The following is a 288358-nucleotide window of genomic DNA, read 5'->3' on the forward strand; positions in this document are numbered from 1 at the left end:
TTGTCTTCCTTGCTATGTTTTCTTCTATTAATAATTAAGAATCAGTGGATGAAGCCCAGGACTAACAGCTGGCAGACTCAGGGACTCAGTCTCTGAGCCAGACAGTTGTATGGGAATCTGGCAGCTCCCTAGAGCTGTTTGGCCATTGGGAGGTTACTGGGCCATTCTAAGTCTTAATTTTCTCATCTCTAAAATGAGAGAACTAGTAGTAATAGCCTCATAGGATTACTGTAAGGATTAAATTAGATATTGCCAAGCTTCCCAACCTGTATACCAATGCGCAGTTTGCTGTGAGATATTGAACCCCGTCAAGGGAGCAGAGTCTCCCATGAGGCCCCAGGGCCAGCTTTAGGTCATGAGCAGTATCCAGAGGACTGGCAACACCATGGTGGGTTCCAGTGGGAAAAGAAAATACAGGGGTTCTTGTTAAAAATTATTAGGAATTTCAAGATGGTGACAGAGCATTAAACTAAGTGTGGGGTCCTTCTTAGGGTGTGGCCCTCTGTAATTGCATTGGCTGTACATCTACAAAGTTACCCTGCCTGCAGGCATCGAGTATAATGAGTGACATCGGCACTTCCGCATTGCAATGCTCTGGGAGCGATCACATGGTCTGAAGCCTCAAAATCAAAATGGGTGGCAGCAACCAGCCATTGAATGTTCCTCTGCCCACCTCTGCAAGGGGCCCATGTTCATGGTCCAGGTCTCCGATGTGCTGGCAGGCAGGAGGTCTGGCAGGAGATGTGGGTGCTCCTGGTGTGCCTAGCTTCAGATGAGGGTCAACATCTCTGTCTTTACGAAAATGAGGTGCTTCTGTCCCTGTGGCTGATCTGCCCCTTTTCAGTGTCATGTAAACTAGCTGCGGGGTGACCATGCTCACAAAGCATGTACACCCTAAAACTATAAATTTTATCAGGATTTTGAAATATTACTGACTTTATTATAAGAAATGCCAACATGATATTTATCAGTGAAAGACCTTATAGACTCTTCAAATATAATTTTAACTGTTGTACATTTTTCAATGGTTGTAAAAATGGCTGAAAATTTTTGTGACCTATTTGTGTGAACAACATTTCTCTTCCATGGTGAGCATCATTCACCATTCAAGGAACCACCTTTGAGAGGGTGGAATTCTGCATAACCATTTCAAGCATAAAACTTGATATGGTCAAGGAAGCCAGCTTGAATTATTTTTGTGTGTTGTTGTTGTTGTTAATCCTCACCTGAGGATATTTTTCCATTGATTTTTAGATAGAGTGGAAAGGAGAGAGGGAGGGACAGAGAGAGAGAAATATTAATGTAAGCGAGACACATCAATTGGTTGCCTCCTGCATGATCTCAACTGGGGCCAGGGATCAAACTTGCAACCCAGGTATGTGCCCTTGACCAGGAATCAAACCAGCAACCCCTCAGTCTGCAGGCTGATGCTCTAACCACTGGGCAAACAGGCCAGGGCCAGCTTGAGTTTTTCATGAAACATTTGGAAGCTTTATACAAAATTAATATTGAATATCTACTCTTTTACTTTGCCTTTTATTTTTTACCTTAATTATAAAATGTAAATTGAGTGTAATGGATTGTTTCAGATGCTGGAGGGGTGTCCTTTATCTCAGTCCCCATGTGCCACATCTGAAGTACTGTTTTCTTTGAGTGCCACATGCGTAACTGCTGGGAAGCACTGAGCACCATGTGCTAAGAGCTTCCTGGCACATAGCGAGCCATCCAAAATATTAGTTGTCGTTAATGTATTATTGTCGTCATTATCATACAGATATGTGAGCTAGCTGTCATAACTTGTGAGTCAGAGGCACGCTTCCATTATAAACTATCTAATGACTCTACATGAGTCTATCTTTTATATGTCTGCTTAAAATGCAGATAATGTTACCTATTCATCCCACACAACGTGCAATGTTATAAGCCTCAAATGAGAAACTCGACATCAAATGTTACAGAGAAATCAGAACTATTTTGCTGGTTCTATGATTTCTTTTTCTCTAACTTAGTGCTGTCCCACCACATGTGGCTATTTTAATTTAAAGTAATTAAAATGAAATACACTTGAAAATCCAGTTTCTCAGTTTCCTTAGCTACACTTCCAGTGCTCAAAGCCACATGTGGCTGAGAGCTACCACATTGGACACACAGCTTAACTACTCATACAGAATGTTCACCCTCTTTCTTCTGCTTCTTGCGCCACTTGTGGATCAGGTAGGGAAGATTTGAGGTTTTTTTCTGAGTCTTAATCCATAATAGGTATACACTATTTAAAATGCTGAGCTCTGTTTCTCTTGGTAAAGGAAGATGCCATTGCTAGTAGGATATGGACCTTAATGAATTTGGCTGCAGCCTCTTGCCCAGACTTTTGGTATTATCAGATGGCTGGAATGGCTGGGTGCTATAAGCATTAATGAAGGAAAAGAAGGCTAACAGGTACAACAAGGATTAAATCCATGCGGCTTCATGGGAACATAATGTTCTTAACATCCTGACTGCCATCTTGATCATTACCAAATGTAAGCACCAAACTTTTTACTTAAGTCATTCCCATTTCTTTCAAACTGAAGAAATCCCAAGTGGTGGCAGTCTGAAACTATGACCATAGCCACCCACTAACCTCCATACATAATTGGGCATCTGTTACCCCAACTGTAAGTGAGAATGGTTTTGCTGGTGAATTTTAGGAGTCTGCGGGAGTCATTACTGTTGCTACAAGGATATTTTGGTGAAGAAATACAAGACTAGTATTGCATAGTATTTCAACTGTGCTTAACTCTATCCACGCCACTTCCCAGTTTCATCCAGGACATAAAACTGTGGCTCAGGGTTTATTTGCATTGCTGCCATGACAGGAATCTTCTCTCTAGACCATTCTAGAACAAAACTGTATTTCTCTTGTCTGTTGGTTATTATTCAGTCAAATTGGTTTGGGCAGTGGGAGAAAATGTTGGCTTTCTCCATTACCTTTGAGAAAAGGTCAAAATAGATTCATATACTCCATAAACTCCAACAACCACATTTTCATTTTATTGATAGAAGTTGCAAGGACAAACTGATATAGTGCAGCTAATGAAATAACTAAAATTTCTTTTAAAACTCATGCTGTTAGCAATATTTGTTATAGACAAAAATTTTACACATAAAGCTTTTTAAAGGCTTATTAATGCTTAGAAATAACTAGCTTGGGTATGTTTTTTAAATACCTTTAGTAAATAATAGTTTTAGAAAATGACCAATTGTTCTTTCATCTGCTTATCTGACATTTACTAGGAAAACACATGCACTTTAACATAAATCCCAGCAAGCATTATTTCATAATCCAGTTTCTGACCTATTGTTGGTCTATAGAATTACTGATCTAAAAAAATGTCAAACTTAAAGCCTAGCTTTGATAGTTGCTTAGCTTTGATATACCTAACTTTTTGTTTTTTTTTTGTTTATTGATTTTAGAGAGAGGAGGGGAGAGGGAGAGAGAGATAGAAACATCGATGAGAGAGAAGACAGATTGACCACTTCCTGAATGCCTCACACACACACACCCCCCCCCTCAGGGATCAGGCTCACAACCTGGGCATATGCCCTGAATGGGAATCAAACTGGTGACCTCCTGGTGCATGGGTCATTGCTCAACCAGTGAGCCACACTGGCCAGGCAATATACCTAACTTCTTTATGACCCAGTTTTCATTGGCTAACTGGGAATAATCCTTCTCTCTATAATGTACAGGGATATTATAAAGTTAAATATGGGATAGCAGGGGAGCAAGTGCTCTGAAAACATTGGAATGTAGAGCACCAATATAGCTAAGTTGGTTCTCAATTTTCTATGCTTTGTACTGTCACCTGCTTGGCTTGATTACTTAACAAATAGAAATCCAAGAAGTGGTTCTTTCTGCTACTTGAACAGGGCTATGCAGTTTGCCTGGAAAAAATGGGAGTGGGTGAGAGGGGAAGTAGCTGAGGTGACGCAGGGTGCCTTTCTCACTCTTACAGATGAAGAGTTCCACTTTATAGAACCACTGTCCCCAAACTTTGCCTGCTTAGGGATTTTTTTGTAGGAAGAGCAGAGGAATATGGCATGCATGCAAACTCCACTCTGTAGGGCTGTCTGAGGACCTGGTTCTCCAAGGTAGCAACAGATGTCTCAGCAAGAAGGAATTGGAAACATGAGTGTGAAAGTCTGGCTTTTGCTTTTGCTTCCTCCCTCCCTCCATTCCTTTCTCTCTCCCTTCTGTTCTCTCTCTCTCTCTCTCTCTCTCTCTCTCTCTCTCTCTCTCTCCCTTGCATCCCTGCTAGGGGTGTTCCATTGCACATACAGCACTCAAAAGGAGCACTTGAGTGTCCAAGAGTGATCCCTCAGGAACTCATCAAGGCCAGCAGAGATATCCTGAGTCAAACACACTTTATCCAACGTAATGTGGGCACAGCTTAGAGAATTTTGCTTTGCAGTTTGGACCAGACCAATGAAATTGGGAAAGTTATACTATTTTCCTTTAGTTCTCAATTTTGACAGGGTCACTTGCTACGGGGACACCAAATCTGCCAAACCCTCACTCTCTAAATGGACTTTGTTTCTTCATTGCAAATTTGCTGCTTTAGTTTGCTAAGACTGGGCAACAAGGTACCATAACTGAATGGCTTAAACAACAGAAAAGTATTTTCTCACAGTTCTGGAGGCTAGAAATCGGAGATCAAGGTTTTGGCCGGGTTGGTTCCTTCTGAGGCCTGTGAGAGGTGACCGATCTCATGCCTCTCTCCTGGTTTCTGGTAGCTTGCTGGCAATCCTTGGTATTCCTCGACTTGTAGAAGCTCCACCCTGACCTCTGCCTTTACCCTCACGTGGCCTTCTTCCTGTGCATGTCTCTGTGTCCAGATTTCTTTTCACTTTTTATACTAGATTAAGGGCTGTCCTAATGACCTCATTTTAACTAATTACATCTGTAAAGATTATATTTCCAAATAAGACCACATTCTGAGGTATTAGGTTAAGACTTCAACATATCTATTTAGAGGGGAGACATAGACATTCAGTCAAATAACAACCAGGGTAGTTGGGTCACTATTGCTGAAAGTAATTAATGCCTTGGAGAAAACAATGAAAAGCTGAGGGAGATTAACCACCAGTGAAATGCACAGTGTAGAATCCAGAGGCTTTCCTGGCCGCATGTAAAGAGACACTCGTATCCTGTAGGTCATAGTCAGAAAAAGTGGAGGATCAGCCTAGGACTAGATTATAAAAGTACCACAGCTTCTGCCCCTCCAGAGTTGCTCAGTGGTTGAACATCGACCCATGCACCAAGAGGTCATCATGTTGATTCCCAGTCAGGAATCATATGCCCAGGTTGTGGGCCAAATCTCTAGTAGGGGACATGCAGGAGGCAGCCAGTTGATGTTCTCTCTCATCGATGTTTCCATCTCTCTCTCCCTTTTCCCTTCTCTCTCTATAAAACCAATAAAGAAAAAAATAAAAATAAAAAAGTACCACAGCTTAAGATGTCAAGGGTCTTGATTGGGAAGAATGGGACCCTGAGAGATTGGATAGCGGTATCTACACTTGAACATGTCAAATTCCCAGAGTTTCTTGAATATCTTGGGCCTGAAGAAGTGGTCACTCCTTGTTAAATGGCCAGAACTTTCCATTTGCTTGAAGACAATGCAGAGGCCTCAAATCTTCAAAGCAGAACAAATTCTTCTCGGGACCTAACCTTACCTCCAGTCCTGGCCATCAGGCTAATATAGCTAAGTTGATTAGGTCCCAATATAACCCAGCCAGAGAAGTACTAGGCCTGCTGAGAGAGGGAGAGGACTATGCCCCAAAGGAGCTGCAGGTTCTAGACACTGTGTAGTAGCAGGAGCCAGGAGAGTTTGTATGAGGATGCGTTCTGATGGCAATGCATCAAGGCGGGCAGGATATAAAGATGGGTAAAGGAGAGTTTGTGATTATGGGGGCACACTTCAGTATTTAATACCTTATCAAGGACCCTTGGACTCTGGGATCCTGGAGAACATTGCTAACACACTTAGGATGATTTGGGGAAGCTTGTGTAAGACAGCAGAAGAAGGGGTCAAGAACTTCAGTGAGGAGGGCACGTAAGGCTGAAAAACTCACCAGCCAAACATGTTTCCAGATAGAAGCTGGAGGGCATTCTGTTCACAGGAGCAATAAGAAATGAGCCAGAGAGATAGGCACCAGCTTCATTGAGAAATGAGAGGGACTGTCTTCTGTTAGGGCAGATGGCAGGAGATGCTATTAGGTGACTAGGTTTTCACAGCAATGGCGATGATAGGATGGCTAAATGATAGAAGCCAAGTAGAAGCACTTAGCCATCAGAAGTGAGATAAAGGCAATGATAATTAGCAGATAAATCAGAGTGGCAGCCAGGTGGCCTAATCCAAGCAGTGAAGAGAACATGGCACTGTTATAAAAATGAGCCAAAAATAACCCCTGAATATTGTCACTACGTTATTTACCTCTCCATAGCAAGCTGAGACTATTAGCTCAAAAACCTGCCAAATTCAAAAGTTTAAATGTAAAGAATCCAACTGCTTTAAATATAGCCCAAAACAGATTTTTAATCCCTTAGAACCTGCTTACTTGGCATACCCTTGCTTGGCATACCTAATATCTGCTAGCCAGAGACAAAGATAACCCTTGGGGTTATAAAATACTCCAGACCCCTCTGGATGGTTACCCCTTGTCTCTGAAAGGTCTCCTGATGTGAGGCACTTCCTTTGGCCATTCTCTCAAATCACTGGTTGGATCTTTGTCCTGGACCAAACCTGAAATTTCAGAACTCACTAAAAGCATTTGATCAGACAAGACAGATGAGCACCTCCTTCATCATCTGGTCATGAAGAACCAGCCAACCCCATGCAGCCAGAGGTAGAAGTAGAGGGAGAGGCACTGTTACAGAAACAGTGGTGGGTTTAGTGAAGGGCTGGAGGTTTGGAGCATTGACACCTGCAGCTTTCTGATGCCCTCTGGACTTGCATATGCCCAACCTCAGATGTCCATTCTATCTCATAATATATTGCTATAACAATGGAAAAGGGAGTAAGGAGAAATGTGTTTGGTTCCCAAGTAATCCATTGGGGGACTCTCTTGGTACTTTCTTACCCACTTCTGATGGCAAATGGAAAAATCCAGTCACCATAGCCTGAGAAAGGTATGGTCACCAGAGACTCACACTTCTCTTGTATGACATGGATGACATTTTAAGTAACCCTGACCAGCTATTTGAGAGTGAAGGGAATCTGGAATAGTTTGTAGAGGAAGAGGATGACTGTCAGTTGTGACCTTGAGTCCAGCTGCACCTGCAGATGCAAGAGCTATAGTGTGTCCCATTGAATCATCTATGACACTCCCAGATGGGGATAAACTTACTCTATGAAAGAGGTGATTGCGCAGCACAAACAGTATATGGTACATGGTAGTGGCAACTGTGGTGAGCTGCCTGATCCTCCTTCAGGCCCTAGGTACATCCTAGCTGCTGAGCATGCTGGCTGGTAAAGTCACAGCTGCATTCGTCTGAGGGAACTGACCTCCATGGAAGGAAGCCTCCTCACTCAAGGTTACACCATGATCAGCACAGATCCCATGACCAGTTGGTGCTGGAGTACAAAGGCACGGGCTCCTTGGCTTGACTCGGGATGTCTCTGAAGGGCCATCACAGTTTTAGAGCTACCTGCGGCCCACTGAAATTAAATTTTCCCTCTGCCCAATCTTACTTCTTTTTTTTTTTTTTATGTGTATATCAATCTTGTTAAAATTAATTAATTTATTTTTGTTATAGATGTTTCTCCCCCCCCCCCCAATCTTACTTCTTTCACAGTCCCTCATTTATTGTTGACAGGAGCATTCCTCAGTCAACTTCCTGCATCCCAGTCTCCAGCTAGAGTTGGTTTCCCTGGGGAACCCAAGCACACTATTTTTTTTTCTCTTATTCTTTTACCCTATTATTTTTTCTCTTTTCCCCCCATTTCCCTAATGCATGGGGTGATCATATATCCCAGTTTTCTGGGTACAGTCTTATTTTACTCCTGCTAATGTGGTGACCCTTCTGGCCAGTATCCTCTTTAATTTTCAAAAGAATCCTGATTTAGACTATATATTATGTGATCATAATTCATCAAGCTTGTCTCTTCATCACACACATGCATTCTTTACATACTATATTTTACTAGGTGCTGGGAATACAGAACTGAGTAAGAAATTCTAGTCCTCTGAGCCCATGCTCCAAATTCCTATTAAAATTGACAAAAGAACATTACAATAAAAAGACATATTATTGCTGATAACTAAGAAAGGTGCCATTCTCATACAAGAAAATTTAAGGAATTTCTCCAAGGATGGATTGAGGGAAGGGTACGCCTAGACAGGTGTTTCATACATTTTCTTCAGATAAAAACTATCCAGGGACCAGTGGCAGTCAACCTACCAGCCCTAACTCAAAGCAGCCAGGACTGGAGATGGCGTGTGGGAGCTCTCAGTTCTACCTGTCCCCAGAGCCATGCACTGGGCACATGAGATTCTCAGGGTAAAGGGTCTGCTTCCACATTCATATTAGTCATCTGTTGGAGGATGCCTCTAAAACATGGGGTGGGTACTACAGAGGTTGGCCCTAATGAGGAAAGAGGAGCCCCTAAATAAAAGGTCACTGCCCCTCAGTTAACACTGGGTTGTCATAACAAACATAAAAGTGAAGTTCTTTAGTATAGCTGCCTTCCTATTCTCTGCAGAACACTGGAGCTTAAATCTAGAAAAGTAAAATGTACAATAATTCTGTTTCTCTTCTTTCTTTACTGAGTCCTGGAGGAGTTGAATGAAATCTACACATGACGGGATCTCAACTCCCATTACCTGTAAACACAATAAAAATAGCTAAAATGTATCATTATCACATTTTATAGATGAAGAAACTGAAACATAAAGACGTTAAGTAGCTTGTCCAGGATACTCAAATGGACTTCCTGCTACAGGAAGAGCAAAATCTTTAGAGACTTAGAGAATTTGTAGGAGAGAGGGAGAGAGAGAGAGAGAGAGAGAGAGAGAGAGAGAGAGAGAGAGAGAGAGAGAGAGAGAGAGAGAGAGAGAGAGAGAGAGATCTGATGAACCAGTGCAGAATCACTGGAAAAATGACACTTTAAAATAATTGTCATCACAATGAGAGAAGAGAATTAACTGGAAGCTAACACTTAAGGTCAACATTCAGTGAAAGGATTTTAAACAATTCTTGGGGATTATTACCAAACAGAATTGTGATATTGTTGCAAAAAATAATAATGACCACATATAATTTCCCCCCAAATTACTCAAAGAGGTAATTTGGTCAACTGACAAATGTATCTAAATAAAGGCTGTATAGGCTGTTGTTAAAGCAACTTTTCTGAGAAAAATGATTGCAATCCCTGTCAAAGTTTTGTTTTCAACTTTTCACAAAGGAAGAACATCTTGAGCTAATCATTTATAAAACTGTTCTCTTGGAAGAAGAAGATAGAATTAACGAGAAAACTGTAGTTCAATTTCCATTTTCATCATTGAATATACATTTCACAGGGGCATGGACTTGGCATTGTTTGTCCTGGTGTCTCCAGCAAGGTTAGTGTTCAATAAATTTGTAATGAATGAATAAATGATTGACCCTGTTTGGTTTATTATAGAAATGCAAGGATGGGCCAACATTAGAAAATGTATTAATATAATTAATCACAACAATAGAAAGAGGAGAAAAGTTCTATACTCATTGAAATAAATACTAAAAATATATTTTATACAATTGAACATTTATTTATGATCAAAAGTGTTAGTATCCTAACAGAAGTAGGTATTTTATATTATCTGACACAAGGTATAATTTAATAATGGCATATTACAAAAATATCCATAATATTCAGGTACAAGACAAGGTTTATCTCTAATACTTGTTCGCCATTGTGTTAGAGGTCCTTACCAATGCAATAAAACAAGTTAAATAAATCAAGTATATTTATTGGAAAGAAAGAGCCAAAACTATAATTAATTAGGTAATATAATTGTCTATTTGGAAAGTCTAACTGAATCATTAAAAGGGGGAAATGGGGGTACATCTATAATACTGTCAACAATAAATATATTTTTTAAAACTACAATAACTAATAAGGGGTAAGTGAGATGACTGATTGCATAATAAACACACAACTTCCCTATATTTCAATAATAATTAGTCAAGAAGTATAATAAAAAAATATATTTACAAACTATCCAGGAATAATTGAAACAAAAATTTTTGCTATTCCTTTATAAAGAATACTATAAAGTTTTACTCTAGGACATAACAGAAAATAAATAAATTGAGAAGCATGTGGTTTTCCTAGTTTCTGGATATATAACAAATTTCCAATTACTATTTTTAAATCTCAATATTTAAGATATACATATTGCATATTTATATACTGACATTCACTTTTGGGGGAAATTATGTATTACTTAATAAATGCTATTGGTACAACTAACAATTTGGTGATTGAAGTTTGATTTCCACCTCATAACATAAACCAAAATAAATTCCAGATGGTATATAGTTGATTTATAAATACCAAATATGTTTCAAACAAAAGAATAAATGAGTTAAATATTTAAATGTATCTATAACTCACCTTATATTTAAGTTAGTCTTCTAAAATTTTGGTATTTATTGTTGAAATTTGAACCAAGGGCACAAGAAACAAATCCATTTATTAATGGAAAAAATTTTAATATAAAAATATAGGTCAATATTTGAATTATTTTGGAATGAAGAAGGACTACCTGAGATGCCATAAAAGGAGAATATTGTAAAGGAAAAGATAGGTGGATTTAACCACATACAATTAAGTACACTTTTTTGCAAGGTGGACTTGATTGATTGCCTAATCCAACTGCATTCTCTGACCCCATTTCTGAGGCCTATCACATAGAGGATGGGCAAGTAGGTACTTGCATTCTCAGTTACCCATTTGATTATAGGTAGTCAGTTACCCATTTGACTATAGGTAGACTATGTGACTTTATTGTTTCTGGAAAAGCTTTTACCTTGTTCTACCAAGGGACAGAATCTTTTGGGAACAGACCTCTATTCCTCTTGTTTCCTGCCTTGAATGTGTGCTCTGATATCGGCTGCTTTATCAACCATCTTACCACCAGAAGACAGTAAATATGGAACTGAAAACTCAACATGCAAAGGTTAGATGGAGTGAAGAGCAAAAGAACCAGGGTAGTTTATGGCATTAGTGAGAGCTACACCTAACCTGGGGCCATCTACTCCAGACTTTTTGTTATGTCAAGCAGTAAAATAAAATATCTTTATCACTAGGCCAGCCACTGTTATTCACTTATTTTGTTACTTGCACATGAAAACATTCTAAATGAAATACATCTATACCTGCCACCAAAAAATTACCACAAATAAAATTAAAGGCAAAGATTGGGGAGAATATTTTTAACATATAATAAATTAAAATGCAATATCTTTAATGAAATAAGAACTTGTATCTCCCCAAATATATACAGTGGCCAAAAATGAATACAAAATAAATTCCCTTTAGTAGAAATTCATGAACTAGAAATACATACAAATAAAAACACCAAAAAAAAAAAAAAACATTTCCAATATATCAAATTGGAAAATAAATAAGAAAATAATTCAAGGATTAAGGATGATTTAAATGGAGAAGAAGGGATTGTAAATTTAGTCTTTCAAGAAGACAATTTGCCAATTTTTATCAAGGTTTAAAAACATGAATAGCCTTGATTTTGCGATTTTATTGCTAGGACTTTATCTCAAGGAAAGAATCAGTATGAAGAAAGCTACAACTATGAAGATGTTCATCACAATGTTGTTTATAATGGTGAAGAATTAGAAACAATTTAAATGTTCAACAATAGCAGAGTGGTTAGACAACTTATAGTATATCTTTTCTGGATAATGAAATACTATGCCAATATTAAATGTTATTGGAGGAAAATATTTAATGGAAAATGTGAGTCAAAAAGGCTACAAATTAGTATATGGAAATACACACAAAAGAAAAGTTGGAAGAAAACCCACTCAAATATTAATGTTTTTTATATTAAGAGATTAGGGCTGGATATGGATTTCTTTTGTTGTTGATTTGTTTGTTTTTATATAATTTTTTGCAATAAACATGCATTGTCTTTACATAAAAGCTTCAGTTAAAAAGGGGCTTCTAGTAGGCTTTAGTCGCATGGAATGGAAAAATTTGAAACTTCTCTCTTCCCATTTCCCCAACTCCCTTTTCTTCCATTTCGGTCTCTTCTTCCGCCTCTTTGCTTCCCAGTCCCCAAGCTTCTTTCAGGCGGGCTCTGGAAAGCGCAGCTCCGGCATCTCAGCTCTGCAGAGACCCAGACCTGTAGCCTCAGGAGACAGACGTCTCCGGGCTCCGGGCTCCGGGCTCCGGGCTCCGGGCTCCGGGCTCCGGGCTCCGGGCTCCGGGCTCCGGGCTCCGGGCTCCGGGCTCCGGGCTCCGGGCTCCGGGGTGGGGTCCTTGCTTTCCTGTAAACCACTAATCAACAGGTGTTTGTTATCAACCTTTCTTGAACTCCTTGAGAGCTCCTTCAATCCCCTGGGGACTTCCGCGCTCCCGGTGCGTCTGCCGGTCTGCAGCCGTCCCACAGCTAACTGCAGTCGCGTTCTAGGTGCGACCTTTTAACTTCGGCAGGAAAGGCCTCTCTGAGCCCCAAGCGCTGACTCTTAGGAAGTTACATTTACTTTCCGAGTAAGGCCCCCCACTCGGTTGCTTTCCATGCCCTCTGACACCTGTGTTCACCAAACAAGTTCCAAAGCACATTCTTAGACGTAGTTCCATGTATGAAAAATTTTTTTTAACTGAGCATCCACTGCAGGATCTGTAAAGATAAGAAAGTCGGAATTCCTGCCTCCAGGAGCTCACAGAAAGGGTGGGGTGGGGGTGGGAGAAAATCATTTCGGTAGGAGACTCAAGGACCCGGTGAGGCACAATAAGCCAATGAGAATGGTGAGAGGAAACAAGCGCTTATTCTACTACGCGTCAGATGTTCATTTATGCTATCTTCTTATCTGGAAGGCAAGTGCAGCTCTGGGGGAATAAATATCCATACCTATTTTACCAATAAGGAAACTGAGGTTCAGAGGAATAACAGCACCATTTTACAGGTTAGAAAACTGAGGCTCAGAGGAGTGAAATCAAATGCCCCAGATCTCACCAGTAAAAGTGAGGCTCTAATCTGGGTCTGCGGACCCCAAAACTGGAAGAATTTCTGCTTGGTCACACTGTCTTGCTATTCGGAAACAACTGGAGCGCGGGAACTTGCCTTTGGTTAGAGCTGCACAAAGTGCGAGAGTTGTGTTTCGAGGCCCTTGGTCCAGCGCCCCCTGTGTGGCGTGGCCAGTATTGCCCAAAACATTGTTCAAAGAGCTGCCGGCCCCTGGGACAGTTCCCGCACCGGTGACCTGCAAGTCTCTTGTCCCATCTGTTCCCCTTCAGGGAACAAAAGTAAGTGGAAGGCATGTCACCACTTGGAGGGTGGGACGGAGCTGCCTAGCCTGGAGAGTTAGCTCTGTTTTCCCAGCTGGTTCTGTGGATTCCTGGAAGCTACATCCCGTTCATTCGTTCATGTGTTCATTCGACCTGGACCCACCTGCCCCCAAATGCGTGTCCCTCTCTCAGGAGGCGAGGGAGTGAGGAGTGTTCCCATAAGCTAGAAAAGGAATTTATAGGCCTCAATCAGTGTTTGAGGAGATCTCACAGTTAGAAGTCCAGTTTACACCGTGAAAGACACTGGGAAGCATGCAATTTACTTATGTGCCTTTCCTGATTTTGTCTCTTGCCATCTGAGGTGTATGGTGTGGGTGGAGGTGACGGTCTTGTGTGTTATGTTGGAGGAGGAGATCGTTTAACGCCAAATGGAAAAAAATTCTAGATGGTGCCATATTTGTAGCTCTCTCCCTACCCCCAAACATACACAGTCACACCCCAGGAGTGGGGAATTGGGAAGACAAGTGTATTCTGGAGAAGAAAGTTGGATCTGGAAACCAAGGACGAGTGTCTAGGGATTTGGAGGAAGACTGGACTTAGGGAGGGGTAAGTGGGAGCCTTTGTCTCTCCTCCCCTATCCGAGATGGATGGCCCCTTAGTGGTGGGAACGCAATTCTCTCCTCCCTACCTCTGGCGCTCAGAGCCGTGTTGGCGCTTGCCCGCGGGTGAGCACGTGTGCTTGTGTATACGTGAAATGTGGCGGCACCGGCCGCGGTGGAGTGTACGCTCTGCAAAAATATGAATAATCAACACATCGCTCACACCTCCGCTGAGAGCCAGGAGGGAGCTAGGGAGGTCCCGAGGGCTTTCCCCTGTCGGCTGGCAGAGGTGGGCACCACTAGGAAAAGAAGAGGACTTTTCAGAAGAGCTCTTCAGTTATCTTTCTCCTCAGTTGAGCTGAGAAACTCAAAAAGAAGGGGGGGGGGATCCACAGTGAACTTTTTCTGGTTAAAGGCCTCATATGGCACGCGTATTGGAAGTGGAACACCTGCATGAGTCTTTGTATCCTATTTACCAGCTGAGATGCCACTTGTCATCTCCCACCCTCATTTTGTACAGCTGTAAAACAGGCAGATCAATCCCACCTAAAGTGTCGTTGTCAAGTTTAAGAGTGAGAAAGTGTGTGGAAGTGCAGGGTGAACGTCCTGTCTGCGCTCGTTTGTCCCTTATCTTGCGTGGAGACCTACTCCATTGCATCTCTTAACATGGGTCAATTTGCCTTTAGATCACTGTGCCTTAGTGTGGTGACAGATAACTACATCTTTGTGTAAAGGTGCCTGAAAGCGGCTGTAACCAGCCAGTTTACACTAGCACAGTCCTACCCGGGGTTTGACAGTACTCTACCCATACACCTTGGAAATCAGGTCCCCAGGTTTGCTTGGCCGCATCAGGCACTTTTCTCTCTACTGATCACGTGCCCCCTAAGACACATGCCAATCGGACAGCCATTCCTAGCCAACTCAGGCCCAGCTCCCAAGTCCGCACTCCAAACGTCCAAATGCGGTTGTTCCTTAGAAAATGTGTCTTGATCTTTCTCTTCTCTGCTTGGCTAGAGCTCCCTCGTTAACTCTGCACCCAGAATAAGGGAATGAGAAGGAAGGATATTTTTCAGAAGGAATACTGAGGTGAGAGAAGAGAAAAAAGAGAGACGAGGAAGAGACTTTCAGGGGTACCAAGGGTTAGGGTAGGGACAACTCTGCCTTCTTCAGTCATTTCGGGTAAACTCACTGCAGTGACCGCTGCCTAGTGCAACACCACGTTTCTATGGAACGTCCTTTCATGCCTCCGTTTCCTACAGCCGTTCCCGCTGGCACCCCCTTCATTAGATAAAAACAAACAAACAACGAATGAACAAAACAAAGCAAGAAAAGAAAATAAATAAATAAAAAGGGAATCTAACTTCTTACCAAATATCCTAGAAGGGGATAAACTCTTCAGTGTGGTTGGTGGAGTCTTCCTGGTATGTTTGTCGTGCATTTGTGAGTAGAGTAGGTTCTTTTCCTTCCTTTCTCTCTCGGAAATTATGGAATGTACAAGTTCAGTTTCGTAAGAACAATACCGAAGTTGAAATTTGGAGTGGGTGTTAGTGGTTCTGAATATTTCAAAAATTATTTCATGAGAAATTGTGAGCTGAATATTCGGCAGGATTCTGAGGCGGTGAGCAAATATATTTATTTCTACTCGGCTGAATAAAAAGCAAAGGTTCCAGCTAAAACAAACAAATTGGAAAATTCAAGTCCAAAGAGGAACTTACCGGGACCTACCACATATTTAATTTACAAAACCCAAACTGGCTATCCCTGGGGGGTCGAATTCCCTGGGTACTAGCCGTGTTCTGTTCTTTGGGTTGCGGGTTTCGTAGACCCTGGCGCAGCACTGTGTGTGTCTGGTGGTGAGGGTGAAGGTCTGGTCGTGAGGGGCGGGGGGTGTTCTCACACCTGATTTCACCCCAGGGTCCTGCTGGACGAGAACGAGGCCCCGAGGGCAATTTTCTAAGAAAAAATTCCGAACCTCTGACCTAGAGGAGAAACACGGCACCCAGGAGCCTGGACCCAACGAGATTGGGGAAAGGGGCCTTAAAGCCAACCTGAAGGAAAGTGAACACTAAGGTGTAGATGTGAAACATAAACGGGGTTGGGGTGGGGTGGAAACCAGAGGTTCGCTGGGAAGAATGAACAAAAGAGGGGACAGGGTAATAGACGAATGCCACCACCCTACTTCGGTTTTGTGCAAATAGATTGTCGTGAAGAATTTTAATAATGTTCATCTTGGATTTTTCTTGACCCCAGCAAGCGGCGGAAAGAAGCTCCAGGACCAGAGCCCGGGAGGAGTGCACCGGTTCGGCGCCCTCACACCGCCTGGCTTCCCGGGGACGCAGCTGCTCCTGCCCGGTCCTTGCGAGGCTCTAGGCGTGTTTGTGTGGCGCTTTCGGAAAGGTTTGTTCAGGGGTAGCCGGAGGCGATAGAGATGGGAGCGACCCTCCCAGCGCTGCTGCCTCCGCTCACTCCATCACTAACCTACGTTTCTTCGGCGCGGGTGGCCGACTCCGTGCCCACCCCTCCCCAAACCCTACACAAACCTAATTAAACCCAACTGGGTTGGCAGAAACGCTCCCTGCTCCCAGAAGGTCGAAGCGCCGCCTTGCTGGGCCCAAGGCTGCTTCTCAGTTTCCCTGTCCCCTCGGCCCTCCTCCCCGCTCTAGCCCGGAACTTCATCTCAGCCATGAGTGAAGTTGAGTGCCCACGGCTGGCAGCTCATGGGGTCCCCAGCAGCGCGGCCGTGGTTCACCCCAACCTCCCTGCGCGGCTCCGGGTCGGCTGCCTCTAGCTCAGCGGGCGAGGAGCGGGGCGGCTCCTCCTTCCCGCAGGTCAAAGTTCCTGGGCCAGGGTTTTCCAAAACTACCTCCGGGCAGGGCACCTTGTCCCCTGAACTTGTCTTTGGGAGTTGCGGGTGGGGGCATCCGTCGTGCGCGGCCCTCTAGTTTGGGGAGAGCAGCAGGGAGCCCGTAGAAAGAACCAATTCATTCACTCCCCGAGGGGCATGATTTGGGTGGCAGCTGTTGTGGGCGAGAAGAACCAGCGTGCTCCACCCTGGCTGCGCCTTTAAACCTCAGCCAACTCGGGTCTGAGGGGCAGACGGTCCGGAGCAGACCCGGACCCACTGCGGCCCCACAGCCCCTAGGGTTGCACTCCGTTGCTCCCTTGGCAACGTTGCGGTGCAGATCATAGACCCCTTGGAAACAATTGCGAGGCTCATCAACACATTTTGAGGGGCACACGGGCTATTCCACACTCTCCGCCAAGGAATCCGAGGCATTACCTCTACTGCGCGCAATCCACGGACAAGGATGGGCGTAGGTGGTTACTTGAGGTTCACAGAGATTTATAAAGGGGTAAAGACTCGGGTGTTTAGTTTTTTGTAAGGACCGAAAATCTCCGTAAAATCTGAATATAACAGAGATTTGCCGAGCTGAAACAGGATAGTTTCATCCCTACAAATTTTGCTTCTGCTCTCCTTTTTTTTGGACAATTCCCATCTCACTGGGCTTTTACAAAAGTTGCAGTCCATATCCTGGCGCCTAATAGCTCCCCTGCCTCTGTTATCTAACAAGGAGGGCCAAGCTATAGTCCTAGGGTTGGGGTTCCATCTTCTCGCCCCCCTTGAATCAAATTACGCCAGTCTCTGGACCCCGGGTTAATACCAAGAAGGCTCGTTCATCCCTCTTCTCCCTTGCCATCGGTTTTCAAGGGAATTTCCGCTCTAGAGATTTGCGCTTTTTGAGCGCGATCTGCAGGCGAAATTTGGGGTCACAGTTTGCCCCAGAGTAGAGTGAAGTTGCAGACGGGTCCCTTTCTGAAAAGAGCGGCATTTTCTAAAATTGCGAGCTTCCTGTCCGCCCAGGCAAACGAGTTGCAAAGGCGCTGTGTCCTCTAGCGGCAAAGTCTCGCAGTTCATTTGTGAGCGCTCACCTACACCTAAGGGATCTGGTCGGAAGTCAATTCACGCTCAAACTGAAGTCTTGAGTGGGGGGGATGTGCTCTGAATGTAACACAGGTTTCGCCAGCGCCCTCTCCGTAACGAGGCCGGGAGGCTCCGCGCAGTCGCTTGAACTGAGGAACAGCTGATTTGTCTCCTCCACAGCAGATGGTCTTTGAGCACAGATTTGCATTCATTGTCTTGAAATCTGTTTTCGCGCTGGTGTTCTAGATTTCAGCAGCAGATCTATGCACAGATCAGAATACAAAATAGAAGTAAGAAAATAGCACCCAGCCAGGAGGATTTTTAGTGGACACCGCGAGGTGCCTGGGGTGGTTAAAAAGCTGTCTAAGGTTTCAGCTGTTTGGCGGAGCTGCGGCCGCCTCCCGACCACCAGCCCGCGGCCCAGCTGCGCGCCGTGGTCAAAGTTTTCGCGACTCCTCTGTTGCCTCGCTGAAGCTCTTCTGATGGCTCCCTGGGTTTCGGGAACTGGGTGGGGAAGGGGGGGGGGGGGGCTTCGGGACGACGCCGGGCGGCTCTTACACTAAGCTTGCCACGATCTGTCAGCAACCTCTCATCCGCACGGGTGCGACTCTAACTCGCATCCGCCCGGAGGTATTTTCCTTAGCTCCTTGACCATTTCCCCCGACACTCTATTTATTTGAACAGCACTTGAGCCTTGTTCGTACTCCCCCACCTCACCCCCCACTTTCATTCATATACCTTTCTCTCTCAACAACTTGTAAACCGCACACAAAATCTGAGTGTCACCATGTAACTCCAGGAGACTTGGGAGAGCCGTTCAGGAAACTGGATTGCTCTGGGGAACGTTTGCACAAAACATTAGTACATGTGGTCACACTCCGCTTCCTCACAAACACGCACACAGATCCTAGTCCCGGGAATGAATATGCCTCCAGCAGGATACAAAAATCTGCATCTAGAGGCAAGATCCACGGAGGCTCCCCGCTCTTGCATCCAGACTGAGCGGGCAGTTGCAGGCCACCTCGTTATAGTGCTGCATTTGGGGGCCCCCATCCCACGCGCGCACACCAAGGAAGCAGCTTCCACAGCTCTCTGTCCCCTTTCACCTCGAACCGTGGCGCGCGCTGCCGGAGGATGTCGGCTCGGTCTGCCCAGCGCTGGCCAATCCCGAGCGTCCATGCAAATGAGGCCCTTTACAGGGCCGCGGCTCCGCCTCCCGCTGCCAGGGCTGTACTAACCCATTCATGGGGCCGGTGAGAGGCTGCAACCCGGCTGCGAGGTGCTCACAGCCACCGCCTACTCTGGGCTCCGGGTCTTCCCCTTCCTTTTACAACTGATCCAGTTGGGGATTTTTTTTTTTTTTTCTAAATTGGAGCAGTGGGGAGGAGCAGGAAGGGTGAGGGACCAGGAGAAAGGGGAGAGATTAGGCAGTCATCAAACTCCTCCTGTTTCTCCCAGAACAGGTGATGCTTCCAAATTGTGATCACTTTCTGGAGGCAGTGCCGCCGCTGAAAGGATGCGAGCGACCTAGGACAGAGGGCCTGAGGTGGCAGATCTGAACTTGTGGAGGATAAAACCCAAACTTTACACCAATCAGCACCTCACGCGTGAAGCAAAGGACGGGTTATCTTTTTTTTTTCCTCCAAGAGAGACTCAAACTTCAGCACTTGATCCTCCCCACTTTTTTTTTTTTTTGGATTGTTTTAGAGGAAACAGTTTGGTGACAACGTCGGGAACAGTAAAGACAGTGTGGTAACTCTTATTTTTAAAGAGACAGATCAGACTTTTTAAATGTTTGGGATTCAAGATACTTTAGGAAGAGGGCCAGCTCTGAAAGAGAAATCGCTGGGTGCCGAGATGGATTCGGTCAGGTCCTGGGTCCGGAATGTCGGCGTGGTGGACGCCAATGTCGCGGCGCAGAGGTAACTAGACGGTCGCACAGTTATTATGCTCTCAAAGTCACTAGCTCGTTTGCTCTTCTCCCACTGTCTCTCTTTCTGTTACCCCTCCCCCGCTCACTCGCTCTGTCTTTTCCTCTCTTCCCCGCATCTGTCGCCCTGCCCCGCGTGCTGGGGCTCGCCCTCGGGCAGGCAGGTCGCGGCAGTCTGGGGAACACTTACCCTGCAACTAACACTGGAGTTGCTGAATTGCCTGGGTCGTTATGTTTCTCCCCCACTCCTTCCCCACAGACCATTCTTTGGGAGGAAAAATAACAAAGTAGAATCCAATGCCTCACAGCTCAGTCCCTAGCCGGGTAAGGAGGGGCTGGCCCAGAGTGGAGCTTGAGGACCAGAGCTGGCAGCGGCGGCCACGGGAGAGCCGGCTTCCCCGCGACTGCAGAATTCTGCCACGCCGCTTGTAAGCGCCTCTTCTGCCCCATCTTGCGGGGCGATTTCTGGAGGCCAGGAGCCCGGAGGGCTGATGGTGGCAGTGGCGAGAGGAGCCGGAGAGGCTGCTCGGAGCGCTTTCCTGGGAAGGCAAAGCGGCTCGGAGCTCTGGGAGGAGAAGGCAGTCTGGAGGGTCTGGGCGCAGAGATAAAACAGTGAGCTAGAAGCTCCGAGGCGGGGTGAGGAAAAGAAGAAATTAAAGCGAAAAAGACGAAGGAATAACAATAGAAGAAATTGCAGAAGAAGAAAGGCGAGGAGAGGAGCCGGCCGCAAACGCAGGGCATCACCAACCTCTAGTTTTGCTAGTCCCTGAAGTTGAGTGTTTCTGAGTTTCGTATGCTAAGAGGCTAAACGCCTGGTCCAGAGAGCCAACCTACGAAGGCATTCTGGCCCCCGTCCCTCATCATCACTGCTGAGCTGGAATTTGTGGTCCCCATGTCCTTGTCTGCAAGAGAAAGCCCCCTTACCCCATGGAGCCCACGAACTTCTTCCCACGACTCCAGCCTCCCTATCCGTTTTCCTGGTCACCCCCCTCTAAGTCCTGACACATCTAGAAATTCCTCCTTTCCTAGCAGGACACGTCTCCAGGTGTCCCGGGTAGAGCGAACCAACTGCCATCCTTGGAGGAGAGGAGGCAACACTGGAAGCATTTCGGACACCGAGTAGGGGGCGACTCAGTCCCTCCTGTCCAAGCCCAGGACGCGTCCGGATCCCTCCGGCATACCGCACACCGCGCCGGCGTCTCTCCGAAGCTGTCTGATGCTCGCTGGGCTGCAGGACGAGGAAATCAGACAGCTCCGCAGAGCCTAGTCCGAGGCGCATTTCCTTAGCCGAGCTCCTTAAAGACACCACCCCTACTTTCCTCGGATCAAACACTTATTGAAATTGGAACAGGCAGCTCAAGCGGGGTATTCTAGCAAAATTTTACACCCTTTAAAAAGTGAAAAGTGCTCTCTCCCTGGGACATGAGGCCCACAGACCCCAGAGCCGCGGGGCAGCTCCAACCATCTGCGCGCTGGCCTGGGCCCCGAATTCATGTTAAATGTTATCTGGCGGCCAGTTTGTTTTCTGCCGAGACAGGTCAGCAAGGAGATGTGTGCATATACTCGAGGGCGCCTCTCGGGTCCTCCAATAAGGGTTTCGAGGTCAGCGGGTTCGGCTGGCGCCGCCCGTAGATGCGACTGGACCGAGGCTCCCCTCGGCGCCAGATGAGGACTTTCTCCGCCTCTTAATAACATTTTGGCTTCTCCAAGCTCAGCAATTTTGGGGGCAGGGTCCCCACTATTTGCTCGTTCCCGGTGGTCCGCGATCCCTAGGACTGATCTCGGGGATTCCGCCGTGCCATTGTCTTTGGCAACTTTTCGGAAGAGCGAGGGAAACAGGAGGTGAGGTCCTCTAGTAGGACCAAGGCTTGGGCTCAGACAGACGAGCCCGCCCCAGGGGGTTCTCACCTGCCGCCTTTCCAAGATAGCTGGCGCGGGGTAGGAGAGTATGGGCAGTAGCGCTGGGACGGTAACCCAAGGGAAGATAAAGGAAAAGGGTAAGGTCTTCAAAAATACTGAGGCGTTTATTCTTCAAACCCCGGACCCAGCTCCAATTTTTTAGCCATTCGGCGGCCACCGGATAGGATAGATGAAGGTAGCCGACGGGACAAGATTTGGGTCCCCGCCTGGGGGAGCCCTCCGGGCCTCCGTCTGCAGCTGGAATCCTTTGGTCTCCACTGAAGGCCTGACCTGGAGCGCTGGGGTGCCAGGGGGCAGTGGTGGCAGAGGCTGAGAGTGTCAGCCCTACCATCCGACCCCTGTGGCCACTGCAACTCCTCTCAAGAGTCTCCTCTTCTTAATCCGATTTTTTAAAAGGTCTAAGGGGTCCAACACTCTTGACCTAGGACACGGCCTCTTGACCCTCTGCGGTGTTGCATGGATGCGTTGGTAACATCCTGTCTTTCTCTTCTTTTTCGGTGTCCTCCGTGTTTCTTCTTTCGCAGCGGAGTCGCCCTGTCCAGGGCCCACTTTGAAAAGCAGCCTCCCTCCAACCTGAGGAAATCCAACTTCTTTCATTTCGTCCTGGCGCTCTATGACAGGCAGGGGCAGCCGGTGGAGATTGAGCGCACTGCCTTCGTAGATTTTGTGGAAAACGACAAAGTAAGCGGGATCCCCTTCTTCCCCTCTCGGCCTAATAACTCCTTGCAAAGCACTAAAGATTACATCTGTCACTTGCAACACTTTTCCGTTCACATAATCAGGAATGATAAATCGAGGCTTCTCACTCGAAGCCTCTAAATCAGTCGATTTCCCGGGCACTTCCTTCAGTCCCTATTCCGGAGCACCGCTGCTCCGTGGGCTCCCCTGGCTCTAGCACACAGCTTCTGGGTCATTAGCAGAATCTCCTCGTGGACTGACCGCGCAGCAAATACCTTTTCCACTATAGCACAGTTTAAAAGTATACCCAAGGCCGCGCTGTCCTTCTCCGGGTTGTTTTTGTTATTTTGCACCTGCTGGCTCCCGCTTGGGGATAGGAACCAGGTGGAAACCCAGAGGCCAGCCTTGGCCATCCTTTCCCGCTGAGACTGCTGTCCCACTCTTGCTCCCCTAGCATGGGCTTCCAATCCAGATCCGGGTTTGGTCTCAAAGGAAGCTGATGTGTGAGGAAAGGAAAGTCTCTTGCCCTTTCTGAGCCTTAGTTTCCTCAGCTGTACAACGTGAGCTTTAGAGCAGACGCTCCAGAGGTCCCTCTTGAACCTGGGCCTGGGTTCCTGCAGCTTGTGCCCCCCCCCCCCCAAGGCGCTGGTCCTGTCTGCATAGCGACCAATGTAGCCCTTCCATATGACAGGTCCCTTCACTTTTCTGTGCAGAAGCCTTGCAACTTAAAGACAGACAGAGCTGGGTGGGTTAGATGGGGACTGTTAAAGACAGTGTTGTGCAGTGTCCCTTTGTTGTGACTGGTGGGATCGCACTTCTGAGGATATTTTTAAAGGGAGAGGGACAGAAGTTTGGAGAGGGTCAAGTGGCTGAGAGCCTTGGTAAGTTTTTGAGGTGGTCCTTGGGCAGAAGCTCCTGCCCTTTGACCAGGGGCTGGGCAGGGGATAGTTCTAGGCTGCCAAAAGGAGGGGGTGAAAAGCTGGGGGAGGTGGTGTAGGGACTTGCTCTTTCCTTTTTCCCTCATTTGAGGGGCTCCAAAACAAGGGGTTGGAACACCGGCTTGTCTTTTTAGGAACAAGGCAATGAGAAGACCAACAACGGCACCCACTACAAGTTACAGCTCCTCTACAGCAACGGTGAGTGTCCCATGCCCTCTGTGTCCAGCTGCCCTCACATGTCCCTTTCAAGGAAAGCAGTTGACCTTGTTATGGTAGCTTGCAGGCAGTCTCAGGACTAGGGAAAGCAGGGTTTTGGGAGGCTCAGTCAGGGCCAGGGGGGTGGGTGGGTTAGGGTTAGGGTGAGTGGTCTTTGCCCTCAGAACCATTCAGCCTACAGGCCCATCTGCAGCCCTGGGCAGCTTCCTGGGCCTGGTCCTACTGCTGGGACAGGTTGGGGGTTCCCCTGGAGAAACTCCTGGGTCCTTACCTTATGCCATGGCCTCCCCACAGGTGTCCGCACGGAGCAGGACCTGTACGTCAGGCTCATTGACTCCGTCACGAAGCAGGTGAGCCCCGTGGTCTACTGGGCTCCTCCTCTACAGGGCCCCCTCCGACCTACCTCCTCCATCTTCCCCTGACCTGCCTCCACCATCCATAAATTCCTGGGTCAGACTTCACATGCCCTTGGACAACTTGCACCTTGTCCACTCTGGGAAAAAAAATTTCCCATCTCTTTCCAATTTTTTTCTGGGTGGGTAGGTGAGCACAGGAGTGAAGGGAGGAAACAATTGTTGGAAGATTCAGTTTTCCCAAACATTGCCTTTTGCAAGAAATGTGTTCTCACGGGGTAAACTTATCTATGATTACTTTGCTTGAGTTAGCCAGGCCACAGAATGGGTTCTGTACTTCCACTGGGCACACTAAATGAAGTAGTGTGCTTACTCTTCAGTCCCCTTTTCTTTGTTTCCCCACTTCCCTCACATCTTCCCTTCCTGCCTTTGCCTCCTTCGCAGCCCATAGCTTATGAGGGACAAAATAAGAATCCGGAAATGTGCCGAGTTCTTCTGACACACGAAGTCATGTGCAGGTAAGAGCTGCGTTGTCCTGCAGGCTTCGCTAGCATGCTGGGCAGGGGAGTGGGGCTCCTGCGTTCCCTGGCATCCCCAAATTGACTTATAAAAGTAATGGTGTACAGGGAGGGAGGCTGAGTCACTAGAATATCTCTTTTACTAAAGCCCAGATTCTTAGAGCATCTCGGAAAGGAAACCCAGAACCATGGTGTCTCGGGAGTTTTCTCCCCACCTGGACACTTTCTGTTGTCCAGCAGTTGGTGGCAGCTCAGGGAGGCATGGAGCAGCCTACAGCCAAGTTTGGGATCAGGAGTTTCCCTGAATAGTCTCTCACCAGGCTGGTACATGAGACACAGTTCCTACCCATCTGGCAAGCTCAGGGTAGATTTCCAAGTAGGGGTCACTTGTGGCATTAAAGAGTCCAAGCACTGGAGACTCACAATCTTGGCAAGGGACCACCAGAGAGTCCAGCAACCCATTTCCAGGACACCCCAGCTGAGGCCTTTGTGATGTTCCTTCCACCAGGGATGTTGCTTCTTCAGTGATTTCTCATGTCAGAGGATTTTCTTAGGTTAAAAGAAACTGTAGGGAGAAAGGTCAGTGAGGTTCACCACCAGTGATGGGAGGGGTGGGAGAGGACCCCATGCTGGACATCTGGGGTTGGAGCAACAGCTGGATTCTCCTGGCTAAATTGTGAAAGCTGCAGTCTACTAGAATTTCTGCACCTTTTCCCATCTTCTTTCAGAGAACAATCCATTCCATTTTGAGTGTTTCTTCTGCTTGACTAGAAGAAAATAAAAAATGAGAAGAATTTATCCACACGGTTATTCTTCCAACAAATGTTTATTGAGTTTCTAGTTTTGCCAGGTATTGGGGGTCCCACAGCAAAGGAGAGTTTTCTATAAAAAGGAAATTCTTGGAAGAGGTGGTGGTTTTACTATAAAAATGTAAATGTTTATTCCACACACAATTTTCTTCCTCCAAAATCTCTAATTGGAGCGAAAGGCTCAATTCTTCCTTACTCCGCTATTACTTCAGTAAATGTCTTCCAACTCCAGACTTGCTAGTTTTGGGTAATTGCAGGCCATGGCTGATGTAGTTTGGACTGTTTTATGGTCAACTCCTGGCAGCCCTGTCTCCATCCCAACCCAGTCAGGAAGAAACATAACAATCAGACATGTTTGTTTTGGTTTTGACCAAGTATTAGAAAAACAAACTTTGCCAAATGCAAAATTGAATTCTGCCAGAGCTGAGGGGGTCAGGGCTTCCTTGCCTGAGTAGCCGGGTGAGGCTTTGGGCGATAGAGTAAGCAGATAGCTACTTCTTATCCCTGGGCCCCTTGATAGATCCATTCCGAAAGAAAATACAATTCTAAGATGAACTTGCCTGTAATAATTAGACTGAATAGTCATAACACTTTGATTCAGTTGGCTAACTGAAGGGTGCTTTTTTATTTCTCTTTATACTTTTAAATGTCTTTGTTTGGAGAGATTATCTTCCTAAAAGAAAAGAAAACCCTAAACTGGCCCATTGTCTGATGAATTATACCTGTCATTTTAAATAATACTTGCATGCCCTATATAGCGGTATTTAAAGCTGACATTTTTATTTTTAAGCCAAACAAATCCTCCTCATTTTATTCTGTTTAAGTAGCAGCATCAATTTTTAAAGTCTCTGGTTTAGTTTACATTAGTAATACAATATAAAAATTTAATATACTGTAACTTCTCTGCATTTGAGACCTGGGAAGAGATGCTCTGCTATTTTCTTCCCAAATTAGAATTTAAAACAAATATTAATTAATGGGTTAATAAATGATCCATTGGATGGATACTGTGGAGAGAGAGAGAGAGAGAGAGAGAGAGAGAGAGAGAGAGAGAGAAGATGGCTGGGGTAGTGGCAAATGCTGGATGCATGTAAAAGGGAAGTTCTCATTCAATGTATCAGTCTGAGGTGGTTGATTCTCCAGTTAGGGAGAAAAATATTCCTTCTTCCACATTTTAAGAGCCAGTTATAGCAGTCAGTGACTGAGGGATGAATCAGATGCCCTCTTTCTCAATGGTTATGGCACACAGTTGCATTTGTGTGGCGAGTGTTTGGGGGCATACCTGGGAATTTCCCTGCATGGTTTTATGTTCTATAATCTTTTAGTCAAGAAGCTCATAAATTAGCATTTCGCTTTAAGGAGAGAAACAATATAAATCTCTTTAGGAATAACTTTTTCTCCTTTTTCCAACAGTCTCTGTTCCCCTCTTCCCTGCTTTAGTTCATTTTGCCATTATTAGTAAGGAGAAATCTAGTTGTTATGTTGCTGTCAGCCACCCCTGTGCCCTCAAATGCTCAGAGGGTTAAAAGATATTATAATTTGAACAGAAGTCGTCTCAAGGCCTACAGCTGGCTAATAACAGAGTTGTATTGAGCTAGAGCAAACCCCACAGCTGTGACTCTTCGCCACAAGGCGCAGGCTAGACAGGGCCCTAATCAGATGGGCCAGCCGGGCAGTGGGGCCAGTGTCTTTATCGGCCAGATGGTGTGAATTTAGACACTTTTGTTATGCAATCGCAGGGAGGAGTTGGGGAGAAGAAAACAAAACAAAAGCCACCATGCTGTGCGCTTATTTGAGTTTGAAATTAGAGACAGATTTTTGAAAGTTGAGTGCTGAATTTTAAAAAACGATTTTGGAAGGGAAAGGACATGCTCACTTGTCTTGAGCAGAAATTTGTCTGACTGGACACCCCGTGTCCATGGCTGAGGCTTTTTCTTCTCCAGCCGTCCCGTTTCCCCCTTCTTTCTCCCTTCCTGAAAAATTCAGGTAAGATTCAGGATTGGGATAAAATTTCTTGTTTTGCCCATCCCCATCCCTAACCTCTTTATTTTTTTTCTCTTTCCCTCTCAAGATTCCATGAAGAGATAGGAAGGATGAAACGGACTGTTAGCAAATTGAGGGTATTTCAGGTAAAAGGCTCTCTAAATGAGTACTAGAATAAAATAAACCAAGCCAAGCCAAACCTAGGGGTAAAGAAAGACCTTTCATTTTCAGTTATCAGGAGAAAAGGACACTTCTGAGCTTCTCCGTGGTAGTTAGGAACGCAGTCTTAACCTGGTGCCAAGTTCAGTTTCCTCTTCTCTTTGTTCAATTTCCCCCCCTTCTTTTCCTGTTTTTTTTTGTTTGTTTGTTTTTTCTCAGTCTTGTTCACTTGCTTGCTAGGTAATAACCCTAAAAAGCCTTTTTTACTAAAGCAACTAAACCTGAAGCTGGTCACTCAGGCTTTGATTGTGCGGCAAAAGGAAGGGATCACTGCATTTCCGTCTCTTACTATCCACGTATCTGATCCCCAGGACTGTGTGGGGGAAGTGGCTCAGGAATATCTTCCACTCTCCACTTCTCTTTGTTTACCTTACTATTCTGGCATTGACAGGGGGAAGGGCATGTAATAGGAACAGGACTGAATGTTATTTAAGAAACCAAATAAAGAATAACTAGGCTATCTTGTTAAGAACTTTTCTTTAGAAAGAAGAAAGAAAAAAAAAAAGAATTAGCTTTGGCTAATCTGGAGAAATTTTAAGAGGGGCTTAAATGGGGGCAAATACAGTCTATTCTTATTATTTTTATACTTTTATTATTATAGTGTAACAGCCAAGTCACTGTCTTCTACATCTTTTCTGTACTATTAACATTAGACTATACCTAAATATGTGACTGTTAGACAATGGAAGATTGGGTCCTGAAGTTTCTCTCTGCATTTTCTTTAAATATCATTTCCTTCCCTGAGCTGAATCCCCAAATTGTGTTACACTGGCACTGGGCTTACATTTTTTCTGTTTTTCTTTTCCTCCAGAGAAACTCCCCATGGAAAGCTGAGCAATTTTGCAAACTTACTTAGCCTGCTCAGAATCATTTCTTCTCAAACTAAACAGATTAACAATCTAACTGTGTGTGCTCTTGGAATTAAATTGTACCCAGCATCAAACACACATTTGGGTTAGGTTGCCATGCTGGTAATGTCAAAGGGGAGTCTAGGTAGAAGGCTTTAGGTAACTCGCATGTATGGGGCATTTGAAATTTTGTTGCTAAGAAAAAGGCTTGCCCAAGCTACAAAGGTATTCCACTGACATGAGCCACAGAAAACAGGAGAGGTGGGAGACTGAATGGGTGGAGGTAGGAGTTGGGAAGAAAGACAAAGGCTTTGGGAGGGGGGAGAGCAACTGGCCAGCATTTTTATTGGTGTTAATCTTGGGATGGATTGAAATTTTAAAAGTTAAGACCTAATATAATTTCAAAGGCAAAATATTATTCCAGAAAGTCCCAGCGGCAAGCTCTGGTATTTAAGAAAGTTGAGACAATTTTTCTTTTATTTCCTACTAATTTGATTGCATTTCTTAAAACCTCGTTATGCCCATTTGGTGGAAATTTTTTAGCATTTTTTGAGAATGACAAAATTATTCACTAAATAATCCTCATGTCTCTGTACAAGACAGATGCATTTTAAAAGTTGTAAAATATTTCTTTCTTTGTTTGTTTGTAATTTTGTGGAGGATCTGAGATGGTAAAAGTACTGCAGAGAACTAGAAAGGAAATCTATGACTGGGCTGTGTTAGGCCTGTGGGTCTGCTGCCACATGGCTTCCGTCTTTCCCTAACCCTGTCATCACTTTTGGAGGGTGCTCAGGGAATCTCGTAGCCTTATGGACTTCTTAAACCTAGAAGGGACTCTGGAGATAATCTAATCCAACATTTAAAATTTATATATAGGGAGGCAAAGCCCAGAGGAGTTAGAGATTAGACTGAATTCATGCAGCTGGTTTGGGACAGAGTTGGGTTAGGCGCCAGAGCCCTGATTCCCACGTTACCAATTTTTTTTGATTGGGCCGCACCAATCTTAAGCTACAGAGATACTATCATTGGAAAGGCAGTGCTTACATATAGTTTTGTTATTGGTAAGGTTTATTAGACATATTCTACAACCGGTGTGAGTGATAATGCTTTTCTTATAAACCATGTTAAAGTTACAGTCAATGGTGGACCATGTCCTTGAATAAGCTGAGAGGTATACAGAATCTGTGGTCCTGACAAGCAGCAATCGGGCAAAACAGGGAGGTGATGTTTCATTGCTTCTTCACCACCAAGCTTCCTTGGCCCTTTTTACATTTGTTTTGATCTCCCACACAGGGCCCTTTGGATTAAAGTGTTTTGCTTCTGCCCAGGTCCTTCTGAATCCTTTCTGTCTATTGTAATTGTTCTAGGACCTCTTCTTTCTCTGTGCATTCTCCAGTATCTACCCAGCCCTCTGCCAGGTGCAAGTTTTGGGAGGCAGTGTTTTCAAGACGGGACCTATATGTCCAGTTCCATTTCTGTTCTGGACTTGGTGAAAATGATTGGAGCTATCATTTTACTGCTCCCTGCCTCATCTTCTTTCGGTTGTATTTTTAATTTATTTTTCTTAATTTTTAAAATCCTCACCCAAAGATACTTTTCCATTTATCTTTAGATAGAGTGGGGAGGAGACAGAGAGAAAAAACAACAACATTGACATGAGAGAGACACATGGATTGGTTGGCTCCTACAGGACCCCAACCAGGGCCAGGGCTGAACTGCAACTGAGGTACATGCCATTGGCTAGAATCAAACCTGGGACTCTTTGGTCCTCAGGCTGACTCTCTAACGGCTGAGCCAAACTGGCCAGGGCTTCTTCCTATTTTTTTTTTTTAATGTTTTTTATTTTTATTTTTTAGAGATAGAGGAAGGGAGAGAGCAAAAGAAATATTGATGTGAGAGAGAAACAGTGATTAGTTGCTTCCTGCATGCCCCCCACTAGGGACCAAGCCCACGTCCTGGGCATGTGCCCCGACAGGGAATTGAACCAGGATCTCTCAGTCCATGGAACAATGCTCAATCCACTGAGCCACACCAGCCAGGCACTTCTTCCTGTTTTAGAATATATATCATAGTTCTGCTCTTCCACCTTCATATTTAGGAAATGATGAAAATGAACGAATGCATAAATATTTATAAAGTACACTGTGTTTTCCAGAGAAAGATGTTATGTAAATAAGGTTGATAATAATCCAGGCAGCTACTTGCGGTTTATTTATACATTTTCTTTTCCCTCTTTCTCTAAATATTTATTAAGACACAAAGATCTAAAATATATAGTCATAAAATCATTCAACACTGAGCTGGAAATAGCCTTATAGATTTTTAAATCCAGCTGTCCATGGTTCAGATTACAAATATGACTCTTGGAAAAGTTCTAATTTGCTAGGAATTACCCAGTTTATAAGTCACAGAGTGAGAATTTAAGTGGGTGTCTTTGGGCTTCAAGTTCACTGTTGTTTTTAAACATGGCCATAAATTCTGCTCTCAAGCTGCTGATAGTGAAGAGTCTACCCAGGACATATTTTTTTTTTGTGGACGTTCTTACATTGTATGTTCATTGTAGTTTCTTGATTTTGACAAATTTCTTTTACTCTTTTGGTTCCTTCCCAATCTACAGTCGATGTTGCGAAAAGAAAAGTTGTGGAAACCGAAATGAGACTCCTTCAGACCCTGTTATCATCGACAGGTAGGGGGAAAAAGTGATGTTTTAAAAAATCACTTCGGATTTCTTTCCTTTATGAATCTCAACTCTGAGTACTGATCACTTGGGCTTTGCCGTAAGGTTGGTGTTATGTTATCTTCAAAGCATGATGCTAGTTCAACATGTGTTTTCTTGTTCTGGTTGGCCTTTTTTGGAAGAAGTCAGAGCCTTCCTTTTTGAACTTATGTCTCTTAATTTATGACAGATTTTTTTTCCAGGTGCACTGGCTTCAGCCTAATAAGGAGTTCATGGATGGTAAGGGGTGGTAGAAGATGCCATCTCTTCTATCTGGCAGGGCAGGGCAGGGCCTCAATCAGTTTCCTGGAAGAGGCAGTGTATCTGAAGTTAAGTGGCAACCCCTTTATCATTCTCAGTGATTGCTGTTGGGCTTGAAGACTTACAATTTAGATTATGGTTTAGGGGATTATGACATGCTCTCTATTGCATTGAGGGAGATTCCTTTCTACCACAGAGGATTGCTTTCTGGGTTCTATGTTATATTCAGAGTGGTAAGATTCTTTGGGACAAGATGCTAATTCATTGAAATGTGATTTAGGCATCCTCAGCTGTCTGTTTTTGTGATTGGAAACAGAACTTACAAACCAATAAAGAAATACCAAATTAACTTTCAGCAATCATGTAATTTTTAAGAAATCCCATATTCCCACCCCTAATTTTTTCTCTTTCATTAAAAAACTGAATAATTCCCTATTGATCCTTTCTTTGGGTTTTCATGTTTCTAGCCAGGTCCTGAAATGGTTTGGAGAGACCACAGTCTCCAAAGTTGTTATCCCAGTGAATCCTCAGTTGGGAGAATGGAACCTCTGGCATTCTTCCCAGAAACCCAACTTGGTTTCTTCGTGGAAAGTATAGCATAGTACTAGGAACAAGGAGGCTGAAATTCTAATTTTGTCCTAGCTTCTGACCTTAGACAAAGCACTCAGCACCTCTATTCTTCAATGGTATAATGGAAAGAAGAGTGGGAGGGTACTGCCTGCTTCTGTAAGTTTTAGGAGACCACTGAACTAGCCAGGGCAGTTCTGCAATATTCTCTGAGATGCTTGGGGAGGATGACAAACTTAAAATGTTTGTCAGATGTATATGGTGACTTTGCCATCTTAGGAGGGTCAGGTGAGAGCAATATGAAACTTCTTTGGTTTTTCTGAAAGTGCATGAAAGCTTAAAATTAAAGAGTTGTAAGTGCTCTCTGGAGTCAGTCATCTTCCTCATTTGATAGATGAAGAGACTGAACCCGGGAATGGTAGCATGAGGAGCCCACGATGGCGTAGCTGATTGGAGTAGAGCCCGCACTAAAAAACAGTCGTCTTCTTTTTAGGCCTGCAGGCCTCTCACTGCCATCAGCTTCCCCAGCAGTCTGTCCTAACGCATGTGAGCGGGGTGTGCTGATTGCATGGGATGTAATGCCAGCTTCCCAGGATCCCTTGGGATCCTCTGGGGGAATTTGATTGATACAAGAGCAGCCCAGACAGAGACCCAGTTCTTTCCAGTGTGTACCCTGAGCTTTCTAATCTTCATCTAGTCTTTTCCACTAACTTTTGTTGTCCTTTCAAGAAGGCACTCTAACCTCATCATTGTTACATCTTTTCTTATAATAAACACCCCAGAAACCAGCTTTGGAAATATTTGCAAACTTGTAAATGCTCACTTGCATCTTACATCTCATCAGCTCGCATCCTAATGACTCTGTGCTTAGCTGCAGCTCTTACTGTAAGAAACTACAAATAAAGCTAAATATGCTTACATTTTCTTCCTATAAAATACACATGTTACCCATACAAAAGGAAGTAATCTTTTTGCATCTATGGGAGAAAAGATTTTTATATTTGGTGCCTTTGTTGTTAGTGCTAGAATGCCTTAATTTTTTTCAAAAAGGTGGAAACTGTATCTTATAGAGCTTTATGAGACTGTGGCATTTATTTTTATTCTCCTATGCACAATAAAACAGCCCAGTGATGTCTCTGTATCACTTGAAATATGCGCTACCTTTGAAATGTTTTGCGTCTGTATGTACATACCAAAGGGTACTGTAAATTGATCAGTATCGGGTTTTTAGAGAAACCATTTTATTATAAACAGATGCATTTATTTGGTTTGTTCATTGTAGGGCTTTGTTTGAAGAGATATTGCCCTCACCAGAATCTTGTTTTACTGCTGCTGAATGTCTCTTGGGCTTACGTTAGCCTTCATCCCTTCATTTGTGGAAGCAGAAGTGGATGCAGCCAGGTTTCCCTTTGTTGGAGGTGGGATGAGTGGGCTGTGTCATCAGAGGTTTGATTGAGCCATGCATCTAGTCCCTGGGTTCAACACTCACAGACTTGGAGATGTCGAGATCACCCACAAACCCCAAACAGGTGCAAAGTAATCTATTTTGGATTTCCTCTGAGTAAATATAGAACTCTCTTCTTTGCCCTTGTTCCTATAATGCCAACTAATTATCTCCTCACCTTCCTGGCTCAGTCTAACCAGGTACAGTTAATTTATACTGTCTGTCTCTGAGTTTTCTCACACAACAGGCACGCTCCACTCTGGCCCCAGGGAACCCTGCTTATTCCCCTGGAATTGTGCTTGTTTGGGGGAAGGGAAGAGGAGACTCAAGAGTGGTTCCCAAACTTTTCACCACCCAAGACCCCTTTATTTTTTCCCTTGGTGAATTCAGGATTTAGCAAAATTTTGTGTGCCAAACTACAGTTAACAAGTACTAATTCAGTTGTAAATACATTTTTATTAATCAAAGACATATAACAGAGTGGGAAAGAATCTCATCCCAGAAATACCTTGATCTCATCAACAGCCAGCCAGATGATCCTGATGAGATATACTATGTCATGTTACCCCACTGACATCATATACTTCCAGCTCAACCAGAAAACAACTTGACCTTTCACTTAGCCCATGTGACCACATCCTGGGCAGATACTCACTTTCTAACAGGCTGCTTGAAATATTTAAAAAATAGCTGTTGCTACCTTGTGGACCTTTAATTGAATATCATTGAATTCTACAATAAGGCAGCCCCCTTAGACCCTTAGTTCTCCATTTCCTAAGACTTAGCCCCAGACTGGGGATTCTTTTTCCCTGCTAAATTACTCCCTGAATGATCTCCCTAGAAACATACATTTAATTTTTGTTTCCAGTTATCTTTTCAGCATGTTTTTGTGAATTTTGGGGCAGCCACACCCCTCTCCACAAAGCCAGGCCAACACATAGCCCAGCGAAATTTGCTGTGAATCACGGCCTCTGGCGGAGTCTTCCTTCTGTGTACAAATGTGTGTGCATAGAGCAGGGAGGGTTTATTAAATTTTAGTGTAAAATTTCAAAGTCCTTATCTGGAGAAAAACCAATAAAACAGAACAGAACAAAACAAAACAAAAACAACAATAAAAACAGAATCCTTACTGTGGTCTTCCACCTAAATCTTGTCTGTAAAGACCTGTGTGTGGGTGTGGTACATTAAAAAAAAAAAAAGGCTCTATCTGGAAGCTTCTGCATATCTACTGAATCTCTGGGGCTCAGGATAATCTGGTGGTCCATGGGAAGAGGATTTTAAGGACAGTCTCACTGATGTGAGAGAAGGAAAAAAGTCCTTATTGTTCCTGTACTTGCAGCTCCATTGAAAGTCAGATGGGTGGGGAGGGCAATATTTCTTTTTGAAACTTTGAAGGCTACACCTACCCATGTGCATACTGGTGGGATATTTTCTATTAAAAGGGCAGTTCCAACTTATTTCTCACATGCTAGATAGATATCACAGTCTTTTGTCTTGGGACATCAATCTTCTATATTTCTGAGATCTGTTCCCAGTGGGATTATTTTAAGTGCTGATGTGTTTTTGTTCATTTTCTTTTTCAAGAAGCCAAATAAACAACAGAATGACTCTTATTCAAAAGGTTTATTCAGAAGTATTTGGTTTTTAGTTGTCTATGAGGGGTTTTCCTTATATTATCTTCCTCTTATGAAAAAATTAATTGTGGTAAATGACACACAACATAAATCTGGCCATCTTAAGCAAGTGTTCAGTTCAAAGTTATCAAGTGCATACACACTGTTGTGCAACCACCACCACCACCCATCTGTACAGCTCTCTTAATCTTGCAGAACTGAAGCTCTGTCACCATTAAACAACGACTCCTCATTCCCCCTTCTTCCCAGCCCCTGGCAACCAGCATTGCATTTTCTGTCTCTATGAATTTGGCTACTCTAAGTACCTCATATAAATGGAACCACATAGTATTTGTCCCTTTATGGCAGGCTTATTTCACTCAGCATAATATCTTCATAGTTCCTTCATGTTGTAGTATGTGTCAGAATTTGCCCATTGTGAATAATGCTGCTATGAACATGGGTAGACAATGTCTTTTTGAGTCACTGCTTTCAATTTTTATTCTTGGTATGTGCCCAGAACTGGAATTGCTGGGTCATATGATGGTTTGAGGAATCACCATACTATTTCCTTTGTATGGTGGAAATGGCTACACCATTTTACATTCTCATCAACAGCACAGGTTATAATTTCTCTGCAGCTCCATGTTACTTGCTATTTTCTTGTTTTTAGGTTTTTTGGGGTTTTTTGATAGTTGCTATCCTAATGGGTATGAATTTTTTTTTTCATTAAGTTTTCTCCTGCCATCATCTTGGTAGGCATCTTCACCTGATGCTTTCCCCTCTGGTCCAGGCTTCTTGTTTACCTTCCTGGCCATCTAGTATATCCTCTTCCTGCCTTTCTCTGCCTCACTGACTACCTTGTTCTATGTGCTTGAATCCTCTTTCCTCTGGGTCATTCATCTCTGCAGTGTATCACTTACCTCCAGGGAAGTTTTTTGTGAGATGGGGAATTTTGGAAGATAACTATGGAGAGTAAAGACCTAACTGACTTCCCATGCCTTAACCTGAATTCTGGAGTGTTCTTTTTATTAATTTATTAAACAAAATCTATATTAATCTATTCTTTATTTTTGGTGTAACACCAAAAATACTGTATACTATCTCTTAGTATAGAAGCAATGTTTAGATAGTGGTTGAAGTTGAGCTCTTGGTGAGATTTATGTCCACAAATCCCAGCAGATTTCTGCCACCCTTGGCCATTCAGGCTGGTTTTCAATCCTGCTCTCCTATTCCCCAGAAATGAACAAGTCAGATATATTAGTAGTGACACCTCCTGAATGAAGAATTCTATCTCTGAGAAGGATGGTTAAGACCAATACTCAACATTTGCCTAACATTTCAGTTGCATTTATTGTATGCTGGACATTGTGGTAAACAATTTGTATTAAATAATCTTTTCTGTTGTTGTTAATTCTCACCCAAGGATATTTTTTCCATTGATTTTTAGAGAGTGGAAGGGAGGGAAGGAGAAAGGGGTGGGGAGAGAAAGAGAAAAAGAGAAACATTGATGTGAGAGAGACACATCAATTGGTTGCCTCCCGCATGTACCCCAACTGGGGCGGGGGGTGAAACCTGCAAACCAGGTATGTACCCTTAACTGGGAATCAAACTCATGACCCTTAGGTGTATGCGTTGACACTAACCACTGAGCAACACCAGCCAAGGCTGTATTAAATAATAATAATTAATCTTCAATGGTTGAGAAAATTCTCAATTTTATGGAGGAAAAAATAAGTCTTAAGGAGTTAGATAATTTGGCCACTCATGTAGTCAGTTTCAGTGGGAAACTGGAGTAAAATCAGTGGATAGAAGTTACAGACAAGATTTTGGTATAACAGAAGAAAAAATTTTCAGAATGTAGAGCTGTTGAAAAATAGAAAGACCTGGTGAGCATGGTCTGGAAGAACTCCTGCTAGGAATATGAGAGAGGGGATCTGTTCTCTGGGAAGTGGTGGGTGTCACTTGTCCCTGGAAAGTCATTTATACCAAGACTGTACAAGTCACATTCAACTGTATGACAGGTTGAAATATCAGTCCCCAGTGTGACAGAGATGCATCATGGTATAGTAGAAATGGCCCTGGACCAGGATCAGGACACCTGTTTCTGGCCCCAGATATTTACTAGCTAACTGCCTAATGTTACAGAGGTTGTGAGCTGCCTCACGGAGCCTTGGATTCCTTGTCTATAAAATGAAGTGCTTTGGATTAATGGGTGATCTGAACCTTACCTTCCAGCTCTAAATTTCCTAATTCTAGCTGAGGGCCCAGGTTTGGGTGTCAAGCATGCTAACTCATCATTCTTGCTCATCAATAATTTACGGGACCTATTAATAGGTGCCTCCTCTGCCAAGACTGTCCATCTCCAGTGGAAGGGAGCCCAGTGATGTGAGTCTACAAAAAAGCCTGGCCCTGGGCAATTTGTGTGTGTGTGTGAAAATTCCATTCCCTTAGGGAAGGTTTAGATTTTCTCACTAAAAACAGATTATCTACCCAAAGTAAATATATCATTCTTTCATATTCTCCTTCCTTTGTTTTCTGGTAAAACCTTTGCTAGTTTTGTAGCCATTTCAGGTATAGGAGAAAGGACTCTTCTACTTGCTGGTGGAGAAAAAATGTCCCTTTGGGTTGAAGTACTTCACTGGATGACAGCCTGAGCCAAGTGGTAAAACGAAATGAAACTTCCTTTGAGAAAATGACTCTTTTTTTTTTTTATTAAAGAGGCAGTACTGAAAAGTTATGATCTTTACTTCTGCGGTGGGTTAGTTTTTAAGAATTATAGTTACTCTACTTGACTGACTAGTCTTCCTAGACTCACAGAACTTTTAGATTTGACACAAACTAGCTTAGTCATCTATATATTGGTTCATACCATCATTCAATGATTGAGTAATTGTTTCTGTTGTTCAATTATTAAGCAAATATTTCTGAGCCCGTGCTACTGACAGACCACCAGGGAATACAACAGGCATGGTTTCTGTTTGTATTGAGTTGACAAGTTAAATAATCATACAAAGAAATATATATTTACAAACTGTGAGAAGTGTTCTGAAGACCAGGTAAGTGGATGGTAGATTGGTTCTAGCTTTCTAGTGCTTCTCTATAAATCCAAATGGCATAAAAATGGTTGTTCCATCAAACAGACCTTGAAAATTTTGTCTTTTCTGTCTTTTTACACATTATTTCCACCTGGAACACCTACCTCAAACTCTCTGCCAATATAAATCCTATCCCTTTTCTAAGACCTAGGTTCAGATTCTGTCTCCTCAAAGATACCCATTTTTTAAAAAACATTAGTTGTTGTTTTTTATCCTTACTTGAGCATTTTTTTAAACAAATGCATTCTTTTTAAAAATTAATTATTATTTTTATTAATTTTTAAAGAGAGAGGAAGGGAGAGGGAGAGAGAGAGATAGAAACATCGATGAGAGAGAACATCAATTGGCCACCTCCTGCATGCCCCCCACTGGGGATCAGGCCCACAATCTGGGCATGTGCTCTGACTAGAAATTGAACTAGCGACCTTTTGGTGCATGGGTGGATGCTCAACCACTGAGCCACACCAGCCGGGCTATGTTTTTGGTTTTTTAAAATTGATTTTTAGAGAGAGAGGAAGGGAGATAGAAAAAGAGAGAAACACCAGTGTGAGAGAGAAACATTGATAAGTTACCTCCCATATGTGCCCTGACTGGGGATCAAATGCACAGCTTAGGTATGTGCCCTGACCAGGAATCGAATCTGCAACTTTTTGGTGTATGGGATGATGCTCCAACCAACTGAGCCACTGGACCAGGGCAAGACACCCATTCTTGTAGCCAAAGTCTCTTCACTTGATACTTGTCACATGTGCTTGCTCTGGTTAGGATGTATGGGTATTGTCTTTGTTTGTTTGTTCGTTTTAACCTTACATTCTCAATATAATTGAGAATGGACTTGCCTTACATTCTCAATTATATTGTAATTCTTGAATGTCTGACACCACATGTCTTTTAAGTCTTAACTCTAATATTTATTAACTATGTGATAATGTTGAATTGTTACAGTAATGCATTAATGTACCTAAGGTGCCCACATAGTGCATGATGAAAATGATAAAATAGATGCTTTAAAAAGTCATAGCAATTAATAGCGATTATTATTCTGTATCTCCCACAGTGTCTATCCAGTGGCTTAGATATTACAGGCACTCAGTAAATATAAGTTGAGAGATTAATCTCAGACTGACAAGCATCAAAGAGTTTGGATGATTAAGTCTTTTGCCAGTTCACATAGGACCTTTTCGTAACTACTTGTTTTTGACAACTGCTTAGCATCTTACTCCCCAGTGGTAGATAGGTATAAAATAATGCCAAGACAGAGGTGTAGGGTTGTAAAGTAGAACGAATCCTTATTTAGTTACTCAGTATTTATTGAGGACCTGTTATGTCATGGACTTTGCAAGGTGCTCTTAGGGATAATAAGATTGAATAGACACAAAGCTGTCCCATGAGGAGATTATAGTTCAGGTGGAAAAACAAAGGGTATGCTGAAATAAGTGCGATGCAATGTAAAGTGTAAAAACTGCCATAAAAGATGTAGAGAGAAAAACTCTGGAAGATCTGTCATGGGGAGATGAATTTCATCTAGGAAGAAGTGTGTGGGGTGATGGCTGCAACTTGGACATACACAGTAGAGGTCAAAGGGCATTCTAGGAGAAGGAAAGTGTGTAGAAAATACATGTGGAAAGGGAAGAATTTCCTAAATATGCTTGCAGTTTTAGAAGTTCATGGATATGTGTGAAGGGGGATGATAGAAGTTGAGAAGGTTATCTGGGTTCTGATTTTGGAAGACTTTATATGCCCATACAAAAGCTTTTTTTTTATCCTCACCCAAGGACATTTTTTAATTTTTTGTTCAGATAGAGTGGGAGGAAAAGAGAGAGAAATATTGACTGAAAGTGACACATTGAGTGGCTGCCATCTGCATGACCTAACCAGGGCCAGAGTCAAACTGCAACTGAGGTACATGCCCTTAGCGGGAACCGAACCCAGGTCTCTCTGGACCGCAGGCCGATGCTCTAATCGCCGAGCCAAACCGACCAGGGCACAAAAGCATTCTGACATTGTCTTGTTGGTGATGAGAAGACATCAAAATATTTTGAGTAGTAAAATTTCATGGTCAGGACAATAGTTTGGAAAGAGAACTTTGAGGATGAGTTTGAAAATGAAGAATGAAAGTAGGAGAACCTATTAGAAAGATGTTACAATAGTTCATGAACGCTTTTCTTTTTTTTTTTTTGGTACTTTTAGGAATTTATCAGTTCACCTGCCAAAACTTAGACATTATTTCCACCACTAGGAACTAGGAAGATGAGCACAGACTTCAAATTTTGTGATGTCCTATAAAAATATCCCAGTTTCTGAATCAGTTTATTTATTTATTTATTTATTCATATTTTTTTGACATGTGCCCCTAGAAGAACCTAACCCGGAATTCTGGTCCGCAGGCTGACACTCCAGCCACTGAGCCAAACCAGCCAGGGCTCTGAATTAGCTTATTTTAACTTCTTCTGAACATTTCCTTTTCTACCATCAGCAGTGTTTGGAGGGTTTTCCCTGCCAAATACCAGTTGCTGGAGGTGGAAGGCCCATTTTCTCACCTTCCATACCCCACTTCCCTTCCCCCAACACACCCACCACTCTAAAGCTTTTGCTGATGTTGCCGCTTGTCCCCATGAGTATGTGTCCTTTGTTCACTGGAGAGCTCAAACCCTTTGCAGAGGACTGCTGTTGTACCATCTGGCAATCTGTGAATTTTTTAGTAGCCTGGATGTTTGTGAGAAAGCAGAAACTCGGAGGCCAGATTCCAAACCATTTACAAGTAGTTCTTTTTTTAAAAAAGGGAAAAAAACCAAAACCAGTTCACTTTTACCAGCATTCTCTCATTCAAAATGCTTGTGAAGATTGCTCTGGATCAATTCCCATTGAAAATCAGAGGACCAACTGGAAATATGGGGTTATTCAGAATGGATAATGGTATGCTTCAACTTCTAGCTTCTTTCTTATAAAACTGTGTGATGTGATTAAATAGCAGATTTGCCAGGAAGCGTATGAGTCAAGGGAGAGTAAGAACAGTGCTCTGAAATTGTGCTGTGCTGGATTTAAGAAACAGGTATTTGTTTCTGGGAAAGGGAACCCTTTCCAGAGTTGTCTGGATGGCTTTCTGGGGAACAAAGGGCTCAGAGCTTGAGACAGATTGATAAAACTACATGTTCATCCAGAGAGAACTTTCTAGAACAGTTATTTTCTTTCCTTTTCTATTTGAGCAAATGGGGCTGGATAAGTTCTTCTGGGCCTATTTTTGACTTGGCCAAGAAGCTAAAAGATAAGTGGTTGGGGAATAGGACACATATCCCAACAAAATGAGAAGGAAATTACCCAGAGATGATTTACAGATTTAGGGTCCTACCTACTAAAACTTGACTAGATTATTTCTTCATTGAAATCTTGTAAGAATAGTTCTTTGTTGTTTTGTTCTTCACATTGACCTAGAATTTCAATCGGAGGGAGCATTTGATTAGAAAGGAAAGTGGTTGGGTGACAAAGAGGCTCAAAGCATGTCAGGCAAGCTAGACCCAAATCTACAAGGAGTCAGCATTTCATCAGTCTAGACCAGGTGATTCATTAAATGAATGTCCTCCAGGAAGGTTGCTTCTAAACTCAGTCTCCAGTGAAGGCAAACTTTCCCAGACCCCTCAAGACCACCAAGGAGTCAGACCTGGAGAGAGAGGCTGCAAATGCTTTCATATAACAGGAGCTTTTGAGAAGAAAATAGGGGAGAAATTCCTAATCCCACTGATATGATGGCAGGAATAGAAGAATTTGCAGGGATAGAACCACTGGATTTAGGCCAGCTCTTTGAGGTTAACACCTCTGTACTTTATGGCCCATAGGATGCCAGGACTTTTAATGAAGAGAACTCACAAAATGTCAGTATGTTCAGGGTCACTGTACCTCTGAATATTGTTACACACACATAATCCCTCCAATAAAACCTCAAGGTAGGTCCCTATGAAGACAAAGGGTGATCTATTTTGTTTGTTTGGTATCTAGATCTGCACAATTACACAGGAGATATTCCTGATTAATTTAAAGCTATGCACACGACTCATTTTAGCTATACTGTGGGGCTGTCATCTCACATTTTAGATGAAAAAACTCAATTGAAAAAGAGTAATGTAGCAAGCAGATCAAAGGTCCAAATGGGATTAGAAATAAGATCTCTAGTACCCAGAACAAAACTGAGATGCAAGGTAAGGGACAGGAGAAATGGGGGCATTCACATCAAACATGTTGCTGCTGAACTGCAAAGCTTTTATTGATTTTGAAAGAGAGAGAGGAAAGAAGAGAGAGAAACATCAATTTGTTATTCCACTTATTTATGCATTAATTGGTTGATTTTTGTATGTGTCCTGACTGGGGATCAAACCTGCAACCTTGGTGTATGAGAAGGAGGCTCTAACCAGTTGAGCCATCAACCAGGGCCGAACTGCACAGCTTCTGACTGGACTGAAGCTCTGGAAGCTTTGGCACCTTCCCAGCATCATGCCATGGGTCACACTGACAGCATTTTACTTCCATTTAAGCTGTAATTTTGTACATAGTTTTTCTTGTGCGAAAGGCTTTGTCTTGCTTCAGAAGAAATAAGGTTGTACATTGGACACAGATTTATGACATGTGGGTTGAGTCCTTGAAGTGGCTGTTATTCCTGTAGCGTGATAATGACTGTAGTAAAATCTGGCTTCAGATCTGGGTTTGACTACTCCTGGGCCAATCACGCATTCACCCATTCATCCATTCTCACTGGATCTGGAGTTGCCAGATTTAGCAAATAAAACTATAGGATGCCCAATTAAATTTAAATATCATATAAACAGGAATAATTTTTTTTAGTAGCAGTGTGTCCCAGTTAAATTTGAATTTTTGGTAAGCAAAAATACAGTTTCAGGATAAGCCTTTCCCATACAATATTTGGGATATACTTACACTGAAAAATTATTAGTTGTTAATCTGACGGGACATCCTGTATGTTATCTGAAAATCCTATCTGAATCCTGGTTTCTTATCTGAAGAGTAGGGAAGTAAGAGCTGCCTCACAGCCCTGGAGCATAGAGAGATGATGTGTGAAAGTCCCTGAGCCATGACTGGCCCCAGAGCCAATTAACAAGTGCTCAGTTTCTTCCCTTTTAGCGTTTGTTTTTTCCCCTCTACCTTTATGTGGCAGAAATCATCATTTTCTGATCTATGTAGAAGTTGATTTACACTTAGGAGATTCATTTGGAACACTGCTAGGTGAGCAGAAAAGCATTATTGGGAAATACCGAAATTTTTTTGTCCCCTTGTCTGCCAGTTTTTCTGCCCAGAGCCCCCTCCTTAGCATTCTGTCTCTTCTCTCTGCCTCTCTCTCTCTCTTTTTGTCACTTCTCAGTGCCTTGGTCTCATGCTCTGTCTAGACCCTGTTTTATGGACTTGTCGCCTCCCCTACATTGCTTTTGCTTAGTACCCACTGTCTGTCTCCTGTTCACTTTCATTCTGACTTCCCTGAAAGCCTTTGTTCAGCATTCCCAAAGTCTCCTTCTTGGGAGCTTCCAACATGTGGGATTGTTTAGGCCCAAGTGATAAATTGCGCAAAGTTAGAAGTAAAGGAGAAGCTCCCTCTCCCTGCTTGGTCTCAGCTGACGTTTGAACAAGAGCCAGACTTTGCTTCGATTTAACGCGAACTTGATGCTTGCCCAAGTAAATGTAGAGTGGCTAATGCATTTTATCATCCAGATGTTGAGTTATGAGATGAAGGATAACCATTCTGAGACATATACCCAGGTAATTTAGTGAAGCTTAAAAAAAAAAAGATCTAACTTTGAAAGTTTGGTTTCGTGTCCAGTCAACTTACGTAGAAAAAAGATGATGGCAGATTTAAAAATCTGCCATCCTTGCTTCCCTTGCTTCCCTTGCTTACTTCGCATCCCACCCTTGTTCCCATCTTTTTCCTTTGTTCACCTTTCTTTTTACTTTCTGCCATTGATTTTAGGGTCCCTTGTTTTCTTCCCCTTTGCCTTGCATTTCTAATGAGACGTCTGCCCTTGATTCCCACGCAGGCAGTCAGAATAGTTTCCACGAGCACCTCGAACCCTAATACTTTTCTCCTCACTCCTCTCTTTCTTCTTTTCCTTCCCTGATGAAGAATGAAATGCTGGTTTCACTGTAGGTGTTCTGTTTATAACTCCAGGTTGGAGGTTTTCACTTCACATGGAGTCCATTGAGCTTGTAAATTGTATTGGATCAGTTAACCCATAATGAGACCTCCAAAACCAAACACTGGAAGACTATTGGGATTTTACTGTTTGTAAAGCTTCTTCCCTGTGGAGGGATAGAATCATTAGGTGTGCACTATGTTTAATATTTGGTCAGGACAGGAAGCAATAATTTTCTATTTTCACGGTGGCTTCTGAGTTTTTAAAGCAATTGTCTAATAGCTCATCACTGAGACTGGAAGCAAATTAACCAGACAGTGAGCTAAGATTTTGTGTGGTTTTTGTTGGGGCTTATCTTGTTTAGCATTTTTCTCCATCCTGTGCCTGATGGCTGGCACCTGCCTACACATTTTGAAGCTCCCTGAATACTTCCTGGTAGGTAGATAACATTCTTTCTCTAAGAAGGAGGTGGGGCTGTGGGATTCTCTTTGAGAAGCCCTTTTCTGTCCTTTCAAACATTCCCATCTTTAAATGAGTAAAGTGCTTGAAGTTTTCAAAATTGGCACCACCCTACGAACACATGCTCGCTTTCCTTAGCCCCTGGTCACACCGAGGGTTCTGAGTATGAGGTTCATTATGAAGATTTTCAATCTAATCCAGCACAATGGGAGCCTCAAGTCAAGATATAAGTCCTTGCTTCATGGGGAGAGAGAAGCTCTGGCTCAGAAACTTCTGGAACAGGCCCAGCTTCTACACTAAACCAAGGTACCTGGAGCCAAAGCAAAAAAGCATTTTGGTGAGTTTGCATGATTTCTATCAGTTGGACCAACATGTGATGCTGGGTGGGAATTTCCAAGGACATGGCTCAGCTGCTCCCACCCATATCTGTAAAGGGCCATAACTAGTAGATTGCCTGATAGGTCCTGAGGCCAATGTCCCATTGACTTCTGGATGCTAGCCTATCCTGCCAACAGAATTTGTACTTCCATGGAACTGGAATTCTGTGATGTAATTCTGAGGACAAGGAGGAATGAGCAGAAGGCCAGTTGTATTGAGACTTATTTCATTTGTAGGCTATCTTGGTCTCATCAGTATTTTCTCCCTAGTAGGAAACTAAACCCGAAGTGTCAATGACATGTGTCCTTGGGAAGTCACAGCCTACCTGTTTTTGAGTTTTACAGAGGTTAGTGAGAACCAGTTGGGCAAAATGTGTCAGAAAAAATTGTGCTTGACCTAACCTGTGAAGCTGTGAAACTGACTCTCAGCTGTCAGTCAGATGTGATACTTTGAGAAGTACTTCTTGAAAGCTCTCTGGTTTCTGAAGCCTAAACTTGGTGCAGGTTAGAGTTCCAGAGAAAACCCAGAAACCTTGGCCTAAAGGTAGAAAGCCCAACTCAGGGAGTAAATGGAAGGGTCTCCTTTCCAAACTGAAAATCATGCACACTTATCCTCTGAAATATTATGCATGCAAAGGGAAGGGATGCCTAATACCTTCCCAGGGTTTTTGAGTTCTTAACCACTGCCTTTATTTTTTTTTTTCACCATGGATCCCCTTGGCAGTCTAGAGATCCTATAATATCATTGGGGCTTGTCTATATTTAAAATGAAAGAAAATGCTAAATTTCTGTTAGGGGTCAGCTAAAATAAAGATGTAATGTTCATTCATCCAAGTTCACAGACCTCTTCAATCTCCAAACACACAGAAGTGCCACCAGTAACACATTGTGCCCTTTCTTCTCTCTTATCCTGTCACCACCCCTTTGTTCTCTTTCCTGCTCTTTACCTTCACCCCATCCTTGTTCTCTTGTTCTTTCCGCCTTTTCTCTGTTTCCTTTCCTCTCATTTTAGGTCTATCTTTTTCTGTGTCTCTCCTTCCCCTTAATGCCTGTTCCCCTCCCTAAGCCATCGAGGACTTGTGTGGGAGCCCACTGACTGCCAGCGTATTTGTGGGTAACTTTGTCTTAGCCGTTCTGATGCTCTCAATGGCTCATTTGTTTGCTCCTGTGAAGGAAAAAAAAGAAAAAAAAAACAAAACAAAAAACTTTTCCAACCTACGAGTTCCGTTGTCTCCCTAGGGATCCTTGTTTGAATCTTTGCTGTAAGATTTTTTTTCCTATGAAGTACCAAAGAAATAATTGCCTTATCGTTAACAAACAGAACCTGGCTCTTATCACCCCATACCCCAGAGCCTTGGTGCAAAAGTTGAGCCTTGCCAAGTGCATGCATTAACCTGATACGCAAAACCCCTTTTCAAAGCTGGTCCTTGGAGGACGCTCGTCGAGGGCGTTTTGTGGAGAGGTGGCACAGTGAAAGCACTTCTTACAGCACTGGGAGCCAAGAGAGACTGGCTGGCGTTTACACCCCTGTTACAACAAAAAAGGTGTATTTTTCTGGGAGAAATATTTTCAGATTGTTCTAATTGTCACTGGCAATGAGCAATACTTGGAACTTGAGTTTTACAGTGGCCTCACTGGAGTTTTAAAGCATCCCTTAGCACAAGAGACTTTTTTGGTTCTGTGGGTGAGCTGTGCCCTGTAAAAGCAAACCGATCATAAAAAGCACCAGGCCCTGTAAAACACTGGGACGTAACCAGAACCTGGGCTGCATTGTCAGTGTGGATTCCAAGTTTGTTGTGAGAGCCACGGAGGCCTCCCCTGAGAGCTCATTTGCATCTCCTGACAATCTCTTCGACCTGCTCAGGCTATATTTTATGAAAAGCAGAGGTCTTCCTTTGGAACCTGGATAGACTGTGTTATCTTCTCCTTTTTTAAATTGATGGTATCATGTTCAGAAAAGCTGTGTGTGAGGCCGGCCTCTTTCTATTCCAACCTGGCATTGGAGCAACACAAGTTCTGGTGTTTTGGGGTCTTTTCAAAGGTAGCTGCACAAGAGACCTGAGAAATGCTCGCTTTGGGGTCAACTTGGATTGCCATACTTTTACAAAAGTTATCCCCATCACGCCTTCTTTGTTAAAATCAAATAATTAAGAAAAACTCACAGCAAAACACAAAAAATATGTATGTTTCATTGACATCAGATACTGATAGCGAGTCTCAAAAAGATCCTTGGGGAAGTTTTTGTTTGGGGTGGGAGAAATCTTTCTCTTAAGTGTTTCCCAGGATTCCTTCAAGACATCTGGTTCTCTCATTTTCTCTTCGACTTCTGTGCTTTCTTTTCTTTTTTAAAAATAACTCCACTACTGTCATTATTTTTATTATTTTTAACCATTTAACTAAATGTGCTAAATGGCGATCCCACATGACATCTTGTCTAAAACTCATTTGACCCTCAGAAGTGATGACCTTAACCAATTTTTACTGGCAAGTGTCTTGACTTTATTGCTCAGGAGACAGTTTATTTTTGTTCCTTAAAGAGTGAACAGAGAGAATGAACTTTTCTTAAGCTCTAAGCAAAGGAAAGAGCAAGGAGCCTACCCATCTCTAGGCTGGAGCAAAATTTTTCTCTTTCTCATCTGTTTTATTATTATTCTCAGTGTCCTTATAAAAGCATAAACAAACAAGGTGAGATCTCACCCATACCTCCTGTAGCCACATTTCCCTCTTAAAGCATTCATGAGCTCCTCTGTTTGCACTTGGAAACTGGGTTGCTGAGTTGAAAGCATTATATAATGGAACCGTCATATTATTATTTTTTGCCTAGTATAAATAGAGGCCAAATTGATTAAATACAAAGAAAAAAATAAAAGGAATTGGACTAGGTTAATCAGCTCTCCGCTCTAACTTTAGTAGACATAAGTCTGAGTTAGAAGACTTAACTTTGCTGCTAGTCTACACCACCAAAACCAAATATAAGTAAGCAGAATGGTGTGCAATTTGCAGACACTGGAGAAAGAGCACAGTAAATAAATTGCTCTTCTACCCGGTGGGGAGGGAGGAGTGAGTAATACAAGAAGAATAGGGCAAGGCTGTGCTGCCTCACCCTCCTTGAGTGTTTAGGTTTCTGGCATCATAAATTTCAAATAGCTGAAAACTGGGAGAAAAGAACATTGAAGTTCTAGCATCTTACCTGTAAATGGAATACTTCCCTTCTAGGTTATTTGTGGTAGTATGTTGGGAAGAATGTTAAGGCCTTGGCATAGCACATTTCTTCTGGTGGAGGGCCTAATGGGGCTTTAGGTGGTGGAGGGTGTTGTGGTTTGGGGAAGAGGTTGTATCAAGTCAGAACTTAGGAACTGCTACCTAGTGTCACCTGGCATCTACCTACAGCTGCTGTTCTCAGGGTCTCTTCTCTCTTGAAGGACTCAGCATGAAGGGATCATTGGTCCAGGGTTTGCCACATGTCAGGAAATTTAATGGTGATTATCTATTGATTTTTTTTTTTTTTTAGAGAGAGAGAAAGGGAGAGGGAGAGAGAGATAGAAACATTGATGAGAGAGAGAAGCATCAACATCAAACAGCTGCCTCCTGCACACCCCCTCCTGGGGATCAAGCCTGCAACCCCGGCATATGCCCTGACTGGGAATCAAACCAGTCTCCTCTTGGTAAATAGGTTGACGCTCCACCTCTGAGCCACACCAGCCAGGCTAATGGTTGTTGTCTAACAGCTTGAGCAAGGCACCAAGGGTTTGTGAAATGTTTCATTGATATAAGGGGCTAAGGAGAAAATCGCCTAACGTTTGGATTGCTAGAGCATCAATAAATACCATTTGCAGTAAGAATGACTACCTTATAATAATTGGAGCTTCTGCTGTATTCTCTATGTCATGCCAGCCCACCCAGTGCCATAATTCTCTCACTGCCTAAATTTATTGAAGGCAGGCTACGTCATTGATTCACTTAATCAAGCACTTGGTCAGCTCACCAATGTGTAATTAACACCTAGAGCACTTACACTGGGGCTCTGCTAGGGAGGTTAGGGGGACTTTTGATTCAAGGTGGAAGGGCACAGACTTGTGGCTGGGGAAAGGTGAGTGTTTATAAATTCTTGATTCTATCTAGACTTATCTCCGTATCTAAGAACTCTTAAAACAAATTGCATGTCTCTGGGGCTCAAACTAAGTAATCATTTCTAGAAGTCATGTTGCTATTGTTGCTAGATTGTTTTTCTTCTGTGGTCACTATTATTTTTTGGTCCACCCATCACAAAACAGAAGTCATAGTATTATGACCTTTCCCTGGTAGAATGGACTGCTGAAGAAGTCACATGGCCAAGTTTGTATCGGAGGTCCACATTTGTTTCCTCCACTCTTTTAATCAGAATGCTCATTTAATTCTATTCCAGCACCTGTTCAGCAATTAACACCCTACGATTTGCATCTTACCCTGACATTTGCTATCTTTCCAATTAGTTTTTATATCAGTATAATTAGGTAGGGTTATTACAGTGCATCAAGCAGGGTCATGGTTATTCCCAAGCCTTTAAGCGCTTTCCCAGATTTGTTTAGGGAAGCCACTAAGGGCAAATGGTTGATTAGGATCACTGTTTTTCTTCTTCATTCAGATCAGGAGAAAACTGTTTCCCCATGTGGCTCGTGAAAGATCAGGGAAATATGTCAACCTCTAAGAATTAGTATTATGTAGTTCATGACTTTTGGGCAAATTTACAGAGGATTATAAATAAGGTTCATAAGGTGGGTGTACTGTGAGCGTTTTCTGCGCAGGGGCCAAGGCAGGATTTTCAGTCACTTGCTTTGGGTTCTCAGTGGCAGGGACAAAGGGAAAATGTTAAGGGAAATTGAAACCTTCCAAGTCAACTTTTCAGCATGTGTGTTTGTGTGAGAAAGAGGAGAAGGGGAAGTGTTTTCTAATGGACAATGGAATAAAGAAAAGGCAATTACAAAATTCAGCCAGTATCTTTTCTTAAGCTTAAGCTTTGTTTTGTAATTTTTCCCCACATTGGGAGGATTTGATGAAAGAAAAACCAAAAACTTCTACCAAAAAAAAAAGAGAATTTCAGAAGACATAGGCTTTGCTGGATCCATTACATTATTATATCCTGGATACTTGGAACAGTGCCTAGATAGATGAGCCATAATATAGGCTGGGGAGAATTTCTGCTCAATACTTCTGCCTGTCATTAAACAGAATGTCCAGAATAGTTAAGGTTGAAAGAATATGCCACCCAATAATATATTACATTATCATACTATATATTATTATATTATAATGCATACATAGCATTTATTCATATTACCTAGGTCAAATTCATAGAGTATGCTTATAAATATATATACATAGGTCAAACATCAATATTTAGGTCAAAATCCATTAAGCTCAATACTAAAGTCCTGGAGTTTAGAGAGTTGAGAATAGTTGGAAGAAAACAAGGACTTTGAAATCTCCTGAAGAAGTTTAGATTTAGGTGGGCTTGGAATTGTTTGTAATGGTCTATGACTTTCCCACTGAATAGGTAGGATGACAGAGTAATATCTGGTCAGTGCATCTGATACAGTTGTTGGAGAAACAATACTATGATTGATGGGGGATGTAATAATACCAGATTCCTCTGGGAGAGAATTTTACACTGTCTGATTTCATATCGACAAGGTTTTCTTTTACCTGTGATACAAAATTGCATGGAAACGTCTTGTGACTTGCCTTGATTTTTTTTTTTTAATAGCGAGGAGATATGTAATTGTAGGTAGAGTGTATCAAAAAATCAGGGAATCAGAATAGTCAGAACTGGAGCATGTCTATTTACAATTTTGGGGTATATGGAGTTAAAAATCCCAAGTGCTATATTGGGATTTCTGAATAGTTTTGACTTAAGAAGAAAAGGATGAGGATGGTGAGAAGACAGACGATTGGATTTGGGAAAAGAGTCATGTGACAGTGTAGTTGCAGCTTCTCTACACTCTCTTGATATTTCTTTCTCAAAATGTTGACATGTAGTAAACGCTCAGCTCATATTACTTAAAGGAAAGACAGAACCTACTGTTAAGTCAGCAGGAACCAAATGGTGTAAGTTGAGTGGGAAAAGAAGAAACAAGTGTGGGGCAGTACAATCTGGTCTCTGGAAGAAAAATGAGAAATACAGCTGTTCTACCATTGGCTGTGATTGGAATGATAAAAACTAATAGGAAAATCATTGTCATCAGTTAATTCACATCTTTTAAACTGGGACTGCACATTTCAGTGTGAAGCATTTGCTCAGATATCCTTTGGGTCTTTGCTAACATGTTACCTCAGTGAAGCACCTCCTGCCCAATTCTGCAGTTCCTACGTCCCTTCCCTACTTGATTATTCTCATCACACTTTTCGCTAATTAATGTGCTATATATTTTACTCATTTATTTGTTGATTCCTAGCAGAGATTTTTGTCTTTCTGTTTAGTGGTTTATCCCCAACATATAGAAACATGCCTGAAACATAATAGGTATCAATGAATTTTGTCTGATAAATGACTACCAGAAGACCTAGATCATGGAACACTCGATTTAATGTTTTTCAGAGAAGTTCAGAAGTGTTGGGGACACTCTGAGTGTACATACTGCATACTAAGCAAGGAGACAGGGACATTCCCACTAATAGCAGCTGTTTGAAATCTGGCAAACACCACAAATAAAGAAATGTCTCAAAGTCAGAACATATATGTGTAAGTCCATATATGGAGTATGACCATTAGAGGAAGAATTAAGAACTCTATCTGCCCATCTCCGCTCACACTTCATCTTTGTTTTAATAGAGTTCACCTTGGAATGCAAACACATATAGAAACAAAAGGGCTTGTTTGAAACACTGCTTACCCACTCTAAGAAGAAAGCAAGAGTGAGCATGTGAGTGAGAGGGACGGGCTTAGTATGCATCAGGAATCATTTATATGACTTTCAGTTTGGGGTTAAGGCAAATTTCTCTATTTGAAGTTGATTATTTTTTGTTGCATTTTTCTTTTCTTTAAACAATTTTTTCTCTCTATTGATTATAGAGAGAGAGGGAAAGACAGATAGAAGCATCAATGAGAGATAACATCAATTGGCCGCCTCCTGCATGTCCCCCACTGGGGATTTGGCCCACAACCTGGACATGTGCCCTGATCGGGAATCAAACTGGTGACTTCCTGGTGCGTGGGGTTGATGCTCAACCACTGAGCCACATTGGCAGGGCTGTTACATTTTTCTTTGTATTGTATTCTTCCAAACCACTATTTTTATAAAAATGAAAATACTGATCCTAATGTTCCTTATAGTAGTAAGTATGATATGAACTTTACAAAAACTTACTTATATATATAAGCAGAGGCAGGCTTCCATAGAAAGTCCCTCCAACACCTGACCTGTGGTTTCCTTTCCTCCTCCCCCCAGTCCTTACCCTACACACACATCCTTTGACTTTAAGGACAAAAATAAAATCTTGTTCCTTTAACTAAGATCTGTGACACCAGGACTCGAGCAAAATGATATGCTTGCAAAGAAGTGGGAGAAGTAGAAAAATAAACAGGGCTAATTTTTTCTTTTCTGTGTTGGGATAGAAGCAGACAAATTTGCCTTCCTTAAGGTGATGAGGTTTTTTTCTCAGTTTCAGTTATCGGAACTTCGATTCTCTCAGGCTTTCTTTGTGAAGTCACCTTAGGGAGGTGGGAAAAGGTTAACTGCTCTAGGGTAAGAAGCTCCAAGAGGGGGCGCTGGTTTAGGCATCAGTTTTTAATTGGTATTATGCCCTTTTTGGCTGTGCAGTGTCCCAGAAATTTGATAGCATGTTGATTTAAAAATATATATATAAGTCCGAATAAATGTTATTCTCCCCTAAGAATGCTGATGGGATAATGACTCACACCCAGGAGGGTACCACAGAGTATGGGGGAAAATGTGTACTCTATTCGTTAAAGTGCATTTCGGATTGTTGGGCAGAGTCCTTTCCGTTCACGGTGCCCTTTACTTCTTTGTCAGATGATTGAAGACCTTTTGGGAAGTGGATTGCTGTTGTGCTGATGTGGCTCTGCCTTTGGCGTGTGTCACTGCATCAGACTCAGGGACGGTCTGGTTATTCTTGTTGATTGGCAAACTTTAGGAGTTGAAGTTGGGAGAAAGAGAAGTGATCTGCACACATATGTTTATTGGGAATACAACTGGTGAGGACAGCATTTAGAGCCATTAAAACAGAATTTAAAACGAGAAAACCAGGGGCTTTTTCCCCCATACAGAAAATATAAAAGGGAAATATTTCTTCTGTTCCTTCTCCTCCTTCCTTCTCCTGTTTTTTTTTTTTTTTTTAATTCTCTTTTTACCAGAACAAGTTGGTTGTTTCATAAATCTAAAAATCAGAAACCAGAGCTTTGTGCGAGTGAGAGCCAGGTTAGCAAAATAATCAATATAAATAATATTACTGACTACATGCAATTTCCTTGGGAACCACCCCCAGTTACCAGGGTGCAATTTCAATTGCTTTGATAAATGTACTTTGCCTTTATCCCTAAACAGCTCAACTGATCAACTGTTCAGTACTTTTCTTGAAGTCTGCAGCAGTGGGGAGAGACTTTCGCACTTTTGCTCCAATCTGAAGGTGAAGGTTGCCTTGGAGACACATATGTACATACATATTTTATATAAACATGCTCACATGTGTACACACATAAATATATACACATAAAACAAAATGCATATGCTTATGTTATGTAGGTTATGGACTTGCTTAATGTAGGCAGGTAAATGTCTACATATCTGTGACTACTTTAGTCTTCAGCGGTCATTCCCAGAAGGCTCCTTGATGAGGGATAGCAAGAGCCACCCTCTGGGTCTGCTGCCTTGGCAGGCCTCAGGGAATATTTTCCACAGTGGCTGTGTGTCCTCAAATCCAGGGAAGGCTTTCCAACATGTCATAAATAAATAAATAAATAAATAAATAAATAAATAAATAAATAATAAATAAATAAATAAATAACATTTGCCGCTGTTTATAAGTCAGTTAATTGGGAAGTTGCAAGGTCAGGCACAATATTGAGCGTTTTCCGAGGCAGCTCGGAGGCTGCCGCGGATGCGGAGCAGCAGCTGTCAGGACGGTGCTCCCGCGCGGTGCTCAGCTGCGGGCGCCGGTGCTTCTCCGCTGGGGACGGGTGACCGCTTGATTAGTCGCTACTGGGTTTTGTTCAAGGGAGAGCTCTGCATGGTTGCATTTTAACACCTTCTCTGCTAAGCAGGAGGCCAGCACAGGGTGCTAAATTCCTGTCTGTGGCTGTCTGTGAAATAAATCTGTGTGTTGTGCCGTTCCAAGCTGTCAGCGGTGGTTCGCCCCTGATGGGCCCCTGAAAGGAGTTTCCTTTCGGTCTGTGGAACAGTGAGCAGCCACTAGGGAGCTGTCTTTAGCTCAGATTTCAGAGTTAGCTCATTAGACCAATAACAGCAGACACTCTCTTAAACATATTCACAAAGTTATAATATGAGAAGGAAAAAAAATCACCCTGGCCAGACAATGCTCATATTGGGTTTCCCTGCCTTCTTCTGTACCAGCCGAGATGGGAGACAGGAGGGCTCCATGACCTCAGGCCCCCTCTCCCTTTAGGTTCCTCCTGACTTTCTTTTCTGATGTGTGGCCTATCTCCCTGACACGTTTATTTATAAAAGCAGAGTTTCTTCCCTTCCTGGCTAGGCAGTATCTCTCCATCCCTTCTCTCCGTTCCTTCTAGCAGGATCTCGGCCAACAGTATTTGCAGCCGAGGGCAGCCAGTGAAATGATTATTCCATGTTCTGGCTTCTCTTGCTCGTTCTTTCAGTGCATGTTTTCCTCTCGGCTCTGGGATGTCGGCAATCTCCTCAGATATTTATGTGAGATTCATGAAATGAAGCCAGTAACTAAATTTCTGAGTCGGGTGTTTCCCTGAAAAACAGTTTTGGCCCCAAGCCTGTACTTAACTTGTTCAACTTTCCTACTTTAAGCCTTCCAGAATTTCTATACCTCTCTGCCCTGCCTATTGTTGGCATGAGATCACTGGACTCTGCTAGATAGCACATGGATGCTGTTCCCAAGAAATCTTGGAAAACTTTAATTTGGGGGCAGTATTTCTTAGAGAGTCACAGCTGGAAGATGGGAAACCTAGTCTACATCCAGTTGCCAGGGTTTTGCTGTATTTGCATTTCGGTAAGTAATGGCTACCACATAGATGGTTATTTCTGTGTTAAATGCTTTAAAGTAATTTTTAAAATCTAATTCTTTTTCAGATGATGGATATTAGGTACATGCTGGCTTTACTATTCTCAGTTGTTTATCATTATGATGTGCGACCTGATCCGTGTCTGGTAATTCTTGTGTTACGGTTACATGTAGATGTGCCTTAGAATTCCCTGGTGCGCACTTGTATAGAACATGCTGAATATGTTCATGCTTGGCTTTAGCCCAAAGGTGATTCTCTCCTTTGTAAAAATGTTTCTGTTTTTTGTGTTTTGTTTTTTTAATTGGACAAAGTTATGTCCAGCCAATATCAAGCAATTCAAAGAAAGGGAAAGAAAAAACAAAACTTATTTTCTTCTTTTATGACAAATTCAAGCTCCTACTACATATGCTTTTCTGTTGTTGTTTTTCCCCTTTTACTCATGGATAACTTAAAAATGGCTCAACTTGAAATTTTCCATGTGTCCAGGAAAGCTCCTGGGACTTCTGAGGATATGTAGGCAGGAAACAGTTCAGAATATATAAGCAATCAAAAATTTGTTTTCAGTTTGTGAGTTAGTTGTATAAAATATCACAAATGCTTTGGCTTTACAACTTTGCCTACAATTTTATACACACATAGTGTGTTTTTGTTTTTATTTTTGTTTTAGGTTTTTAAAAAAATTTTATTGGTTGATGAATAGGGCCAAGAGTAGTTTGTTTATTCTGGAGATGGACAGTTGACTATTAAGTATTTCTATGTAAAATAACTTTTTCTTTTCTCTTTAGTTACTAAGGGAACAAATGCCTGGAATAGATAAAGCAAAGATGATAAAATGCTGCTCATTTAATATTGACATTAGAATTTCAGGCAAAGGAAAAGAAATGAAGCCATAATTTTTATCCTAACTGTACTTATTGTACTTTTCAAAAGAACGATTTCCCCATTAACTACAGCTGTCTCAGGGAGTATTTTGATGGCTAACCGAGTAGGTTGATTCACTGCATATCTCAGACCCACTTCAGTCTGCTTCCCTGTAGTCCCAGCAGACTGACTTTTGCTCTTTAACAGTAGCTGCAACATCAATTGAAGGGGCATGAACATGACCTCACCAGGTTCTTCTCAACCGAGGCTTCTCCAGATGATAAAGGCAGAATGCCTTTCACAGTGTTTTTGGTCAGATGCAGACTAGGAAAGGTGTGAAGGGAACTGCAGTAGAAGGCGTGAATACAGCCATTAGGCACATTGTTATTTTCTGCGTACTTCCTGAGGACTGGGCATTAGAAAGGCTTCCCTGCCCCTTGTCATGTGCTGTAATAGACCTCCAACCATGTGTCACTTAAGTCCATCTTGTATGCAATTTGTGAAAACTTACTATTGACCTCAAAGATCTCCCAAGCCCTGCTGGTCATGATGATTACATTGGAATTGGGGACACAGTCTCCCAAGTGGATTCAAATATTAGCCTCTGTGAAGAGCCCAAATGTAGGACATTTAAAACTATTTCACTTGGAAACTATGCACTGATATATATATATATATATATATATATATATATATATATATATATATGGAATAACACTGAGATAGCTGGTAAAATTATTTTTTAGGGAAACCTATGTGTCATGCTTTACAAGTTATACTAGGCTGGGCTTAGGTGTGGAATTGGGAGCTACTTTCTCTGTGGTGTGTGTGTGTGTGTGTGCACTATGTGCAGAAAGTTGCAAGTGTATGAGAAAGTGATGGTCTTCTAGAGGTTCCAAATCTGACTCTGATCCAGGAAACAGTACAATAGCAATCTTGCAGCCCATCCTCTTCTCCTCAGGCTGGAAGCCGAGTGTGAGCCTGGGACCACCGTGCAGGGATGAGTCTTAGTGTCTTTTACATGTCTCCATACTCCCACTGAAACCCTTCATAGCTGCCTCCACTTGTGCTTTTGTTTTCTAAATAAGGCTGTTTTAGTATCCATTTCTTTACATATCTGTTTCTTTTTTTGTTGTCTTCACAAATCACCCCTGGATTAGAAGATTATTCAAAACACAACTCAAGAACAAATAATAAATGACAATATTAGCAGGAAAACATGATGAAGAAAATTGCATCTCTGGTTTCCCAAAGGGAGCTAATACAAAAGTGATTCACATTTTGTGAATGGAGAATATCAGAGGCCACAGGGAGGACTCAGGAGCTCACTCAGGGTCATGGTGTGAGTCGGTGTGGAAGGCAGCACACAAAACCTGGCGTCCTGACAGCTCACCCAAAGGCCAAGCTCTCTCCTTGTTGACCTGGCCGTTTAAAAGGTGGTGATGTGAAATGACCAGATCACAAGAGCAACCTTCATCTTCAGAAGAGCAAAGATAAACCACAGTTCTCTTTAACTTATACTTCATTTCTCATGAGAATATTCCTTTTGTCTTAACTCATTCAATTTCTTTGCTACTCTGACTTCCTGAAAATGCCTACTCCTTTAGTAACAGAGAAACTTATTTATCCCTTCTGGTGAGGAAGACTATGTTTTCATCTCAGGCTACATAAAGGTGACAATATATAAATGACCGGAGACATGCTTTCTGATGGTAATCACATCAGATTGTGGGCTGAAGTGCTGAGTGGGTACTACCACGTTCATAGAGCTGAGTCCCATGGCCTCTGAAGGGAAAAAGAAATTTCTCTGATTCTTAAGAGACAGAACCCAGACATTAAAATAAGAGGGACGAGGCCTAGGCAGGATGCTATGTCCCACTAAAGCCAACTTCAGCCTTGCTAATAAGTTTCTGATTTTTGCTTTGAAAGAATGCCTGCTGGCACTGGTGGTGAGAGGATGTTAAGAAAAGATAACTAACTGGACAATGTGGTTTTCTGACCAGGAAGTATATGGGAAGTTGTGTATTTAAAAACAGACTCACAGCTCTGGCTGGTTTTTCTCAGTGGCTAGAACGTTGGCCCATGGACCAGAGAGTCCCGGGTTCGGTTCTTACTAAGGGCACGTACTTCAGTTGCAGTTTGTCCCCGGCCCTGGTTGGGGTTGTGTGGGTGGTGGTCAGTTGATGTGTCTCTCTCACATCGATGTTTGTCTCTCTCTTTTCCTCCCTCTCTCCCTCTCACTCTATCTGAAGATGAATGCAAAAATGTCCTTGGGTGAGGATAAAAAAATAATAATAAAATAAAAACAGACTCACAGGAGAAAATGTAATGGAAAACAACTTCCATCCATGTTCATTACATTGTTTATTACCTAGAACAGCAAAGACCTCAGCAACCCAAACTATTTCTTGAGGAGGGGCATAACTGAAGAAATGATGGTACAAGGATTTGATGCACTTGTACAAAGCTGCCGAAAAGAATGATGGAGGCTATCTAGCAATGTGGGAAAATGTTTAGTAAAAAATAGAATATAGCCCTGGCCGGTTTGGCTCAGCGGTTAGAGCATTGGCCTGCGGTCCGGAGAGACCCAGGTTCGGTTCCCGCTAAGGGCACGTACCTTGGTTGCAGTTTGTCCCCGGCCCTGGTTGGGTCGTGTGGGTGGCAACCACTCGATGTGTCGCTTTCACGTCGATGTTTCTCTCTCTCTCTCTCTCCCTCTCACTCTATCTGAACAAAGTATCGAAAAATGTCCTCGGGTGAGGATAAAAAAAAAAAAAAAAAAAAAAAAAAAAAAAAAAAATAGAATATATACTGTAGGTACACTGATCAGTGCCTATAAATGTGCCTGCACATGTGTGTGCAGGAAGCAGAGAAAATAAAACAGTCCGTAGTTCAGGTGATGTGATGATGGCTCTGGATCTGTTTTTTATTTTCTGCTTTGTTTCTCCCTTCCTAATGTACTTACAACCAACATTCCTAAGGAGGATCACCTGGACCAGCTTTTTGACACCTGACCTTTTATTCTCACTCTGGATTCATCTGTGTCTAAGGATGCTCAGCCATTTGTAAAAGGCATCTTTATCCTGCAGGAAGGGAATTTTTTTTCTTGTGCTAAGGAGGAACCAGTTGTCAATGGAGACATGTTACATGGAGGCCCTGGCCATTTTTTTCCCCTCACCCGAGGACATTTCTGCATCTATCTTCAGATAGAGCGGGAGGGAGGAACATCGGTATAAGAGAGACATATTGAGTGGTTGCCACCCACATGATCCCAACCAGGGCCAGGAGCAAACTGCAATCGAGGTACGTGCCCTTAGTGGGAACTGAACCCAGGACTCTCTGGTCTGCAGGTCGTCACTCTAACCGCTGAGCCAAACCGGCCAGGGAGGCCCTGGCCATGTTAAAAAGCAAATTAAATGGTGGCTACATTGGGAAAGACTCATGTTTTAACATCACGGTTCATCCAATGGTCCTGTTCTTAGTGTTATTTTAAACTCTTTCCATTAAAACTGCACACACACAAGACACCCTATCTCACAGTAGAGTTGGAGTACTATGGACATCAATACAGGTGTTTTTCTAACACCTCTTAGAAAAAAATAGCCCAGTTGTTCTTTAATATTTAAGTATCACCTTAGTAATGTTCCACAGGCTTTTTGGGACCTGAGAGAAAGCCCCATAGATAAAGAAAAAGAAATCCTGTACTTGAACTTGATTTTTACCATTAAACTTGTATTTCTCAGTAGGCGGTTCTTCCTCCTGTGCCTCTATTATCTTCTTCATGTCCCTGTCTCTAGTCTGCTTCAGAGGAATACCGGCAGCCTCATGGGACTGTTTTATACAATCCCATTTTTTTAGAGACATGAAGAAACTAAAGATAATTCTGTCTTACTCTTTATGAATAGGCTCTATATTATGGGGTGAGGTGGGGCTCAGTATGAACTATGATACCCATCTCTCAGCCCTGGTTATGTGGCTACCATTTGGAATATTGAAGGGTTTAGAAGCCTTTTAGGGAACTTTTCTTCTTTTAAAAAAATTATGCGTTTATTTTTTGGAATAGTTTTTATAGGCAGCATTATATAAGGGGCCACTTAAATTTTAGTCCTTTCTAAATTATTGAAGTAATTTGCACTTAGATTACAATTTGGAAGTTGAGTAGCAATAAAAATCATGAAAAATTCTAATTTGTTAATTCTTCTTGCAATAATTTTACCAAATGTATGCTGGTTTAGAGACACTGGGGTTAAATTGTATTGCAGGAAAAGCCAATGTGTAAAGGATTTATAAATATCAAAATCAATAGAAACAATAAACTCTATGTGTTAATTTTATTTTGAGTAGTTTTAATTTCTTTTCCCCCAACATTGTCACTATCGTCCTAAGGCCTTTTTGGACATGGCGAAAGTACTAATTCAACAATAAAATGGTACCTAGAATTGAAAGTCTTCTGCACAGTGGAAGAAAAACACCTTTCCTAATGAGATGGAAAACAAAGATGAGGGAGTTCCAGACACAAAGAGCTCTGGTACAAACTGCCCCCTGATCCCCTGAGAGCCCAAACTCTTCCAGGCAAGAGACAGCACTTTGGTTAATCCCTAATTGTTCTCTCGGTGCTTTGCCAAAGAGGTGATTTTTCAGAAGATGGAAGGGTTCAGATCAGAGGATTAGAGAATTTGATGGTGGGAGAGTTAATAACCCTTGCCCTCTTAGCATGGCTGGAGGCAAACCTGACATTCACCTGTTCCTCAAGGTCATGTCTGGGAGACAGGCAGAGGAGTTGCTCACCCACCTGCAATCATGGCCCAGAGTTCTAAGACATGGTTCATTATCAACCTGCAGGCTCCTGGCAGTGAGACTTGCCCTGAATACCTCCTGTATTTGCTTAGAGCACTTCAGATTTAACCTGGGCTTGCTCATGACTAGGGTGAGGTCCCCTGCACCACTTGTGCTCATCATAGAAATGGCTGCTGTAGGCTCCATCATCCTGAGGCTGGATCTGATTCCAGAAGTGAAGGAGATTGATCTACTTGCTGGTTTAACCACATATAAGTAATTGTAAACGACCTTCTTCTCCCTCTTTTGGGGAAAGAATTAGGAGTAGGGAGAAAAGAGAGAGAGAAATTCTAAAAAATTTTACTCAAAGAGAATAATCGAACAGCAGTGATTGGGGGTGGGAAATGCAGTGGAACATTCTGTATCTTTCTAAAAGGGCCTGGAAGTTTCTGGCCACTTTCAGCAGATTTGTCACAGGCTCAGTGTCTGTGGAAAAGCTGTATGTACCACTTATGTGTCCATCACATATGGCACTTCATTTTTCAAAAATTTTTTTTTCTTTATTGATTTTACAGAGAGAGGAAATGAGAGGGAGAGAGAGAAACATTGATGAGAGAGAACATTGATTGGCTGCCTCCTGCATACCCCCCACTGGGGATTGGGCCCACAACCTGGGCATGTATCCTGACTGGGAATTGAACCAGTGACCTGTTGGTACCTGGGTCGAGGCTCAACCAGAGCCATACTGGTTGGACGGCACTCCACTTTTATTTAAACTTTTGAGCGATTCCCAGAGTAAGAGCGAACTCAGAATTGTCTTTTGGAGTACAGGCTAGGGCACACTCCTCCCCCCGAAACAATTAGGGATTTTCTTTGTTTTCTGGGCTCCTTGTCTGCAAAATGAAGCCAGAAACAGGGATAACACCCTCTCCAGATGAAAGCTGTCTGGGAACTGTCCCCAGGCATGGCTTCTCCCAGCTACCTGCTCTCCTGACCTTAGCTGGCTGTACCATTGACTTCAAGATTGGATCCATAACCACAAGCAGCCACACTCTGACATTAGAAGACACTCCACACTGAGGGGGAGACATGTAGCTAGGAAGAATTGGGCCGATTATTACCCTCATTATTTATTTCTCACCCAGTACTTCGAAGTCTGCAAGGGGAAGAAGTATAATTCCCTTTGCATTTCAATCCTGTAATATTTACTCTAAGCCAGAACCTCTGCCTCTTAATGTTCTCTCCGAGGAGTGCCACTTCCTTTGAGGCCAGTGCTCTGGGGAAATAAAACACAGAGGGAGAGGAGGCAGAGGAGTGCTCAGACCTGGCCTTCGCCGAAGAACTTGGGCTGTCATCATTTACACACCTTGCCTAATGCACAGCACATGTCTCAGCCACAAAAGGTGCTGGGTGGACTGGTGATGTCTGCCTCGCAGTGGGCCTGCTGGGAGCGTGTCAGCAATACTCTTAACGATGACAAAGTAGCTCATCAATAATTTTTTCCTAACACTCATATCCAAGAACCAAACAACAAAATAAAATCCATCTCCCATCAAGTCCACCCTTCTACATTGTCTTACACACCCTGCTCCAGCAAATGCCTTTGTGTGGCCTCAGGCAAGGAGGCCACAGGCTCAGGAGTGGGCTCAGAGCACTGGCTGGGACCGTGAATGCAGCTTTCAGGTAAAGAGTCCTGAATTCCTGTTTCATTTTCTGAGCACTTTCCTTGCCACATCTATGCTAAACAAGGATACTGAGGTTCCTATGGCTATTTATACCTCAGAAAGGGATGCTCTGTTATTTTTCATAGTCATTTTAGTAAGGTCCGTTGATTCCAGGTCACTTCTATCCACCTTCCTATTTCTGGTGCCCTCATATGAACAGCAGCAGTAGAATCTGCAGGTATGGAGAAAGATTATTTGAAATTATAAATGCTATATGAAAAAAAAAAAAAAAGCCCACTATCTAGGACGAACCACTACTAACATTTGGTAAATATCCTTCAAGATCTCTAATTAGATCTCTTTCCATCAACCTCTTCTGCTTCTTCTATCTCTTCCTTCCTCCTTCTTTTCCTCTCAAAATATGTAAGTTTTCTGAAAGGTGGGAGCCAGTTTTAGAAGACACCAACCCACGTTCTCCTTCCAGTCTTGGATGAACAGGTTGGCAGGATTTGGCTCCTTGAAGGCCAAACAAGTCACTGCCAGGCACAGTACCTAGCACTTCATGTGCACTTAGTGCTCAGTTATTTTTGTTGCAACTTTTTTTAGTACCCCCAATGCCATATGGTTGCTTTGCATGATAGAACTCGTATGCTAAAGAAAGCGTTAAATCTGAAATTTATGGTAGCAGTCAGGGCCCTCCCTGAGGTAGGTCTGACTTTTACTTCAACCTCGCTGTTCTTATTCAAATTCATTGCTCATTTTCCACAGCATGACCATGCGCAGCCTCTCCATAATACAAGGATTTTAAAAAATTTATTGGATTAGCTCCTTGGCTGGCATTTTTATGGTAGTGTTGCACCTGTTGATTGTTGTTGGCTAAAGAACAAACGCCTGGCTAATGTCCACAGGGAAGAACAATTTGCACATTTGTTTTATCCTTTTGTTGATATTTCAGTTTCAAAAGCTCAAGGTTAGTTTGCTTAACTAATGCGTTATCCCTTGATCCCAGGTGTTTCCATATGACAGTGTTGTCTGGGCTTGACTCCCTGGTGTGACATTCAAGACTGAGAATGTACACATCCTTATGAAATACTAACAATTCCATTTATTAGGGGTTATGGAACCAAGGTATAGCCAATTGATTAAAGAAACAAATGAATAGTGCATTTATTTATGTGCCAAAAGAGGTTAGTTATTGGCTGTGACTGTCTGATTTTTCTCATACAATATGGCCTCTGCACAGGTGAGCATCACTGGTAGTGGTGTTACCAGGCAGTAAGCACTGAGACCATAGGGACCAGGTCTCTCCACCTTCCTCAAGACTTGGCAATAAATGCAAATATGTTTGTGCTTCATAAATACTGCTTGATGATATCAGCAATGGTGGCACAGCTAGTGTTTGCATTGCTTTGTCAATCAGGCAAGCTGAATATGTGATGCCCAGTATCAAACCATACCTAACCCCCTTGTTTCTTTCCCTTGACAACATAACACCAAACAGAAGGCTGGGCCTGTCTCAAATCCCCAGTGGCAGCATGATTTGGGAGTAAGGGCTCAAAATGCCAGGCTTGCACTTGAATGCAATTTAGGAGGTTTCAGGACTCCAAAACCATACCAGCACAATAGTATGGTGATTTCTGCAATTCTCCTGGTCTGTTTATAAATTTCTGGCTACTTGGGAGTTTTCATCAACAGTGGACAGACCCACTGATTTTTGCGTTGCTGGTGATGTCAGTTCTGGGGTCAAGTGAACCGAAGGGGGAGGTCTGTTTCATAGACTCTGTTGGATGTGTTGGTCCAAATGGAGAAAGGTTTGAGCCACAGAGCTGGGACTGGAGAAATTTGGTAGGAGGTGGAAAGTGAAGAAAAATGTGAGGAAATTGAGAATTACTGAAGAACAGGATGGTAGAAAAACTAGACAAAGATGAACTGGGTGGGAAGACTGAAAATCGCCAATAGGAAGAGGGAACAGAGAGGAGGCACTCTCATGAAAAAGAAAATGTGAGCACATGAGGGAAGGTTTCAGAAATGAGAGGCAAAGAAAGAAAAAGGAAAGATAACATTTGGAGTAAGAAGAACATGAAAGAAAGCAGAAGATATCTGGGCAAATGAAAGATGAAATAAAAAACCCAGATGTAGAGAGACCAAGATTGCAGAGGGAAGAAAAGGAAAGGGATGGAAAATAAATATGGAAAAAATAATTGAAAGTCCTCTTTGAGGGACATAAATAGAGCATTATTCAGGTGAGACTTTCTCTGAGGCATGCTACATTTGTTAACTGACTCCAGAAAGAGAGGGATCAGAAATACAAATCCAAGATGGGGCAAAAGTAGATTTATAGTTGTGAGTACATAAAATGCAGAGTTTATTCTTGTATCATGTATTGATGTATTATTTTCCATACGAACAACTGTAAAACTACTTTTTCTCTACTCTGTATATCTTTTGATGTTTTTTATTATATATTTACTTATTTTTAAAAAATCTCTTAAATCTTTATGAGAGGTATGTTTAGAGAGGAAGAGAGATAAACATTCATGTGAGAGCGAAACATCAATTGGTTGCTTTCTTTAGGCTCCTGGACTGGGGATCAAACCCGAAACCTAAGCATGGGCCCTGACCGGGAATCAAACCCACAGTCTTTTGGTGTACAGGACTACGCTCCAACCAACTGAGTCACCCAGCCAGGGCTTTAGCTGATGTTTTAAAAATATTATCCATTTATATTTTTATTGGCACCCAAACATACAGAATGCAGACCAAACCATCATGGAAAGGTGTTTTGGGGAGAAGAAAAGAAATGAAAATGATTGTTGCAATAGATTGTTTTTCACTTTCCATTTCAGAGACAATTTAATAACAATTTGGCTTTGATGTTTTTATTTATTTTGCTTCCTCTTCTCAAGGGCCTATTGGATCTGTGTCCATTTTTGCTTGCACGTTAGTATCATTTGTTTACACTATGAGGGAACCTAATCTTCGACTTGAGTAACATCAACCTCATTTTCTCTAGGAGACTGAGTTTCTTTTCTTTCTTCTCCAGCTCTTCTACCAGAAATTGGCTGCATGTCAATCTTCCGTTTTCTTGAAAAGTGTTTTCTTCCCGTACTGGTTACTCAGTGGCAATAAGTGGAGCCCGCTATTTGTTTATTCAAAGAGAGATGGTAGTGACTAGTGCATTTCCTGTATTGTGAAATCAGAACTTATGTGCACTCTTGTAATGAGATATCAATCTTTTGTGTAATGCCAGGTACTGAGCTTAATTGCCCTCTTGTAATGTGTTATCCCTGAGATGATAACTTGAGTTATTTCTTTGTTAACCTTTACACGGCCAATAACAAATTAAATATCATTATCTAAGTTTAAAATGGGCTGTAAATCTCTAAACCCTGCTAACACTCAGACACTTACAACCAGGGAGTCAGTAAATGACATTCAATGACACTCTGAAACACAACCCAAAAAATACTGCAAATAAATGGGAAGAAAGCAGAACATTGCTAAGAGTAGTTTATGTGGGATGGTCCTTCAGAATCATCATGCAGAATATTCAAATTATGGCAATCTTGCTCTATTATAACCACTTAAAATGTACTTTCTTAATCTTTCTTTATGTTGTCTGTGACTCCTTTGACGCTAGACATTCCTTCTTCATGTATTGCTTGAAATATTTCCAGGAAGTTCCAGTTTTGCTCCTGCTGTGAAGCCAGCCTCACTCACTTCCTTGTGTGCTGATGTTCTTGTCTGTCTGCTTTTACACTTGTAGCCTGAACCTCCCATTTGGTCATTAATTCTCCTTTTTTCACTTAATTCCTCTTGCAAGCAGGATTATGTCTTGCCCTACTTTTCAGAGTAGGTATAGGATGATCTTCCAAATGGAAGTTTCTAGGTTGTCTCCAGTCTTTCCAGTGATGGTGATGGAAGATGAGGAGGGTGAGGAGTGGGGTGGGGAAGATGTATACATGTATGTGGAGAGAACCACTTTTGGAACCAACATTACTATTCTTTTTCTTGGGTTTATTTGAAAACTAGCTCTATGAAATCACAGCATATTCAAATTGAATCTTATATTATTAGCTGAGGGCGAGAGGAAGAAACTGCCATCTCCAAGATAGTATAAAAATTGTAGTTAGTGGTAGAACAGGACTAGAACTCAGGTTTCTGGGCTCCAGTTTAATGCTCTTTCTACTCTACTCCATGTCACATGGACATGGTTAGAGTTGGTCTCTTAGATTAAAAAAATTATTATTATTTCTAATTGCATAAACAATGGTGATAATCAGAGAATGTAGCTTTGGGACTTCCCGACCTTGGAGGAGTGAAACCATAGCAAGTATACACAGATGCGGGCATAGAGTACATAGAATGTATTTTAGCAGAGGATGGGCAGGGTGGAGTGGTTGTACACCACCACCTAAATGTCTGCTGCAGCTGTGCCGTCTCCAGGATTTCATGGTGACCCTCTCCACTGCCTCTAGTGTGTTCCTGACCACTGGAAACACAAAATCTTTGCTCAGAAGATGACTCTGGAAAACATTTTCAATTTTATGACAATTATTGATCAGTTTACACTTTCCAATTCTTCTTGAAGAAGTTTTATTCTGAAATTCAGTATTTTCCTAAAAGTAGTGGATTTAGTCAACATTTTCATACTTATTGTCACATAGTTTTAGTGTCCTACAGTTTTTTAAACCTCTACTTTAGTTGTGGTTAATTCGTAATGTTCCTCATTCCTAATGTTCCTCATTCCTAATGAGTTAGACGTATTTGTGTCTTTTTTCTCTCTCTCACTCGCTTCCCCTCTCTTCCTTTTATTGTCCTTAGCAGAATTTTTTTCTAATTTACACTTAAATTACTTACTTAAATTTGTCAATCTACTTAATTATGTCTGCTTTCATCTCTGTTAATTCTATCTTCATCTTTTTTGTGTTTGTTTTTTTTAATTTTACTTTCAAGTTTCCTTGTTTGAATTTATAGTTTGTTTAGTTTTTAGTTTTTCTTTCTTTTTTTTTTTTTAATCAAAGAAAGCACTTGGGGCCATGCATTTTCCTCTATGTACAGTTTTGGCCCTAAGTTTGTATGAGTTTAATATGTTTTTCTTTCTAATTGTCATTTATTTACAAGTACTCAAATTGCAGTTTTGATTTCAAAATGATTAAAATATTTTTGTTCAAATTAAAAGATTACCACAAATTATTGCATTTTGGTTAGAAAATGTGATTTGAGCCATTTCTACTTTTTGGGATTCTTAGAAAAACAGCTTTATTAATGTTATTCACATCTTCTCCAATCTTGTTTATTCTTTGGTCTATTTTATCTGCCAAAGAACAAGAGGGTTGTGATAAATCTCTAGCTATAATGATCTTTCTGTGACTTTATCCTTGGAATTCTAACACTTAAAATTTGTATAACCTAATATGGTGTGTTTATATTCATGATTACAATGTATTATTATCAATATAAAGGTTAGCTCTTTTTTTGGTATTATAAACTTACCTTTTTTATCCAGTTTAGTGCTTTTTGCCTTTACCTTTACTTTGTCTAATATTAGTTTTGTGACCTCTGCTTAATTTTTTTATACTTTTGCCTCATAATCATTTGCACATCCTTTCATTTATAATCTTTGAGTTGAGTGTTCTTTTATTTAAATAATTTTATTGAGGTATAGTTGACATACCATAAAATTCTTCCATGTTCAGTGTATGATTTATGATTTTTAACAAGTTAATGGCATTATAGAACATCTGAGTGTTTCTTTAAGCAGCATATAGTTGGATATATTTTTGATTCAGTATGAATAGCTTATTCAACCCCCTTTTAATAGGAAAGTTTAACTTATTTACATTTATTGTTATAGCTTATACTTTTGGTCATACTCTGTCATATTGTTCCATTTTTACTTCCTTGCTGTTCCCTTTGTCTGCTCTTTTTGTATACCAACCTTCTTTTCTTTGCTTTTAATCCCAAATATTTTTGAATGTGTATATCTTCTTTTCACCAATAATTTTACTATTGGTTGAATTTTTTAAAAAATATTTCTCAGGCTATACTATTATTATTGACAGCCATGAGAGAGGTGCATCTTTCTCTCTATTTGATGCAAGTAATTCAGCACAAATTTGCCTTTAGATCATCCCTTTTCTCCTTATACAATTTCTTAAGCCTTTTTAAATGATAAACTTGGCTTTTAAAATGAAATTAGTGTAATTACATGCATTTTTATTATATCTTCCCTTTAAATAACTACTTTTAGCATGTATATTTAAGTTTTATAGTCATGTTTGTATTATTAGATTTTAATTAGATTTACTGTCCCCATTAGCTCCTTCATATTATAATATCTGTACTTTTGAGCTTTTAATTTTGCTTTGCTTTTCAGGAGTTGGATTACATTTCAATAATCTTGTCAGAAATGAGGCTATATTTTCTAACATATCTAAGAGTCCTTTCTGAGTTCTTAGTTATAAAACTCTTAGGTCATACCCTTTTCCACTTAAAAATACTTGGATATTGCTCTGTGTATTGTAGCATTTAATATTGAAATGGAAAAGTTCAATAATACCTTGATTTTCATTCATTTTTCCTAGAATATAATATGCTTTTATTTTTATTATTATTTTTTAATCCTCAGCCAAGGATATTTTTTCCATTGATTTTTAGAGAGAATGGAAGGAAGGAGAGGGAGGTGGGGTAGAGAGAGAAGAGGTGCGAGAGAGAGAAACATTAATGTGAGAGAGACACATCAATTGGTTGCCTTCCGCACGCTCCCCAACAGGGACAGGGATCGAACCTGCAACCCGGATATGTGCCCTTTACCGGGAATCAAATCCATGACCCTTTGTTTGGTGGACCAATGCTCTAACCACTAAGCCACTGAGCCACTCTAGCCAGGATGAACATGATGTGCTTTCAAAATCTACATATATTTCTTCAACTCAGAAAAATATTCCTCTAATGCATTTTCTATCTTTTGTGTTTTTTTTTTTTTTCTCTGTACCGCAGGCCGACGCTCTAACCGCTGAGCCAAACCGGCCAGGGCTTTTTTTTTTTTTTCTTTCATTGTATATCTTTGTACTTTGTCTCTATTTTCAAGGAGAGCATTTCAAGCTTATGGTCCCCACAGTGGTTTCAGTTTTCTCCTTGGCTACTGTGTAGAGAATGGATTGAAGTTGATTTGAGATGAAAGCAACTGGGAGAGCTAAGGAAGCTCCTACAGAATCAGACCTGGGTGGTGGCAGAGACACATTTTAGAAGAAATCCACGTTGCTATGAGCTCTTTTCTCCTCGTCCTTCTCCTTCTTCTCCTTCTCATTCCTCTTCCTCTACCCCTTCTTTCTCCTTCCTCTTCTCTCCCTATTTCTCTCTCTCTCCTTCCACCTCTTCCTCCTCCTCCTCCTCTTCCTCCTTCTCTTCCTTTTTGTTCTTCTTCTGCTTCTGCTTCTCTGGAACTTGTAGTAAAAAAAGGTAGCAGGAGCAGCATATGGAGCTGTTAGTTGGAGGCCATTTTACTTATTGATTTTTTAAATTTTTATTTTTTAATTCTCACCCAAGGATATTTTTCCACTGATTTTCAGATAGAGTGGGAGGAGGGAGGGAGGGAGAGAGAGAGATAGAAACATCAATGTGGAAGAGACACATTGATTGGTTGCCAACCAGGGCCGGGGATCGAATTGCCTTTGACCAGAATCAAACCGAGACCCCTTAGTCTGAGGGCCAAAGCTCTAACTGCTGAGACAAACTGGCCAGGGCAGTTGGACGCCATTTTAAACCGGAAGTGTGTTCACAGATTGTCATTGGGTGTATGTGGCAAATTTATAGGAAAGAGGAGCCCTAATAGTTGCATGTTTGCAAAGTGCTGTAAAATTTATACAGGAATGCCTTAATTGAGCCTCTTACCACAGAGTGGTTGCCAGTGCAGATAGAGATAATAAAACTAAGGTCCTGAGTAGTTCAATGACTTTCTTGAAGTCACTAATTAATTAGTGGCAGAATCATAACCTCACCTTTTTTTCAGTGCAGTAGACTTTCTATGTAGTTAGTGTATTTAAAGCATTGGGGATCTTCAGACTCTGAAATTGTCACTGGGGTGGGGTGAAGGAAAGTGAGAAGTAGCCGATCAACTTTGCACACAGAGCCTGGCCCCCATGCCCTACATGCTGAGCAGAGCATCATCCCTTTAACCCATTAATTCTTGTAATTTATAAATGTGACATTTTTATTTAAAGAAATTCTATTACTAAATAATAAAGTTTGAAAACCATTTCAGGCCCTGGCCTGTTTGGATCAGCGGTTAGAGCGTCGGCCTGCGGTCCTGAGAGACCCGGGTTCGGTTCCCGCTAAGGGCGCGTACCTCGGTTGCAGTTTGTCCCCGGCCCTGGTCGGTTGTGCGGGTGGCAGCCACTCGATGTGTTCCTTTCACATTGATGTTTCTCTCTCTCTCTCTGTTCCTCTCTCTCTCTCCCACTCTATCTGAACAAAAAAATGGAAAAATGTCCTCGGGTGAAGATAAGAAAAAAAAAAAAAGAAAACCATTTCAGGATACCATATTGCCTCTAGTTTTAATGGAGCTTGATGGGGCTTGATGGGTCCATGGTTATAACACAAAGGATGCTCAAATTCTCTCCAAGCATGACAGCCATGAGACATTTGTACAAGTCAAAGCTTAGATTCTTTGAGCTGAATGGTTTGGAAGACCTAGGCTGCATCTACTATCAGCTTATATACTGTCTTTCATCTTTCTTATCCTATTGCTTTCACCTCATTGCCTTTAGTTTTATCCTTTTTAAATTACATATATTGCCTTCTTTTCTGCTTATTTACTCTTTTCTTTCTTTATATTTTTCTCCCATAGTTTCTGTTCATATTTTCTTGCAGCCTCCAGCTTGATTTCTTTACACATTTCCTTTCCTGGACTTCTTCTTGTGATCATCTTGCCCCCTCTTTCTCTCGTCATAGCTTTCCGTCACTTTCTTTCATATTCTGTCTTCTCTCCTTGTTTTCTTGCTATTTACCAACATTTTATATAAAAATGTCAAAATACACATACAATGTTGAAAGAATTTTACAGAGATACCTATATACTCACCACCCGGATTCCATCAACATTTTACAAAACCTGATATCACACATCTTTTTATCTATCTATTTACCCAGCAATCTGTATTTTTTTTTATGGTCTTGAAGTTTGATTTAGTTATCAGTCATCAGTATACTCCCCCTAAGTACTTCAGCATGCATATTACTAACTAGAATTCTCTATTTACAGTTCCCATTTGTCTTTTAATGTGCAGTTTACATACAATGAACTTCACAAACATTATGTGTACCACTGGATAAGTTTTGACAGATGAATACACCAGGGTAACGCAAAGCCTTATCAGGATAGAGGAGCTTCCAGTCACCTTGGAAAGTCCCTTCATACCCCTCCCAATCAATCGCATTTAGCCCTTGAAAGACAATCACTGTTCTGATCATTTACCACTCTGGATTCATTTTGCCCCTTCTAGAACTTCATAAATGGAGCCAAACAGAGTGTACTCCTTTCTGGAAGGCTTCTTTCACTCATCAAAATATTTTTAAGAATTGCCCAAATTATCCTTTTTTATTGTCAAGTAGTATTCCACAGGCATACCTCAGAGATATTGCAGGTGTGGTTCCAGATCATAACACTAAAATAAATATTTTTATAAAGCAAGTCATGTGAATTTTTGGTTTCCCAGTGCCTATAGAAGTTATGTTTATAGTATACTGTAGTCTATTGAATGTGCAATAATATTATGTCTAAAAAACAATGTACATACCTTAATTAAGAATACTTTACTGCTAAAAAATGCCAACCATCATCTGAGCCTTCAGCAAGTTGTAATCTTTTGGCTGGAAGGTCTTACCTTCAATTTGTAAAAAAATGTAATATCGCCCTGGCTGGCTTGGCTCAGTGGTTGGAACATTGGCCTAAAGGCCAAAGGGTTGTGGGTTCAATTCCCAGTCAAGGGCATATACCTGGGTTGCAAGTTCAATCTCCAACCCAGTTGGGGTTGTGTGAGGCAGCCAATCAATGTGTGTGTGTGTGTCTCTCTCTCTCTCCCTCTCACTCTATCTAAATAATCAGTAGAAAAATGTCCTCAGGTGAGGATTAAAAACAATAACAAAAAGTAATATCTACAAAGTGCAATAAAGCAAGGCACAGTAAAATGAGGTATGCCTGCCTCACAGTTTGTTTAGTTATTTTCCTACTGATGGTCTGTATTTGCCATATGAATAATGCTACCATGACTCCACCCTTTTGTTTGTGCTATCTCCATTTTTCGCCCCATTACCTCCTCTCCACTTTTTTTTTGGTCCCAGATCACACTCAGGGTGCATGAGCAAAATGGAGATAATCATTCTTACTTCACAGTGTTGTGGTGGGAAGGTAGTGAGATAAGGTATAGAAGTCTCCCGGGTCATAAAAGTAGGGAACAGACCAACAAACCTCAGAGGAATGGAGGGTGGGAGGGATGGGAAGATAAAAGTCAAAGAATTTATATGCATATATGCACAACCAATTGACACAGACATTAGGATGGAGAAAGCAGGTAGAAGGTGGGAGTGGGAAGGAAGGGGTCAATGGGGGAAAAGAGGGACATCTGTGATACTTTCAACAATAACAAATAAAATTGAAATAAATCAATAAAAAATAAATAAAATCTAAAATAGTCTCCCAGGTTCAGCTGGTGTGGCTTAGTGGTTGAGTGTCGACACATGCACCAAGAGGTCACCGGTTCGATTACCGGTCAGGACATATGCCCAGGTTGGGGGCCCAATCCCCAGTATGGGGCATACAGGAGACGGCCAATCAATGTTTTCTCTCATCAATGTTTCTATCTCCCTCTCCCTCTCACTTCCTCTCTCTCTCAAGTCAATAAAGGAAAATAAAAGTCTTCCAGGTCAGCCCTGGCCAATTTGGCTCAGTGGTTAGAGAGTTGGCCAGTGGACCGAAGGGTCATGGGTTCGATTCCCAGTCGAGGGCACATAACTGGGTTGCAGGTTCAAACCCCGGCTCTTTGCAGGAGGTAACCAATTGATGTGTCCCTCTTACATCCATGTTCCTCTCTCTCTCTTCCTCTCTCCCTTCCACTCTATCTAGAAATCAATGGAAAAATATCCTCTGGTGAGGATTAACCAAAAAAAAAAAAAAAAAAAAGTCTCCCAGGTCAGTCTCTAGCACACAGTAGGCACTCAATAAGTGGTATTTATGATTACACAGAGGTGGTACAAAGGCTTCTAGTTGGAGGACTTTTATGATTGGATTTTGCATCATTTTCTAGCTGTGTGGCTTTTGCCAAGTATGTCACATTTATCTGCCTTCATTTATTCTGCTACAATCTTTCCCTTTCCTCATGAGTTCCATAAGGATAAAAATATCAACCTTCCCAGTATTACAGAAAGGGAATAATGAGGAAAAATGATGCAAAAGTATTTGCAAAAAAAAAAAATCACATCTACTCTTTTTTTTTTTCACACTATTCGAGTTTTGCAAGAAATTGCTTTGAGATCCTTGGATGAGAAAACCTTATTCAAAAGCCAAAAGCTACAGTTTGAGGGGTGTCCTTTTCCCAGACCCATTAGCTGCCTGCCATTCAGCTAGGACTTAGCAGTTTCCACTGGAGCATAGAGAAGTTTATTTTACCATTTTAATTTGGTGCTGCTTTATTTACCCTGTTTGTGCTAACCCAAATTTGGCACCCACTCTGTACTCCAAGCGCTAATTTAAGTGACATATTTCCGTTCAGCCTGGGAAGAATACACAGAAGAGCTGAAAGACGTGTGTTTATAATTATAAGGTACCAAGTTGGCTCAAACAACATCTCAGAGCATATGGGAACTATGTGGGCTAGTTAGCAAAAGTTTATGCTGAAGCCTGATGCTGTTTGGCTGAGTTTTGTAAACTCAGAGTTGTTAAGCTGTGTCTAATAAAACATGGGTTGAGGCAATTTAATATTTCCAGGCTAGTTTGTTGTGGTGGTAAGGACAGGCCTTTTCCCCTTTCTTGGCCTAAAAATGCAGAGGATTTGAATTCAATTATAGAAATGGTAGATTTTGTGGGGATAAGGGTAGGCTATTTTTTATTTTTTTACATTGCTGTCTTCAAGACCCTGGACATGAGTCTTTGACCCCAAACTAACCGAATCTGGTTATTTTTCATTTCAAATTGACATTGTGGAGGGTTCTTGGATTATTCTCAGCATTGTGCCTTTTAAGCTTTCTGTTAAACATATTATATATGATTTTATAAACTTTCTACCTATAGACCTTTATTTTATCATTTAATATCACAATGCATATGTAAGCAGGGTATTTTAAACTCAGAGGAAAGATGTGCTGTTGTAGAAATAGGTCTATTGATTATGTGGATTTGTATGTGTGTGTGTGTACACCCAGAACACTGTGTCACAAGCATGCACGTGTATAGGACACTTATTTATACCATTTGATTGACTGTGGAAATCTGTGGTTTCAGTAAGAAGTTATTGCATACCTACTGTGTGCAGATGAATGTAGCTCTTGTTTCCTGACCTTTGGCTTCCTTTTCTAACTGCAACCTCCGGGGCTGGAAAGAGGAGAGGACAGGAGAGAACCACCAGGGACTAAATTCTCATGCTAATCATAAAGCAGTTTGGGCTCTATAAGTTGACCCCTTGGCCAAGTGAACTGGCAGAGAGGAAAACCATTAACCCTCAGTGGAAGGCTTCCTGGAGTGTCTGTTGCTGGTGTTGCTGCTATCACATAGACTTACTGGTAAGTACAGGAACAGAGTTACTCACCGGCTCTTTTATCCAGAGAGCCAAGTCACCTGAAGTTGGGGAAGGAACCCTCGTGCACCCTTCTTCCCATTATTTACATGGAATACAGTATCTTTCTATTCCGGGAATGCTGGAGAGGGACTGGGTCAGAAATTTAAACTACTTATAAACGCAGGGAGAGTTCTCTGCAAATATCTGGATTGTCATATGCCCAAATAATTTTTATCCCCAGGTGCCTCAGGTATATGGGGCTGAAAAGTATAATGTCTGTACTCTTCAAAACCTTCTGATTAGGTGGATATTTGTAAGAATCGGAGTTTCACATGCCAAATAATGTGCTTTGCAAATCATATATTTTTTCTTCTTCTAGAGTGGATCAGATGAGGTCCTGCTCTTTTACAAGTTTGCTACAATGTAGGCTTTATAACCCAGATTTGAACTTGCCACAAGCCAACACCTTGCTATGGATGTCACATGAGAGACAGTGGAACTGCTGTACTGTGGCATTGGCCCCATGTGACGGGTGTCAACATCTCCAGCAGAGGGGACCCCTTGTCCTACTGTGCTGCCCCTTTACCTAAAGAGTCACATTCAGTTGTTTCTTTTCTGTCTTTAAAGCATCTTCACATACATTATTTGCTTTATACCTGACAACAACCCTCTGGATAGCTGCCATTATCTCCACTTTATAGAAAATGAGGCTCAAAGAGGCCAAGGGATTTGTATGAGGTCATATATTTTACCAGCTGGTGACAGAGCCTGGGTTGTCTGACTCGAAATCCAGTGTTGGTGCCTCTGCTTCATAGCTGTGCTCCATAGTTGGGTCTCACAATTAATTTAATATAGTTGGGTTATATGATGCTGCTAGTTTAGTTTCATGTATTAGTCTTGCTTTGCACAACGAACATAGTTCCTGGAAAAGAGCTATAGATTTGGAGTTTGGTGAGTTGACATTTTTGCTTTTTCACTTTTTAGTTATATAGTTTGAGGAAAATCAATTCTGAGTCTCAGTTTCCTCATCTGCAACATGAGGATAGTAGTAGGTATCTTGCAAAGTATGGAGAATGGTGTTTAAAAAAGCATTTTATAAAGCAAACAATTATACAAAATGTAAAAGGTTATTATTATAATTCTCTCTCCAACTATATTGTACATTCCTTTCCAGGATATGTTACATTACTTTTCTATTTCCATAAGGTAGCTTAGTGCCAGGTGCATAGAAGTTATTCCATAAATATAAGCTGATTAATTTATTTATTGATTGAAAGCTGCAATCATGCCTTCCCATTCCTTTGTGTGTTTTTCCCAGTAGTGCATAATATGTCTCTATTCAAATGGTGGCACCCCAGAGATAATTTTTGGGAAATTGAAAAATGTTTCTTAATGCATGTCAATGTTCATGTGTGTACTTGGACTTGTAAAATTTATTAAAATGTGTGCGTGTGTGATCACGTAAACAATTTCTGCACATGTGTGGTGGATTCACCATTAGTGAGGGGTCACTAATGGCTGATGCATAAGGAATAATGGAGCCTTTGCAAGATTAAAACTTGTCTGCTTGTCTCTGGTTGTTGCCACTCTGTGGGCAGCTCTTTGATGTTCAGGACCCTCAGAGATGGCTGTCATCAGTTCCCAGGGTGGGAGCATGTGCCTCAACTCCCTATCTTCCCACCTATGCACTCCCCAACCTTTTATCCAATGGCTTGCCAAATGGGTGAACAGACAAGAAATGCCAGGCAATCCTGAGGTAGTAGTACGTGTCTTGAAAAACCCTTGGATACAACAAAGCTGTCCTTAGAATGTACCTGTGTTATTAAAGAATTCAGTAAATTATAAGATTTCCTATAAAAATGAAAAGAAAACCCTAGAAAATTGGTAAGTGTCCTCAAGAGATTAAAAGAATTATTTGTGTATTACTGTAACATACACTTGAGTGGTTGATGATGTTTCTGTAGATACCCATTTACCAACTGGAGCCCAAGTGAATGCTTGGAACCCCTGGAAGAAAGGGCTTCTAGGGAACTGAGTAAAAGCTTTCTAGAGGGGAATTAAATGGATGTGGATTCTTGTGAAATTTTGTTTAGTGAAGAGCAGTATGATATAAAAGCACTAAATTTAGAAGTCAGAAGACCTGGGTTTTGGTTTGGCTGTGTTATCCTGGATAGAATGTAACCTTTGTGTGCCTCAATTTGCTCAGCTGAAGAACCAAGGCAGTAATTCTCATACCTGATAGTTAAATGGCTTAGGTGAAATACCATGCATGAAAATTCGTAGAAAACTCTCAAGTAAAGAACAAATAAAAGGTGGTATGATTGTTGGATTTTGAAGTCTTTATTGACCTGTAGAGCCAGCTGTAGTAGAGTGATTAAGAGGACTCGAGACCACTTGGGATCAACACTCAGCTCTACTCCTTGCCAACTGTGTGACCTTGGGCAAGCTGCTGAAGCTCTCTGTTCCTCAGTTTCTTCATCTATAAAATGAGAAAAATAATAGTGTTTGAATACACACTTAAGGTCTCAATCAGTGTTTTAATATAAAAATGCATATACATACAGGCATACCTCAGGGATATGCGGATTTGGTTTCAGACCACTGCAGTAAAGTATCGCTATAAATTGAGTTGTAATTTTTTTTTTGCTGGTGGAGGGTCTTGCCTTCAATTTGTAGAGAACACACAACATCTGTGAAACTCAATAAAGTGAAGTGCAATAAAACAAGGTATGACTGTATATATAATGTACATATACCTATCATATTATTCATATCATCTATAACTTAGATTATTATTTAATGAATATGAACCTTTAGTAAATCAGATTTCCACATCATTGCTCTCTGTCCTTGCCCCCCCCCCTTTAGTTTTATTCTCCTCTTCTATTTTGATGAGAAAGATGAAAATTATCATTGGTTTTAAAAAATATGTTTTTTATTGATTTTTTTTAGACAGAGAGGAAGAGAGAGAGCTATAGAAACATCTATGTGAGAGAGAAACATTGATCAGCTGCCTCCTGCATACCCCCCACCAGGGATCGAGCCTGCAACCCAGGCATGTGCCGTGACCGGGAATTGAACAGGGACCTCTCAGTCCATGAGATGATGCTCAGTCCACTGAGCCACACTTGCTGGGCTATCATGGGTTTTTAAAAAAAAAATCTGGGGTAATGTGTAGAGCAATGGTTTTGAGTCATGATTTGCAGAATCTCAAGTGTCCAAGAGAAGTGCTGAGAGCTGGTGGGGGTGAATGCAGGATGGCCAGGCAAAAGTCTGGCCTCCCCATTTTGGCTTTGGTAGAGACTTTATCCACATTGGGCTACTCTATATAATTTTATTGAACTAGAGTTCAGCTGCTTTAAAATGTTGGAAACTCACTGGCTTATAGTCAACACAGATTTACCTTTCATCACAGGAATAGTCTCCATCCACATACATCTATTACAGTTCACATAGAAGTGTTGGGGATACTGCTGAACCACAAAATAATGTGCTATCTAAAAAACAAAAATGTTAATTTAAAAATAATTGTTTATTATTGATGTGCCACATTAAGAAAATGGACTAATAATTCAATTTAAAAGGATTTAAAAAATAAACGTTGAAATAAAAATTAACTCTCAGAAAAGGGAATCCTAGCGCCCTGTTGGTGGGATTGGACAGCATAGAGCAGTGGTTCTCAACCTTCCTAATGCCTTGACCCTTTAATACAGTTTCTCATGTTGGGATGACCCCCAACCATAAAATTATTTTTGTTGCTACTTTATAATTGTAATTTTGCTACTGTTATGTCTTAGGCGACCCCTGTGAAAGGGTCGTTCGACCCCCAAAGGGGTCATGTCCCACAAGTTGAGAACCGCTGGTATAGAGTTTCCTCAAAAAGTTAAAAATAGAGCTTCCCTACAACCCAGCAATTCCACTTCTGGATATTTATCTGAGGAAAACAAAAACAGTAATTAAAAAAGATATATGCACCCCTATGTTTATTGCAGTATTATTTACAATAGCCAAAATATGGAAACAACCTAAGTGCCTATCACTGGATGAATGGATAAAGAATATGTGGTACATATATACAAAGGACTATTATTCAGCCATGAAAAAGAATGAAATTTTACCAATAGCAACAATGTGGATGGACCTAGAGGGTATATGTTCAGTGAAATACACCAGACAGGGAAAGACAACTATGATATGATTTCACTTATAAATGGAATCTAAAAAAACAAATGAATAAACAAAACAAAATAGAAACAGACCCACAGATGTAGAGAACAAAGGGGAAGGGGTGTTGGGAGATGGAAATAAGCAAACAAACAAACAAATAAATAAATAAATTCTTAATACTATATGAAAAATAATTTTAAAAATTAACTCTCAGATAACCAGAAAACAGCCCCCTTAGTTGAAATGTGTGTTCAGTTTAGCATCATTCAAGGTGTATATAATGAGAAACTGCTAAGTTTGGTATCATGAGGACCTGACAAAAATGGAGGCACTGTTCATATCTTTGGGGAGTTTATAATGTAGTTAGGGTAATGATTTTGGAGCACTTAACAGCAATTCACAAGCAATATGATTTCCTTTTCAACAGTGTTTCTATAACTCTTGTAACTCAGAGACCAGAGAAGTCAGAGTCAATGCATGAACAGTAGAAGAAGACTTCATGAAGGAGCTAGGAGTTGAAATACAGGTGGAATTTAAATAGGTGGAGGGCAATGCAGGTGGAGACTGCAACACAAAGTCCAAGGAGGGGGACCCAAAGGGTGTTTGATAAATTCAGAGACAACTGCCTTGTTGAACCATAAGTTTCATGAGGGCAAGAGCCACAGTTTTTGGCACTCCTGACCATGTGCCCAGCACATAATTGTTCCTCAACAGTATGTGTTGCATCTTAGGTTCATGTAACATCACCATTGAGCTCAGGAAACTTTTCCAACACCTTACTCATTTTTTTAATAGCGAGATCCCCATTACTTTCTGTCTGCTTTAACTTCGCTTCTCCTGGCTGGACCAAGAAGAGTCTTTCAGTGAATATCAGGGACTTGAGAATGACAGTAGTGTATACCTTTACAGAGGAGGAAGTAGAAACCCAGGGAGGTTAAATGACTTACCCAGGGTCATACAGCTAGTTAGTGGAAGCACTACAGCATTTTCTTCTATTCAGAAGTCTGGCTTTCTCATTAGGGCCAAGTGGACTCGGGAAACCTCCCCATTCCCTGGACTATTTATCCTTCCTTTCTCTCTGGAGACCTACCAGCTGGGTTTACTGATGGAGTATGCTGAAACTTTATGTGTAGATCATGTGTGAAGAAATCTGCTGTAGCACCATATATTTTATATGTAGCCACTAGGTATTTCAGAAAAGATGGCAGCTGAATTCCCAGCCAATTTAAAGGGTACGTCTTACACGGTGATGGCAGAGGGAAGGGGACTGGCCACATGAGCCCTGGAGAACTCATAGATAGCTTGAATTGTACTGGTTAATTCCCATCTAAGTAACATTCCTCCACATTGCAGCTCAGTTCTGTTTTTATTACTCTTTAAATATAACATAATTTTCTCTCTTAAGGGCAAAGTTTACTGTCCCTGAGATCTGGAAGCTGAAGAAAGATACCTTTTACTTCCTTTGCTTATTGTAGAGCTCTGTGTGTGTGTGTGTTTGGCAGAAGTTGCATTTTTTGAGAAGTTTCTCAGTTTCAGGGAGTGGGTGGATAAAAACCTTTGAGAACACCCAGGATGGGTATCTGTAGATCTGGGCTTTGCAGATCTCATTCTGTAAAAATCTAATGGCTTCTACCTGAAGAAAGAACCCCGGGCTGTTCCCAAAATGTAGACATTAAGGAAAGTTGTGCAAACTGCGTTGTCTGGAAACGGGGGTTTCGGAGGTGTGAGCAGGTTGATGGAGCTCATGAAGTCGTCCCAGGTTCTATGCCTTGTCTGCTTGGAAATGTTGGCAAACCTGAATGTGGGGGTCTATTTACATATGCTTTTAATTTATGGTTAATGCGACTATGCGTGAATCTGACACTCAAATAAATTCAGCCAAAGATTGTTCCAGTAAAACAGCCATATTTTTCACTACTCTGTGAAATGCTTGAGTTCTTATAGTTTTCATAAATTTAAAGACCCAACTCCTCCTCAATTTTACATTCCAGAAAATTTTTTTAGATTCCAGTTTACATCCAAGTACCTACATAAACCCACAAAGGTACACACCTTTGGTTTACTCTTCACTCTCCTTGACCTGGTACCCACCCCTCCCCTAGCACTATTGGAGGAAAGAGTCCAGCATATGGCAGAACGGCAGATGTTGAGGGAATGAATGCACCCATCATTAAAGAAATGCTTAGCATTTGTTTGTTTGTTTTTAAGCAATCATTGATTCGTTTCCTTGTGGTATCTTTGAAACAACACCACATCCACACAGATGGATAAAGTTCACAAGCAAAGTTTTTTATGTATTTTTAAATTGACATTTGATACTGGGGGGAGGGGATCCTTTGTTATGTCTCCAGCACTCAGTCTCAGCTGATCCATACAAGTGGGCACACCCAGTGAGCTTTCATAATTCATAAGCTGACAGACCCCTGATGAGCTGGTGCTACACACTGGAGCTAGAGTGTAGTGCTCAGGAAGCTGGGCCTGGGGGTGAACACTGGAGACTGCAACTTGGGAGTCCTGGCTTTCCTTTGCATCCCTGCTTTTTGGGCCCCATTGAGAACTCAAAGTCCAGTCCTCACACTGTGTGCTGGTTGGTGGCCAGGTAAAAAGATTGGAGAATGAAAGACATCTTCCTACTGGAGGCAGCACTAAGCTTGGATCAGGAGACTTATGTTTAAGTTTTCTTTTCAATTACAAAGTAAAATAACAAAACAGAAGTCTGGAAAACAGAAGGAAAAACATTCCTGTAACTCTCAGCATTGAACCTAATTATTTCAACTTCTGCATGTTTCTTATAGGTGTATTTTTATGCATGTTAGGTTATGCACAATTTTGTATTCTGTTATTTTAACTTCCACATTGAGTGATAAACATTTTCTATGCTCTTGTATATTCTTCTTTTTATTAATAAGTAAATACTATTCCTTTGAATGAATGCATGTGACATTCAATGTTGGTTCACTATATAGAAGTTCTAATTTTTTTTACTTCTAAAAATGTGTCAGATACTTGCTCCTGCATATCAAGAAAATGAGGGTGTGCATCCCGTTCTTGTTCTGCCCCATATTAGCTAGGTGATTGTAGAGCTGTTGAACTGCTTACAGTTTCTTGTTTTCCTCCATTTTTCACTCTTTATTTTTTTTTAAGGAATCGAGATTCTGTAAGTACAAACCTTATAAATAGAAATGTATAAATGCAATATATCCTTAATATATGAATATATAATTATGTATTTGCATACACTGTTGTGTATGTTGCAATAACATGATGTGAACACAAAGAGTTTGGCGCACATGCCCCACTTTGTGTTTCTGTTCAATTTCATGACTGATTCCATATTCTGAACACCAAAATAATTTAAACAAACCTTAACTTAATAAAAAAGGATAGCACACTTCTTCCCCTATGGCAGAAGGCAACGTGCTGGTAAAATCTGATCGCACTAGTGTGTTACCACTCTCTAAAGGTTAGAGGCCACTGAGCAGCCTCTTACTGGTCTTGGAAGGCAGTGTAAACACAGATCAATGAAATCCCCACACAATCCCCCAGCCTCCTTTTAGATGGTAGTTTCAGGCTCCTCCCCCATGGAGCGTGGTATTGAAACTCTTCCCCTGGGACTGATCAGAGTGTTACCTTTCACTTCCAGTGCCCACTTTTTGGTGGAGGGTCAGATGCACTGAGAAAGGGGCAAGGAGGAGGGGCAAGCACTCAAGAGGTGGGATGGGAAGCTTCCCCTTGGAGCCAACCTGCCAGAGGCTTAGGTTGGGTCCCGCCTAGCCGGAGTTCTGGGAACAGGGAGAAAAGACAGTTCCCTGTGGGTGTTCTGGGCAGTTTTCTCACCACTTACCACATAGCAAATATCTGAAGAACTCACTCAGGGAATTGGCAGGAGAGTTCAGAAAGCTAGAATATGAAGAACTTTAACTGTTTTTGAAGCATAAAAGAGAACTTCGGCCTGGGTGTCTGAGGATGGGAGCTAAAAATGCCTGTCCAAATCCAAACTCTAATTGGGTCAACTTTATATATAATATAAGGAGCTAGAGCTACTGAGACCTCCCTCAGGGACAAGCGCAGCCAAGTACTTTTTTTTGCACTTAGGCCATGAGCCCTATTAGACTACCTGATAGTGTTCTGGTCCATAGGAAATTTTGTTCTTTTTTATTAACCAATGGTGACACTCCTGCTTGCATTTAGCTGTGAGATTATTTTGAAAAATTAAATCTAGATCCTGAAACTTAAGGAAAGGAGTACTAAATACCTATTTCATATCCTGTTTATTGAATGAATAACTGCACAGATTTTTGAACTTGGAAAATTCAGATACATGCTATCTGAACACATCTGTTTGTGCTCCCCCCGCCCACTTTCGTTGCCCCATAAATTTTATTTCGGAAACCATACTCTTCCTTTTGCTTTGCAGTGATGGACATGGATGACAGAGCATGGACTCCGCATCCGTGACACAGTGTAGGGGAGAGGCGGGGAGCTCTGGTGGGGTGAGGTCCCGTGCAGATGAGTATAAGATGAGGTGGCGGAACCGAGGGCCACTGGCAGTGGGGAGGAGGAAGGCTTTGGGGGCAAAACAGGGAGAGTGCAGGGCTCTGCATGGGCAAAGCCTGGAGGTGGAACTAGCAAGAAACTTTGAGTTTCAGGCAGAAGATGGGCCATTCCTATGGCTGGGAATCAAAAATACATGGTAATTGAAGTTCTTCACTCATGGACTTTCTACCATGCAGCTGATCAGATGTTCCCAAGGACAAATCGCAGTGAACAAGGGGTTTCTGAGATCATCCCCCGCCGCAGGGCTGTGGTTGCAGTTTTCTTGTGGCCCCACCTGTACCCCTCCCCCCACATCTTTCCTCCAAGGCATTTGGCATCTTTGTGTGTATGAGTGTGTGTGTGTGTGTTGGCTTTCCAGTGTCATTAAGCAAGTCAAAGGTCATCAGTCTAGAAATTGACACACTTGACCCACTTCCTTTCTGCACTGGACCTTGAGTCTGGACCCAGCTCCCCCAGGGAACATGTGGAGGGCTTGAAACCCAGTCTTCAGTCCTTCCTTCCCATGAGGTGTATAATTTGATATTTATTGCTTCTCTCCCCACCAGGGTCTATGGTGCCACTGGGATCCATTTGGTAAAGAATGCTGATCCCCTTTATGAATTTTTGATGGTAGAGGAGGAGCACTTGAGGCCACTGGGGGACCTTGTGAAATGGAAATGTTTTTTCTTTTTGATCTCTCTCTCTCTCTCTCTCTCTCTCTCTCTCAATTTAAAGACACGCATACCATTGTGGCAATGCCTGGACTTCTCTGAATGTAAGTGTGAAGTATCTTTGCAAGAAAGCGGAATCACGGCTCTTTAAAGCAGCAGCCCCAAACACCCCCTTCCACATCTATCTAATTGTGTTTGTCAGAGCAGTGAAAACTTTATTCAACGAAAGAGATGTGCAAGCCCAAAACCAAAAATTAAAAATAAAAGCAACAAACGAGATTCACTCTGGGGTGGGAGAGGATAAATGATGTCCCCCCACCCCCGTGTCCTTGTTTTTGGTGGTCTGAAGGGGTAGGACTCCAGGGACCAGGAGAGTCAGGATCTGTATTTCATTGCTGAGAATTTGACAGCTACAGTGCAAAGCAATACAGTCCTGCTTTTTATTAGCCAATGTGAGTCCAACACATAACAAAGTTTTTTTTTTTTCTTTTTATTTTTCAGAAGTAGAAGTTTTTGCCAAACTATGAGATGATTTAACCACAATTTCCTTCCTGATTTTTTTTCCAGAGAGGGGAGGGGATGGTTGGGTTGGTGTTATTGTTTAATGAGATTTAAACAGGATCTCTATTTTGTGGCTGGAACACTCTTTCATGCCCTTTATCTGTGCTGGGATTTCAGCTGGGTTTTTATTTTGGTGACATATGGCCCATCGTATAATAAAAAGAGACGAACCATTCAGATTTAATTTGAGCAGCTAAGGACGTCAGAAGGGCTGTGAGGGAGGCCTATACCTCAGCTTTCATTTGTTTAAAACAAACTGCGCGGAGAAGTTGAGAAGGTGACTTTTGGAATTAGTTTGGTTTGGAGGCATTAAGTCCCAGATCAAGAGAGAAGGTCAATTTGAAAGTTTGGGATATATGCCAGCTCTGCTCACTCTTTTATTGGAGAATTGCCTATGGGGCCTTTCAAAGTATCTGCCCTTCAGGGGTTCTGCTTTCCACCTGCTTCCCCCTTGAACAGGGAAATGGGCTTTTAAAAATATTACACAGCACGCCACAGCCGTCTCCTGATCCGAATGCTGTGTGGCATGACACAGTGTGACTGGAGGGCCAGGGCGGGACTCAGGTCTGCAGCTGGCACATGGAGCCTGTCCGGTGCAGGGACTGCTACTTAACCCAGCATGCTTTTTCCTCTGAGGACACGGCCCACCTGGCCTCCAAATACCCCTGGCAGCTTTCCCAAATCATTTACTCTTGTTTCACCCCCAAACACTGTCATGGAGGAAATGCTTTTTGCATCTGTGGTATACATAGCAAGTTGCTGGTAATGGTTTTGGGGGCTGTGGGTGTGATAGAGTGAGCAGAGACACTTGTGCAAAAACACAGGAAACTCACCATCGCTTTCTGTGTAGACCTTTCATGTGGGTGTGTGTTCATCCACACAAAGACAGGTACTGGTATCCTGAGAACCCTCAGTGTCACAGGAAGATCAAAGGTGCTGCAAGGTTGGTGCAGCCTGTTTGTTAGTTTGGAGCCCCTGCACCTGTAGAGTGAAACCCCCTTAATGTCAGAGCCATTATTTGCCCTCAGTGTCTAACATGACTTTAGCATCATGTTTTAAAAACTTTTACTACTACATAATTTGTGTCCACTGTGCACCGAACCACCCCTTTGTGTTGCTTCTAATGAATTGTAATGGCAGCAGTTGATGCCACTTCATGTGCTGGAGGAATTGGCCTTGATTCTGTTCCCTTGGGCAAAGCACATGCTGTAGGGAGAGTTAAAGTTCATAGTTGTCCTTTGGTTCTGAACCTGCAGTGCACCTTTCCCTTTGCCCATCTGGGCCTCAGGAGGGCTGCTGCCCTCTTTTCTTTAGTGACAGGATACAATAGAGCTTGAACCATTGCTGCGATGCCCCCACCACTATCATGGAATGACCAGGATGACCATCCAGGCCAACAGCTGCCAATAGCATTCTTGATTTATTTGCAGCAACTTGGAGATCTGCTGCTAACAGCCATCTTGATGAGAAACAGCACTGTAATTGCTTGGGGAGAAAGGAAGGCAGTTAGCAGTCATAAAAGAAAATCTACCCACCACCACACCAAACACCGCTGCTCTCCTTCCACGTGGCTGCTCATTCCCCAACCCCCCTGCAGACCCTCAAGGGGTGTTTGGGCTTCCTTGACTTTTTAATCCTCTTCATTCTGAATCTGGGGTTTGTGTGATCCTATTTTGCTCCTCCTGGGGAAGACCAAGCTCATGGGGAGGAGGTTAAAGTATTCAGTGCATGTTTTCTGGGGCTTCCAGTGTGATGAGAGTCCAGTGACAGCAGCTTCTGATGGACTCTGGGGCTGCCCAGCAGACTGTGACCATAGACGATCAGCTGGGGGTTTGTGGTGCTTTCTTTCTACCTCTTCAAAGTGACAACAGGGTAGGGAAAAACGGAACAAAACAAAATAGTAAAGCCACAACCAAATAAAAAACCTAGCTAGAAGAGAAAATAACACGATAATAATGATTCTTAATCTTGTTTCTTCAGTGGGCATCACATGGGTAGCATTCTCCCCACAGGCACTCCATCATCACTAGTCTTTGTCCGCAGTCCCCAACTCATCTTATAATTTCTGTGGCCCCAAAATGTGTCTTTGACACGTGTCATGGAAGAACTGCCAGCCAATAGCATTTTCACTTCCGCACTTTGGATATAGAAGTAAAAACTGTCTCAGAAGGATGTACCCTGTTTGTGTCAGGTGTGAGGAAGGATGGTCACTGTGCACGGGGACAAAGGCACAACTCACTTGGTTGAATGAGTTGCTTTCCCCATGCCCCTGACCTCCTTTCTGTTTCTTTCTCCTCCCCTTGCTCTCTACATCCCCTCTTGTGTTGTGGTCCAAACATAGCTTGGGGCAAGAGAGGGAATTGCAGGCTTGTGGAGCTGGCAAATCAATCATCACTCATAATGCATTGACCGAGTGCCCCCTGCAAGCAGTGCTGTGCTAGACACATACAAACTCACAGGCCCTTCCCCTTTTAAGTAGGGGAAGAAAACTTGAGGAATTACCCAGGCTGAGATGTCTTCTGCTCTGTCCAGGACTAACTAAGATAGCCTGGTGGAAGTGCCGGCCGGGACAATGCAATGTAAATGTAAATGATAGGTCTGAGCCCCTGTGTCTCCTTTGCACACCTCTGAGTCCCTCTCCCTCACAGGGAGGTGCCTGATGGTCAGAGATCCCTGCCAGGGAGTAAGGGCAGGCTCTGGATTTGGAAATGCCTCTTTGCTCTATTCCCTAATCAGATCTCAGTCAGATAACAGCTCAGACCTGGGAACATGAGATTTTAATGTGAAATGAATAAGTACCCTGAGACTGAAGCTTGTCACTGCAGTGCGTCTGGAATCACTTACAGCTGGGTAAATTCACTGGGAGCCGCAGCTCAAGTGAACATGGGTTTAAATGGAGGTGCACAGCGCGTTCCTTTTAATGTCTAAACAATCTGATGTTGACAAGCCTTTCACATTAACCCCAAAGTGGCAAAGTTTAAGCCCCTTTATTATTCGATTCAGTTTGGGAAATCATTTAGAGGCTTAAGAGTCTATATTTACAGGAAAAAAAATGCTAATCTTTTTTTCTTTCTTTTTTTTCAAAGCAAGTGCCACTAATGAGTACACATTTATGTTTGCTTAGAAGGTTTAAAAGACCTTCAGCATTAAGTGAGACTCAGGCTAAAGAAAGTCAGTTGCTTTTTTTTTTCAGGGAGCCCCTAATCTCTTTTTAGAACACAAAAGGCATGAGCATGCCAACCCCTGGAAACTATATCAGATTTACAAATAAGTAGAGAAGAAATACAGGAAATCATTTCCAAATATTATTAGTTTTCAGTTGAAATGTATTGTTTCTTGGCAGCTAACTCAAACTCTGTGTCATTTTCCTAAGGTTTTGCCCAGAACATTATGAGTGATTTGAAAGGTGGCGAATGGTAATTACGTTCTATAGGGGACTACAAAGTATTATGGAAGTTAGAACGCTTAACAGTCTACAAGCACTGCATAATAACCATCTATCAAACCTGTTGCCAGATTGGCAAAATTTTAGGGAATCTCCATTATAACATGTGGAAGAACATGGAAAAAAAGCTGCAAGTGGTTTTTGAGAACCAGATTCAATAATAATTTAATCATTTTAACCACATCCTTTAAAAGCTATGAAGACATTTTAATTCATCTTCATAAAAAACATGAGGCAACAGAGTTGAACTTTAAATGTTCATCTGAGGAGAGTTTTTAATGTACTTGAATTTATTCTTATTTTATTTTAAGGAAGACTGAAGGCTAAGAACATGGTAACTCTGACTCACTCTGTGGAAGGAATCTCTTTGGAAATTTCTGACATTGGTCTGAATCCTAACATTGCAGCATAATTTTGACCACAGATGTTCATCCTTTAGATGTGATTTTTAACTTCCTTTGGCAACTGTGCAAATGCAGATCTGAAATCAACAGTCACTAGTCAGCTAAGGCAGAATTTTCAGATTCTGTGATGACTTTCTGCCTATTAGTTCTCCTCAGTAATTGTGTGCACAATGTCAATTTTTAAAACTCAGGATACATTTGAGCTACTGTCATAATAAAAACAAAAATCTTCTTGGAAAAGAAAACAAAAACATTGCTTGAAAATAGAAAAGAAATCTATTCGTATAACATAATCCTACAACTTGGGGTTAGGGAAGAAAAAGATGAAAACATCTTAGAATCTTGTTTGTATGAAAATATATAACAAACAAAGTTATATATCTTGTTTATATAAAATATATAGAGCAATTAAAAAAGCAGATTGTGTATTTCAAATATTTCATTTAATGAAGCCAATGTATATGGCTAACATATTAATAACCTGCAAAGCATATACTTATGAACACTTGGATGTCTACTTAAGTCTGTCATATTTTTTAGCCAGTAAAATTTGCATTTGAATTTTATCATAAGAGGAGGTAGGAAAGGTATCTGATATTGCTTTCAGTGTTTGCCTACATTACATTAGGTGTCTGTGGCATGTTTTCCTGAGATCTTGTTGATTCTGTAGCAACTATACTTCATTGAGAATGAAACCTCTAAGGCCCTTTCAGTTTTGCATGATGTAAACTGCTATAAAATTTGAAACATGTATCATTTCTTTCATTTTCCCCTGTAGTCCCTGCTCACAGAGCTGAGCAGAAGATGTGATTTCCAGTTCAGTGCAGTAGTTCTTGTGTTAACAGAAACCTCTGAGACCAGGATGTAAAGTTCTCTTGCCTTTTTTTTTCAAACTTGGGGACCTGGTGTTTAAGGAATAAGATTTAGAGCTGAGCCTGGAACTGCTATAACTTCATATTTGCTCTGATTCATCTTTTTGCTCTGCCTTTCTGATAGAAAACAACAACAGAAAATATAACCCTTATTTGGGAAACTGATGTTAGTAATAAGAGGCGTTGCAGCTGGTAGTATGATTGTTCTGGATGAACTACCAGGGATCTTGTGGGAATACTAGTGGCTTGACCCCAATGGCCCTCAAAGTGCTGAGTACTGGAAAATGGGAAGTCTCCCTGGACCTCAAAATGCACAAGATACCAGAAAAATGCGGTTCTTGGAAAACTGTATTTTTGGCTGAGGCGGGAGTGAGAGATGGTGAAGCAGGGGCTCATAATATTTTGCAGTTCAAGTCCTATTTACTTTACTTGTCTATATTTGTCTATTGTTAGAAAATACCTTAAAATAGTAATTAAAACATATATTTAAAAATAGTTGAATAACAGCATTGTAACTCAGTTGTTTGAAGAGTCCACACAATAATAGTTCAAACTGAGATTGTACTCAGCTTCTAGTTCTAGCCACTGGCTAATATCCGAACCAGAGATTTTCCCAAACAGCTGTCAGGGTGGAGGTGTTCACTCTGATAATGAGACTATTTCTCTAGCAGTGTTCTCAGCTTATAGTAAGTGGAGAGGATGACCTGGACTCAGATCAGATTTATTATTTACTCTTGTTTACTGTGACAGGCTGAAAAATGAAGTCACTGGTTGTTCAAATCATGAGAGGGGTAATAGAAAGTCAGTGGGAGGTGCTGGCAGGAGCGCTGGGTGAGGAGTGGGGTAAACTGGGTCCTGGCCTGGGTTTTGTCCACTCCCCTGGGTGCTCGGGAGCTCATCTGCAATATCAGAGTTTGACAACATGATCTCACCTGCCTCGTCCATCTCTGACGTTCTTATCTTTAACAAGAATTTTAAATCTCTCAAATAGTTTCCATTTGAAACTGTAATAGATGGTGGCACTCAGACCTCACATTCTTTGGACAGGAGCCCTGTACATGGAACTTTGACTAGCTGCAAGGGGGTAAAACAGCCTAACCAAGCAGACGGACTGGAGGATGGAAATGTAGTCATATGACATTAAAACAACAACAACAACAAACCCTACTTGAATGAAAATATACCTCACTTTTTTAAAGTTAAATTTGTTTCATCAGTGATTTTACATACCTTTGGAAATGCCATCTCCTTCTAAGTAAATTTTCAAAGGAAACTCACAATATTGCTTAACAGAAACAGTGGCTGCTGTGCACTCAGTCAAATGTGGTCTAGATTAGAACAGCATCAAAAGCAGTAAAGTCACATAAATAGTACTGTGTTGAGGGGACTGAATTTGGGCAAGGGTAAGAAAGGTAGTTAATTAAAAGGTTGAAATCAGCATTTAAAAATCCCTAAAATCCATATATTAATGTTTACTTTATTTATTTATTTATTTATTTAGTCTACCTAGGTTTTTATTTACCTGGGAGACCAGCCTGGATCTCCCAGGTAAATACAAAATGCTTTGCACACAGCTAATTGTGTTTCATTCCCTAGAAACTGCCTTGTGGATAAATGGTGTGCTTTGGAAACTCTACAAAAAAAGGGGCATCATGACCTGCCTTCAAGTTAGAGGCCAGCAAAGGAGAGGGTGGGCTGGGTAGCTGATTTTAAAATGTAAGGCAAGCTCAAATATGACTTATGAAAAAGGAGATCTAAAAAATGACACCAATATTACATTTTTTTTGTATATTGTATCTGTTTATTTTTATGGAAAATGTCATCTCCCAGTTATTTAAAATTCGCACACTTTGTGGATGCTGTGATTTTTGCACATTCCTGGCGCACTTTGCCTTCCTCCTCTGCCAGGCATCCTTTGGGTGCCATTGCCCAGACAGTGTGCTGCTGAAGGTTGGTGCTTGGTCCCAGCTCCATCTCCTCCTTGCATGATCTTGAGCAAATCACTTTTCCTCTCTGGCCTCCTTTTTGTCTGTCAAATGTTGAGGACAGAGGGGGTGCAGGGTGGAAAGGGGGTGCAATTTTCATAGTTTCTTAAATCCTTTGTAGCTCAGCTTTCTATGAAATAATCTGTGAATTCTGTGTCAGGGTTAAAACCTGTTATGCACCTAGTAGAAATAATCCTGTGCTGCCCACCCAGATTCCACAGTTTTGTTCTTTTCAGGACAGGGGTGGCCATTGGACCTTCCCAAATCGTGCCCCCCAACACCACCCAGCCACCCCTAAAGAAATGCACTGTTCATGGGGGGAGTCAGGTGTAGCTCTTCTGACCTCAGACTGAAGGCTGGTGACTATATCTCCTTCAAACCCTGGTCTTGGATGGACCAAGATTTTCAGCTCCTCCTCAGGCCCCATGAAGGAAAGGCCACTGAGATCCATGACTGTCTCTCGGTTTGTGCCATCAAAGACTTAACATTGCACTGGGAGAGAACAGCCTTACTGATCAGCATCCTTGGCCCTTGTCAGCTGCAGTCAGCTCTGCCACCCTCTTGCAGAGCACTAACCTTTTGATTTAACATTATTTGCCACAGCAGGACTATCACCAAAAAGGGAACAATATGCCTTTGCCATCTGGCCCTGGACACCCCAGGTGCCCGGCTGATGCACACAGCCCAGGGCCCTCAGAGGGGCCGCTGTGAGCAGGGGATTGCATTCCCACCAGCCTCACTAGATGGGTGCCCTGTTTTTATTTTTGTTTTGCAAATCAGCCTTTTAAAACCCAGATACAGGCTACAGCCACTAACTCAGAAAACCATAAATAATACAACAGACTTTGCTCCAGGAAAGGGGGAAAAAAAAAAAAAAAGCCAGAAAGTTGTATCTATCATTATATTTAGCCAGTAACTAGTTGGAGATAAAGTTTTTTATTTTTATTATTTTTTCCCCCATGACCCTTAAGCAAGTGTGACAGGCATTAACCTATCAATATTAGTGAATGATTTAAAATACCAACCAACATTTGCTGGCAATAATTTCTGTTGTAAACGACTCCTTCTGGGCCCCCCTACCAATAATTCAGTGCTCATAAATCAGAACCCAGAGCGCGTTGCTTTTCTCTTGCTCCGGGCAATTCTTGGTCTTTTTTCTAGGGGGGTCTGGAATCCATTCACGTTGTATTTCCTCTTTCTCCTGCTGCCATGTTTGTATGGGACATAAAAGGAGAACACAGGTCTGCAAAATGAGCAGAGCTCCGTGCCCCGCCTGCCTCGTGCTGGGGACAGGGTATATCAGGCTTCCTTTTCCTCACTGGACACATTGCCCAGGAGGTAAGCTGGCATCTGGTGGAGGAAATTCTGTCTAGATTCTTCCGAATTAGCCTGCAGAATTGGAAGGTCCACACAAAGTGGAGATTTTACCTCAGTTGAGCACGAGGAAAGGTGACGTTTTGAATCTGAGAAGAGATGGGGGAGTGACAGTGGTGCTCAGTGAACCAGGAGTAAGGGGAGCAATTGGCAATTGAAAGTTCTGGACAAACAATAATGCAAGTATCAACCTGGCCCGAACCAGCAGACCTCATTTCTGCAGCCTGCAGCCTTCTGACCCACATTCTGGCCCACAGAGGCAGCTTGGATCTACACATGTAACCAAATAAAATCCCCACTTCAAGAAAGGTAATATCTGTATAGTTAAAAGATTTATTAGGGGAGCCTGAAGAGAGGAGAGAGGGTGTCGGGGAGGGACTGAGACCCATCTGGTTTGTTGTGGGTCTTTTTTTATTAGAAGACAGAAAAAGAAATCACTCTGTGGGTTCATATGTCTAAGGAGAGCTCAATTAAAGTTATTTGCTGGAGCTTAAAATATTCCCGCACCTGCTTCAGCGCCAGGCTCTGAGACCCACATGGTCCCAGAAGGCAGAGCAGATGAAGGCTCCTGTTGGGCGAATGGGAGAGCAGGACACACGTTTCGTGTGCTTTGGTATCACCTTAGGATGGGAAAGTCTGACACCAACTTGGAGGCAGGTTCAGGGTTTATCTGGAAACCAGAGCCTTTGGCCTGGTCCGCTGATGGGTCCAAAGTGCTCTTCTTTTTTGAAAGCAGACCAGAAAGAATGGGCCCAGAAGACTGAATGATGTGGATGGGACGCCCCATAACCAGGTCACTCACCTCTGTGTGGCCACCTCCTTCTTGACAGTTTAAGATGATACATCTGTTTCAGAGGTCTTTTGTGAGGGTAGTAAATAATAAAGACTAACATTCGTTGAGCATTTGCTGTGTTAGATACCATACTAAACCCGTTTTACACATCACCCCATTGAATATTGAATTTTTGCTGCAACTCTAAGAAATAAGGATGTTGTCATCCATGTTTTATTATCTTTTAAAATATATTTTTATTAATATTTGTTTAGAGAGAGAGGGAAGGAGAAGGAGAAAGAGATAGAAACATTGATGTGAAAGAGAACCATCGATCGGCTACCTCCTGCATGCCCCCCACTGGGGATAGAGCCCACAACCTGAGCTTGTGTCCTGACCTGGAATCGAACCAGTGACCTCCTGGTGCATGGGTCTATGCTCAACCACTGAGCCACACCGGCTGGGCAATCATCCATGTTTTATAGATGAGGAAACTGCTTTCAGGAGTGATCACATTCCTTGTCATGGTTACTCAGCAACGCAGATGCCTCTGACTTTCAAACCTGAGCTTTTAACTACCTTGCCTCAAATGAGGCTCATGGTGAGAAAGAGCTTCCAAATAATATGACAGTACCATAAATTTACTATGTCCTGAGGTGAGGTCTGGCTAAGCAAACATGTTCTCATTTAAAATTTCCTTTGCCTTCTTACAGTCTCAGTTTAGAAAGTGTCTTCCCAGGAGAGGTGCTCCACACGTTGATGCTGTATTTCCTGTCCTCAGAAACATGGGGAGACCACCAGAGACAAGAGTCTCTATTGTCCTGCATTTTCTGAAACAGGTGACTGAGTTCAGAGCCTGCTTTCCATCTCACACCACTTGATTAATTCATTTTTTTATTCCTGGTTCCTAGGCTGCCCACCAGAAACAGAGCCAGTTCTAGACACTAGGGAAGCAATTCACATATGGAACAGAGAGGAATCTGCCAGCTTTCATGATGAATTTTGTTGCTAATCAGAATTGAACCTGAATCTTCTTAGACAATTTCTTATTCCCTAAGGCCTGACTTTGGATTGTCTTCAGAGAAGGAGTCTTTGATCCAGGGAGAATCCAGATACCAATGACTATAATTGCCACTGGAAAAAGATTTTTTTACTATGTGATTCACTGAGATTCTTAAATAGCTCTAAAATGTTCCATCTTTCACTAAATAGTCTACTAGTGTACAGAAAAAGTACCACCTACAGCCTGTGTATATAATATATAATGCTTTTGTCCTGACTCTTTAAGTTGCATACTGTAAGTAGTGCTGTATGAACATGCATCCTGTGAGTACATACTGTGTGTGCCAGGCTCTGTGATCAGTATTTTACCTGGCTGCTTCATTTAATCTTTATAATAACAGTTCTCTGTGGCAGGTTCTAATATTACCCATATTTTACACATGAATCTATAAAGACCTAAGAGACATTAAGAAATTTGGCCAAGTCAGTAAATGATGGAGTAGGACTTGGACCCAGGCAGTCTGACTCTAGAGCAGTCTGAACTCTTTGCTGCCTCTCATGAAAAGTAGATAAGGATCCTGTCTATTAAATGTACTTATTCACCACCAACACCTGCACACATACACCCCAAATCTCTATGCAAGAAAGAGCTCTATTTTTGTTTTTACTTTCAAGACGTAGCAACAGATTCCCAAGCTCTGACCTCTAGCTTCTGTCCTTAGCAGTGATTTAATAAACATCTATCATGTTTTTCTTTCTAGCTTCCACCCAGTGTCAGCTCCTGCCCAGTAATATGCCATGTGCACAATTAACTGGAAGTTTGATTTCCCAAATATATAGATTCATTTGCATTTGTTGCATCACCACTGAAGATTCATTTATTGATTTGCTTCCTCCTCACCTACTGTAGCTATTTATATTCATTGCAGCTTGTAAGTCATTGCTCTCCTATCTGTTGTTGATATTAACTCAAGAAATTATTTATATTTAGGGACAGTGTCTGGGCAGGCCAGCTAATGAGAAACCACAGAAAAAGATCTCTGGCCAACTCTGTGCCAGGAAGGGCATCAAGGCTCATCATAGCTGTGCTGTCTTGTTCTGGAGAATTCCTTCCTGTCTTCTTGTACACTGCGGCATGCACACTATCTTGGCTTTCCCTTGGTTTATTGACTTTCTCATCACCCATATGGTAAGAAGATTGAAACAACAGGAAGGAGTGGAATAGGTTCAGTCTTTTCTCAGGAATGCAGGGAGGAACTGGGCCAGGACAGCTTCTCATCAAGATATTGAGAAAAAAACTCGTATTTGTTCATAAATACAGTTCAGAACCTCCACCTCATAGTTTATATAATGGAGTCCAAAGCCCTCCTGTAGTTTACAGCAAATTCTCGGATGGCAGTTACCTTCTTGCAGCTATTATTCCCTTTCTTTCTGCCAAGTTGATGTTTGTTGTGTGGTAAGTGTGCTTGTGAAGGCAGAGCCCAGGAAGTGATGTCCTTCGGGTCCCAGAGTCTCCTAGGGACAGGCTTGGGCTGGGATGGGAAGAGGGTAGAGGAATAGCAGTGCCCTATACCACATGGCAGCACCTTTCTCCATCTGCTTGGGGCCAGAGCAGTTTTGAGTGACTTCCATCAAACACCCCTGCTTTACCAATCAAAACCCCTAGAATCAATGAAGCATTCTCGCTAGTTGGAAAGATATTGCTATCCCTAAGGCCCCGGACTTTGAGCAAAAGCCATCTTTCCCTTTGGAAAGGAGCCAGCCCAACCTGGAACAAGGTGGCATAGGTACCCACGTCTTTGTTGCTGGAAGTTCCTCATTCTTATTTTTGCTTTGGCTTCTCGCATCTTGCATTGTTCTAACTTTTTCCCTAAATGTTCAGTTAGGGAGGTGACACACCTACTCCACATTTGGTCACTCTTAAATGAGTTATGCCATGTCCTTAGAATACACTGGCCACCTACCATCTGCATAACTGAGGGCAGGAAACACTTGGCAATGTCCCGTCAGAAGAAAGCACAGCCATACTGCCCTTGGTCATGTATAGGCCTCTGGGTTTCTCTCTGCTTCATTTGATTTGATGTTTTCTATTCTAGTAAATGTCCTCCCATCCTCCACCCTGGTGTGACTGAGGCAATTGGTAGAAGAGGCACCTTTAGGGTCCCAGCATGAATTTGTGGGTGGGATGGGGAAAGAGTTGGGTCCCCTTCAGCAGGGGACACTAATGTCCTCTGGGGGTCCTTATGTTTTTCATTGGAATGGTAAGAATCAAACTAGCACCAGTCATTTGACTTGGTACCATCTCTGGTGTCTGTCAGCTCCTACTAAAAGTTGACAAATAGGATTTCTCTCTAGGTGCACGCTCAGGTTCATGGCATTGACTTTTCACTTCATATATTATTTTTGGCAACTGAGGAAAATAAATGGAACTCAATCTCTAAAGGCGTTAGCCTTTTCAGGCTCACTGGAGCTAATCTCAGCCTTGCCCTTGTTGGTGAGCGAGACGGGATCAAAAGCACACAGGATCTGCATATAAGCAAAGCAATATAAGACAAGATCTGTCAGTGAATGTTTTAATGTTGCTTAACAAAATATGTTACACTAAATCTTTATAAACTGAATAAGTACTCTGAGTTCCAACAAAGTAAACCAAAGTAAACATGGTCCTTATGGGAAATAAAATTCCATGTGGTTAGGGACAGGACTGTGATTAATTCAGTGGCAATGAAAAGACCATGAAAATATAGTAAAGTTATTGACTCTGTCTGAGAAACAATTTAATATCTGCCATATATATATTTGTGATTTAATACCAAATGGTGGGTGGTGGGAGAGGAACTGGTGTTTCTTATCTTTAATTATAAATTAATGTACTGATGTTCTATGTATCATCGCCCCAACAATTATTGATACTGACCTCACTACAGAAATCACTAAGAAAAATAGAGTGATAAAATGCAGCATTAGAGATGAGGACCAAGTTTCTATGAGAGGTTGTTCGTGTGTGTGTGTAACTCAGTTTACCTTTACAACCATTATCTACTGAAGTGGATATTTCTCAGAGCTCTTTTGGATTGCAGCCCTGCCCAAAGTTCATGCTTTCATAATGTGCATTTTAACGTTAAATGCTTTTTAATATTATACATATGGTTTCATGGTTTTAAGTCTCTTCTCTGGGAATGAACAGGGTTGTGGTATTATGATGAATAGTGGATTGTGTCCAGGACACCCACTTACTTCCCTACATATCAAACATGTGGCGCTCCCATTAAAAATGGAGCTGTCTCTAGAGATCACAGTTGTCCTAGCTAATCCAGTCCTGTTTTGTTCCCTCGACCCGGATTGAGAAGGATACATTGTTCTCATACATTCTTTTTGTAATTAAATGCAGGAGATATGTCACATCCATGAAATATTCCAGGTCTGTTTTCACATCTGTGGATATTTTCTCCCCCTCTACTTCCATTTGGCTTCTTGGACAGAAAACCAACCTTAAATGTATACTTGGATTAATTGATTGGTGGTATGCAATTTGCCAGGACAGTTTAGATATGATCTTAATTTTTTACTTCTAATTGTAACAAAATGTTCTCTGTCACTGCTCTTTGCAGACACCCACCAAAGCCCCCATAATCTGTGTCAATGATTGGTTTGAATGCTCTCTTCTCATTCAAGTTGGTTTGTGCAAGTTCATGTCTACCTCTACTGGTGCTGGAGTTTACAAGAGAAATGTTAGGTGTGGATATATGCCTGTGTGTATTTTAATTGCTGGGGGTGATTTGCTAATTGATCCTACTGATACAAAGTACTGTCAGAAACCTCCTATGTACAACATAGGGCTTCATCATCAGCAAGGAAACCTGATATCTTATAAAATTCTCCATTCAATTATAATTTTAAAATACTGGAGTACACTCCTAACAATTCACAAGAGGCTAAACTAGAGCCCCATTAGAAGGGTACTATAAGTAAACATTATTAATTATAAAAAAATTGCCTAAATTAGATTTTTTTCACACCTGCTTCTTGCTTAATTAGCTAGCAATCCACATATTCCATTCGGTTGAACTCTTACTATTTATTCAAGCATAGTTGACATTAACATACTGTTTGATGTTTGATATCCTCAGTTTTAATTTAAGCACATGACAACAAATGGTGTTTATGAAATGCCAGTGAGCTGGAAAAATACCCTGTGTTGGAGTTGCACATGGGACTGAATAGAGAATTTTTCTTTATGAAGAGCTTGAAGGCAATAAGAAAGCAAGTCTCATTTAAAAATTTTCCCTTTGTTTTATTCTTATTCTCTGTCATACTCCTTTAGAAAGCATTGGAAGACTGTAAAAGACAACATCAAGGCCATGCTGCGAAACATCCTTAATAACATTAATAATGGAAAAAAGTAGGTGTAGGCACATGGGAAGGATCTTAGAGAACTACACTCATTAACTAACCACACCTTGGCCTTTCTTTGGGTTTAAAGAAGAGAGCAAGGACATGAAGATCTTACTGGTAAATGGGAGCTAGCTTGTGTTAGGGAGGAGAACAGTGAGGGCAGAGAGTCTTCCAGAGGCTTGAAGACTTGACCTTCCCAGTGAGGCATTTTCTCTAAATCTTGGCTAACCCAAGGCAATCAGGTGATTCCTTCCAGGGTGAACCTCCATCTAAGAACCTCCCCCAGTGTTGTTCTTATGCCCGAGAGTCCAAAGTCATGACCTTAAAAGGGATAAAAGCAACAGAAATTGATTAGACAAGTTCAAAATCAACCTGCCAACAAAGACCTTTGACTTGTTATTCTGATTCACGCACATCTAATTCAATTTATCCTTTAACTTTACCCTGCTTCTCCAGAAGAGCCATGTTAAGGAGTCCTGGTTGTGATTCCTGTCAGCCACTTTGTAATACAAGTATTTGCAATCTAGTGATGAAAGTCAACTCAGAAAATTTCCTGGGCCAAGAGACAAAAGAGAAAATTGTCTCCATAATGTATTGATTCTGACTAATGACATCACTTGTTGTAGGAGATTTGGATTGATAGCCAGCCACTGGCTTGTCTCCAGTAAGACACCATTTTACATCTGACTCTGATCAAACTGTCTGTAAATCATTTTGAACTTGGGTCCTGTAGATTTTGTGTTCACACCATGGAACTATGGCTTGGGTTTGACATCATTATTCTTCATTGGGCTGTCTTTGTTTAAGAGCCACTTAAAATTTTTGGCTGCTGGTGAATAGAGAAGCTTGTTAGCTGAGGAAAACATGTTGATGTCACACACTCACAGGATTTTGGGAGGGGGGCAGAGAAGGCCAGGCTATGTGGATCCAAGAAAATGTGTGGTGTTACAGTGATAGATGGATGGCTTTGGGTTCAGAGGCTAGATTCAGATATGTCTGGATAACAGTGAGAAGCTGATCCGGAGGGGTTGCTGTCTCTTGGGACTCAGCATATTTACACCAGGGCCAATACTTCTTGCTTCTGGAGGGGTCTGTTATCCTGGGACTAACTTGTTATCTGAGACAGTCCTTTTGCAACTGGGATCCAGGGGAAACCAGGTGCAACGGAAAGCAGCCACCACCAACACTCTGTGCTTATATTGCTTACAATCTTTAAGGAAGTGGGTCTTGGATAGGATTTGGAATAAAAATTTGTACCACCCTCTTGTTTCTGTTTTATCCTTTATGCATTAGAATACATTCACTCACAGTAGGTGTTTGAATGGAGAAAGAAACGAGCAGGATTTATATTTGGCATTCAGTTTGCACATCCTTCCTCCTTTCATTGTTTGTGTTTAAGTATGCTACTCCAATACATTTGTATTCCTTATGCCAAGGTCAGTTGGGCAGTAGGTGAAGGGACATTTTAGAATTGTGAAAAATATGGTTTGGCATATAAGTTTTCCAAGGACAGTTTGGAGGGGCTATAATCTATAGAAAGGTAATAAAAAATGAGCTTTTTCCCTGGCTGGTTTGGCTCAGCAGTTAGAGGGTCCGCCTGTGGTCGAGAAAGACCCAGGTTCAATTCCCGCTAGGGGTATGTACCTTTGTTGCAGTTTATCCCTGGCCCTGGTTGGGTCGTGAGGTGGCAGCCACTCAATGAGTACCTTTCACGTCGATGTTTCTCTCTCTCTCTCTTCCTCTCTCTCCCTCCTGCTCTATCTGAACAAAAAATGAAAAAATGTCCTCAGGTGAGGATTAAAAAAAATGAGCTTTTAACTTGATAAAAATAATGACGAATACCTTTTCATTCTTCTACTTAAAAATTTTTTTTCTTTATTAATTTTAGAGAGAGAGGAAGGGAGAGGGAGAGAGAGATAGAAACATTGATGAGAGAGAACATCCATTGGCCGCCTCCTGCATGTCCCCCACTGGAGATTAGGCCCACAACCTGGGCATGTGCCCTGACCAGGAATCTAACTGGCCACCTCTTTGTGCATGGGTCGACACTCAACCACTGGCCACACCGGCCGGGCTCATTTTTCTATTTTTTAAAAATGTTTGATAAGTTTTTTTTAGAGGGAGAAGAAGAGAGAGAGAGATAGAAACATTTATGTGAGAGAGAAACATTGATCGACTACCTCCTGCGTGCCCCCTACTGGGGATTGAACCCGCAATCTGGACATGTGCCCTGATTGGGAATCAAACTGGGATATCTCAGTCCATGTGGCTCAATTCACTGAGCCACACCGGCTAGGCATTAAATACATTTTCCATCTGAGGGAGCATATACACCACCATTTGGTTTAGCTCCCCTCTTTTCAACTGGATGCTTCCCTGCTTCAGGGACCCTGCCAGAAGAATCATCACTTTTTATTGTTCAGTTTAGAGCAGTTGAGAAAGCCAGCATAATGAAGAAGAGTTCCCATGTTTTTGATTCCTTAAAATGTCTGGTAAATAGCAAATTATAAAATTTATTTAAATCATTCCAGGGAAATTGTATTCCTGTCTTTTAAGGTTAAAATTTCAACTTTGTCTTATGGGAAATGTCAAATACACACAGAAGTGGAGAGAATAATATAATGAATCTTTATATATCATATCACCTAAGATTGTTTCATATATACTCTTTTTTAAAATATTAATTGTAACTCTTTGCTATTTTTCTTTTTCATATGTACAACCCAATATAGTAAATTTATAGACAGCTTTCTTACCATCAGCCATGCATATAATGAAATAAATCTCTGGGTTGTGTTTTTATATTGATTAATATAGGTATTTTTGATTACATATGTAACATTTTAAAAACATATGTGGATATATACATATATACTTATACTTATGTATAGGTGCATTTACCAGTAACATTATCCTCACCTACAGTTTTAAGAATCTAAAACTGGGGAATTGAATAAGATGGAGAAGATACTTTTAAGAGGATTTAAATAATTACATATTATATTCTGGCTTTCTGAAGAATCTACCAGTGATTCTTCACCAGTAGAAAGAATTGTGCACCATCAACAAATCATCAAACAACAAGTGCTGGTGAGGGTGTGGAGAAAAGGGAACTCTACTACACTGCTGGTAGGAATGCAGACTGGTGCAGCCACTATGGTGTTACCTCAAAAAATTAAAAATTGAACTGCCATTTGACCCAGTGATCCCACTTCTAGGAATATACCCTAAGAAGCCTGAAACACCAATCAGAAAGAATATATGTACCCCCATGTTCATAACAGCTTTATTTACAATAGCTAAGATCTGGAAACAACCCAAATGTCCATCAGTAGATAATGATTAAAAAAGCTGTGGTACATATACACAATGGAGTACTATGCAGCTGTAAGAAAGAAAGATCTCTTATCATTTGAGACGACATGGAGGGACCTGGAAAGTATTATCCTAAGCGAAACAAGCCAGAGAAAGACGAGTATCATATGACCTCACTTATTTTTGGAATATAATGAACATAACAGTCTGAGGAATGGGGTAGTCCCAGAGACGTGGAAGTGGGGTACAGACTGACAATCCCCAGAAGAGGGGATGGGGGGAGATAAACCACAGAACTTATATGCATGTATGCGTGAACAATGGACATGGACAACAATACTGGGGACAGGGCAGGGAGGGAGTGGGAGGGGGGAATCAGTGGGGGAAAAAGGAGAAACATCTGTAACAAAAATTAATTAATCAATTAATTTGAAAAAAAAAGAATTCTGACCAATCCAACACCTTCTACTGTTAGGAAACATTTTGATGATGTTTTATAAAAAGAACAATCTCAAAGAGAGTAAAGGCTCTTGAATATGCAAAATATTTTCAGAGGACCATTTTGTCTTTTATTGATTCATCTAATGTGAGACTCATCCATAGGTAATCCCAAAACTTTACAGTAAATTGGATCTTTCAAGTGGGGTTCATCTGGACTGCTGATATGAAAAATGATACCCCCACAATTTTAACCCCTCATTCATTTGTTACACTGATGAGATCAAATGAATATATATTCTGGCCATCTATTTGTTGATGTGTACCTAAAGTTTGTTTTCAGAGGCAGCGGTTTTGCCTTGCCTACATTGTTAGAACAACTGGAAGTGCTGATCATTTCACAAGCTAGATTTTGGGACCCTTTGCTAAGTTGTGTGATGAGAACCGTAGCTGGCCCCAAGGTACAGAATTGGTTCTTCTAGTTGGAATCTACTTCTTTTAAAATAAACTGTCCATCTGATGATAGACTTTCCTTCACTCAGGACCTCAAATGAGGCCATGATATTGAGAGATCTTACATTGCTGAGCAAGGGCTGAATCTGTCTGTCATGGCGTGGAGACCCCTGGCTGAAGGAACACAGTGAAGGTGGATGGCCATAGTCCCTGAGTCACCAGTGAAGTTCTCCCTGCTCTTCCCACCTTAGATGCTTGAAGATAATTGCTTCAGGGTAATATATGGGTTCAAGGATAGCCCTACCAGAAACCAGGAAAGACAAGTGGGCTAGGATTTGGATCATTGTGTTTACTCTGCCTTGGAATTGCCCTTGGATGCAACCCTGAACTATTGGTTTCTTATATGCAGAATGGAGAATTATTATCAATTATTGTTCTTGTTCTTGAAGTGGACTGAACACACACACACACACACACCCCACACACAATTTTTAAAACTCAGAGAAATACTTTCTGGTCTTTGGCATTATACAAGTATGAATTATACTCCTTGAGAGACTATTGGCCTGCGTCTGGTCAAGAAGATAACCCAACTCTGCTCTACTGCAAAAGTGACTTTGCTCTTAAAATGTGAATAAAGTAAATGAGCAAAAATTAATGTTTTTTTGAGGCACATCTGTGCCATAAAACCATATAAGAAGGTGCCTTCTCTCTGCTCTCCTAAGAAGTAGTGTTGTTGCTATGCAAGCTGGGGAAAGAGAACATTTCAATTTGTGGAATAGACGTTTCCTCTTGCATACAAAATATTCTAACTGCAGCTTCAGAGGAGGAACCAGCATAGGAGAACCTTGGTGTCAGGAGGCCAAAAGCTGGATGGACAAAGAAAACGTGGTGTGGTGGGATTTCAGGGAGGCTGCTCTACTACTTAGTGTCCATAGCAGAGACATGGGAGGAGAGATGATCAGGATTGACAGTGTCCCTTACGCATTTGTGACTACCGATGACTTTCTTTTCTTGTGCCTTTATGACATTTGCTTCTGAGGCATCCCCATTTCTGACTTTTAACCCTCCCACTTTGGATGCCATGTTTTCAGTGGGGCTACAGAGATGTACTTCTAGATAATGAAACCCAGAAGGAAAGGAAAAGGGACAGAACTTGAGAGTGGAGATGTGCGGACCTAGGACAGAGATATTTGTGGTGATGGTGAAATGACTCTAGTGTGAAAGACCAAGCTGGCAGCTGAACTATAGATTTAGGAAAAACAAATAAAAAACAAAACCTCCCTGAACAACAGAGCAGAATCTGTCCCACTGTGGGAAGAAAAATGTTGGTTACCTTTTTATATCACAATTTATTTGCTTGCGAGAGCATTTTTTAAACATGAGTTGTTCCCTCTGGAAGCCTGCAAATCAATGCTAGTTTGCCCCTGCCTTTGCAGAACAATCTTAACAAATCTAAGACATCTCTGAGCTCAAGAAATACTGAGTGGTCTTTCCTTCACCTCCATAAAGTTGTGTCGCCATTTATCCTCTCCAGTGTCTTCTTGTCTTTCTACCGAGCCTAACTTGATGAGGCCCCCAAAGACCCAGTCCATACGCAGTTTAGCATGGACTGGGGCTGCTGTGCCACTAAGAGCAGGGTAAACAAAGCTTCCAGACTCAATTTTATTTTCTTTTTTCTCTTGAGAAAGAGATGGAAAGAGGCTACTTCAGATTCTACTGAAGTCATAATAAAACTAGACCTACTGGGTCACCATATGTGGTGAAAAGTTCTCTTGGGTCTTAATGTACACACTTAGGGAGTGAAACAAAGAAAGGAAAAGAGGCAGGCCTATTGGCAACTGTTGTTAGGTAGTATAAACAATGGCCAGCCACTGGCATGGAGCAGGGGCTCAGATTCCAATAGCACTCGATGGGGAGCCTTCCTTAAAAAATTAGAAGAAGCTGGGCTGGAGCTGGTCCATGCTGGGAATGGCAGAAGAAGCAAAAACAAGAGTAAATGAATGGAAATTAAGCAGCAGGAAATGGGGATTTGGCACAAAGTTGGAATTTGAAACTGCAGAGAGGTGTCAGTGATAAGGTTGTATAGAGTTTCTGGCCAAAAAAAAGAGAGAGAAGGAATGCAGATGTGTTCATTGAATAAAGTGCAGATGGAGAGTGGGGCAGGAGGAAAAAATGCAGGAGAAATCATAATGAGTGGAGGGGCATTTATGTTGAGCAAAGCTTTAAAAATTATTCTCCCCGCATGTCTGGATGAAATTACAGGTTGGTTCAGATTGTTCCAATCGACGGGAACGATTAAGGCAGCATTTATTTACTTTTACCTTTTCCTGTTCTGGACGAACTGGGCTGTTTCTGTCAGGAGGTGCTCATGGTGCTGAGGAGGCTGAACCCAAGTGGGAGTCTCTTTTTGGGGTCTGCTTAGGAACTGCATCCATCAATTCCTCTCTAGTTTGAACCATCTCTAGAGAGCTCGAATCAGTGTGCAGGTTAGTTGTCTGTCTGGGGAGCTCCTGGAAGACATACACCAAGGCAGTCTGACCCTCTCTACAAATCACTCTGTGGGCTGAGGAGGGAAACCTGACCCATTGGGTCTGGTTTTCCTTCCCCCATCTAGCAGACCTGGGTTGGACTCCTCTTAGGCTGAAGGCAGTTCATGAGTTTCAGGGCAGTCCTTGAGTTGAAGCAGTATCTTAACTTAGCGTAACCAACAGGAAGCCATCTCTGTGCTTGTAGCCTGGTCTTCCCTATTTCTTGTCCAGCTTTGGGTACAGTTAAATAATGCAAGGGATCCAGCCAAAGGCTAGTGTTCCAGAAGCTGTGCAGATGGGAGGCATGGGGGAGGGGCAGCCCATAAGGAGTGGAAAGGTCTCTAACTCTTAATTGGAAAGGGGGACACTGGACAAAGTCACTTTGCCATCCTTAGATGTCAGTTCCTCATTTTCCCAACAGGACTAACAATAACCATCCAGGGTATTTTAGAGCCTTTATTTGGTGAAATGCTTGTGAAAAAAATATGTGTGAGAGCATTTTGCAGAATATTCTGTATTATTTTATGCAAAGTACCATCATCTTCATCATCTGTGGGGCAGGAAGTTTGCTCTTAGAGGTGAATTAGCAGTTTTGACAAAGAGGTGCAGCCTCATGAGGCAGGAAAATCACAAAAATCCCACGGCCATCTATTTTTCAAAATGTGAGTGCTTCTCGGTGTGTACTCTACTCCTCTGTCCTGTGCTTTAAGAGCAGTGGAAGATTTAGGAACAAATGTGGTCCTTGCCAAACATTGCTGATCTATCGGTGTAGGCACCGCAGATGTGCGTGGCGGGTAGTGTGTCAGTCTGGACTTCCTGTTTTTCTCCTCTCAATGAGCAGCCTTTCCTTGGGGATAAACACAAATGTCATGTGCTCTATATCACTGCTATTAACAATAGTCTGGGTTACATTCAATTCTGAGTGTGTGTCATCTTGGGAAAGAATACTGTTTAAATGTTGGCATTTAAAATGGAAAATTAGGTGAGAACTGGAGGGAGGGTGACTGTTAAGACCCCCTGTTTCAGCAGTGCCACTTCCCCCTTCTCCAGGGCCCCACCCCTGCCTTTCTACTTTCTCTACGTTCCTGGGTCAGAAATAATGCTCCCCCCGCCCCATCCATCTGCACATCCTTCAGATACCATGAGTTTTGGAGGGAGAAAAGGTACATTAATACTTCAATTTTTTATCTATACTCACCAAACACAAAACGCAGCACTTAAATGTAGCCAAAATGAGAAATTTGAAAGGGCTCTAACTTCAGGAGGTATAGCTGGGTGAAGGTTCCCTTGACTGTGGTTTGTGGATGAAAGAATAGAGAGAATAAGCAGGTGACTCTCCCAAGCACTCTCCTTTTCCCTGTCTTTAGTCCTTCTCCTTTAAAAAACCTCAACAGACTATCTAAAAAAATATAGACAATGTGTTAAAATAACACCATCTAAAAACACATTTATAAAAATTTGTTTTTTCATTTTTATTTGTTTCTGGGTACATGCATGTATATATTTTACATGTTGGAAAATAGTTATTAAATCTTTAGATGCCCTTGACTTTTTAAGCCCCCCAAATGCTTCCAGTCTCATAAAGTACATATTAATCCTGCCTACAAAATGTCTCTGGAACTCCTTCTTCTCTATTCCCATGGCCTCCACCCTAAATTAGGCCCTTATCTCTCAGCATGGCAAATATAATGGCTTCACAGCTAGTTCCTGTCTCTAGGCCGATTTTCTGACCTAGAATTAATTTGACAGCGTTTGCCCTCTGTAAGAACCTGGCAGCAACTCCTAGTGCCTACTAGGGAAGCCTACCTGGCCAGTTCTTGGCTTCTGGCTACACCAGCTTAAGACAGAGCACTGGCTTTCTCTGCTTGCAGTGATCTGCCCAGCTTCTTCACTCTGCTGCAGCTCCAAGCTTTTCTTGAGGATGTGCATTGGACCTCCTTCTGCAAGCCTCGGGACCTCCCAGTGCTGGGTGCCTTGCTTACAGCTGTCTCACAGGCTGGCATGCTGTGTCCACGTCCTCAAAGCAGAGAACCCTGGTCCCAGAGCCCGTGCAGCCGTCACCATGGTGAATAAATTAGGCATAGCTCCTACCTTCGTAGAGGCAGCAATCCAGTCGGGGAAGACAGACATGCTATAATTACAAGTGCAATGAGCATTAGTATCATCCAGAACTGCAGGGTGCTATGGAAGCGAATAATCAGGGGACCCACGCCTGCCTAGGAAGCAGGAAAGGCTTCCCATGGGGAGGGACTTGGACAGGAGACCTGAAAGATGAAGAGGTGTTCCCTAAGGGAAGGGCCTGAGGGGCGGGGGACTGGAGATGGGTGGGTTGAGAAGGAAGATTTGAGAAGGGCCCTGAATATGTGGGTGAAACCTAGATGAGCAGAGAGGACAGGGCAGTGGAAACAATATGACATATTTCCTCCCAATGACGAAGACCATCAAACAAAATTTTTTTCCCTTTAGCGCCTCAGTGTGAGGCATTTGTGAGAACCAAGATTGGTTAGTTGCCCTTGCCTCTTGGGGATCTACCTCCCTGCGCCCTGCTATCTCTGCACCTGGCAGGAGACCGGGTAATGCAGGGACACTCCTCTCCCTTCTTGGCCGCATGCTTAGGTGGGACCACAAAGCAGCATGCTACTGGCTGGAGATCCAGATCCAGGTGGTTGCATTTAATAAAGGGCAACCTCCAAGGGCAGGCCTCCAGGACCTATGGATGCCAAAATGAAGGCTTCAGAAAAGCAGTTTGGTTCCTGTGTAGTCCCATATCACTCTTCCTCCGCCTGAACTATTTTGAGAGACTCCTGCCATCTTCTTGCCTCCCACACACACCCTTAATATGACTAGAATATAGCTAGTTCGAGCTAACATATGTTCTTATAATTATGTTGCTAGCATGATAGATTATTTATTCTCCTCATATTTTTTTTTTTTTTTGAGTTCCAGTTCTGTGTACCAAGACTAAAGAGGCTGTTTAAATAAAGAGATACTAACACACCTTGACAGCAGCTTATATTTAAAAAAAAGAAAAAGAAAATGCCCCAACCTTTAAGAGGTCTCAAATCTGCAGCCCATCTGTTGACTATGCAACCTAATTTGCTACTGGGAGGCTCATTTTCCCACTGGGAAGCAGCTGACAGGAGAATCAGAGCTCTGTCTGCTCAGCTGTTGATCCCTGACTATGGAGAGAAGGAGCCTTTGTGCATCAAACCCTGGGTAACTGTGTCACCTGCCTGGGGATCATCATTCACCTGGAGGGGTGCTCAGTGAGTGCTGGGGCTGGAAGGCACCTCTTCAATCCTTGGGACCAAACCACAGTGCCTAGTTGGTGGTGGTGTAAAGACTTAGTGAAGGGCAGCCCCAGATCACTTGTTGTGACTTAGAATTCAGTTCCTATTTTCCTTCGTGACATGGAGCTGGAAGTGGGTTCTGCCAGCTAATGTGGAAGGCAGAGAGAATGAGCCACCACAGTTGGTGCCCTATGACTTATCTAGGAAAGAAGATTTCGTCTCTTCTCTTCTGACTATATTTTAGTAATCAAATCCAGTAAGTGCCTGTATTATTTATTACCTTAAGGAAAACCATGTATTCATTCATTCCTTCAGTCATTTATTCATTCAACTAACATTTAATGTATGTCTATTATGTATATTTGTTGAGGATATAACAATCCAACAGAGTTCCTGCCCTCCAGAGCTTTCCAATGTGGTGGATGTACAACTAAGTACATAAGTCATTGTGATCCAGTTATTACTGTGAAGAAATACTGGACATGTGTGCCATGCAGTGAAGTGTGCAAAGGTCCATGAAGGCACAGAGCAGGAGAACCCACCCCAGGTTGTGTTAAGGCTGGGCACCTCAGGGAAAGCTGCTTTCTTTTGGTCCTCAGGTTCTTGATCTGCAACTTGACCAGGTGGTTTCTGTGAAATTTGTTTGCTTCCCTGTCCTAAAGCCGAGTAAGGTGTGAAGCTGTCCTATGGAAGATGCAAGAGAAACACGACAGATATCAGCCTTCCAGGAGCTCAAAGCCTAAATGGGAAAAGAACGTCATACTTACAGAACAAGTAGAAAAAAATCCAAAGCATTCTGTAGGTCAGAGCTATGTTAGATGATGTATGCAATACTAAGAGAAAAAAGAAAAAAAAACTCAGAAAGGGGAAAGAGTAAAATGAGTTGGAGTAGGGAGAAAAAGCCATGTGGCAGAGATAGACATTTATTTGGGTTTTAAATAAAATGTAGTGTTTGCATAGATAAAGAGAGGTTGGGGAGGGTACTCTAGGCATGGAAGTTGGGAAGAGATTAACAAAACCTGCAATAAGAATTGAACACGGCAGATTGGGGAAGAGCCAAAAGGCTGTAATAGTTCTATTTGTAATAGTTCTCAGTGTGCACAGTTGCCCAGCTGGTTTGTAAATTCCCACATACACAGGGGTAAGCACATATCCCAGGTAGCCCTGGACAGTCCTGGTTTACCTACCTATTTTCTTGGTGTAATTATTAACAGAGCTCCTTTTGAACACTCTTTTTGTTTGTTTAATCCTCACTCCCGGATGTTTTTATTGATTTTTAGAGAGAGAGGAAGAGAGATAGAAAAACATCAATCAGTTGCCTCCCATATGTGCCCTGACTGGGGGATCAAACTCGCAAGGTAGGTATGTGCCCTGACTGGGATTCGAAACTGCAGCCTTTGGGTGCATGGGACGACTCTCCAACCAACTGAGCCACCTGTCCAGGGCTTGAACATTCTTTAAAGTGTTCATATTAGTGATTAAACAAAGGTATTATTTCTGATAAACCCTGTTAATTTTGATCTTGCCTTTTTGTCGTAGGTTGGATGCTTGAAGCCATTGTTTCTCCTTCTGTGCCTTTGGTTACCCATGAAACACTTGGTGCTCTGATTTTTTCCTAGGTACCTATGAAGACAAAAGAAATCTTCAACCTTATTCTCCCCTTGGTAGAACATAGCAACTCGCCCTTAGAAGCTGCAGAGGAGTAAAAAAATCACTCATCTGTGCTCTACAAAATGTGTGTGTCCTCTCTCCTCCCAAGTGAATTTCCAGGTTTTCAAAAATCTGTCTTTGTCTAAAAGGGTTGGAGAACTGAATTGGATGACTTAGAAAGTGTTTAAAAATTCTTTGGACAGAAGCATCACAGCAATACCAGGTGGTCATTGGGAAGTGAGAGGGTGGATTTCATCCAGTGGTGGCACCATTTATCATGTTCAGTTGATGGGCCAACTAGCATTATGGAGCAGAGAATAAAGGACTGTAGAGTGTGGGGCTTGATGTTGCTCTCACACTGGTAATCCTAGCCTGAACTGGTTGGGTTCCAGTTCACGTCACCGCCGCTCAGGTTCTCTCCTGGCCATCAGGGAAGATTCTAGTTGCTGGCACTGTTTATCCAACACCTTTTTATGAGTACTAAATTTGCAAAAATAATAAATGAAAATGAGGTTGTGTGTCATTTCAGCATGTGTTCTATATAATGAAATAAGATGGTGATATCAAATTACTGGCTAATTTAATTGCCTGAAAAAATTAATTTCTAAAAATGCCAAATAATTTCCAAATCAGATAGATTAGAGAAATAACATCTAATTTTAGTTTTCATATGGAGAGAAAGACTTACAACATGCTTAGAGATTTCTTTTCTTTGAGAAAAATCTAGAAAAACTACTTTGTCCTGTGCTGGGGTATCAGCTCAGGGTGCATGTGAGGGTTGGAGAGAATAAAACCCTTTTACTTTCATTTGCTATCTGAATTGCACTTATTTTGATTCTGGTTTCTTTTTATCAGTTTTTGTTAAAATTGTGGAGGTTGGGTCTTTTTTTTTTTCTATGAATTTTTATTTATTTTTTTGTTACAGATATTTTACCTTTTACCCCATTGGCACCCCCCACCCCACCCCACCTCCACCCCATTCCCGGCTTAGTTGTCCATGTCCATTGGTCTTTGGAGGTTGGGTCTTATTTGTTAACTGGCCTGTGAATAATTCATTTCTGGTACTATTTAGAGCACCAAGGCATTAAAAGATTGCCTGAAGGTTGCCCAAACTTTAAGATTGTGGCTGTATGCCTAAGGGGGATGAATTATGGTGACATCTTTGACCCTGGGTCAATGATTTAACAGACTTTAACCCATTCCTCCCTGAAGGAGACCCGATCCTTTCATTATTTATTTGTAAATCTTTCTCTACATGTTAATACTCAGATGTAGCAATGGATAAAGTGTCACTGATAATTATTTCGGTCTCTCTTTGACAAAACTAGATGAGATATTCAGTGCACTGGCCAAAGGTGGCTTGGCTACCTGCATGGGCAGCCACTAAGGTGGCAGGCTGCTCTGCCTTCCCCTGGGACCATCTTTCTGTTCCAACCCTGTGCTTATTCTGTGGCCACACTTCTGGGAAAAGGAGCTTTTAGATACTGAGGACCAGTGTGTGGCAGATGCATTCTTTACACAGACTCTTCATGTGCTATTAGGCCTGTTATTGTAATTTTAAAACGAGGCCAATTTTGTTGTACATTTCTATTATCCTTTTTATTAAAAATGGGCAAATCTGATATGGAGTGGGCATCAGTGATGGTAGCCTTCTTGTTTTAGCAAACTATAGAATTTGAGAGGCCATTGTATGAGCTTAAAGGAAGAGGGGTATTTGCAAAAATAATGGAAGCTAGCATTCCATTATTTATCAGTCAGTGATAAAAAGGAAGAACAGCCAGTCTTGTGGGGTGGCTCATTTCAGATGCTCTGATTAAAGAAGCTGCCCTTTATCAAAATTGGTCTTCAGACAATATTCATTAATACATTTCTACACTGACAAGCTATGCCCTGTTGTCTTCCTCGAATAAGATCCCAGATCTGGGTGGCCTCTTGCTTATTAGCACAGTTTTTATTTCAAAAGGTGATGAGGTTAATATTTCTACAAATAATTTCTACTAATTTAAAACATCTCACCAAAAATGTCATCCTATGTGGTGCACGTGAATGGTCCGAGGCCAGCTCTAGGCAAAACTCTGAAGTAGGCCAAGTTCATTTTCGACTTCCCTGGCAATGTGATCGGTCACTTTTCATCCTTTATGTGAACAATACCTTTTTCTCTTTTTCTCCCATTCCCAAGCCTCCCACCCCACTGCCCTGCCACTTCTTATGCCCCTGATTTTTTCTTTCTTTCCATTATTCCTAATGAAGGAATAATCCAGAAACCTCACTCTTACTAATGTATTAGTGACTTTTTATATAACCCTTCTTAAGATACTTGCATTTTAAAAGGACATGAAGAGGGCCACAGAAGGGATCTCTGATGGCCAAGTTATAGGCATTATTAGGAGAAATGTTTTGTCAGGGAGTAGCTCTTACACATTTTTTATTTTTATTTAGCCCAGCTAGTGGTTCTAAACAGCATGAGAACCACTCTTAAATATAATAAAATATAAAAAACCATCATACTCCCAACATGATTATGGGGATAACTTTAATAGCTGTTAGTTGAGAAATGGAGGAGGCAGCATGACATAGGAGTTTTAAGGAATGTTAGAGCCAGATTGGATGGCGTGAATCATAACTCCACTTCTTTCTAGCTGTGTGACCATGGGCAAGCTACCTGATGATTTCTTTGTACCTTAGCTTCCTCATCTATAAAATAGGAACAATAATGGGAATGTACCTCACTGGGTGTTTGTGAGGAATAAATCAGTTAATGTGTAGATAGTGTTTGGAAAGTGCATGGCATGTGGTAAGCACTCAATAAATGGTAGCCATGATGATGGAGATGGAGATGATGACTGAACATATTTGAAAAGTAGAAGGGTATATTTGTGCAAGACCTATTATTTATTTAGCCATACTTTTTGGTGTGTGTTTAGATCACTAGAACTAACTCCCAGGTGTCCAGGGGTCTGCAGCCATAGCTGGAGTTTGGATTAAAGGTACAACCTTTTACAAAGATAAGGAAAGGCAAGAGGCAGTCAGCACCAATGCAGGATTAGATTTAGGAGCTCCCAGAGTTCCAAAACCCAGGAGTTCTATGAGATATGTTCATCTTTCAGTTAAGGCTCCATTTATTTCCCTTGTGTTCAGGGCTCAAGGAGGGAACTACTATTTCCTTTACTTCATGAACCATGGTTCTGTTCTGTCATTTTGGAAAGGGCCTCAGGCCCCTCAACAGTGTTATCACTGTACAATTATCTCGAGTAAAGGCACACAGCAAAGAGTATTTCCTTTTTAATGTAGTTATAAATGTCATGGCAGTTTGAGATTTAGGAATGTGATCAGGAGCTCTGTTTCCTAGTCAAACTGGGTATAATTAGAGTGGGACTCTGGGCCCATCCCTCACAAGACATTGTAACTGGGGAAGGTAAAGCAACGAGCTGGTTTGCTTTCTGTGGATTGGAGGGGTATCAGGAAAAGGAGTGCCTTCTCACCAATCATCTTCTAAGCTGATCCATGTGGTTGCTTGCTCAAAGTCATAGAATTGGTTTGTTTCCCCAGAGGAACAATGTCTACTCTCCAGAGAAATAACAGGTTAGAGTTTCATTCATCCACAGAACCCCTGAGCTGGGGTGAACATGTGTGGCAGGAGAGACATGACACTTGTCAATTTTGGTTTCTTCAAGACAGTCCAAGGAGAAATCAAATCACTTAGAAAACAAGTTCCCTTAGGATTAACTTCTAATCAAATTCTACCACCAAAGTAGAGGAATCCTGTAGAATAACTCTATAAATGAATGCATGCATGCATGCTTGGCCAAGTAGCTCTTTGGAAGAAATTTCTTGCATTAGTCATACTCTTAAGAAACATTAATTACACATTTTCCATGTAACAGACTCTCTGCTCTACAGATATAATTGAGTTGCTGCTCTCCATAGCATCCCAGTTCAGTTAGAGAAACAGATGAGGAAACAAAAAATGACTGAAGAGCATATAAGGATTTCTCAGAGGTCTGTACCAAATTTACAGTGAGGGTATCTGCCTACCTCTGCCTAAGATGGAAGTAAATACATGGATCATTTCCCAGAGTGGGTGATGCCAAGACTGGGTGAGAAATGAAGAGGGGTGACCAAGGCAGGGAAGGAGGGAACAGCTTCCAGGTAGAAGGAACAACAGCATGTGCCTAAGAGGAGGGTGTGCTGCCTTACAAAACGTCCAATAGGTGCCAGTTATCAAGGGACTCTTAGGCCAAGCAAAGGAGTATGGACTGTGGTATGAACTCAGTGGTGATGTTGGGAGTGGTTGGGCAAGAATTAAACATTTTTAAGGAGGGGGTGTGACCTGATTGAATTTACCTTTATCTAGAACTAATAATGCAAAGTGAGGATTGGGAGAGAGGCTGGAGGCACGGCAACCAATTGGAGGACCACTGGCAAATTCAGGCAAGAAGTGATGGAGGCTTGAATGAAGGCAATAGCAGTGAATATAGAGAGTATGGGGTTAGCTCAAAAGTTTTTGGAGGTAGAATCAGCAGAATTTGATCACAGGTAAAAATGAGGCAGAGGGAGAAGTGTGGGTTGCTTTCTAGGTTTCTCACTTGGTTGACAGATTGGATGTAGAAGGTGTTGTTGTTCACATTTGGGAGCAGTTGCTGGTTTAGGTAATGGAGATAAGGTGGATAAAATGGTTCCATTGCTGTAGAGCCCAGAAGAATAAATCTTTCCCATTAGTGGCACCTCACCACCATCCCAGGTGACTGTTGAGAAAATTGGGAAGTCTTTGGTATTTCTCCATTTTCTTTTGCATCACATTTCTCTTAGCAGCTCTCAGTAGGCATATTTATACAGGGTCTAGGAGGCCACCCCAGGCCTTGGAGATACAGTCAAGAAGAAGGTTTAGGTCTTATTCCCAAAGTGTTCACATGCTGGTCTCTTTCACATACACTCTCTTCGGCTGCCCCTTCCTGTGCTCACGTTGCCTCTGTCCTACTTCCAAAGGGAATTTGTTTTAGTTAGCTACTGCCTCATTCCAAATATAGTGTTTGCCAACAAAAGTTTAAGATTTGGCTGTTCTAAGTGGGTGCACTTTAATAGGAGAGTCTTGAAGTTGAAAAACTGCTTATCAGAAATGATTCATTCGAATAGTGGCATTTCCTTACCATGCTAGATGGTGGGTGAGACACTTTGGGTCTGTGAGGACTTCCACTAAGGTGACAGGCTGCTCTGTCTTCACCTGGGACCATCTTTCTGGTTCCAACCCCTTACTTATTCTGTGACCATACTTCTTTATTAATAGTGAAAGACTCTCATACCTTTGGAGTTAATGGAAGACCATTTTAGGTTCAGGAGTCCTGAATCCTTATACAGCCCCAGGAATATAAATTCCCTTTCCCCGATCAATCTAGTTACCCTCCAGCAGCATTAAAAATTTAACACAGCTGGACTCAGAACCACCTTCCCTCCAACTCTCTCTATTTTTCCTCATAATCCCAGTTATAGACCCATTATTCAGGAGCCCTCAAAGGACTGAATTATCAGAAACAAACTCCACAGGCTTTCACTGTACCCCTGAAGCCAAACACAGCGTAAACTGAAAGATATATAAAATAGGGAAAGAAATAAATAGTTGATTCTATATAAATGACACCACTCCTCCCACATCTCAATTTTGGCATAACAAGCACTCAGTGATTGGATGAACCGAGGAAGACTCTTTTTGCTTTTGTAACTAGGTGATGCAAAAAGCTTCATTCAGGCCAGGAGCTTGAATAAAATGAAAACAAAATACAGGAAACATACAAGGAGTACCATCTTTGCCTGGACTTCCTTGGTTCAATTGTCCCAGAAGTCAGCAACTCACAGAATTATGGAGGGGAAGATATATTAACAATTCCTGGTCTGAACCACCACATAAATATTCAGTAGAGGAGATGCAGTTTAAAAGAAACTCATGAAATAAGATAAGGTATTGGGTTCAGCTTTGGGGTCACAGCAGAAGAATATTGACAAACTAGCCTGTGACAGAGAGCAGTTAGAATCATGGGGGCCATGAAACCAGGTGACAGGACCCATAGTCCAGGTGTTAGGGTCTGAGAAGCTTGGAACAGAGGAGTCTAGGGTGGGAGATGAGGGGTCAACATAGAAATCATTATATGCTTGAAGTATTATCACACAGAATAATAATGAGTATCAAAGCATTTGACCTTAAAATCTAGTTCATTGTTTTGTTTTACATTTGATACATCTGAAGCCCAAAGAGTTAAATGAATTCTTCATGAGTAGGACTGAATACCTGCATCTTTTCCTGTCAAACATGGCCTTGTGTCAATACTAAGGCCCTGACCCTTTGGCTGGATGTGCCATTGCACTTAATAATTGAACCACCATTTATTTTTTGAAGGCCAACCATGTACAAAGTTCTGTGCTAGACGCTAAGGGGGATTTAAACAGCAAACTTTTACCTCTGCCTGCAAAAGCTTCTAGACTTAACAGGGGAGATAAGATTGACACCCATGAGAAGTTAACTAACTACATCAGGTCTAAAAAGAAATGGTGAGGTAGATATTCTTACGAGTTTAGAGATAAGAAAGGTTACTTCAGCTAAATGCTAGGTTACAAAATTGTTTATAAACTTTAGTTTATAAATTTCTTTCTAGCTCTCTGTCATCTATGTCTTTCCTCAGAGCAGCTTGTGGCTCCTTGGAGAGCTGGAACCCTGCCTTATGCTTTTCTTTTGTCCCCACAGAGTACCCAATATGAGCCAAGAAAATAATAAGTGCTTAGCATAACCTAAATCTAAAACTTTAAGATGAATTTTTTAATGGAGATGTTCTTTTTTAAACTCATCTGTTCAGATAGACATTTTCCAAAGAGGAACAAGAGCCTGTTTGGGGTGTGGCTGGGACCATGAGTGTGGGGCACACTAGGGCCCTCTTCTCCTTTAGGTCCTTTCCCCCTAGCTGAGAGCTGACAAGGACATTTGTGAGCCCTCAAGATCTCAGGATGGTCATGGGGATTCTCTGGGATCTTATTCTGCTCTATTTCCAAAAAAGAATGGGAGGGAAGGAGGAAAAGAATGTTCCAGATCCATATAGGCCTTTTTTATTTTTTTATTTTTTTATTGATTAATTTTTGTTACAAATGATTCTCCTTTTTTCCCCCAGTGATTCCCCCCTCCCCCTTCCCTCCCTGCCCCTTCCCCCGATTGTTGTCCATGTCCACTGTTCATGCATACATGCATATAAATTCTGTTGTTCATCCCTCTCTCAGCTCCCCACTCCTTAGGGGATTGTCCTCAAACTGTTATGTTCATTATATTCCAGAAATCAGTGAGATCATATGAAATTTGTCTTTCTCTGCTTGGCTTGTTTTACTTAGGATGATACTTTCCAGGTCCCTCCATGTAGTCTCAAAGGATAAGAGATCTTTCTTTCTTACCGCTGCGTAGTACTCCATTGTGTATATGTACCACAGCTTTTTAATCCATTCGTCTACTGATGGGCACTTGGGCTGTTTCCAGATCTTAGCGATTGCAAATAGTGCTGCTACAAAGATGGGGGTACATATATTCTTTCTGATTGGTGTTTCAGGCTTCTTAGGGTATATTCCTAGAAGTGGGATTACTGGGTCAAATGGGAGTTCAATTTTTAATTTTTTGAGGTGACACCATATTGTTTTCCATAGTGGCTGCACCAGTCTGCATTCCCACCAACAGTGTACTAGAGTCCCCTTTTCTCCACACCCTCGCCAACACTTGTTGTTTGATGATTTGTTGATGGCGGCCATTCTGACAGGTGTGAGGTGATACCTCATTGTTGTTTTGATTTGCATCTCTCTGATGATTAGTGATGATGAACATTTCTTCATATGTCTCTTAGCCATTTGTATGTCCTGTTTGGAGAGGTGTCTATTTAGTTCCTCTGCCCATTTTTTAATTGGATTCTTTGTCTTCCTTTTGTGGAGTTGTATGAGCACTCTATATGTATTGGAAATTAACCCCTTATCTGATATATCATTGGCAATTATGCTCTCCCATACAGTGGGTAGCCTTTCCGTTTTGATGATTGTATCTTTCGCTGTGCAGAAGCTTTTGAGTTTGATGTAGTCCCATGTGTTCATTTTCTCCTTTGTTTCTATTGCCATAGGTGATGTGTCAGTAAAAATTCTGCTGCGTATGATGTCTGAGATTTTGTTGCCCACAGTCTCCTCTAGGATTTTTATGGATTCATGAGTTACATTTAAGTCTTTTATCCATTTTGAGTTTATTTTGGTGTAGGGTGTAAGTTGATGGTCTAGTTTCATTTTTCGGCAAGTAGCTGTCCAATTTTCCCAGCACCATTTATTAAAGAGGCTGTCCTTACTCCACTGTATGCTCTTGCCACCTTTGTCAAATATTAATTGAGCATATTGCATATAGGCCTTTTTTATATGTTTCGGTGTTTTGGTTGGAACTATACAGGGAAGGATGAGTTTTCCTGGGTCGTACAATTTCCCATCTAACCCAGTGGTTCCTATTCTAAGAGGTGGAGACCTGTCACCCACCCACAAATTGGGAGTTGGAACTGAAACAGTCACCATCTACTTTTTCAAAGGCCAACCACGTACAGGAAAGAGTTGGTGCTAGCAAGACCATGTACAGGAAAGAGGGGTACTAGGTAATGAGGAAAAAATAGAGACTAGGAATCAAAAAACCTCAGATTTATTTATTTATTTATTTATTTATTTTTATTTTTATTTTTCCTAGAGTGGGAGGGAAGAAGAAAGGGGAGGAGAGAAACATCAGTGTGAGAGAGACACATCAATTGGTTGCCTCCCACATGACCCCAACCAGAGCCTGAAAGGAACAACCACTGAGGTACATGCTCTTGACCAGAATCAAACCTGCGACTCTTTGGTCCCTGGCTGATGCTCTAACAGCTGAGCCAAACCAGCCAGGGTGTAGGTCAGATTTTTAAGCCCAAAGTTCTCCATTCACTTAATATCCCTATTACACTTTGCTGGCATGGTTATTATAATGCTTAGAGACAGAAAAGGAGCTTTATTTACCTGTAAGTCCATTCCATTTAAGTAGAAAATACATATCAGTGATGGAAGAAAGAATGGCTTTATAAATAATAAATTAGGCCATCCAAATCAATATCTGTTACCTATATGAACATCGATGTTATAGCTGATCACTCTCAAGTCCTAGAGAATAGTCTAAATTATGTCTGTTGGTCAAATCAATATTTCTTCTTTCTTCTTTTTTTTATTCTTTTAATTAATTTATTTATTTTTGTTACAGATGTTTCCCTTTTTTCACCCACTGATTCCCCCCTCCCTCTCCCTCCCACCCTGTCCCCACCTTTGTTGTCCATGTCCATTGTTCATACATACATGCATATAAGCTCTGTGGTTTATCTCTCCCCCCCACCCCCTCTTCAGGGGATTGTCAGTCTGTACCCCACTTCCGTGTCTCTCCCGTGTCTCTGGGACTACCCCGTTCCTCAGAATGTTATGTTCGTTATATTCCACAAATAAGTGAGGTCATGTGGTATTTGTCTTTCTCTGCTTGGCTTGTTTCACTTAAGATAATACTCTCCAGGTCCCTCCATGTTGTCTCAAAGGATAAGAGAGCTTTCTTTCTTACAGCTGCATAGTACTCCACTGTGTATATGTAACACCGCTTTTTTATCCATTTATCTACTGATAAACACTTGGGCTGTTTCCAGATCTTAGCTATTGTAAATATTGTAAAAACATGGAGGTACATATATTCTTTCTGATTGGTATTTCAGGTTTCTTAGGGTATATTCCTAGAAGTGGGATTACTGAGTCAAATGTCAATTCAATTTTTAATTTTTTGAGGTAACACCATAGTGCTTTCCATAGTGGCTGCACTAGTGTGCATTCCCACCAGCAGTGTACTAGAGTCCCTTTTTCTTTTGTTTTTTAGTACGTGCTCCTAGCAGGAACTGAACCCGGGACTCTTTGGTCTGCTGTTCGACGCTCCAACCGCTGAGCCAACCGGCCAGGGCTAGAGTCCCCTTTTCTCCACACCTCACCAACACTTGTTGTTTGATGATTTGTTGATGGTGGCCATTCTGATAGGTGTGAGGTGATACCTCATTGTTGTTTTAATTTGCATCTCTGATGATTAGTGATGTTGAGTGTTTCTTCATATGTCTCTTGGCCATTTGTATGTCCTGTTTGGAGAGGTGTCTATTTAGCTCCTCTGTACATTTTTTAATTGGGTTCTTTGTCTTCCTTTTGTTGAGTTGTATGAGCACTCTCTATATTTTGGAAATTAACACCTTATTGGATGTATCATTGGCAATTATGCTCTCCCATACAGTGAGTTGCCTTTCCATTTTGACCGTTGCTACTTTTGCTGTGCAGAAGCTTTTGAGTTTGATGTAGTCCCATGTGTTCATTTTTTACTTTGTTTCTGTTGCCTTAGGTGATGTATCAGTGAAAATTCTGCCGGGTATGTTGTCTGAAATTTTGTTGCCTATGTTTTCTTCTAGGATTTTTGTAAATTCATGAGTTACATTTAAGTCTTTTATCCATTTTGAGTTTATTCTTGTATATGGTGTTATGTTGATGGTCTAGTTTCATTTTTTTGCATGTAGCTGTCCAACTAGGAAACCTCAGTTTTAAATGAGTTGTTTCCACCTGATGGCCTCTGATGCCTATTCTAGTTGAACAATTTTATTCCATAGAAAAAACAAATATTTGGCCATTCGTCCAATTCAGCCCCTCAACAGTTGAGGCAGGGCATTCAGGCAAGAACAGAAAATAACGCTGTAGAGTTTCTCTAAAAAATGAACTCTAGTTTTAGACAAATTTCATGAAGAAGAATCCTGTGCTCAAGAAAGTTACCTCTTCCTGAGCCACAAGCTGCTGTGAGGAAAGACATAGATGACAGAGAGCTAGAAAGAAATTTATAAACTAAAGTTTATAAACAATTTTTAACCTAGTATTTAGCTGAAGTAACCTTTCTTATCTCTAAACTCATAAGAATATCTACCACCCCATTTCTTTTTAGACTTGATGTACCTAGAATGTATATAACACACCATATACACGTCTACAAAATGTCCTCCAACCCATTCCACGCAAAAGTCTGCAAAACAACCTGTGAGCAATAGAGAAACATATACAGCAGCAGTCATTAAGTTCTATGACACCAAAAGGGCAGGCTCCCCTAGGCTGGGAAATGGCAGGGTAGGCAAGGATGAAAGAGTGTTCCAATTTTCACAGTTGCTCTGGCCTCACAGACCCAACCTCCTTACTTAATTATCAAGAAAAGGAGGTATGTGTAGAATCTCCAATTTAGGCCTAGGTCAAGCGGGAAAAGGCTTTCAGTTTCCATTTCAAGAGTGAGTTTGCCATATATGTATCTCTGAAGCCGCCTGAGGAGGGGGCTAGAGGTTAGCCTCTGCCCTGGTGACCTCAGACAGCTATTAATCTCCATGGAGCCTCTCTAAAAGGGGGACAAGCCTCATAGGAATGTTGTGTCTCTTTTCTAATGCCTATATGAGGCTTTGAAAAACCCCAAGTACTGCAGGAATGCTGCTTCCAGCAAAAAGAAAAGAGAGCATTTTCCAGGACACTGCCCCCTAAAGACTCTCTTCACTCAATGGAGGAATTTGCAGCTTCTCTCAATCCTGAATCAAACAGGTGGGTCACTTTTCAGGCTATTTCAGGATCCAAGAACTTTCAGGTAACAAAGAACTCATCCCTGGAAGGGGGAAAATAATTCAGAAGAGGGGTTTGGTAAAGCATTGAGGATTCAAGAAATATAGCAAATAGGGGGATAGTTTTAAGATCCTTTCACTATGTCAGAGCTGCTGCCCAAATCCAAGGGTGTCAGAAAAGGAGCTGTTGCAATTAACTAATATATTAGTAAATTTATGAATCCAACAAACATTTAAGGAGTTTAATATTTCATACATTTTCTATATTATTTATTATATATGATACATATGTTATCTAGAACATGTTATTTTTTCTCATGTCAAGTACTAGGACACAGTAAATCCCTCAGAAGAATTCCTCAACATTTCCTAAGACTGAAGCTTAGGCACATTAAAGAACACGATATACAAACCATTAATAGAGTCACACTGCATGGTATATACACACCCAAATGAGTGCCCAGACTGCAAAGTAGTGAAGCCACAAATGTAACTGTTCCAGTACCTGGTGGTCATTCCATGGACCCATGCATAAGACTTTTAATATCTGCTTTCCAAAATGAAAATGTATTTTATTACCAGTACTCAAAACTGAAAATTGTTAACATATCCTAAAAGTATCCTACAAAGGAAACAAACATAAATACACAACATCTGAAAAAGGTTAAAGCAATCCAATGCCTAACAACATACTAGGGTGTGTGCGTAGTCCTTCTGTTTCCAGTTGCTTGGAAACACTTTCCTGTGGGCTCCATTTACTCCACAGATCGAGGACAGATCAACATTATACCAAGGGGGTATTTAATTGTACATTATTCAAGAAAAGGTGCCTGATTTAGCTTAACATCTAACCAGTCTCCATCCTCTAAGAGACATACCAAATTTAACTGGGGAAAGATTCTATTGGGATACAGGTTGCTAGGGGTGGCTTTTATCCTCTCCTGAGGATATTTTTGCATTTATCTTGAGATAGAGAGGGAGGAAAAGAGAGACATCAAGTGGTTGCCACCCACACAACCCCAACTGGGGCCGGGGACAAACTGCAACTGAGGTACGTGTCCCTAGTGGGAACCGAACCCGGGCCTCTCTGGTCTGCGGGCTGATGCTCTAACCACTGAGAAAACCAGCCAGGGCACTAGGTGTGGCTTTTAAATGTATAGTTTTCAAATTGGCGGGTATGCTTGAGAAACATACTGTATTCCCTGAAGAGGTTCATTGTTCTTTCTATGTGTTTTCATATCTTGGGCTCACCTCTGCCACAAGATGCAATATATCACCTTACAATGCTCTTTCTGGTGTTCATCTCATCCATTGGACCATGAGTTCTTTGAGGGCAGAAACATGCCTTTTTATTTTCAGCTTCCAGCACAGTGCTTAGCAAATAATATATACTCAATAAATATTTTTTGAATGAATAAAGTGATCCATAATTTAGCCACAGGGTGGACTGAAAAAGACTAAAATCTCAGGCCATTTTAGGAATGGAAATGGTTCATTTTGGACAACCCCACCACATCTTATTTTTTCTTTCTTTCTTTCTTTCTTTCTTTCTTTCTTTCTTTCTTTCTTTCTTTCTTTCTTTCTTTCTTTCTTTCATGTTTTGATTTTGAGAGAGAGAGGAACAGAGAGAGAGAAACATTGATGCAAGAGCAAAGCTTTGATCGGCTGCCTCCTAAATGCCCCCTACTGGGGATTAAGCCTGCAACCCAGGCATGTGCCCTGATTTGGAATCGAACTGGGACCTCTTGGTGCACAGGATGTCACTCAACCAACTGAGCCACACCAGCCAGTGCAACCCCATTACATCTTAACGAGTTTATTGGAGTATTATACATCATGGTGTAGTGGCAGTGGGACTTCTGTAAAGAAAGGGAGGAAGAGGACAGGACCAGTGGGCAATGTGGATGTGGCTTGGGCCCCTCTGACAGCAGCCAGTAGTCCAAGATTGCAGTTGGATCCTCTGATCAGTCTGGGTGTCTTTAATGCTTCTTCATAGCATAAGGCTCAGACTAGGGTGTCAGATGATGGAGGAGCCATGGTTTCTACTGCCCCTTCCTTTCTGAGATTCCTTTGCTTCTTCTGTAGTCTTATTGTCCCATTCCCTTAAAAAATGTCAGCTTGGAAAGGTGAACAGAAAGGAGAAGAAACAGCAATGATTTCAGGGATGCCAGTTGTACAGCTAAGTAGCAGTGGAAGCATGGGGGTGAGAGGCCCCAGGAATGGAGAGGAGTGGCCTCACCATCCCATTATTGCCACTCCATTCTTCACAGCCCTGGGGTTAGTGTCACACCCTATCAACCAACCAACAAATTAATGCTTGAAAAAATATTTTAGAGATAGGGTACTATATAAATATAAAGTATCATTATAATTGTTATTAAATCTTGCCAGAGTAAAATATTTCCTTTAGGATGAAGTTGTTTGGCACATGGGAAAAATAATCCCTGCTGTGAGCCTTAAAAATAGCTAGCAAACATTTACTAGTCTACCATGTGTGGGGGAAAGGGAGGCTGTGGTGGCTGGGGGTCTCTCTCTATATACATATTCCACATGCCTTCCCTCAAGAGGCACATGCAAAATGTAATGAATGAAATCATTCTTTCACTCACCTGGTTTAAATCATTACTTGCCTGGTCAAAGGGACAGATGCCTATTTTAAGGTCTTTGAGGAACTGAGCAGAAATCAAAGTTTTCATTTCAGATGGCTTGCTAAATGACGACTTCTCCAACCCTTAGTTTCGTTTGTTTTGTTTGTAAAATGAAAGAATGGAGGGACATGACCACAAAGGTTGCTGACCATCTTTGGTAATTAATGAACCTCTGTAGCTAATGATACTGAACTGTCTCTGGGATGCCTGTCTCTGGGATGCTGCAGGGAATCATCAGACCGAGAGAGAAATATTCAGAGATCCTTGAAAGAAAAGTGCCAAGAAAACAAGGGCACAACTCAGGAATGGAATCTACAGAGAGTCCCAGCCCTGACTTGACCACTTTCTAACTGCCTGGACTTAAGCAAGTCATATAGCCTCCCTGTCCTTGGTTTCTACGTCAATAAAATGTATGGCTAGTAAGTCCCAACCCAGAAGGTTGCTCTGAGGCTCAAAAGAGGTATATGAAAAACTATTTTGTAAAATAGTCTTCAGACATAAGTCATTGCTAACTAACCCTGGGTCTGCCACCAGCTTTAGTGGAATGTAGGAGCTGCCCAGAGATTTCCCCCCAGGGTTTCTTTCAGTTTCAGTAGTCTATTCTTTCACAATGGTATTTCCAATGAAAGACTGTTTTTGTGAATCACCCTATTGGCTACCTATGTGTCTTAGAATCATTGGAAATATATATATATATATATATAAAATATAAATAATTGGAAGGGGCTAGGATGTCATGTAGTCCAACCTGTTAAGTCATGCAGCCATTCTCTTTGCGGCATCTTTGACAATGGGTTAGTTATGATGGGAAATTCATGCCAAACAAGGGAGCCCGTTTTGATTTTGAGCAGTGTTACATTTTAGCAAGTTTTTCTCATATTGAGCGAGATCTGCTCCTTGGTCAATCCTACCCACTGGTTCTACTTTCCATCCTCTGAAACGCTAAACAATTTCAGGTTATTTGTATTAGTCCTATCTCAAACTCCTCTCTTGTCTAGGCTAATAATCTTCTCTCTGCTTCATAGATAAGGAGAAAGAACAAAGTGAAGTGACTTGTCCCTGGTTACACAGTGGGACCCTTCCAAGTTTAATGATGAGAACTTACTGCATGAGGGTTTCATGACTGCAGCTTATGCCTTCTAAGCCACATAGAAATGGTCTCTCAGTTTACACGGGGAAGCCCCTGATTTCTTTTACCAACAAACCACAACCCACTGTTTTGTTTTGAATTCCTTTATTTAGCTAAATGTTTTCATTACATTAATTGTGAATGGTTTTTCTGGTTGACCAAGACTAACTCATACACACACACACGGCAGTAATGGGTCAGGAGACTTTGGGGAGAGTTGTCCTACATTAATGTGTTTACATCAAACTTGAAACAGTGTTAGGAAAACAGATACCACCGACATAGAAGAAATGTCTCTGAGTTTTAAAGTAATGCTTTCAACCTGAATGAATCCAGTGATGTAAAAATAAATAAACTAGGGAAAAAAGATTACAGAACAGAAAAGTTAGGAGCATTTGAACTTTGTTTTGTTGAAATACAAAATATCATCCTTAGTCACTCATTTTTTAATTTTTAGATATTTATCTTAAGAATGAGAGTACCAAAGCAGAAAAGTGCACAGTAGTTATTTTTGTGTGGAAATGCAGGAAAAGGTGAGAGTAAAGGCCCGGGCACCATCCCACTTCCTAAGCTTCCGTGGAAGGATTCCTAGGTCTCTGAGAAACTCCGTGGTGGAGGAGAGCAGCAATCTGTGACTTCTTGGTATGAATAGTCAGCTTTTCCCTCAGAAGTTTAATGCAGACTCAGGGGAGACATGGAGATCATTTAGGACGCACTGCCTCCTTGCAATACCAATCACAAGGAAAACAAGGCCCAGGTCTTTGCAGTGGCTCCTGTAACACCGCTGAGCAAACCAGGCAGGGCCGAGACTGCAGCTCTGGCCTCTGAGTCTTAGCCCAGCGCTCTCCCCACTGCACCACTGAACAGAGGAGATGACTTAATTCTCATTGTCCAGGAGGTGGACACCCTAAAAACCAGTGCCCCTTCCTTCCTTCTGAAAGCATGGAGAGTTATGCCTTTCATTCAGCCACAAAGAAAAACTTACTGTTAATTCCTTCAGTTATCGTAGCTCAATGTCACAGTTGCTTTAAAAGCATTTCTCATATTTAGATTTAGTGTCTTAAAGGGAAAGATAATTGTCTGCTATATTTTCTGGAAATGGAGGAAGAATTTTAACAGCTATACAACTAGAGCAAGCAAGTGAGCAAGAACTATGCTTTTTTTTTAAGTAAAGGAGGAAAAATAACATTAACACAAAGGAACACTCTTACTAAGAGTAGGTGGAGAAAGGCATCTGAAAAATAATACCTCAAGATGCATTGAAACATTTTAGGGAATTAGGGAATTCTGATCTCCTGGAAAAAAAAAAGAAAATTAATATTAAAGACAAGCTGTGAGTTTCCATCTGGCCTTGCCGCTTTCGACTAACGCTTCCATGACGGAATTCATCTGTCCATCAACTGTCAAAAATTCTCCTGTCAGTAAATCCCACGATACCCCAGCAAGCCCACCCCGCTCAAAATATTCCATGCCACAAACTATTCCGAATTCTTAATTTTTTTTTTCAGATCTCTGTACTATAAGACATAAAAGTTTTTGCTTCGCCTCTTTTTTCTTTTCCTTTCCCCCAAATTTCTGTCACACCCTCTAGTATGAGGGGATGAGAGAAGTGGGGTGAAAAATTTGGGGAGCCTTCAATCATTTGGAGATTGTCTTCCCACCAAGATCCTTCTGAGCTTTTGCACTAGAGTCTGACAACAGACAGCTCACATCTGTTTTAAAACACTGAGTGGTTGTGAAGTGTGAACTCCCCACTGTTTAATGTAACTACATGACTATTTAATGTACACAGTGGTAGAGCGCTCAGAATGCCAAACTATTGTGACATGCCTGAAGGACACATATAAACATAATATACTGTGGTTTATTGTGACAAAGAACATCTATGCCACAAACAGGGATATCTGTTTGTTCACCAGTACCATCAAAAGAGAAAGGAAAAATATTTGTGAGATCCTTTTCCCGACTTCATCTCCCATGTCAACAGGGAAATTGATGAGTGGCTAATGAATCAATAAATCCAGAATGGGCATAACATGCTCTATTTTAATAATTTCAACTCCAGAATTTCAAAACCACTTATCTTTTAAATTAATCTGAATATATAATGCACAGGGAATGGGGGTGGGGGAACAGAGAGGAACAGAAGTTGGGAATGCTGAAGATTTTTGACCTCTTCCTAGAGACTAACTTTTATGAGTGTTAGGGGAAAATTGGTAACATTTTGGTGCTACTTTTGGTAGATTTGGGGGCTGTAATTTTCTGTGTATTGTCACAGATGAAGAAAACATCTACAACTGCTGCTAGTGTTAATAAACAAAATAAGAAGGAAGGCATTATGGCTGTGCAAATACATTTCATTTTTAATATGTTTCTCCCAAAGGTAAATTCTTGTACCTTCTGACATGTCATTAATCAATTGATCAGAATCTGTTATTTTACATCTCATTGCTACAATTCTAATTAACCTTTGCTAGTTAAATACTCACCAAAAATCAACTCCAATTGTAACCCCCTTTCCTCTGATCCAAGCATTTCAATAAAAGCTTTTCTTTTTAACAGTTTTTAATTAAGAATTAAGTGGGAAAGATCTATACTGTGTGGTAGCTACTGCTCTTAAGGGGATTTAGAAAATATGGAATAAAATCTTTAGGCATAAAAAACATACAAAGATTTCACTCTTAGTAAATCTCCAGAGTGTAGACCCCGCTGTTCTTGTATATACATTTAGGAAAGTATTATTCCTTTTTTAATTCAAAGTTGCGGTTTATCAGAAAATAACTATTTCCATGGAAAGAAAAACAAAACATCCAGAAACAACAACAATAACAAAATCCCTTCGTAAATGATACCAAGAAAGAGAAAGGAAATTTATTTTGAAAATACGTTTAAACTATTATTGTTGCTGGTATTTAAGTTATGCTGTTTTGGGGACAGACCAAGATTCACCTTCATCCATTATTTGTAGATTGAAAACACCAATGCGAAGGTCCTGGAATTGGGGAAACTTACTGTCCCCTCTGACAATTACGCTTCGGAGTTCCCATGATTATTTATTACTGTATCCTGTGGTTCGCATAATTTTCCCGGACAAGTTAGCAATCGGCGAGGGAATAAATCTGAGAAGGCCTTTAAAACAAAATTGTGAACGCTTTTCTGCTTGCCTTTGAACTGCAGCCCATGTCCGGGAGGCAGATGTACTGTCCCAGGCACTGAGGACTTTTCTTATAATGCGAATTTTTAAAAGGACAGTATAGGGTAAGCAGCTGAGAGAGGAGCCAAGGATGAAGAGATGGAGAAATTCAACAACACAGCAGCGAGGGGCAAAACTACTTTTGTAGAGCAGAAAATAGAAAGTTTTGGTATATGGTCCTTTAGAAGCCGATAGTCCCTTAAAAATATAGTAAAAGCTGTGTGTTGTTTGACACTATTTTCTACCCTAGTCTTCACGCATCCGATGCCTTTCATCACACTGAACATTACCATCCCGGAGTAGCACCTCACGTTAGCTCAAACGCACTCAAATTTCTGGTTACAGAGCTGCAGATGCTGTCTAACGTTACCGCCCTCCCACGGCCCAGCGCACTTGAACGGGCTTTTATTTTAATTTCCTTTCTCCCCTTGCTTGCAACCTTGGAGCCAAACACAACCCTGGCCACACAAACAGGGTTAGTGCCTCTTTAAGGAATATTTAAATTGCATTTCCTACTGTCAGTTAAGTCTCATCAATCATGTTTTTAATTAAAAAGAGGGACATCTACATCCCACTTTCCACTCAAAGTGCATAATGAAATTGTAGATTGGGGCAGCGCTGGAGAGTTCCAGCATTGCTCGGTGCATTCTGCGGAGATGCGGGGGAGGTCGGGACACTGGCGCCTATGCAAGAGGCAAACAAATAACACTCCTGATAGGGCCGGGTGACATGTGTCAGCCCTTGTCATTGAGAAACAAGAAAGGCAATGTGCCCAGACAAAGGGTAGGGTGGAATCTCTACACACTGGCAGAACCTGACCCACGCGTGAGGGCTTTGTGCAGCAGATGCCTCTCTCATTGTTCTGTGACTCCCTCCCCAGTACCCCTGACAACAGCCACTGCCGCTGGCATTCCACCCTGACATCTGTTCAGCTTTATTGATGCGGCCCTGGAGGAATTCCCAGTGTAAACAGGGAATTCTCTAAGGAAACCCCATGTTGTAAAGGGATGAGCTGCATAATGCAAAGATTTAACCACTATTTAAAGGTGTGACACTTGATTGAAAGTGACTTGATTTTTACCCCCCTTTCCAATCCTACCTCCCTCTCCACCCCTAACTGTATTTGGCACACACTGGCTGCCGCAATACCCCACTTCCCAGTCCGCATCGCTTTGTTTTCCTGATGCATAACTGTTAGAAAGAATGAAGGATGTGCTGCCTGGGTGCTATCATCCAAAAAAGCCACTTAAAAAAATTCTGGGTTACAGTCAATTGAGTCTACTTGTCTCGTTTGGGATCCTGCCTGCTGCCCACCCACGCTCCTGGCAAGAAACAGATTGAAAGTCACTTGGTCCTGTGGCTGAAACTAATGGGGTGAGCTTTGTGCTCCTTGCTAGAAGCAACTGTGGCAATTTACAGTCTCTGGGTAGAGCCTAGTTGGACCAGTGCTGGCAGAGCTTGAACTTGGAGGATTTACCTTTGGAATTTCATGTTTTTGGCAGTGGTGTGGTAGGGTGTTATTACGTTTTTTTTAAAAGCAGACCTGTTAAGAAATGCAGTGCATTCATCTTTGCCTCAGCAAAAGTACTCCTGCTCTGAGGCCAGCTCTGAAACGCTGCAGCCTCACTCAGCTTCTTGGCTGATGTTCAAGTACAGGGAGTGTCCTGAGAGCTCCAGCCACTCACATGTTGTTGCTGAGGTGAACTATGCAGGGATCCGTCAACAGGGCCTTGTGCAGCGTGACTGCATCTAGTTAGCGGGAACTTTACTTGTTATAACACACAGATGGAGTATATTTTGTGAAGCTGTGGGCTGGGCTTGGATTTGTGTGGGTCCAAATCCCCACTCCCTTTCCAATCCACTAGTGAATAAGACAAAATTTGAAAATTGCAATGACTCTGTCCTGACTGATTCAGAATAAAGGAGGTTCTAAGTTATCATAATAAGGGCAAAAGGAAATGGCAAAATTACCAAAATACAAAGCCCAAAGTCATAAAAGGAAATCCGTCTCTATAAGGGCCTAAAGTGGCGGCTGACCTGTATCTTCAGAAAACAGATTTATGAAAGTGTGTGTGTTTGTGTGTGTGTGAATTAACTGTAAAGAGCAGTCCAGTTCTTTACAAGGAGTTTTAAGATCTGCTTCCAGCTGACCCTTTTCCCTCCTTTGATGAGGCGCCTTCCTTCCACTGCCAGGCAGCAGAGTTCTCGTTCGAAGGCGCTGACTTACCATTCTGGCATGCTGTTCCTTCCCACCACAATAGATTTAATTTTTACTTAAAACAACAACGAAACCCCTCTAGAGATTTTTTTTTTATTTCTAAAAATAATTTGTATATTTTCTTCTGACTGAAACAGTGCCTGATCATTTTAGAAAATTTAGGAAACATGGACAAGCAAAAGAGAATAAAATAAAAGTTACCCATTAACCCACCATTCAGGAATGACCATTGACCTCTTCGGTTAGCCCTCTTCCAGTCTTGTCTTTCTCTCTCTCTCTCTCTCTGTAGTTAAAAAGAGTGATTATCCTATGGTTAGTTTTTTGTAGTCTGTTTTTTTTTTGTTTTGTTTTGTTTTTTAACTTACAAGACTATCTTTCAGAATCATTAAATATTCCACAACATATTTTAAATAAGTATGTAGCATTCCTTTGTATATCATAGTCAATTATTCACTTCAGGACAAATATGGTTTCTACTATTATATTTATTACAAATAATGCCACAAAGAACATCTTTTTTAGGTAAAGGTTTAGGTGCATGACTCTTGGTTTTGGACAAATATTTAATATAGAATTGCTGAATCAAAAAGCCATGTGCATTTTTAATATTTTTGATCTACAGAGCCATACAACCTGAAAGATTGTACCAACTTATACTTCCCCCAATAGTGGATCAGAGCCTCCCAGCTAGAAGTCCACATAATGTAGAACTGTGTGTGGTGGGGCTACGGTCTCTTTTCCATAGATTTGTGGCAGCATTTCTATTTAACATGAGCATTCCCAAATCCCTTCTCATCTGTATTTTTCTGCCTGCAGTGGTTGAAAACTAATAAGTAGAAACAGCTAAGTGGTGGTGAAGCCTCCAAGTCCACCAGCTTTCCTTTCTGTTCACCTTAAAGTGAAAAATAAGTTAACTTTGACAATTTTACCAGTCACAGATTTAAAGTGAACTAGAAATAGGATCTAAGCCCATTCTGAAAAGAATACATGAGCACTCTGGCATGTCTACCAAGACCTGTTGGAAGGCTGAGAAGAGAAGATGACTCACAGCCTTGCAAGTGAAGGCTCTTTCATTAGAGTGGACTGTTGATGGGCTGCCCCTTTAAGCACGGTTTTCCTTCACTGAGTCTGAATATACCTTTTGGGATTCAAAATAATTTTGCAACAGTGGATACAGACTTTCTTTATGTGTTATTGGTCTGGGAACAGCAACAGATTAAAAAATATATTACTAGGTCAGATAACAGCTGTTATTATTAAGTTCAGCTTTTATTATCAATTTGCCAGTAGAATCCGGCAGTAAAAAAAAAATTCTGCATCTGAGCTTTTTACTAATCAGTACTCTCATTTTGCTAATATTCTAACGACTGTCAATTTACTTCAGTGCTGCCATTTGCAGAATTTTCCAATTAGCAGCAAACCTGTTCCACCTTCTCCTGTAATTATGGGGGACTCAGTTCAGATCAGCTGCGGCCAGACAGCATATGATGTCGTTGCCAAAATCTGTGCAATGTTGTTTTTAACCTTTGCATGTGCTAGCACAGTTTTAACATCTCTGTTTGTAGGCAGGAGGCTCCCACAGTAGTGGCATGTGTCAAAATATCAAAATTATTTTTAATAAACATAAAACGAGGATGAAAACACAAATATGGGCATATTTAGGTTTGGAATCAATTTAACGTTGATTCCAGATTCAGCAGTGTTTCCTCCTCTCTACCCAACCCCTACCCCCCCTTTTAAAATTTAAATCAAGAGTCTTTTGAAAAGGAACAATTGAGAGTTGTTGAATTAAACCAATTGCTTCCTCTTTTCTTTGCAAGTAAAACAACAGTTATTTAAAAAGTTTAAATTTAGGAATGGGGAGACCTCAGTGGTTATGTAGGATAACCCTTTCATTTTTAGAGCTGAGGAGATTAAGGCCCAAAATGAAGAAAGGACTTACCCAAGGTCACACTGTTAGTTATGTGCAGAGCTGGGACTAGAACCCAGGTTTTCTGCCTCCAGTCCAAGGTTCCTTCAATTACTACATTCGTTATCTCCCTTTCTTGATGGCTTCTAAATATGGCAGGAGGCAGAATAGAAAAGCCTCAACCAGATTCTTCGTTTCATGGAATGTCCTGCTAGCAACATCAAAACCAATCAAACACTATGAAAGCTGCCTAAAGAGCTGACATTGCAGTAATAACAATAGTTCAGCAATAACTATTATTGTTACACAAAAAAAATATATTTAATAATAAGCTCATTGATTTTTAACAACATCTCTGTGGTGCCTAATTGATGGGAAGTTGTATGTTTGTGTAGCCGATGGGGGTTATGAATTAAATATGGCCGTCTTTCCTTGAGGGATGCATGTCAATGCAAGAAAGACGGAAGATCTACATTTCCCTCAAGCAAAATAGTCCCCTTGTAACAGAAGCAGGGAAGACTGAAACTCGAACAAAAATAAAAACCATCCATCACTGTTTATTAAGTGCTGCTACTTGAAGGTAAAAGGGATATTGAACTGTTTTTAAATAGGAAGGGATGTAGCTGGCCAAAATATTGATGGTAATATTAGCTGGGTGACAAATTTTAATCTTTTGTCCACATTCATCAAAGGAGCAATTTGGAGTGAATTATTCTCCCTATGCCCATAAACTGATTTTTCTTCCCTTTATATTTTTGAAGCACACGTTTATTAAGGAACATGATGTAGGAGAGATGATACCTTCTGGTCCAAGTTCTCCAACCCTTGCTGTATGAGTCAAAAGTTCCACAATTGCTTTAGACCAGGCCATACACTGATCTCCAAGGTGCTTGTATAAAATTTAATATGGGCTTAAAAATTGAGGCAGACTGAGTCTGTTCCCACAATTTAAAAGAAAAGGGGTGGGTCAGATTTTATTTCATTTTTAGCTGTGGTTTTCAAGTGGAAGTTCTGAAGCATTTATTTGTTTTTCCAAATTTATAGTGTGCCCCGTTAGTCCAATGTTCACTGGCTGCTGTTCAATGAAAACATCCAAGTTTCTATGGCAAAATGGGCTGAGGCAGGGAAACGAAAATTGAAAATGTCGGCTGACAATGAGAATTTCAATAAAAATTTGGTTTGAAGTTTCATTCGCTCCAACTCTATTCAACTTCAAGTCATTTTTGTTTTCATGAGGTGCTTACATGACCAGGCAGTTGTGCACTCAGAAATAAATGGTGGTTTGGGTTCAAGATTTCACCCAAGCCCCAGTGTTTTTCAAAATGCCTACTGTGTATGCAGAGCTGGTCCAGAGGGTTGTAATCTCTGAAATCTTAACTTAATTTAGCCAAAATGACATTCTTGTATTTTTGTTGTTGTTTTTTTCTGAAAAATCTCATCATCTCAACCAAAGTGAAATTCACTGAACAGCAGAAAGAGGTTTGTTTGCAAGTACATTTGTAAACCTAAAATCTCTTGGATGAGGCTGCTGTAAAACCCAAAGCAGATTTTCTTGGATGTCACTTGACTTACATAGCTATCCCACTTCTCAACTAAATGAGTAAACTTTTAACGAAGCTGACCAGAGTTAATCAACCAGTTAATCAATCAACAAGATTTTAATGAGTGCCTACTAGGCACTGAGCAATGGTAACATTTATGTAGCCCTTTATGGTTCCCTGTACACTTTCAAATATATTGTCTTACTTGCTTCTAATAGGCAGATATTGTTAGTGAGGTTCAGAGCAGTTCAGTGATTTCCCTAAAGTCACACAGCTATGTAGTAATGGGCTTCAGACCAATTCTTTCAGAACTATATTTTTCTACACTACTTGAGACAATGTAATCAGTGTAAGATTAAGAACCAAATAAGTAGTGCTGTCAAGAAGTGTACTTGATCCTGAGTGAGCCTTGGAGATCTGATCTGAATAAACCAAAAGGCCATGTGTGCCTGGTTCAGCATGGTGTCACACCAAAGCATTTCAGTAGCCAAAAGGCATTGTTCAGAGAACATTAAAGCAATTAAAAGGAATTCTATTCTAAAATTTTGCCTGATTATTTTGTTATCCATACCTCCCCATACTCATCTACCATTAAGTCTTCATCCTCCATTCTTCTAAATTTTTTTTTCTCTCTCTCTCTTTCTCTCACCCTTCCTCCCTCCCTCTCTCCCCTTTACACTCCCCATCCCCTCTTGTAAACCTTAGCCATTTTTTTTAACACAATTCTACCATTATTATTCCTCTTCCCACTAGTTATTAGGACCAGGACAAGGCCTGGGAACGTAGTGGTGGGTATGAGGGGTCCAGAAAGGAGGTGTTAAAGCTCCCTCAGGACCTCTATTCCTTCCCCATGAGTGTGTGTATATGTGCTGAGGAAAGAGCAACACCATGGACCAAAGAATCAAGATTTATATAGGAAATGCCATGTATGTGTGCCCTGAAAGGTGGGTAGAACATATACAGTTTCAAAGTCGGGGGGGGGGGGGGAGTACCTGATAGAAGGGAATGAAGGAACTAAGTGCATAAATATTAAAATAGAGGCATTCTTTGCCTTTAAAGCAGAATAAGCACACAATAAATAGCTTCATAGAGTGTCTTCTCTCAATAAGCATTGTGTTAAGTGTTTTAAGTCACCATAGGCCCTGATAAAATGCTTCAGAGAAAAAAAGAAATCACAGTAAACCCTTCTCCCCATAATGGGAGTTGGACTAATGCTGTAGATAAGTCAGCTCTGGAGCTGGGACGCCCAGGCTCATATTGCTTCTTCATCATCTGACAACTGTGCAACCTTGTGCAAGTGCCTTACCCTCTATACCTCAGTTTCCCCATCTGTTTAAAAATGGGGATATTAATGCTACAAATCTCACTAGATGGTTTTGAGTATTCAAATGAATTAATGTAAGCAGATCAGTCACTGGTCAACACTCAGGAAGCATTAGGTAGTTGTGTTATTTTCAATTGAATTCTCTCTGCACAGTATTTTTGAATTGATAATAATACCAATAACTATGATGTATTGAGCCCTGGAGTACTGAGTGTTGGGATGGAGGCATCTTGCTAAGTGTTCTGTGTGGTAGGTGCACCCTGTGCTCCCATGTAGCATGTTCATCTTGGAAAGCACGGAATAGTTTTTTGTCTGTCTGTCATCTGGCCTGCTTCACGTAGTCACTTCCTGGTGGAAAAGAGTCCAGACTAGTCCTCTAGTTGATTTCCTCCTCCCATCGCCATGGTGGAATGTGTCAGGTAGGAGCAAATGAAAGGTCTGTGTGGATTCTCTTACTCTTTTTCACAGGTAATACTTAAACTTATAAAGATCAGGTTTGTAAAACGTTCTCTTCCTGTAGCATGTGAAAATTCAGTTTATCCACTTGAGATGCCAAACAGCCCCCAAAAAACAAGGTCAGTGTTTCAGGAATCCATGCTAGTTGTGCTCTTAAAATTTTCCTGACTGAATTCACCCTAAAGAAAAAACATTTACCCCAATCAGATTCTAACCCATTTCATTTCCCTTTTAAGTTGGGGAACCCTGTTTCAGATAGTCTTAAAGTTTGGCTACAGTTGTGTGGAGGAACGAGAACAAGTTTTTTTCCTTTTGGGCAAGATTCCTTATATTTCTATTTTCACTGAATGGAATAAATACATTCTGGGCTTTTCCTGGTGCAGTGCAAGCCAGGTTTTATTCCTGACAAGGTTTTCTTATCAGAGTTATATAACCCTCTGGAAAAATAGGGGATTTCTCAGAGAAGAAAAAAATACCCACAATACTTGACATATTTTAATTATAGTTGGGCCATAATAGCAATAATATCTTATAAAGTCACTCTCTTTAGGAGTTAATTTCCAACTGAGTACTTTTCAGTCTGATATGTAAAAGTAAGTGTTGTAAGGCCATAGCAGCGTGAATCGTGGCGATATTTCCTCTTCCTTTCTCTTTCCGTTTTTCTAACACTCCGAAAGAAGGTCCCAGGAAGTTTAATGTGCACCAAAGCAAGTCGACCTACCCAGGAGTTCTCCATCCAGGCAGAAAAGTGCCCACTATTTGATACTGTTAGGTTCTTTTGTGTATTCAAGTTTCTATAATAACAGAAGTTCTCTCTAGAGAGAAACCAATGGGAGATTTATATTTATATATACATATTATGTGTGTAGAATATAGAACAATGTTAATGTATATATTATATATGTAATTTATTTATTTCAAGGCATCTTAAGGAATTGGCTTATGCAGTTGTGGGTGGGGATTGGCAAGTCCACAGCCCACAGGGTAGGCTGGCCACCTGGAAACTCAGGCAGAAGTCGATACTGTAAGCTTGAGACAAATTTCTTTTCTGGGAAACATAAGATGTTTCTCTTAAAGGCTTTGACTAACTGGATGAGGCTCACCCACCTTATCAACAGTAATCTCCTTCAGTTAAAGTCAGCATTGACAAAGACCTTCACAGCAACACCTAGATTAGTGTTTAGTTGAATCACCAGGTACCACCACTCAACCAACTTGACACTCAAAATGAACCATCACAGTCCTGAAACTCGTTTCAATTTTCTGAATCCTGGACCCAAAAAGATCATCTGGACTTCCTTCTTGATCCCAGGAGATACTCTGAACTGCTGGAGATGCCCTTCTCATACCTTTTGTGTAGTCTGCTGAACTTAGGTTGCTTCAAAGGTGATATATAGAACTTTCTAGTGTACTTCCCAAGTCTTGCTATGAAATAATTAACTATTGCCTGGGTCGAATGGTGATAAAATCTCTTAGGAAATCACCTGGAAATGTGGGAAGGACACATGCCTCTGTGAGTTGGCTATCAGTCATTTTGCTCAGCTTTCACAAAGTGGAACATGTGGGAGGAATTGGTGAACAAATACCCTGCGGAGTGGGACCACTGAATCAGAATAGGTGATACCTAGAACTAGAGATATGTTCCCTTTGTCAAAGTTGAGGTATAAAGACTGATGTTTAACTTACAGAGTCATGAGTCCTTTCTACCTCTCTGGGCTAGTTCCTAGGTGACTTGATCACCATCCAATACAAACAACAGTATATTGGTTCTTAGAAAGACTTGGGAAGAACATTAGAAAGACAGGAAAGATGGGGTGGGAGGAGAGACTTCATAGACAAAACATGATATTTCCTAAATTACCTTTCTTTTGCATTAGTATTGACAGTGACTGAGCCAGTCTGCCTTTGATTCAGTCCCAGATAATTCAGAGAAACCCTTGACCAGGCCAATGGAGAGGATGAAGAGGTCCTCTTCACATCCTGCATTGTGACCTCTCAGTACCTAGGGACATGGAGCCCTCACCTGGTGGTCCTACCTCATAGTAGAAGGACTGACAGCTCCCTTTACCTCTCTGAGACGACTGCATGAGTCAAGACTTCTTAGAACACCTGTTGGGTTGGGATGATTGAGGGATAGTTTGCAATTAAAGAAATTGGGAAATTAAGAGAACCATCATAGTTATAATCAACACACACGCACGTGCGCGCGCGCACACACACACACGTGCGCACACGCACACACACACACACACACACACACAGCAAAGGAGCATGGAATCTGCAAAGAACTGGCTGGTACCTGTAGGAACATTTAAATCCAAGTCTGTGGATTTTAAAACCAAAGTATAGGAGTCGTCACACTTGACCTTAAAATGCATTCCCTGCATGGGCTATAAGGGCTTTGAAAAAAACAAAACTTTCTTTCTATCATGGAAATGAAAACCTGCATACTTTCTCCCTTTCCCCACATCAGCTATGAAGGGATTTGGGGTCCCACAGCCCATCATGACTCAGAGGCAGCTGCTCTGACCTGAGGCTTGCACAGACCTCCAAAGGAGACTTTCCAGAGGCTTGGCTGCCCAGTGATTGGGCCCTGAAGAGCTATTCTGGTTTCTGGCAGTTGACACACACACACATAGACACACACAGACACATTTCAAAATGCAGCTGATGAAGTGTATTCATAAGGACCGGCTCAGATCATGTAATGGTGGGTTGGAGGGTGAGGGAGTGGACTTAGGAATTAGAAAATAGAACACTGACAGATGATACCATCCACAGACCCCTTCTGCAAGGTTCCAGGGTTCTTCTTTTTTAATCCTCACCTGAGGACATTTTTGCATTTATCATGAGAGGGTGGGAGGGACAGAGGGAGAAAGAGAGAGAGAAAAACATCGATGTGAGAGAGACACATGGAGTGGTTTCCACCCACACAACCCCAGCTGGGGCTGGGAACAAACTGCAACCAAGGTACGTGCCTTTAGTGGGAACTGAACCCGGGACTCTTTTTGGTCCACAGGCCAAAGCTCTAACCGCTGAGCCAAACCGGCCAGGCCGGTTCCAGTGTTCTTTCAGCACCTCCCTGCATGTCCACATGATACACTGTAAAAGTGCCCGAGGTCCATGGTGGAACCCAGGTCCTGACAATCCTTTGGTTTCCGCTTCCACAGGTCACTCTTCGGCCCATGTTGTACACCACTGGTTTTCTGAACAGCCCATTCTTTCCTGGTTAAGAGAGACTGAGAGAAATTCTGGAATTCATAGGATTGTTTAGGGGTAAAATCTGTCATAATTTCTCAAAATTGAGAGCATTACAAGAAGAATAGCTATGTTAAAATTTCCAAAAACTGAAAATATTCTCAGGGGCTGAGGTGAAAATACTTCAAGTTACAGGGCTCCACTTGGCCTTGTAATCAGAATAGGAAAATGACCAGCATCATGGGATGCTGGAGAACTATGAAAACAGGCCTGGTTTCTGAAACCACTGTTAAGATTGTCCTCCCAAGGCCAAAGCAGGTGTTTCTGGAGCACCCAGAAACAGGTCTGGGAAAGCCTTTGTCCTACACTGGAGAGCAAGTTCCTTATTTTCTCTACATCTGGTGCATTTCCAAGCACCAGTGGGCATGGTTGTAGCTAATAAGGACACTTTAAATGTCACCTTGCTGTGCTGATATTCAGCATGTATGTTAAAGCCATAGGATAGCCCTGGCCGGTTTGGCTCAGCGGTTAGAGCGTCAGCCTGCGGTCTGGAGAGACCCGGGTTCGGTTCCCGCTAAGGGCATGTACCTCGGTTGCGGTTTGTCCTCGGCCCTGGTTGGGTCGTGCGGGTGGCAGCCATTCGATGTGTCCCTTTCACGTCGATGTTTCTCTCTCGGTCTCTCTCTCCCTCTCACTCTAACTGAACAAAAACAAAAAACAAAAAAAAATGTCCTCAGGTGAGGATTAAAAAAAAATAATAAAAAAAAGCCATAGGATAGCTGGATCTATACTCTCTTGTGCCAAAACTATATATTGCAAGAGTCAGAATCCAGGCTCAGACATCTGATTATGGAACCACAGAACTTCAGGATTAGTCATGCTCATGAAAGCCATTTGGCCCTGTTTTCTCTGTGAACAATACTATCTGTATTGGTACATGTAATCTAGCATATATCTGGCAATTATTGATATTAAATTGATTTAGTGTTTTAAAAGATGTTTCAGACACCAAACACAGAACTCTTAGTTTATTTTACAGCTGAATACAGGATGGTTTAACTCAAAAGTGTGAGCATTGATCCTTTCTTAAGTTGGCAACTTAATTACTCTCTATCACGCCCTCCTTCTATGTAATTTATTCTCTGGAAATAAACGAAACCCTTTGGGTGGAGGATCACCTACGTGAGATCACTTTTACTGAGCAGACATTTTGCTAAATGTGTCATGGTTATTTACCGGAAGGCTGATGCTATGGTAGAGACATTAACAATATCTGCTGTTTCACAAGAAAGTTCTAAAAGGTGTTTTAAGTTGTTTCCCAAAGCACCTAAGTAATTCTCCCAGCATCTCTCAGAGGTATTAGCCAATTTTACAGGGAAGATATGTGAGGAACATGTCAGAAGGGCGACAGTAGGCAAGTGAAACACAGAGAAGTGAAAATATTGTCAATAATATAGACAGTACTCGGACAGGATTGCCTTACTCCTAGGTTTTATTCCCTAGGTTACACTGCCTCCTACATTACATTATTGGTATTAACATAAGCATGGGAGCTTAATTTTATAGATCACAGGAAAAGTAGATGACATTCATTATCACGTTTCAATGAGTCATCTCATTAAGAGAAGGGTAAACATTCAGCCCAGGTTAAAATAGTTGAGTTAAGAACAAAATTAGTTCACAGTCTGTTTTATCACTTTTTAATATTGTAATATAAAAGTCAGTCTGCTTAGTTTTGTTCATAAAAATAAGGTGTTTTTATTACCATCTTGGCCAGCCTCAAGATAGAATACATTCCTAACAAAATAATAAAGACTAGAATAAACTGTGAAGGACCATGAACTGAACTTCACTGGGCCTTTCAGTTGACTTAGGTCAACTTGAACTAAAAATGCACCCTAACCCCCACTGAAGACCTTGGATAAAACAGCAGGAAGATGGGAACACATTTTGATTTGCTTAGAAGCTGTACTAACAAAAGAACACAGAGCAGTCACTTTACTGGGATTGGTGAAGTCTTTTGTTTTTATTTTTTAAATAAAGAACTTTAGACATGGATTGGATGCCTAGCTGTTTGTTGAAACAGTTTTGTTGGAATCACCTTGGCACAATGGGGGATGGTGGGAAAAAATTGGGCCTGACTTTGCAGGTTTGTCTGTCCTTTTTCAAGGCAGGATTCTACCAAGAAGAATGGTGAAATTATAGCTTCATTTCAGATGTATGAGCAGCCAATAGGTTCTGAATCATGCCCAAGACTAGATGACTTCCTTAGAATCTTTGTAGATATCGAATATTTGAAGGCTTTTCCACAGGAAAGGTTTTCTTTATTTGAGTCACCCGATTATATGGTCTCAAGTTAACAAATCGTGTAGACACATAATCTACTGCATGGTGGTGTTAGGCCAGAAGACTTTGTGGGCCATTTCTGGGGGCAGCAATTCTGTCCTTGGGTTTGATGGGGAGAGACTGGCACTGGATCCCTGGTGTCTGAGTTGGCAGAAAGTGCCGAGCTGGCCCGAGCTTCCTTTCTCTGGGCATGGCCAGGCAGCCTGCTGGGCATCTTCCCCAGGGAGCCGTGGTCATCTCTTTCCCAGGCTCCTGGATCAAGTCCTGCTGCTCATTTAAGTCCTGGCAACTCCCTGAGAAAGCAGAACAGGCTCTGTGGCCTTGGAGTGAAGGGCGGAGATGTTCTACTTCCAGGTCAGCTGCTGGCTCCCCAAGGGCAGTCATCTTTGTCTTTAATGGCAGTGTTCCATTATCCACTGCATGGGGAGTAACCATTGACCCAACTTTAAACTCCAGGGTAGGGAAGGCTCATTTGGATACAACCAACTAGAGGCAGAATATTCTACACTATGAGTTTATTATCCAGGCCTTTCTTGCTTCTCACCATGTTAAAATTGTAGTCATTTATTTAATTCTCTGCTGCATTCCAACAAAAACTTGTGATGGTTCTTTCGGCTTATCAGCCCCCCTTTCAAAGGCCTTTTGGAGGATGAGACGGCCAAGGGTACTAAAAGTCTCAGATGAGTTTAGGGGACTATAGGCAACTTATATTTTTGTGTTACCCTGTGTCATATGTGTGTGCGGGTGTGTGTGTGTGCATGTGTGTGTGTGTGTGTACGCAATAATGATATTTGTTCTGCCAAAGGAAATGAATGGTTAATTATTTTAAATTGTAAGATCATTATAGATATCAAATAGTCCTGCAATGTTTTTTCTCAAGAAAGGTTTTCTTTATTAGAGTCATCCTGAATTTATGGTCTCAAGGGAACATGCTGTGTAGACACGCATTCTGCATGAGGTTTTAAGAATAGATCTCATTTAATAAAGAGCAGGAATGAGTACCTAAATTAACCTTCATCTTTAGAAATGGCCTGAACTTATAAAACGCTGTGTAACATAAGACCAAGTTTAAAAATCTCATCAGTTTGTATGTTATTTGGAAAACTGCAATTCAGCTAGGCTCAGCCAGAGACTTTTCAAACTTTTGAAATGAAGTCAGGGTCTTATTTTCTGAGCTGACTTATGGACATCGTATGAATCTGTCCCATTCACACTGAGACTTTCTTTGAACCTGGAGTAAGAAATTCCAGTAACTCAAGTAGGGTAGAGGATGTTATGCTTTCATTTTTTAAATCAAGTGGCGCAGCTTTGGTCAGTGTAGTTCCATTGGTTGGGTGTCATCTTTTGTACCAAAAGGTTCCCAGTTGATTCCCAGTCAGGGCACATTTCTAGGTTTCCGGCTCAATCCCTATTGGGGGATCAATGTTTCACTCTCACATCGATGTTCCTATCTCTTTCTACCTCTCCCTTCCTCTCTCTATTTCTCTAAAAAAATAAATATATAAAATTAATACAAATATTTAAAGAAAAAGAAATAAAGTGGTTTAGTTTCACCTTGTTTTAGTAATCCAGAATATTTCTGAGCATCAGTATGATAAGGTAAGGAAGAGAGAGATTAGACATATAAAATGGTGCAGGAGAAGTGCCCAGGGACTGTTTTTGTTCCCAGTGGAGAGTGCGTGGGTCTAGATGAGTGCTGGTTCCACCACTAGACTTTTTTTTGTTGGAGCTTCATTAAAAAAAAAAAAATTAAAGAAGAGATTCTGGTTATCTATTCATAAGCGAAGTACCACTGACTAGTTAGTGGTGTCTGTGAGATGAGCAGAGTGAGTACAAAATGCTGTGGTATTAGATAACAAAGAAAAGGAAAATGGATAAAAATCTCTTAATGGCATTTAAAAGAAAGGTTCTATTTTTGATACAAAGATTTGGAAATCTCCAAAAAGTTAGTGATTCCTGTAGAGATAATAGAGGCTTTAGAATCAATAAAGTTTGAATTTAAAAAAAAAAAAAAACAATTGAAAATAATGACTGATTCCTGGAACCTCATGCAGAGTACAGGAGTTGGGTTGAGATTAGACTAATGTAATCATAGTATGCTAAAATACAACACCCTGGAATATTATTAGCCTTATCTGAATGCCTTTTGTATCAAATTCTTGACCTGATTTTTGTCCCAGTTTCTTTTCTATATCAACTAGGTTTAGTTCTTCCTTTAAGAAAAAAATATTTTTAAAAATTCTAATGAAAGCTGGCTGATTCTACTATGAGTAATATAAGAAAATCTATTTTGCTAAGGCAGGGACAGAATATTGAAATACCTGGTTTTAAATTTTTATGTGGGTTTGGCAAATGCAGTCTGAACGTGGCTAATATAATACCCGACCTGGTGTTAATAGCCAATGATAATTCCATATGTACCACCTGCTACCTGTCAGGTTACACCTTCTTTCTTTTTTCCTTTTTGGCATGAAGGTTACACTAGCTGTGAATATAGGTCTTTATGGCTAGAGTGGAGGCAGGCCGTGATACTTTTCTAGATGAAACCGAGTTTCGATGTTATTCTCCTCTTGGTTTCTTTTCTTCAGTCATCCCTTCTTCCCAACTCACTTCACCCACCTAACTTCTATGAAGCCCTTAAAAAGCACTACATACCAACTTGAATTTGGGAACTGGGGAGAGAGAGAAGAAAGGAGAGAAAGAGAAGGAGAGACAATGAATCACAAGCATAAATTAGAATGTTCATGAAGGTAAATCCTCCCACCAAAAAATAAAATGAGAGAAATTTCCTGGAATGCACAGGTGAGGGGAAAAACCCATTAGCCAAAGATGTGGATCTGCTAACTAATTACTTTATACCTTAGTGTTTAAATACCACAACGTCATTTCTCTTTCTTCTTAATAACTTCTCAGGAATTTCTCAAAAGCTAGCTCCACATGGATCACAATTGCTTCCTCTCTACTCTCTCCCACTGGTACATATTTGGTTGGGCAAAGCTGAAGAAAATATTTCAAAACCCCCAAAATTCAAACCTAAACCAAGCCATTGCCTGTCAATACATAGGACTTGACTGGGGGAGTTGTGTGGGTCTTTCTGCCTTGAAGCTCTAATTCAGACAGTGTGGGGGGCTCAGCCCAGTACTTTGTGGGAGGCAGGGGGAGACCCTCCCTTCCACACATTCCCTGACTGTAGAGAAATCAGGTTTCCTATTATAATCATTCAAAATCGAATATGGGGAGTCTAAAAGATATACACAAAACATCAGAATTATTCTTCTTGAATAATGAAGACATTATCAAAGATTTTCATGGCCATTTATATATTTTTTCAAAGAAAATAGTTTTAGCCTCTTATTAGTATTATTATTTCAGCTGTTGTTACGTTTGTTCTTGGTAACAATAAAAGGCACAGAAAGATCCCTTGTTTTTAGGCTTTTAAACATCTTCCTGAATAGCCCTGGCTGGTTTGGCTAAGTGCTTAGAGTGCTGGCCTATGGACCAAAGAGTAGTGGGTTGGATTCCAGTCAGGGGCATGTACCACCCTTGTGGTTCCCAGGTCCCAGGCCCTGGTCAGTGTCATGTGAGAGGCAACCATTCAATGTGTCTCTCTTACATCGATGTTTCTCTCTCTCCCTCCCTCCCTCCCATTCTATCTGAAAATCAATGGAAAAACACCCTCAGGTGAGGATTAAAAAAAAATCTTTCTGAACCATTTAACCTCTTTAGATAGGACTATGGTTTATGGTTTAACTCAGAAAAAATGTCCAAATGTCCTATGTTTCAAATTCTCCAAGTAACAACATTGCTTAGCTCAGAAAAAATGGTTGCAGCCTTTTCCAGGTGCTTTCAAAATATTTTTCTCACCCTGGTTAGTCATTGCAATAGCCCCATGAGGTAGCTGTTTCAGGTTCTCCTTCCAGATCAGAAGAAAAGGAAGCTTTTTCAGGGCAGAAGTGGAAGCTGTTCCTCAGTTTGGCTCCCTGGCATCTGCTCCTGGCTGTGGTCACAGGTCTCTGAGATGCTAGTAATCTTTTTAACTTTCTTCTCTATTCCAAAACTAGCTTATGTCCTAGCTGTGTGTGTGTGTGTGTGTGTGTGTGTGTTTGTGTGCGCGCGCGTGCGCACGCGTACTGACTAGTAATCAGAAGGTATATTTGGTATGGTAATAAACCTGGGAAAATAATTTCCTATACTTCAGAAATAGTTTCTATTGTGCATAGAGTCACTATAAAATACTGAATTGCAGTGATAAAAAGCCAGGGACATTTCAAGTGGCTCTCTCCTTTTGGCCTAACAATCTTTTGGCCAATGATATTAAGTGATTTTGACCAAGGAGCTCGGTATTTTCTCTAAAATTATTTCTTCTCTCGAAGGAGAAACCTCTTGAAGGTTTAAAAACTCCCCCTGCCAGAACATGCATTTCCCACTTTCTCTTTCCAGATTCAGTCTTAATTTGCATGACTATTAAACTTACCTTGGCCTTCCAGATTCCCACCATATTTAGAATTCTTTAGCAAGTCATCTACCTACCTTGAGCTCTCCTGGTCTTGTTTTATTTTTTGCGTCAAAATTCAGCTTTATGCTTGATTGTAAAACTATATAGTTTCACATTTTCAAGTGCACAGGGACATACATTTCTTTGAGACTCTACTCTTCAGCGTTAAAGAAGGACCCTTCATTATAATCATTACTGAAAGGATACAGTACTAATGGAACTTAATTGTTTCCACTAGATGCATCTCGGGTGTTTTTGGCAGCCAAAATGAAAATGATTCCAAATATCATCAAAGGGGCTTATAAGCACCCAGCATGCACAGAGTGTTTTGATATACAGTGGCGTGTTAATATCATTATCTCTCCTAATACAACATACGGTTACTTTAATCCTCTCCCGCCTCTGTGATCTTAGAAGATCCCACTGATAGAAGGCAAAATAAAATATTATATACAAGAAGACAAAGGAGTATTATTCCCCATCCTCTAATTTTTTTTTTTATTGTTTGAATGTTGGCTTCAAACATGTACCTTTATCAATACTGACTTCTGCATTTTCCACGCTAGTTTAGAGTTTGTATGCGACATCAAACATACCTTTTCACACATGTTCTTTCCAGATTTTTTTTAACACTTACTTAGCAGTTTATAGAAGGAAGTGAATGATCTCCTCAAGCTGCTTACAAATTTTAAAAAAATCTGTGCTTATTAATTATGCAGGATTAGTCTAATTATAATTCAGCAAATTAATTAGCGACAGAAGGTGTTCTGAAACATTGGAGTACATTTGCATGTTAAATGGAGAGGCTAGTCTGTAATATATGTAAATTTATGCATGGCTTCATAGTTTAATTTAAAAATTTGCAGCTGCATATGGTATGGGAGCAGGTGAAAAGTCAGTTTTAGTTTAATGATGCTAACAAACATTGGATGGTGTCCTATCTTAGCAAGAGAATGCACTCATATCTGCTAATCTATGATTCTACCATAAGAATATACTATTACATAGATGCTCAAACTCAAGGTCATCAGTGAATGGACCCATAGGTGCAATAGGTATAAAGCTGAAAACTGCAGAGAGAAAGCTGTGACAAACTATGAACTTCATTTGCCACTTTTTTCAATATTGCTTATTGAAGCAGTTGGCCTTAGTTTCAGGAAAGAAGCATTTCAGCCTGTGGGTACCTTTTTGTCTGACTGGTATCTATTCTGGCAGGTGCAAAAGAGTTGTCCAACCTTGATTCCCTTTCCAAATATTCACATTTACACTTCATTTCAATTTCCTGGAGCCGTGGGAAAGTTATTACCAAGTTATGAATTAATGGTAGGGTAGAGAGTTTTACACATTGGCCTCAACCATCTGGCAAAACAGTAAAACCAGCGGACCAGGCAGCAGCAAAGGGCTCTTGGTGTAATTGGTGTTCACTGCTCAGCCTAGCATAGAAGAACTTGTGGGGGAGGGACTGTGATGGAGGGGGAGGGGGAGGAGGCAGAAAGGGAGAAGGGGCACAAAGGAAATAGGACGGTAAGGACCCATTAAGCTGATGGCTGGCTAATAACTTCATTTCTCTCCTTCACCTGAGTAGTCATGGCATTAGAAGGGGAAATAGATTTGTATTCTAATTCTGAAGTCTCACTGAAAGATGTTTCCTGAACTCAGTTTGTATGTTCAGTTTCACTCAGTCTTTTTCCCTTTTTTTGATGAGAAGAGGAAGGGATACAGCAAAAAAGAGTACATGATTGAAAAAGAAAAAGATGGAACTGTGCACACTGCACAAAGCCCTCCAAAAACATTTTGTGAGAACAGCTGGAATTACAAACATGCTCTTAGTTTGTGTTTCATTCCAAGTCAGGCCCAAAGAGTTCAATTATTATTTTCATTAATGGTGTCAGATTTCCATTTGAGTGCAAAAACAAGGACTTTTCCTTAGAGATTTCCCCCCCCTGTGAGCCTCCTGGTGCCAAGTAATGGAATTCAGGAAAGTGGAGATGCATCCAAATACAGAAGAAAAAAATTCTAACCTATAACCTCAGGTTCTCAGAAACTGTAGTGTGTTGCTCATCAGAAATAAATGAAGAATCAAAGTGGCCTCCTTGTTTTGACACCTCGGTGACTGTTTACAGTCAATTGCTTGCCACTTGAGCTATGGGAGACATTCCCTCCAGAAAAAATCCTGAATGGCTTTGAAACGAAGGAAGTCTATCGATATGGAGTCAGATTACACAGTGGGGGAAGTTGCTCCCTCCTGGTGCCTAAATGAATATAGCAGGTCTTACTCCTGAGGCCATGTGTTCGGTAACTGGAGGCACTATTGCCAAGCTGAAATGCTACTTCCAGGAGCTTGTAATAGGCGTGAAAACCAAATAGAAAATGGTCTGTTGCCAGTTAGGAACCAGAGTGAGTGCTCATCGCTCTGAACTCTCTGCCTGACCATTGTTTACTGAAAGCAGTGATGAAGATTTTGACCCTTCATGTTTTTGTTCTTTTCCTTCTTTCTGTTTTAATAGATTAATTACAGGTTCTTTTTCTTTAATATCTCTCTAAAAACAAAGGAACAATCTTTAAGTGGAATATATATTAATAGTGGAGAGATAAGTAACGAGGAGGAGGAACCAGATTTGAATTTGTGGCAACTTCCTCTGGTAATTTTGTATAGAAAATAGGCCATTTTAAAATGTGGAGGTTGTGGGTGGGGAGATGGGGCAACTCAGGGGCTGGAGGTGGGGGCATGAGCATGCCTGGTGAAAGGTGAAGGAGCTAACTTACTAGCCTTTACCCATACACTTTGTATGGATAACTATTCTTCACTACTGGCCTAGGAGGTCATGTCACAAAGGAAGAAAGTAAAGGACCTCAATAAATATTAAGCAAGCAAAATATAATAATAATAATAATAATTGCAGAAGAGTTAAAATTATGTGAAAATGGCTTGCAAGGGACACTCCAAAGACTGAAATTATCTGCCTTGAAAGGAATGAAATTGATGGTCTATTTAAACATCTCCAATGCAGGAGAGTCTCCTCTGTCCCTTGGGTAACACTTTCAAAAGTTAGCTTTGTTGCCCTGGCCGGTTTGGCTCAGCGGTTAGTGCATCGGCCTGCGGTCCATAGAGACCCGGGTTCGGTTCCCGCTAAGGGCAAGTACCTCGGTTGCAGTTTGTCCCCGGCCCTGGTTGGTCGTGCGGGTGGCAGCCACTCGATGTGTCCCTTTCACGTCGATGTTTCTCTCTCTCTCTCTTCCTCTCTCTCCCTCCCACTCTATCTGTGCAAAAAATGGGGGAAAAAAAAAAAAGTTAGCTTTGTTGACTTGATTCTCAAAAAACATTTTCCAAGATTTAATTCAACTTACATTACACATTTGACTTCGGGCTTTTTTTCTTTATAGTCTTGATGGACAAATGGCCTGAATCTTCCTCAAACACTAGAGCAGTCTTCTACATTCCTTTTGCAGAACGTTGCGGCTGTCTGATCTGTGCACCTTTGGACGATGAGGGTCTTGTTTTCTGAACATCTGACAGACTTGCTTATCTTTCTCTGCACACTCTGAAACAGCCACAGAATTTCTAGAGAATGCAGTCCTTAATAAGAATGAAAGACATTTTTTTGTTTGTTTGCTTGGTTTGTTTTGTTTTGTAACATGAAGAATGACTCCACTCATTTCCAGGGAGTAAGATGAAGGTCACTTAGTGACCCCCTAGATAGATCAGTGAGGTACTGGTCTCCTGAAACAAGGAGCTGCTGGACTATGCGTCCTACCTCTCCTTCCGAAGAAGCTTTGCCAAGCTCACGCCAGAGCGATATTTTTCTGAGTCAAACAAACCAGAGTTCCACCCTTAGCTCTTTCACTTACTAGCTGTGTGACCTTGGGCAAGTAATCTGATCTTGCAGAGCCTTGTTCATCTCCCCTGTAAAATGAGGACATTAATTCTCTTACTCTCAGAGTTGGGGGGATTAAATTAAAGCATACGTGGCAAATAATATGTGGTGAATAAATATGGGTTATTTATTCAATATTATTATAATCATCATCATAATTAGTCCTTAGCTATGTACAGTTAGAGAGGCTGAGTATAATTGGAAGTAAGAAAACTTATTGCTTAAACATTTCTGTAAACTTTTTTAGATCTGAAATGGCCTTTTATTGAAATAGTATCGATGAATAAGCGTTAATGATAATATGTGCCTTCCATAAGAATATCTGTAGAGATGAAAGATCCTATACCTACTCTGTTCATGTATTTATATTTACTTTTTAAAGTATTGTATAAATAAATAGATTACATAGAAAATCAGTTTATAAAAATGAGTATTTGATTTAAGCCTAAAGAAGTCATTCATTTAAAAAGTTTAGGTCATCCCCCCTTCCCAAGGATCTTCTTGGACCTTTGCCCACCACCATCTTACCAAGCAAATCTCAAGTACCAAGCATTCTCAGATGCCCCTTTGTCAAGTTTGTAGGGTATAGCAAGAGCCAATGAAGAGTCTAACTTCCAAGAGTCTCTTTAAATTTGTGGACTTAAGTGAGAATCTCATAAGGCCCTCAGAGCTTCAGGGTCCTTTCTTACCTGGGGTGACACCTAAACCATCAACAGATTTCTCAAGGGTAAGTCATGGTCAGGCCAAGTCTGGACCCACTCCTGCTCATCACTTTATTTGGGTTGCTGGGTTTGGATTCTGTTGGAGGTTTTAGGGAGAGGACAATGTGTTCTCTGTTGCTGGAAGGTTCAAAGAAGATATTATAGTTAAGACCTGGATTAAAGCTGGAACATTATCATTGTGTTTTTCACTGGTGTCAAGTGGGAACCAATCACTTAGGGGTTTTCCTACTACATAAAGCAGAGTGTGCTGCCCTGCCCGTCATTCTCAGAGTGAGCACATGGCTCTCTGGGTGTGTCCATCTAACACAGCCACTTACTCTGCCTGGTTCTCCCAAGGACATAAGCCTGAAAGGATCCTGGGGGAAAAGAGGCAACTGCCCATTTCTTTCAAGTATGATTTTATGATCCAGCCTATTCCTACTTTTAGTAGTGCTCAGAAATGATATGAATGTTTTAAGGGAAAAGGGTTACCTTATTTTCAGAAGCACTCCCAAACAGTGGAAACCAATTGTATTTTAATTTATAGGTCTCTGGAAAAGGAGGTTTAGTAGTTAATCCAGATAAACTGTGTTTTCCTCGAAAATCAATGAGTATAGACATTTAAGCACCTACATGGTTTGTAAGGTTAATTCTGTATATGGCCCAGATTACTGTAGTAATCCAGCCTACTTGTGTGGCCATCATAGCAGAGAGAGAACCAGATAGAGCAAACCCATACTTGGCCCTTGGAGAGTGTGGAGGGTGTTCTCAACCCCCTGGTGCATAGATGTGGCTGTGTCATCACAGAAGTTGTTTCCGGAACAGGCAGAATTAGGTCTTTTTTAAGGGAATAACTTTCAAAATAAAAGGTATTTTACAAATTATTTTGTATAGATTAAGGCTCTGCACAATGGTAGCTGTTGCTAGGGCCAAGTTCACATTCTTTTGATACACATCCCCATCTAATAATTTTGTTAAAAAAAAGCTTTTGTGACTTTCACAGTGCTTTTGTAAAGATTTTCTATTTCTAACAGGAGATAAATTGAATGGCCCCTTCCACACATCTGGAGAAATATTATGCTGGGTTTTGTACTAGTCAGATGATTGGTTATAATCCTAGAATCTGGCATGAATATTAAGTAGTTATCCTTTCTATGATTTAGAGACTCCTTGCTGCCCCACCACCAGACCTTAACTCTGTATCCTATTTTCGCATTGTTTGAATCTCAGTTTCTATTTGGGGTGGGCTCAGCACATGTATAGAGCCACCCAGGAGCTTTCATTCTATTCTTAAACAGTGCTCAGTTCTCCAATATTCCAGAGAATCAAGAGGAACAGAGATTTCTTGGGTAATAGGTAAGACCCTGGGGTTATACTCAGACCCATATTCAGAAGTCTCCAGATACATCTCAGAGTCTGAAGAAGCATATTTTGAATAGTTTGATTGTGTGCTCCATGAGGGCAAGGATTTTGTCTATCTTATTTTCCATCGTGACTGAAAATTTGTGGCATATATTGCATACTTAATAATTGATCAAATGAGTAAATAAATGAACTCACCAGAGGTTTTCAATAGTGGCAATTACTTCCACGCCACTATCTGTGACTTAATGTTTTCCTGTTGGGGTGCTAGACCTCTCACCCTCCAACAAACTTGAATTCTTTATAGTCTTTTGTTGTTATTATTGCTGGTTCAGACCATGTTTTCTGTTGTTGTTTTTTATTCTTACCCGAGGACGAGTTCATTGATTTCAGAGTGGGGGAGGGAGAGAGAGAGAGATGGATCAGGTGCCTCCTGTACACTCCCCGACCAGGGAGCGAATGCACAACCTTTCAGTGTATGGGATGACATTCCATCCAACTGAGCCACACCAGCCAGGGATCTGAAGTTGTTTTTTTTTAATTGCTGGATTGAAATATTGTTTATAGACTATAAAGTCCACCCATTCCAAGTGTACAGTTCAATGGTTTCTAGTGTATCCACAGAGTCTTGCAGCCATCACCATAGTCTAATTGGCGCAGGAAACATAGAACGCCAGATGGAACTTGTTGCCAGAAAGGCCCAGGTTTAAATTATTGTTTTGTCACTTAAAGCTGTGTGACCTCGGGCAAATTTATAAATTCTTGGAGTCTGTTTTTTCTAGCTGTGAGATGATTTGCCACTCATAAAGTTGTGAGAAATAAATGAGGCAATGAATATCAAGGACATAGCTAGGAGCATGACACAGAGTAGACATTTGGCTAGCCTTCTTCCCCTGTCCTCTGTGACTCTTGTACCCTTCAGCTTATGGTCCACACAGGAGAGTGAGCAGGGACAGAGATGGCTCTGGTCTGTGATGTTTCTGAGCCACCTTCTCCTGCCTTGGAAGCAGAGAGAAAGGGTGCTAAAGGAAAGGTGCACCTTGCTCAACAAACTCACAGTACCGCCAGCTCTGGCCAAGGCATCAGCCAAGGTGCCTTATTTTCTACCAATCAGCCATTTCTGCAGTTTTTTTTTTTAGTCTCAGATCAGTGGGGTTGACCCTCTTAGAAAACCCCTACACTCACCTCCACCTGGGCTTCAGTAAGTGACGATCTTTTTGTCATCAGCGGTTTCTTCCCCCAGTATATCCATTTCTGGAGGGTTTTCAACTCTATGTATTTTTTCTTAGCAATCATAACATATCAGTGCTAGATGGAACCCCATGGATAATCCAGTTAAACCCTCTGAACAGTTGAAGAAACCAAGGCCCAGAGAAGTGAGGTAACTTGGTTACAAAGTTAGTTGGTGGCAGATCAAGTCTAGCCCACTGTCAGCATTTAGTAAACATTTGTACAGTGAAGGAATGCTCTTTTGTACATTCTATTGCCTCAGTTGACCTAGGAACCAGATTGAAATCTGAGGGCTGAGTTCACATTCTTTTAGTGGAGGTTCTTTTTAAAACATTTTTATTTTTCGATTACAGTTTGCTTGAGTTTATATTTTGACCTCACCTCTCTATTACTCTCTATCTATAAAACAAGGATAAACCTGTATTTGTTAGTGTTAACTCTTAAGGAATGAGATCAGAGGGCCTGCAAAGTTTATCATGCTAAGTGGTGATAATATTCATGTAGTCAGCATTGTTTGGAGAAAGTGAAAATAACAACTTCCATCCTGATCAGAATCTATACATTTGGTCTGAATCTTGTAATTCATTTTGGTTTCCCATTTCTGAGGAGAGAGAACTGACATTTTCCAGACAGCTCTGGCGTCGGAGGGATCTAGACACAAGATTTGTTCCCTGCAAGTTACCCTGTGGTTAATGGCTAATTTGGTTAGTAAAGGGTTCTGTACCAAGTCCCTGAGCATGATGGGTGGAGGGGTGCAGGGAGGGAGATGGAAGACATCACTAAAAAGAGAAAAAATTGGAGATATCAGTAAGCCCCAGAATTTCTTTAAATTAATTTTTAGGTCCACATGTAAAATATCCAGGCCATAATTTTTGGTGCTGGCCATTTAGAAATAGAAATAGCTATGCTTCTTTTAGAAAGTACTATACAATATAAGAGAATTCTCTTTCTCTCTCTTTCTTTCCTCCCATGCCACCTCCCCCCCCCCAACAATTCCCTTCCTCCTCCATGACTCTCTTAACCTTTGTGAACAGAACAGTTATATCTTTAGTGTTCAGGAGGCTGTGTAGGTTACAAACTCAGACTCCAGTCCAGCAAACGAGTCAAAGCTGGGTGTTTTCCATCCTAAGACCTGTTAAGGGTCCTAATTTAAAAATGAATAAAGCCTTTCAGCAGGCCCTTGTTTCACTAAATCAATTTGATTTTATGTAAACATTTATCTCCTTTGCACTTTTCCACCTACCCACCATTCCTATAATAATGCCTTCATGAACATTAATGTTTTCACCAGATACATTCTAGAGGAAGGGTGGTGGGGCAGGTAAGGGAAAGTATAACACACACAGAATGCCTTATAAGGAGCCCAGTTGTGGGAAAACTTGCCCCAAATCCAGGAGTTAGTGAGAAAAGGCACTTGATTTGATTTTAGTGGGGTTTTTTTGGGGGGAGGGGGGTGACGTGGGAGGGGAGAAGTAAATCACTGATGGGGGTGATGGAGGGCAAATGTGGTGTGAGGGTGGGGACTGTTGTTAAGAGAGGAAAAGGCAAGTTTTAAGTCTGAGGAGAGCATCCCTGCATCGGGTGCCTGCAGACCACCGCTGTGACCGCACAAGTGGAAGGCTGTTCCCCTCAAAAAACAGGATGTTTGAGTTCTGATCCGTCTTTTCTTAAATAAAAGCAGCTCTCTCTCCGATGTGCTCTGATTGCTATGGCAGACATTTCACTGCTCTTTGGAGAGCAGAGGCGGGTTGTGGATTTGAACGCCGGGTAGAGCAGGGGAGCATCTTCTCTGCCTTGTTATTCTGGAGGTCCCTCGGTAGACACCTCCCACCCCAGAAAAGATTAAAAGAGAGATGTGAAAAGCAGATGTTATAAAATAATGAAAAAAATATTTAGCTGTTATTTCTAAATTCACACCTAACCTTATTCATTAGATCGGGTCAGGAACATTTGACCAAATATTTTTAGCAAATCTAGAGGAAAAGAGATTCAAATAGGAATAAAAACACTCTGAGAGTGCAATTTCCCTTCTCTCCTCCTTTATCATTTACTGTTTATCTTTCCATCAGTTTTTTTAAAGTGTGAAATGCCATCATTGGAACACTCTGTAATTCTTCTGCGTGGTTTTAAAGAATTAACAATAAACAGAGGTCAGCATGAAAGCATCCCACCAACCGTTGCTCTAAAATAGAATTTTGGGGAGCATTGTTGATTTCTACTTATTTTTGTTGGTAAATCCTGGGGAAAATGTATGTTTTTTCCTTTAAAGTTCTAATTCAAGGCATGGATATGAGAGTTCTGAAGGGACTTTGGGACTGCGGTAAAATTTCGTTGTCATAGTAACAGAAAGGGAAATAGGCCTAGCTCACCTGGGACTTTAGCACTGCAAAAGCTGATTTTTTTTTTTTTTTTTAAGGAAAAGGACTCTGCAAGTAAAATAAATGAAAAACTTATTGTATTTTGAAACAAAATTCCAAACATTAAATACATAAATGGCTGAAAAGACCACTTCGGCTATTTTTCTTGGTGGACGTACTTGTCTGATTAAAGATGCCCAGTTTTTAAATTGCACAAATAGTTTATTTAGGAGAATATTGGCTTTAAAAAATATGTTTTACAAATGATGACCTCAGACCATTATTCTGTGCCTTCATATTTTCTGGATAATATATAGAAGGAGTGAAAGGACATTCACATTTTTTATTAATCATAGAAACTCTAGTGAAAACCGTGCATAGACTGACTCTGTCTTTGGGTGGTAACATAACATTTTCTGATTTTTATATACATCGGTTGAAAATATCAAGTCCCCTCTGTGTGTAAGGGTGTATGTGTGAGGTGTGTGAGCAGGAAGGTGTGTGTGGCCAGTGGAAAGCCACATACGTGAGGGACCCTGAGATTCTGGGCTAAGTCCTGCCATTTTAAACCTTGGAGCAAGACATTTTTTCACGGCAGGAGCCACTGCCTCGTTAGAAGCCTTTCTTTTTCCTTTCTTTTTTTTTTTTTTTTTCTGGGTGTGGGGAAGAGTGCCCTAGCAATTTGGGGCGGGTGTACAAACCAGAACCCAGCTTGGGAACCAGTTCACAATCCTCCACAGTGATGGAGCTGACTTGTGAATGAAAACATCCAAATTTGCAAATTGCCGAGGGTCAGCAATGTTCCTACCCAGGCAGGGCTGGCTGAAATTCCCCAGACCCGAAATACAATCACTCTCAAATCAAATCTAATAGAATGCATGGATATTCTCTCTTTAAAAATGTTTACTTAAAAATGTAACACATGGCTTTCTTTTCACAGATTCTTTTTAAAATTTTTCCTCAAGTGCAATCAGAATTGTTTGAAAACAGCAGGAAACCCAAGGGACATGAGAAGGTTTCAGGTAAGGGGCCCACAGATTTTTTCCTGTGAAATAAATCATCCTGTTTTCTCTCTCTTTAGCTTTCTTTTTCTTTTTCTTTTCTTAGAACACATGGTTCACTGAGGTTGCTAACAATAAAGAAGATAACTGTAAACGATATTCCCTCATCGATAGCATTATGGGTTTCTTCATCTTATAGTGTTTAGGCCTTCTCCCTCCAGTGTCAAAGCCCCACGGGAAGGACACCAACCCATGCTGGAGATTTGATTTTAAGCCCTCAGGCTGCCCTTTGCACACACAGCTGCCCACAGCAGGAACCATGTTCTTGATATTCAGCCACCTTGGGATTTCTCAAAGCAGCATCTCTGTGCTTTCTGCAAGCAACAGCCTCTTTCTCCCCTTTTCCACCGATTAACTATTCAGTGGTCTCTCTCAGAGTCTTTTGGAAAGCAGCAGCCCAAGCAGCCGTGGTCACTTTAAGATCGCAGCATGACAACAAGACCCACGGGACAGTGACCCAGCTGCCTGGCAGTTAAATCTGCCACCGGTTTCATCACCCTTGCCACTGATGTACTGAGGATGCAAGCTAATAAAAACAGAGTGAGGCAAAGTGTATAAGGTCGGAGATGAGAGGAAGAGCAGCCCTTCCCGGGCCCCCTTCCTTATTCTTTGAAGGACCCTTATTTAATCCACCAAACGGCTTTCCTGCCACTCATGCCCAATCGAACACACAGCACGCATTCCCCACAGGAAAATAAAAAACACGTTAAGCAATAGTATTCAAACTCGAGACTAAAAAATAATCCTGGCAGCAACGAGAGAGATGGGGAATGATTAGCCTCATGTTTCAGGTAAAGAAAATGAGGTTCTGGGAGTTGAAGGAACTGGCCTGTAACCACAAGAAGGAGGTGGGAGCGCGGAGTCAGGACGAGCTGTGGGACTCAGCTCCGCCCGGACGGCTCCGGGAGGTGTGCGTGGCTAGGTGTGCGCTGTTGCTGTTGCTCTTCTGAAATTCTTAGTAATTTCTGAACAAGGGGCTGCACATATCTATTTTACACTAGATGCCACAAATTATTGTTTAGGAACTAAGTAATGAAAGAGTTATTCGAAGAGAAGGGATGCGCACGCAGGCCAGAGAGAACTAATTTGAAAAGAATATTTTTCACCACATCATGGCTATCAAACAGTCTTTCTGGGACTAGGACATATTTTTGTTAGTTATTTAACATTATTAGCAACCTTTTAAAAAATTAAACCCCTCCCTCCTCTCCATGCTGTATGATATGAAGACAAATAGAAATACAAAGAGCTGTCTTGGGGATCAAGGAGGAAAATTGTGCAGGGGGAAGTTAATGGTACTCACTATTATGGAAACATATTAATTTCAGTCCAAAAAAAAAGTGTGAAATTCAAAAGAATTCTGAAGTGCCTGAATGACCAAAGCTTAGCTTTCACTTCTGGAAGAAACAGAAGCAGGAAAAAAAATGGTAATGTGGATTCTTACCTCCGTATTCTCTACCATTACTTTCTTTCTTTCTTTCTTTTTTTAAATTAATTAGTTTATTTGTGTTACAGATGTTTCTCCTTTCCCCCCACTGATTCCCCCCTCCCCCTCTCTCCCTACCCTGTCCCCAGTTTTGTTGTCCATGTCCATTGTTCATGCATACATGTATACAAGTTCTGTGGTTTATCTCTCCCCCGCCACCCCCTCTTCTGGGGATTGTCAGTCTGTACTCTACCATTACTTTCAACGTTTAAAATTTGAGAATACTCTTATAAAGTTGAGGAGGCTTTTAATAGACTTCCTTGTCATTTTATTTGTACCAAATTGTAGAAATGTACTCATTAAGCAAATATGTGTCAATATTTCCTCACTTCTTTACTTATTTATTAAGTAAATTTTCAATGTGCTTGAGTTTTTAACAGGGTTATAATAAATATTGCTGATCTCAAATGATGAGTAATTTTTATTATATGTGAAAGTATTTGACTTTTGCAAAGACAAGGGAAAAGATCTTTTAAAAATGTTTATAAATTCTATGATTGTCTTATTTCCGGAGTAGAGCTACAGACAATTGGCAGGGGGGATTTTTTGCAGTTTTTATTGAGATAAAATTTATATAACATATCATTCACCATTTTAACTATTTCCATTTTAAAGTGTGCAGTTCAGCCCTGGCCGGTTTGGCTCAGCGGTTGGAGCATCGGCCTGCGGACCAGAAAGTCCCGGGTTTGGTTTCTGCTAGGGGCACCTACCAAATAAAATAAAATAAAATAAAATAAAGTGTGCAATTCAGTGGCATTTAATATATTCACAATGTTTGCGCAACTTATCACCATTATACAATTCCAGAACATTTCCATCATCCCAAAAAGAAACCCCACACTTTCCAATTCCCTTTTCTCCCCACCCACTGGCAACCACTAATCTACTTTCTGTCTCTATGGATTAGTCAATTGTGGACTTTTTATATAAGCAGAATCATACAATATGTGAACTTTTGTGTCTGGTTTCTTTCAAGGTTCATCCTTGCTGTTCAGTACTTCATTCTTTTTTATAGCCGAATAATATTCTATTGTAAAAATTCACCACATTTTGTTAAACTTTGCATCAGTTGATTGACACTTGGATTGTTTCTACATTTTGGCTTTTATAAATTATGCTACTATAAACATTTGTGTGCAATTATTTTTGTGAACAAATGTTTTCAATTCTCTTGAGTATATATCTAAAAGTAGAATTTCTGGGTCATATGGTAACTCTATCTTTAACTTTTTGAGGAACTGCCAACTGGTTTCCCCAGTAGCTGTACCATTTTTATTATCAGTAATGTATGAAGGTTCCAATTTCTCCATATCTTTACCAACATTTGTTATTTTCTTTTTTTTAATTCTCATCATCCACTGAATGTGAAGTGATATCTCAATGTAGTTTTGATTTTCTTTCCCTAATGACTAAGATTTTGACCATCTTTTCATGTACTTATTGACCATTTATGAATCTTCTTTGGAGAAATGTCTATTCAAATCCTTTGCCCATTTTTAAATTGGGTTGTCTTTTTATTGTTGAGTTGTTAGAGTTCTTTATACAGTGAGGCTACTGGGCCCTTATCAGATAAGTAAGTGATTTGTAAATACTTTTTCTCATTCCATCATTATCTTTTCACTTTATGGAAAGTGTCCTTCAATACAGAAAAGAAGTGGCAAATTTTATGCTCTACTCAGATTGTATTAAGAATATAACCTACAATAAAAGCTCTTTTATGTAAAGAAGGCTATTAAGGAGAAAAGCTTGACTATGTGCTGTGATGATCAAGTGAGAAATTTGGATCAAGTTCAAAATATGAAACAAAACCAGAGGTAGTATGTAATCATGGTGGTGGGGAGAATGAGCTGAAGGGGTGGTGATTTAAGAATTCCTGGAATAGATATCTCATTCAGAAAGAAAAGGTAATAATTTGAAGCCACATAGACAAATATTTCAATCCTCCACTTTTGTTATATGAACAAACATACTTTTAATGTGAACTATTCTTTTGTGATTTGATCTGAACAGAATAGAACTTATTTTCCAGCCTGAATCATACCTCTCTTTAATTTCATTTAAGTACTAAGTATCATGGGCATATATAAAATATTTATTGAAACACAGTGGACTTTAACCCTTTTTTGGCTCAGACCCCTTTGAGAGTTTGGTAAAAGTTATAGTTTCTATCCCGACAAAAATCTACATTTTAACAAAGTTTTGCTTAAAATGTCAGGGGTTCTCAGACCTCTTGAAACATTTCTTAGGGTTCCACAGAATGCTGACCCAATAGTCATCCTTCATGCAATTTAATCCTTATGATGGGGACCTATTCACTGAAGACTTTTCCTGATGATCTTCCCACTCTCTTGGCTTTAAATGTCGTTAGATCCCAAATGATGCCTGAATCCATTCCTCAGATGTCACCCTTCTCTGGAGCTGCAGATATACACCTCTGCCTCCTTCCTGGGCATCTTTGCTTAGATGACTAATGGGTACATGTTCACAGCAGAACCATGCTCTCCTCATTTACTGTGAAAGTGTCACTTCCTCCTTCTAAGTATCTGTTAAACACACCTCTCCCAAAAAAACTGCAAAAGGCCTCTCTACTCCTTCTTTGGCTAATCCACCCTCAGCACAACTGCTAAAATTATCTTTTTAAAATTGTCACTCTGCTTACTATATGTTATAAATATCTACTGTCCATAGACAAGGGCATGGCTTATGCATATTATTGGACCAGGAAAGCACATCTGATGTTTCCACGTGCCCACACTTAACAGGCACTCCTCCTTGGTTTCTACTACATGGGATATTACTTCAAACTTCTCCACGTGTCCTTCCCTCTGCCTGAGAACTCTTCACCCCTCTGAAGTTTGTGTTTTCTACTCATGCTTCAAGACTACACTTGAGTGTACCTCCTTTGTGAGGCATTTTCTGACTTCCTGTCAGACCTACTGATTCCTTCTTCTGTGCCAACACACCATTCTCCACAAGCTTCTCCAACACAATTGATTACATTGTCTTGTAATTATTGTTTGTCTAATAGACTGTGCTGCTTGAGGGTAATTAGTATGTTTTATTTATTTTTGTATTTCTCCCCAATGCCTAGCACAATGCCAGCCACTTTGTAGAGCTCAATAAATTGTTATTGGATGAATTTCTGAGAGATAAATATTTTTAAAAAGTGAAAGAAAAGAAAGAAGGAAGGGAAAAAAGAAAATATTTCCAAGGCCCCCAAAGTACCTTAATCCATGTACCATGCATGCAGAAAATCACTTCTGCCTTCCTTGAAATGGAACAATTAGGAGAAACACCCAGATTAACAGCTCAGTGAAGGAAAGGAAAAGAAATGTATGTCTAGTTTAAGCTGACAGGCCTGTTAAGACATAATGAACCCCATTCTTTATTTCTCTGCATTGTGAGTGGAGAGCAGGCAGTTGGAAAATCCAGAAGAAATTCAAGCCAAGAATAGGAGGAATCAGGCATGTTGTCATTTTCCATATTCAAATTCTAAGACACAGTGGAAATTGACAACAATCAGGGCTATTGTTGCTGCATCACTCTCATAGATAGGCTGGCTGGGTCTGCTCCAAGTGCCAGTGAAAACATAGATGCGCTTATTCATTTATTCATTAATGGAACCACTATTGAGGAAATTCTATGTGCCAGGCACTATCCTAGGTGCTGGAGATACATTAGCAAAACAGATAAAATTCTTCTCCCTTGAGAGACTTACATTCTAGTGGAGAGATACATAAGATAAGTGACTTACATAGCTTAGCTGTGCTTCTCTGGGGTCTTTGAGTGGTTGGCCTTGAAGCACAGGGGCCCATCATGGTACCATTTGTCTTATGTTGCCTTTTGGAACTCAGTGGTGTGGTAAAGTAGGGGTGATGTGGGAGCTAAATAACAGCTACCATTATAATAATAGCAAGTGTGATGCTCTTTCCAATAATTTCAAGTTTTTTCACAGCTTCAGCTGTAACAGGACACTAAACGTCAGTAGATCATTTACTTGAGATTGGGAAGCTTAGAGGCCTGGGTGCCAAGTTTTTCCCTCCTGCCTCAAAAGGACTCTATTTTAAACAGACATGACCACTATCCAAGGCTGGAGTATTTTCTATCATATGGTAAAAACCAACTTGTACATTAATCATTCTGGAGTTGGTAGCAGGTGCCTTGACACATCTCCAACCCTAGAATCATTTTAAAGGAACTCATTCATTCAAACTTACAACTTTCTTATAATTATCAGAAGGTTCTTTCCACCATTTGCTGAACTTTGCTGAGTGACTCGAGTATCTCAAGTTCACCTCCTACAATACTTTAGGAGTTCACCTCCTTTTTTAGATTAGGTCTACAAAAATAATCATTTTTAATACAGTTAAGCTAGAGAGAGCACCAAAATACAAATACAGGTATTGTCATCCTTTACTTCAAGAGATAAGAGCTCAAGATGCATGGAGAAGCACATACATTTTTAGTGAAAGAAAAGTCATTTCAGGGACCAGGTCGGGAATGCCATCAGCCCTGAGTTAGTTGATTCCTGTTTGTTTGGATGGGTTTGCGCACAATCCCAGGATAGGCCTCCTTGAAGGGTATCTTGAAGGGGACTGGAAAAGTGTGAAGAAAAGGGTTGGTGCTTTGTGAAGTTACATGCAGTAGGTTTGTCAGAACTCTGAAGAAGAGAGAAGTGCACAGTGGTGGGAGAAGGGAATGGAAGACATGAAGATCTCCTCCATCAGGGACTGACATTGTCCGGGCAATTGGATAGTGTGAGAGGCCTCAAGCCTGTTAGTGAAATCTGCTGGATGCAACAACTACACAGGAACAATAGAGAAATTAATTAGATGACAAAGACACCTCTTATACGCAGCCGGCCGCGAGCCATTAGTCTGTTTGACTAAACGATGCAAGAGCAAAGGGCAGGGCTACTCATGTCTTGGAATAGGGCCAAGATCCATCCAACAAACCCTTACGAATTTTTTAAATGCCCAGCTCTTATATAAAACTTTTTAATAGCACCGCCATCTATTTTTCTTAAATAAAAAATGTTGAATGTTTCTCTCACACCCGTTGAAGAGGGAAACGAGAGTTTAAATTAAGTCCAAATGGTAAAAATTTAATATAGCTCCAGCTGCCTGCAGGTTTCTTCAGTTCAAATCTGTCATTTCAAGAGCTACTCCAGCTGCTCTGTGATCTCATCCACCATTTGAAGGTTGCTGTGCTACTGACCAGTGGCTCAAAGCATGTAATGAAAATCACTTGTCTGTGGCCTCAACAGTTGAGTACATGATCTGGTAGTAAAACAAACCAGATAGTCCTATTTAAGAAATAATAATTACCTATTTGGAGTCAGAAAAAAACAAACAAACACACCTCTGAGGGTCTGAGGATTTTTAATTTAGTCTAATATTTTAAGCTTGGGAAGGCTTTCTGTAGCCTTCAAGCTATTCTGCTTGTTGGTATAACCTTCTGCCACTCCACTCTGACTTTTGGTACCTCAAATAGGGATAAGAATCAGGGTGCTAAGAATTTTGACCAACTCACCTAGGAAATGTGTTTTGAGTTATTTGTGGGAGAAAAGGGAGACAAATGCATGTAGGTAGTTGCCTATATAACTTTGGGGAAAGGATATGTGGGATTTCAGCAAGGTGGAAACAAAGCCTAAACACTCAAACATTTTAGGAGACTTCAGTTTGGACACTAAAACCTAAACATGTTAAAAAACAATCAGATGTAGAACTTCCTGGAAAGTAAAGCTCTTTTAGTTTTGCAACAAGAGGGCCTACTTTCTTAAACTGCTTATGGGGCCTACATGGTCCTGATTTTTGATGGATAACAGGTGATTCATGAGGTCCCTGGGGGCAGAGTTTTGTGGAAGGGAATGGCCTAGCCAAATCAAAATGACATAAAAAATGTTAAGACTCCTCTGGGGCCCTCAAAATGTTTACTAGTAAAATACTGCCCTTGACCATACCATTCTGCTTGGCATACATTTTAGATGGGAAAAGCAATGAGGTCAATGGAGTAAAATGAGGTCAGCTGGAAGTAGCAAGTGTCCGTGGCCTTTGAGACGAAGGGAAATTTAGTTGTAAACAGGTTAATGACCTTTGGGCTCCCCAATGACATGAAAGTCTGATTTTTAAAAACTGCCACTTGATTTCTATACATACTTCACTAATTTTTAAAAGATATGCTCTAGAAGGTGTCCCATCCTAAGCAAAATTGGCCAAAATATGCCACTGGAGTGCTGTTTTTAAGTTCCCAAATAACCATTTCAGGAACCTCGAGTTGTAGAGCAAGATTTTTTCAACTCTTCAAGACTTATCTCAAATCTCATTTCCTTCCTGAAAGTGTTGTTACTGCCTTCAGCTCAGGTTAATTTTTCCCACCTTTGGACTCCTATAGTACACAATGGCCACACAATTGAGTCTCCATTGTGTGTTATCTATAGTAATATTATCTGATTGTATGTAGTGTCTGTTATGCTTCATCAACTACCTGGCAGCTCCTTGAGGTAATGACAGTGTTTTCTGTGAACCTCCGTGGCATGTAGCACGGGGCCTGGGAGTGTCAAACAGAACCTCTCACTGATTAAAGCACAGCACTGTCTGGTTATTTAAGAAAGTATCTTCTCAGGAGATATGTCATTCATGCCACAGTGCCCCCTCCCTCGGTGTGAGCAACCCCAGAATGCCCCACATCTGTGTCAGCAGCAATCAACCTTGTGTTCTCTCATTTGGTACTTGATACTTAACTGAACAAAAAATTTGGCCTTAGGGATTGTGAAACAACAGTGATGGCTAAGAATTCTGGGAATTTCTGTTTAAAAGATGACAAAATCCATACTTGTGGGGCAGGGGTTTAGAGGTGACTCTGGAGTCCAGTAACAAAGGAGAATCTGGGCTTTAAACCTGGTTTGAAAATTACATGTGCCAAGAATAAAGTGGTAAAGAGAAACATAATTTGCAGTAGCCAACTTGTTTGTTGTTAGCCTGGGCTGAATTTGTGGAGGCTTAGACAAACTGCTTCATCAGAGTCCCCTTGTCGATGTGAGGATTAGCCAGCATATAAAAACACCAGCAGACTATTTCTTCTCACGATATGGACTCCAAACCTGGTTGCCCACCACAACCAGAAGTCTGTCTTGACTTTCTCTGTCCTTTTAATGGTCTCTATGCCTCTTTCCTCCTTCCACAGGTGGAAAATAAAATCCCACATAATAGTTATGCTTTGGGAAAGCTGAAATAACATATATAGCAACTGAACAGTTATAAGAGAAAAGCACATCATGAATTTAATTCCATTTCCAGATGTAAAATGTCATAAAGAATTTTTTTCCAAACTTGGCAAAATAACAGGAATTTTCAAGACCATTTTATTTAGCTCAGTGTACCCGTGTTTGTAAGTAGTTATCAGAGTCTTCCATTGTGAGTGTGTTATAAATGTTATGTATTGTAGCTTTACTGAGATTAAACTACCAAAGGCCCCACATTCATCTAGGAGGTGCATGACCCTCACTGAAATGGAAGAGAAATGTGTCTAATTGTAGAATTTGGTGTGTTTTTAAAGCAAGAACTCTGATTCATACAGGGAGGTTCTAACCAAGGTAATTATTACCCAGGATCTATAGATACTGGGATTCTTGTCTTCTTCAAAAACAGACCATTTAGTCATTCCACACCTTTTTCATTTTGACTCTTCTTTTCCTTTTACCCCCCTGTGCGAGACATAGGCTCTTTTTAGGAACAGCTAGGCATGAGCTCAGAAAAGCTGGCTAGGAGGAGGATCCAAGCGGGTTATCCCTCTGATTTATGTCACTTAACTATATCATAGAGCTTTGAGAAGGATAAATATTAAAAAAAAAAAAAAAGTTTGATGTTCCAAAAAGCCAAAGATATTTCAGAGTGGTCATAAAATTAACACAAAGATGGGAATAAGTCATTTTGGTAAAAGTACCGATGCCACATGCTTTCATTCTGATACTAAAGAAACAGGTCCTCTATTGGAAAATTAGCTGTACAGGCAGATTAACCAATGTGTCCACCTAAAAAATAACTCCCACTGAGGCCTTTTACAGGCAGAAAAGAGCTCTTTACAACTCAGCTCCTGCTTTGGATAAATTATTAGAGTGAGGGACATGGGAGTACTTTGGGGTAATGAGAAGAAAAATATAATTTGAGAAAGCTAATCAGTTTTCTTGAGTACTTTTAGCAAATTGCTAACACAGTCGTAGATTTTGTTCTTAAGACTTTCTGCTATTTTTCAAGGGTAGAGACAAACTTTTTATATTTCTATTTCTATATACTCAGTTAAAACTACTATTTAATTTTATGATTCAACGTGGAATCTACACTGTTCCTCTTGAGTTGGTCTGTTTATTGATCTGGCCTCACCAAAATTTAGAGATCACACTAAGCAAAATAAGGAATTGCAAAAAGTGAAAAACTACCTTCACTTAAAAAAAAAAAAAAAAAAAAGCAAGCAATTCCAATTGATCCTTACTTCTCTTTCTTGGAAGTTTGGCTTAAAGTTACGATGTCATATAGAATATTTGCATGAATATAATTGGTTGTTGCTTTTGTGTTGAATTGAAGTGTATCGGTTGAAGAGAGCTATAAAATACAATGGCATGATTTTCAACTCTGCGGGCTTTCCTATTGGAGCTTGGAGCTGAAACACAGATACACCAACTATGAGAAACAAATGAAAGCTGTCACCAGTGTCAGCAGCAAAATCCGGGGATCCATCCTTCACAAACTGTGGACATCTGTATTCCTAATTGGCATCGTTTTGGGCTGTGCCAGCAGAATGGTGGTGCCAAGAGAGTCTGACAGCCCAAAAAATACTAGGTATCAGGTTTAGATGATGGGAGACAATGGTGAGGCACAGAAGTTCCTTTGTTTGAAATACTCTCCATATGTTTGTTATAATACTCATGATTTTTAGTTTCAGGTACATCCAAATGGCACCCCTTGTCAATACTAAATTTGCTGCTACCCTCTAAAACATCAGTTTATGATCTTAGGAGAACAAGTGGTATTGATGGTTATATGATCAGAAGATCGTTGGCAAAGATGCCTACAAATAGTTAACAAGGTAATGGTAAGAAATGTTGACCTTGATTTGTTTAGCTAAGATGTAAAGATTTTTGAAGGTCAAAGGTGTCTTTGTGTAGTGTTTTGGAGTCTAACTGTGTCTGACCCTCTAACATTAAGCTGCTGTGGCCTGCAGTTTTCAAGAGTGAAGCGAACCAGGGGGAAAGAAAGAGGGGGAGAGAACAGGAAATGGAGTGAGGTGTTTCAGGAAGTTGTCAGGGGTTGACTGATTGATTCCAGATGGAAAAGGTCAGCCTTCGTGACCCAGGAAATACTCACTAGGGAAAGAAGTTGGCTGTGGAAGGGGAAGGCCTGGGAGTGAGCTGATGCTGGAATGCACATTCCACTTCCTTTAGTCTTCAAACATTCAGAAACTTTAACTTCTCCAAAGAGAATAATATCATTATTGTCATCATTCATCAGAAAACAGTGAAGGAAGTTAAATTTGGAGCTTTGAATGTACCAAATGTATCTTCACCTCCATAATGCCATTCCTTCTTCCAGAAGTAGAGTGAATGTAGGTGAAAGTCCATACCTGTGTGTGTCTCCATGTGGAAGAACAACAACCAAACTTGTCTGGTTTCATGTGGTAGAGTTTGTGAATTAAATCCTTTTCATTTTGCAAATTTGGTTGAATAGGAAGGCTCTTCTAGATACCTTAGAGTCTAAGATATTCAGAATATTAAAAACAAGAACTTGTCTTGTATCTATATATATACACACACACACGCACATACATTTGGACATAATTTAAAATCTTGTAATAAATTTTGCAGACACTGAAATAATTCAGGTTAATTCCCTTGCTGTCATGAGAGGCCAGCACTAGCCAGCAAGAGATTAAAATTTATTTCCATTGTTAATAGAAAATAATGAAGTGCATCTGAACCATCAGGGTATGTCATTTGGGAAATGTTCACTTTGGAACTGATTCTCACTCCACCCAAGTGGACAATGATGAAATCAGCTGGCTCGAGAAAACCTCATATTTTATGGCAGAAATGCACGAGGAACGTTAGCGTACAGCATGACAAGAAGCTTGTGGAATGAATTAAAGTGGTCTCAGAGAGAATGCTCTTCACAGCTACATAATCCCCAGGCAGGCTGGGTCCCCTCCCTGTGCAATTAAAGCCTGAAGCACCCTCTTGTTTTTTTTTCTAGAGATGACAGCTATGTCTTTGAAAATCTGTTCACATACACAATTTACCAAAGTGGTCTGATTCTTCTTTTTTTCTCCACTTTCTCCTATTATTTTTAGGGGGTAAGCAGAGGTGAATACTTTCAACTTCATGTTCTTCTTAACCCCACGACCAGGAGACAGCCTGTCTCTTTCTTGGACAATGGTACTCTGCTGAGGTGGCCCTGATAAGGACTTGTGCCTCATACACTTACCCAGAGTGATGGATGTCTCCATCTTATGGTGGCCACCACATGATAGGAACTTTCTGGAGGGACTTTTCCCAGACTCTTAACATATATACATGAACACAATTGAGAACAGACCCGGGCTTAGACAGGCTGTATCCCTCAATTGTGAGCAATTATATTGATAATACTTTTCTGAATGGCAACTGGAGAAATACTATGCTGGGTTTTGAACTAGTCAGATCATTGGTTATAATCCTAGAATCTGGCATGACACAATACCCTACACATAGCAGGAATCTAGTAAGTGCTTTTGGGTTGAATGATTAAAGCTCACTTATGTCTAAGTTTGGTTTCCTGTATGCTACTACCATGCCTACGGCACCAGGCTAGGTGAAGCACTTTGTGAACTCATGGCTTTAGGGGTTTCCCAAACTCCTATTATATTAAAGTATATATTAATGTATATATATGTCATTTGGGAAATTTTCACTTTGGAACTGACTCTCACTCCATCCAAGTGGACAATGATTATATATTAAATATATATTAAAATATTTAAGGAATACCATCTAAAACTTTATGTAAGGTAAAAAAAAATCAGAAGAGTGTTGCCTCAGGAAGGGGCACAGTGGGTAGGGTTGACTAAGATAACTTTCTGGGGTGATGGAAATATTCAAAATCCTGGTATGGTGTGGATTATCTGCATGTATCCATTTCTCAAAATTGTGCAGCTAAGATTTGTGCATTTCAATGCATGTAAATTTCACCTAAAATGGAATTCATTATACTATTCTGTTTATTTTGTTTACTTGAAATTATCCACGGTAAAAATTTTTAAGTGCCATTTAATAAATCTTATTTCATATTAGGAGCTAAGGCAGGGTCAAATTTCCCCCTTCATTTAATAAGCAAGGAAGACATGGCAGAAAATTACAAGTAGAATATCAGAAAAGTTAACTTGGGAGCAGATAGAGAGAGTCCTTTTCAAATACAGCTCCTTGTATATGTACCTATTCAATGCCTTTCCTCAAAAAGTCTGTACATGTGCACGAATGCCCTGTCCTGTGCATCAAAAAGGTTGCAGGCTCAATTTTCACTCAGGGCACATATATGGGTTGTAGTTTTAATCCCTGGTTGGGGCTTGTACAGGAGGCAACTGATCAATGTTATTTTCTTACATCAATGTTTCTTTCTCTCTCTATCTATATCTCTCTCTCTCTCTCCCCCCCTCCCCTTCCTCTCTCTCTAAAAAATCAATGAAAACAGCCCTGGCCAGTTTTTCTCAGTGGTTAGAGCGCTGGCCTGCGGTCTAGAGAGACCCGGGTTTGGTTCCCGCTGAGGGCGCATACCTCGGTTGCAGTTTGTCCCCGGCCCTGGTTGGTCATGAGGGTGGCAGCCGCTCGATGTGTCCCTTTCACGTCAATGTTTCTCTCTCTCTCTCTCTCTTCCTCTCTCTCCCTCCCACTCTACCTGAACAAAAAACAGAAAAATATCCTCAGGTGAGGATAAAAAAAAAAATCAATAAAAACATATCCTCAGGATGAAAAAATAGCCTATACATATGCATGAATATGTATATAACAAGTTCTTTTCTCAAAAAAAATTGCTGTGCATAACTGACAAGTAAACTCATATCTAGGATGGTTCATCTTCCGTGCTTTGCATTGCTGGATCAAGTAAATTGGTGGAGGGTACTTTGGGTCCACTCAATTGTGCTGCACTGTCCCTACTACTCCTACCTTCGCCAATACCCTCTGTGAACTCCTCCTACACTCCAGATCTGCAGCTCACACAGAGAATTCAATTGAATCTCATTCCTTGCCCTACTTGTTTTATGTGTTAGCCATGCTTCTCCAGTTTGAAAGTAAGCTCCTTGAGGGCAGGGATCATGTCTTGTAACTTTTGGTCTCTAGTCCCCGTGTCCCTCTTTCTAGAGAGTTTCCCAGAGCTTAGACTATGAGAGAGGCTCAGTGAGTAATGTCATTTGTCCTCTTGACTAGTTGAACAAGGCAGTGGTGAGGCAGTTAGGAAGGGAACTAATCCAGGCCCTACATCAAAAGCTCTACATGTATTTATCCTTATTTTGTCTCATTCAGCCCTTGAGGGATTGGCATTGTTTATGTTTTACAGATAAGAAACATAGAGATTTGAAAAGGTTTGTAATTTGTCCAAAGTTACAAGTTAGGAAGCAGCAGGTGTAGGATTTGAGTTTAGTTTTTCTGACTTCAAATCCGTGCTTTGCATTGCTCCATGCCCATCTCTTCCCCTTCTTCTGGTTAGATGCTGAATGACCTGCCTTCTCAACGCTGGATTCCAGCAACCTGACCTTCTCACCAAAGTCTGAGCATCTCTGCCACTGCTCTCTAGTGGGCAGGGACACTATAAACAAGTCCCCAGGAAGCACCTCCAGGCCAGCATTACATTAGCACATGTCACAGGTGCTAGAACCCATTTCTGAGCTTGAAGAAATGACCTCCCAGCTGGTGCTTAGATCTTAGCTTCCTCATCACACACAATCAGCTCCTTGCTATGAGGACAGCACGAGGGTCAGCTGGGAATGATTGTCCAAGCCTTCCCATATAGAAATATATTTGTAGAACCAGCAGGCAGATAGCCACTTTCCCCATTTTATCATCTGGACATAGTCTGAACACAAATACATGACAGCTCATGGACAAAGGGTCTCTTTTTCCATGAAGCTCTGCCATAATCATAGGAGGAGGTGCAATACCAAAAGCATGGCCCTGTCCCCAAATCGTGTTCCATTTCTGGTTAGTCATATGGGAATCTGACAAACAGAATTCTGGTACATGTACTACTTTATATGAAACTAACTCCACCCCCTGCCCCCCACCCTTTTTATACATTAAAAATGCAGGTTGTGTTGTCAACAACAGTGAATGTGGATGGACATGTGCTGGCTGTTTCCGACAACATGTTTGTTCATAACAACTCGAAGCATGGGCGGAGAGCCAGAAGACTGGACCCGGCAGAAGGTAGGGCACTCAGCGGCTGAGCCGAGAAAGGCAGACAAATGACATTCTCCACAATTTCCTTGTTTGAATTTCAAATTTATGTCTCTGAGTAGGATTGTAGAAAGTACACAAGACCATGTGGATTTTAAAGTGAAATTGTAAACACTGACTCCTGCCTGCTCTGTTGGCCGCCCACCCCCCCCCCATCTCCTGGCAGTGCTTGAGCCCCCATGCCTCAGTCTGTTCCATTTGGTTCTGTGGTTTTATTTTTGCTAAGCAGGTATTTAAGGCAAATGTAGGCCTATGACATCTTAGTTAAACAGGAACATTACAGTGCCAGACATGTATGAATAAGTGTCAGATGTGCCCTTAAACAGAGTGTGGGCAAAACAAAACAATGTGCAGAATGAAACTGACACTAATTGATTTTTGTTTGCTTGGACTAGAAGAAATCATGGTCTGCTCTGGGTAGTTTTCCAAGTGCATTAAAGTAATTAGAAATACTGGTAACTGTTAAACTTCAGCTTGTCTAAAAAATTTAAGTATATTGAGGAAGATAACTGACAAACCTAAACCCCGCCCAAGTTCTCTTTTCTTCCACACTCCCTGCTCACTGGTGCAGGAGCTCATGGACTACATGAGTAGTGAAATCAGGGACTATTTTAGTGTGATGTTTGGCTGTACACTGCCCACCAGCCCCCACCCCAACTCACCCTTTAAAATGTGTCTTGTATCATTTAAAATAGGAATTAATGAACTGAAAGAAAATGATTGAATCAGTAAAGAATTTGGAGTGGTGTTAATTCTCCCACAGTGGGCACTGAAGGGGAGAAGAAAACCCCAGGGTTCAGAACTAGGAACCCATCCAGTTTCTTTTGACTGATTGGATGTGATTGACTGGCTGTTCAAAGGGGGCTCATGTTTTTGGAGTCCTGCCAAAGTTCTCTTCCACCTTTGACCCTGTCAGCTTTGGAAATGGAGTGATGGATTGACTTTAGTTATGGCCTGAAAACCATATTGGGTTCCTGTTGGGATGTAAAGTCCAGAGGCCTCAAACATATGGAAGAAGGGGCAAAATCCTTCCTACAAAGTTAGGAAAGTGATTAGAAATTGTCTCTTGATAGAGCTGAAAAAAACCTTCACCTATGACAGATTCAGCTTTCTCCTTCTCTCTGTAGCATGTTAGCAGGCCTTATAAATCTTAACATCTTGGTGCAGAGGAGGTGGAAAGAGAAAAGGGATTTACACGTTTCCAGTGTAGTCAACTTATAAAAATATGGGGGAAAATAACAAGTTCTAAAAACACCCTTTGCACAATTAGCTAAGTGTTCCATGTTTTCATACATAGTGGTCAACTCATTAGGCTTTAATGACCTGGTGAAAACCAACAACCAATTAAGGAATGATGGCAAGCCCTGGCCAGTTTGACTCAGTGGTTGGAGCATCGGCCTGCGGACCAGGGAGTCCTGGGTTCGGTTCCCACGAAGGGCACGTACCTCGATTGCAGTTTGTCCCCGGCCCTGGTTGGGGTTGTGTGGGTGGCGGCTACTTGATGTGTCTCTCTCACATCGACGTATCTCTCTCTCTCTTCCTCCCTCTCTCCATCCCGCTCTATCTAAAGATGAATGCAAAAAAAAAAAAAAGGAATGATGGCAAGTCAGCAAAGCTCAACTTGATCTTCTTAGAATGACCAACAGCTTTTAAGAGCAGGCAGTTCCCCAAATTCCAAACCTCAACCACCAAAGAGCAGACCTGACTTTTCTGTCTTTTTAGCTACCCCCTGCATCAAAGCCATTAGCCCAAGTGAAGGCTGGACCACAGGAGGGGCCATGGTCATCATCATCGGGGACAATTTCTTTGATGGCCTCCAAGTGGTGTTTGGGACCATGCTTGTTTGGAGCGAGGTAGGCAAGGACAACTTGCTTTCCTGATTTTCTTGTGCCCAAAGATTGTTTTGCTCTGGGTTTTAAACTAGTAATTCCTGTTGTATCAGCAGCATGAATGCACATTGTTGAGTACTTACTATGAGTAGAGCACCAAAAATTAACCACATGTAAACCACAATTTATTGCAGGCACAGGTACCTTAAAAAGATAAATATTCATTGCAGTATTACTTATAATTATAAAAAATTAGGAATATCCTGGATATTGAGTAATAAAAGAATGGCTAAATAGATGATGGAGTATCATTACACTATTTGAAAAAATTCTAAAGACTAGGAGAAGGGTGCATATTTATGATATAATGCTAAATAGAAAAAAAATCAGAACAACATTGTATGAAAATGTATAATCTAATTGCATAACACACATCCCTAGAAAAGTACTAGAAATACACCAAAAATTAATAATGATTGTCTCAGTTTATGCAATGTTAATATTTTTTCATATATTTTCTGTAATTTCCAAGTTTTCTAAAGTGAATACGTTCTACTTTCATAATGATAAAACTACCAAGACACATTATAGAAGGATAACTAATGATGCTGTGGAAGATGCCAAATCAATATGTGAGGTCATAGTAGTGTAGGAATTAGGGGGAGGGCATGATTACAGGGATGGGGGTGAGGTGGGCACAAGAGGTGGGAGGGACTTGAGCGGGGCTAGTAGGAAGGAAAGGACCTACATTGGTTAGGTTGAGAGGAAATTCCAGGATGTGAGAGAGAAACAAGTAGGAGACAGGGACAGAGCACTCAGAGCATTTGGGGTGCCATGACTACATCAGTTTGCCCTGGTGGGAGTAGTTGTGGGAGATCCTCATGTTGTCAGTATCCTCAGTGATACTATAATAGATGTTTTATTTCTCTGTCCATTCATTCCTCAGCTAATAACTCCTCATGCCATCAGAGTGCAGACTCCTCCTCGGCACATCCCTGGAGTAGTGGAAGTGACTTTATCTTATAAATCCAAACAGTTCTGCAAAGGAGCTCCAGGGAGGTTTATTTACACAGGTGAGTGAGAAAATGATTCCAAAGGGGACTTGCCCCTGGTTCATCTTTGGTCTAATTCCCAATCTCTCTACTTTTTAATCATTCTTCCTTGACTAGGTCTTTCCACTGGTGTGGAAGAGTGGACTGGGTAAAAGGCATTGAATAGGGAAGTATAGACTTGATTCTAAATTTGTATTTCACTTAAGCAATTTCTGCACAGTCTGGGAGATGGTTGTGACAGCTTATCTCAGGAGTACATCCTTATAACTTTAACTCTGCTGGAACCTTGCTAGAGCAGACCTTTATCTAAGCAACCAGATTAAAAAATTAGACAAAGTTGCTGGATATAACTAAGTTTTCTTGAAAAGCCTTCATGGAAGTTGCCCATTGATGCTGCAGAGTGATTCAAATTGTCTTAAAATTTTATGAAAGTATAAATTATCTATTATATAATCTCAATATTTGTTGAATGTGTGCCTTGTATCTACAACCTTTTCTAGATGTAAGGCACAAGGACATATAACATGGTCCTTATTTGAAGTTCAGGATTTTTGGAGGAGGCAGTGGTATTTTGCACAGAACAGCTAGAGAATTAGAATATTCAGGGGGCGGAGGAAAAATGGCGGCAGAGTGAACGGAGCTACACAGACCGTCTCCCAGAACCAAACTGGAATTACAACTATAACACAGACAAATCGACGGGAAAAACCAACAGAAAAGCAGCTTGCGAGGACCATACAACGAGGGACACTGACTCCATCCCGGTAGGCTTGCGAAGGCGCAAGACGGGGCTGGGAGCCCACGGTCGGCAGTTCGGCAGCGGCCTCAGCTGGGAGAGGCGCCCGCGGGTTACACTCCCAGGCGGCTCCACAGCGCAGCCGGGACAGAGGCTGAAACAGCCACAGCCACTCACCTTGGGCTCCAGCAGAGGGAGGGCGGACTGGACTGGAACTGTGTTGGGACACTCGGGGTTTGGAGGGCGCTCAGAGCTTTGGCTAACTGCAGCCACTCAGGACGGTGGCCACATTGCTCCTTCCCAGGGCTCTGAGAGAGGCAGCAGCCCCTCCCTTGGAGATCCAACCCCACCCTGTGGGCCATTGAAGTGCTAATTGAGGCTCACTAACAACCAGCATCTGCCCCACTCTCGGGAAATCCCCTTGTGCTAAGAACCTGAGGGAACTTTTCAATCAACTGACAACCCAAAACTCATCAAGTAACCTAGACTGCTAGCCTCCAGGAAAAAGCTAGAGGACAACAGTACCTTTCCTGGGCTGGCAACTTTAATCAGGAAAGTAAGACTTGACAGTGGTGTTCAACATGGGTCCTCCCTCGCTCATCTAAACCCAGGAGAGGGAGCCACAAACAGCAGAACACCAACACCCACAGGGAAAACTTGACAGGCTCCAAAGCCTACAGTGATAGCCAAAATGGTGAAACACAGAAACAGAAGCCAAATGAAAGAGCAAGAGACCTCCACCAAAGATGAGATCAATATGGAGCAATTAGGCATGTTAACAGAGCTAGAATTCAGAGCCATGATCTTGAGGAAGCTGAACAGCATGAGTAAGGACATAGAGACACTGAAAATAAGCCAAATGGAAATTAAAAACCAACAAGAAGAGATAAAAAATGACGTATCAGAAATGAAAAACACATTGGAAGGTTTAAAAAGCAGAGTAGGGGAAGCTGAGGACCGGATCAGTGAATTAGAAGACAGGGTAGAAAAAATCAACCAATCAGAAAAACAAAAGGAAAAAACTATTAAAAAACAGGAAGACAGCTTAAGAGAACTATGGGACAACTGGAAACGTAATAATATTCGCATTATAGGAGTCCCCGAAGAAGAAGAAAATGAACAAGGAATAGAGAATATATTCAAAAAAATAGTGAGAGAAAACTTCCCTAATTTGGTGAAGGAAGAAGGCATTCAAGTTCAAGAAGCACAGAAAGTCCCAAGTAAGAAGAACCCAAACAGGCCCGCACCAAGACACATAGTAATTAAAATGCCACAAATTAAAGACAAAGAGAGAATCCTAAAAGCAGCAAGAGATAAGCAACAGGTTACCTACAAAGGGAACCCCATAAGGCTCTCAGCTGACTTCTCACAAGAAACACTACAGGCCAGAAGAGAATGGCATGAAGTAATCAAAGTCATGAAAAACAAGAATCTGAATCCAAGACTACTCTACCCAGCAAGGCTATCATTCAAAATAGAAGATCAGCCCTGGCCGGTTTGGCTCAGCGGTTAGAGCATCAGCCTGCGGTCCTGAGAGACCCGGGTTCGGTTCCCGCTAAGGGCATGTACCTTGGTTGCAGTTTGTCCCCGGCCCTGGTCGGTCGTGCGGGTGGCAGCCACTCGATGTGTCCCTTTCACATCGATGTTTCTCTCTCTCTCTCTCTCTCTCTCTCTCTCTCTCCCTCCCTCCCTCTCTCTCCCTCCCACTCTACCTGAACAAAAAATGTCCTCGGGTGAGGATAAAAAAAAAAAAAAATAGAAGATCAAATAAAGAGCTTCCCAGACAAAAAAAAAGGCTAAGGGAATACATTAGCACCAAACCAGCATTGCAAGAAATGTTAAAAGGACTGCTGTAATTAGCAGTAGAAATGGGAAGAAAAATAGAACCACACTAAACAAAAATGGCAATAAATAAGTACATATCAATAATCACCTTAAACGTAAATGGATTGAATGCTCCCATAAAAAGACACAGAGTAGCTGATTGGATAAGAAAGCCTGACTCATCTATATGTTGTTTACAAGAGACCCACCTCTCAACAAAAGACTCACATAGGTTGAAAGTGAAGGGATGGAAAAAAATTTTCCAAGCAAATGGAAAGCAAAAAAAAGCTGGGGTAGCAATTCTCATATCTGATAAAATAGATTTCAAAATGAAGACCATAACTAGAGACAAAGAAGGCCACTACATAATATTGAAAGGATCTATCCAACAGGAAGATATAACCTTGATAAACATATATGCACCCAATATAGGAGCACCAACATATATTAAAAATCTTCTGGAGGACTTCCAAGGAGAAATCGACAACAATACAATCATAGCAGGGGACTTCAACACCCCGTTGACAGCACTGGATAGATCCTCTAGGCAAAAAATTAGCAAGGAAATAGAGACTCTAAATGAAGCACTAGACCAAATGGATTTAATAGATATCTACAGAGAATTACACCCCAAAAGTACAGAATACACATTCTTCTCAAGTGCACATGGGACATTCTCAAAGATAGACCACATAATAGGACACAAACTAAATCTCTACACGTTCAAGAAGATTGAAATCATATCAAGCATCTTCTCAGATCACAATGGCATGAAACTAGAAATCCATTGCAACAAGAACATGCAAAGACATTTCAACACATGGAGGCTAAATAGCATGTTATTAAACAATGAATGGGTCACCGAGGAGATCAAGGAAGAAATTAAAAACTTCCTGGAAACCAATGAAAATGAACACACAACAACACAAAATCTATGGGATGCAGCGAAAGCAGTTCTGAGAGGGAAGTTCATAGCACTACAGGCCTACCTCAAAAAACAAGAAAAATTTCTAATTGACTGTCTAACCTCACAACTTAAAGAATTAGAAAGCAAACAAAAAGAAAACCCCAGAGCAAGTAGAAGGAAGGAAATAGTAAAGATCAGAGCAGAAATAAATGACATAGAGACCAAAAAAACAATTCAAAGGATCAATGAAACAAAGAGCTGGTTTTTCGAAAAGATAAACAAGACTGATGGACCCTTAGCTAGACTCACCAAGAAACAAAGAGAGAGAACCCAAATACACAAAATCAGAAATGAAAGAGGAGAAGTAACAACCAACACCACGGAAATACAAAAGATCATTAACAACTACTATGAACAACTATATGGCAACAAATTTGACAATCTAAGCGAAATGGACAAATTTCTAGAATATTCAAAATGTCTGGTATTTCCAGTGAATGGAATATAAGTTCCAAGAAAAGAGAGTTTAGTGTGGACATGAAGAGTAGGATGAAATTTCAAGGAGGAAGCAAACACTTTCAAGAATGGGAAGGATTGAGATAGGAAAAGAGAAGGAAGAATGTTTCAACTATTCGAAACTCATGTGCAAAGGCCCAGAGGGTGCAGTTGGCAATGTATTTGGGTAGAACTTAAACCAGAACTTAGCTTAGCTGATCTTGGCACAGGAAGAAGGGAAACTATAAAACAGCTTAAAAGCCCTGCATAGTACCAAGAGTAATCAAATTCATAGAGATGGAAAGTTGAATAGTGGTTTTTAGGTGTTGAGGATTAGGGAAAATGGAAGTTGTTTAATGAATACAAAATTTTAGTTTCGCAAGATAAAACGAGTTCTGGAAATTAATTACACAACAAAATGTGAATGTACTGAATGCTATTAAACTATATATTTAGAAAAAGTTTAAGATGGTAATTCTATGCGTATTTTACCATAATTTGAAAAAATAAAAATGAACAAAAAATATCTTTGGGTGTTTTGACTTGATTTGGCAAGATATAAGATGACAGGGTTCCCATGCAAGGGAAAGTAACTCAAAAGGGTTATCTTGAAAAAAAAAAAATGAGTGGTTGACATAAAGACTGATATGTCTGGGGTGGGGGGCAGGGTTGTGCAGCCATGGAGACCTGGAAAAACTAAAACCAGGATATTATAATTTGAAAGAGAAACTAGGGGTATGGAGAAAGCCATGTATAAACCAAGAAAATATATCAGGCATATTATGAATTTCTAATAATATTATTTTATATTATATTCTCTCATTTGGACTCAGCCTTCTATTCTTGTGTAAGCTTCAATGTCTGGTTAGATATTAATGAGGGATAGTTGGAGGAGATGGCCATGGAAGGGGGTGTGAATACAGGATGGAAGAAATCCAGATGGGCCTTCAGCAGCACCAATGTGTAGGGCTCAGGATGATAAGGAAGAGTCTGTGAAGGAGAGTAAGAAGTAGTTGGTAAGGTAGGAGGACACGAGAAGCATGGGCTGTCCCTGAAGTCGGGTGAGGAACAGGTCTCACTCCAGGATGCTTTCCACATATAGAACTCCAGCACCTCTGTTTTCCCAAATACACTCACTATACATGGATGACAGGTCTGACCTGAGAGGGGATGGGTAAGACTGATACCAATCATGATGCAACTAATCCTCAACTTTCTTCTGAGATAACACAGTCTTGATACTCAGTAAGACCATAGACATCTAGAGCCAAGTGTTGTATGCATTTGTGTATGTGTGTGCGCGCGAGCACATGTATGTGTGTGTATACATGTGTTAACTTTTTCTGAAAGCAGGGGTTCTCACCCAAGGCTTCACTTTAAATCGCCAATGCCCAGGCTGGACCCTGGACCAATCAGATTTAAATCTCTGAAGGTAAGATCCAGCTATCAATATAATTCATATGTTTGTTGAATAAACATAAGCTCCAAATTATGCACAAGGCACAAAATCAATCATATCAGTATGCCTGTATCAACAGCTCAGTTCTAGAAGGGGGAGCTGGGTACTTGTAGATTGCAATGACTGGGTTGAGTCTCATAAGAGATGCAAAAGCAAAAAGAGTTGTCAGAGCACTGGGCAGAGAGTAGGGAGCAGGGAGCAGGAAGATCATCTGATTAAACTCCCTCTTTTGCAGTTGAGGAAAATGAGGCCTAGGGAGAAGTGACTTGCTTACAATTTGCTCATGCTCTAAGCCTAGGGTCACATTGCCTGCACCCGCAGCTCTCCTTGCCTTTAAATAATTGTTAACTCTTGCATAAGTGACTTAACCTCTTAGTTTCCCATGTAGCAAATAGGCTACCTACCTCACAGAGCTGTGGTGAGGACTAAATAATGTAGTGCACAGGAACAGTGGTGTGCTGGTAAAGGTTTAACAACCAGCTCTCCAGGCAGAAGGTGAGGTGGGGTAACATTGGTTTGTAGCATTTGCTGATTTTCGTGGTGCAAATACTCTCCCCATGGCTAATTTCAAGCTACCAGTATGACATCAACCAGCTCACAAAATTCCTGAGAATTTAACAGCCTGCCCTCACAAGCCAGCTCTAGAACACCTCTGCATGGAAAGCATCTGGGATAGAGAATAACTAGATCTTATTATTCAAAAGGTGTTTATTATTATATTATTTTTGTTATTTCTATTAGTCTTATCTTGAAGACTGACTTGAACAAGAAATTACAAGTGTTAATAGGATTGAAATTGTGTTAAATGCTGTGGATATATGCCAAGGAAATTTAACCTTCTTAAACTGAGATGGGAAGACTAAGAACAGTCCAGGTACAGAAAACAGTACATGCAAAGGTCTTGGGGTGGAAAAGAACATGGAATATATTTGATGGCCATTATGAACAGGACAGAGAGAATGAGTTAAAGAGAGGTTGGGTTCAAGCTAGAAGGGAGGGTTGGGGCTGCTTGTTTGGTTCTACCCCTAATGGGTATTAAGAATGTCTTCAATCCTTATGAAAACATGGGGAGACATTGGAGTATTTTAAAACTGGGGAGTGCGCCTGGCTGGTGAGTGTTGACCCATGCACCAAGAGGTCACCGGTTCGATTCTCGGTCAGGGCACAAGCCCAGGTTGTGGGCCCAATCCCCAGTGGGTGGCATGCAGGAGGCAGCCAGTAGATATTCTCTCTCATCAATGTTTCTGTCTCTCCCTCTCTCTTTAAAAATCAATAAAGAAACAAAAATTTAAAAAAAAACTTGGGAGTGCTGTGATCAGAGTTGCCTTTTAAAAGATTATTCTGGCTGCAGTGTAAAGAATGGCTTTGAAGCCAGGAAAGATTCAGGGAGGTCAGTTGGAGGCCAGTGTGGTGGCCCTAGCCAGAAATGATGGCAGCTTGGACCAGAGTGCTAATAGTGGGGACAAGCTGAAGTGGATGAAATTTAGGAGGTAGCATTGACGGGACTTGATGATTGATTGGCTGGGGTAAATGTTGGGGAAAGGAGGGGAGGGGAAGACTCTCGGGTTTCAGGTTTGAAAAATTGGGTGGGTATAGTTTAGAAAGTGATTTTAAAAAAACATATAAAGTGCTAAAAGGAGTTCAGAGGAAGGACAAAGTCCTTCCACCTGGAGGAGAGGTGGGAAGAATTAATTTGTAAAGATGTCAATTAATGAATAAACTTAACACAATGCCAATCAAAGTACCCAAGAAATGTTTGGGGAAACTTTATAAAAGTGTACCAAGGTGCTAAAATAGGACTTCTCAGTTTGAAAAATGAAAGGGCCTTGCCCTACCAGACATTAAAACCAATTTTAAGTTTCAGTAATCAAAAGAATACAGGACTTTGTAGGAACATATAGAAATGTCATGCAGCAGAAAAGAACATTTAAAAATAAATAGTTTGTAGCCCCGGATGGGTGGTTCAGTTGTTGGGGCATTGCCCTGTACACCAAAAGTTTGTGGGTTTGATTACTGGCCAGGCCACATCTTTAGGCTGCATCTTCAATTCCTAGTCGGGACACATGTGGGAGGCAACCGATGGATGTTTCTCACATTGATGTTTCTCTCTCTCTCCACACCCCACTTCCTCTCTAAAAATAAAAAAAAATAAAAACATATCCTCTGGTGAGGATTCAATAAATAAATAAATAGTCTGTGTACACATCAATAGTGTACACACACAAGTATCAGTATAGGTGAGGAACCATTTCAGGTCTGTGTGAAGAAGATGGGATGTTCACAAATGGTGTTGGGCTAACTGGTTAAACATTGATAAAAAGTTACATATCTAAGTTTATATCATAACTGAAACATATGTGAATTAAATAGTTTTAGTTAAAAATGTAGACATCTTTTACCTTGGCCGGTTTGATTCAACAGTTAGAGTGTCAGCCTGTGGACCAATGAGTTGTGGGTTCAATTCCAGCAAGGGCACGTACCTTAGTTGCAGTTCATCTCCTGCTGTGGTCGGGGTGGTGTGGGAGGTAGCTGGTCAATGTCTCTCTCTCTCTCTCTCTCTCCTTCCCCCCTTCCTCCCACTCTATCTGAATATCCTCAGGTGAGGATTAAAAAGAAAATGTAGACATTTTTTAAAAAATTGTAAACTTAAGCCTTGTCAGTCTTATACAGAAACCATCAAGCATAAATGTGTGAGTACATAAAAAGAAAATTTTAAACTTATGTGTAAAACGATTTATTTATTTGCTCAGCAAAAGTTTATTTTATGCCTACTATTTTTTACCCACTATATTATGTATGCATTGTAGATAAAGAGGTAAATGTTAGCTATATTACAAATTAAGGAGAAAAAGAAAACTATCTTTAATTAAAAGCTAGCAAAGAATAATAGGAGTTATGTCAGGAAGGATACAATTAAGCAATAACATTTTTAAAAAATCTCAACCACATTAATAAGCAAATAAATGCCAATTAAGCAATCTCCTAAGCACAGGTTCCCCCTAGCAATTTGGCAAAGATTTTTTTTGAAACAAAAATAGCCAAATTGGCAAAATTAGAAGTGGAACCTTTCTAACACTACTGTAAGAAGGTAGATGGCTCCTGGGAAGTGCTTTCATGTCAGGAGCCCTAAAAAAATGTATGTGCCCTTTGACCCAACAATTCTACTTTCAGGAGCATCTACTAAGGAAATAAATGAGTCTTCCTGAAGGCAGTTTATTAGAGCACAGTTTATAGTAGTGAAAAATAGAAAACCTCCTTAGTGTTCATTAGGAGACTTATTAAATGAATAATAGGACATCCTTTCACTGAAATACTTTATAGACATTAAAGGTAGTGCTGTAGGTGAATATTTAGTTATATGAAAGATGTCTATAATATAGGTATTTTGTTTTGTTTTTTAAGGAAAAAAACTTAAAAACTGTATGCACAGTATGGCCCAATTTATATATATACAAATAGTTGCAGGAAAAAAACAAGAAAGGTATGGAAGCCTGCATACCAAGATGTTCACAGTGATGGGTTTTAGATATTGGTATTATTTCTTAATTTTTTTTATTTGGCTTACTTATACATTGAGCCTTGACCAATATGGGGTTGGAGACACAGACCCCTAACACAGTTGAAAATCCACATCAAACTTTAGTCACCTCTTGGTATCTGCTGATGGTTGGTTCCAGGACCCCCATGGATATGAAAATTCCAGGATGCTCAAAGCCCTTATATAAAATGACATAGAACAACGATGCAGTTGGCCCTCCACACCCGCAGTTTCCCAACCATGGATCCAAAATACTGTTTTCTAACCATGGTTGTTTGAATCTGTGGATGCAAACCCATGGATATGGAGAGCTGACTGTATATTTGTTTTTAAAAATCTATGTGTAAGTGGATCTGTGCAATTCAAACCCATGTTGAACAAGTCTCAACTGTATTTATTATTGTCTAATGAAATTAATTTTTAATTAAAAAATAAATGAAGAAAATATGATGTAAAAATTAATACAACACATGTTTAAATACTGAAACAGCACATATGGTTAAACTTGATTCTATAGGTACAAAGAATGTATTTCCAGCCAGGAAAGAAGTGGGGCTTCTTCCAGAGGCTGTTTTGAGAAGGAAGGACCTGAGGGGCTTTTAGGGGTAAGAAGGGTGAGACACAGGAGCATATTCTCTCAATCAGCGGAAAAAAAGAAAAACAGAAATACATGGTTCAGATGTCTCAAGAGGCTGTCACTGTCTCTAAAAAAACTCCCACCTTGAAGTTGTTGGGCCTAGTACAACTCGGGTTGGTGGAGACAAGAGGCCGATGTTATTCATCGAGGGATTCAGATACCACCTGAAATGGATTGGTGGTCTCTTGTCTTGTCTGCTCAACCAGCAGCCACCAACCTGGAAAGCTAATTTACAACCCGTTGGGAATCTTAGTCCAATGGCTGGAAAGGCACTGGTTTCCCAGCTGACTGAAGATGGCCTGCTCCACCTCAAAGTTGTGGCCAACCTCAGCAACCTGGAGAACCACAGCCTCTTCCCCAGGTGACACACAGAAGCCTTTTGGGGTTCCAGCCAGCCTGGCCTCTGTGCGCACATTCTCAGCTTCTTGGGAGATCAACTCCTCTGGTATCGCATCCAGTGTTTAGCTGCAGAATGGTGCGTCTGAGACCACCATGGGCTGAGACAAAATTCTCAGCTCCTCAGCTCCGGTGGTGAGGTGGAACATATAGTCTTGATTGCAGAGGAAAATAAAATCTTGAAGCCTAGGGCACCATAGTGAGGGCAGAGTGAACATGCAGGGAGGGGTGGGTCTAAGAGGAGACACACTGGACCTGGCCAGAGACCTGCTTTCAGATGCCAGCCATGTCATCGATGACTTGTTTTTTTGTCAGGTCCCCTAGCATCTCCAAGCCTTTTTTCTTCCTCTGCAAAGCTCTGACACTAATTATACTATTACCCAGAGGTGTTTCCCTAATTCGGCTAAGCTTGAGAATCATGCTTGGCCCCATTCCAGATATACCGACTCGTGCTCTTCTGGGAGACTCCGGAATCTGTATTTTAAACAAAAAAATGAGTTTGGGAAACCTGAGTCCTGTTCATCAGGCTGCTGCAGAGACTTTCTGGCTTGTAAGGCACTCCACAACATGGGGCACTTCTTACGAGTCTAAGTCACTGCATCATGAACATAATAGTATTTAGTCTCAGGTAGACTTTCTAGCAGGAGACTCAAAAAGTAGGAGGGAAAAGAGCCTCCAGAGAACCTCCCCTTCCTCATTTCCAACACCCCCCCCACACACACACACACACACACATCTTTTGGTCCATGACCCAAATGCTGATGGTTCCTGTATCCAAGGACACACCACCATAATAAACCCAAGCCTATTAAACATAGCTTTCCTAGTATAATTAGCCAAAATGCAGTAATCAGCTCCCCATGGTTGTTGTTGCCAAGAACAGTATAAACAACATCAAGTCTCTGATAACAACACATTTTCTTCACACATGTGACTTTGCAGGTCTATTTTTTTCCAACTACGATTTGCTAAAGTGCAGCTTGCTGCTGCGGAATTGAGAGATCCACAGGAGAATATGGCTCATCAGGAAAGGTCCAATTGCCTCTGCCTGGTTTGGGACTTAGAGGCAGTTTGCCAGCTGAGGCTTAAGGGGCAGGAGGTTCTCTCCAACCCTCACAGATTTTTCCACAGAGAAAAGTGCAAAAAAATGATTCTGGTGGGGACATCAATGGGGCCATGGTTATTGGTTGTGCAGGTACTTCATGGCTGTCTTGAGAGGATGTTTAGAGCATGGCATTTGGAGTGGAATTGCTATTATCAGTTATTTTAAAATCTGCACCATCCACCGAAACCTGTGCAAAGCCATACCATGTGAGCTGATGGCAGGCCACTGGGGACATGGGTGTAGATGAGCACAGTTTTTCAGTATTGTTCCTGTGGTTCTTTTCAGAACCTGGGCTAAACGTTTGTCTCCTGGTTAAGAAGTTTTGCATAAGTTCTATCATTAAATAGAACTAAGAAGAAAAAAAAAATGGTGACAATGATTCAGTAATCACACCTGTCATCCTTTGAGATGTAGGGCCAGGCCCTGTCTTATGAGCTCCTGTATTCATCACCTTTACCCCATTATGCTGGTTCTATTAGTATCTTAACCTTATAGATGAGAATCCCGCTGCCTAAGGTCACCACGTTAGGTCCAATCCTAGCTGTCTCATTCCAAAATTGCGTTCTTAACCACTAATCTGTGCTACGTACCAATACCATTCGTACAGTAAAAGAAAATTACACCAAGGCCATGTGTTTGGCCTCATCTGGTAGTTTTACTTGGCAAATGCCCTGGCTTCGGCTCTCTGACTGCTACTCTGTGGAAGTGCACAGCGGGGCCTGGCCAGGAGCTGGGAGGGCACAGGGGATGCTGCACTGTGCCCTGGTGTCCAGATCGCAGAGTGGAGTATTTCTGTTTCAGTGGATATGATAGGCTTAGAGCCTATGAAGGGCTTTAAATTCCTTAGAAGTCTTGGAAGTTATCTTTTCCATGAATAACTGAAGTCGCAGAACGAAGAGTACAGAGTACACTTTGTTATTAATCTTGAGAGATCTTAGCACTGGGGCAGACGACAGTGAGTGACACTGTTTAGAGGCCTGGATTTGAGTCCCAACTTTCTGGCAAATCATTTAACCATTCTTCACTTAAATTTTCTAATCAAAAACAAGAAAATATTTATTTCACTGAGAAGGTGAAATTATATAGGTATGCAAATGTATATAAATATAAAGATAAAAGCAGAATTCACCATTGAGAACATTTGTCAGAGAAACAGTTTCAGGGGTGGCTTCCTCCTCACCTCTGTTTGATCAAGGGTGGGCTTTTTTGCATGTCTTCTCTTCTGTAGAATGTGAGTTCTTTTTCAAATCCCTGCCACATTGTGCTCTTAATGTCTGGGTCTAGGTTAGAAGCCAGTTCTTATTTTAAATTTATTTTTAAATCACAGTTGACACAACATTATATTAGTTTTAGGTGTACCACATAGTAGTTAGACATTTCTATACCTTATTAAGTGATCACTCCAATAAGTCTACTCATCTGACAGCATACATAATTATTTCATCATTATTGACTATATTCTCTATGCTGTACTTATAAATTGTGGTTTTGAAGGTGATAGCCAATGCAGCCTGAGGACTTGGGGTCTGCAGGTGGGGTGAAAGAGAAGCGAATTTTTAAGGGAAGATGAAAGCAGTAGGAGACCCACTGGAACCAGCTGGCCCAGGTGCACACAGAGGACCTGCTTTTCGAGGTGTGTGGTTGAATTTCAAAGTTGGCCTACACCCCTGGCTAATAGAGACATGCTGAGAAGCTAAAGAATTCATGTCAAATTACCCCTCCCCCAGAGCACGTCTTATCTTTTACTTTAGCACGAACAAATGCATTTGATTACCTCCCCCCTTTTCATTATTGGGCAAAAGTATTAATCAAAGAGAAAATGGCCAAGAATAGGCAACAATTTGGAGGAGAAATGGGAGGCCTAGATTTTTCCCAACCCCCCAAATCATAGCCTTAACAGCCTCATCCCCAGGACTTGGCGTAGGGTGTGGGGTCCCCTTTTCCCAAAGCTGCACAGCACAGATGTGCAAGCTGGATGGACAATGTGAATGGCTCATCCCCTTCACATTTCTTTTTTTTTCCTTATAGCATTATCCTGGGAAAAAAATCAATTTAAGATATGAATCTAATTTTTAGTTAAAAATGCCCAATTCAAACATCAAAAACTGGCTCGAGTACAACTGTTCCCTGTTCACACTGGAAACAGGTGAATCGGTGGCCCTCCTGGTAGCCTGTAGTTTTACTCGAGTTGCCTCCATCCCACTTCTTGTGAAATCCAGATCTGCCAGTTAGCTGAGTCTGAGAAATGTCTCCGTTGGCGGCCCCAGAGCAGGGGGCTGCTGTTTCACTAGAGACATCTCAGCCCCTTAATGGTCTGGTGTTCTCAGTTATAATATTCTAAATACACATTACAGAGCACATGAGCATATTCATAACTGCTCCATTGTGGCATTTAGATTTACTCTTGAAATTTATCTTTAATTTTTACAGTTGTCTCCTTAACCATGTATATTACTCCCTTCTTCAAACAACCTGTCTTGCTGCTGCAGTTTTTCCTGAAACCAAAGCGTAATTAAATATTAAATTAATATTTCATTTAAAATTAAATATCAAAGGCTTCTGTCTAATCTTTCACTTGTGCACTGCTGGTTCTCACCTCGTATTCTCAATCCTGTATCCACAAAGGCAGGCACCACCTCTTAATAATGTGTTTCTATATTATTTTTGTCCCCTTCTTTTTTTAATTGGTGAAACTGAACTTTTGCTACATGGAAACGAATGGATGTAGGGAGAGATTTTAATGTATCAAACGTTAAAGACAACTTAATTCAACAGCCTATGGCTTCAACTCCATGCATCTACACTTCTCAAAGAAGAATTTCACTGCATCAAGTAAATAATAGTCTTGGAATCATATAATGCAAGAACTTACAAGGGGTCTTAGAGGCCATTTAGCCCAATGTTTTGTCTTTGCAAAGAAATAAACCAAAGTTCCCCTGGCCTTGAATGTGGCATCGTTGGTCAGGGTCTGGAACTAAGACAACCCAGGCCATGTTTGCTTTATCTCCACCACGCCATCAAATGCTATAAAAAATTGTAACTTGGGAGCATCAAAATGTTAATTGAATGTAGCCTATGAATGTTGGACACATTAAAAGTAGGGCAGAAGGTAGATGACTGGAGGAGGAATTTGGGAGTAAGTGGCATGAGAGAGAAAGGAACCAAATGAAAACACAGAGAAAGCAGATGTCATGGAATTAATTTGTAGGATCAAAGCCTCTTGAAGACAAAGACACTATGAGGGAAAAGCAGAGTGGAGAAGTCCTAAAGTGCCATGAGAGCAGGAACTAATGTATGTATATCTAAGTTCCTCCCCTAAAAGTGGACTATTTTTTTTACACATTCCTGTTTTGACAACAGAGTGACTGCCTTTGACCAGAGTCACATGGAAAGGTGTTCCTGGTGTGTGTTTTCCCCTCTGCTGGCATGTCAGAGTCCATCTTCTGATTTGGTGCTTATCTGGCTGTCACATATTTTAGCTTTCTTAAGCAGGCTTTGTCACATTATTTTCTTTATTCTTAGAGAAGACTATGATTTAGAATTAGGATTGAACAGATCCTCTAGTTCTGTGGGCTGGAGTCTGTGGGCTCTCTGCTCTTCTGATAAAAGTGAAGATCCTTTGCTACAGATGAATGCGTGTATGTGCAAACACACAGCTGGGCTCAGACTTTCTAGACCTTTATGGATCTCTTGATGGGCCATCCATGAACTCCACGGTGACCCTAGGCTTCAGTTGGAGGCTTACTAGTGAGAAAAGCTGAATCCTAGGTCTACATCCCAGTGTTGTAGCCCAGCTGAGCACTCAGATCTTCCCTCACTCCATCATCTTAGTTATTTCCTCTCAAATTTCTGCACAAGAACTCCATCAGCCTTTGATGACGCCATCTCAGTGATCAGTACTCCTATTGGTCAAGGGTATGAGTGACTGCCTGCCTGCAATATCAATGCTCTCTTTATCAGAACTTACCAGAACTTTAACAAAAGAGTTCCCTTTCCATGTTGGCCAGTGTCCCCTGTATTTTTAGGAAACAGAAGGAAGACAAAAGCTGGAGTAAGCATTATCTGGTCTTTGTGCCTCTTCTTAAGGAAAGAAAAATTATCATTTAGAATCTATACATTTCACCAACCCTTTGGGAAAATTAATATTGAGCACCAGCCAGCTTTTATTATTTTTTAAATGGTGGTTCCCAGTAGATATTTTTAGTTAAATACTATTTACTTATACAAGAATCCCTTCTCACATTGCTCATAGTTTACATGTATTTGTTGGGTCCAAGATATGTAAGGAACCTTATATCTTATACCCACAATCAAATGAAAAATGACACAGAAGACCCAGGCTCTCAGGAGAAATATTATGAAATCTCAAGGTATTGATGAAAGTTTTTCCAAGGCTGATCCAAATGGGATTTAGATTCTGTGGCAGTTGAAATGTGTATTATTAAACTCCTTAAGCAAACCCGAATGACTCCCAGTGGAGGATTAAGACATTCTATGTATAGCAAAGACGAAATTCTCATGTCTGAGTTTTCTCTATTGAATTCCCCCTTGATTACCTTCTGTAATATTTAACTTCATTCCATGCCATAATTATTTAATAAAAGGTAAATATAAATTATATTTCAGTGGGGATATGACCTTTTACCTTAATGTTATGTTACTAAAGAAAGACATAGATAAATAGAGCCTATAGATTGAAGTGTATTTTTAATTTACTGTTTTTGCCTTGCTAGCATTTCTCTGAGTCCCTGTCAGGCAAGGGGTTGGCAGGGCTCACAGCCCCCACACTCCATGTGGTGTGAGAGGTTGTAAATTCACAGTGATGATGGCAGTTAATGATCTGGTTGGCCCTCAGAGACAGTCTTGGTGATGGTCTTGGGCACCTCAGTAGCTAATTGAGGTTTACTTGGCTCACACCAGGACAGAAAAGAGAGAACACCAGGGAGCTGGGGAAGGGAATATGGGATTTAAGATGAGGCTGAATCTATAGGATGCAAAAACAACTGGCCAGTGGGAAGTCAGTTTAAGTAAAATTTGTCCACCAATCTGGAGTTGAACACTTGAAAGATTAACTGACTTTTCCTCTTACAATTTTGTATTAACTAAACAGTTTTGACTTCGTGATTTTTACTTCCAAAGTGCACTTGGTTAAATTACATTGTGTGTGTGTGTGTGTGTGTGTGTGTGTGTGTGTGTACAGTTGTGTGGTTATTCCCTGTACATAAAGAAGACAGTGTGTTTTACTGCAGTCTGTCTTTATTTTTAAATTTTTATTTATTAATTGATTTTAGAGAGAGAAGGAAAAGGGAGATAGAAACATCAATGTGAGAGAGAGACTCCTATCGGCTGCCTCCTGCAAGCTCCCTGTTAGGGATTGAGCCTGCAACCCGAGAATGTGCCCTAACCTGGACCTCAGTCCATGGGGTGATGTTCAAGCCACTGAGGCACACCAGCTGGGCAACTGCAGTCTTTCTTATCTTGGATACACACATAACCTATCCCACAGTTGATGCCTATGAAGTCTGGCAGGGTCTGCCAAACAAAACAAACAAACAAACAAAAACCAAAACACTCAACATAAGAAGTAGATGAGTATGCCTAATCTACGTATTCAGCCTAAAACATGAATTACTGACCCAATGTGATCAAGATAGTCTTTTATTTCTGATTTAGGTGGGGAGTGAGGAGGGGAGGGCAAGATAAACCAGACATTACCCTGTGTCCTGGTGGCTTTCCATCTAATAGGAGAGAAAAATGGGTACAAATGTGGGATAAATTCTATGAAAAGGAAACTGTCATCTCCATCCACCTCTGTGTACTGATTACAGCCCCAATTTAGAGAAATCCTCTGCCAGCAGCAGAAAGGATGGAGGAACAAGGAGATGAGTGGAGCTGTGGATGGACACTAGAGCTCCAGTGAGAGTGGGGGAGACCTAGCCTGGAAGAGTAGACATGCAAATGGGAAGGAAGGGACAAGGACAGTAATGGAGACAGTGGGGGTCCTTGCAGGCTAGATTTTCTACCATGTGGATAGTCCCTTACCTTTAGTCAGCATGTTGTGAGCACGATCATATCCTTAATTTCCAGTTTCTCCATATAGGAAAATTTGAAAAAAGACGAGGCAATGATTGATTTAGAGCATTATGTCACCACGTCTGTGCGTCTTACTGCACCGGGCAGCTGTTTGTATTTGCTGATTGATACCAAATGGGGCCTCGTCCCACAGTGACAGAGAAGGCAGGCAGCCCAGGTTTTCTCTCCAGGTCTGCAGGGCTTTCCTGGAAGCTGGGGAGGAAGCATGGGATGGGGGAGGGGTGTGACAGGGAGTGGGTGACAGGAAACAGGATGGTAGGGCCACTTTTCAACACTTTATGTGCTCTTCACCAGCTCTCATCCAGTAGCTAAGTACAGACAGGTAGCCTTGGCCCAGGGGCTGCTGGCATGCCTGCCTGGGGCTTGGAACAACACCTCTAGTTTTACAGCAGGAAAAGTTAAGAGCACAGGCCTTGGACTAGAGAACTCAGGGTGCAGATTCCATGCTCACTGCCTGGAACTGCATTTAAAATGGGGATAAAACCCACATCATGAGGTTTTTAGGACAAATGAGCTAATGTGTGTAAAAGGCTTAGCATAGTGCCCATAACATGGTAAGCCTTCGGTAAATTCTAACAGTGGTAATAACAATTTTCATTACTGAATATTACTGCCAGTAAAATCTTGTTATTAAAGAAAAAGACTTCAAAAATTGCTGTTATTATAATGCTAAGTGGGAAAAACAAGTTTACAGAATGATGCCAATTATATACCCACATCTTCTATCTGTTTCTGGGTAAGATGGTAACATAAGTGTGAGTGTTTAATCTGCTCCCCAAATATAGAGGAGGATATTTTCAAGAAAATAGGCTGATGTCATCGATATGCCAGAAATGTGCTGTTGTGCTGGTGTGTGGGGTTGGGTTGGCAGTGGGGGTGTGGAAACTGGACTCGCCCTTCCCTCCTAGAAAAGAGCAGGGCCAGGAGATAATGGAGGGGACCCTGACAAAACCTCCTAGACCTGCTCTGTCTCCACCTCGAAGAGTGAAAACAAAGGGCACAAGCAGAAACTGGATCTTGAATGGAGAAGAGTAAACTTAATCTGTATCCAGAGAAGTTGTCACTTAAGTGTGAGGAGGACAGAAAGATACTCTCTTATTTCAAGGGCTCATACAGATTTCAACTCTTATTTTCACTAATATAACCTGACAGTGGGAGAATTGAGTCAATGAAGAATGCAGGAATGGACAGGTTATGGTATCACAAAACAATTGGGCAGTGCATAAAGCAGTTAAACACAGAGCATCTAAATTATTGTTAATATGACAATGAAGCTTAATGTAAGTATAAAAATTAACCCCTAAAAGGTATTGATCATGCAAAGTTTAATGATAGTTATATTAGTGGGTGATAATAAACTAACCACAATAATGTAAAAATGGAGAGAATGAGGGGAGGAAATTAAAGGTAAGCAAAATCTTTATATATGGAGAGGCTCAACAGACTCAAATAATTAGAAAAAAATAAAATATTTTTAAGAACTCTAAAGGTATTGCTTTAAATTAAAATAGGATGTGTATCTTCCTAATCACTAGAGGGAAATATATATATGAAAAACTATTAGAAAGACAAGGATATCTGAAAGGATAAATTTATAGTAGCAATTATGTATAAATATGTTAAGTAACATGATCAAAAAGATATATGAAATAATACATTTAAAGCATTACCCACAGAACAAAAAATGTATTAATACACAAAATACTTAACAAATTCCAAAACACAGATATTCTGCAAGCCACCTTTTTTTAATTCAATGCGATTAACTAGAATAAATAGTTAAAAATTTAATACCTAACCACCTAGAGATGTTTAGATATTCTCTTGGCAACAAAAGGAAAATAAAATTAGAAATATGGCTATTCAGTAAGTTAAAATAAAGAAGTGGGGGAGAACCATAAATAAGAGATTCTAATTTTGAACAAATTACTATTATAAAATTGATGCTAGAAAATTTAAAATCTTGATGACATGCATGATTTTCCTAGAAAATATGATATTGAGATATAAAGAATGAATCCAGGTTTTTGATTGGCATTCTGGTGGACAGTTTACTGAGAATTGCATGGGCTTGGGGTATATTAAATGGGAGGATTTTCAGGGCCATCCAATTGGAAATTTCCAGTCAATAGTTGGAATAGATAAGGTTGAATCTTGGGCAAGTTATCTGAATAGGACATATAGATTTGTGATAGTCAGCATGTGACTTGATATAGAAATCATAGGGGTACTGGTGAGGTTTCTACAGCAGTTGCAGAGCCAAGCAGAAGACTGACTTGGCAACTACTCTGAAGAGCATCAGCATCTGCAAGACACTCTGAGGAAGAGCAGTCCTCTGAGCAGGCTGACAGCATGGCCAAAGAGGTCGGAGTGACACTGGGCAATGTGTATTCAGGAAAGTCCAGGTTGAAGTATTTCCAGCAAGAGAGCATTTCCATTGTCAGATGCTAACTTGAGTTTAAGAATGAAAAAAAATAGCCCTGGCCAGTTTGGCTCTGAAGTTGAGCGTCCGCCTGCAGACCAGAGAGTCCTGGGTTCGGTTCCCGCTAGGGGCACGTACCACCAAAAAAAAAAAAAAAAGAAAGAAAGAAAAAAATATATCTTGATTTGTCTAAAATGTTATTGGTGACTTTGACAAGAGAAATTTCACTGGGGTTCTTTCAAACTTTTAGTCAAGAGGTAATATCCAGCCCTGGCCGGTTTGGCTCAGCGGTTGGAGTGCTGGCCTGTGATCCAGAGAGACCCGGTTCGGTTCCCAGCAAGGGTGCGTACCTTGGTTGCAGTTTGTCCCTGGCTCTGGTTGATCGTGCGGGTGGCAGCCACTCGATATGTCCCTTTCACGTCAATGTTTCTCTCTCTCACTCCCTCCCACTGTATCTGACCAAAATATTGAAAAAATGTCCTTGGGTGAGGAAAAAAAAAAAAAAGAGGTAATATCCATGCTATATAAGTTTTATAGAGCATAGGATAAAATATAGAAAGCTTTTCAATTTACTTTTCAAAGGTGTTATAAAATAAAAATCAATCAGAAGCTGAATAGCAACATGCACACAATCCCAATAATTGATACAGACACATAAATTCCCAGCAACAATAATAATAACAGACACTGTTGAAAATACATGTCAGGCACTATGCTCAGTAATTTAGTTGATTTAATCCTCACACTAATAGTCTTTTTTTTTTTTTTTTTTTTTTTATCCTCACCCGAGGACATTTTTCCATTTTTTGTTCAGATAGAGCAGGAGGGAGAGAGAGAGAGAGAGAGAGAAACATCGATGTGAAGGGACACATCAAGTGGCTGCCACCCGCACGACCAACCAGGGCCGGGGACAAACTGCAACCGAGATACATGCCCTTAGCGGGAACCGAACCCGGGTCTCTCTGTACTGCAGACCGACGCTCCAACCGCTGAGCCAAACCGGCCAGGGCGTCACACTAATAGTCTTAAGAAAATACTAAGAAACTGAATCCAGAAATATACTAAGTAAATTATATATTACACCCATGAATAAACATTTACTTGTGAAAATACTGGGAAATCTACCATAAAATACAATATAAATTGGTGAAAAGAGAAAATTAATAGGATTGTAATTTTCTGAAATTGTGATAGAAATCTCTTACCACAGCATGCCAACTAATATGTCTCAAATAACCAACACCACATTTGGTGGTGAAACATTAGTGACATTTAGAGGAAAGCAAGCAAAAATATCCACCATGGTCTTTATTTTTAGTCACTATTTTGGAAGTGTTAGCCAAACAAGAATGGGATAAAGAGAACTAATTGGATTAATGTGCCCATCAAAAGGAGACAAAATATGATTACATGTGGACACTATTAATGTACAAGGTTAAGAATGAACAAAAAATAATGACATCTATCAAGGATTTGGATACAAAATAACAGATAGCTACAATTGATTAAGATCTTTCATGTGCCAAGAAGGGTGTTAGAAATTATATGAATTGTTTCATTTAACTTTGACAGGAGCTCTCAGATTAATGGTGGAGCTGGAATTCAAACCCAGGATCTAATTGACTCTAAAGCTGATTCTTTTAATGACTCGACCATATATTGCCATGTGCTACTCTCACACACATTATCTACACAGACATAAAAACCTAAAGTGTTTCTAGATTCTAGGAAAACTCTTAGAAAATGTGATAAGAGGGTAATCATATTCACAATATGAACAACAAAAATCAAATATATAGCAAAAGACAAAAATGAACAATAAAACATTATCTATTTATGATTAGCATATCTGTATATGATTAGCAATGCACATTTGACTTTTGGACCTAAAGAAGAATTCATATATGTATAAACACACACACACACACACACACACACACAATGTAGTTACCAGATTTGGAGTTGGGATGGATGATCTTTCTACATATAATACCTAAGGACAAAGTGGGATATGATATTGTAACATGGTGACAGAGTATTAAAAATATTAACGTAAAAGTGTTTTTAGCCCTAGCAGTTTTGCTTAGTGGTTAGAGCATCACCCAAGGACCAAAGAGTCTCGGGTTCAATTCCAGTCAAGGGCATGTACCTCAATTGCAGTTCATCCCCAGCCCTGGTCAGGGTCATGTGGGAGGCAACCAGTCGAAGTGTCTCTGTCACATTGATGTTTCTCTCTCTCTCTCTCTCTCTCTCTCTCTCTTCCTTTCTCCCTGCCTCACACTCTGTCTGAAAATAAATGGCAAAATATCCTAGGGTGAGGATTTTTTTTAAAGTGTTTTTACAAGTAGGAAAAGAAAACACGTAATCCCCAATAGAAAAGAGAGCAGAAACTATTAATAAGTAGTAAGTAGTTCATAAAAGAAGAAATTAAAATCATCACCAAGTATAAGAAAAAATATTTCAACTTCATTGATGAATAAACAAATGTAAGGTAAAATGATGACATGCATTGCTGAAGTGAATATAAATGTGTACTTTCTTCTGAGGAGTGATTAACAGCATGTATGAAAGGCCTTACTATAATCATAAATTTTGGTCAAATACTTCTAATTTTTGAAATTTTCTAATTGAAATGATTACAATTATGTGCAAAGAATAATTATTGCTGTGATTTTTATAATAGTGAGAAATTAGGATCACATTAAGTGCCAAACATTAGGAAACTATTTAAATAAGTTATAGACCATGTGTGAAAAAATATGCAGAGATATTATATAATGTTATAAAAAATATTAATAACCTGCGGGAAAGTTTGATATATTGTTGAATGGATAAAAAAGCAGGTTATGTAACAGTATGAATAGTATGTCCCTGAATAATTTGAAGTGTGTGTGTTCAGTCTGGAAGGATATAAGTAAAAATATTGACCCAGATCATCTCTAAACTGGTGAGGTTATGAGTGATTTTATTTTTACTTCTATATTCATAATTTTTTATATTTTTAAAGAAAAGGTGTGGTTTTGCTAGAGTAATAGCAACAATATTCATAAAACACATGCAGAAAGGAAGATTAAAAAGGAAATACATGGCCTGGCCGGTGTGGCTCTATAGATTGAGTGTTGTCCCATGGACTGAGAGGTCCTGGTTCGACTCCTGGTTAGAGCACATGCCTAGGTTGGGGGCTCAATCCCAGTGGGGGTGTGCAGTAGGCAGCTGATGGATGTTTCTCTCACACATCAGTGTCTCTATTTCTTTCTCCCTTCCTCTCTCTCTGAAAAATCAATAAAAACATATTTTTTTAAAAAAGGAAATACACCTCCTGTGTTTACTGGTACCTAATGGGAGTGCAGGTGATTATTTTTTTAATCTTTTTTCTTTACTTTGATCATGCATTGTCTTTAAAACTGTAAAATTTAAACCACAAACTCAGAAAGTAAAGGAAGAGAGGAAGAAGGATAAAGGAATCTACTTCAGAAACTCTTTGGCATAGTAGAAATGCTGAAATATGTCATTCATTTATTCATTCATTCATTCACTTACTTACTCACTTTACTATTGTTGACACTAAGTGCCTGCTGTGTGCCAAGCACTGTCTTCACCAGTGAGAACACAGTGGAGAAGCAAAACAAGTATGGAATTTGCAGTATATGGTGGAGCCTGACATTAAACAAATGTGAATGTGATGAAATATAATTGGAAATATAATCTGAAAGTGCATTATGCATAAGAACAGGGTTTAATGAGAACAAACTCATGAAACAAACTAATGATATTTAGGAGAAAAACTAATAGGTGATAAAGGCATACTTGGGAAAAAGAAGAGGGGAGGAAGGAAAAAGCATGTGAGGGTAGTTTGTTGTTTTCAGAAACTGGGAATACTTAATTGTATAATATTTCTGATTATGTGAGACTGAGCAGAGAAATTACAAGTGTGCGCACTTAAGGCAGAAGTGATAAAATAATTGTAATAATTCTGAAATTTTGAAATCTCATTCTAATGGGAAAAAATTAAATTACTCTTAACTCCAAAGGTATAAGTGTGAATTAACCAATGTCAATAACAAAAATCTTTAACTGTATTGTAGCCATTATGTACCAATTCTTAGCTAATATCAGAACCTATTACCTACAGAAGATTTGATTGGAAGTTTGCTTTATGGCCAGGATACATACTCAAAAAGTAGACTTTTATTTTTCAGCATTAAATGAACCCACCATTGACTATGGTTTCCAGAGGCTGCAGAAAGTCATCCCAAGGCATCCTGGAGACCCTGAGAGATTAGCTAAGGTAAAACACTTTGGAAATTAACATGTGAAACCTTCTTGTAGGATTACAGCAAATTTAGATAAATCCAGCAATTTAAATCCCTCGAAAATTAAATTAAGTCTTGAAATTTGGCTAAGCTTGAGATATAAGATGCACATAAAATATTTACTAACTGTAAAATATATTATAATTAATCTATGAGGAAATCTGAAATCTGAAGACTTGAGCCTATAAAACAGATACACTATGTGTATTTAGTTTATAACAAACACTGCCAACTTGATGAAAATAAATAATTGTATAATTGCTTAAAAGTGTAATTTCCCACTTCTTTGTATTTAAATATAATTTTATTTACTCATAATTTTAGAGACACATTAGTCCACAATCAAGTATTCACTGAGGGCTTACTCTATATATATGCATCTAATGAAGTGCAAAACTCCTCCATGTACGATTTCTATGAAATTCATCACTTTTAAATGAACTCACTATGAAAATTATATCATAAATCTAGCCAATTATTTTAGCTTTATTTTAAAAGATACATTAATTTATTAGGTTTATTAATTTATTAGGTTTATTAATTTATTAGGTTTATTTCAATTAATGGGAAATTAATAAATTTTAATATTTATATTTGCATTTGAAGCATACACATTATAATATGCCATGTTCTATTTTCTGTGTTGTGGGTAAAATTTCAGTACCACAGTTTCTCCTACATCACACCATTGTTTTTCAATTGGAAAAATCCCTAGCTCCACTATTAAATTAGGTGATATCTGGAAAGTAGGTTAATAGCAATTTAAAAGGCTCTTAAAAACAGGAGGTGGAAAAGACGAAACGAGAGGAAAGGGATTACTGAATACTAATTCTCTCTGGTTAAAGTGAACAAAGGGAAATATTATTGGAAGAATTCATCTTTATTAGAATAAAATTTTGCAGAACGTATTGCCAAGATAATTTCAGTACTATGGACAACTCCTTGGCAAGCTGCTAAACACAGGTCAATCAATCATTTTAAGAATATTTGGGTAATTAGTTCCAGAGTTTTTAATGAAATGGTCTGAAAGTAGTTATTAATAAAACTTTCATTACATGATTAATTTTAACCAATTCCACCTCAAATTAGGTTGTTTTCTGTTTTGATAGTACTACCATTTATATATCCATTTTATCTAGATGAATTCCATGTAGATACATATTTATAGAGGGAGATGATAGATAGATAGATAGATAGATAGATAGATAGATAGATAGATAGATAGATAGATAGATAGATATTCTACCTCTCAAATCAAGTATAGCACCTCTTGGCTACTTATTTACATTTTAGTGGGATGTCTAGACTTTATTTTTATACATAATTTTCCTTTCTCTTTGCCATTTGGGGTTCTACCTTTGCTTATACCTCACTCTTTTTTTCCTTTCCAGGAAATGCTGTTGAAAAGAGCTGCAGATCTGGTGGAGGCCCTCTATGGCACACCACACAATAACCAGGTTAGGCGCTCACATTATACTCACTCTATGGAGTTTGACCTTATGCTGTATAAAAAGCTCACCTTAACCTGCCGTTTTGTAGGACATCATTTTGAAGCGAGCTGCAGATATTGCTGAAGCCCTCTACAGTGTCCCCAGGAATCCCAGCCAGATACCAGCTCTCTCCAGCTCTCCAGCTCACACTGGCATGATGGGCATCAATTCTTATGGCAGCCAGCTTGGAGTCAGCATCTCAGAGTCAACACAGGGAAATAATCAAGGTACTACCTTTCTCAGAGTCAAAATTCAAACAACTTATACATTTAAAAGATTGGTTTTGCTTGGAAGGAGTTAAAGCTTGATTCATAAGCCATCAGATGATTGTGTCCCCAGATAAGCGATTCAATCACATAGTATTGAGTTATCTCAATATTATAAGCGGTGTATTATTAGATTTTGAGCTTTTTAACTACCAGGTAGAATACCTTTAACTGGAAATACTTAAGGATCAAATTGACTATTATGATTTTAGGAGGGTTTAGGCTTACTGAAACTTGATTTACAGGTGTTATTTGAATAAAATTTATAATTCTACCATTGTGATCATTAGATTGAATAATGGAAAGAAGTTGAGTTATTGCCATTATTGTTTATACCTAACTCTCTCTTCCTAGTAATCAAGGTTAGATGGCTTGGTTTTATTTGTTAATTTTTTTGTGTGAATTACCTCATATATAAATATACAGCAACAAGTTTATACAGTTAACATGTAAAGTATGTTGTGTAAACATTTTTGTCATTGAGATTGAAAAGTGCTAAATTTATTATAAATCATTTTTTAGAAATAAATATTCTTAATAATATTTCTAACCTTGAGGCAGTTTTATTTCTAATTTTGTTCACTCATTGGATGGAAATTCCTCATTCTCATGTCCAGGGTGATTTCTTACAGAAGGGTGGGTGAGATATAATATTACTTTTTTTTTCTTCAAATTTTGGCTATTTCCTAAATAGATCTAGAGACAATTTACCCAAAGTGGGTTATTTCAGGATAGATTAGGTCATGTCTCTGTGTTAGCATTTCAGAATCTAGAGAGGACTCATTGTCCCTTCCCCATCCCACTTACAAGCTGGATTTACCCAAACTCAGTTGCTGATGTTTCCAAGTTTTTGGTCAAAGAATAACACATTTAAATGAACTTATCAACAATTTTTGAAAGAAAACGTTTCCCACCCCCACCCAGGGCATGATATAACTTTGAACATTTCCAAAGCTATGATCTGTAAAATACTAGTGGCCTTTGAGATGTTATTAGAATGCCTTTTCCCCACCACTTCCAGAAAAGATGCTATGGGTGTTCAATTTGGGAAATACTAAGTTAGCAAAGTTAAACCAGTTTAGTTATTCTCTAGGCCCTTCATATGCCAAACTTCAAGGAATGGCTATAGTAGGCAATATCTGCCACACTTTGTTTGACCACACAACACTTTTCTCAGCAATACTTGTTGATATCTCACAGGGTTCTAGTGTTATATGAAATGTGTTTAGGGAGATGTCAGCATACACTGCTATTAGTCATTCATTCCTTGGTATGAGTTGGTGAGGTTGACTGCAAATGTAAAAGAAGATGAAGGAGGGACTGTGAGGAACATGGTCTTGTGTAGGATGGGAAGGGGAAGGAAAGTATAGAAGGATGAAGGCAAAATGCATACTCTCCCCCCCTGTATGGGCTCAGCTCGGTGGTGCTCTGTAGTCTGGCATCAATGTAGGTCTGTGCTGCCATATCTGCTGTGCACTGTGTGTGCACTGGTTCCTTTACCCGGCTTTTTCTTTGTTGTCCAGGATACATCCGCAACACGAGCAGCATCTCTCCTCGGGGCTATTCTTCCAGTTCCACCCCTCAGCAGTCTAATTACAGCACCTCCAGTAACAGTATGAATGGCTACAGCAACGTCCCCATGGCCAACCTAGGTGTTCCGGGGTCACCAGGATTTCTAAACGGCTCCCCCACAGGCTCCCCTTATGGAAGTAAGTTCCCTCTCCACTGTTTCCCTTTCCCTGTCCCTCTGTCCCTGGGTTTCACTGTCCAGCCTTCTGAGGAAGAGTTGCCTTCCTACATCTTACTGACTCATGGAGGAAAAGCCCAGTTTTCTGATGAAATGTCCTTCCTGCCTTTTGTTCTGTTCCCTTAGCTGGACTTTAGCTCCTTCAGTTACTCAAAGCCTTTTTGGGGAGAGGAAAGGAGTGAAACTCTTCTTCTTTTTTTTTTTTTTTTTTACAGAGAAAGAAAGCATATGTGGCTTGTGTAGATGGGAGTAAGGAATTCAGATTCCATTTCAGTTCATCTAATTTATACTCTTCAATAGACATTTTCAGATGTGATGTTTTATTTAATCCTCATAAGAACTTTCTGAGGTCAGTATTATCACATGTTATAGGTGAGAAGGTTTAGGTGCACAGCAATTCACTGACTTACCTGAGATCACACAGCTAGGATAGAGCAGGATAAACATTTAGACACAGAATGTATGACTTCAGTTATTTTATGTATCACACCAAGCTCCCGTCTTACTTCCTTACATGGCTTTCTCCTCCTTCTAGAGCAACAATTTTCAGCCTTTTTTATTTCATGGCACACAAAAACTCATTGCTAAAATTTTGCGAGACATCAAAAAATATATTTTTTGCCCATTTGACAAAATATAGATAAAATAATTTTATTTTATTCACACAGGATAGCTATTCTTGTGTTGGCTGTTATCACTTGTTTATTTGACAATCTAAGGGAAAAGAGGTCAGTGCACCTGACTAAATAGTCAGGCATCATGTTTTAAAAATTTCTGTGGCACAGTGGTTGAAAATTGCTGTTCTAGAGAGATGAAATTTGACACTTGTGAGAGTCTGATACATGGAGATAAAACCCTTTTTAAAAATTTAAGTATAGTTGGTATACATTGTTATATTAGTTTCAGGTGTATAATATTTATGTATCTTACAGTGTGATCACCACACTAAGTTAGTCATCTGTCATTGTGCAAACTTATCATGGCCCAGCAATTCCACTTCTGGGTATTTATGCAAAAAAAACCCAAAGCATTAATATATATATATATATATATATATATATAATATATATATATACTGCCCTGGCTGGTTTGGCTCAGCAGTAAAAATGTCGGCCCATGGACCAAAGAGTCTCAGGTTTCATTCCAGCCAAGGGCATGTACCTCGGTTGTGGTTCAGTCCCCAGACTTTGTTGGGGTCATGTGGGAGGCAACCAATCGATGTGTCTCTCTCACATCGATGTTTCTCTCTCTCTCCCTCCCACTCTATCTGAAGATAAATGGGAAAATATCCTCAGGTAGAATTAAAGAAAAAATATGTGCACCCTTATGTTGACTGCAGCATTATTTACAATAACCAAGATATGGAAGCAATCTAGGGTCCATCAATAGATGAATGGAGAGACAGAATCTCCTAATCCTGATCTGTGGGCTAGCGGCAAGCTAAATGTCCTAGGAAGTTATAAAAACTCATTCAGGTTGTTTTCAGGGCTGATCTGGGAACTTACACAAGCTGAGAAAGTATGTTTTTCAAACCTACTTAGGGGAATACTTCAGGCCAGGGGAAAAGCCACCATGGAGAGTCTAAGTGATTGAATGGGGTGTTCCTGAAATGCTGGATCTTGTTGCAGGCTCTGTAGCAGACCACCTGTTCACCAGAGCGTTCCCTCATGCCAGGAACAAGGGCAAGACAAGGACAGCATACAGCCACTTCCATCACAGCTCAGGAATTGACATGCCAAGGATCTGGAGGCTGCCTCTCAGCCTTTGGGTTTATGGTTCCCTGTTGACACACACCCATAAATTATTTCTGGGATACCTGTTCGATTCATCACATTCAACACTCTACTCAGTGTGATAAGAACACAGCAACCAGGTAGCAGAGATGGTAGAGGTTGGTTCTTCTACAACAACTAAATTATTCTTGCCCCAAAGACATGAGTTCTGTGTTGTGTCTTGTGTATGGTCCAGATCAATTAGATCAGAAAGATCTAGGAAAACTGTTGCTTGATTTATTTTTTTCTTCATTTGTTTCTACCTTATCTTGTTTCAAAAATGAGAGAATATTAGGGGTCAGATGGGTAGTATGAAAGTATAAGACAGAAAATAAAAGAAACTGAGATAAAAGAACAAATATGGTAAATTATATGAAGCCATAGGCAAGTATGGATGCCATTCGGTCATTCAAGGGAGCCGTTAATTTGGTTCAAAGGCTTACAAGATGGTAAAGCAAAGAGAGGACCACTATTTGTTATAAGCTTTAATGTCCACTGTATATATATATATATATTTTTAGTAGCTCAGGATAAAATTGATTTTTCTGTAGCTGAGACCTTGGAGAGGTTTCTCCCATGCATCCTTGTGGAAAGGGGACCCTGTTTGCAGAAGGGATCACATCATCAACAGCCCCTACACATGATACAGGGCAAGAGAGACATTGTGTAAATTATTTCACATTAGCAGTGATGACAACAATAAGTGTAATTCATTATTCCATTCCAATTTACAACCTAAAAAGCATGTTCACATATGCAATCCAGTCAGACCCTCCCAGCAACCTTATGACGTGGATATAATAATAGTAATAATTATTATTATCATTTCCCCTCAAAGATATTAACCATTATTAAATCACTTACTCAAGGATTCATAGCCAATAAATAGTAAAAATGAGACTAGAACATGTCATCAGATTCAAAATACCATGTTTTTAAATTACTCAATAATGTTAGAGATATTTCACATATTTATAATATATTATTAGACTGAAACATATGAAATGATCTCTTTGATTTTCACATGTTCAAGCATACACTTATGAAAAAAATATGTACATTAAGTTGAACCATATGAAATTGTCATTTTTGTAGATCAAAATGATCAATTCCTGGCCAGTCTGGGTCAATTGGTTGGGGCGTCATCCCATGCACCAAAGGGCACACACCCAAATTACATGTTGGATCTCCAGTCAGGATGCATACAGGAGGCAACCCATTGATATTTCTCTCTTTCTTTCCCCCTTCCTGTTTCTCTAAAATCAATAACAACATATAAAAAATGGTCACTATAATAATATAGTTGTAGTGTGGTGATGTAGAGAGAGAGAGAAAAAAAGACAAGGAGTGGTGTGTGCTGGCGGAGAGAGTAGGGAGGGAGAGGATAGATGATAGATAGATAGATAGATAGATAGATAGATAGATAGATAGATAGATAGATGATAGATAGATAGATACTGAGTAGATGAATGAAAATGTCCACTGAGTATTAATTGCTTGATGTGTCTTACCAATAATTCATTTGATAGGATGGAATCCTTCCCACACCAGCAAGTGACACCTTCCTTCCACTACCCTTTCTTGATTACTCAATTCCACAGCCACAGGAAAAATGATGACACCACAAATCTTTAAAATAAACAAGACAGCATACACAGAACAGAATGAGGAAGGCACGCTTCCCAACGGGACTGGGAAACACAACAGAGAACCTTCTCCTAGCTCATACTCAGTCTTTGTGATCCTTGCACTTTCATTTTCTGAGGGAGGGTCTGGAGGAATTACAGACTGAGAATGGGAATCCAAGCAGTGCATTCATCAATTCATTACAATAAAATCCTCTACTGCCAAAAGACTGAGTACCCTATGGAGTTTATTACAATAGCATCTGACCTGTATTTCTAATTTTTAACCAGCTAAGTCTTAACTTTTCTGGCAAATACACACCAAAAAAAGGGGGGTGGGGAAGCATGTCATCAGTTCAGTCGCTTGTGTCTGAAAACACCAAATATCACTCTGTAATTTTTCATTTTATTTTTTAAATTTACCATAAAAAAATTCTTGTTGCCTTGGCCAGTGTGACTCAGTTGGTTGGGCATCATCATGTGCACCAAAATGTTGCCTGTGTGATTCCCGGTCAGGGCACATGCCTGGGTTTTGGGTTCCATCCCCAGTGGGGGGCGTGCAGGAGGTAGCTGATTGATGTTTTACTCTCACATTGATGTTTCTTTTTCTCTCTCCCTCTCCCTTCCTCTCTCACTAAAAATCAATTTAAAAAAAAAAAATTTTTATACCTTGTTAACATTTTGATATATTTCTTTTGTCTTTTTCTTCAGGAAGGAAAAATATCCAATTATAATAGAAACATTATAGATAATTAGAAAAGAAATGACACCCTTTATTTCTATGCAGAGATAATCATTGTTAACTTTAAAGTATAGCCTTTCAACCATGGACAGACCATTTTGAAAACTGCGGTGTCTGTTCTGATGCACAACTAATGAGATTCCACCATAAGACCAATGAAAGAGAGAGTAAAATAAAAGAGGCAAAATCACCCAAGTTACAGATGTGAAGCCAGGCTCCATAAAATCTGTCAGTGGTCAGACCTGTGTTCTAGGATTGGAGAACAGATATTAGGAGTGATGTTTGCTTTGCAAAGTTAACTACAGTCAACAAGCTTTCCCCAGGAATTCTAAAATGTGTTAGTCTCTTTGCTTTTTTGTAATAGAAAGGTAAACAGAAAACCAAATTTACAGGAAGTAAAGCCTCAAATTGAAGAGGAACATTAACATTCAAGACAGCTATATGCCTATTGCTAAGAATTATATTGTTTTTTACCAAAGAAATAGAAATTTTTTTCATTTGTTTATTTAATAGCTTTTACTGGTTTCTGCTACATCAAAAGTAATACATGTTCATTGTAGAAATATGGACAACTAAAAGGAATACATTTAATATTCATAATCCCATCAGTTTGAGATATCATTACAAGTTTAGATGTAGCCCTAGACTGGTGGTTCAGTTGGTTGGAGTGTCATCTCATATGGGTTCAGTTGTGGATTCGATTACCTGTCAAGGCACATACCTAGGTTGCAGGTTTGATCCCCAATTGGGGCATGTACAGGAGGCAACCGATCAATGTTTCTGTCCCACATAGATGTTTCTCTCTTTCTCCTTCTCTTTCCTCTCCCCCTCTCCCTCCCTCCCTCTGTCTTTCCCTCTCTTTCTAAAAACCAATAAAAACATATCCTTGGGTGAGAATTTGTTTTAAAGTTTTGACGTAAATCACATCTTTCTAGACTTCTGCTTTGTAAGTTTTTTAAAAAGTAAAAGTGGGGCTCTGGCCAGTTTGGCTCATCAGTTGGAGTGTCAGCCCGTGGACCAAAGAGTCTCGGGTTTGATTCCGGTCAGTGTTTCTGTCTCTCCCTCTCTCTCTCTCTCCCTCCCACTCTGTCTGATGATAAATAGAAAAATATATCCTTGGGTGAGGATAAATAAAATAAAATAAAATAAAATAAAATAAAATAAAATAAAAGTAGATTGGCCATCTATGTTATTATATTATCTGCTTTATTCATCTAGACATATTGTCATTTGATATTCTTCTCCAACATCAGTGTTCATGTTTGCATGGTCATCTGTTTCATGAACTTTATTGATGGTCACTTCAGTTAAGCCCCACTTTTCCACAATTACAGAAATTCCCTTAGATCTATTTTTTGCACATTTATGATTATTTCCTTGCAATTAATTTCTAGAAATTAAATTACTGGGTTAAAAAATATGAACATTTAAAAATACAAATACTGTGGTACCTATTGCCCAAGTCCCTCCAAAAAAGTTAACATTCCCCTTAGGAAAGAAGGAGTATGTTTCCCTGCCCTGTTAATTTTTTCTTAATGTTTATCTATTTGCTAAGTGGAAAATACATCTCAGTATTGTTTTAATTTGCATTTGATTATGAATCAGTTTGAACGTTTATAAGTCTATAAAGGTCTTCTGGTCATTTTCCTTTTTCCTCCTCTGACTTTCCTTTTTGTGTCCTTTCCCATTTTTCTTTTGAGATTTTTCTTTTCTAATTAATTTATAAAAACATATTAGCTATTGAGGATATGAACACATCTGATAATAATCACAAATATTTTCTTAATTTGTCATTTGCCTTTTCTCTGTGTGTTACAGACGTTTTTTCTCATGTATCAAATCTATCTCCTGACATTCTGTATAGGCTTAGTGGTTGAAAGGATTATATCAATTATATAACCTTCCTAATTTGTCCACTAGCACCTTTATATTTTTGCTTTTACAAATAACTCTTTAATCCACTTAGCTTGATGTCAGTGTTTAACATGAGGAAGCACTGTAAACTTAGTCTCCAAATGGCGAGTGTATTGTTCCCATGCATTTATTTGCCCACTAATTTGAAATGTCACTTTTATTAAATTTTAGTTCTAATATATACCTAGGTCTGTTTCTGGATTCTATTTTCTCCAAGGAGTTGTCTGCGTATATTTATACTAGTATAACACTGATTTTATTGATGCAGATTTATTATAAGTTTTAATATGTTAAGATAAATACCTCCTTACTATTAAAAAAATATTTTACAAAACTTCCTGGTTCCTATAGTGTTATTGTTTATTTAAACAGATAAACATAGAAATTATGTTTGTTGACCCACACAAATTAAAATTCCTTCTAAGATTTTATTATAGTCGCATTAAATTTTAAATTAATTAGGATGTAATTTGGCATTTCACAAAAATTTTGTAAAAAATATTTTGAATGGGGCATGTTATAGCTCTTTGCTTTTTCAACTCTCAACAATTCTTTACGTCATTTAGTAAAGCTTCAGGTGACTCCCCTTCCACTGAGAGAGAGTCACATTTGATCGAATCAACCCATTTTAGGTTGGATCTGTTATGAGAAAAGAAATATTTGTAAAAGTGAATCATGTGTTGAATAAGAATGGAATCATGCATGCATGTGTGTGCCTGATTCACATTATAAAAATTCTCCTCTGTTGTGGTGTGTGAAGAGAGGTCCTGCTATTGCAGACATAGAAACCATTCTGGAGCCTGCATGGATCACACGGTACAGCAGACATTGGACCGCGGTCAGAATCAGGGCCTCCTGAGTTTCAGCTTTCTCTGGCCTCTAATTTTGTGCCTCATAGAAAGGGGAGAGGTTTCCTCCCTTCCTTCTCTTACTTACTTTATTGTTGCTAAAACCAAGGTGAGAAGAGGAGATTTTGCTTAAATAATGACTAGGATTCATTCCCATGGCTTAATCCTCTATCCTATCCTCTAACACTAGTGTAGCCCCATATCTTCTTCATTTGCATCTTCAAGTATTACATGAGACTCCTCTGAAGCTTTGTCTTCCTTTCCAGCTTTTTCTCTTGATTCATTTTACTTGAGGAAAGACAGAGGTGTATTTGGATGCTTCCTTCTGCATAGCTCTTTAAATCAGTACTACCTAAAGATAAGCAGTTTTTAGATTCGTTTTTAGTGAAGACGTGGGTTTGAAGTGTGGCTATAAAAGACATCATATTGAAGGTATGCTGTATGACTGCATTACATATGCAATTGTGTGAGTATAGCCTGAAGTATATCTTTACAATGAGAAAAGCAAAAGTGGGATAGAATCTTACATAGGAAATCAGAACATTTGACCTTCAATTCACCTTGTACTTGGTTTTTGAGCCATCAGTCACACTCATGTCCTTACGTTCAAATTTTACTTGTGGAGAAGATTAGTTAGCACTGCCAGACTTTGTCGTGGGCTTTGCTATTGGGTTCCAGTAATACTTTTACCCAGGCATGTGAGTTGGACAGTTCGGAATTCTGGAGAGGATGCTAAAAGGAGTCCATGAAACTTGACCTTCTACTCTAAGATGCTATATCTAACAGTTTACCCTTGTGAATTTCAGTTTACCCCATTCTTGAGTAAGTTGAATATGGAAGATAAAATTATCTTCTTGTGCCCTGGCCAGTGTGGCTCAATTGGTGGGAGTGTTGTCCTGTGCACCACCGAAAGGCCTTGGGTTCAATTCCTGGTCAGGCACATACCCAGGTGAAGGGTTAAATTCCCAGTCGGGGTGCATATGGGAGGCAACCAATTGATATTTCACTCTCACATTGATGTTTCTATCTGTCTCTCTCCTTCTCCCCTCCTCTCTCTCTAAAATCAATAAAAACATATCCTCAGGTAAGGATTTATTAAAAATTATCTTCTTGTGTGATGTAACTTGAGTATCTGACTTTAAGAGGTGTGGCACTTCATTGTGTAAATTGCCTTTATTTTACTTTATTTATTTATTTTTTTTGGAAATTACAACACTTAGGTTTTGGCTTCCTTTAAGTAATTTTAACATTAATATTGGTGTTTTTTCTTCGCATTACATCAGAGGAGGCTGACTCGCAGCTTTATTTCCCAGGAGCTCTGAAAGTAGAGGGAGGGGGAAGTAATCTCCTAAATGTTAATAAACTTTTACATTTAATGAGGATGTGGCCCACAGAGATGGCTCTCTCTGAGAAGATGTTAACCCTATACCTCAAAACTCTGGAGCCCTGAGAATTGCCAGGGAAGTACATAGCTCCAAGACAGGAGTTTTTTTTAGGATGAAAAAGAGATTTCTGTTCTTGAGTAGATTTGGTGATTTCTCAGATGTTGGTCTTAGTCTTCCCTTGTTGAGCTTCTACTCATGAAATCAGACCTGTCATAAAATCATGTCCTGCTGATGCCTTCCCAACTCTCCCAGCAGAAGGCACTCTATCCACCTGTCTGTGTAGCACGTGTACGCTCTCCCAATTAAATTTTTACCCTCTTAGTTGTTTTCTTTTCTGTTCCTCCCACTAACAGGGCAGGGACATTATTACATTCAATATTTTAAAATCCCTGGGATCTGAAACAATACCTGGAACAAATGAGTAATTTCTCAATAACTGTGTACAGGTTATATGTACAGACTTGAACTTTTCAATACGTCCTTTCTAAAGAGGATTGTGCATTTGCTTTCCAGTCATGTCATCAAGTCCCACTGTTGGCTCTTCCAGCACGTCTGCTATCCTCCCGTTTTCCTCTTCAGTTTTTCCTGCTGTCAAACAGAAGAGTGCCTTTGCCCCTGTCATCAGGCCCCAAGGCTCCCCTTCGCCCGCCTGCTCCAGTGGCAATGGGAATGGATTCAGAGGTAAGCAGAGGCTCCGCTTTGGGAGGAAAGATGACACATGTGCCACAGGGACAGCAAAATAAGAGCAAGCAGTGCGGCCTCATGCTGTATCTCTAGCCAATTTACTTACAAAGAGGTGTTTTGCTGTTTTCATCATGGTACATGAATGGCTTGTATACCTGGGTCATACTTCATTCACGAGCAAGATGGGGGGAAAGAGAAGTTGAACAGCTTTGCAAGATCATGGAATTAACTGTGGTAGAGCCATACATACCCCCAGCAGTGACCCCACTCCCCAGACCTTTGCATACCGCAAGGCCATGTCACTATTTCCTAGAAGGTGCCTGATCACCATGTTGGTGCCACATGGTGATTACTGATTACCTAATCAGCTTGCCATCTGCAGGGCGTACACATTCCCTTGGCACAAATGCACAGGCTCCATCAGGAACAACAGCAAGTTCTGAGCATTCTAGTTATGTGCTAATCAAATTGATAGCAGGTGCCTGATGGGGTTGGGGTAGGGAAGAAAGAAAAAAGACATACTGTGTCTAAGAACAAAAATTAATCACCCATCAAACCCATTTTTGAGCAATGTCTTAGAATATAATATGACACGATGTAACACAAATGTGATGAGAACATGAGAATCTAATCATCTCAGTGTGAATGGGAAGCAGCTGACGGTAAAAGAGCAAATTGGAAACTGCTGAACGCTGTGGATTCTTGACGACCCACATTATTTTTAGGCTGTTCTCTGTATCTTGACATGAAAACATTCATGACCAACAGTGTTGGATAAAACCAAAATGGGCAGAGGTTTGGTTAACCCCATATGGATTAAGGCCTCTGAGGTCAGCAGAGCATTGGATGAGCTAGGCTGTTCCTGGGACGGCACCTGCCTAGTGGCTTTATGATAGTGAATGGCTTCCTGACCCTTTGGAAACACCTGTGAGGGTTCATCACTGGTTGTGTTTGCGCAGAGCTCTGGGAGGTGTTAGGTTTATATCCCATCCTAATATCAGAGATGATGGTGTCTCATCAAAGTCAAGTGACTTAACAGAGAAACTATCAAATGAGAACTGAAAACCTAGCACACAGAAGAGTCCCTGAAAAGTCTTCTTCTAATTAGACAAAGCCGTTGGGTCTGCAGGCCACCCGACATGTGAGTAGTTGGAAACATCTGTATATTTGAGGGAAAATGTGTATATATATATATATATATATATATATATATATATATATATATATGTTTTTACTCATAGAGAAACAGGCTCAGCCTGCAGCTAGGTGTCTACCTGCCCATCTCTTCTCAAAATTGTGGTGTCCGTCCCATCATTAGGGCACATGCTCAGAATCTTTTCCATGATGGCTTCACCTCCAGGCTGGGTCATGAAAATTATTGCTGAGTATTTGCTGTATCTTCCCTTTTCCCACGACCACTGCAGTGATGATGTCTCCCCTTTCCAAGTTCTCTGGTTTTAGTCATGTCCCTTATATCAAGGAGGGGGGGCCCACACAGGTCTCAAGGGAAAGTATAGTGTGAGAGGCCCAAGAAAGGCTAAAGAGGACTGCCAAGTGTGGGAGGAATGTGGAGGGATGCGGCCCTCTCCATTCCAGGCAACCCTTACAGCTATTTTCAGCTTCACTTTGAGGGGAAAAAAGTATAATTTCACTTCCCTTTGCCACCCCTCCCACACCTCCTCTCTCACAAAGCACTGAGTTGGGGAAGTAGAGCTGGTTGTCTCAGATCTTCCAGATTTTCCCTGTCCAGGGAGACCCACCTGAGTGGCCTATCCAACTCAGCCCTCACCAAAGCCAGGAAAAATTTTTCACTGCACCCATGTCCTGGAATCCCCACCCTGCCTATTGGTGCATACCCAAGTTTCCCTATGGTGTTACCCAGTCAAGGTTGGGTTGACCCAAATAGTTTGAAGGGTCTGTGTGGTCATAGTGAAATTTTCCTGTCAGGACAACAGTAATAAATGGCCAGAAGACCCTCTCTAGGGTCCTCAGCTGTGTGAACTGCTGCTTACCACAGATCAGAATGCTTGGGCTGAGGGAATGGCTGAGCTACACATTTTTTAAAACAATATTTTTATTGACTTTATTAGGTTAACACTGGTTAATAAGATTATATAGGTTTCAAGCATACATTCTGTAATACACCATCTGTATATGGTATTGTGTGAGCTACACATTCTCAATCATGTCTATAGGAATGATAAGTTAGTTGGTTACATGTTGGCACAGGCTCTGGGCTCTGGTTTTATTCCTATAGAATTATTGTGAGATTCTGAGCCTTTATTGAATTCTACAATTTTCTCCAAATTTTTCTGGTGATTTTAACCTTAGAAGAAGGAGGAGGACTGGGGTGGAAGGGAAGAGGAGGAAGTACTTAAATTAGGATAGTAGACTAAAAAATTATGAAAATAGAAAGTAATGTTTGGAGAAATAAAAGAGAGTGCTGAGGAGAACCCCAAAGGGATCAGCCACTGGAAGAACACTAGACTTGACTTTATCAGATGTGTATTGGGGTTCTAGCTCACCTATCTTCTAGGTAGTGTAAATCTGTACAAGTCATTATCATCTGAGAGCCTCAGTTTTCTAGTCTGTTAAATAGGAAAGCTGAAAACTATCTACAAAGGTTGTTCTGAAGTAATTTTGTGAAGATCAGGAAAGGTAAAGGGTATTTCATATAGACCAGTAGAGAGAAGGTGGGATTGACAAAGGATGAGCTCCGGAGGCCTGGACTCCCACTCTTCGTCATTTTGAACCCAGTGAATACAAGCTCAAGGCTCAACATTACAAGGTGTCCATTGGTGCAACCAAGTTGACATTGAATGCACTACCCACAGTCACTGAATGAAGTAATCCAGGATTGCAGATTAGAGCCAGACAGTGGGAAAGTAAAAATGTGGTTTGAGTTGGTTAGGTGATCACAAGCTGATGGATAAGTTCTTCTTTAACTTGTTGTAAGATGAGATGGTCTTAATCCTCTGCAGAAGACATGTGCATCCAATACCCTCTAATACTTGCTGACCTTTACTGAGCACCACATGCAAGATGCTGAACCCAGAGCTTTACATGAATTGTCTTGTTCAAGCCTCACATATGACTCAAAGAGGAAGTCTATACATTATCTCATACATTTTCAGTTAAGTAGCTTGCCCAAGGCGACGTAGCAAGTGACTGATGACTTGACCTCAGACATTTTGACTCTGGAACCTGTGCTCTAACAGCCCACTGTCTCTCTGAGGACAAGAATAGTGCAATTCCTCTCTCACCTGTCAGCCATACCTGCTTCCCACCTGGACCAAAGGGGGATTATTGCTTTCCCATGAAATTCCCACAGTCAAAAGAATTGGACAAAATACAGCTAAGACTTCCCCCCATCTCCCCATGAAAATGCTTACTTTTTCTGCAGTTGAATTCTGCTATCTGTCTGCTGGGTATGGTTTCTACAAGCAAAAAGTCAGGGTCACTATGTAGCAGAGATCCAACCCACCCAGTGACCGATGTGAGACTAGGAAGAAGGAAAAACATGTAAAATCTGTTGTTTCTCTGGCATGCATTGGATCTGGTTCTTTGAGTGACTCTACCCTTTTAATAAGCTTTGTGGGTAACTCTCTGAGGACCCAGACAAAGGAAGGGGCTGATGAATTTTAAGTGCAAGAGACAAGTTTAAGTTAAAAACATGAGCCAGATTCCCCCTACTGGAGGGCTGTACGTGCAGTGCTATTGTCCTACCCTCCACCGCATCTCTCAGGCATGTACAGCTGATGAGTATAGAGTATCAAGATAATATTATGCACTAGGCACCTGATTCATTTTCCAGCTTCCTGCAGGAAAAAAATAAAATAAAATAAAGTAAGAAAACCTTCTACACTCTAGGATAATTACCAGGGTTGCTATATCTCCAAATCATCAGGGAGTGTCCAGAATTGAACTGCCTTTATTGAAAAGTTACATTGATTCAATATATAGTAATACAGGCAAAAATAATTAAAACTTTGCTAGCTGTGTAAGACCTTAATCCAAATCTCACAAGCATTCAATAAAAGCTGTATGGGCAGGGAACTATACGGCTGACAATTTTGCCAGAGAAGACTAGCTGGCATGAGAGGAGGGGCAGAAGGAGGGGAAGGAGAAGGAGGAGAGGAGGAGAGAAGGGGGAGAAGAAAGAGAAGGGGGAAGAGGAGGAGTTGGAAGAGACAGGCATGTTGGGGAAAGTAGAAAGAATTTTGGCCATTTGTTTATAAGCTTAGTAAGCACCACTAAGCAAAAATGCTTCTATGCTAATTGATAAGCCCAAGATGAGATATAGACAATACAGCTAAAGGATCAAATTCTAGATATGGCTTGAAATTTTAATACAAAAAAAACTATTCTGCCAGCTTCCAAGAATGTGAAATTCTATGGGTTTATCACCTGAAAGTCAAGGCGGAGGAGTGTTTTCTGTATGACTTTTCTACACCATGCTGATGCTGGCTTATCTCCCACATCAAGGGGGACAACCTGGGACCTGATGCCACCCAGATAGGCGTTGTCCACAACCTCTTGGCTAGATGCAGGAGATACTGGACTTGGGCAGGGGATGAAGAGTGGCAATTGAAGTGACTTTCAAATCAGGAACTACATTAAACCTTCTGTTTCAGTGGACCAGCATTTATTAGTGACCGAGCATCACACTGTAGCAGTGAGCACCAAAGGAAGAAGAGCTGGTAAAGAAATAGCTCATCAAATTTCAGCTAGAATGGGTATAAACTTAGGATGGATAGAAAGTCTGATTTGTTATAAATGATGCCTCGTAAGTAATTCAAAAAACTCAGCCCCTGGAGTATTGTTTCCTGTTCCAACTAAGTGATCTGTAACTGTATAATCTAGAAATTATCTTAGTCTAATATTAAAAAATATATCACACATGTGTACAATTTAGTTTACATGTTTATGTCCCATTATCTTGTATAAACAACCCATTAATATAAAACAAAACAAAACGTAACTCTCGGCCTCCCAAGCAAAACTTAAACAAGCGTTGTTTGTAATTCAGTGCTCTGTAAGCCTTCTGCAGGACCAAACCTGTAGAAAATGTGTTCACATGGCGGCTAAGGGCACCATCCTCCTGGATTGCATCAGACCCTGTCAATCCCGTTGCCTGCCCCTCTCTCTGGATTATGGCCTCTAATGTAAAAAGCCTCTGTGTCTCATTCCTATGTCGTTCTTTTCTCGCAGCCATGACCGGACTTGTTGTGCCCCCGATGTAAAGAAGAGGAAGATCTGGTTTCTTATAGCACAAAACTACTTACTCTGATGGACCAATAATGAAGAAAGCACTATTAGCTCTTTGGGGAGAGTTGTGCCCCCAAAATGAACATGATGGACAGATTTAGGTATACAAGGAGCTGCGTCTTACCTGGTCTCACCTTTCTCGTGTAGCTCTAATGGTGGCTACACAAACTGACACTCTTGGGGACAAGGACAAAAGATGTCATTGATGTGGTCAGTGCTAAAAGCAGAAATGCAATTCCTTGTTATGAACATTATAAGAACCACCTTCCTATGTTTGTAAGATATTTAGGAAAAAAAATTGGCAAACAATTCAAGCTTAATATTTTGGATACTATTTGTTTTTCTTTGTAGGAAAAAAAAAGTTGAAAGTTTCTATTTTCTATGAAGCCTTTCAGATACCAATTTAGTTTATGCAGAAAAAATTGAACAAAACAGGGTACCAGCATGAAAGACTTTCTTAAAACGAAACCTGAATTAAATGATGAAATGTTGTTGTATGTGTGTTTGCTTATAGTTTAATCTCTTTAAAAAAAGGGAAAATTTTAAAATGTTTTACAATTATTTAAATAAATAAACGTGTAACTTATTGTAAGTAGAGGTAGAAATTAAGACCTTTTTGGAAGAGAGGAAGTTCTCTTTCTGATGTAAAATGAAACTGATGCAAACATGTAGTAACAAGTTTAAAAGGTGTGTGATTATTACTGCAGTTACTTACTAAACTCTTTTCCCCTATCCTGCATCCCCTTCTTTTTCCATCATTTTATTGACCATGGGCAAGAACAGGTGCCTGATGTAGATTCCTACAGAAAACCCAACACAGAAACAAAGACTTGAGTCCATGCAAATACACACATACTCAGCCCATCAATTCATTCACATCCTCATCTGCCTTCTAAATAGTCTACAAGTCCCTTTTGGTATTCACTTTGTGAAAAATTTTAAGAACTTATATTAGCTTTCAACATTCTTCCATGAGCAGTGCAGAGAATTTCCATGTTTCAGTGCATCTCCGGCTTTGCACCCCAGGGAAAAAGAGTCTCACCTTAAAGAAGAGCCAAAGCCACGTGACTTTCCCAGAGGCCCCTTTGGAATCCTTCGCAGAGCCACACACTCCCTCCTCTTGGGTTACCTGGTTCAGCAGTGAGGTAGAAAGTTCCACAGAACTTCAGAAATAGGTGACTCTGTTTCTTGGACTCCTAGAATGTCAAGTCCTTTCTTCTCTCTCTCTCTAGATTTCCCCTTTTGTGGCATTAAATTCTCTTGAAAAAATGTATGTATCAACCTGGTAGTTTCCAGGCAAGAATGGGATGGGGTATGGAAGAATAATGTTAAAAGCCCTAAATCCCTATCCTGAAATAACACACACACACACACACACACACACACACACAGAACCCCAGATTCTTAGCAGGGTCAGAGATTAGGGGCATCTGTATTCCAAGCAACTCAGTTATCCAGGGCTGTGATGGGCTCTCTGTAGTTCTGGGAGTGGCTCTGATGGGGAAAAACATTGCAGGAGCTGCTGACAGTGGCTGAGTCTTGAAAGCCTATGTGTGAATGGGGATGCATCCAGACTTATTTGGATTTCCAATAAGGATGCCATTTTTTTCCAGGCTAAGGTTTTCCTTATTGACTCATAGGCACCACAATATAGTCTATACACAGACTCCAGTTTGGGGCTTTGGGTTGGGGTTCTAACATTATAAATTGATGCAGCTCTCATGGAAAAACACCTTTAGTGTATCAGAGCTAATTTTAGATGACTTCGTAAATTCTGCCCCAGTGATACATGCCCACAACTACCCAACCCCAACAGTCTTATTTGCCTTTAATCTATTCTAGAATTACCCAATATGACCCAAATATTATTTCTATGCACAGGGGAATCTAAGGTTTTGGAAACTTGGCATACTTATAACTCTTGTTTTAAGTATGGGCTTAAAGCACCAAAATACAGGGAAACACATGAGAGAAAGTTCCCTAGTGAACAATCGGATGGGAGGGGGAAAGTGTGTGGAACACAAACTTACCATCCAAAAGTCAGGGCAGAACAAAGTCAAGCATGTCTAGACCTGGATTTGAGCCAATCCAACATAAGAAATGTATTTTTAAGTAGCATTGCTTTTAGAATCTGTGAATTTCTCTCTTGCATGAAGATGAGTGCAGTACTGTCTTCAAAATGATTGTAGAATTTGTTGGTAGCTTTACACCGAAAAAATGTGTGTAACTAAATACCAGAAATCCTTGACCATTCAACTAGAACCTTGGCAGCAACAAACTTATTTAATTGTACAAATGTGTGTAAGGATTATTTTTAGTGTACTAATAAATTTAAAACAAAGCTACTCTGTCCTGTTTAGTCATTGCTGTTGAATCATTATGGTCCCAGGTTATTTTTGTGCCACTTGGAAGGCAAGTATTTCTATAGGTAACTACAAGTTCTATCCTATCTTTGTAAGAGGAGCTGTGTAAGATTTTTCATTTAAAGGGACAATTTACTTCATTATTTATCTCATATTTTTGTTATAGCATCGTATTTTTTCCCAGTTTTTCTTTGCACATTTCAATATGCATGGTTTAAAAACCATTATCTTCTCTACCTTTTGTACAGTAAGGTCTCATTTTCAACTGTATAGTTTCATTTTTTTTTCTCATTTTGCTTTGTCAGTTATATACAGTATAAAGTTGCTATGCACAGAGCTTTTTGTAAAGACAGCTTTTTTGTTTACTGTTTTTAATGGTCTTACTTATGAAAGAATATCTTGTTTGTAAAATGAATATGCCTACTTCAGTTTTAAAGTTTAAATTATCCTAACAAAAAATAAAATTTTTGTACTGTAAAAATGTTTAAAACTTTGCCTTTTTTTTTTAAGTAAGAAAAACTTAGTTTGGGAATTTTTTTCATTAAGTTTGGAGGTTTTCTCAAAACTGCTAGTCCCTAAGCTATGGTTGAGGAAATCTTACTGCAGATTTAGCTTACATAGCAAGTGTTCTGAGGGATTCTCAAGGAGAGGAGAGAATATGTTTGATTTTAGGCCATTTTCTGTATGTATTTATCTATATACCCATCAGTCAAATTTCTTCATAAAAACTCAAATGATTTCAACTCCTACGTGGGGCTTCAGTTGTAAAGAATTATTGAGATACATGGGTGGTCTACTTAGATTTTAAAGGGCTTGCCGAACAAATGTTATAACTGATCTATCAAACACTGAGTAAAAAATTGGAAGCTGGCCACAAAGACTTGATGCCTATTCTTAAATCATAGGAAGAGAGGCAAGCACATGCTCCTGGAAGGAAATGATCCGTAGAAAAGAACTCGCACAAAAAGATAGAAGGGCTGCAGGAGCTCAGAGAAGACGGTGATTGCAGAGGGTTGGAGTGGTCAGAGAAGTTTCCAAGGGGAAAACCAGGCTGCACCAGGCCTTCAAAGAATGGTAGGAATTTTGCAGTAGATGTTGGTAGTGAGCACTGCAGATAGGAAGGCCATGGTGAGCAAAGATGTGCAAAAAGAAATTCACAAAGCACATTTAGGAGAATGTGATCCTAAACATTAATTTCAACCAGACTACTCACAAACATACTTACAATTGGATTATCTCATTTCTTTTTACAAAGGTACAGATTCTTCAAACCACAGATTGTTTTCTTTGTTTAAGTGGGTGAGATGCTATTTCTAGGCACTAATCTGAGAAAGCCACTGTAGTTTTGCTTTTTCTCTGTGAAGACCAGCTTTCTGCCTAGACTGTGCTTCTCCTGGATCCTTGCATGACTGGTGCCTTCTCATCCTTCAGGCTTCAGGTTAAGTATCATCTACTCAGGGAGGCCTTTGCTGACCTCTGGCCATGCAGGTTTCCTACTTATTCTCTCTCTCTCTTTTTTAAATTTATTTTTATTGTTCAAAGTATTACAGATGTCCATCCTTTTCCCCCTCTATTGGCCCCCTCCTCCCCACTCCCACCCCTCCTTACTTATTCCCTTTAAGTAAACTTTTTTGTGTCCTTATAATTCGTATTTATTTGTTGTCCCCTTTATTGAAGTCTCATAAGAACAGGGACCATTTCTGTCTCAATACTGTATGTGGAGCACTGAGCCCAGTGTCTGAGGTGCCCAACAAGCACTTGATCGAGTGAATGAACAGGCTAAGTGCTGATCTATAAGGGCAGCTGAAAGCACCAGTGTGCTGTATCCATTCTGATTGGCCAGTGCCTGTGCCATGCCAGTTGATAAATGTTTTTAAATTACTCTTGCAATTAGTAGACCATTGCAATTCTCCAGACAAGAGTGACTCATACCTGAATTAAAGATTGGCGATAGAGATGGAAAGTAAAGGAAAGCTTTTAGAGAAAGCTTTGCAGTTTGACAAGACTTGCTGTCTGATTAGATGTGGGAATGAGGGAGGTGGGTGACTAGGATAACTCCTTGTTTGCAAGTCAGACAGTTGGTTTCTGTGATAACATTAAAGTAGGGAATAAAGACAGGATCATATTGTAGCAAATGGAAACAAATGATGATTTTATATTCAGGCACAAATGCTACAGTTCTTTCTCAGTTAGCTAAAGATTGTTTCCAGTAGTTTATTCAAGAAGGACTCAGAGAATTATACTCTTTGGTTCATGTATATCAAAGAAGATTGCTCTATTTTTATTTGAATGGCTGTTTAGTTGGGTATAAAATTCCTGGGGTTACACTTTCTTTTTTTGAGAACTTCATTAGAGGGTTTTAGGGGTTTTGTTTTTCAGCTAGTTCCTAGTATTGAATGCTGCTGTGGTGATGTCTGAAGTCATGCCTTTCTCATTCCGCTGTTTATTCTCTCTATATAAACAAATGAATCCTATAATTTATTGTTTAAATCATGACACTTTTGAGAGTGAAAGGGAGCACAATAAATAATTACACCTGGAAAACAGATGTAATCTGGCAGTTGGTCACCCTTGATATTTTTGTTTGCCTGCCTAAAAGTCTTCCTTTGTATTTAAAGGCCAGGAACTTGTCTTGGTGTTGATTGTTCGCTGTAATGTTTCCTCCCCTTGGGATGTAGTGTTCCCTCTCAATGTATAAAATTAAGCCTTCTTCTATTTCTGGAAGCTTTTCTTTAATCATGACATTAGAATACATTCTCTGTTTTTCATTTTGGTTCTATTTGCTAGTGACACCAGTTAATCATATGCTGGATTTCTATTGTTCATCATTCATGTCGATCACATTCTCTCTAGCCCCTCTTGACTCTTAGTGCACCTGTACACTTGCTTTCTCACTCTTGTCCTCCTCTATATTCCTTCTAATGTGGACTTAATTTCACAGATGGCTTTAATTTTTCTTTCACTTTTCATAAGCTGTGTAGCTTATAGCCCATTGCTTTCTGTTATATTGTTTACTTTCATCGAGCTATTGCATCTCTGCTATCAGTTATTGTTTTATAGAGAAATTACTTTGTATTACTATTATTATTATTATTATCACGAGCTTGATCAGAATTACCATCAACTCCATGACAACTTTTTTTTCCCGGTGAGTGTTCTTCACCTATAATTTGTTTAGCTTTTCTTTTATTCCCTCATGTTATATAGATGTAAATCATATTTTAATAACTTTTTTATATTCTTCTTTGATTGAGATGAGATATTTCTGGATCAGCTATTTGCTAGATTTTGAGAGAGGAAGTTTAAGACAATGTACCAGGTTAGAAGGAGTTCTTATTTCAGGTGTGTGTGTGTGTGTGTGTGCGCGCGCATGTGCAAGAAAGAGAGACAGAGAGGCCTTTTTGCTTTGACTCTTTCTTGGGCAAACTAAACCAGCATTTGTTCAGTTGCTCCTGATACGTACTACTATTTCTCACCAACTGACTGGTTCATACATACATGACTTGTTTGGGTAATGCCCTCATGAGTCTTGCCTACTATGCTTCATGTCTAAATGGGGGTCCATGGATATGTCTATAATCAGACTATACGTTTGTTGAAATTGTTTCAAAAGGAGACTGTTGGTTTTGACCCTTTTTATCTCACCAGCTCTGTATGATATTAGCAGCTGAAGCATCTTTTTGGTCTCTACACATTCCTGCTTGACTTCCCCTGCCATTGCCATCCTTTCCTCATAAACTGTGATTTGAGATAACCAATTTTCCTAGTTTCTTCGAAGATGAAATTCGTGCTTCTCTTTCTCATTTCCCTATTTTCTTTAGAGTGACTCTGAGTGGGAATTGATGAGAAAGATCTTACGACAGCATTTTAATCTGATGTCTTTATATTCTCTGCTTTGTACCACAGTAAGTCTAAGAGAAACTGCTGCAGTGTGCTATAAACTCCTTCATTCTACCTCCATCCTAGCTGACCTAGAGGATTGCTCTTGATAATCAGGTCTTGTGGCCCAGCTCAATGGCTATATCCTTTACTCTCTCCACTGGCTCCAGACAAATACAAATAAAATACAGGTAATTCCCAAAACTACTACTAAAAGTGATTGTCCAACTGGAATTTGTTACAATAAATAATACACAAAAAGGAACTTGTGGCCTGACTCTGTGAAATAGGTCATATCAATTGTCATATCATCAGTGCTTTGGGTCATCCCACTTTGAACAGTAAAACTCTATTTTTCATAAATTTTATCCATAGAAGACAGTATGATAAAATGAAAATGACTAGGATTTAGAGATCTAAATTCAATTCACATTCTATCATCTTTAGTCATGATTACTTTATAAGTAATTTTGAATAAATCACTGCATTAAGTCTTCATCTTCTTAAATGCAAAACAACAATAATTATACATAGATGTAGGTATATACACATACATATACATATATATACATGTATATCAGATACACATATACATATGTATAGCTGTGATTGTCCTTTTTTTGTACTTAAGAAGACTAAGACTCAATGCAGTGATTTATTTAAGATTCCATAACTAAGGATGTGCATAGTAATATATATATATACACACATACACATATATTTGTGCACATATGTATAGTTATTATGATTAAATAAAAACATATCCACATTTTAAGAGTGTAAGAGGGTTGAATTTTTGGTTTTGGTCTCTTTATTTTACTGCTCTTTTCTCAACACTTAGAATAGTGCTTGGCACAGTACATGTACTCAATAAAAATCAACAATAGAATGATTTTTAAAAGGTCTACACATGACAAAGGCTCCGGAAATTCAACTACAGTAACAGTTTCAGCGTGGGCTATCGGGTCTCACAGACTCAGGTTTGCAGCCCAGCTCTCCTGCTTGCCAGGACAAGAATAAAATGAGCGCTGAGACTCAGAACTCTCTGGTTCACCATCTTTGAAAGAGCAGAACTATAGTACTGGGTCTTGTCTTGTGGTCAGTTGACATCTCCCTCTTACACCATCCTGCTGCTTCTCACATAGGTGCTAAGAAGGAAGCAGTCAGAGCACAGGGCTCACTCCAGTCTGTTCTGGGGATAAAAGAGTGAAGAGCAATGGGAACATTATTTAGCCATGGATACCCTTTGAACCAATGGTAAAATTTAGGCTAGAACAATAGGCCCCGTGCCGAGATAATAGTTCTCTAGCACTCTGTGTACTTGGGAGTGGTACACCCAAGAGAAGCTACAGTCACAGTTCTTTATAAGTAACAATAAAAAAGAGAAAAGGATGTGTCCCAATCACCAGTCTATGTTTTCTTCCTTTGAAAGTTAGGAAGAAATTTTTATCATAGACCAGAACATCTGGTGTGTCATGAATATGACTTTTGAGGACAAAGCAAGCATTGTTTTCAATTCCAGAGTTTTTGCAAGTCCAAGAGTTTAAACCCATGAAAAATTGCTTTTAAGACAGGAATGAGACCAGAATGACTGTCTTTATTAAATCCAAATATTAAATCCAAATATTTACCATTTCTGAGCAAGAAAAAAATAGTTGCATAGAACTCTACATGTCTCAAAGACTGTGACTGCACAGATTTAAAATATTATATCCATTAAACATGAATAACACATTATTGTTAACAACAATAATGATAATGTCTAATACAGTGAAAATGTTAAACTTCTATTCTATACACAGTGGAGTAGCAGAAAGAGTGTGAGCACTGGAAATTAGCAAACCTGAGTTCAAATCCCACGTCCATCCTTTACTGTACCTGTATAATTATCAAAAAAGTATCTTTAGAAGCTGCAACCTCCCCTCTGTAAAATGAATAGTGATAAGAAGATCTTTATGCCAAGATTCTTTTTCTGCCAAGATTGTTGTGAGGTTTAATAACATAATGAATGCGAAAGTGGCAGACCCAGTAAGTGTTCAGCTCCATACATTTTTATTCCTTTCTCCTTAGCCTTGGAGAAATTAACATGTGTTTATCTGGAAAGCTATACATCACTGTTTGGTTGTTTTTTTTTTAAATTTATCTTTATTATTGAAAGTATTACAAATGTCCCCCCCTTTTTCCCCATTGACCCCCTCTACCCTGCTCCTGCCACCGCCCCAGGCCTTCACGGCACTGTTGTCTGTGTCCATTATATATGCATATAAGATTTTTGGTTTAGCTCTTCTCACCCTTCCCACCCCCTTCTCTCTGAGGTTTGTCAGTCTGTTGCCTGCTTCCCTGTCTCTGGATCTATTTTGTTCATCAGCTTATTTTGTTCATTATATTCCACAAATAACTGAGGCCACCCATCACTCTTTCCTTACAACTCTTCCCTAGCAGCATTGAAAGGGGGGTTATTAATTAGTCCTTGTTTGTAAAACACTTAGAAGATGAAAGTGCCGGGTGTGGACCGGCACCATTTACATCACAATACACGAGCTGGCTGCTCCTTCAAGTGGATCCACTTACAATGTGAGGGAGTCTCAATTGATGCGTTTCAGTCATTCATGGATTAATGTCTGATTCTGAAAAAGACCTGTGTCTGCCAGGCTAGAGTCAGTTCTGTGCAGCAGGCAGGCATTTCTGGAGATGCCATATTATAGATAATCCTTGAATAGCCAGGGTTCTGAGAAACCAATGAAAGGAGGTTGAAAGGTTTTTATAGTTTTTCTACAAATTGCACCAAGGTCTCTTTAGTGACAACTTTAAGCAACAAAGAGCTATCTGACCTGTTTTGGTTTCACATTGTCTCTTCGCCCTTGGAGATCTTAGAATCCAGGAACAGGGAAAGAAAATCAATCCTATGTGGATAAAAACAGTATTCTTCAAGCCAGGGCTCGTAAATCCCTGGGGGAGAAGTGTGAGGTCCGCAGAGAGGAGTTGGGGGCCTCGCATTTCTGACACTGATCTCTATCATCTGGTTCTGGTCACATGGAAAGAGACTAGACTTCAGGTAGTGAGCACCCAATAGAGTATATAGATGTCATATTATAAACAAATACCTGAAACTTATGTTATTATCAACCAATGTTATCCAATAAATTTAATTTAAAAATTTTTAAGCAAAATAGAATAATTGTGATTAATTTTTATGTTGTTTTAATAGTATTAAAACAGAATTTCGCTTAAAAAAAAAAAAGATTGCACTGCCCCACATTGTTTCAGCAAAACTACATCATCCATCACAGTAAAATGATGTTAATATTCAATTTATTGATTTAGTGGTTTTGATTGTTTTTACTTCATGAATCATTTTTATTTAAATTAAGTATATATGAAAGTATAAAAACTTAATCTTACATTTTAATTGTATGCAACTTTTAATGCAATTATAGTATAAATAATTTAAAAAACACTGTCAACTTTTAAGGGTTTTTTTCTTCCTAAATACATTACTCAAATTTGAGAAACACTGGAGTATGGCAATGAGAAAGAGGAGGAAAATGTTTGGTAATCTACAAATTGGGTCATCATTCCTTGAATAATCAAGACTTGGCTGAATGTTAATTCCTGTGTTCTGTAATTCAGCATCAATAAAAGAAATCTCCATGTATTATTCCAGAATTTCATTTTTGCCTCTGAATTATGTTCATATCCACAAATCCCAGCCAAGGACCTATTGAATAATTGTCCCCACATGTAACATTTTCCTGGTGATGTTTTCCTTTCCTTGGTTCTAGGAAATATAGAAATGTGTTTCTAATTATTAGCAGAACCACCCGGTAACTGCACTGTATCATTGCAATAACATGACTCATTTAGTATACAGTTTGGTAGAACTCAGAGTCATCTTTGACGCCATCCAAGAAAAATCATTTACCAAAATGACCTCACATTGCACAGGCTCACCTATAACCAAGACGATCATATTATGTAATCCAAAAACCAGAACGTGTGACTTGACAAGTATCAATATATCTACAACTGGGGTTTCCTGGAAAATCCAGGACAAACACATTTTTGTGACATAAGCTATAGAAATCACCTACTAAATGATGCTCTGGTGCCTTCACTTTCTTAACTTTGAGAACTAAAAGCAACTGGTTCATGTCTCCACAGTCCTTATGTGTGTGTGGGCTGAGGCCCAAAAATCTATCACTTCCCCGAGTTCACTGAGTGTGTAAGAGGTGAGAACAGAAATCAAACCAACTCTTCTGGGACTATTACCCTGGCTTTGCAGGAAAACCAAAAAAATCTCTTCCTATATAATAAGCCTTCTAAAAACTGGCCCTCCTTTAGGTTTAGTGGGATTGGCATAATGATGATAGAGAAAGTGGTGTGCCCAGAACCCTGGGGAAATGCTCAGACATCAGGCTAGATTTTTATTCTATGTTGAACCATATTGTACTGGCCATAGGCTCCAAGTTTGTGAGTTTATGCTAATTTGCATGGCATATAATTTTTATTTTAGTTACTACTCTCTTTCCTTCTTAGTTGTTTAACTGTTTTGTTGTTGTTGTTGTTGCTGTTTTGCTTTTGATTTTTTAAGTAAGAATGTCAGAGAGTAGAAGGAGAGATAAAATGAAGAGGGACCAGGGTAGGTATATGATCTTCTTTTATCAAGGTATAATTAACAGATAACATTTATATTAGCAATTATATTATTTTCAGGTGTACAGCGTGATTTGATATTTGTATATATTATGAAAATTATCATTACAATAAGGCTAGTAACATTTGTCACCATGCATAGTTATACATTTTTTTGTGATGCTCTTTTAAAATGTACTCTCTTAGCAACTTTCAAATATGCAGTATACACTACACATTTGATCCTAAAACAAAGAGCAGCAGAAGAATTTTCCAGCATGGCCATGTATATTGGCATGGAAGGAACGAAGTACAATGCTGAAAAAAAGTTCGGTTATGTAAATTCTCAGAGGCCTTAGGCACAAGTAGGAGAAGTCAAAGATAAATAGTAAGCAACACCAAGATTCTGTCCTGCAGGACTTGTTTTTATGTGGGGAGTGCAGAGGGGGCTGTTCCTCTGTGAGAACACGTGAGATGTGATTGATGGCATCCATTCCTGGGAAGTGACAGCAGAACGTGGGGCCTCACCTTGACATTCATCAGCATAGCAGAGAATAAGGAGCCTGTGGCAGAGGCAGCAGCTGGAGGAAAGGAGTAGAGGAGTTGCAAAGCCTTAGGCAAAATGCTTCGGTTTCCTCATATCAGCACTGGGTTCGTTCTACCTAGCAGAGGTCTATGTTGGCAATAGAAAGCTGAGAGGGAGTAAATCTGGGAAGGACTCTTTCCTCAACATGCTCTAACTTAGTTTTCTAAAAACCAAGGACTTAGACAATTTTATCAAAGAAAACTACATAAATATACCAGTGCCTTTTGTGATGTTCTTTCTCAAGTGTGCATAGAAATGCCAAGTGAAACTGCCTATTGATTCTGACATCCCAGCCAAGCTTCCTACATGCAGAACCCACAAGGTATTTCTTTATCCTGGCAAGGTTTAGGCATGTGCATATGATGCTGCATTGGGGTCTTTAAAGAACACAGAGTAGGTGATGTCTCAGGTGGACAGTTGCTGCAATGGAAGGCCTTCAAATCAGAAGCACTCTTTTCAAATCTCAGTTTGTCTATTGATGAATCGTGTCAGCTCTTGTCTCTCTGAGACTCCATTCTCTGTTCTGCAAAATGGATCAATTCCTACTTAGCTCGTGGGTTGCAGTTGGAACCAAATGAAATGACTGTTGTGAATGTAACCAGCACAGAGCAGAACTAATACTTATCAGTAGAAATCAGTGCTCTTGAATGTGAATCAAGGGTGTAGTTCATGTTAGAGAGTGACTGTTTTCAATTCTAAGATATTGATAGGTAATAGAAAATCAATAGGCAATTATGGAAAAGCCTTGTGAAACTTTGTTAAAAGATCTGAAGAATTAGACTAGAGATGACCTTGGTGGCAAAAAGCAGATATAGAGAGATAAATCCAAGGAGGAAAGTATATAAGGCCTTGGGGTGATGGGAGTATTCTAAAATTAGAATACTTGTAGTGAAGGCGGCAGAACTTTAGTAAATAAACAGATTAAAACTATTGCGTCATACACCATGATGATCAATTTTATATTTCAACTTGTCCACTCTGTAGTTCCCATTTATTTAATAAAAAATAAATCTGGGTGTTGTGAAAGTATTTTGCACGTGTGATTAATATCTACACATCACTGATTTGAAGTAAAGTGGATTGCAATTGATAATGTGGATGGGCTTTATGAAATCAGTTGAAATGCCTTAAGAGCAAAAGCTGAGGTTTCCAGGAAAAGAAATTCTGCTTCAAGACTATAACATCAACTTCTGTATGAGTTTCCAGCCTGCTGGCCTGCCCTATACATTTCAGACTTGCCAGGCCCCATAAGAACCCATATATACATTTGTTCTGTTTTTCTGGATAACCCCAATGAAGACTACACTTAAAACAAATGAAGTTGCCTGGCTGGTGTGGCTCAGTGGTTGAGCATTGACCCATGCACCAAGAGGTTGCTAGTTCAATTCCTGGTCAGGGTACATGCCCAGGTTGTGGGGCTGATCCCCACTTGGGGGGCATGCAGGAGGCAGCCAATCAATCTTCTCTCTCATTGATGTTTCTATTTCTCTCTCCCTCTTCCTTCCTCTCTCTCTAAAAATCAATAAAGAAAAAATTAAAAAACAAATGAAGTTATTGTAAGTAAACTATGTGTCAATAAATTGTTTTTTCTTTAAACTACATACTATCTGATTTTATTTTTATAAAATTCTAGAAACTGCAAACTAACCTATAGTGATGGAAAGCATATCAGTGGCTGCCAGACCAGAGGGGAAGACGACGGAGGAGCATGAGGAAGCTATTGAGGGTGACGGCTTGTTCACCAGCTTGATTGAGGTGGTTTCATGGGTGTTTACATATGTGAATATCTATCAAAGAACACACTTTAAATGTGTGCAATTTACTGTATGTCAATTCTACCTTCATCAGTTGGTTTATCTAAAAATAAAAGAGAGACAGAGAGAAAGAGAGACAAAAAGAGATTCAGGAAGATAAATCCAAGAGGAAAAAATGTCTAAGGCTTAGAGTGGATGGGGCCCATGTTGCCTCTTTTGTCCCCCCTTCATCATGCTAGCCCTCCCCACTATCCAGGACTCTGGGAGCACCCATTCCTCTTCTAACTCGAGTGGAGCTGCCAGCAACGGTTTGCCCCTGGACATAATGAGCCCATCCATGATTGGAGATAAAATAGAAAAACTGTAAAAGTTCAGTTGGCTGTAATCAGAAAGAATGTTGATAAAGTATCCTGCTGCCTTGTTTTGTCCACCAGGGAATCAGTCTTGGAGCCCATGTTTTGTCCAAAAGGAGTGGCATACAGAGCGTCCATCCCCTCACAAGCGCAGCTGGTCGGAGAACACAGAGCTTCCAGAACTAACTGAGAGGTAAAACCACAGGGTCAGAGGAACAGAAAGAGCTGCTTCCCTCACTCCGAAGAGGAAATGGGGGGGTGCCAAGCTTCTGCTCAGACAGCTGCCCTGAGCAAGTCCATGGGCCAAGGCTGAGGAAAAGCACCTAGTCTGTCCTGGGGAAAAAGACATCAAACTCTGAAAAAGAAATCTGGTCAGGTTCAGCACAGAGATCCCCCTTACCTGTATTTGCTAAACATTTTGGTGACAAGGAAAAAAAACTTAGTGGACAATACCAAAAGCCATTCATTGACTGTGAGCATGCTCAACTGCATGGGTTTGGCCCTTTTCAGCTCTACTTTTCTTGTCCACATGGTGTCTGAAATTTAAAACTACTCAAGATGTTTTTGCAGATACAACACGACTGTTTCAGGCATGATTCTGGTGCCCAGAATAAGTCAACAAGGGAGGCTGAGCAAGCTCCCAGGAGCAGTCTGGCCCTCTCTGGGATGATCCTTGGCATGCACGCACTCCTCGGCCTGACACCGCTGGCCTCCAAGTAGCACTCCTGGAACGCACCGCCCTGGGACTGCCTGAGCTTCCAGTCTACCTGGGAGTGAGGTGAGGAGGGAAGAGAGTGCACGTGCGTGTGTGTGTGTGTGTGTGTGTGTGTGTGCAAGGGACAGCCTGAAATAAATGTAAAATACAAATTTTACCATCAGAAGACTGGGATTCATATTCAAGTTACTTTGTACATGAGCATTTTGACTGTGGAAAAATAACTTGGTTTTTCTGAGTACACTTTATAATCTGTAAAATGGACTCATGTAACTAGCTTATGGGATGGTTGAAAGGATCACATGAGATAATATGATAATACATGGGAGGGTGATTTATAAGCTGGGAGGCCCAGGTAATGAGATGCTCCACATTGCCCAAAGGGCCTCATACCCAGGAAAGTCAAATTTATGGACACACAGCTCCAAGATGACCTGCGAGGTGGGAGCGGAGTGATAGACAGGCCATGGCAGGGCAGGCCCAGCTGTCTGAAGACAGGTATCACAGAGGAGGTGCTCTGAGCCCTGCTGCTGGTTTTAAGACCCACAGGCCTGTTTTAATCCATAAAAAGCAACAGGATTAAGCTATTTTTAACGTTTACTTTAAGAAATCAGTGCAAGATGCTTTTTCTTCCCTGTCTCCAATACCTCACCCAGTGTGTCATCGACTACCACTACCCACATTTCAAAAGTGCCTTGCCTGAGGCTTCCCAAAGCTAGGGGCTTCGCCTGCAGTGTGACAGCCAGCAGTGGCAGGGCCAGAACACAGGCCTGCCTCTAATCCCCCTGATTTCCCATTTGAATTTTAAAATAATATAAGCAAGATGTTATATAGTTTTGAACTGAAAAATCTTTTAAAATAAGATTATTGTTTTCCTGTATGAGATTCAAGCTGGGCCTTGGAAACAAAGAAAGAATTGGGAGAACTTGGAAAGATTTGGAAAGGACATGGCCAAAGTGAACAAAAGGTTGGGAGCGAAACAAGAAAATGTTCCCTGAAAGGGAAAAATTAAAGAATTTGTTCACTAGATGGGAAGTTCCAAAGAGGCCAGGAATCATGTCTTGTAACTTTACTTAGTGGCCTCCTCCCCCTCTAAGGAGCCCAGCTGGGAACGTAGTGTATTCTGGTTGATCTACTGATCATTTCTATCTGTCTTTTCCCATCTGAAATAGGTGTGAGGCATTTAAATATACTACCAAGGATGCAAAGGCTCTTTCTTTGCAGACCTCAAAAAGAGTGTGCAAGTGCCAAAGTTTTGAAAGAATAGATTGCAGACCTTTAGTTCTAGGGATGACCTCTCAATGTAACTCACAGTCTGAAAAGCCAGTGATGCCCTGACCTTGCCCATATCAAAAGGCCAATTCCAACATGATCTGCAGGTCAAAACTACTTCTCTACTTATGGAAGTCTTGTCAGCACCAAGAGGATTCCAGCAATGTGGTTCAGCCACCCGGAAGACCAGGAAGAGATTTTTCAATATCATTTGAGGCTTTGTGGGAGAGCAAATGTCGAGCCCATAATAGATGCTTTCTGATCCTTCTCACACTGCATCTGGCTCTCCTAAGTATTGGTCTTATTATGTTTTTAAAAATAGCTCAGTAGTAATTTGTGTGCTGAACTGGCTACAGGATAAAAAACCCACCTGAATAAATTCTACTTGTTCCTATCAGCCAGAGACCCAGAACTACAGCTGCAGTTTCCTCAAAGCTAATTTTCAGCATTAGGTTTCATCAGAATCTAAATTTCATTCTAATAAACGATGAAACAGCAGCTACTCTTTCAGCCACTTATTCGGGTGATCAGGGAATTGGCATATGAGTTAAAAATTTCCATTGGTGACAACACACAGCTGTTGAGGTGCAAAGATCTGAGACTCTAATCAGACCAGGTTGTATAAGTAGCACTGTCTCATTATCTCTGCTTGGGGGATAGGGTTCACTGGGCAGCTGGGGCTGTATGGAATGTCAACAGAAGAGCTAATGGGAAGTCGATACACAAAGATATCAACTTAGAGGAGAGGAAGTGGGAATACGGAGTGGGGCAGCCACTTCACAACAGTTCTTGCATGAGGCAGCATCAATAACCAATGTTACTCTTTTCCTGCATTTATAAGAAATGACATCCAGCCCTGGCCGATTTGGCTCAGCGGTTAGAGCATCCACCTGCGGTCCGGAGAGACCCAGGTTCAGTGAGACCCGGGTTTGGTTCCCGCTAAGGGCATGTACCTTGGTTGCAGTTCGTCCCTGGCCCTGGTTGGTCGTGTGGGTGGCAGCCATCGAAGTGTCCTTTTCACATCAATGTTTCCCTCTCTCTCTCTTCTTCTCTCTCCCTCCCACTCTGTCTGTACAAAAAATGGAAAAAAAAAAAAAGAAATGACATCCAGAGCCTCCCATTGGCATATAATGCAGTGTTCTCCCAGGAACTTTGAATTTTTCCAACATTCTGAGGAAAATTGTAATGTCAATTAAGCAAGACTGGGAAGCTGTCTGTCTTGAGTGCCTGGCACAGAATGGGTAGTCCATAAGCGGTGGCTATTCATTCTACTAAAATAAAAGTGGACAGGGCCCTTCTAAATTTGCTGATTTGCAAAATAGGTGATAGTTATCTTAGAAATAATAAAAGTAACAATGATCATTGGCCAAGCTACATAAAGACTACAATTGTTCAAATATTTTTATACCCATTATGTACTTAATCTGTCCACATGATGTTGTATAGTAGGGATGCTTGTTATTCACCCTTTAAAGATGAGGTTTCTTGAGGGGTCTATAGAATAAACAAACATACCTCTGTTCTTACTCAAGTACAGAACCTACAAGGACCAGGCAAGTAAAGAGGAAAAAGTTGATTTTATTGCTGATAAGAGTTATTGGGTATTGAAGCTGAGTATTGGGTATATGAGTCTGTTAACATTCCTGCCCCACTTCCCATAGGCACATGCAACAGGTATCAATATAGACTCTGGGGTAGCCCACCAAGAACAAGTTTGAGTCTTCACCGCAGATTCACATACCAAGAATTCAAGATGAGATGAGAGAACACATCTCTCTTGCTTACAGATTTTTGATAAATGAGCTCCACCCGACTAGAAGCATCTCCTCAAGGCTGCCACTTTGTAATTAGGTACCTTCCTACTCTTTTCAAGGGTAAGTGGATGGGGGGAGCAGATCCAGCAGTGTCACTCATGGAAACATAAGGAGAGGAGAAGTGATTTCTCCTAATACATTCCAGCTCTTTTGTTTTCCTAACACATGGGGTTTAGCCATCAAGAGTACGGTCATCCCAGATGTGGATACATTTCCTGAGGGATCTTTTCCTCCTAGCAGCACTACTTCCACTTTTTGAGACCAGCCCACCCCCGAACACAATCCACAGCCCCTTCAGACAGTTCTGCTGAGTTCACAGGTGGGCAGTCCAGAATTGGCCCCTAGAAGACTCTAACTAGATCCAAGGAACAAACTAATTTAACTAAGTGCAAACTCACTCCCTATTTTGTTTTTCTCTCCCCAAAACTCTTCAGCCACCTTCTCTAATATAGTGCTTTCCAGAGGCTCTACAGTGTGATTAAATAACAAAATTAAGATAATTATATAATGCCAGCAACAAAGAGGAGACTATATTTGAATATAAATTCCCTCCCATTAGGAAATTCCAAGGGAGATATTGAAGTCCAAACATTAAATAATCCTCTTGGAAGAAACATCCAAAGATATTTTAGTCCAAAAGAATAAAGTCCAAAGTTGAATTTCCTTAACTTGTGGAATTCAAGTCCAAAGACATTAAAGCCAAATTCAAATTTTTAGTTTTCCTGTGACTTTGATATGCAAAGAAATTTATGTCCAGAATTTCCTTTCCCAATTTCCAGTCCTGCTCAGTTTCAAGCAGAGAGTCTTGGCCTTTAGCAGCTGCAGATTAGGCTGTGTTCGTGGGAATGGGTGTGGACTCTTCCCAGCCTCTCAGGAACCCATTTTTTTAAAGAGCTCAAAGAATTAATAGAAAATGAAAGATTATTATCATATAAGCCCATTATTCCACAAAATTGAGAACTACAAGAAATGTCCAGTCACCAGAGACGTTATCTGAGCACAATTAGTTTTTCAGAACCCAATATTTAGTGATTCCAGAGATCCAGCAACATTTGGGGAAAGGAGAAAATCTGTGGATGAAACCACAATTTGAGTCCTGAAAGCCAAAATATTGGTTAGTATTTAACAAATTCAGAGCCAAATTAGGGTGAATTCTAGAATGTATGGATAAGCCATGTGAAGATTTTTAAGTCCCCCATGATTCTCTCCCTCAGCTCCAAATGAGATTCAAGCAATGCAAAGATGAACGACGTCAGTATATCTGATCCAGCCCTGCTTTGCCTGTGCCCAACACAAGACACCACTGTGCTCTGTAGATTGTGTGCTGACTACAATGATTTCCACTTTTGGCCAACAGACTTGGCCAAGATCCGCAGTCAAAGCTGCAAGCACAGTTCTGTCTACCAATGCCTGGCGTACAACAATGCCATGCCATGCTTGGGTGTTTGAGGTGAAGTTGTAGAGGCCACACATGAAAGTGGGCTTCCCTGAGACCCCAGAAGCCTACTGGCTCAAGTCTAGCAACCAGAGTATGCTCAAGTCCACATTTACTTAAAACTGCATTAAAATAGACATTTTTTCATGGACAAAGCCATCAGGAGTGGGGTAATCACATTACTTTCTTGTTAAACTAGGACATTTTTGAGAGTTAAAAAAAAAAAAGAAGAGAAAAATAAATACTATATGACAAAAAGCGTAAACTATACCAGGCAAGTTGAGATGCATGGTTACTTGAGCCATAAGCTTCCTTGTCTCATTCAAAGCAAAAGCCTAATTTCTCTAGGGAAGCCTCTCCACATAGGAACTGAAAAGTAAGAACTGGGAGTTCCCCCAAAAGAATTTTTTAAATGAAGTTAAAATGCTTATAAGTAATGCAACCAGAAATGAATCCAGGTCTTCTGGTTGTAAAGCCATTGTTCTTCCAATGCATCCATGCTCTTCCCCATCTCCCCACTAGTCACATCTCTGTTACAATTTGAAAGACTTTTCTCCCCTTACTCTGCTTTTGCTTTGAAAAAATAATGTTTTTTTATGCTACATGAGTAATAGATGTCCACTGTAGAAAATTTGGAAATTGTTGAAAAGCATGAAGAAAAAAAATCAATTGTTATTTTGCCATTGAGGAATAAGCTATATTATCATTATCTTCAAATTTGTTTTCTGTGTATGTGTGTGAGTTTGTGTGTGTGTGCAATAGTATTTTTTAGCTATTCCCAGTTTGTTTTTTCTTTCTTTCTACTATATTTCCCATTTTCTTTACCCCCGACTTCAAGCAGATAGAAGGCAATAGGCTCATGGTCTCAGGAGAGAAATAAGACAGCAAAAAGCAGAAAATAAGAATTTAGTTTCCAAAAGCCCAGGCCCATCAAGGATACTATTCTAGACACCTCTGAGACAAATAATTTCTCTCCTTTCCAATATTTATACTTCATATTTCTTTTTGTCCTGTTGACTAAGAGGTACAGAAAAATATTTTTAAAATGATGGTGATAATAAGCTCATTTGTCTTGGTCTGACTTTAATATTCAGGTTTCCCCAGTAAATAAGATCATGGCAAGTTTTACTCAAATTTTCTTTGTTTAGTTAAGTGAGTCTTCTATTCTTTGTTGCCAAAAAATTTGTTTGGAAAATTTTTATTAAAAATCAAAAATGATATAGAAAATGATCAAATGCATTTTGGTATCTTTTTTCTTTTTCTTTTAATCCTTACCCAAGGACATGTTTCCATTGATTTCAGAGAGAGAGGAAGGGAGAAGGAGAAAGAGAGACAGAGACAGAGAGAAACAAAGATGTGAAAGAGAAACACTGATCGGCACCTGTTGCATGCACCAACCAGGAATCGAACCCATGACCCTTTGGCATTTAGTAAGATAACCATGTGACTCCTTCTCCTTTGATTTATAAAGATGATGTATTTTATCAGTTGATCTATCATCAAACCACTTTTGCATTTCTGATTTTGCTGTGTTTTTTATTTAAATAAGCTGCTGGATTTGATTTGTAATCAAATCAAAAGTAAGGTTGGTTTATATTTTTCATTTTCAGAATTACCAAGCAAGTGTTCTTGAGGGATATATTGAATCATAAAATAAATTGGAATGCTGTCATTATTTTCTAACTTACATGACAGGAGAAAATTCTTTCTCTTAAAAAAAATTAATAACTTGCTCATAAAAACTTCTGAGCTTGGAGCTTTTGTTTAGGAGATAATTCTCTGACAGCTTTTCCTGTTTTATCAATAATTATTAATTACTTAAGGATTTCTTTTTCATCTTGTGTCAATTTTACTACTCTAATATTTTTTACATAAATAAGCATTACTTTGAGAATTTCAAATTGATTAGCATAGAATCACACACAATTCTTACTTTTTTCCTGTGGTCTAATTGTTGTTGTTAGACTTAGTAATTTGGTACTTGATTATTTTTTTTTAAAGAACCAATTCTTGGCTTTATTACTAATTCTCTATTAAAATTTCAAAGTTTACTTTTTTTTTTATCCTCACCCGAAGACATTTTTGCATTTATCTTCAGACAGAGCAGGAGGGAGACAGAAAGGAAGAGAGAGAGAGAAACATCAATGTGAGAGAGACACATCAACTGGCTGCCACCCACAAGACCCCAACCAAGGCCGAGGACAAACTGCAATCGAAGTATGTGCCCCCAGGGGGAACCAAACCCAGGTCTCTCTGGTCCGAGCTCCGGCACTCCAACCACTGAGCCAAACCGGCCAGGGCCAAAGTTTGTTTGTTTGTTTGTTTGTTTGTTTGTTTGTTTGTTTGTTTGTTTAATCCTCACCCAAGGAGATTTTTTGATATTTTGTTCAGATAGAGTGGGAGGGAGAGAGAGAGGGAAACATCGACGTGAAAGGGATACATCGAGTGGTTGCTACTCGAACAACCCAATCAGGGCCGGGGACAAACTGCAGCTGAGGTACATGCCCTTAGTGGAACCGAACCCAAATCTCTCTGGACCACAGGCCGACGCTCTAACTGCTGAGCCAAACTGGCCAGGGCAGCCAAAGTTTACTTTTAATTAGTTTCTCTTATTTCTTTTTTTTTGGAAGATAGTGTGGTGATGATGTTTCCTTTTTAAACTGAAGTGAAGTTTGTTTACTTTTTAACTTATTAGAAATGAAATGGTTTAATGTTATTTAATTTATCTTTTAAAAGAGATTAAACTCCAACACACTGGTTTTAAATTGTAGTGTTCTCATCTATGGAGTCATAATAACCATTGTTTTTGTCTACCAAACCTGCTTCTCCCTGTCTTCCCAGCAACCTTAGCAAGGTACCATTAGCTCCCATTGTGAGGACCCTGGGACAACCTTGGTTCAGCTTTCCTGAGATTTATTTGTTCATCTCGCCTTTCAATTCTGTGTTACATCAGGATCCTTCCAAAATATTGTTTTATTTTGTTCAACATGATTAATATTTGTTGCTTAACCATGAAACTGATATAATATTCTTAATTTTGCTTTTGCATTTTTGACCCAAATATTATTTAGTATACTTTCTAATTCTAATTCTAATATCTGAACAACAGGGACTTTTACCTTATATCTATTCAATATCATTACATTTTCGAGACTTTTCAGTCTTATGTCTTGTTTGCTGACCAATTATATCAAGTGCTGAGAGGGTTGTGCCCCCACATTGTACTTGGCCCCCTTTCTGTTGCCACTATTTTTCACAACAGAGAAGAGCCTGTTGTTTTATTAGAATAACCCCATTTACCATCAGTGTTGGCTTTGGACTAGATGTGCCTGGTTATTTCTGGATTTCTTAGGACAACTGCCAAGGAATATCACTGCGATGTAGTGACTAAAGGTACTGTGATGAGTCCTCTTCTCCTTCTCACCTTCTACGGAAACCTATCTAAACTCCAGAGGGGCTGTCCATACTGTGCAGACCACTCCAGCTTGAGTCTACTCGTAAAAGAGGGAGAATGTATTGTTCTCTAATTCCCTCTCCTGCCAGGCGGGACACCCAAGGGAGAGGGGGTGCTCTGAGTTCCAGAATACTTCACATCTACACAGATGGCAATAATAAATATGGATGTATGTACCTTTACCAAAAAAAAAAAAAAAATGGGGCATTTTATTTTATTGTTTAATCTGTTCATGGAACATATCATATGAAAAACTGGGCTAGAATCAGAGGAAGGAGGAGTAAAAATTGGTGGAAGAAATAGCAATAATTTAAGAAATGCAGATAGTACCTTCTTACTAGCAGCAAACAATGATTTGAAATGCATTCTGAAGAGAGTGAGAGAAGAAGGTGCCAAAGACAAAATTCATGACCGAAGCAGAAACACACAACTTCAACATAGACAATGAAGACCTGAAATTGTGAAAGAGTTTGCTTACCTTGGTTCAGCCAATTCAAATGGACACTTCAGGCAAGAAGTTGAGACTCAGGGGGCAGCAATGGAAGAATTAAGAAAGATCACCCAGAGCAAAGATGTATTATTGGAGACCAAGGCTAAGATCATCCACATTCAATTGCTATGTATAAATGCATGAGTTGAACAGTGAAGAAGGCTGATAGGAAAAAAACTGATTCATTTAAAGGTTGATGTTAGAAGAGAGCCCAACAGGAACTGTGAACCACCAGAAAGATGAACAGGTGGGTCCTCGCTACAAATTAAGCCTGAAACATTGCTGGATGAAAAAAGACAAAACTGAAGCTGTCTTGCTTCGGGCATATCACAAGAAGGCCGGGTTCTCTGGAAAAAACAATAATGCTGGGGAAAACAAGGCAGCGGGAAAAGTGGAAGACCAATGTCATAGAATGATTTCATAAAAGAAGCCATAGCCACAAGTCCATAGGAGCCAGGCAGGGCTGGTGAGGACAGGACACCGTGGACGTCCCTCTGCCATAGGTTGCCCAGGAGTCGGAGCCAGCTCAGCATCATGTAACACACACCCTCCAAAAATTAAAACACATGGTCTGACAAAAGTTTTTATTCTGATTTATGAATTTATTTTTGAGAAAGGGCTTGACAATTTTAATAATTAAGTGCCACTTAATTAAGAAGTTAACAAATCACTTTTGTTGCAAAGAATAAACTTGCATAAAATCTGGACCATCCTAGAAACCCACAGGTACAGGCAACAGGCTACATGAGAAAGCACTTCATAGGTCTGCCAATCCGTCACCGAATATTAATCAAGCACTTGGGTGACATTAAAGAGGAAAGCCTTTGCTTTTTTTTTTTTTGTAATTGTAATAATAACAACAGACTATACTTAGGATAGCCCACCAAACATTTTAAAGTGCTTTCACATAAATTATCTCATTTGATCCAATCCATATGTATAAGAACAGTAACACATACCAACCCAGACATGTCAGGATCGATAAAATTCAAATTCCCTCATACACAACTGCAGGCCCGGCCAGACCCTGCTCTTCTCACATATATCTTCCCAGTGAACAGGAAGATGGCCTACGGCTGTGGGGAGGTGAGAGGTCAAGAGGACAATTCCCCTCACACCATCTGGGGAGCTTCTCCAGTTTCAGGTTACCAGGCTGGTTTCCCAGGAATTTGCCTCTGTTGCTCTCTCTTTGCTTTACCCATTCCAACTCCGATGGCCAGGATACCATGAAGTTACACATGGGCCGGTGGTACTTCTTGAAGGTTGGAACTGAAGAAGAGGAGCATCTGAGAGGCTGGGCTGGATCAGGGAGGGACACAAATAACCGCAGGCTAGACCTCATGTGAGCCTGTCAGGGCGGGAGCCAGGGGCTGCTGGAGAGGAACACAATTGGCTCCAGGCCGGCAAGAGCAGGGCTGCTTCACATGAAAACTAGGCAAGGAATTTGAAGTGTGATGGGAAACGATCTGGGAATGAGGCTTTGACCAAGTTCAGGGAATTGAGAGAGCCACTCTAATGATGTCCTAGCTGAGCAGGGCAGGAGGGGCTGGCATACTTAAAAGTACAGAGCGTGGAGGGACACAGACAGCATCATCCAAACACAATGAGGTGTGCACGCAGGTGGTACAATTTGGGTGTCTATTGTCCAGGTTGATAGATTTAGGAGTTATCAGAGCTGGGAGGGCCTTATTGATATTTTGTGTCCTCTCCATGGCTTCAAATGCTATGTCTATGTCTATACAATCTAAGTTTATATTTCTGCCAAGACTTCTCTTCTGAACAGCAGACCTACATATCAAATGTGACATGACCTCTTGAAGTCTCCAAGGCTTCAAACTTAAAATTCCAAAAAGTAATTCTTAGTTTCTCCACTCTACCTATTTCTCCTTTCATTTGTTTTTTAAATCTCAATAATTATAACCTCCAGAAATTGGAAGTCATTCCTCATGCCTTCCTTTCTCTGCCTCCAGAAAACTACTCATCGCCAAGCTGTGCCCACTTTATTCCAATACATATCTGGACTCTGTTCCTCTCTTCATTTTCTTTGCCAGTTAGTCACTAAGACAAACCAGTGTCATCCCTCCCATCTGTCTACTCCTAGGAACTCTAGAGTAATCTTCCTGCTTCTGATTTCTTACTATCTATCTTCCACAGATTAGCTTGAATGTTTTGTTTTGTTTTTTTGTTTTTTTTTAGAGTAAATTGGATTATATATCTCCCTCTTAAAACCCTCAGTGACTTCCCACTGAACTTAGGATGAAATCCTTAATGTTGCTTACAAAGCATTGGGAATCTGTTACTTCTCCACCTCTCCAGCTGTATCTTATGTCCTTTCCTTTTTCACTCCACAACCTCCAGCTAGACAGGCTTATTTTATGATCCTCAAACACTATAAGCTTTTGCTACCTCAAGGTCTTTGTACACATAATTTTCTCTGCCTTAAAAACAAATTTCCCCACTCTTTGCCTGGTTAACCCAACATGTTTCATTGATCAGCAAAAATGCTGCTTCCTCAGAGAGGCCTTCACTAAACCTCACAATCTAAATCACACCCTGTATTAATTAGGGTTCTTTGGTGCAAACACAGAATCCAACTGATTAATATGGCAAGAGAATGAATTAATGCAATGATATGAGGTCATGCAGAGATTTAAAGGCAAAGCTGAAAAGTAGGCTCCAGAAGGATGGGGGCCAGTGATCCAGAAATCTAAGTGCCAAGAACTGATCATTGGTCTCTTTATGTGCTTTTAGGGTAAGGAATCAGATTCTGCCTTTCCCTGTCTTTGTGTCTCTCTTGGTGAGGTTAATTTCTAGGGAGAGAATTTTATTGGCTTAGCTCACATCATGTGCACAAGCCTGATAAAGAGGGGGTCCAACAAAAGGGAAACTTGACTAATAGCTCCACAAAAACCAAACACGATGGAGAGTAATTCTCTTAGTAGGCAATGGGGCACTCGTACCAGAAAGAGGAGCAGGAAGCAATGAAGAATGCTGGAAGCAAAGTAGCGAATGTTCCCACTGTATGCCTGATTGCACCACATACTTTTCCTTTGATAGACATAGTCACCATTAGTAATTCCGTAGCACAGCAGTCACTCTGTAAGCTCTCATTCCTTCCTTTTCCTTTATATTTTCTAGCTGTTCTTGCATTGAGGAAGGAGCTCTATAACCAGTTCGGCCAGTATAATGTAAGAAAAATAATGTATGTCCCTTCCAGCCTAGTTCTATAAAATCTCCCACAAGATTTTTACTCTCTTCTGCCCACACAGCTGAGAACTGAAAAGTCAAGAATGATGGGGCCACACCATGGAAGAGGCTGGACCCTCGAGTTACCACTTAGAAAGAGCTGACCAGGATGTGAGTAAAAAATATAATTTTATTGCATTAAGTGTCTGAGACTTTAGGGGTTGTTTGTTATTACAGCCAACAAGCCTTACCCTGACTATTACAGATTTATTTTAGTGTTTATTGTTTACCATCTGTCTCCTCAACAAGATTATAAACTTCATAGTCATGCAGTAGGTCAGTGATTTAGTACCTGATATAGTGATAGTCAATAACTAAGTAACTAAATTAATTAATTAAGTTGTGATATTCAATAAATATTTATGTAATTGGTAAATTGATTTTTCTTATCTAAAGTTTCTTTCTTTTTTTTTTTTTTTTTTTTTTAGTAGAGAAAGGAAATGAGGCTTAGAGAGGTAAAGCAACATTACCCACATTATCTCTGCCTACATAATGGGCTTACCACTGGGCAGTGGGTTCATAGGAAAGAAGTCTCAGGCAATTTCTTTAAGTCAGTGTCACAAAATGCACCGGAACTTGTTTCAGCACTTCATGGACACATTAGGAATGTGATTGAAATCTAACAGCAGGTTACCTGTGACACTGCAATTGCTTCAGTCATTTCTTTGTCTTTAAAATGCCATATAATTGCTAATGTAATTAGTAATGTATACAGAGGGGGCTTGTGCAATTACTGAGTCCTAAGATCAAGTAATTAATGTTCTATCAACAAAACAGCAACTGTTTCATTAACAACTGCTTGGATCTGGAAACAAGCATAATCAGATGCAGACAGATCAACCTAGACATTATCAACTCAGCTGATTTTTTTTTTTAGTCACTAAAATGTCAACCTTGCAACAGTAAACCAAATGGAACTTTAAGACTATCTTTTTCAAGTTTAAACAAATGCATAGTTGGATGGATAGATGGATGGATGGATAAAGATAGGTGATAGATGATAGATAGATAGATGATAGATAGATAGATAGATAGATAGATAGATAGATAGATAGATAATAAATAGAAAAACCAAATTGCTTTTCCCCCCAACCTTGAAGATAGTAAGAGTCTCATACTTAAATACCACAAAAAAACCCATGAATTCTGTAAGTCAAAAAGATATACGAATTTTAACCCAGGCTCTGACTCTATGTTTTCCTTATAGAAAGTCCTTATAGAAAGCACTTAATCTAACTGGAATGCAATTTTCTCATTTGAAAAATAGAGTGACGATCTGAACTTATGCACTACAATGTGAAAAATGAGGGTGAGATACGAAGAAGTAAGGAAATGTCTGCCTAATTGTATTAGGTTCTGCTGAGATGTGCTGCAAAATAAACAACTCCCTCTCCTCACGTCCATGTTGTTTCCAGTGGCAAACCTACATCCTTGCCTTGGCCTGTAGGCCAGCACTTCAGCAGCACTGCTCTGGGCTGGGTTCGGGCCGTCTCTCGTCTGTTTTAGGCCCCTGGATGAAGGAGCAGTGCAGAGCAGCATATGTACTCCTTGTGGTGAAAGGAAGGAGCACAAAACCCACGCCACAACCACACAGCTCTGCTCAGAGGTGGTGTTGTCACATTTGCTCACTCTTCACTGGCCGTACAGGTCACATGGTAAGCTCATCAGGGGTACATGGAGTCCACTCCTTTAGTAGGGAAGGGAAGAGGTGCGAGAATATTTGCTCAACAGCAATGCCCCAGTGAGAAATCATTTTCAACTTCTCAGTTTGTATGGTAAGTTATGAGCTCCCTGTTTTCAGGGAAAGTGACCAAAAAGGTCATAATAATTTTTTAAAAGTATATATTTTTAAATTTTACCATAGTTGCCCAGAAAAAATCATGTGATATTTGGAACAGCTGGGAGTCAGAAGACATCTGTCGTATTTCAGTTATACTAGTAACTAATTAAATGACCTTAAGCAAGTCACTTCACAACTCTGGGTCTCAGTTTCTTTACTCTTAAAGTAAGAGATTTTGACAAGGTGATATTTAAAGTGCCTTCTAGTTCTAAAATTTGAATCTGCAGTAGATTACTTTTTAGAGTAGATGTTTAGCACTGTTTGGGGGAGAGAGTGACAGTAAACTAGTACTTGTTTATTCGACCAGCTCAATGCAAAAGAGACAGATGGAAAAGGGAGCCTGCTCTGCAAGGAAAACATATATGTTACAGCTCTTCCCACCCCATCCCAGTTTCAGTTGGGCAAATCACAAAATTAATAAAGTGATTTGCCCCCTCTCTCCTTCTGCATAATAGAGAAGTCCAGGGTTATTGCCGAAAGACAGACATTCTTCACAACTCTTCAGATAGCCGCAGCTCCACTACAGCAAGCTGGGAGTCTCTGGGAACTGTGCACCCTTGTGCTGCAAACTTCTCTGTCAAAAAATCCCCACACCAGGGGTGCTGTGAGCATGCTCAGAAACCCTGCCATTGCACACATTTTCTTTGGAGATGTGTTTTAATATTTACATATTTAAGGAAAATTTACAGTCTTTTAAAAGATCTCACAAAAAAAACACTTTAAATAAAATTGAGGCAACACAAGTGTTCTGCTTATCATGTCCTTACAATTTGAAACCAATCTTTGTGACTTCTAATTTGACAAATCAGAATTTTCCTCCAAATTACGGAAATAATTTCTTGATCTGTATACTTGGAATTATAGTACTTAATCTTAAAGGATTCTGAGAGGTACAAAGTGAAGTGACTGGTGGAAGCAACCAGCAAAGCATCTGGCACGCTGCAGGCAAAATTGCTGTCACCCACACCGCTTCACATTCCCACCGCCGTGTCCACTTCTAGTTCTGCCACCATCAGAGTGTTAGTTTGCAAAGCTGGAGAACAGCTGTGTGCTCTGTGATGTGGTTCACATTTCTGTCTCTAGTGGAGGATAACTGGATTGTCCAGAACTTGCAGAGCAAATAAGAAGCTCTAGAGTTTCATCCTTTCCCTAAACCAACTCATGCCCTTAAGAACTCTTCACCATACCTTCTCCTCTGCACACAACTACCTGAAAAACCCACTAGGAAATACCCACTCAGCTGTAAGCTTATGTCCATATGGTGGGAGATTGAGCCTCCTTCCACAGGGAAGGTGGCTTCATCTCCAAAGCAAACTGCAAAAGGCCAACTTAATGGCTGAACTGTGTTACTCATACTTATGACACTAAATGTGTGGCTTTCCCCCCCTTCTGATATCAACCAATTCTGAAATGTACTGGGTGTCCTATAATTCAATTTTCACACTAATGACCCAGAGTGAATGGCAGGCTCCACAGGTGTGAGGCTCAGTCCCACAAGACTGCTCTCCCTTCAGACACCAGTCTCAAATGGGGTGTCCAGACTATTCACACTTTTGTCTGACTTGAAGATAAATTTGGGCTTCCCGCAATCCCCACTCAGGTTTGATAATTTGCTAGAATGACTCACATAACTCAGGAAAGTACTTTACTTACTATTACCAATTTATTACAAAGGATACAACCCAAGAGCAGCTGAATGGAAGAGACTCATAGGGTAAGGTATGGGGGGCAGGGTGTTTAGAGCGTCCATGTTCTCTCCAGGTGAACCACCTTCCCAGCCCCTCAGTGTTTTCACCAACCCAGAAACATTCTAGACTACAGAGTTTAGGGGGTTTATGGAGGTTTTGTTATGTAGGCATGTTTGATGGAATCATTGGCCAATGGTTATTAACTCAGTCACCAGCTCCTATTCCCTCCTTGGAGGTTAGATGTGGGCTGAAAGTTTCAAGTGTTTAATCAAGGCTTGGTCTTTCTGCCAACCATGCCCCAACCTGAAACTATAACAAGCCACCATCCTGAAGCTATCTATGGGCCTCCCAGGAGTTGCTTCATTAGAACAAAAGAAGGCTCCTGTCACTCCTATCATATAGGAAACTCCAAGGAGTTTAGAAGATCTATGACAGGAACTGGGGACAAAAACCAAACCTCTTTCTGTGATCGTACAACAGTCACCATCTTCTTTCAGTGAAACAGAGGTAAATTATTCTGATTATTTTCCTACATACATGCCTGTTGAGGGTTTAATAGCAAGGAGGAAGGACACCAGCACCTCCCTCCCCCACTGCCCTATACATTTCCAGACCTGTAATTAATATTTATTTATTCAGTGTGAATTTTTTTCAATGTAAACATTTATTAGTACCTGTTTTGTGCCAGCAATGTGCTAGCAAGGTATTAGAAATACAACAAAGAATAACACATAATTTCTGCCCTTGAAGAGCTCCAAGTTTAGTTGAGGAAACAATTTAGAAGACTTATCATTGCAATAGGGATAAGCATGGGAGAGACACTTCCCTCGACCTTGGGTGAAGAAAGCTCCCAGAGACAGCTTCCTGAAGAAAGGGATGTTCACACTGTGGCTTATGGAGAAGTAGGACAGAAAAGGGAGGAGACATTTCTGAGCTCACATAAATTTTAAACAATGACACGTAGAATCAGGCAATGTCAATGCTGGAAAGGACCTTCTGCCTGTTTTACAACCCAGGCCACTGAGTTGGATTGAGCATTGCTTAGGGTCACATAGCAACAAACTTGACTTCATTAAAAGGTTCAAATGAGAGTCTGTAAGCTTAGACCAACTTCACCCACTTCCCTCTCTCCCCTCACCTCTGTCCTTGGTAATCACCCATTTACTCCCTATTTCTATGAGTTTTACTTTTTATGTTCCAAGACATATAGTATTTATCTTTTTCTGACTAATTTTACTTAACATATGCCCTTCAAGGTTTACACATGTTGTCACAAATGGCAGGGTTTTTTATTAATCCTCACCTGAGGATATTTTTCCATTGATTTTCTAGATAAAGTGGGAGGGAGAGAGAGAAACATTAATGTGAGAGAGAGACATCAATTAGCGGCCTCCTGCATGGCCCCAAATGGGGCCAGGGAGCACACCTGAAACCCAGGTATATGCCCTGGACTGGGAATTGAACCCACAACCCTTTGGTCCACAGGCTGATACGCTAACCACTGAGCAAAACCAGCCAGAGCAGGATTTTCATTTTTATGGCCAAATAATATTCCATTGTGTATATATCACCTTTTCTTCACCCATTCATGTTGACAGATACCTATTGTGGTAATAATGACTACATAGATCAAATCATTACATTGTACACCTTAAACTTGCATACCATTTATATCAATTATATCTCAAAGTTGGAAAAATTTTTAAATATTTTTTATTTTTAAAGGCTTAAATGTAACAATATATTGCACTGCCATAAGAAATGAGCTATCTCCTCACCTACATTTTTACTTAAAACATGATTGTCCTTCAAAAGATAGATTTCCGTCTGTCTCTTTTGGTCATGGGATCATTTTGGCCATCTCAAACTTTCTATTGCAACAGCAGCTACACTTTATGGACATTTTATTACTTGCTTTCTGTATGTCCTTTTACATGCTTTTCTTTACTAAAGACTGAGGATGAAACCACCAGAGCAGAATTCCTGGCTGCTGAATGTTTCCCCTGAGGCTCCACACGCAGAATGGCTATCTCAGTTCTACTTGATATTGGACACAAAGTATACAGAGCCAGTTTGTTCAACTAATATTAAATGAACAAACATCTCCAACATTGCAGGCACAATCCAGACCAACAATTAGCACACAATTTAGCCTGAGATCAGATTATAAACATTATAAACGTATTTATATATAACGTGCATTGCAATTTGCAGAGGCATGCCATAAGGGAGTCCAGAGAAGAAAGAAACATTAATATGTTCTTTGGCTTGTCCTGGCTAGACCATAAGTTTCAAGAGAGCAGAGACATGGGTCAAGGTGGGGGGAAGTGGGGAACATGTGTAATACTGTCAACAATAAAAGAGAGAGAGCAGGGACTTTATCTGTCTTATTTGCCATTCTATGCCTTGTCCCTAGCACATAGGAGGAACTCAATAAAGATTTGTTAAATAAATAATAAATAAATAAATAAATAAAATCTTTTACAAATGAGGAATTACAGACCCAAGAAGGGAAGTAATTTGACTTAACCAATATCCCAGGGCTAGCCAGAGAAATCCATACCCAAGCTCGTGATCCAATACCCATCACAGAAGATCAACTATGAACAAGACCATAAAATGTTCCGGGAATCTCAGGCTCACTGCTTCATAACTAAGCTGGATAAACTTATAACAACATACATGCTGGCATTGGACATGGCTGACTGTATAATTAGCTTATTTCCTTCCCATATGGAGCAGCTCAGCTCCTGTGCCTCAGTGGGGAATTCCTCATATGTTTCTAGGGTCACCTTCTGGGATTACATCTTCAGAGGTGTGCAGGAGTTGGAGTCAGCTGTGCTGATAAATGAATCGAAGAGACAGAGCAAGCTGGCAGAGTCTCTGCGGGAGAGATGGATGGGGGCGGAAGCATGCTCAGTGCCGCACCCCTCCCTCGCCTCTTCCCCCTCTGACCTAAAGTGGACCCAGCGGGGAAATAGTGCCTGCTTCTCCAGGACTTATTGCTTAGTCATAAATTTCCATCTCAGGGCTCTGTGGGGGATGGAGGGGCAGAGGCTGCAAAGGGAAAGAGGGAGAGAGAACAAGCAGAAGAAATGTGGGAGGAGGGAAGAGAAAGAGACAAAGATGTTTGGTCCAAGTTGAAGGGCTAGCAAAGCCTCTTTAACTCAGGTTTCATAAATCGAGAAATATTTTATCACCCTTGTGAGCCAAACCTCTGAAAATCAATAGGGCTTGAGAGTTGCCTATATTGATCTGAAAGCCTGAGATATATTGAAATATTCATGGCTAGATGTATATGTTCAGAGAGGGCACTAGGGGAGGGAGGTGCAGAGAAAGAGAGAGGGGTAGGTAGATTTCTAAGTAAAAGCCATTCACGTTTTCATTAAAAATAGATTAATTCTATTAGCTAGAGTAAAACCTCACAGTTAAAAAGAAATGAGCTTGTTTGTCAGAAAGAAAAGTCACTGGCAAACCCAGAAAAAAAAAAAAAAAACATTTATTTATTGCTATTTAATAGCTGAAGAGCCAGGGAGGTTTGATAAAATTAGCATGATCCCCAGGAGGACACAAGGGACTGCTTTGCTTGCAAAGGCTGTTTGGACACTGCTCCTTTGATCTTCGCTTGGAGTGTCTGAACAGGCCTGTTAGTATCACTCATTCCACCAGAGAATTGGGATTCGAGTTTCCCCAACAATCTAAAAAGCAGTACATTAGAAGGGGGCTGTCTGCCTATAGTCTCCGAGTCTCAATACCCCTGATACTAATTTGATGTGATGCATTTCACCAGATGTGTCTACCTGAACGATATCTGATGCCCAGGAGACCTAGTCCTGCTTGAGAGTATTAGACTTGGATTTTTTCCCCTTCGAAAACGATTGGAGGAAGGCATCCATAATTTAAAATCTGCATATATAGATATGACATATGTTAAGAATATCTGAGAAAATTCATGCAAGGAATTGAACAACAACAACATATGGGAAATCAGCTCCAAATAACAAGGAAGAATTAAAAATAATCTGTTACCTGTAGCTACCCTCCTAGAATTTTCCAGTGCAACTGACAGGGATGGTGCCAAAACCTGACTCTTGAAATAAAAAATCCAAGCCCAACAGGGATCAGTCCATGGAGCAAACATTTGGGATCCTGAGGGGAATGTCAGATTAGTTTGGATTCCAACAGGGCTCATCATTTCCACATTCTTTAGGTGTAAGGATGATACTAAGGAAAAGCAGCAGGCATGGAATTGGATGGGTGGGCGTATCCACCTGCTGCAACGTGACTTTAGGAATAAATCATTCTAAGCAACTCATGCCCACTTTATGGGGGCAGAAAGTGTTATAGGCCCTCTTTGCTTTGATGAAATTCAATTTAACACAAACTTTTAAAGAATATCTACAATGTAGCCAGCCCTGGCTATATGGCACTTTCCCTTCTCTGATTTTCACAATATCACTGCCCATGGCAATAGGGTTGCAGAAGACAAGAAGAAAGGCATGCAGAGCCCCTGAGTCGCAGAGCTTCTGCGAGGGCCTTTTCTGATGGAAAAAACCAAACATCTGCCAGAAAATCAAGGATGGCTATAATTCTTCTGATTGTTTCAGAGAACACAGCCATCCATCATTGCTTCATCACCTTCATGCCATGTTTACAAAATGCTTTATAATTTCTTCCTAGAGGTGTCAGCATTTTTATTGTTATTCCCATTTAATAGATAAAGGAAGTAGAGTACAGAGACACTTCCTAAGGCTTTTATGGGAAGAATTAGGATTAAATTCATATCCCTAAATCCCTGAACCACTGCTACACCAACGCCTTTTTTGCTCTCCATGTCCTTGCCCCCATCCCAGTAGAGAAGAATCGAGAAGGTCCTGCTACCTAGAGATGTCCTCTTCTCCTAGTGAAATACCACCCTGGTTGTTAGAAGCAGACAACATGCTCTGGGAACACATTCTCAGAGATGAACTGCTGAGGTGTTATGTAATCTTTACCTAGGGGCTGGTGATCCCACATGTAGATGACCGGTTCTCTTCTTACCCCACCCCCACCCCTGCTTCCCTTCTCTTATAGCCGGGTTTAAGACCACTGACACCTTCCTCTGAAAGGATGGGGTGAGGCAAAAAGTGCTCTGAGTCCAACAAGTAGGTTTTGCATTTTGTCCATCACCAGACAAAGGTTTTGGAGATGGAAGAGTCTGAACAAAACCATTGTTTTATTTAACTCTTTATGACAGGCCCTAACTGTGGTCTTATCTTTCTTGTCTGCAGGCTGTAATTCTTTGGATTATCATTTGTATTCCCATTTCAGTGGTAACAGTGCCAGTCATTTATAGACACATCCTTGAGTAACTTAAAATCCTTTACTGATCTCTACCGTTCAAAGATGGGGGGGTTTTCACTGGGAGTCCATAAATGATGGGTGCCAACAGCCCTCAACTCTCCCTGAAGTTGAATGTAAAATGTAAAAGTGTGTGTGTGTGTCACTGTGCATTGTTTCCCAGAGATAAGGACCCTGTACAGCACAATGTTCAAGCTCTTTATCAAGGCATTTGGGGTCCTTCATGACTCAGCCTTTCCTTGTCTTATCTCCTATCTCATTCTTATATTCTTCCTCTTCACTTGCAAGAATAAACTATGAGTCCTCCAGGCTGATGCACGCTGCTTCCTCTGCCTGAAATGTCATTCCCATTCTCCTGTTTCCTCCCAAGAAAATAGCTCACATGTCTCTTCTGTTTCTCCCCCGCAGTCCCAAAGCATTCCTTGATTTCCACTGTGGCATCACTTGTCGTACCATGTTGTAGTTGCTTGTTTATTTCACTGCCTTCCCTGAACCATGAGCTCCTAGAAAACAGGGACTGTACTTTTTGTATTTGAATACCAAGCATTTAACATATGTTCCCAAATAGTAGATATTCAGTATATGTGATTAAAAAAAAAAACAAAAAAAAAACACCAGCACAATAACATGGTAAGTGATTTCCAAAAAATTTAATTGTGTAAAGTGCAATTGCTCATCAGTCCATGTTTCATGAAATGAGCAGGTGGACTTTGCACATGTGACCAGCTTGAAATTCTGGGAACTTTCCAGGGGTTTGGTTTTGTAATCCAAATCCTTTCTGTGTAGGCTATCATCTGGGGCCACCTGATGGCTTAAATATCGATAAAGACAATTCTGGGTCTGAAGACTGGAATTTCTAGGACAATGAAAAGTTTCCAAGAAAATCCCAGTTAGTGAGAGTCTGTTTTAGCTGAGAGAACACTGAGGATGTGAGTACTCCCCTCTCAACTCCAGCATGGGGTTGCTTATCATTTCCAGTGCTGCCTCATCCCCCTCCTCCTTCCAAATCGATCCATCTATCATCTCCCCCAAGAAGATCAGAACTGCAGCTCCACTGAGACTGTGAGCTGGGCTGAGGACATGAACTAATCGCCAATCCCATGATTTACGTCTCATTTTCCTCATTTCCTCAGCTATATCCCCCTTGAAGGGAATATACAAGAAAAACTAAGAGGGTCTTGCTACCTACAGACATCTTCATCAGTCCCTGATTCTGAGCATTTCATGCATCCCTCCATGATCTCAGTGGGATCTCAACGCAGTGGGATCCACATTTTTGGAGACTCTAGCCCACAAAGTCAGCCTCATGCATCATGCCTTATTCCTAAAACCTTAATTCTCTGGCTTCTAAAGATTCTTAAAGCAAAGATGATATAGGTGTGGGGAAATTATTTACCTACTTTGGGTACTGTACCAAGAACTTTGTGTTAAGTAATTAGCTTACTTAATCCACACAAAACCTGGTAAGTTAAATATTATTATTTCTATTTTGAAGATAATAAAATGGAGGTTCATAAATATTAAATAATTTGTCTTGTTCCAAGGGCCAGTGGTCATGATTTGCATGGAGATTGGTCTGATTCCAAAGCCCATGTTTCTGTGCTATGAGGGCATAATGCTAGGCAGCTGGTCCCTGGAGTTAGGCTGTGTGACTCACTAGATATGTTACCTTGACCATATTTCTCATCTGCTTGGTGAATCCATTTTCTGAATAAACTTGGGAAATATTAGTTCCAACCTCACATTATAGGGAGTATTAAATGAATTAATAAGTATAAAGTGCTTAGAACACATGTGAAGGCTTAGTAAATGGGAAATACTATGGTTATCATGAAATATGCCTGATACTTGGTGACCATATTTTCTAAACAAAGCTTTGGACAAATAGTCGGACAAATAAAAGTGAATTTAGAAGTTGGTCTGGGTGAGGGTGACAGACTAGAATATTGAATTCTGTGCTGGCTCCAGAAAGAGACTACCAAACCTCTATTTTATTGATTGGCATCTTCCTCCCACTTGTGATACATTCTGTATATTCACTTTTTAAGCTCCAGAAAACCATTTGTATAATAACTTGAAGAGTATTTTTTCCCTACAATAACCTCTAAATCCCTCTCCTCATTAGTATGCTGGTGGGCATTTCTACCTAATATGTATTTTTTTCTCCTTTTTCCTCCAGTGTTTCTCACCCACACTCAGACTGATTATTCTATGTTCATTAAGAACATTTTCCATTTGCCAGTCCATAAAACAGCTTCTCAATATAATGGCATCATTTCCTGCAGACAGGAGAAGTTTTTCCATTTACCACCAATCACAAGGCTAGATTCAAACAGAATTAATTTCCAAACCTTTTTTATCAAACATAAATGGGAAGGTCAAAAGCCAGTTCTAGAGACAGCCTCCTGATCACTTCTGCATATCAATGCCAAGGATTTTTACAATGTCTTGCTGGCAAATTTTTCTGCTGTTTCTGTTTTATTCCTCTAATGCTCTAATCTTATAAAAGTGATTCTAGCAGCTTAATAAATGTCTTGAAATTCTTGCAAGAAAAACATGAAAGGCTGTGTCTGAGAAAGCATTATGTGATGCTTGGCTTTATTAGGATGTATTATTTTGATATAGCGAAATCTAACTTACTTAATAAACTATTATTAAGAAGCAATGATGAGCCCTGGCCAGTGTGGCTCAGAGGTTAGAGCATTGGCCCACACACATAAGGGTCATGGGTTCAATTCCCAATCAAGGGCATGTACCTGGGTTGCAGGTTCAATGCCTTGCCCCAGTTGGGGTGTGTGCAGAAGGCAACCAATCCATAATGTTTCTTTCTCTCTTTCCCCCTCCTTCCCTCTCTTCCACTCTATCTAAAAATATCTTCAGGTGGAAACTAACAACAACAACAACAAAAAGAATAGACAATGAGCCACAGACCAGAATAAAAGATGAGTAAGACTAAGTCCATGTCTTTGAGAAGCTCAAATCAGAAGTTTTGGGAGTAAGTACATATGTTCAATGCCCCATGGAGAGAGCTGCATGAGATGTAAAAATTTCAAGCTGTGAGAAACAAAAGAGAGAGCCACCCACCACACCAGGCACCAGGGAGAAAAGGAAAGTTCCTGTGTACTGTGATTAATAGTATGAAATACATATTAGAACTTGTCTCATTTTTTTGGCTCAGAGCTCCCAAAACCCTTAGAATTTCCCAAGTGATAAGAGCAATAGGAGCATTTTTGGTTGTAGTATTTGGTCTTTTGTTCTTGGTTCTTGAAATAGTTCCAGAGCCATTATGGTGAAAAGAATGTCTTGCTATTCATAAGAATCCCCTTTCAACCACACTGGAGTTTATGTTAATGAGGTGAGTTTCGGAAAGCTTCTAAGGATGGGGGTTGGTTGCCAAGGGAACCACAATTTAAAGAGTTGGAACTTTCAGCCCCACACAGGGACTTCCAAGCAGGAAAGAGGGGTTGGAGGCTGAATCAGTCACCAATGGCCAAAAATTTAATCAATTATGCCTATGTAATGAAGTCTCCATAAAAACCCAAAGGACGGGTTCAGAGAGCTTCCAGCTTGGAAAACCAGACAACACTCTTCTGCCAGGAGGGTGGCATACCCCAAACTTTACAGAAACAGAAACTCCTGTGTTGTGGACTCTTTTGGACTTCACCCTATGTATCTCCTAATCTGGATGTTGATTCGTATCCTTTTATAAGCTTTGTAATAAACAGGTAATGAGCAGAAGTTTGCTATGGTAGGTGTAGGAATGATACTGAACACAAATTTGTATGCCCAACATTTCGAAAGGCTAAAACTCAAAACATCAGAGTTTGGATTAAGGAGAAGTTCATTCACTGAATAGATGGGAGACATAATGGCGCCTCAAATCCATCTTGCTTGCTGGACTAGGTTAAGGATTTTGAAGGAGTTAGAAGAAACAGGTATGAGGAAAAACTGGTGGGGCAAGTTTTCACTGAAGGACCTTGGAGCTTGGCCATTTATGGTAAAAGGAAGTCAACACTTGTTCTGGACAACAAATCCTTTGCTTCTGAAAGGGTTCTGGTATTCAAGTTCTGGTTATGTCCAGATATTTTGGTTCCGGGTATTGCTGGAAGTCAACGTTCTCTCCTCTGAGCACACTTCCACTGCATGACTTGAGGTCTGGGTCTGTTGTTTCTGAACAAACTCAGTATTTTGTAAAAAGTATAGGACCATTTTGAGCTGGTTCTGCAGTAACAGAAGCACTGAGGGAAGCTGGGGGTGAAAGAAGCAAATATAAGAATAGAGAAAATGTAATCACACTAAGCAGAATATTAAATAATCTATATTTAGGTGGACAAGATGGTCAAATTTTCTTTGGAAAGACTATGGATGTTCCAACACTGAGACATTCCCATAAAGGATCATTTCCTTAAACAAGAGTGATAGACTAGAATAGTATTACTAAAGGATAAGTTATAAGAAATAATTTTGCAGAGTTACAGCACTGACTTAACATATTTTATTATGTTTTGTACATATATAAAATTAGGTTTAATTATTTTTTTATTAATTTATTTATTTTCAGACGTTTCTCCTTTTTCCCAGCAGACACCCTCCTCCCTACTCCCCCCCCAACCAAATATTGTTGTCTATGTCCATTGGTTATGCATACATGCATATAAGTTCTCTGGTTTATCTCATCCCTCACCCCCCCCCAGGTTTGTCAGTCTGCCTTATAAATATTAAATAACTATAAAGTCATATTCACAAAATGAATAGAAACAAAACTCAAAAGACAATAAAACTTAATAATTTAAAATAATAAGCAATGTTGTTTGGCTGAAACTAAATTTCTATCCCTAATATGATTGAAGTGTTGAAGGCTATACCTTGGTTACTTTGGAGTTGGATATGTCTATATTTCTATGTCATATGTGTCCGATAGCCTGGGGACTGGCACCAGGCAAAGTGTTCGACCATTGTCTCCTTGCTCAGCCTTGCCTCCCACCCTGAACGGCCTGCCTCTAGGCTATAGATTAACTCCCATCTTGCTCTTATCTATTCACATTCCAGAGGCTCCATGCATAACCCCTGCAGGGCCAAACCCTAAGGGACAAATTCCAGCTACAACAGGCAGATATAAAAGACACGAGCCCCTACATTGAGCGCGGCTTCTAGGACTCGACCCCCGGAGTCTGTGAACCCGCCCGGAGTGTACCCAATAAAGCCTGATCCCTGTTTATTCGGCTGATTGGCTCTCCAGTCTCTTCTCTGTTTTATTCGGCGGCGCCCCCCGATTCCTTACAATATGGTGATGAAATTCTCATATCATTTTTCTTTTTATAATTACTAAAACTTTCACTCATACAGTGTGGCATAACTCTATGAAATCTATAATTCATCTATTAAACCTGATCCTGTTCTTTTTCATTAGCCATCTGTTATAATATGTCATTTCCATGATGTCAAATCAAAGTCTTAATTTATTAAAAAACTTTAGGAACAAAAATCATAGTCTATGAAAGTGTCTTTCCATTGTAAATTATTATTGGAAAAAAGTCTTGTGTCTAGTCCTGGTGCGAGAATCTAGTGTGATCGGAGAGGACCCTGATTGATAGCTGTCATTATGACATCAGGACATGTCAACCTACTCCCAGCCAGATGAGCCCACGTGCAAGTTCCTTTTGGGTGGTTCCCCACAAAAAACTACCAAAGAAAAAAAAGAGAAAAAATAGAAAATCATAAATACAATTCTAGGATCACGTGGCTCTAGGTCTGCATTCAGATGCCCTGAATATTCTGATAATATATGTATATTATCATCAAAATGAGAAAACAAAATTTAAATTTAAAATCTTATAAAGAACTTACATACTAAGAATATGTTTGTGAGTCCCAGGAGTCTATTCAAACCCAGTTTGAATAAAGCTGGACCAGATGATTTTAAAGACCCTTTCCAACTCTGAAGTTACCTTATTATTCTAAAAGTCAGGAATGATAAACACCAAATGCAGACAGGGTGAGCTCTTACCAAACTGTCAGGTTATCCAAATTTGTTTTTTATGTTCCCCTTCTCCCCTCCATGCCCTTATCTTCCTCATTTCCAGGAATCTGAAAGATTCTATCCTCACAAAAACTTTCTTGGAAAAGAGCAGAATCATGACCCTTCACGTCTGAGTGTGAATTTAATCTATATTGAGTATGACGTTAATTCTCTTCTTCCAAAGGTGATGCATGTTATACCGGAGCCCTGGCTTTTAAGTGCTTTTTTCCCCTATCTCTTGTATTTTTATACCCCTATTCAGGAATTTCAGATATCAATAAATAAGTCCAGGAAAAAGTTGTTTGGTGGGGGAGGAAAGGGAGGCTCAGAGGCATACCAGAGAGGTGGAGAGCCCGGGACACTCAACCCTACATATCTGGAGCCTGACTCACATGAGTGATGACAGCTGAGTCGCACAGTTAGAAACTGGGCAGATCTGAAAATTGATCCTGAATCAAACAGCCACTAGTTTTCCTGGACCCTTCTGGCAATCATCCTTTCAAACTATTCAGGGTTTTAAAATATGAAAATAATGAACCCTGGCAACCCTTCTCCTCTCCTTTTCTCTTTCCACCCCTCATCCTTTAGAAATCCTTCTGATTGGCTATCAGTAGTCAAATTATGCTTTTTAAAGCTGCCCCTCAGTAAATTCAAGAAAAGTTGATTTCTCCCCACAAGTGCTGCTACACTATAATTGCCTGCTGTATCTCTTACCCACTTATTGAATAAGTGGTGCTAGATTTGCCACTTTGGCTAATCTTCAGGACTCTGACCTGTCATTACACAAACCTCTGAAAATATCAGCTTGCACATCACATTTTCTGTTTGGGTTTCATATCATTCCTCTTCAGTGTATTTTATTTGAACCTGCTAACCTGTTTGAAGAAAAAAAATTGCTAGCTAGCATTGCCTGTCATCTGATGTGTGTTCTTCCTTTTCAAAAGCCCTCTCATGAGAATGCTGGTCTCTTGGTAGTTGAACAGAAGTGAGAAGAATGAAACAGAAGAAAGATTTACTGATACACACATTTCCCTCTAGTCTCTACTCTCACAGCAGAGAACACACCTCTCCTCCATCTTCTCTTGGCTAGGACACTGGAAAGGTTGCAATAATAGAGAAAATCCAGCACCTAACCGTCAAACATCTGCTAAATTCCAGGCACTGTGCTAATTGTGGGGACTGTGCAAAAGCTGATTAATGCAGACAGTTAAGAGAGATTTTTGGTGGTGTCAGGAGTAGGTAGGAATGGAATGGCTGAAAATAGGAGCCTGAAATCAAGCTGGGCAATAGAAGGGCAGCTCTTTATCTGAAAACAACAGTCTGCCTAATCTGGCTGTTAATAGAGGGAGATCAGGCACGCCCATTCAGATTATGGAGTTAATTCTGTGCAACCAGGGTCAAAACTGGTGGGAGGGGGCTACTGCGGTACAAAACAAGATATCTGCATGAAAAAAAATGAAGTTGGATTATTACTTTACACCATATACCAAAATTAACTTAAAATAAATTAAAGGCCTAAGTGTGAAACCCAAAACTAAAACTCATAGAAGAAAAGATGCAGGAAAAGCTTCATAACATTGGATTGGCAGTGATTTCTTGGATATGACACAAAAAGCACAGGCAACAAAAGAAAAAATAAACAAATGGACTATATCAAAATTAAAAACTTTTGTGTATCGAAGGAAACAAGTATTAAACTGTAAAGGCAACCTACATATTAGGAGAAAATATTTGCAAATCATATATATCTGATAAAATATCAATATCCAGAATATATAAATACCTCCTATACCTCATCCAAAAAAAAAAATTAAGTAATCTTATTTATACATGGAAAAGGACTTGAACAGACATTTCTCCAAAGAAGATATACAACCATCCAGAAAGCACATGAAAATGTGTTCAATCATTAGTGAAATACACATCAAAAACACAATGAGATATCATCTCTCACTCATTAGGATGGCTACTATAAAAGATAAAGCAAAACAGAAAATAATAAGTATTGAAGAGATGTGGAGACATTGGAATTCTTGTGCACCGTTGGTAGGAATGTAAAATGGTGCATCTGCTATGGAGAATGCTATGGCGATTCCTCAAACAGTCAAATTACTAAATGATCCAGCAATTCCACCTCTGGGTATCTACCCAAAAGAACTGAAAACAGGATATCAAGGAAATATTTGTACATCTATATTAGAAGTAGCATTGGTTATAATAGCCAAATGATGAAAGCAATCCAAGTATCCATCAATAGAGGAATAGATAAATGAGATGTGGTGTATACAAACAGTGGAAAGTTATTTATCCTTTGAAAAGATAGAAATTCTGACATGTTACAACATAGATGAACCTTGAGAATATTATGCTAAATGAATTAAGCCAATCACAAAAAGACAAATACTGCACAATTGAGAAGGTGAAAGAGCTCTGGAGATGGATGGTGGTGAAGGTAGTACAACAATGAGAATGCCACTGCACTTAAAAAATGACTAAGATGGTAAATTTTATGTTATGTGTCATTTACCACAATTATAAAATTTTAAGAAGTACAAAAAAAAATATATGATGAGTAAGATATAAGCTATGTCCTTGAGAAGTTTATGACAGAGGAGATAGATGAATAGACCAAAAAATCCCAATATGATAGAGTAACAAGTTGTTAAGAGATGATATCCTGTAATTGGGGGCTAGGCACCACAGCCAAACATCAAAGGGACCAGAACTTCTAGAGATCTGTGAGGAGATGTCAGTGGCTGGGACCTGACAAGACCCCATGGATCTTTGCAGGAGGTGTCAAAACAAACTGCCAGATAAACTTATAAAAAAAATAAATAAACTCACCAGGACCACCTCCCACCTCCCGTTGGGTAGAGGGAAGAAGCAGTGGTCAGCCTTGTGACAAGTGTGGAGTTTGTGGAGAGAAGCTCTTCCCTCCCCTTTTGGGCAGAAAGGAGTACTTGTCCTCCTCCAGGCTGCTAAAGGACCCTGAAAAGCATCAGGTGTACACACTTGCAAGCAAAAGACTCCTGCCTCTTGCATCCTAGATGAGTGTTTGCCAAGTGGATGGACCTATGGGTCCTCTCCGGAGCTGCCTGATCAGTAGAGAATGGAGAGGGTTGCATCTGGGCTCTCTTAGATTTAGAGCATATGGACATGTATGGAGTGCTGCCTGCTTGCTTCTCCTGAGGCTTTGAACGTAGGAGTTCTCCAGTCATCTGAGTCATCAAAGCTTGAAGACAATGTGATGTTGTGTGCCCAAGAAGAACATGAAGCAAATTTTTCTTCTTACTGTTCTCCAGCATCTTGGAGGGTGAGGAAGAGAGTCCCAAAACACTTAAAGCTCCAGGTGAAGAACCTTAGAGCTTAGCAGAGACAGAGTGGATGGACAGCCTAGGTTCTGTTGGGCCCAACAACCATGCCCAACCCAGAACAAAGGTAGGGTAGGCAAGGCTAATAAGGCTGAGAGTCAATGTGGGTGCCCCACCAAGGAAATGCTCGGCAACGGAGGGGGCTGCAGTAAACATTCCCAGAATAAAAATATTGCTGCCCACCTACACAAAGACCACAATTTTAGTGGAGCCCATAGCAGGAGACAGAAAAAGATCAAAGCAGTGCAAGGCAAAGGACAAGTCTCCACCACAGCCAAGAGCAGGTCCTTTCAGAGCATGCTGCTCCCTTCACTCTCCTGCCTTAGCCCTGACTTCAGAGGAAACACCTTGATGAGCACAAACAGGCGAACCTCATTCCCACCCTCAGTCTCCAAGCCACAAGTCCTCTTGACTATGGGAAAGGAAGAGCTTTGGACCATATATGAGGCCAAAATTTTAAGTGAGAACAGATTAAGTCTTAATAGTATTGTGAAATTTAGACAAAATGCCATTAAAGGACCCATTTCCCAGTAAGAAGGGGCATGAACATTCAATAGAGAATATTTGAGGGAAGTCAGTGGCAAAAAATTAAAATCATTTTATGTCTCTCAGGGGGAGAATTTAGTTAGTCAACCAGTTATATGGAGATAAAGCAATGCAGAGGGTGCTGCAAGACTCAGAGGAGGGTTTCTTAGGGCGTTTGGGGAGGCAGGGAAGCATTGTAGAGGAGGGGACTCTGGAGTAAACACTCAGGCTGTCTGATTGGTCAAAGACCATTTTCCTTTCTGAAACCTGGTGCCTTGTACTTGAGGTCCCTGCAGCATGAGAGCTGCACCCCGCATTCTCTCTGTATGTGCCTTTACTACTCCTGGCACAGAGGGAGAAAGCTGCTTTACCCCAAAACACTACTGACTATTTCTTAATCTTAAGCACTAGGACAGAAGCATTATTCTCTCTCTCTTTCTCATTCTCTCTCTCTCTCTCTCTCTCTCTCTCTCTCTCTCTCCCCCCCCCCCTCTCATTATTTCTATTGGCTCCCTGCAAATGAGGGTCACACAGACATCATAATCCCCCCACACCCTCTTTTTCAGCTCAAGCAGCCTTTCTTAGTTATAGTCATAAGTATTCACAACTCCCAACACTTGGAGCAGTAAAAGGGGCCCTCTTAAAGTGCATGTGCATCATTTTAAGCTCTTGAGTTACACACACATAATAAAGTACAGCAGGCCTAGCTGGTGTGGCTCAGCTGGCTGGAGCTGGAGCTGGAGCCCTGTCCTCTGAACAGAAAGGCTGCGAGTTCAATCTCTGGTTAGGGTGTCCAGAGGCAACCAATCAATGATGTTTCTCTCTCACACTGATGTTTCTCTCTCTCTCTCTCTCTCTCTCTCTCTCTCTCTCTCTCTCTCTCTTTCTCTCTCCCTCCTTCCCTCCCTTCCTTTTTCTCTAGAATCAGTAAAAACATATCCTCAGGTGAGAGTTTAAAAATAAATAAAAATAAAAATAAAAAACTACATCAGATGATAAGAGAATAAATCACTTGTTGGGGCTGGGTAAGGAGAGTGAGCTCATATTTGAATGAGATCTTAAAGGATAGTAGTCATTATCATCATATTAGTAGCAGTGAAAAGAATATTAAGCACTGGCTAGTTTGGCTCAGCGGTTAGAGCATCAGCCTGCAGTCCAGAGAGATCTGGGTTCGGTTCTCACTAAGGGCACGTACCTCGGTTGCGGTTTGTCTCCAACCCCAGTTGGGGTTGTGTGGGTGGCAGCCAGTCGATGTGTCTCTCTCACATCAATGTTTCTCTCTCTCTCTTCCTTCCTCTCTCCCTCCCGCTCTAACTGAAGATGAATGCAGAAATGTCCTTGGGTGAAGATAAAAAAAAAGAATATTAATATTAATAGCTCATCTATATTGAGAGTTTAATGTGCCAGACTTGGCACTGAGTATTTTCAATGTATCATCTCTTATTTCTTAAAACAATTAACTCCCTAATGGAGACACCTGGGCAAATGACTGCTAGTTATTTATTTATTTATTTATTTATTTATTTATTGTTAATTTTTTCTTTGTTGATTTTAGAGAGAGAGGGAGTGGAAGAGAGAGATAGAAACATCAATGAGAGAGAACATCGATTGGCCACCTCTTGCATGCCCCCCACTAGGGATCAGGCCTACAACCTGGGCATGTGCCCTGACCTGGAATTGAGCCAGAGACCTCTTGGTGCATGGGTTGATGCTCAACCACTGAGCCACACCGGCTGGGCAACTGCTAATTATTTATACATAACATTCATGTCCTCTTTCCCAACCTTGAATTAAGTATTTTATTACCCCCTTTTTATTGATAAAGAAATTTAAATTTAGAGTAATTAAATAACTTGACCAAAGATTATCCAGAAATATTAAATGACTTGTCTTTGATCACTGGGCATTAATGTAAATATCATAGAACTCTGGCTGAAAGGAGGAAGTAATTTATACCCAAATACTTAAACATTTTGCCACATAAACCAAAAGTTAACAGCATTAGTTGAGGAAGACATTTTCATCCAATTGCATAACCAAAAATCCTACAAAGTTTTCTACAATGTTCTTTGGGAAAGGAATTTGCAACTATTTGCTTAAATTTTAAATGAACATGCAGGAAATAGTACATGTAATATTAATCTTTTGCATTAACTTTATGATAATTTTATATCTGAAATGTACTACGCCTTCCACTTTTTCAGAAATACTCTGACTATGAGAAAAGTAACAAGTAAAAACAAAGTTAACAAATTCCAATTTAATCATGGTGTTCTAAAATCGAGCGTATATTGTGCACTAAAATCAACGAAAAGAAAAACAGATATTGTTATAATCTAGCTTGTGTACAGGAAGTTTTAGAAAGTTCCACATTCTTGCACTTTATTCTTTGAGCATCTCACAATCAAAATCATTGTGCCAATTAAATAAAATTTAAATTCAGAAAAGCTGCCTTTTCTATTTTATAGTGTGTTTTGGAAAATAATACTAATAATAGTTACAACTAACATTCGTTGAATGTTTATTATGTGTTGAGTGCTTTAATTAATTTAATACTCAAAAAATTCTATGAGGTAGGTACAGTTTTTATTCCCATTTTACAAATATGAACACTAAAGTTCTAAGAGCCTAATGAGCTAAGTAGCAACAAAGACAACATTTGAACACAGGCAGATTGGCTTTCAAGTCTAGGTTCTTAAGTACTTCATCATAAAATATGATAGTATATAAAAAAATATCAAAGAGTTTTTTGGCCAGTTCTCAGCCAATTGGAGCACCAAGAAAGCATCTCAAATGTTAGTTATATATTTAACTATACCTGAAGGAGTTAAAAATCGCTACGATAAAATATTGCCTCTTTGGAACTTGGTAACCACTGAATATGAGTTCCAAAGGTCCTCTGAAAAGTTAAAAAGCATTGCACAAATGTTAGTATTACTAATTTTATTGGCTTGAAATACCATTCTTTTTTAATAGCCCCTGAATATATGATATTGATACTCCAAATTCAGAACTGAGTTTTGATTATCCAAATACCATTCAACATGAAGTTGTTTTGGAATGCCTAACATTATTTCCTCTAACCCTTCCAAAACTAAAATTCTTAGACTCTATGATGTCAGTCAGAGAGATGATGTTAAGAGAAGAAAATTAGTTTATAATTATTTTCATAAGAAACAATAATTCTCTGCCAAATCATGTACCTTTCTAGATTGAGGTCATCATGACTTTTGGCTCTTTCCTCAAATAGAATACAACCTCCAAAATGAAGACTCATCATCAGTGATATGCAAAGGAATATGACAAGTCCCCCAAGACCATTTCTAAAGATGAGTTCCAACAGTAAGTGTATTCAGTGTAAGGACCAAGATGTCATCAGCAGACAGCTGGCCTTGGTGAGTAAGTACATTGAAGTTGGCAGTATTCATCCAAAAGCTTTATCTGCTGGTGTGTTGTTTGTTTTTGTAAAAAAAAAAATTCATAGTACTTGACATATATACCTCATCTATTTGTCACCTAGTAGCCCCATTCTGTGTCATTAATTCAGTCATCCACCTTTTCACACAGAACTTCTTGCAAATGATAAACGGTATGCTATACTCAGAGCCAGAGCAGCAGGCTGACCTGGTGAACTCCTACCCTACCCCCACTCCCCAACATCTAATATACTGAGCTACAGGACAGCTAATGGTGCTTGTGTTAAAAACAGCCAAGACAAAGGTCAGCTGGTGAAGAATGTCCCTAGGACCCCACTTAGCTGGCTCAGTGCTATGCAGAAGGGCGTGGTGATGAGAAAGTAGGAGCACAACTGTTTGAGCCCTGTTATCTGAGCCAATGTAAACACCAAACTACAGATACTTCCCCTTCCTCCTCCAGGATCCAAATGCCAATTGCTCCCAGCTTCAAAGTTCTGAATCTCTATCACCTCCCTTTGATTCAAGCTTGCTTGAAAAGGGAACAACATGCCTGACTCCATCTGTGTGGCAAACTGGGTCTCCCTAGCTTAGTCATCAGGAGATACTAGGCATACCCCAAACCTGCATCTCTACACTATACTGCACCCTGGAGAAAATTCTGGCCATCTCTCAAATGACCACACAAATAACAGTTCAGCCTCCAAAAAGGTCATCCTCTAGGTGGACAGAACCCAGGACAGATCAGACCTAGTCCTGGTCTGTCTAGGAAGGCTCAAAGGCACACAAAAGATGCCACACTGCTGAACCTAAGGCTTACTAACATAAGGGTTGCACCTTGGAACTGTGACAGAGGAACAACAAAGAGTAGCAGCTTCTCCCTGTTCCCCCTCCCAGCCGCACATTCTTTTGGCCAATAATATTGGACTGTATAATATTTGCTATCTCTTTTCATTAATAAACTTATGTCCAGACTTTTAGCTTAATGATCTGATTTTCTAATAATCCACTCTATCCATTTACCTAATATTCACCCTACTCTGAGTGCTTTTTGGCATTGTTATAGATGTTTAAAAAATTTTGGGGCCATTTTGTTGGCATTTTAAGGACTTTTATATCACCACCTTTGTTACCAATCCTGTAATGCTTAGTCTAGCCCTTGAATTTGTTTTCTACCTAACGTATCTTTTTTCCTATTCTACTCTGGTAAATGAGGACACTCATAAGACTTTTCTGGTGGGTCCTAGGTTGGGATAGTTCTTCCTGTTTGTTGTTTGTTTGTTTGCTTTTTAACAACTTGCTAAAGTGGTGGTAATGGAGGAGGAGGAAGGGGACAGAAGGTGGAAGTGAAGGCAGAGCCCTTTCAATTAACAATGTTTGACTGACTCGACTCTTCCTGGTAGCACCTTTCAAGTTGAGACTAAATTATTTACCTTGTCCACCTCTTCCCCACCTTGACTCTAAAACTGTTTTTTCTTTCACTACTCTAATTCTCATAACAGGCTTTATTTTTTTGGTTCCAACTTCCAGGCCATATTTTCATGATATATAATTCCTCTTGGGCTTATAGGTTAGAATTTGACCTCTGGATTCAGAGGGCTCTGGTTTCTGGCAAGTCAGAGAATACTTCTTGTGAGAACTAATGGTGCTGTAGCTAAACATTCCCAGAATCCCTGCTGATCTGCAGGTTAACTACTGGCACTCGGTTTTTCTCATTTTTTAGAGTAAGTTGTGTGCTAGTAGAAACATGGTCTTCATTTCTTCATTTATAAAATGGAACTAATCATAGCCTCTTCAAGAGCTGTTCAGAAATAAGAATAATATGATGAATGTAAGCTTTTGACTTGTTTATTTCTCTTCAATGTAATATGCTTTTTTTCTTCCTGTGGATTGTCCTACATACTACTCCTTTGCCTAGAACATTCTTTAGTTTACTCCCAACTTAGAACCAACCATTGTACCGACTTTATCCATCTTTCAGAACCTTATCCCTGCCCCCCTAAGCCAGACTAAGTATTTTTACTCCTCCTACCTATCTCTTTTTCAATTCCTAAAGTATTCTACATGTTTCTATATTTTATTTAAACTTTCCTAATTTTAACTAAATATTCTTTTCTGTCCTAAGATTCCATTCAAGACACTATATTACATTTGATTGTCATGTCTCCTTAGTCTCCTCTGGACTATGACAGTTTCTCAGGGGGTGCCTGATGTCTTCATCATGACTAGAATGGGGTGATGGGCTTAGGGGAGAAGTTCTCCTCACATCTTCTCAAGGCTACATGCTATCAATATGGCTTATCACTAAAGATGTTGACCCTGATCACCGGGCTGTAGCAGTCTTTGTCAGATTTACCCATCATAAAGTTATTTCCCCCCTTTCTGTACTTTCTTTGGAAATCTTTTGCACAGGAGAATGATATCTCCCTCTTATTTATTAATTTATTCAATCATTTATATCAGTATGGACTTATTTATCTTATCCTTTAGGTTATAATCTAATACCATATTATTTATTTTCTTGCTCAAATTCTTCCACTTTTGGCCAAAGAGAGTTCTATCAGGTTGGCTGCTGTGTTCCTTTGATATATCCCCACCTGCATGTATGCATGTGTGTGTGTGTGTGTGTGTGTGTGTGTGTGTGTGTGTGTATGTGTGTGTGTGTTCATTATTTTCTGACTCTAGGCTCCAGGATCATCTTGTATATTCTCTCCCTCAGTCCTGGAATCAGCCATTTCTCCAAAGAGCTCTGATTCTTCTAATTGGAGAAAAAGTATTAGAAACCACGATCTGTATGCTAATCGTGCTCGTTGCTGACAAATACATGTGTGTGTGCTAACCCATGTATATACACATATCTATAAATATTTCTATATGTATTCATCTCTATCTATATAAACCTAAACATGAGTTTGTTCTTTGTCTCTGACTCTAATTCAGTACCACATGGATCATTCTTATCTCTTCTCCTTCCTTGCTTATCTAACCTCCCACTTCAACAGTGAGACCCTGGCTCACATCATTTTCTGTTCATTCAGTTAAGTGTTCAATTCCAGAACACATGTATAGTGGTTTCAGAATTTTTAACTCAAACCCCTGTGGGAAATCACTTTACCAAACATAGTACAGTGCTTATGTGTAGTTCCTTATGGCTTTAGTCTTATAGTCTACACTCACTTCCAAAGTTACTTAGGTCAGCACCTTCCCTCCACTCCCACCAACTTCCTTCAGTGAGATTATTTTATATATTTATAATGCAGTCATACTCTTTTGTCATAGCCTGGATTCCATCCAGGAGTCCTCTGACTTCCTAGGTAATTTTTAAAAATTTGCATACATTAAGGTTCACTGTTTGTACTATTAAATTCTATGGATTTTAACAAATGCAAAGTGTCATGTATTCATTATTACAGTATCACATAGGACAATTTTACTGTCCTAAATGCTTCACTTATTCAGTTCTCTCCCTTCCCCAAGTCAATTTATTATTTTAAAGAGCTGTCTACCCTCTTAAACTGGGAATGCTTGCTCCAATGTAATAGCATAGGAACACCCACGATTTCCAGACTTTCATAAGTGCGGCACTGGTGATCATAAAGAAGATGAAGATATTTGGGGGGACTGCCACTCATGAGGATATGGAAGTATTTAAAGACAAACTTGTAGAGAAACTACAGAAGATTCACAGTTTGTTTAACTAGTTCATAAATTCTATGGTAGTGTAAACCATCTAGATTTTGGGTTTTTGCTGTAGTCTCACTGCCTGCAAATGTTTTACATTTAAGAGAGCAGGAGTCCTAGGCCACCAATATAAGGCAAATTGTAGGGGGGCAGGTGGGTCGGGGTCCTAGAGTCAGTTATTTCCAGATCACTAATGGAGAGAGAACCCAAAGAAAAAGAATGAGATTAGAAAATATCCACTCATTCAAAATAAACTTAAAATACACATTCCAAAGAAAACAAAATATAGACACATTGGTACCAGACTGGATTCAGAGACTCTTCTTGGAGACCCACTTCACAGATGCGCCCAAAGGGACTGGTTCCAGAATCAAAGAAAAAAATATCCTCCCATGAGCATTAAGAAAAAAAGAAGAGGAGAAACCGTCTTGGCTAGAGTAGAGCAGAGAAACACTGAAATAGAATTCAAAAGAAACTACATATGACTTGGACTCTGCTGGATTTTTGACGACGAGTATCTTCATCACTGGGAGCAGTGTGGCATTAAATACCGAAGAGGGTGACAAGAAGATTGGATATCATTTGGTGGCTGAGACTCTTCTTGGAAGCTCCTATAGCCTTCCAAAGAGAGCAAGGACTGAGCAGACCTCAGTTTCTCACTTTTCTTAGCTCCTGGGAAAACACTGACTGAAGAGTCTCTGCAGACAGACAGCATCATGCACAATGGACTTTGTGGCCTTCCTGCCTGAGCTCCAAGCAGAGGCCAGTTGCCCCGTCTGCCTGGATTACCTGACAGACCCAGTGACCATTGAGTATGGGCACAACTTCTGTCGCTCCTGCATCCACCAGCGTTGGGAAGATCTACAGGACATCTTCCCCTGTCCTGTCTGCCTCCACCACTGCCCTGACAGGGACTTCAGGAGGAACACCCAGCTATGTCACATGACTGATACTGTGAAGCAGATTCCCACCACAGGGAGCCAGAGGAAACTGCAGGAAGAAAAACCCCTGTGTGAGCAGCACAAAGAGGATCTGATCCTGTTCTGTGAGAAGGACCTGGAGCTGTTGTGTCCCCAGTGCAAGGTCGGGTCTGACCACCCAGATCGTCCCCTGAAACCAATTGCGGAAGCTGCAGCTAGTCACAGAAGAAAGCTCAAAAGCTACATTGAGCCCCTGATGATGGATGTTGAAGATGCTGAACTGGGTCATGAGAAGCAAGTTGCAATAGTTTTGAAAGCAAAGAGAAAGATAGAAAATTGGAAGAAAGAATTGCATGATGAATCTAAAGAACTTAAGTATTCCTTGGAAGTAGAGTACAATGAAATTAATGCCAGCCTACTTACAGAAGAGAAGGATATTAAAGAAACACTAACTGAAAATGGAAGGCAAATTTCAAACTATATGTTCACACTAAAAAATCTGTTAAATGAAAGAGCAAAGAAGTGTTTGCAGACAGACCTGGATTTACTCACAGGTATTGAAAGTACCCACAACAAGTATGAGAACCTAGAGACCCCAGCAGTCTTCTCCTATGAATTAAAGAGGGCGAGTTTCACCCTCCCCCCACATTATTTTGGCCTGCATAAAATGATGAGCACATTTCAGGTAGACGTGACACTGGATCCTGAAAACTGCCCATCCGAGTCTCATTATCCTAACAGATAGAAAAAGTGTGACATATAGGACAGCAGATGGTCTTCATGATCCCCAGGCACTTACTCCTTACCTAGCTGTCCTGAGTTCTGAGGGATTTGATTCTGGCAGGCATTTTTGGCAGGTAGAAATACGAGGATCAGGTGAGTGATTCCTAGGTGTGTGTAAAGAATCTTTCTCCCAAAACACTCTCATAGCACCATCTCCAAGCAATGGATGCCGGCAACATCAGCTTTGCACTATTACGTACAGCCCGTTGGGTATAGGGCTACTGCAGATTGGCCTTTTTCTGGACTATGAGTTGGGAGAGGTTTCATTTTATAATTTAAAAAATAGTTCAAATTTGTGTAGATTCACTGCTCAATTTACAGAAAAACAATTGTGCCTTCTGTTGTGTAAATTCTTCAAGATCTCTTCAAATCTGTATCATGAGAGATAAATGATGAACAAGTTGGAGAAAATTTTGTATGTGGTAAATTTAGGAAATGAAAGGGGTTATTACTTGTTAACCTGACAAGCTCAGGGAAGGCCTGCCTGGACACCTTGAAAACTCAAAGACCTACAGTAACCACAAAGAATGGTCTGAAATGAAAACTTTTAACTAAAACAGTTTATGATAGGTAGTCATATCCTAGGCAGGCATCTTCCCTGACAAAGATCAGTCTTTACCTTAACTGAGCCTGCCTATTGTCATTTTACATCTAAGACAACATATCTTTGGAATGTCTAAGTAATTTTTCTATTTCTGGACCCTTCAAAGCACAGACACCATTCTGCAGAGACCACAAATCCCCTCATTGTTATTGTGATCATTGTTGACTGTCACCTATCCTATACCCACCTATGTAAAAGATGTATGTGTCTATCATTTTACATTTCATTTTATCCTAGAGGTTTCCCCACTTTGCTTCTCCCACCTCCCTAATCTATCACCAGTGAATCTCACGTAACCCACTTGCATCTTCTCTTTGGATTGTAATGTATAAAATAATGTGCAAAACTGCCATTCTGTGGAGCATTATCTCGATTCATTGAGATTTTGCTTCCTGGCAATTTTCATTTTGGCTCAAATAAACTCACAAACATTCCTCACAAAAAAAATAAAGAAAGAAAAGAAAAAAGAAAACAAAATATAGGAAAATCAGACTATGAATTGTCTACAGATAGAAATAAAATAGCAGTACAATCTAAAATAGATACCATGTTTAGGGTCTTCAAAGAGATGTATGAAAAAAAAATCTATAAATAAGAACAAAATTATGAAACATAAAAAGAACAAGTGGATATTTTTTATTTAAAATTATTAAGTTAAAAATATGGTTGTTGATCTAATAAACCCAATAACAGGATATCTTGACTAGACATAATTAAAGGGAGAATTAGTGAACTGAAGAACATACTAAAATATTTTCTCTAAAATATACATAGAAAATTAGAGATATTTTAAGAAAGAGCTGTTGAAAGATGGATAAAATATTGAGAATCCTTTAGTTCCATTAAAAAAGGAGAAAATTAAGGTAAAAATGGAGAAGATTTATCTTTTTTTAATGGTTGAGAATTTCTCAGCAATAAAGAAAGACATCAGTCCCTAGATTATAAGTATACACCAATAATAAAGAAAATAAAAACAGTGAAACTGGAGAGTTCCCCCAAAATAAAGAAAAATATTCTAAGAATATAAATGTCAAAAGTGAACCTTTAAAATTTCTAGAAAAAGTATAGGTAAATGTCTTCTGACTTTGTGGTAAAATAAAATTTCTGAAAAAAATACCCTAAAAGCACCAACTTTAAAGAAAAGATTAATAGATTCAACAACATTAAGCAGTAAAATCTCAGACATCACACGCAGCGGAATTTTCACTGATATATCTCCTAGGGCAAAAGAAACAAAGGAAAAAATAAATAAATTGACTACATCAAACTAAAAAGCTTCTGCACAGCAAAAGAAACTACCATCAAAATGAAAAAGTAACCCACTATATGGAAGAACTTATTTGCCAATGATACATCTGATAAGGGGTTAATTTCCAAACTATGTAAAAAACTCATACAACTCAACAAAAGGAAGACAATCCAATTACAAAACAGGTAAAGGACCTAAATAGACACTTCTCGAAAAAGACCAGTAGACATGAAAAAATGCTCAAAGTCACTAATTATCAGACAAATGCAAATTAAAACCACAGTGAGATATTATCTCACACCTTCACAATGGCTATCATCAATAAATTAACAAACAGCAAGTGTTGGTGAAGATGTGGAGAAAAGGGAACCCTTGTGCTCTGTTGGTGGGAATGCAGATTGGTGCAGCCACTTTGGAAAACAATATGGAGTTTCCTCAAAAATTACAAATAGGCCCTGCCAGTTTGGCTCAGCAGTTAGAGCGTGAGCCTGTGGACCAGAGAGTCCTGGGTTCAGTTCCCGCTAAGGGCACGTACTTCAGTTGCAATTTGTCCCCTGCCCCAGTTGGGGTCACCTGGGTGGCAACCACTTGATGTGTCTCTCTCACATTGATGTTTCTCTCTCTCTCTTCCCCCTTTCTCCCTCCTGCTCTATCTGAAGATAATGCAAAATGTCCTTGGGTGAGGATTAAAAAAAAAAAACACAATACGAATAGAACTGCCATTTGACCCAGCGATCCTGCTTCTGGGAATATATCCTAAAAGCCCTGAAACACCAAACAGAAAGAATATATGCACCCCTATGTTTATAGCAGCACTATTTACAACAGCTAAGATTTAGAAAGAGCTGAAGTGTCTGTCAGTAGATAAGTGGATCAAAAAGCTGTGGTACATTTATACAATGGAATACTGTGCAGCTGTAAAAAGGAAGGATCTCTTACCCTTTGAGACAACATGGATAGACCTGGAGATTATTATACTAAGCGAAATAAGCCAGTTAGATAAAGACAAATATCATATGATCTCACTTGTGGAATCTAATGAACAAAATAATCCTGAGGCATAGAGGCATGGAACAGACTGACATATCTCAGAGGTGGGGTTGAGGGGATGAGAAGAGATAAACCAAAGTACTTACATACTTACATGCATAGCCCATGGACACAGACAATAGTGTAGTGAAGGCCTGGGGGTGGATAGGGGCCCAGCAGAGGGGGGAAAAGTGGGGAGGGGAATGGGGAACATCTGTAATACTGTCGAATATATATATATATATATATATATATATATATATATATATGTATAAATTTTTTTAAGATTGATAAAACTTCTCAAAAATTGCTTTAAAAAGTGAAAAGTCAAACTACAAAGTTGTAGAATATACTCATATAACCAACAAAATAGTTTAATTAAGAATATATTTTTTTAATTTCTACAAGTCAGTAAATAACAAAGGGAAGGGGGATTTAAATTCCACAGAAAAGGAAATTATATGACTAATATAAAAGTGAAGAAATGCCCAATCCTACTAATAATAAGGGAAATTCAAATCAAGACAAACGGAGATGCCATATTTTGCTGCTTTGATTTGCAAAAAATTGAAAAATATTGATTATATTGAGTTCTGAAAAGAGTACATACTAATGGTGTCCCCATGTATAATTATTGAGAGTGTAAACAAATAGCTATTTTAAAAATCAGTTTGACATTATTATGTATAATTGGACATCATTATTCTACAACTCATCCATTCTACTTCTAGATATATATACAAGAAAAACTGTAGCACATGTGTCTCAAAAGATATGTACAAAAATATCATAGCAGCACTATTCATCATATCAAAAATTGGAAACACTCTAGATGTCCATCAACAGAGAAATGTTAAATTGTGTAAATTCATACATTCCATAACAAAGAACATGAAAGAACTACAACTATATAGAATGACCTGGATGAATCTTAAAATGTTGTGTGGGCCCTGGCCAGTTTGGCTCAGCAGTTAGAGTGTTTGCCTGTGGTCCAGAGAGACCTGGGTTCAGTTCTCCCTAAGGGCATGTACCTGAGTTGCAGTTTGTCCCCGGCCCTTGTTGGGTTGTGCAGGTGGCAGCCACTCAATGTGTCCTTTTCATGTCAACGTTTCTCTCTCTCTCCCCCTCTCTCTTCCTCACACTCTATCTGAACAACAACAACAAAAAAAAAAAGGAAAAATGTCCTCGAGTAAGGATAAAAAAAAAAATGTTGAGTGGAAAAATAGTCCCAGAGAACTATATATAATAACTCCTATATAATAACAACTATATGTTATAACCTTTTTTATAAATTTCAAAAATAAAAGAAAAACATAAAAAAGAGACATGTTCAAAACTGAAGAAAAAGAAGTCATAAAGAAAAATTATCTGGACATATTAGGTATGAAAAATATAATGGAAAGAGTTCAATTGATAGCTTGAATGGCAACATGTTACTATTTTAAGAAGATCATATTAAAGAACTCTCCCAGAACTGGTCAGTTTGGTTCAGTGGTTAGAGCATTGGCCCGTAGACCAGAGTCATAGATTCCATTCCAGTCAAGGGCATGTACCTCAGTTGAGGTTCAGTCTCAGCCTTAGTCGGGGTCATATGGGAGGCAACCAATCTATGTGTCTCCCTCAAATCGATACTTCTCTCTCTCTCTCCCCCTCCCTCTCTCCTTCCCACTCTATCTGAAGATAAATGGAAAAATATCCTCGGATAAGGATTAAAAAAAAACCTCTTTCAGAAAACATTAAGAAATAGTAAAAAACAAAAATATATAAAATGTTTAGAAATGCCAGAAGAGAAAAAGAAGTTGAGAGGAAATAACTGTGAATTTTCTTTTTTCAAAAATTATAACTTTCAGCTCTGGCCAGTTTGGTTCATTAGTTGGAGCGTTGGCTTGAGGACCAAAAAGTTGCAGGTTCGAGTTTGGTCAAGGTCATGTGCCTTGGTTGTGGTTCAGTCCCCGGCCCTGGTCAGGGTCGTGCAGGAGGCAACCGGTCAATGTATCTCTCTCACATCAATGTCTCTCTCTCTCTCTCCTTCCTACTCTGTCTGAAAATAAATAGAAAAAGATTCTCAGGTGAGGATTAAAAATAATAATTATTATATGTGTGTGTGTGTGTGTATAACTTTCAGATTAAAAAGAAGCATGGAGTAAATATAAAAACACCTCACACTGCCTGGCCAGTGTGGCTCAGTGGTTGACCCATGCACCAAGAGGTCGCAGGTTCGATTCTCAGTCAGGGCACATGGTGGTGAGCCAAATCCCCGGGGTGGGGCAGGGGGCATGCAGGATGCAGCCAATCAATATTCTCTCATCAATGTTTCTATCTCTCTCTCCCTCTCCCTTCCTCTCTCTCTCAAATCAATAAAAAATAATAATAAATTAAAAAAAAAAAAAAAGACCTGCCCTGGCTGGTTTGGCTCAGCGGTTGGAGTGTCAGCCCGCGAACCAGAGAGTCCCGAGTGTGGTTCCCTCTGGGAGCACCTACCTTGGTTGCAGTTTGTCCCCGGCCCCGGTTGGGGTTGTGTGGGTGGCAGCTGGTCGATGTGTCTCTCTCACATCGATGTTTCTCTGTCTCTCTTCCCCACTTTCTTCCTCCTGCTCTCTGAAGATAAATGCAAAGAATGTCCTCGGGTGAGGATAAAAAATAACAAAAAACACCTCACACTAAGGACTCACATCTTAAATTATAAAATTTAAAAGCATCAAAACCAAAGAGAGATTTCCAAAAGCTTCCAGAACAAAGAAGCAGATTACCTGTGGAGGAAGAAGGCTCAGTTTGACAGCAGACGTCTTAATTTTAACACCAAAGGCAGATGGCAATGGAAAAATATTTTCCAAATGATGAAAGGAATTATTTTTAAGCCTAGAAGTTTGTATACACAGAAACCATCATTTAAATTTAAGCATGTAATAAGATATTTTTATGCATAAAAAGGGTTTGCTACAACTATATTTCTGTAAATACTCTTAGGGAAAATATTCCAGAAGGAAGAAAGAAATTCAGGAGGCTGGAATAATATAAATGAAGGATTTACTGAAATTGATTTACCATACATCCATTACAGTCCAAAATTTAAATTGTAGATAATATCAACAAAATGAAGAGAAAAACAGTATAAGAAAGAAAGAAAAAAGGTATAAAAAATTATATATATGAGTACAAATGCAGAAATTCTAGAGAAAAAAAATCAGCTAACTAAATCTAAGGGTATGCATCCCAATAATAGAATTTATCTTAAGAAGTAAGGGTTATTTAACTTCAGAAAACCTATCAGTGTCATTTCACACATTAAAAATATATGCAGCAAAAGCACTTTATAAAATTAAATTAAAAGTTGCAATTTGTAGAAATGCCACTTAGAAAACTGAGAATAAAAGAAAACTTTCTTGATAAAAGTTTTATTCCAGAACCCTAAAGCAAACATCAAACTCAATGGAGAATTTTAGGATTATATTCCTTTAGGAGCATGAATAAAATATAGATATTTTATTATATATAATAAAGTATATAGATAGAGATATAGATATAAGGTATAGATATAGATACAGATACTTTATTATATATATAATAAAAAAACAACTACAAATGAAGAAGAAACAGATGGCAAAACCAGTAAACAAATCTTTGTAGGTGATACACCTAAAATTGTGAGAGAAGTAAGCTCCTTAGGTCTTAAAGGAGAGTTCACTAAATTGGCCAGTTGCAAAATAAATATGCAATCTTCTGTTAGAAAATATAATAAATTAAGATTCCATGTGTAACAGTAACAGCAACAAAACAAGATTCTTAGATATAAATATACTAAGGAAATTGCTTGAAATGTACTAAGAAAACTGACTAAAGAATAGTTGAGATAAAATCATGTTTCTAGATGGGAAGATGGAGTTTTACAAATTGTCAGTTCACCACTATTTAATTTTTGAATCTTACTGAGATTTCAATCAAATCCCAAAGGTACGATTTTAGAACTTAAGTAACTCATTTAAACAGTTTAGCCTATGCCCTGGCCAGTTTGGCTCAGCAGTTAGAGCATCGGCCCGTGGACCAAAGAGTCACAGGTTTGATTCTGGTTAAGGGCACCTAGGTTGCAGGTTCAATTCCCGGCCTCAGTCGGGGTTATCCTGAAGGCAACCAATTGATGTCTCTCTCTCACATCAATGTTTCTGTCTCTGTCTCTCTCCCCTTCCCTTCCTTGAATTTTATCTAAAAATTAATGGGAAAATATCCTAGGGTGAGGATTAACAACAACAACAAAAAGCTTATCTGAGGAGCTAATAAATCTTCTAAAAAGAAGAAAATATGAGAGTGGCATTACATTAGTAAACATTTATATGTATATTATAATTCACAATAGTAAAAAAATATCTTCTTGGAATAGATAAACAGATTAAAGTAGAAAGTATAGAGTAGATGACCTTATATATAAATATATGAATATCACATATTATCATATATTCAATATATGATAATGGTAATACTTCAAATTGTTCAAAGAAATTATTATACTAGAAGAGTTACCTAATTATTTGGGGGTGGGAAATAAAGTCATAATCCCATTTAACAATATCTCTAGTATAAACTATGGATTGATTGAAAGTTTAAAATACTAAACATGGAATAAAAGAACAAGCAACAGTACATTAATATGTATACAAGTAAGTGCAGAATTTATAAAGGAAAAGAATGATGTCTCTGACAACATGACATGAATGGGTTTTATATGTAAAAGTCAACATAAATTAAGTTCACAGTCTTACAAAAACTGGGAAATTAGTATCGAAGTATATGAGAAAAGATTAATATCTTTAATATATAAATAGCTGTTATCGATATCCATACAATAAGAGGATAAAGGATATAAACCATCAAGTGGCCAAAAAAAAGAAATAAAAAGCTCATACAAGATAGAATAAAATTTAACAAACAAGAACTCAGATAAATTCAACAATGAAGTATAACATTTTATCTATAGGAATTTGGGAAAATAGAAAATTTCACACAGTGTTGATGAGAGTATACGTTTCCTCCCCACCCCATACTCTCCTCCACCTCCTCCTACCCACCCCTCCCCCCGGGCAATCACCACACTGTTGTCCATTGTCATAAGTTTTGTTTTTTTTGCTCAGTCCCTCAACTCCCCCAACCCAGACCCTGACCCCACAATAGCTGTCAGCCTGCTCCCTATCTGAATCTGTCTCTATTTTGTTTGTTAGTTCATTTTGTTTATTAGACTCCACATATGAGTGAATTCATATGGTACTTGTCTTTCTCTGACTGGCTTATTTCATTTAAGATAATGAATGCTTTGCACATCCATCCATGCTGTCGCAAAGGATAAAATTTTCTTCTCTTTTTTACAGCTGAGTAGTATTCCATTGTGTAAATGTACCACTGCTTTTTTACCCACTCATCTAGTGATGAACACTTGGTCTGCTTTTAAATCTTGGATATTATAAATAATGCTGCAATGAACATAGGCATGCCTATGTTCTCTTGAATTAGTGTTTCGAGTTTCTTCAGATAAATTCCCAGAAGTGGAATTGCTGGGTCAAAAGGCAGTTCCATTTTTAATTTTACTACATACTGCTTTCCACAATAGCTGTACCAATTTGCATTCTACCAACAGTACACAAGGGTTCCCTTTTCTCCACCTCCTCGAGAACACTTTTTCGTTGATTCATTGATGATAGCCATTCTAACAAGTGTGAGATAATATCTCATTGTGGTTTCAATTGGCATTTCACTGATGATTTGTGATGTTGAGCATCTTTTCCATGTCTATTCAGAGAAGTATCTATTTGGGTCCTTTGCCTATGTTTAATTGGATTGTTTGTTTGTTTGGTGTTTAGTTTTATAAAGTCTTTATAAACTTTTTCTATTAACCCCTTATCAGATGTATTATTGGCAAATATGTTCTCCATTCAGTGGATTTTTTTTATTTCATTGATGGTTTCTTTTGCAATGCAAAAACTTTTAAGTTTGATGTAATCCCACTTGTTTATTTTTTTATTTTTTGTTTTCCTTCCCCATGGAGATATATCAGATAAAATATTGCTACAAGAAATGTCCAAGATTTTACTTCTTATGTTTTCTTCTAAGATTTTTATGGTTCTGAGTTTAACATTTAGGTCTTTAATCCATTTTGAGTTTGTTCTTTTGTATGGTCTAATTTCACTTTTTTGTATGTATCTGTTCAATTTTCTCAGCGTCATTTATTGAATAGACTATCTTTGCCACATTATATGTTTTTGCCTTTTGTTTTTTTTGTCCTCACTCGAGGACATCTTCCCATTTTTTGTTCAGATAGAGTGGGAGGGAGAGAGAGAGAGAAAAAAACATGGCCATGAAAGGGAGACATCGAGTGGTTGCCACCCACACGACCAAACTGGGGCCAGGGACAAACTGCAACTGAGGTATGTGCCCTTAGCGGGAACCAAACTCGAGTCTCTCTAGACCGCAGGCCGATGCTCCAACTGCTGAGTCAAACCAGCCAGGGCATGTTTTTGCCTTTTTTAAATTTAATTAATTAATTTATTTTTCTTAATGATGTTTCTCCTTTTTCCCTCACTGATACCCCCTCCCCCACCCTCCTCTGTCCCCAGCTTTGTTGTCCATGTCCATTGTTCATGTATACATGCATATAGGTTCTATGGTTTATCTCTCCCCCCATCCCCTCTTCTGGGGGTTGTCAGTCTGTACCCCACTTCCATGTCTCTGGGACTACCCCATTCCTCAGACTGTTATGTTCAAGTGAGATCAAGTGATATTTGTCTTTCTCTGCTTGGCTTGTTTCGTTTAGGATGACACTTTCCAGGTCCCTCCATGTCGTCTCAAAAGATAAGAGATCTTTTTTTCTTACAGCTGCATAGTACTCCATTGTGTATATGTACCACAGTTTGTTTATCCATTTGTCTACTGATGGACACTTGGGCTGTTTCCAGATATTAGCTATTGTAAATAGTGCTGCTATGAACATGGGGGTACATATATTCTTTCTGATTGGTGTTTCAGACTTCTTAGGGTATATTTCTAGAAGTGGGATCACTGGGTCAAATGGCAGTTCAATTTTTAATTTTTTGAGGTAACACCATAGTGTTTTCCATAGTGGCTGCACCAGTCTGCATTCCCACCAGCAGTGTACTAGAGTCCCCTTTTCTCCACAAGCTCACCAACACTTGTTTGATGATTTGTTGATGGCGGCCATTCTGACAGGTGTGAATTGATACCTCATTGTTGTTTTAATTTGCATCTCTCTGATGATTAGTGATGTTGAGCATTTCTTCATATGTCTCTTAGCCATTTGTATGTCCTGTTTAGAGAGGTATTTTTGCTTTTTTTAATATGATGTGTATTTTTTAATATGTTTTTTATTGATTTTTTTTTTTTTTAGAGAGAGAGAGATAGAAACATCGATGTGAGAGAGAAACATCAACCAGCTGCCTGTGCATGCCCCCTACTTGGGATTGAGCCTGCAAACCTGGGCATGAATCCTGACTGGAAATCAAACCAAGGCCTCTCAGTCCATGGGACAACCCTCAATTAACTGAGCCACACAGGCTGGGCTTTGCCTTTTTTGTCAAAAATTAATTGACTATAAAAGCATGGGTTTAATTCTGGGCTCTTTATTCTGTTTTATTGATCAATGTGTCTGTTTTTATGGCAGTAACATGTTGTTTTGAGTACTATGGCCAGTAGTATAGTTTGATATCAGGTAGCATGATTTCTCCAATTTTGTTCTTTCTTCTCAAGATTGCTATGGTTATTCCAGGTCTTTTGTGGTTCCACATACATTTTTGGAATATTTGTTCTAGTTCTGTGAAATATGCCATTGGTATCTTGATAGGAATTGCATTGAATTTATAGATTGCTTTGGGTAGTATGGACATTTTAATGATGTTAATTCTTTATATCCATGAACATAGTATATGCTTTCACTTATTTGTATCTTCTTCAGTTTGTTTTGTTTTGTTGTGTTTTTTAATCTTCATCCAAGGACATGTTTATTGATTTTAGAGAGAAAGAAAGGGAGAGAAAGAAACCTAAATATGGAAGAGAAACATTAATCAGTTGCCTCCCATACACACTCTGACTGGGGATCAAACTCACAACCTAGGTGTGTGCCCTAACCAGGAATCAATCCCACAACCTTTTTGGTGTATGGAACAATGTTCCAACCAAGCCACCAGACCAGGGCAATTTTTTTTTTTAGTATCTTATAATTTTCTGAATACAGGTCTTTTACATCCTTGGTTAAATTTATTTGTAGGTTTGTTTTTGTTTTTTTAAGCAATTGTGAATGGTATTGTTTTGACAGTTTTCCTTTCTGATAGTTCATTATTGATGTATAAAAATGCAACTGATTTCTAAATATTTATTTTGTATCCTACTACTTTACTGAATTTATTTATCTGTTCTAGTAGTTTTTTGGTGGAATCTTTAAGTTTTCTATATACAGTATTATGTCATCTGCAAATAATAAGTTTTACTTATTCTTTTCTAATTTAGATGCCTTTATTTCTTTTTCTTGTCTGATTGCTGAGGTTAGGACTTCCAGTACTATGTTGAATAAGGGTGGTGAAAGAAGATATCCCTTTCTTGTTCCCAATCTTAAGGGAGATATTTGTAATTTTTGCCCATTGAGTATGATGTTGGCTGAAGGTTTGTCATATATGGCCTTTATAACATAGAGGTATGTTCCCTCTATTCCTGCTTTGCTAAGAGTTTTTATCATGAATAGGTGCTGAATTTTATCAAATGGTTTTTCTGCATCTATTGATATGATCATGTAGTTTTCATCCTTCATTTTGTTTATATGGTGTATAATTTTTATTGATTTGTGGATATTGCACCAATCTTAATTTATTTCAATCCTTGGAATAAATCCCACTTGATCATGATGTATTGCCTTTTTTGAATTGCTGGATCTGATTTGCTAATATCTTGTTGAAGTTTTTAGCATTTATGTTCATGAGGGATATTGGCCTATAATTTTCTTTCTTTGTAGTGTTTTTATCTGGTTTTGGAATTAGAATAATACTGGCCTCATAAAATGAGCTTGGAAGTTTTCCCTCTTCTTGAATTTTTTTGGAATAGTTTGAGAAGGATAGGTATTAGTGCTTTAAATGTTTGATAAAATTCACCTGTGAAGCCATCTGGTCCAGGAGTTTTGTTTGGTGGGAGTTTTGTTGTTTTATTCGTTTTTACTATTTTAATTTCACTAGTTATAATCTGTCTATTTAGATTCTCTGATTCTTCCTGATTCAAGTTTGGAACATTGTATGCTTCTAGGAATTTATCCATTTCTTCCAGATTATACAATTTGTTGGAATATAGTTGTTTGTAATATTTTCTTACAATCTTTTGTATTTCTGTAGTGCAGTTGTTACTTCTTCCCTCCTTTCTGGTTTTATTTATTTGGGGTCTCTCTCTTTTTTCTTTGATGAGACTGGGTAAAAGTTCATCAGTCTTGTATATCTTTTCAAAGAACCAGCTCTTGGTTTCATAGATCTTTTGTATTGTATTTTTATGCTCTATTTTATTCATTTTTTTGTTCTGATCTTTAGTATTTCCTTTCTCCTACTCACTTAGGGCTGTTTTTTTTTCTTTTCAAGTTCTCTTAAAAGGGTAAATTATTTACTTGAGATTTTTCTTGCTTCCTGAAATAAGTTTGTAATGCTAAAAATTTCCCTCTTAGGACTGCTTTCACTGTGTCCCATTGATTGGGTTGCTGTGTTCTCATTTTCATTTGTTTCAAGGTATCTTTTGATTTCTTCCTTGATCTCATTGTTAACCCATTTATTGTTTAGTAATGTTATTTAGCCTCCATGTTTCTGTGTGTTTTTCAATTTTTTTTTCTTGTGGTTGATTTCCAATTTTATACCATCATAGTCAGAGAAGATGCCTTACATGATTTCAATCTTCTTAAACTTATTTAGACTTGCTTTGTGTCCTAATATGTGGTCTTTCCTAGAAAATGTTCCATGTGCACTTGAAAAGAATGTATATTCTGCTGCTTTGTGGTAACATGCTCTAAAGATATTAACTAAATCCTTCAGGTCTAGTGTGTTATTTAAGCCTGCTGTTTTCTTGTTGATTTTCTGCCTGAAAGATCTATCCATTGATGTCAATGACTCACTATAACTGTATTACTGTCAATCTCTCCCTTTATGTCCATCAAGATTTGCTTTACATAGTTTGGTGCTCCTATGTTAGGTGCATAAATATTTATAAGGGTTATATCCTCTTGTTGAATTGCTCCTTTTATCATTATGTAGAGTCCTTCTTTGTCTCTTATTATAGCCTTTGTTTTAAAGTCTATTTTGTCAGATATAAGTATTTCTACTCTAGCTTTTTTTCCCTTTCTATTTGCATGAAATATCTTTTTCTATCCCTTTACTTTTGGCCTGTGTGTATTTTTCATTCTGAAATGTGTCTCTTATAGACAGCATATATATGGGTCTTGTTTTCTTATCCATTCAGCTACACTAGGTCTTCTCATTGGAACATTTAAGCCATCTACATTTTTGTTTGTTTGTTTGTTTGTTTATCCTCACCAAAGACATTTTTGCATTTATCTTCAGATAGAGTGAAAGAGAGAGAGGGAGAAAGTGAGAGAGAGAAACACCAATGTGAGAGAGACACATTTAGTGGTTGCCACCTACATGATTCCAACCGAGGCCGGGGACAAACTGCAATAAAGTATGTGACCTTAGTGGGAACTGAACCCGGGGCTCTCTGGTCTGCAGGCTGACACTCCAACCACTGAGCCAAACCGGTCAGGGCAAGCCATCTACATTTAAAGTGATTATTGATAGATATGTATTTGTTGCTACTTTATTCATTTAACTGTGTTTCTCTGGTTGTTGTTACTCTTCTCCTCCTCCTTTTTCTTCTTTTTCTTCTTCTCCTCCTTCTTCTCCTCCTCCTCCTCCTCCTCCTCCTCCTCCTCCTCTTCTTCTTCTTCTTCTTCTTCTTCTTCTTCTTCTTCTTCTTCTTCTTCTTCTTCCTCTTCTTCTTCTCTTCTTCTCCTTCTCCTTCTCCTCCTCCGCCTCCTCCTCCTCCTCCTCATTCTCATTCTCATTCTTATTCTTCAAGCAAGCCTTTTAAGATTTCTTTTAATACTGGTCTGGTGGTAACAACTTCTTTAGCTTCTTCTTGTCTGGGAAGCTCTTTATTTTTCCTTGAATTTTAAATAATAGCCTTGCTGGGTAATATAGTCTTGGTTGTAGGTTCTTGCTTTTCATCACTTTGAATATTTCATGCCAGTCACTTCTGGCCTGAAATGTTTTAGTTGAGAAATCACCTGACAGTATTATGGGAGCCCCCTTGTAGATAACTAATTGTCTTTCTCTTGTGGCTTTTTAAATTCTGTCTTTAACCTTTACCATTTTAATTATAAGTGTCTTGGTGTGGGCCTATTTCTGTACATCTGTTTGGGACTCTCTACAATTCCTGAACTTGTGTGTCTTTTTTCTCACTGGGTTAGGAAAGTTTTCTGTCATTATTTCTTCAAATAGGTTCTCAACCTCTTGTTCTTGCTCTTCTCCTTCTGGTACCCCTGTGATGTGGATTTTGTTGCAGTTCATGTTGTCCCAAAGGTCCCTTAAACTATTCTTATTTTTTAATATTCTTTTTTTCTTTTTGATCCTCTGATTGCGTGTTTGTTTCTACCTTGTCTTCCAAATCACTGATTTAATCCTTTGCTTATTCAACCTACTATGTATTCCCTCTAGAGTAGTCTTCATTTTAGATATTATATTCTACATTTCTGACTGGTCCTTTTTTTGTATGTCATTCTTCATGCTGTTGAACATCCTTGTAGCCATTACTTTGAATTCTATATCTGATAAATTGCTTGCCTCAATTCCATTTAGCTTTTTATTCCTGGAGAGTTCTCCTGTTCTTTCATTTGGAGCCTGTGTCTTTGTCTTCCCATTTTGTCTGCCTGCTTATGTTTGTTTCTATGTATTAGATAGATCTACTATGACTCCCAGTCTTCACTGGGTAACTTTATGTAGTAGGTTTCCTGTGAGGTCCAGTGGATTCGTCTTCTTCTGAGCTGGATGCTCAAGGAATATCCCTTGTGTGCGTTATGTGGGCCCTCTTGTTGTAATTGAGTCTTGATTGCTATAGGCCCATTCATGCATAGGATTGACCCTCAGGCTGGCTGACTGTGAGGCTCAACCCTGACCACAGTGTGCAAGCTGCAGTTTCTGACCACTTGAAGCAGAATTTGCCTCAGGATAATTTGTGCCTTCCAAGAGCTCTATTTGGATATACTGCTTGGGAAGTTTTTATCTTGCTCTGATGTTGTCTGAAGCTGGTCACTGGGTGTGTTGGTTCTGGGCTCTTGATAAGGACTCTGGTACAGGACAATATAAGACACTACCTGTGACTGGCACTCCACAACCTGTTTGAAGCTACAGATGATCCACAGTTTGTGGCTGCCTCTGTTGGGCCTGGGTGCACAGGGAAAGGACCAAGCTGTGCACTAAGGTCTGCCTTTACCAGCACCAGCCCTGGGGCAAGTCAGCAAAAATACCAAGGGACCCTGAGATCCACCTCTGCATGCTTCTGCATGCCTTTGTCTGCTGGCTGCCTGTTAGGTTCAGTCACTGAAATATCTTCTGGCTGAACTCCACCGCAGGGCATAAGTTTCACAGGGTGGGGTGAGAGGGAGTCCAGAGGGTGGGGCTTTTGCATTCTGCCAGGCTGATGCTGCATGGAGGGGAGTTCTCTACCCAACAAAGATGGTGTCTGTGGTACTGAAGAATGACTCAGCACAGGGATCTTAGCAGATATCCCTTCAGTTCTCTCCCTTGAGCCACAAACCTCAGACTCTCCTCCATAACCCTACTCTGCTCTGCCCTCCCTTCACTGGAGCCCATGGTGAGTGGCTGTGAAAAAAATTTTGTGTGTTGGCCCTTTAAGAAGGTGCCTGTGCTGCTAGTAGACTCCTGTTTCTCCCTGGTGGACAGAAACACTGCTGCTTTTCACAATCAAATATTATGTGGGTGCCTCTTCCTGGCTCTGGTGCTCTAAGTTGGAGAGTCTGGCTTAAGGTTTAGACCCCACATTTCTTAGGGGGATCCCCTTGCAGCTGAGCTATTCCTCTGGAACCTCAGCTGCTGCCTGTAGGAGTAGGGCTAGCTTCATGTCTCTGCCCTTTCTACCAATCTCAGTGTGTCTTCTTTTGTAATCCTTGGTTATAAGACTTCTCTTCAGCTAGTCTTCAGTTGGTTTTCAGGATAATTGTTCTATAATTTAGTTGTAATTCCAGTTTGGTCCTGGGAGGAGGTGAGTGTAGCTTTTTCCATCTTCTCTGCCACTGTATTGGTTCTCCTGAGAGGCTAAATGTCTTAAAACAAACAAAAACCCTTCTGGCCATATGTATGAAAATCCATAAGATTGTACATGTCCTTTTTAGTTGTTGCCGTTAATCCTCACCCAAGGATATTTTCCCACTGATTTTTAGAGAGAGTGGAAGGGGTTGAGGGAGGGAGAGAGAGAGAGAGAAAAGAAAAACATCAATGTGAGAGAGACACATCAATTGGTTGCTTTCAGCATAACCCCAACTGGGGCCAGGGACCAAACCATAACGAGATACATGCCCGTGACGAGAATCAAACCTGGGACCCTTCAGTCTGTGGGCCAACACTCTAACCCCTGAGCCAAACTGGCCAGGGCTGTACATGTCTTTAACTGACTAATTCTACAACTAGAATTTACAAAACTAATATGTGAGCAGTGCTAAAGCTTTGAATATAGGAATGTTTAGCATAGAGTTATATATAATTATGAAATGTTCAAAACAAGATAAATATCCAACATAACAGATTGACTTTATGATATGTGGATATAATGGAATATGCATCAACCATCAAAAATTATGATCTATTAAGAATGCTTGATTGGAAAAATGGCGGCGGAGTGAATGGAGCTACACAAACCGTCTCCCAGAACCAAACTGGAATTAGAACTATAACACAGACAAATCGACGGGAAAAACCAACAGAAAAGCAGCTTGCGAGGACCATATAACGAGGGACACTGACTCCATCCCGGTAGGCTTGCGAAGGCGCGAGACGGGGCTGGGAGCCCACGGTCGGCAGTTCGGCAGCAGCCTTAGCTAGGAGCGGCGCCCTCGGGTCACACTCCCAGGCGGCTCCACAGCGCAGAGCTGGGACAGAGGCTGAAACAGCCACAGCCACTCACCTTGGGCTCCGGCAGAGGGAGGGCGGACTGGACTGGAACTGTGTCGGGACACTCGGGGTTTGGAGGGCGCTCAGAGCTTTGGCTGACTGCAGCCACTCAGGACGGCGGCCACATTGCTCCTTCCCAGGGCTCTGAGAGAGGCAGCAGCCCCTCCCTTGGAGATCCAACCCCACCCTGTGGGCCATTGAAGTGCTAATTGAGGCTCACTATCAACCAGCATCTGCCCCACCCTCGTAAAA

At 40.3% G+C, this 288358-nt stretch overlaps 2 protein-coding genes across 8 annotated transcripts; both read left to right on the forward strand.

Moving 5' to 3' along the window:
• Window positions 1-19805: 19805 nt before the first annotated feature.
• EBF2 (EBF transcription factor 2) lies at window positions 19806-217985 on the forward strand. Of its 7 annotated transcripts, none has more exons than XM_036240193.1 (17): window positions 19806-19936; window positions 22389-22545; window positions 23615-23678; window positions 23991-24046; window positions 24494-24567; window positions 31044-31112; window positions 157823-157904; window positions 172759-172881; window positions 174343-174361; window positions 174629-174759; window positions 175682-175808; window positions 199599-199687; window positions 201104-201169; window positions 201252-201429; window positions 202992-203177; window positions 212015-212182; window positions 217397-217687. In XM_036240193.1, the coding sequence occupies exons 1-17, from the start codon at window positions 19806-19808 to the stop codon at window positions 217426-217428; spliced, it is 1752 nt and encodes a 583-aa protein (XP_036096086.1). In that variant the 3' UTR covers window positions 217429-217687. The 7 variants fall into 7 exon arrangements, with proteins under 7 accessions (XP_036096086.1, XP_036096087.1, XP_036096089.1 ...); XM_036240194.1 differs by lacking the exon at window positions 174343-174361 and adding an exon at window positions 173133-173135 and having other exon boundaries at window positions 172759-172876; XM_036240196.1 differs by lacking the exon at window positions 174343-174361 and adding an exon at window positions 202186-202188 and having other exon boundaries at window positions 172759-172876; window positions 212081-212182.
• Window positions 217986-270046: 52061 nt separating this feature from the next.
• LOC118643800 (tripartite motif-containing protein 60-like) lies at window positions 270047-271415 on the forward strand. Its single transcript, XM_036282176.1, is given in 2 exon segments — window positions 270047-270952; window positions 270954-271415. Coding segments are annotated over 2 exon segments (1368 nt in total).
• Window positions 271416-288358: the final 16943 nt, after the last annotated feature.

This window comes from Molossus molossus, unplaced genomic scaffold, assembly GCF_014108415.1.
Source record: "Molossus molossus isolate mMolMol1 unplaced genomic scaffold, mMolMol1.p scaffold_m16_p_4, whole genome shotgun sequence".
NCBI lineage: Eukaryota > Metazoa > Chordata > Mammalia > Chiroptera > Molossidae > Molossus > Molossus molossus.

Bases quoted from the DNA above. Each gene is read 5' to 3' on its own strand.
- EBF2 (XM_036240193.1), top strand. From the start codon at position 19,806: ATGTTTGGGATTCAAGATACTTTAGGAAGAGGGCCAGCTCTGAAAGAG. The intron at 201,430-202,991 runs GTACTACCTTTC...TTTGTTGTCCAG, and splicing joins AACACAGGGAAATAATCAAG to GATACATCCGCAACACGAGC. The intron at 212,183-217,396 runs GTAAGCAGAGGC...CTTTTCTCGCAG, and splicing joins CAATGGGAATGGATTCAGAG to CCATGACCGGACTTGTTGTG.